Source organism: Thermobia domestica, chromosome 10 (genome assembly GCF_964235325.1).
Source record: "Thermobia domestica chromosome 10, izTheDome1.hap1.1, whole genome shotgun sequence".
NCBI classification, from domain to species: domain Eukaryota; kingdom Metazoa; phylum Arthropoda; class Insecta; order Zygentoma; family Lepismatidae; genus Thermobia; species Thermobia domestica.
The window spans coordinates 85499434-85787791 of NC_137463.1; the positions used below are offsets into that span (position 1 = coordinate 85499434).

The 288358-nt window shown below is 35.8% G+C and overlaps 1 protein-coding gene across 1 annotated transcript; it reads right to left on the minus strand.

Annotated features, from left to right (window-relative positions):
- Positions 1–3622: 3622 nt before the first annotated feature.
- On the minus strand, positions 3623–128719 carry LOC145662523 (aminopeptidase N-like). The gene is made up of 15 exons (XM_081728183.1): positions 128570–128719; positions 96595–97168; positions 92816–92974; positions 83077–83397; positions 70071–70215; positions 56915–57029; positions 55374–55455; positions 50362–50545; positions 46055–46250; positions 41590–41867; positions 33416–33597; positions 28267–28437; positions 19889–20032; positions 19412–19493; positions 3623–4488 (listed from the first exon to the last, which is right to left on the minus strand). The coding sequence occupies exons 2-15, from the start codon at positions 97119–97121 to the stop codon at positions 4255–4257; spliced, it is 2820 nt and encodes a 939-aa protein (XP_081584309.1). The 5' UTR covers positions 97122–97168; positions 128570–128719; the 3' UTR covers positions 3623–4254.
- Between the last annotated feature and the right edge of the window lie 159639 nt (positions 128720–288358).

A 288358-nucleotide genomic window follows, 5' to 3' on the forward strand; every position in this document is an offset into this window, starting at 1 on the left:
GCAATCGTGGTAATATTATGGAACTTTCGTAGTCCCAGCGATAAACCGTGTTTGTATCGTATTCTGTAAGAATTTGGATGCAAATTGATGTTAAGCGTGCGGTTTTGCTGTGTCACTCTCTTGCCGCAGTCCTTTCACCAGCAAGTTTTTTATAGAAGCTTTTTTCGATTAAATTTATCTTCCCTATGTCACTTTGATTTTATGCGTAGTGTATTACAAAAAGATCGATTTTTCACAACAGCAATCTTTTTTTCTTTTTGCAATTGTCATCTGACTGACTGCCTTCCTTTTGTTTACCAATCTTCTCAGAATAACTGAGAACACGTGGATTTCAGGGCGAATGTGCTACTATCATCAACTTACAGCCACACAAGGTCACAAAGAATATAACAAATTGTTTAATATTAAGGCAATTAAAAAACTACATATTGCATACTAACTTAAGTGCGATTATCTGTGTGCACATGTAAGAATACATGCCCTACGAAGTAACTTCGAGAATTGTTTGTTTGATAACTTCACTTACCAAGAGACATGTTTGGAAGTTCTATTCATTCTAGAATACCAGAACAACAAATATTTTTAAAAGAATATAATGAAACCACACAACAGTAAAATTATTACTCTCAAATAATTTATATTATATCATTGACCAACAAACCATAAAATCATCCTGGGAGATTTCTCGGTACTGGGAATCTCGAATGAGAAAATCAACTAGAATAACTTGTTTTCTATTGAAAAATAAAAACGTACATTGACAAAGTCATACTCGTACTTTCATGAAAATCAATTATTATGAACCCAGTGAAGACTATAAAATACATATTTACTCTGCTCCTTTTTTGACGGATGAAGACGAAAGTTTCAGTTTAAGTTGAACATAAAATAGGACACATAAATACATTTTATTATTCATGTAGTGTTGCCACGTAATAGCTGTACATTGACACAAATTTATACTCGTATTTCATTGAAAATCAATTATTATGAACCCTATGAAGACTATAAAATACATATTTCTTCTGCTGCTATTTGAAGAAGCAAAGCCAAATTTTCAGTTTAAGTGGAACATAAAACAGAACATATAAATACATTTCATATTCACCTAGTTGCAGTGTTGCAACGTAATAACTAAAAGAATCGCAAGAAGGGTCGTTTTCAACGAAATTTTCTCAAATATCCCTCAATTAGTTTTCCTTCATTCACAGAAATGTCCCGTTTATTACGTAAACTGAAAGCCTATAATTTTACAAATCGACTGAGGTATAACTTGTTCCAGTGTTGCACTAACGGTCTGTTCTACGGTCATTTAAAGAGATCCCAGCGATGTCTGTAAATATACATGGGTGCTAAAGGGTTAAGGTCGCTATGACCCAAGTGTTGCACTTATATGTTGACCAACAACTATTTTATGATTCTAAGGACCCTAAGGAACATTTCTAATACAGTGGCAAAAGTTTTCTAAGGGGGAGGAGTTATCCCTCCCTTGGCCCTTGATCTAGGAGCATACCACATTGTCCATAGTTAAGCCTATCATTCAATTTAACTTTAAAAATCAAACTGAATAATCTACATATTCGTACTAACCTAGCACCAGGTTGTTGGAGCAATTGTGTACCATAATCACAATAGCTACTTACTGTATGGTGCAAGTACAAAGGTAAAAAGGGCATTGCATAATTAAGCTAACCGCTGCTATTGCCTAATGTTATCGGTAGTGGAAAACGTACCAGTGCGGTAACATTTATAACTACTAAATTAGTTCGGCAAACAACTCTGGTTGACACAGGGAGTACTACCTTGATTTGACCCTTCGTGTACATGCCTCCAGGCATAGAATCAATATGATTAAATACATGAGTGAAGGGGATATCTAATAAAGTTCTTCATTTAAAATGCATAGAATTATTTACTTTTCTAAATTGATCAAACAATATTCTCTTATTATATTCGAATAATAGAGAAATCAGCCATACCGATCATTTTAGTATTAAATTTCCTGAAGCATGTTCATCGAACGATCCCATATTGACATCTTTTTCGGTAGAGTCAATAAATAGTTCGCGATATGGCCTTCACCAATTTATTATAAAAGTAAGTTTATATAAACAATTTAGTCTTCGCTATATTAATAAGAGCGTTTCCAAATTCAGTTGTATCTTTGGCACACAGCAGTGGTTTCGGATATTTAAGGTTCAGTTAGATTTGTACGGAAACCTCAATGCTCATGGCACCCTCCGGGATAAGTTTGTTAAAGGAGTCTCCTCTGCTCATAGTGACTTAGGGAGACAGTTTATAAGAATAATCTTTGTCTCAACGCAGCCTCGGGAGGCAGATTGTAGTTAGGATATCTCCTTTGTCCAGGGCGGCCTACACAGATAGAATTTGATTAGAAACTCCCTCGTCCAATGTAACCTCAGGAGAAGTTGTAGGTTAATTGATCAGCGAAGAACAGATACCTTGGTCCTCTTGCAGTCCACTTTTGTGAGTGTCCTCTGGGGGATTCGCCCACCTTCGGTTTCCTCCGGACTGGCTTCATATATTCCTGCTTCCTCCTAGTATCGTCTGCTTGTAACTGTGTTGGTAAACAATAGCACGTGCTTACCGTTGTGACGTGTGTTCGTAGAAGTAATATATACTAGAAGGTGGGAAAGAATTGTTCAATATTGTTGATTAGTTGGAATCCGGTGCTCTTTCTTAGTACTAAAGCTATATAAGATGTGCATCTATTACTAACATAAGATCATAATGTTTAGTGCTCCAACTCAAATGCAACTCTGATAAACCATTTAGCCAGGGAGAACTTAATATGGTATTTAATAGTAAAGAATAACTAAATGAGTGAGTTAAATTAATACACATTTCACAATATAGGTAAACTAAACTGAAATAGTTATTTAGATCTTTGTAGGCCTGAGAGGAACAAAGAATCCATACTTTAACTTTAGATCCTCTGTAATGTTTCAGTAAAAAATGAAATACAGGATGGCCCAAAAGTAGGTATTCACCCCTACATTGATCGAGTATAACGTTGTAGTTTATGGGTTTATTTGCTTCGGCTCTTCCGTGCTTAAGATGTAAGTAAAAAAACATCAAGAACAAATAATAAAGAAACTAAATCTGGCTGATGAATAACAATAAGAAATTATATAAAATGCAGTACAATACTGTATAAATATATCAGAAGCCTATTTTTGGACCACCCTGTACAGTATATCCCTGAACCCTGAGGACCCAAATAGTTGAATGCTTAAATAGATCTAAGAATTTATTTATTCACATTATTACACTGGATTGTCTGTCCCGTAGCATCACAGACAGTAGTCCCAACAAAGAGAAAGGGTAGGTTAGCCATTCCCAATGTTCGCCCTACGTTGTAAATATCCTCATTCACGAGCATTTGCCAACAAGAAAAGTAAAATGATTGATAGTTTCAGGACGAAATGGCAGGATAATTGACAATAAATTGTTGATTGCCCATATATTTTGAACCACGATGGGCCTATATGTTTCTTAATTTTAATTCCCAACTGTGCCGATAATTAGCCAACGTAGAACACACCAAGGACGCTGCAAAGGTGAAAGGTGAAACGAGGAATAACGAGATAATATCACATAATTCGCATGTGTTATAGCGTTGTGTATTTCTTGAACATTATTTACATACATATAGATTTTAATAAAAATTATACAATACAGATAAATACAACAAAAAAAGTATTATTCATAATACTGAATTAACTCAATCGTGCCAAGGAAAAGAGATATTTAATCGATAGTTTATCTTCCTTTCTTAAAAGAAAAAAATGGAATATTACACGATTGTGCCAGATTTGTGTTTGACACTTATTTTCTCAGCAAATGTCTAAAATGGAAATGTAGTAAATATGAATGAGATATACGTAGTTATTATAATAACTATATCTTAGTCAGTTTAACTAAATTCCCATTAAAAAAACTTTGCTGAGAAAATACGTATTCAAACAAGTCTTATGGGGTATATAATCCACTTTCAGCAAAACTAGACTTTCTTTTTCGTGACACCACTGAATTATAGATAATCCCTTTAAAGTTTTATATGCTTTACATATCAGCAAAAGCATTGGAATACACATTGTCTTTAAGCAAATAATGTCAAAAGTTATTCTATATCATATTTTAAATGTGCTGTGGCAAAGAAATACGTTTCATGCTTATTCCTAAAAATCATTTTGAATCAAACATGGAAGAGGATTGAGATAATATAAGTTATTAGTTATCATCATCATCTTCATCTTCTTCTTCATTAGTTTCTGACACTCTTTCTTCTTCTTCTTCTTCTTCCTCTTCTTCAAATGAAGCATTTAACTCATCCAAAGCTGCCTCTATTTCTGGAATATTTTGTTTGGCCCATTCAACTCTTAATTGTGCCTCACGTAACAGTTCCACGAATCTTTCTTCCGCTGCACCCAGTTGTCCTTTATGTTCATCATAGAATTGCTCAGCCTAATTAAGGACAGAACAAAGAAAGTTGTGTTAATTAAAGAAAAAAGAAAGAACAACAAAGAAATACCTGTAAATACATAAAGATATACAGATGGTGATAAGAAAAATGGAAACACCTGAACGAAATTGCAACTTACCAGATTAATATGGTGTCGGGCCATTTTTCGCCTTCAGAACAGCCTTGATGCATAGAGGTCGTGAATGATAGCAAGTGGAATTTTACCCCATTCCTCGTGCAGTGCATCGGCCAGTTCTGTGAGAGAGGATGGAGGTGGAAATCGTCGCCGGAGTCGTGTTTCCAAGACGGATCACAGATGTTCAATTATGTTGAGATCTGGGGATTGTGCGAAGCAGGAGAGGTGTTGAACTTCATCCCGATGTTCCTCAAACCACGCTGCAACAACGCCAGCTGTGGGAATGGGTGCATTATCATCCTGGAAGATGGCGTCATTGTCCGGGAACAACATCCGGACCATAGGATGCATGTGGTCTCCTAAAATTGCGACATAATCGTTGGCAGTGATTCGTCCGCTAAGTGTGACCACAGGACCCAATGAAAACCATGATATGGCGGCCCAAAGCATCACCGAGCCGCCGCCATGTTTCACAGTTGGGCGGAGACATTGCAGATCAAAAGCTTCTTTGGGCGTTCTCCACACATAAACATGGCCCGTGGTTGGGAATAGGGTGAAGGATGGCTCATCCGACCATATCACACGTTTCGAGTCCTCAAGGGTCCAAGTTGCATGGTCGCGGCAGCATATGCGGCGTGCGAAAGCGTTATGGTCCCTGATGAGCGGTTTGGCCCGTGCAACACGACCCCGTAAGTTCATGTCATGTAATTCGCAGTGGACTGTGATTGTCGAAACAGGTTGCGGGAGGTGCTGATTGAGTTCCTCCGTCACTTGCTCCGCAGTGGCACGACGGTTCTGCTTGACAATGAGCTTTATTACCCGGCGTGACCTGTCACTCATGATTTTCTTCCGCCCACTGTTCCGCTTCCCCGATGTGGTTTTCCCGTGTGTTGTGTAGGCCGTCATCACCTTCCACACTGTCCCACGCGACACACCTAACACAGTAGCCACTGCCGTCAAACTCACTCCACATAACCGCCCACCAACAATTTGCCCTCTTTGAAACTCTGAGAGGTATCCCATTTTACACTACCTCTGTCTGCTGCAGCCACTGGACACTGCTGTTCCACTGCGCCTGACGTAGTACGGAGACCGATCTAACACACCACCACCAGCGGTCCGGCGCTGCGGGCGTCACGACACCACTGCCAACCCATACATCTGACGTGTTGCAAACTACAGGTGTTTCCATTTTTCTGATCACCATCTGTACATTCTACACAGTCCGCAGCGTAACTAAAGACTTGCAGACCCCTACCAATCTTTTGTAATTAGCCCCTCCCTCTTTTTTGTTTTCATATCTGTCATATTGATGTTATGTATACTAGATTCATAACATCAATACATTTGATAATACCTGTATTATTTTTATATCTTGCAAGTAACAAATACATACCTCTAAGTGTAATTTATGTAATAATATGTAGAATGTATTTCTAGGTTATATTTACCAATTTATCTATGTGTATGTACTGTGTGTGTATAGATATATACTATGTAAAGAATGTTAGATTCTGAGGCGGAGAACGTTATGTTGAAATAAAACAGAAAAAATGTTTTTAATATCCGTGAAATTGGCTTTATTTGACAAATCATTTTATGGCATTGATGTTGAATATGATTTCGGGCATGAGGCCACCACGGGTGATGCGCACATGGCGTAATCTGGAGATCCAATTTTCAGACACTCTTCGCAGTAAATCAGGCTGCATTTCGACAATAACGCCTCGAATATTGGCTTCGAAGTGCTCAATTGTTTCTGGTTTCTTGGCGTAGACATGCAACTTTAGATATCCCCAGAGAAAACAATCTATTTACAATACTGACATAGCCATTTAACAAAAAGTGTGCTTCATAACTGAACAAAATTTTCAAATGAAATTGTGGATCAAGAGCAATGCTTCCTTCAGATTATTCACCAAAGGTACTGCGCGAACGATGATCGTGTGGCTTCAATTCACGTAGCAGTTTAATCTTGTAAGCACGTAAACCGAGATTTTATCCAACATTTTCCATAAAGTGACTGGACACAAGCTTAATTGTTGAGCACGACGACGAATTGACACATTTGGATAATCGTCAACACTACCTGCACATCATCAATCGCTTGTTGTGTTCGCACTGTACGACGTCTTACGGGATGCGCATTACCCTTTAGAGTAAACATATTGCGAAAACGATCCACGGTTTCTCGAATTAATCGCTCTGGTTAACGATTATGAGCACCATAAAATGCACGTAATGGCCGATAAGTTTGTCGAATTGAACCATGGTTTTCAAGATAAATTTGCAAAACTTGCAAACGTTGCTCCGGCGTAAATCTATTTATCATGAATTACCAAACCAAACTAACCTCAAACCAACCGAGAACTGTAATATCAGCTGTCACAGAAAAAAGTGTTGCCAGTTTAAGCTTCTCCTCCTCTAAAAAATATCCTTTTATATAAATGCAGCAATCTATAATGTTTTTCATAAAAATTAAAATTCCTTCTTTCTTACTTTAATTTTGCAAAGTTACGTATTAGAAGACGGGCCAAAAAGTGACATGGCCAAATAGTAACAAGGCAGACATTTACTTTTCTTCAGGTTGGCAATACTGAATGACGTCATTGCAGTGAGACTTTTAAACTTGATGAGAGAACGTTCACGGCTGTTTGAGTTAGACAAACATTTGTTTTTTTTTTTTTTTTCACTACAGAAATTAACGATTTGAATAAGTACTCAATTGTTTACTATTAAACAAAAGTTATACATCAAGATTGTTTTCGAACAGCATTAGTTTAACCACATAACCAGGTAAAGTCCGGCTCAAACCTCTTGACGTCTGTCGAAAACCACTTGGTATGCAGGCGCGACGTTGTCGGATTTCGCTTCCTTTCGTGTATACAGGCATAACATGAAACATTAACGCGTGAAATTAAGGTATTGGAGAAACAAATTCGTTCTTACAAATTAATTAATTCTATAGTGACATATATTATAAGGACATACCTTTGAAATTGCTTTCTCCTAATCCAGGAACAAAGCTATAAGACAATGTTGCCCAATTTGTGCTGGATATTGTGAAAAGGACACGACTAAACGTCAGGAGGTTTGAGCCGGACTATAAATGAACTGTACCCACAACTCTATCCGTCAATTTTGCCTACATTACTTTATTAAATGGTTTGGCGACAATATTGCATTAAAAAGAAATAAACAAACGAAAAAGAGGTGTTATGACAAGGGACGTGAGGCATATTTCGACAGTGTTTTATTTACGTTCTTTTTTCCTTTCTACTTTCAGAGATGGTTCGCAATTACAGAAGGAAGATAGAGAAGGAAAATCAAACTCAGAAAATTATGAAAGGACAGCAGAAGATAAAGAGCCTGGTAGGTATAGTTTACGGAAGGTACAAGAACTCTTCAATGTCGATAGAATGTCTCTACACCAGATACATAATGAAGAATCAGAACAACACGAATAAGGCTTTGTTGAAATGGAATACAATAAGAAATGAAAGATTTATATGAAATCTCAAGGTAAATGGTGTGATTATCCTTGTCGATAAGAGGAATAGTAGCACTCGTGACGACATTTAAATAAAACCCTAGTTTCCACTGTCATCATGGTGTACGTTAGGGATAAGGATAGAATGTCCGAAATAGTTAATTTTTTCATCCTTTCTCGCCTTTCACACCGACGCCTGCCGAACGTTTACTAAAAATGAATTAGAAATGTCACTACTCATCTCAGTGAATCCGAAAACTGTGGATTCGACGAGAACATCGGTTGTTTTTTACTTTTGTTTTTACAAATCACTCCTTTTCACCCCTATCTCTAGTGGTGCTAGGGTTGTCTTACCCCAGACGGGGCTAAATGGATCTTACAAGGATTAAGCAGACTTTGGTAAATGAACTTCGCTGCCAGTTTTTGCAAGGTGATAATGCACATTTAAAATGTTCATATTACAAACTGGGAGAGCGCATTGGCCTAATATAGCATAGAAAAAGCGTCTTAAAGTTTTCGACTCGCCGCATATGTCATACGTAGCATTTATGAAGTGGCGGCGTGGCAAAATCAGTAGCTTATGTAACTCACGTGTAAAGGTCCACTTGTTCGATTCCCGCTTAAGTCTACTTTTTCTGTTTTTTGCTTTAATCAATAAAGTAGCCACTTTTAGCTACAAGTAAAACGTTAATTCACCATATCTTTATAATGAATTAAAACAATAGAAATATTCAAGTCAGTTGTAAAATCTTTCAATGTTCCATGTTAACTAGCAACGAAATATAATCTATTACTTAAACATATTGATATCACGAGTTATATTATGGTTACCACAGTCGTTGTGTAAAAAATGTTCTTATGCTTCGTGTTTACATCTGTTGACAGTTGAGAATTTCAAGGGGGATGAGAAGAAAATCCCCTTTGGTAATACTGGATGTTACTATAACCAAAGGAGATATACCCCTTATTCCCCTTGTAATATGCGACGAAAATCTTTCTCCAACATTGGGGGAAGGACGTGTAAGAGCGTTCCCATATTTTTTAAAAGTAATGTTCAAAATATTTATGAATTTGAAAAACAGTACTCTGGAGGATCAGGAGAGCAGAGTTGTCTTCAACATTGGTTGAGTTGAGTTGATTTTGAGTTTAACGTCCCGTTCAGCAGCGAGGCTATATGAGACGTGGACCTACTGATTAACGTAGAATCCAAACCACACAAATCTTCAACATTGGGAGGCGGGCATATTTGAGGCTTATTCTTGGGGGATATCGATTTCATCTCATTATCCTTTGTGACCATCGGACACAAGTCATCACATTTCTCCCAAAAAAACACATTTCAAATCGGATTATCGGGGGGAACAGTCCCTCAGTTCTACGATTGGAGGGGACATGTCCCCCTCATCCTCTCGTGCCATTTGCGCTAGTGCTTGTAATACATACACTGTCAACAGATGTAAATACGAAGTGTTAATAACATTTTTTACACGACTGGATGTGGTAACCATAATATAACTCATGATATCAATGTATTTACGAAATAGGAACATTGAAAGATTTTACAATTAATTTGAATATTTCTATTATTTTAATTCATTATAAAGATATGGTGAATTAACATTTTACTTTTAGCTACAAATGGCTATTTGATTGGTTGAAACAAAATACAAAAAAGTTGAGTTCAGCGTGAATCGAACACGGGTCCCTTCGCGCGTGATTCAAAGATGCTACTGATTCTGCTACGCCGTCACTTGATGAGTTTGCGCAACGTACGACATATGCGCCCAGTCGAAAACTTTAAGATGCTTTTTCTCTTCTATATTAGGCCATTGCGCTCTCACAGTTTGTAATATGAACGCTTTAAATGTGCATTATCACCTCGCAAAAAAAAAAAAAAAAAAAAAAAAATCCCAACGTTCATTTACCAAAGTTTACTTTCTCCTTGTTAGACGGCACTGGAAATTTCAACAGTAATCTCAGTGACCATGAGTGCTATGAATTCAACACTGGTATCGATTGTTTTCGGTTAGTTTTACATGTCACCCCTCTCTTCCCTCCTAAAGGAGTACTAGTGCTGTCCTTTAAACCACAGTACTTTATTTCAGATTGTAGGTCATATGTGTACCAAGTTTTGGTTGAAATTGCTCGGGGCTTTCACGGCCGTGTGTGTGAGTGATAAAACAATCCCTACCCCTTTTAAGAAGGAAATTTTCAGATATTCTCGGACATCTTTCCCCTTATTTTCAACGATGACATTATATTCTTTGTTTCATCTTTCTAACTTGACGGGCTCGTAAGGTACTCAAAATTTTGCCATATATTATGACTTACCAGTATTAAATTAAGTCATGCACCAAAACCCACCGAAACTGGTGTAAGGGGGACGGCAAACGTAGTTGTTTTCAATTCTAAATAGAAATATAGATAGTTATATGTAAATATGATTCTCATTTTTATCCTTTTTGCTTTATCTCAGAGGTTCTGAACTGGTATGTCGCGACACACTGCTGTGTGGCGCAGCCTCATAGAATATGTAGCGAGTTTTTACAATTAAAAAAGCATGAAACATTTAATAGTTAGTTTGATTAGATTTTGAAACTGATTGTAACAGTTAACGTTTTTGGCGAGAGCCACAATGCTCAGTTCTTTGTAGAAACTGTTAGTGTTACACTAGGGTGGGTCGTTTTGCCACTTTTTTTCGGAACGAAATGTAATACCTGGCAAAAGTGGCCCACCCACATGGACATTACAGGTATAGATTTTTTTTTTTTTTTCAAATCAGATAATATCTTCTGTGAGAACTATTGCCTCAAAGTTTCAAAATTTCCCTGAAAATTACAAAAAAAAAAAAGTTCATTATTTTTAGTTATGTTAAAGTAAACATATTTTTGGATTTGTACATGTCAGATGCTATGAAAACTGAAATCCAAGTCTCAAAATGCCAATTATATACCCTGCGGTGGGATAGGGGTGCCTCCTCTGGGGCCGCGAAAGGGGACAAATTCAGTACAATTAAGCGTTTCTACAGCTATTTTCGTCCTTGCCTTTTCCTTCTACTGGTGGTTCATAGTGGTAACCGAGCATTGTTATTTTTCACCATGACACTCCCCCCACCCCTCCACCTCAAAATACTGCAACGCCCTTCTCCTGTTCCGATCTGTGTAACTCAGCGTCACTATCGGGAACGACCAGGATACGCTTCAAATTGGGCACGATTTCTCTAGCGCTATATTTGGTTAATGTTGCCTTCAGCTTATATGAATTGGCCGTTACATATAATAGTTTGCTAAACACTATTTTCATAGAAAATTCTGTATTTTTTATTATTTATTAAGTCAATATTTTTATTATATATTATATTTTTTATTATTTATTTTCTTTTAAGTCAATATTAATTATTATATCACAAAAATGGCTTCAGTGACAATGAAGCAGACCTTGAAGGGAAAGCAGAGGAAAGCTCTTCTGAGGAAGAGACCAAACCCAGAGACAGAACATTTAAACCGAAACTACATTTGACTGAAACTGCTATGATTGCTCAAAGATACAATGTAAGCGAAAGGGCTGCGGCTAGTACTCTCAACGGGTCGGGTCGGGTCGGGTTGAAGACCGACCCGAAACGAACCGTGACCCGAATTGACTAACCCGACCCGACAATCCCGACCCGCATTGCCTGACCCGACAAACCGACCCGAGCTGCCCCTACTGACCCGACCCGAGTTGACCCGACCTGTTTAAGAGCACTATGGTCACGACACTGGGTGAATGCCAAAATGCACTCCCATTGAGAATTAAACCCGGACCACGTGTACCGAAGTCTTACACGTTAACCACTAGCTAAATCAAGCGGGGGATTTGTATATCCATCTTAATGAATATTTGGCACTCTTGAAGTTTGGTTATTTCTTTTTATAACTAATACCAGTGTCTGACGTGGGAGAAATTTATTTTTTTTTTTCTTGCTTTAGTTCTATGTGACGAAATTTTTATTCAAGGTCAGTGTTTCCACCTGCTCGGACGGCAGGAGATCTCGGAAGGTAGCAGCAGGAGTCTCTTGGCGGGGAAATCGTTTAACTACAAATCGTTTAACTACAAGGAAATCGTTTAACTACAATGATAATGATTGAGAAAACTGGAAAACACCTGTGATTTTTTCCAACCCTTCAACTTTCATTCCAAAATAGGTTCTTGTGATTCCGGAACCCGCGTCACTTTGATTTTTCTTTCTCCGTAATTAAAACGTATTTTACAGTATATATAGCTGCAAGTAAGAAGATACATAATATGAATTTTGTAATTTAAAATTTAAAAATACAGTATGATAATTAATTATAAAGTACTAATTTTATTTCATTACTTTCAGCCCAACAAATGAAATTCAAACAATTTGCACCTTGGGTCTTGATCATCAATACTGCGTCTTATTCTTTGTCTTGCACAGTCAAGTCTTGGTCCTGCATTTCATAGTCTTGGTGGTCTTTCATGTTATACAAGAGCCAAGAATGCTCGCCTCATCGGTACAAATGAAGACCAAGTGTGATTTTGATTATGGTCTTTCACCTATACGGAAAGCAAGAAAATATCCTCATCGCTACTTGGTGACCACCAAAATAAGGCCAAGAGCAAGAATACTATATGCACTTTGTCTTGCATATCCAATCTTTATCTTGTTCTTGTATCGATGTTCTTGGGCTTGGTGAAATGAAATGAAATACTCAGTTTAAGGTCCCTCGATTCTGCACTTTAGGCTAAGTATATGGTGATCATGAGAAATGAATGAAATGAAGAAAGTGGGAGGAAACAGGAGAACCCCGAGGAAACCCACTACACGGCGTTTCTCCACCGCAAAGCCCACTTAGCACAAGCTGGGATTGAACCATGGACACTATGCACCAGAGCTGAATTCTCTAGCACTGAGCCCCGCGGCCCTGCTTGGGCCTGGTCGTCCATATTAAATCTTTCTTTTGGCCTTGCTTAAACAACTTCTAGTTTTGTTCTAAATGTAGACTCCATATTGGCGTAGATATTAATATTGCAGTTGATTGGTAAAATCAATCTTCCACATTTAAAAATTAAAGTACAGACAAGTACAAAAATAAGCATTTACCATAAAACCACTAGCTGCAAGTGTTCAAAATAGCTTTATGGTTTCTATAAAATCAATTGAAAAGTGCTAGTTTTAATTAGGCAGCTAGTGAAAAACAGCAGCTTTCGACTCCAGCCCAGTTTAAGCTCAACCTAAACTCAGTTGACCAAAGTGAACTGACCCGACTGATCCGACCCGAGCTGACCCGATTGACCCGACCCGACAATCCGACCCGAGATGACCCGACTGACGCCACCCGAAACCTGACCCGAGTTGATCCGATCCGTTTGAGAGCACTAGCTGCGGCACATAGAACATCAACTGTAATTCAGGCAGCTTTAAAGGCTGGAATTATAACTTCTCAACAATCTAGCAACATACTGTAACTCTGCTTTAATTGTGGACAGGAGCAAAATAAGGCATGCGAAACTTAAAGTTGCTCGGAATTTAAAAGAAAGTTCTAGAAATGATGATCCCATTAAAAGCCTATACTTTGATGGTCAAAGGGAAGACACTGAAACACACGCAGGCATCGTTAGAGCACTTATCACTTGTGGCTGAACCTAACTCTCAATACATTGGTGACGTGACACCATCCTCTGGCTCGGCCATGACGAAACCACAGCTATTTTCGAGTACATCATGAACCAAATCGAAATGGGCTTTGATGAAGTTGAGGTTCTTGGGTGTGATGGAACAAACACTAATATCGGTTGGAAGGGAGGTATTCGTCGAAAATTAAAGGAACTAACAGGCTATTTGTCTCTTGCATTTTAAAGAACTGCCTTTCCGAGCTCTCTTCACGCATATTGGCGCTAATTCAAGCCCCTATTCTTATACAGGTCCCATAGGTTCAAAACTATCTGACTGTGAAAAGCTTCCAGTGGTGTCATTCAAATCAATAAAATGTGACTTATTTCATCTGAAGAGCTGAGAAAACTCAGTAAAGACCTGAAATACTTATCTCAAGTCTTCCATTGCTAAAGGTCCTTGTCACGTTTTTGAGACCATTCATAGGTCTAGATACTTACCAAATGAATACCAGGCTGTAATCCGTTCATCCATTCAGACGAATGCATTTCTCGCACTCTCAGAGAATTTCTTTTCGCCATGATGACTGATGGTCTACCTGCTGTCCGACAAGATGCATTACATAAAATTCTTATTGCTCGAAAACACGAAGCAGAGAATCTTCATAACACCATTAGATATAACATCATTCCCAGACTGAATTTTGAGGCGAAAGATTACACTGAAATGATCTTTTGAGAAAGCACTGATATTTCAATAACTGTACCACCAGTTCTTAGGGCGGTATGAAACAAATAGCTCATGGACAAACTTTCACCTGACAACACTGTGCCAGAATAGTCCACCGTCTATCCATGCCACATGATGGCAGTAGAACGGATAGTGAAATTAGTCATTGAAGCAGCCTCTCGAGTATGTGGCAGTGATGCTAGGGACGGGATGATCAGGCCAACCTTACTTTCTAGGCAAGCTGTGTCTAAATTGCAATCAAAGTCCCAATTTGTGACATTTTTTCCTGACGGTAACGAATTGGATTAGTTCATCCGTCTCTATATATGGTTGGTTGGTTGGGTAGGGCTGGCGCAGGAGCCCTAGGTATAGCAACCTCCACGTAGTAGACTCTGGGACGCTTGGACAGGAGGCATCCCTATCCCCCAAAGGACATATAACTGGCATTTTTATACTTGAATGTCAGCTTTCTAAGCAACTAACATGTATTTAACCAAAAAATGTTTACTATAACATAATAGGGATGGTATCGAGACGAGACGAGACAAGACTTTGTACAGTCTCGGTCTCGTCTCGGTTTAAAAAAAGCTGTCTCGGTCTCGTCTCGAGTCAAAAATCGCCGTCTCGGTCTAGGTCTCGTCTCGGTCAACAAATGCTTGTCTCGATCTCGGTCTCGGTCTCGAGGGCCAAATCTCGGTCTCGTCTCGGTCTCGTCTCGAAAGTCTCAAAATAAATAGGTGAAATTAAAATTGTAAAAGTATTATTATTGTAAAGTCTGTCGTTTCTGTTTCTTATTTTTGGCCTTATTCTTGACTTAGAATTATAGTATGGTGTACTTCTTCAGAGCTAATTTGCTAGCGCTGATGCCTTCCATGCGTGTGTTCCAGTTTCAATCATCAGTGGGTATATCATATCTGGGATAAAATTCTAATAGTAACCCTTATTTCACTTTCAGCAAAAGACTTTCTCATATGGCCTCAGTACTGCCTATACAATTAAACTCTATTAAATTAACTTCAGTACTATACAGTAGTTTATTTCCTTCCGTAGAATAGGAATTGATCAATACATCCTAACGAATAACGCAACACATAGCAGCATGAATGTATTTAATCGTACCGAAATTGAAATTTTACAATTTCTCATTTATTATCCAATACATTCTGTTTTGACTGTCATTTTAAAAACATAATATAACGTTCATTATCTGAACAAATAGGGTAAATTATTACTACAATATATTTTGTTTAAAATTGATCAAATGCTTTATTACCGTTTCACATCTACGTGTTTAATTGACGCCTTAAAACAACAAATTCCTGAACTTTGTTGTGGGAGCTACGACACTCATCTTTGCTATGTGTGGCCTCGGGTTGCATCACGAAACAAGTTAGATTCAAAGTCAGATGTTTCGCATAGTACGCGTCTAAATTTAAGTACATTTTGTTTCTTATACAAGTTCCTAAAGTTGTAATGCATTACATACGCATACGTATATCCACTGCCGTAACACAGATTAAGCTTATTCCTGAGCTCTTAGCGGTGCATGTGATCTTTATTCGAGAAAACCAATCGTGCGTTCATTACGTTGAAATTTTATATTGATTGAAAATTACTTGCGAAACATGGTATCCAATCTAAAATTGTTTTCGTCTATCGATCATAATTTCGTCTTGCAATATGTCCATCACATTTTCCGGTCTATTTTAAACATTATTTCATTAGTACCAGTCATTAGTTGCCAAATAATTCATTTCTATATATTTGGGGTACAAATAGTTCATATCCTCTACTTTTGGAGCACAGACACGCTACTTTTTGATCTTCGGATCTGGCAACACAGACTCAATTATTTAAATCAACACAATGTAAGAACCCCCATTTGCTGTAATGGCTAGTACGCTTGATTTTGGTTCACATGGTCCCGAGTTCGATTCCCTGTGGCGGTAATGTTCAACGACCGAAGTTTTCCGGATTCCACTATGATCAATAACTCCACGTCTCCTTTAGCCGCCCTAGCATAATCTTGAGACGTTAAACTAAAACAAAACAAAGCAAAAATCAACACAATGTGTATTACTAACTGTAAGTATTTGAATAATTGCATATAGCTATATGGTATGGATCGAGTTTGAGGTGGTCGGCGGTCAAACTATAACAAATGAAATGCAGTTAGGGTGTAATTAAAATTTTAATAAAGCAGTGTTTTAATCTAAAAAATACACCAGGCCTAAGGCTTAGGGAGAACAACTAGCTACTGAAAAGTTGTCAGTTACGTTTAATTTCAGTTACAATTTGCTTTTACATGTATTGCTGGAACGAAAACTTTGATATTAACATTATAAGTAGCCCAAAGACTATGAAAAACATCGTGTTTTGAAAACATTCTTGCACCATAAAACCAATTACGAGTAATTTTAAAATATTTTGCACTTTAGCTACGTTATTTGCACTATATTTATAATAATATTTAGCAACTTATTTAAGTTCGCAACACTGCTTAAAATAATGTAACTGCGACTTGTTGTAATTAAAACTACTGAACAGTAATGTTATAATGTTCCTGCCATTTGAGTTATTAGAGATCTCCAAAATGTTGATGTTAGTAATGTGTATTGTCCTTTGTTACACTGAATAATATATGTGCTTTTGTGGTTTTATTTAATATCTAAATTAGCAATATGTAGAGCTCTTTTGTGGCTAAGAAGTTAGCCTATGGCGTGAGAAACCCGGGTTAGATTCCCGGCGGGAGCTCATGTGGTTTAGATTCAACATTAATCAGTAGGTTCAGTCTCATATAGCCTCGATGCTGAATGAGGCGTTAAACTCAATTAAAATATGAAATGAAATTTTTGAGTTTTACGTCCACGGTTATGCCGGTTAGGCTAAAGGAGACTGTGATGGTGAGAGATGACTGAAATGGTGGAATGAAGAAAGTGGGAGGAAACGGGAGAACCCCGAGAAAACCCACGCACTAAACTAAATTAACTGAACAGAAATATGTAATGTCAAACGAGAATTGCAATTTGAGAAATTACAACTTTATGTTGCGTTGGCAACATTGCTTGTTTATCTAGTGGTATTGCAGAGTATCTAGAAGAATTTCCCATTCCATATTTCACACAGCATTCAGCATTTTTAATATATATGACTATTATATATAACTAGATGAAATACCCATTTTTCGCATGGGACCAGTATTTGGAAGTCAAGGCCTGTGGGAGTATCACTATCTCAGCAACTGCGAAAACTATGTATTTGACACTAATATCGGTCATTTTGTATTATTTTTACATGTCTCGGTACCCCCCCCCCAAGCAGGTGAAGCCCGGCCCGCATGCACTGGTAACTGAATTTGAAAGTCATCGCTAATGGAAGTGACACCATTGATCTCAGCGACTGCGAAAACTATGTATTCGACACTAATATCGGTCACTTTCTACTACTTTTACATGTTCCGGTAAACGCCCCTCTTGATTCAAAATTAAAAAAAAAAAAAACGCTTCTTCTTGGTCTGAGGCGTGGGACATGATACTTGTTACCCAAATTTCGTAACTCTTGGACTCTCGTCTGGTCCCCAGGCCGCACACAGGCAATCAGAAAGACAGGCACGCAGACACACAAACAAACAAACTCTTCCTTTTACTTATATTAGATATGATATACAGGCGAGTATCCAAGAGGAGTGATAAAGGGGTTATACCTCTCCTTGACGCTCAGCTATACACTGTATAAAATGAGCTTCAATCCTACTTCTTTCTTTAGACTGCATAAAGTGTCAAATTATGGTTTAGCCCCTCCCTCGATCATATCCTGAATCCGCTGGTATATATTTATAAATATATATATATATATATATATATATATATATATATATATATATATATATATATATATATATGTGTGTGTGTGTGTGTGTGTGTGTGTGTTGTCAGAGGGAGAGAGAGACAGAGATGACTATACACATCAGCAGTGGATTTTGTTTCGGGAGAGGCTTGAGAACAAGTAAGAAATATTTGTGTTGTACATGCAATGCGAAAAAATGATCACAAATCTATTTCGGGAGGGGCTTCGGTCCGATAGCCATGCCCTAAATACGCCACTGAACATTAGTCAACTGTTCCCATATTACCTAATACAGCAACGAAAGAAATTTTGAGTAAAGATCAATCTTAATAGTTGTTTATATCAGTATTCGAGACGAGACCGAGACTTTCGAGACTAACCTAAGTCTCGTTTCGGGCTCGTTCGATTTATAGAGTTCCGTCTCGGTCTCGGTCTCGGCAACTAAAATTCATGAAAAACTTTGGTATTTTTTCTAATTTTCAGTGAAATTTTGAAACTTTGAGGCAGTAGTTCTCACAGAAGATATTATCCGATGTAAAAAAAAAAATATATATATATATAATGTAAAAATGTAATGTCCATGTGGGTGGGCTACTTTTGCCAGATATTACATTTCGTTCCGAAAAAAAGTGGTAAAACGCTGCACCCTAGTGTTATACTATTATTATACGTATTAATAATTAATAATAATAATAATAATAATAATAATAATAATAATAATAATAATATGAATGATAATAATGAAACCAATTGGAAACCACGTTTCCAATTCTTCCAGAATGTCGATAAAATAAAAACTGAAATTAAGCGTTTACAATCAAACTTTTTAAAATATTTACACATTGCAATAGTTAAAAGGCAGTATTTTCATGATTTTCATTGTTGAGTACTATGTCATTAAAATACGAATGCATAATACCTACATAAAATACAACACTAAATTCCCCAAATATGGTTTCGATATGAAAAGTAGAAAACAAAGTTCTCGAAATAAAGAACTAATCCAAAGAATTAAAGTTAATTACGACATAGAGTTAATTATTTTAATCAACACAGTTTTGCAGGATATATACGATAATGGAAAGATAAAAATATGTAAAATCTTACCTCAAGATACGCTTCCTCCGTATTAATTCTGACGACAGAATCACTCACTAAATACCTCCAGAGAACTGGTTTGTCTTGGAATCTAACAGAAAATGTTATAGTAATTAAACTGATTAGTTTCTAAAATACGAAACAGTATTGTTTAATATGTGACTTTTGGCAAATAAAACCTTCTAGAAATTTGATATCTGTGAGCAATATTTGTAATATTACTGTACCAAATTTATTACTATGAATTTAGTTACCATTTCTGCAAGTGTAATAGGGCTCTTTTAGTAAATACTTATTATCATCGTTTTAGTGTATTCTTACAAAGCAAATGTGTATAGAAATATTTTCAAGAGTTTAAAGGCTTTAATTGTTTAATCCATCATGTTTGATAATTTACAAATAATCCAAATCTGTATTATCTAAATCTTAATACAGTTAACAATACAACTAGATACAACGAGAAAGAATGTGTATTAAAATAGTTACCTTTCTTTGTATATATCGAAGTAATCAATGAAATATCTTAGAAGATTATTCCAGCCATTAGAATTACTAGTCATCATAACAATAATTAATCGCATCTCATCGTCAGTAAAGATGGGATTTTCTTCAAGTGTGTAGTTTAATAATCTGAAAAGATATGTGTATTATTGTATGAAATTCAGTTTATTCAGGTAAAGTAAATATAGTACAGTATATGAAGTTAAATGAAATAATACAGGTTTCACAAAACAATTACAATTGCAAAGCAGTTGAAATTAATTAAGTTTGCAGGAAGAATTTTTAGAATGTCCAAATGAATTTGCTATTCTGAACGTCATGTATGATACTTTCCAATATTGATTAACCTAGAGTTATCATACATTAGCGTTAGTGTGCACGTGTCCGCATATTGAGAGTAAAATTTTACGTCCATATACGTTTTCCTAAATTACCTGATTTATTCACATTTTCTAATGTACTGACAGTGCATTACAGATATTTCATACTTAAAGACATGTTTGGGTTTCTCTACTCAAAGGAGGAATTATCATAAAAGATTAGTTCTACTGAAAAATATAAATAGGCAGAATCAACATTATGTTATTTAAGTGCTCATTCTTAATTATTTTTCATATATTTCAATATTATACTTTTCGCATGTTTTAAAAGCGAACTTGAAAGCAAAAGATAAACATTATCAATTTTGTATGGAACGTTAATGTTTACATAACGAATTAGCCAGATTGAAGTGTGTCCGCATTTTGGCATTTCAGAATGTGGTAACTTTAGATTAGTCATTTGTTCCATTGTATCATCAAAATAAATTTTGATATAGTCAATGAAAGGAGGATTTCCCTCACCGAAATCCACTTGTTCTCTTTTAATAGCAAATTCATTTAGAGTATATTTTGTATTAGATTTCAACCTTTTCCTATTGTGGAATCCAGTCGTTGGCTGGGTGACGGTAAAATTGTTGTAGGCGGGAATTACTTTGATTTACCAGGTATTGTAGATTTTTATTTCTTTGATTCCTTCTTTATTATTTTCTTTTTCCTTTGAAAGCAACTAATCCCTCGAACACTTCAATGGCACAAATCCAATACATCCTGAGGGGAATGCCTGCAGCGTATTTCAATATGTAAAGTAGGTAATACACTTATCCAGTAAAGTATTTATATACTAATCCATTGATACAATGAGCTACTTGAACAACGACGAGAAGAGAGGAAAGAAGAATACAGCAGTATGGTAATTGAAGGGGGGAAAGGGGGGAAATTCTCAAGCACCTCTGAACACTTTCCCGGAACCTCGTTTCCTTTGTGCTTTCTAAGGGGGAACTTGGTAATGACATTAAATCTTCATTTATTTCAAAAATTTAATTTATAAACAAATAAGAAATCAAATCATCAGTTTTCAACTTACTACTAAGAAATCTGTATCAAAATGGCTTTTACTCCAAGAAGACAGAGTACAAAGTTTTAGTACAGTGAGTTATCCGAAACGTTCAAAAGTAACATCTCCTAAGCAGTGAACAGGATGAGTCTCTCAGGTTTTTCAGTCTCTCAGGTTTAATTCCTCGTTTCATTAAAAACTATTTTACTGTGAACAATGGATATAAGATTTAACCTTCTAGTAGTTAAACTGGACGGTTAACTACCTTGAATAAATAATCATCATAATTGCAGTTATGTATATTTGTAACTGAAATTTAACGTGGTATTGTAGTGATTACACAAATTACAATTATGATCACACTTTATGGGAACGTTCTCACAGAGGGTACCCAAACACCTTTATAGGCCTATGCTATGTATATTAGTAAAATGATTTTTCAAGCCTTTTGTGAGCAAAATACTGTGATCTGAGAAATAATAACATTTCTATATTGTACTGGAGTATTTTCCTGCGAGTAAAAGTTCCTTTTGGAATGCGCTGAGAAATTAACACTCAATCTGCAAGAAAGTGGCGTATTTTGTGGACTACCGGGCCTATCGGCTGTAGCTCTGGAATATTACAAAGTAAAGTTATTATAATATTAACTAAATTATATTAATAATTTTATACTTTAGTATCTTCTTTCAATGATACCAGTTTCTAAGAACTATATGTATTTAGAAAGATCCACTTCTTGGCATGCAGCCTGTCTCGCGAACTTAAGAGATCTTCGATATGACACCGCAGTAGAAATTACTCTCTAGCTACTACAACAAGAATCGTATCAGAGCATCCTCCTTTGCTGCACCTCCGCCCACAACGTACGAACGGGCTGCCAGGTAACAGCCGTTACCTCTAGAGAAATCGGTTTCTTCGGTGTGAGCGAAGAGTCACGGGAAATTGTACGGGTAATGACAGTGCATTTTGGGGGTCTCTGGGAATTGTTTTGGACATCATGAGCCTCGTTTCATTTAGGTTTGCGTTAACGCAACGAAAATGTTGTGTTTTACAGCAGTTTGCGAAGCTCTTATAGACTGAGGCTCCCTCTTTCCTAACTGCCTCTTTCAGCGTTCATTATTACTCGGGCAGCTTCCATTTAATCTGATGAGTAAGGTTACCACCTGATCAATGCGAAATGTAACGATACTTCATGCAACAAATAAAGCAAGAAATGTACGATAGTTTCTCTGTAATACTAATAAGGTAATATAAGCCCTGCTAGTGAACAAAAAATATTTAACTACTTGATAAAAGGATAGTGTAAGTGTTTTTTTCCTTATTTTGAAGACCTATAATAACGTGGAAACTAAACTATAATAATAATAATAATAATAATAATAATAATAATAATAATAATAATAATAATAATAATAATAACAATGTGCGGGTGTTACAAAGATAAGTAGCAGCCCAAGCAATCAAACCAGTATACGCCACTGCTGCAAGAATACTCTCTTAGTACAAGTATATTTCAAGCACACACTAATTCCCCCCACACCTCGAAGTCCTTCAATTACCACACTGGAATACAGGCAGTAGAAATGACGTTTGTGGGAGAAATAGAAGGAAAAGAAGAAGAGATAGAGTCAGAAACGATCTAATAAGAGATAAGATGGGTGGCATAGTGTAGATTTAGAGGCAAAGAAGATAGTTGGTCACGTGAAGAGAATGGAAGAACAAAGGTTAGAAAGAAGAGTAAGAAACCAAAGAAAAAGGAAGAACACCAAGGGGGAAGCTAAGGAAATGCTAGTCGCTAAAAACGAAGGAAGACGTAGATAAAGAGAACCGAAATCGTAGAAAATGTGTTTAGGGAACAAATACGAGATTCTAACCTAATGTTCGGCGCAGACGGTGTCCGGAAAAGGGTCAAAATGATGATTGAAAGAAGAATGTCAGTGATAATCGGTGAATAAGATCTCGTCCCCTATATTCATATCGACTAATACTCTGGAATAATAGATCAATTTAGAAGTTGCTAACGGAACAATATATACAGTATGTTCTCCTGTATCTGAGTTTGTGGAGAAGAGTATATAGTGCGTTCTGAAAAGTATCCATATCTGTTATTCCCTGAAACAGTTGCTTTTGGTCTGTTCCTTAGCAAATTACCTAGTCACACTTTATGAACATTGATCCGGTATATTTGACAGGTCTCAATTTTTTGCATCAAAATTTCAACCTCATTTGTAACGAACAGACTGATATTTGCAATTTAGCTAGCAAAATCCTTCTCTGATCTATTCATTGTTTCTTCACTTCACTTTCAAATAATCTAGAATCATGTTTGATCGTTGCTTATAAAGAAGAGAACATGGTTCTTTCCATGTACTATTTTTCCCTGACACATAGTTCAAAGTTTTAAAACACTGTAAACACACAAAGTCCTAAGAAAGAAATTGTTGGCCACTATCTAATGAGTAAATACACTATTAAATATAATTTAAGTTAATACATTTTAGCAGTTCGTCACAAAGAAAAATTAATTCCAATTCCACGTGATAAGAAGACTTTTAAGTTTTAAAGTGCTAAATTGTCTCCGATTGTTCAACACATTTTTAAAATGACAACCAAAAAAATAATTCAATTTCTACGAATGTAATTAGAATTATTTAAAATTCACAAAGAAGGGTGGATGAGATTCACTTAGTGTACTTTTACTCTTTGATCTTTTATCCAATCGAGGTGTTCAGTGTAGTGCTCTCAACGGGTCGGGTCGGGTCAGTTTGAAGACCGACCCGACCCGACCCGTAACCCGAATTGACTGCCCCGACCCGACCCGTGATCCGATCCGAGCTGACCCGATTCACCCACCCCGCCAACCCGACCCGAGCTGATCCGACTGACCCGACCCGACCCGTTTGAGAGCACTACGTCACGACACTGGGTGAACGCCAAAATGCACTCCCATTGGGAATTAAACCCGGACCACGTATACCGAAGTCTTACACGTTAACCACTAGCTAGATCAAACGGGGGATTTGTATATGCATCTTAGGGAATATTTGGCACTTTTGAGGTTTGGTTATTTCTTTTTATAACTGATATCAATGTCCGACGTGGGAGAAATTTATTTATTTTTTCTTGCTTTAGTTCTATATGACGAAATTTTTCTTCAAGGTCAGTGTTCTCACCTGCTCGGAAGACAGGAGGTCTTCTCGGAAGGTAGTAGCAAGAGTCTTTTGACGGAGAAAAAAGGAAATCGTTTAACTATAATGATAATGATTGAGGAAACGGGAGAACATCTGTGATTTCTTCCAACCCTTCAACTTTCATTCCAAAATAGGTTCTTATGATTCCGGGGCCCACGCCACTTTGATTTTTCTTTCTCGGTAATTAAAACGTATTTTACAGTATATATAGCTGCAAGTAAGATGATACATAATATGAATTTCGTAATTTAAAATTTAAAAATACAGTATGATAATTAATTATAAAGTACTAATTTTGTTTCATCACTTTCAGCCCAACAAATGAAATTCAAACAATTCGCTCCCTGGGTTTTGGTCATCAATACTGCGTCTTATTCTTTGTCTTGCACAGTCAAATCTTGGTCCTGCATTTCGTAGTCTTGGTGGTCTTTCATGCTATACAGGAGCCAAGAATGGTACAAATGAAGACCAAGTGTGATTTTGATTATGGTCTTTCATACTATACGGAAAGCAAGAAAATATGCTCACCGCTACTTGGTGATAACCAAAACAAGGCCAAGAGCAAGATTACTATGCACTTCGTCTTGCATATCCAATCTTTATCTTGTTCTTGTATCGATGTTCTTGGGCTTGGTGAAATGAAATGAAATATTCAGTTTAAGGTCCCTCGATTCTGCAACGAGGTTAAGGGAGATGTTGGCCATGAGAAATGAATGAAATGGTAGAATGAAGAAAGTGGGAGGAAACAAGAGAACCCGAGAAAACCCATTACACGCCGTTTCTCCACCACAAAGCCCACTTAGCACAAGCTGGGATTGAACCGTGGACACCACGCACCAGAGCTGAATTCTCTACCACTGATCCACCGCGGCCCCACTTGGGCTTGGTCGTTCATATCCAATCTTTCTTTTGGACTTGCTTAAACAACTTCTAGTTTTGTTCTAAACCCAGACTCCATATTGGCGTAGATATTAATAAAATCAATTGAAAATTGCTATTTTTAATTAGGCAGCTAGTGAAAAACAGCAGCTTTCGACGCCAGCCGAGTTTAAGCTCAACTAAACTCAGTTGACCAAAGTGAACTGACCCGACAATCCGACCCGAGCTGACCCGACTGACCCGACCCAAGCTGACCCGATTGACTCGACCCGACCTGTTTGAGAGCACTAGTTCAGTGGTATAAGGGTTCATTCTAAATGAAGTGTGATTGTAAGTTCTCCACAGATTCAGCATCTTTTTGCCATGTTTTGTTAATGTGTAGAAGCTCAACGAACTCAATAAACCTCTTTTATGTATGCATCCTGTAAAGACTAATGAAATCTTTTTTAACTAAACTGAGTCCAATTGAGACGGGCCTTTATTCCTCTGAACTACGTAGTTGTCTTTATTTGTCCAAGTCTTTATTAGTCACAGTAACTCGTTCACAATTCTTGCAGTGATATTCCTCCGATGTATGTGATATTCCTTTGACTTTTGTCCTTCCTAAATTTATTTTATTATAGAATCCAACTAAGTCCTATCTATTAAGAAAATGAAAATATGAAATATTCATTATTTAAGCAGCAATAGGCAATACAGGACGAAATTGAACCAAAGACAAGCTAAATGAATTTCAGCACATACACTTTCGTTACATTTCTAACATTTAAAAAAATAGGCATATTTTGCCAACACTCGGTCTCTAGATATCATATTATAGTGCTACATTATAATTCAAAGGGCCTAGCGGAATAAGCATGCGAAAACTGCCACCAAGCATATGTGCACCAAACTTGCACTATCAATTAACATTTATGAGAAGCTCAGTTTTCAAAATTTTAGCCCCCAAGCGCTTTTGGAGGTGTGTTAGGAGGGGAAAAGTAATAACGAAACTACTTTTTTCCCTCCTGAATGGCTGAACCGATTTGCATGGAAAAAAATATGTTAGGTGTTCTCAACAAGAGAAAAGTCGTAAAATATTTTTGAACTATTTGGGGTTGAAAATTGAAGTCATTTTTTTTTAATTTTCAAAAAAAAAAAAAAAAAACATTTAGTGAAAGACTAACTGGAACACCCACAATTTTTGCCAGTTTTGTGTTGAGAAAGTAATAACAACATATATTGTTTTCATTTTGTTTGCAAGTGTACCTCATAATGAAAAAAAGGCAAACGTATATAGATCAGCATATACGTATGATACACACTGTACACCACTAGGATAACGAATAACTTTGAATGGGGGGATCAAGTTGTTATAACATTGGAATCTTATGATAGCAAGTATTTTTTGTCTTAATGGTAATTGGTCTCTGAAGATGAAGGGAGTTCTCGACCCTGTTCACACCTCCCTTGGCTACGCCACTGCTGTACAACTGAAATTATACATTCCCGCATTTTCTGTTAATTTTGCACATAATTAATGTTCTTTAATATATATATAAATCTTTGTTTAGTAATTGTTCTTGTTTTGTAACAGTTGGTTAATAATATGCCTATTGTTAATAGGTATTTATGTGTTTAGTTTGTTTCGATCGTATTACTGTATGTGTGTGTTTAATATGATCAAATAAAGAATGAAATATAATAAATTAATCCTCATCGCTGTGTTTGTGCACTACTGAAAGAATTTCGGTTTTCGTGAACATTTTACTAAGTATTTCAGCTGGTCGAATGATTTTCGATAAGTATCTTGCATATGATAAATAATACACAATAGCAGCAACGTGAGAACAGCAGCCAACAGTTCTATTCACGAAAACTGAAATTGTTCCAGTAGTGGACGAAAACAGTGATGAGGATTAATTTCTTTTAATTCATTCTTTATTTGATCATATTAAACACACATATACAGTAATACCATCGAAACAAACTAAACACACTATTAACAGCAGGCATATTATTAACCAACGGTTACAAAACAAGAACAATTGCTAAACAAAGATCTATATATATTAAAGAACATTGATTATGTGCAAAATTAACAGAAAATGTGGGAATGTATAATTTCAGTTGTACAGCAGTGGCGTAGCCAAGGGAGGTGTGAACAGGGTCGAGAACTCCCTTCATCCTCAGAGTCTAATTACCATTAAGGCAAAAAATACTTGTTATCATAAGATTCCAATGTTATAACAACTTCATCCTCCCCATTCAGAGGTATTGGTTATTCTAGTGGTGTACAGTGTGTATCATACGTATACCACATAGATGCTAACCTATGTACATTTGCCTTTTTTTTTCACTATGGGGTACACCTGCAAAAAAATGAAAACAATATATGTTGTTCTTACCCTTTCAACACAAAACTGGCAAAAATTGTGGGTATTCCAGTTAATCTTCCACTATTATTTTTTTTTTTAATTTCAAAAATTCCTTGGACCAATTTTCAACCCCAAAAGAGTTCCAAAAAAAATTTCCGACCTTTCTCTTGTTGAGAACACCTAACATCTTTTTTTTCTTTCATGCAAATCGGTTCAGCCGTTCAGGAGAAAAAAAAAATATAATTTCAATTTTCTTTCCCCCTCCTAACACCTCTCCAAAAGCGCTTGAGGGCTGAAACTTTTGAAAACTGAGTTTCTCATAAATATTAATCGATATTGTAAATTTGGTGCAGATAGCCCTATGCTTGGGGACAGTTTTCACATGCTTGTTCCGCTAGGCCCTTTTACCTAGTTCTCTTTCAAGTACCCAACATTCTCTGTCAAAATAGAATGATGTCACAGACTCGCCATCATTGCTAAGGATTCGAAACATTACCTACAATAACAAAAGGAAAAGTAAACAATACTCAAAGAAAACAGAACTATAGTATACGGAACTAACCTTTGTACTTTCCAATCATCTCTTGGGCACCCAGACAATCCTTTCAGAAAATACATTCTGTTTTCTTGATTGAGTGATCTCGGCCAGCTTCTCCACTTTTCGAATAAAATTTCATATTGTTCACGAGTTCCCCACTCTATAATCATGCAACTCCCATATAAATGACCATCCCTTTGTAGAACGCAAAATGCAAAAGAAAATTAATTAATACGTAATATGTTATATCCTTAACTTAACATTGAAAGATTATTGTTGCCATTCTTTCAACAATTCTTTTCCTAAGTTTCTATATTCCCTATTTTGTCCTAAACTTAAAAAAAATATTACACTGAGAAGAATCCGTTCTTCGGACAGCAGTATATTGTACAAATATACGGAATTCTCTTGCTTACTACAGAAATCAGTATGGAGCATACATTATCATAAGCTACATACGCATTGTTCTTAGATGCTACATCTAACAGTTTTCCGTATATCACATGCATATATTTATGTTACATTTGTCAGTTATATGTTATACATGTCCATTTGTATGTGAGATCCTAATTGCCTATATTGTTTCATACGGAAAGTACGTATAGATGGAACATTTATATGGAAAGTATTATGAAACGTGCGTTTTCAGTTATACTTCCATTGTATGTTAAGTCCAGAAGCTACAGGAATTGCGCTTGTAACCTACCTTTTTAAGTACGCCACCTACATTTTTTTCAGTGTAAGAGAATGTGATAATTAGGTTGCTTTTAATGATTCATATTTGTTTATATTATTAGTATATCGACGGTGTTCAGGCAGAAGTCACTAACACCAAAAACATATAAATAGAGTTAGGCACTTCTTCCAGTACTAGGACGATATACAAAATGAAACATATGAAGTTCTGATACGTATTATGAGGCTAGATGTAGGAGATGGCATTATTACGCTAAGAATAGCCATGCTTAACATCGCACTTTCACCTGCTGCATCTAGCCTGACAATGTTAGAACGTCATGTATTTTACCTTGTGTATAGTTATGGTACTGGAGAAAGTACCTAACTCCATTCGTATATTTTTGGAGTTAGTGACTTCTGCCTGAACACCGATGATATGATAAAATGGTTGCATTCACCATTGTCTTCAATTTGAAGTACATAGCTTTAACTAGCTCTCCGCCATTCGTGAAATGTGATAAACTCTGGAACGTGTTCAAGGACCATTGTCTCAGTTGACTTGGCGTTATACGCAGGAATCTTTGTTACCACATAAATGGTTGAGCAGCCCAGAGTATAAATATCTCAAGCGAAATAATACTTACTTTCTAGTACTTTGAACACTTTAGCATCATATTCGTAGTTTTGTGGAATTCTAACAATAAATGATGTGAAATTCAAGTAAAAGAGATTTAAAAAGCACTTTTATTATCACTAATTTAAATACTATAATATACTATTACTATTATGCTATTAATAGCTCCAGTGATATCTATTGAGGAACTATATCGGTAAAAGTTTCAATTTTATCGCTATAACCTAAGCGAAGAAAGCTTTCTTCAGCCACTGGACATTGTATACAGATTTTTAGCGATGGGGTTTCACCAAGAGCCGCCACAGTCTTATAAAATACAGTCTATAATATAACGATAACTTTAGAAAATTGGCTGTAAATACTTCTACTCCTTGAAAACGCAATAAAATATATTGATACTAAAAATGAGAAGATAAGTATATTTTCGTCATTTTCTTGTTAAAAATGTTAAAAAAATACATTTAAAGCTAATATACATACACGGGAAACCCCAATATACGTAATATAAACGGAATTTTTGGAACTACACCTCTCTTAAAAATTATATTCTGTGTTGTTACTCTGATGTATATTGGTAGTGCAATTGTATGAGGCCAAGCTGAAAAGTAATAGGGGTATACCTCCAATTTGTTTTCTTGGATGTGAAGAAATACTTCAATAAGAGCACTTTCCCATTATATTACTAAGACCTTTCCCTCCATGTGTTGAGAGTTAGAAACTGGTCACCGATTAGGTCCAAGAGCTGTAGAAAGAAATTTGGCGATGTGTAACAACACAATGTCAGAGCTGCTGAAGGAGCGTAATGATTAACACATACCACAGAGTGACGGTTGTTTAGAAGAAGGACTGTGTAGAACGTCAGTACATAAAACATTGGGCTGTTCGTGCTCGTACAGCAAACCCCACGGAAGCAACAATTGTTTTGGTTGAAAAACAATAAACTAGAAAGCCATTCAATGTAACGGATGAACGAGATCGCAATCGTGTTGATGAACTGATTGGACAAAACCGGTGCATCACACAGGAGCTTCCAATGAAGTGTGATTGAATTGAACAAACATCGTGTGCGTAGGTTTTCTGAAAGTTCTCACGTTTCCTCCCGCTTTCTTCATTCTACAATTTCATTCATTAGCATCATAATTAGGGCTCGGAAGTTGAATATCTAAAAATTGCCTAAAAGGGATCTATAAAAAAACCTAACAACATCTAAAAGAGGACCTAAAAACTGGAAAAAAAGGACTTAAAAATAAGAACCAATTTAATTAGAATTATGTATTTAATGAATATAATGCTCAAGAAATACAAGCTTCTTGTAGGTTAACGGTCTGTCCTTCCATAAACTGAAGTACAAACTAAAATAAGAAACCTTTCCCACCCTCACCCTCCTTTTGCTGGAGAACATTGTTACGCTCCCTTATCTGATTTTCGATTGTTGCAGATCTGGTCTTATCAGTCAAGGTGTTGAAGAATGTCTTATCTTTTGAATTTTCTTTACTAAAGAAAAATGTTTAAGAGGTGGTGGTGATTCGAGTTAATGGCCAGTAAATTCATCGTCGAAAGATGAAGTGCAAAAAAAGGACGTTAAGACCTATGAAAAGCTAAAAAAAACAATAAGCAAAAAAACCGCCGAAAAGGCAAAAAAAAAAAAAAAAAACACAAATAAGTCACCATTTTCTGGCCTATAATGACCCAAAACCAATATATATTATGTTAAGCCTTGTCTTTGAGCGCTAGTAAAAAAGAGGATTTTTCCTCAACTTCCGGGACCTAATCATAATCTTTTACCTAAGCCTCGGTACAAAAACATGAGAGGTTAAACTAAAAATATATGAAGTATACTATATCATGGATACGAGTGCGATTATTTGGGATACTGGAATGTTTGTGTATGGTGAGTGCCGTGAAATCTGAGCTGTGCATCGTGTAACGAAAGCCGTCCCTGAATTAGTGGAGTTGGTAGAAGATCGTCAGGATGGCTTTCATTACAAATATAAAGGAATAATAATCAAAGTAGAAGAGTATAACCAAAAAGAATAGCTTAAAGGTGAAAGGAATAAGAAAAAAATATTGCGATATCGCATATAAATTAGATGGAAAAACAGAACTAAAACAAAATTGTAATTATGAAAAGGTAACAAAAAACAGTGGAATTCCTGATAATAGTATTTCCAGCCGGCAACACCGTTTTCCTCCTGCCAGCATGCATATTTGCGGATACCAAACGTTTCAGCATATGAAATTGTTATCCTCTGATCTTATTGGCCGATACAGATATGACATTAAGAGTCATGACATACATATAGCAGAAAGCAGACGCCAGATGCTGCCCAAGCGTGCTAGTGAGTGGGTTAGTAATGCAGGTTGCTTTTCACGTGGTTCAAACCCGAACGAAATAAGATTTTTTAAATTTTTCTTTCAAATTTTCATAACACTTTTTCCATTAAAATAAGATTCAAAATAATACTCAAAAAAGTGATTTACTTATGTTACAAAACATAACTGAGTGAGCGTGAGCGAGCGAAGGAGGTTAAAAACCCACCAGAGTTTGTTTTGTTCCACCTTGACCCCCATGATAATCGATATAATTATAACCTCAGCTGCTTTTAGTAGGGGCGCATATGTCATCTCATGGCAGGTTTTGTGCAAAATGTTGGTGATAGTTTTATTTTGTCACAAACACTGTCTACATGAATAATTACCATGGTGGTACTTCATAATTCTGATGCAGGCAACATTGATGACATCATCAAAATGACCGCCATTAAGAACTGTAGCTCCCGTGCTTTTTCTACGATTTTAATTAAACATGGCTCATTTGAAAGGTGTTGCTAAGGCAAGTAGAAATGGTTATGTCGACTTTTAACGTAAAACTAATAGTTTTTTAGATAAAAGACGAAATGTATTTTTGTGCATTTTTTGTAGTTCCATCCCTTCAAACAGTCATGATATGTTTTGTATATCATATTCATTTTAATTTGTTTCAGGAAGAAGGAGATCTGAATGAAGGGAAGCTTGGAGTGTTCAAAAACAGTATATTTAGACGTATGGAAGGAATGTCCGCGAATATTCAGCCGTCATACTATTCAGAGAAGTCAAGGCATTTTCGTGAATTTCCGCTCCAAATTGGTGTTGCTTTGACTATTCATTCAAAGGCACATAGTAAATTTTTAGTGCAACTCATGAATGGTTTGGGTGTTTCTGTAGATTACAGCATGCTACTAAGATTGGAAACAGCTTTAGCGAATCAAATTCTGCACTGCACCGAACACAATGGAAATTTGTACCTAGGTTATTCGACCGGAACTTATGATGGGGATACTTATTTCCTGTGTTGTAGACAATTTGGACTTCCTAGAAGACACTTCAGATGGGAAAGGGACGCTACATGCTACTGTTATGGTTTGTTATCAAGAAATGCATGAAAATTACGAATCTCATCTTATTGTACTAAATGAAGAGAGAAAGGAGCAAATTCCTTCACTAAAATCAGTCCTACATTATACAAAAAATATTGTTCCGTATGATGAACCAAGCCGTCTGAAACCAAAATGTGCAGTTTATCTTGAATGTGACGTCAACCAGAAACCTGTTCAACTCAGACTAAAACACAATATCAATTTAGCTTGAGCTTATTCAAGGCCAGAATGATACTAAATACTCCTTCCTTGGATGCAAAATCATGTTCGTATGCTCTTGACAGTGGCTCAGTAGGCATTTTTGAGGTTAAAACACTTAACTGATGATTCAGTTGTACTAATGAAACTTGAATGAAATTCGACGTCAACAAGGGAGAATAAATTTATATATAAAAGTGTTCTAAACAATAATACTTAATTTATGTATATTAAAAAGGATACTTACTTTAATTCTTGAGGAGGCGTCTCCTTCAACTCTTGGAATTTCGTTGATAACTTCTCACTTATACTGTCGTCACCATAATTTGCACGTATATATGCTACGAGAGCACGAAATTTTTCAGTCGTAGAAGTTCCTTCTTCGATAAGATATTTCTCCACTTCTCTTCCAAGATTTAATACATAGTGCTGGCAACGAAATGATATTAATAGCAAGTCAGTAAGAGGTTTCACACATGACAGATTTATTGATGGTGACACTTTATTAACACAGTGTGGCAATTAGGAAGGAAGTATTTGAAACACAAATAAATAGCAAGTGCAATCAACTTACCTCAGTTTATTCAAGGTAATACCCTGATTTGTTCACACACAGTTTTGCACTATTCAGTCAGTCATGGACTTCTGAAGGTCTTAGACTATAATGACGTTTGAGATCTTCGTCACTGCTTTCTGGATGATTGAAACATGTCAGAAAAGCAACCCTCCTGTGGTGGTTTTAATTTTTTAAAAAAATATAGTAATCATATGAAGACAGGTCTGGTGTGTATGCGGAGCATGGTAATACAAATATTTTATTGGGCCAAAATCTCACAAACCATCACAATTGTTCTATTTCTTTGATTCGTCCATTTTTATTTAGCAAACAGTCTCCTTGTTCATCCTCAAATGTTTGTTTTATACCCTAAGATTTGCATTTGGTTCATTTAAAATGATATTCTGAGCTTTTAAAAATTATTTAAGTTGTTCTGATGGACGTACTTGGATTTGAGCGCTCATCTACATACTCCCTTCCCTTACTGAAACTTTTATGACATTCAAAATCACGAAACGACAATGTCTCCTATATTTTTCTTTCAACCTTTACCCTAAGCGCACACAGAACTTGATTTCCACTATTCGTTTCCTTGTTGAAACGCTGACGAAGTACCACAACACCAGTCTATAATTAGCCGTATCAAGCACTACACAGACAACCAATCAAGATGGAAATTTCTACATGGTTTCCAAGGACAGACGAAAGATTCTTAAGTATATTCATTGGAAAACTAAGTTCAAAGAAAAAAGAAATTTTCATTTTCTATTTCCAATTGTCTTATTGTATATTACGTATTATAGTACATTCTGTTTCAAAATACGTGTTTGGCGTGGGAGACACGGGTTCGATTCCCGGCTGGAGCTCATGTGGTTAGGATTCGACGTTAATCAGTAGATCCACGTCTCATATAACCTAGCTGCTAAACGGGACGTTAAACTGAAGATCAAATGTGTTGTTTTATAATACACTACGAATAACACATAGGTTCATACGTAATTCCGAGTAAATCCTTAAACCCTATCTATCGTTTTACACTGCACAACATCCTTAGCCTATAATGTAATTGCATTATGTACTTCAAAAAAGAATTCTATTGAATTATTTAGGTTCGTATTAGTTTTCTTTATCATTGATTTATTAATCGAACCACTCTGATAAGTGTTTAGTATGTTCCTAGACTGAGACTTTTCTTTCCTAATCTTCTTCCAGGAGAAAGCATTATTTAAAAACTGTTCGTTTTCCTTTCTCTTCAACAAACCCTGACATTTTTAACACCGAAAAGAAAATAAGTGTAGGTTTAAATTTGCGTTGATGAAAAAGATGGCTGTAGTAGACATATAAATGTATTCACACCTTTTGTCGAAGCTTTTTGTTTTGAAATATACAAACTAATTAAATTTTGAAGGTATAACTCAGTAGGATACGCAAATTGTTGCCGAGAAGTTTATTAGCGGTATATGTACCACATCTAGGTAACATTCACCTTAGCTAATTATTCTTGTTCCTGATGTAGGCCTAACTGGAATATAGCTGTATTTGTAAATATATGGTATAGGTTGTAATTTTAAAATTTATTAATTCTATTCATATTATTAAAATGTACCCACATAACTGGATATACTGCAAATTAATTTTAGTTATAGAATGAATTAACTTGGTTAATAATGTGCATGTGAATACCAGGCACATTCACTTCGTTTCTGTGAAAATGAAATGACATCTTTAAGTTTTACATCCCACCAGTGCCGGATTAAAGAGGGGTAGGGGGCTATAGCCTCGGGCGTCCAGATGGATAGGGGCCTCCACTCTGGTCAAAATCTCGAACTGGCTATCTAAAAAGACTAATCGAGATACAATCATCAGCATCAAATAAAATATAACAAAAAATATGAAATACATTCCCTTAACTTTCCTACTGTACTTTCACAGAAATGTATTAGGTGAATTCAGCAGGGGCCACATTATTTTCCTAGCCCCAGGCCTCCAGATGGGTTAATCCAGCCCTGCGTCACACGTTATGCTGGCTATACTAATAAGGAATCTTTTTTTGGTGTCACACGAAATGTGGAACGAGACTATAGTCAATCTATTTGTGTAGTGAAAACGAAAATCCATAGACGGGAAAAACCCTTGTTAACAACCGTTCCTTACTTATGGAAGGGGGAGTAGGGGACTGCCAACACAATACGTGGATGATGAGACGAAATATGGTGCGAGTTCGATGAAAATTTGCATAGAAACGCAGTTAAACATATACTACAATGTGACATTACATTCGACAATACTCTGACAAGTGAGGGCAGAGGCGTAGCACGTAACGACAGAGGAGGAGGGCGGGTAAGCTTGGAGTATAGCGTAGGGGAAAAGTTCCATAGAAGGTATGAACACATACGAGCCGGGCTTGAAGGAAGTAGCATAGAAATATATCATGGACATGGTCAAGTACATGGGTGGAGAGTGGAAAGGCAACGGCCCCCCAGCTTCCTGAACTGATCTTTCAATGTATAGTGGTGTATTGGACTTTATAGTCCTCTCACACAACGTCGTATATTGTTGTCCTACTTTTACGTCATCAACATCATAAGCAAACATGTGAAAATGAATGCCTATATGTATACAACAGTTTATACACATCTTACGTTACGAACGAAGAGTGTCAGGATCCTATAGACAATCCCTTCATAAGCTCTCTTTCTTCCATTTCTGCTTCACGGTGTCGTCTACAAGCTATCTGTAGTTTATGATTGATTACTTGACCATGTATTATTACTGTACCATTCCCCTGAGGTCTCGCTTCTCCATTTTCCTCAATTATATGGCCATTTTTACTAGCGCTTACCTGCTCCTCCTCTGTCGTTACATGCTACGACTCTGTCCTCACTTATCAGAGTATTGTCGAATGTAATGTCTCATTGTGGTATATGATTAACTGCACTTCTATGCATATTTTCATCGAGCTCGCGCCGTATTTCATCTTATTATCCACAGCGTGTTGTGTTGGCAGTGCCCTTACTTCCCCCATAAGTACGGAACGGTTGCAATCGAGGGTTTCTCCTGCCTACCGATTTTCTTGTTCATTAATACAAATCGATTAATCATAGTCAAGTTCCACGTTTCGTTCCACGTCTTCTTTCTGATATTTTAAGAAATAAGAACCAGTTTTAAAATAAATCCTTATTGATATGTTTGCCCTGCAATGTGGAGGATGATCATTTTACTATATCCAAAAATATTGATAGGTTTATATCCGACCAATTTGGCAACGTTCCTGTTATTTGTGTTGTTGCTCCAGAACCATGAAACCAGTGTCGCTACCATTGCGGTGTCTCAGCTTTAATTACCGATGTATCGTATCAGAAGCTGCAAGTCCCCTAAAGTGAACTCCTATTGGGAACGGTAACTCATGGCTCTTTTCCATACACACATTTCGTATAACCAAATAGTGAAAGTGCCTTCACCTAAGGATACATTACTGTGGCTAGAGAAAAAAGTGGGGCCCATGCACTAACATCTTCCAACAAAAGAGTCTGGTTCGAGACTGCCAGTGAAAGTACCTCCTGAGATGCTTCGTGAAAATAGTCGACTTATATCCCCAGCTTCTATTCATGGAATTCACGACGTAATATAACCACGAGATTAAATCTGGCGCAGTCCATTGCCTGTCTCATTTTAGCTTGTGGTTGTACATGTAAAGGCCTGTCGTTCACTATCTTCTCCCGGCCACATTGCTGAAGTGATACATACCGTACGAATGGTACTTGGGGTTAAAATGGAAAATGCTTATTACATTGGATAATACCTACATTTATCACATGCGTAAAGGTAATATTCGGGAAATTGTGTACCGTGACCCCTCTGGTAAGAGACGTGTCTAATTTTACGATCAGTGCCGAGAAAAGTTCCCATAGGAAATCGAGATTTGTTGATATATACCTAGGCATAAAAGAGTCAGTGTGTGTGGAAATAGTAACTAAAATATGCCTCTTGTTCAAGTTAAAGTATTTTAAATGGTTAAGATGCAAATTCGTCGTATTTCTCCAACTTTTGAAAATTTATAACATTGTTCACACTCAAATATCAGTTGAAATTTTTGCTACAGTCATCTACATATATACATATATATTCCATGTCACACCAGAAATATTATACTTCAAACTTCGCAAAAATTACAAAATTTCCAGTTTTAAAACTTTACAAAAATTGTTGAAATCATCTATCAATGCTGTTACTCTAGCTATAGTGAACATAATATAATATGCAAGTATAATAAAAATCAACTTCTATACTTCATCCTTTCATTATAAACTTCAGCTCTAACAAGTGGAATTTGCTAACTTTGGATACTACACTTAGGGAGTAATTTTTCACCTATTATGGTTCAATTAAGGACAAATAAAGAAGAGAAAATGCTGAAGAAAATGGCGTATATTGCAATGCTTTTGAATAATCCAGTCCTAAAATACACGCGTTTACTCTAACGTCTGCAAAATCACTAATTGGCTTGCTCTGCTCAACAAAAATGGCCACCAGTCACAAACGATTTGGAATTAAAAGTTTTAGAAAGCAGTTTTGTGTTGTCAGTGTATATTATGATAACATATAAAAATAATTAAAGAATAAAAATCGCTAAGCAACCAAAAAAAAAAAAAATGATTTCTTCATATCGATTGACCCTAAAAATTGCATTGGGAAATGGATACTGAAAATAAGAATTGATTATTGTATGAATTTGAAACTCAATCAATTCTTAATGAAGGATTTCATATAGCGAGAACTATTACTACAACAACAATTGATAGTATAATGGTTTGCTTACAATATTTGAAATCTTAATCTCTTATGGAGAATCAAGTGCCAGTCTATAAACATGCACTGTATAATGCTAGAAGTCTCTCTGTTATGTATTGGGGGCCGCGGTGGCTCAGTAGTAGAGCGTTCACCTCTGGTGCTTGGGGTCCCGGGTTCGATCCCAGCCCCCGCCAAGTGAAATTTGTGGTGGACAAACACCGTGTGCGTGGGTTTTCTCGGGGTTCTCCCGTTTCCTCCCACTTTCTTCATTCCACCGTTTCATTCATTAGTCATCATCACCCTCTCCTTTAGCCTAACCAGCATAACCGTGGGACGTAAAACTCAAAGATTTCATTTCATTTTTTCTGTTACGTATTGTGTGTCTCGGTTCGATCCCTAGTAGGCATCACAAGGGGACACAAAATTACGGAAAGAAAGTTGTAACTACGAAATTAAAGAGGTCTTCAGAGCTATATCAAGAGAAAACTGCATGAATATTACTGAGAAAACGATTGAACGTCTATGCATCGCAATATTAATTTCCTTTTAGACGTGGGTGGTGCTATGGGTTACATGGTTGTTAACCGGCTACTTTATTATTATTGTCAAAACCTACTTTCGAAGTATTAAAGCAGTGTTTCGGCAAAAAAATAAACACTTAATTTTCAGCGCGAAAGAGACTTAATGCATCCCTAAAAGAAATGCATTTGTTAAAAACTGAAAGAAATCAAAATGATTGATATGATTGTTGCCAACTCATCTATTAACATTGAGCATATGACAGGGAGCTCCTATTTCTTAAGGTGGGAAAACTTTAAACCTGTATTGCTGCTATTTTCTCGTATTACCCATGAGCAATTGCAGCCACTTCAGTAACCATCAGTCAGCTTTTATAATAATTACAAATTCTTTTACTTAAAGGCCAGCTATACACTGTGAGATAAATCCTAGGAAATAATTTAGGATTTATCTTAGAAAAAATGTTACGACATATCTCGTCGGAAATACTACCGTTTTGTGTCACACACGTGAAGATTTTTCCTGTCTGACCGAATGATGAGATGTTAATCTTAAAGATGTTAATCCATAGTGCATTGCAGTAAAAAATGGCGCCCACTGTTGAACAAGCAATTGGTAGTGTGGGAATAGTGTTAACGTGTTCATGATTCATTCTTAAATATCGTGCACAGATCACTTCGTATCGTGGACAAATATGGCGGCTGGTGGGGAGAAAAATTTGTTTTCACTTTCTTTTACCTTATGTTGCTTAAATCGAAATCTTACGAATTTTTTTCCTGAAATAGAGCGTGCTCTAAACAAGAGAAATCTCATAGGATCATGGACGCCCAAAGGGAAAGTCAGAGTAGAGCCCGCCCCCCCCCCCCCCCCCCGGGCTCATGAAAATGTATACGTAATATAGTAAACCACGTATGTTAAATACCAGAAATACTAGACGTAATATAGAAACCATGCAGATGAGGCCTCCCTCTAGAAAGTTTCCTTCGGGCACTCCTACATAAGATAGTTCAAAACATAGGAAATGTCATGCGATCTGATGCCATACACATTGAGACTTTGACTTTAGGACAAATCGTAAGAGATTTCCTAGGATCTATCCTATAGTGTATAGCTGGCTTTAGAAGTTCTTGATTTAATCAATCCCTTGATGGGTTGGGTGAGTCGCGGGAAGGGGAGAGAGTAACAGTACACAACTCACAAAAACTTCAAATACGCACCTGGTAGTAGTACATAAAGTTGAATTAGAGTAATTTGTGAGGCTAGAGAGATTGTGGTGCTGCATGTGCCCGAGCTTTTCCTCTTAATATGATTATCGAAGAATCTATTGTCTAATTATTGCATATATGTGTGAAAGTTGTGTTTCTTTAAAGCTTATTTAAGCTTTGTCAGTGTCTGAATCAGTAGCTTATTGACATTTTTTTCCAGCACAATAACATACACAGAAGCACTTTAGAAGTATCCAAACTTCTGAAGGTTTGTTCACTATACCGATGACATCGTCAGAATCAGACAGACATTTCTCTACTCTAAAGGAAACAAGTATCTTCCTTCGGTATTCCTTGACAGAAATATTATCTGCGGTAACGATACTCTATTGAGAGAGACTTGGTGAATAGTCTTCTTCAATCAGCAGGTAACAGAAAATTTTTCCAGCTCAAAAAGGACTTCCGTTTTAAATAAGCTAAGATTTTCTTAATTAAATAATTTTGTTTAAATTGGTGCATGGGTATATGCATTTTCTTATCTTCTATTTCCGTAACACTCTCGTTCATACCTTACAATACATGCTATGTATTCTATTTATGTTTTGTTCAACAACATCAGTATAGAAGTTTTTAGCATAGTCCTAAATAATGTATAAACATACGTTGAGCAGTAATTGTTCATTTTGCTTTATAAACACGTATGTATATTTAAGTCAATAAAACTGAAGACACTTAAATTAATAAATACAAAAGTGGAGCTTGGCGGAACTTATCTGTTCACATTTGCTAAATATTTTTTGGATAAAGCTCAAGTATATCGAGACAGGAGTGCACTCACGCAAACGCACATATCTTTGGTACTGCAAGCGCTGCTTCTACTGACTACATATTGATACTAAAATTTATATTGAAATATTAAAAAGTCAGTTGAACGTTCTGTATCTCGATCGTAGACACGGTGTTTACGAAATTAGGAGAAAAATGGTAGATCCTCACAGCATTAAGTATTCAGTAAGAAAGATAAAATAAACTGTTCTTCCCAATGTCTTTATATTATAATGGATTTTGCCCTTTGGGCTAAAGAAGACGATTCGAAATGAATGATAATGGAATTCATGCTGAGAGGACTATACATAAGACCTATGCTCAGAGCGGGATTCGACCCCGAGACAGATACGTACGACTGCCAGTCTAACGATTTAGACATTTTAGCCATGTCAATGACTTTAGCTTACTTAGGATGGTTGATACAAACAAGCAATACGCCTTGAACCTACTGTGTACAAACCTAACGAACTATGTATTTAAATGTTGTTAAAGAATCGAAAAGATAAAAAAAATATAACTTACTCTTAATTTAGGCCAAGCAGTCGTTCCATCGATAAATCTACCAAAATGATCAAGTATCGTATGAACTCGATCCCATGCTTCCTCGCTCCTGTCTCTTGGTAGAAACCGGACTAGTCTTAGTGGAATAGCATATGATATTTCATTTGCTTTGGCTAGCTTTGCAGATTGATAAATCAGCTGGGCCCGTGTCTTTGCTGGGATATTTTCAAAATTATCGCTGTTCAAGTATCTAGAAATCATAGCCCAATTGTCCGCATCATAGTTGACATAGCAGAAAGCTGAAAATAAAGAAATTACAGATAAATTTATCAACTAGAATTGCATGAGAACTGTTATCTATTTCTTTATATATTATTACTGTCTAATATTTACAAGATTAAGTTACTTACGGAAAATTGGCTATTGAGTCTTAGCATGTTATCAATATTTAAAACACAAATATTGTTGATTGCAGTTTTGGAAAATTCAAGATTGCTAATAGGACTCTAACTGAACAAAGCAGTATATTTATTTTAAGACACTCTTTTTTTCCCATTCTAATCCTTTTATTCCTTCCCAATCTTCACATGTCCCGTTTCACATGTCCCATGTGTGTATATTGCGTTATTCTCTTCTTTTAGTCTGGCATCGTCCTGGTGTTGTTTTATCCCTTGTTTTAATATTTATCCTGTTTCTACTTCATATCGCACTCTGTACAATAAACCTGGTAGACTACTCCTTCCTCTTCTGATCTTATCTCCTTTTCTTTCTTCTTTCTTTTCTCTCTCACTAAGTCTATAATCCCCTTTCGTCCTTTCCTATAAGTTTTAATTCCTTCCTTCCTCAACAGTTTCTTGAGAACCTCCGTTTTCTCGCCTAAACTTTCAATTCCCAACCATCTTCTTCCTTCTTTCTCTGCTTCCTCCTCTTATTCTTTCTTTTACATCTCCTGTTCTGTATCCGTTTTCCTTTAATAATTGGCACAGTATTTCTATGTTTTATTTCTTTCTTTCTTCGTCGTTACTTATATCCTCTTTCTCATGTTCTGTATAAAATTCTTCCTGGTCCCTCGTCTACATCACTCCTTTCGTGGTAGTATATCTCAGCATCGCATTCTTTTCTATACCACCTTGTCTCAAATTTTCCTCCTATTTTCTCTATAGGTGGGAACAGAAAGTAAAAGAAGAAGGAGGACAAAATCTTATAATGTTTTGTAGATATGAAGATTATTGTTGTTGTATGTACTCTCGCCCATCTAAATTTGGCTACATAGTACAACTAAATGAATAAATCATAACACAAGGCACTAAGCAGAATATTTTTTAAAGTATCATACAACAATCTTTTTTTTCTCTCAATTACTTCCACTAGCCTCCTTTGTTCCTCAGATACTCCACTTCCTGCTTTAACTTTCATCTCTGTAGACTTCTTTTCGAGTTGTAACAGTTCTATCTACTAATTCTTATCTTTCCATTGGGAAACTAATTGATCTTCAAATGTGTGTAAGGCTTGCCTGATGTCTGGTTGTGCGAAAGATCGATCACTTTCGGATGCCCATAGTAGAGATTCGTTTTCTGACTCAGTACGTGAAGTTCCATTTTCTCTTCGTTACTTCTGAGTGTCTAAAACCTTTGGAATGCCTGCTTCTCGTCCGACTCTTTATCATTAAAAGTTAATGTGTATAATTGTACCAGTTCACTGAAGTGTTGCAAGTGACTTGGTTCCAATACTTGGGGTGGTTCTTCCGGTTTTAATGTTGCTTTAACTTCAGAATGAAAAGGCATTCCCTTGTTTGAATTCCCTTGTAGCAGTTTATTTTCATCTTCATTATTGGGACAAAGTGTTTTTCTCGCTTCAGAGACGTAACAAGTTTTTTTTTCTTTTCATGCTGAGCAAACTCCTTTGCTATGACTAAAGTTATACGTCCTATATTGGGATGCTTTTTGTTTCATCTTCGTTTAGCACGAAAAATATCCTGTAAGTGTCTTGGAGCGAATAGATTGACGTCTTGATTTGGTGACCAAACTTCTCAGTACTTTCCAACTTCTGTCAAAGCATTAAATGAAAACAGTATTGGTATCGCGCGGTAATATATACGCAACAATGAAAAGTATTTATATATGTCCTTTTGTTACAATAAACACAAAACGTTTGTAAATAATTACCAACAACTAAGTACAACATGTAATCTAATGTGTGAATGACATGCATAATTAATTATGGGTAAATTGCAATTTGGGCGTACAGAATCAATTCGTTGGCCTGTATATTGTAAAATAGTTTGCGGCTTGGTGATCTGGCAATCTTAACAATGTCATTCAAAGGCAGCAGGTCTTTTATGGTTTTTCTCCAACAATCTTTTCATCCAGAATTTCTACAGTAAAAAAAATGGTACATCATTTTCAACGTTAGTCAAAGCAGTAGAGTATCGTGTAATAGCATTCACCTTTACAAATAGCAAAAGGTTTCTTTCACAGAAGCATGTATAAGCCTTTAAGATCAGATTAGAACACCCGTGACTGCGGATCTAAAGCTAATGCACTAAGCCATCAAATCGAGTCCTCAATTGAGAAAGCATAAATTGTCGTCCGAGATATGATCTTGTAATGCACCGTGCATCGGAATCTCGTCGAGCTCGGAAAAGTCAACAGGTGTTATCGTGTGTTACTCCATTAGCAGACTCAAACAAGGTCAAAGACGGATCAATATGTATCATCAACTACTCGATCAGATGTTTGATGAAAACATTAAACGAATTATTACATGCTAAAAAAATGGATTGGCACAGGTAATCCAGACTGCAGAAACCAGTGGTTGAACCCTGGGAACCCTCTCAAATCGATGATCAAATAAGAAAGGTTCGAACACAAGGTGTGTATGTGTGTGTGTGTGTGTGTGTGTGTGCGTGCGTGTGTGTGTGTGTATGTATGTATGTATGTATGTATGTATGAATGAATGTATGTATGTATCTATGTATGTATTGAGGAGATCTATTTCCACTTTCATTATAGGAGGTCGCGTCATCATTGTCGATCTCTAGCTCTACTTTCAACAACTCAATCCTTACTTTCAACAAATACAAAGGTGCTGTTTCATTTGTTTGCTGGTCCCCCATTCTAATTAAACGTAATCAATTTATATCCGTTTATGCTTTCTGTGACAATATTTCCCCATCATCTAAAGAGAATCATTCTTTGCTATATGGCTCGAAAGTACTCTAATTTAATGAACGGAGACGGATCTTTCTCAAATTGGACAACTTTTTGGCTTATATATTGCCGCTGTAAGACTCCAAAAGTCCAAGGGAACTGAAAAGAATCCAATTCTTTCTCCATCTTGGTTATTCATCCTACATATCCCTAGCTCATACATCTTTTCTGATTGATAGCACACTTTCCCCGCAGTAGAAAATTTGAAACCTAAACACATTGGAAACTGTGGTTTAGGATTTTTTTATTTCTAGGGCCAACAAATGGTACCAGACCATAAGATATTTTCGGATGAAAGATGACTAAATGCTAAAGAGCATGATAAGTTAAGCTTTAAAGATTAAATCTATTTCTCTTATTTTGATCTGAGCGTTTTCATTTTCGTTCTTGAAGAGGTTGTAAACTTGGGTAACACTCTATTAGTTACGTTTCTGGGGTAAAAGAGGAGCTTCGTTCTTAACAAGTTGCAGGACCCTGAAGAGAAACACTGTCACATGTAAATGAAAATCCATAGTAAATGGACTTTCAAGTCTCGTCTACTTCTTGGCGGAACATACTGTTCATATAGCAAAGCAAGAGAGATAGGTAAGGACAACTGGTAGTTTTGGAGTCTTACTTAAAGGATTGAAATTTTCTTCTATTGTAAGTACTGTGCACAAATAACAAATATATTACGTAATGCATATACCAGAAAAGTTGGTGCGAAAATTTCATAGCAGAATTATGTATTTATTTATCAGTTTCAAACTTCCTAGATTTCATTACAAGATGCTTAAAAGTAGACGCATGATTATTACTGTTTGGACTATAATACTTGCCATGTCATGCTTACTTTGTGTTCAAATATACATTGAGCTAGCTTTCATAAGCAGTAGAGATCTATATCTTTTCTTAGTATTAAGTATACATGAAAAGGACATATTTTAAGAATATGGTGTAATTTTTATTTTTAGAATTCGGAGTTTAAAACTTTTTGTTAATTCAAGTATAAGTAAGTTCTAATTCAACAGCATTCTCGATATGAAGGATCTCATAATACGTACAACCGTAAAGTACAAACAATAAAGAGAGAAGCATATATTATCAATTTTTAATGCAGTTATCACATTGCGCATAAGGTAACTTATACTGTAAGTCTTACCTTTAAAATTAATATTATTAAATATGGTAAAAAAAAATTATAATACCATGCTGGTGGTATTTACCCTTGGCTCTGTCATACAATTATAATAACTGTTCTTTTTGACTATGTTTGTATTTTATGCCTGGATATTTACCTGAATCTTCTGGATTAACAAGAATGAATTCATTTCTGTTTGGGAGTCCTGTCAATGAACCTTCTTTGTTTCTCAGAAACGTTCTTGCTGTTTGATCTTCGAACTCGAGTTCAGACTGTGTTGTATAATAGATAGGAATAGTCCATACAATATCTTCTGTTTTGTTAGAAAATGAAGGCAGTTCCAAAAATACTTTCTGAAAGTAAAGTAAAATATATATTCTTTTGAAATCTTTCGAACGACGTCGCAGAAACATAACATACACAGAGTAATTCGGGGGGAAATGACCACAGGAGTGAGGTGAATAGAGATAAGGTTAATGATATTTAGCAACAAAACATGACGGCGCTGACCTTGCAAAGCCCGTATGTAGTATTGAGTTTGGGGTTGTCGAACAAGGTAGCGTACAGAAGAAAGAAGCGAACTATTGAATGCAGCGAGCACGGACAACTGGGAAGGTGAATAGATTTGTAGCCTGTTTTGTTGCTATTGTAATATGGAACAATAAGAAACTAGGGCAATTCTTTCCTGAAGTAATCGTGTTGTACCTAGCATCATGAGGCAATTATTAGGTACGCATGTGTATAGATATACCTCAATATATTGCGAACATAAAGATACAAAATATGTTTAGAAAAAAGATGACGAGGTAGGGTGAAATTACTAGGTTATTATGGGGTCATGTGAATAGTTCTGTTAATCATTTCATATTGTATGTATGTATGCCCCTACGAATACTAACACATATCGAACACTGCCTCCCGGAACATTTTTCTGAAAGAAACACTGCTCTAAACCACAGTCTTATACCTGGGTTCAAAACCAGTTGGGAACTCAAATATTGTGCTCTTTCTTGTAAGGTCAGACACCTAAATGCCCCCGAGGCGGTACTTTGGACACGATCTCGGATTGGTATGTCTATTTCCTTCTTAAGCATTTCTACGACAATAAGTTATGTATCTTTACATCATATAGGCGTTCCTTGTTAGCTGTATACTCATTATATAGCAGTCTATATTTTACTATTTACATTATAAAGAGATCAGTTCTTCTCACTTTACCTCATATGTATGTTTACTTCACTCCCGCGTGTGAGGTAAAGGGAATAATTTATTTTTTTATGATTCATTTCTTTCTATGCACGTTACTTCAGACACAATATAAACCATACTTGTATTTTCAGAATGCAGAAGGTCTGTCTTATTCATATATAATTGTCAATCAGCCGTGCTACCATTTCTGTGTAAGATTTTTTCACTTTCATGCTTACTATTTATGTTCACTTTCCCCTAAATTACACTATTGTGGATTTACTTTGATTCACTAACTCCTTGAAATAATGTTATCACCGCATCTTTAAACAACTTTTACATAATTGTAACATACCCAAAATATGTCCTAGATGACCAGACTTCTAGTATCTATATAAAGAAAGTCTATTGATGATGATTATTAGATTGATGCTATTGACATATCCAATTTACGTATGGTACTTTCAAAGCACCCGTTCTCGCACAAAATGAAAACTAATATTGGGTTAGGAAAGGAGTCTCCGACCGGACCGATGCACTTTTGTCATCTCTTACAGTTAGCCAAATATTAGATTTCATCTGAAGTGTGCGATACGAATACATCTTTAACCGGACTTTGCACTAGCCGGTCATCAGGAATTTCTTTTCTGCCAACAGGTGGTTAAAATGCCGAAAGGCGTGGTAGTACAAGAGACTTCAGGAGACGATAGGTGTAGAAGCAGTGGTGGAAGTGAGACTGCATGCGGTGGTATGCCATACCGCCTCTCGTTTCTCAGTGATGAAGACATATCGCCTCTGGTTTTTCACTAATCAAGACATACCATCACTGGAAAATGGATGCTAATACCTTTAATAAATCCATTTTTATACACAGTAATTGACGAATTGCTTTGCACGTCAAAGGTTTTATTTCTTATTTAGCAATAAAGTTGACCACACCATTTTTGTTATATTTTTCCTATGTTTTGTTTTTAAAATGAAGTGTCTACGAAGTTCACTCTTTGCTTCTACGCAAGAACTCGTGTTGATTCTGTTGGTCGCAGCTAATGGCCACATGACAGAAACAAATTAGTCATGGACACAATCCAAACAAAAGGAAGTATATTGAGGCGACTCATTTAAACTGAAGTCGGAAAGTATCGTTATGAGTTCGTCAGGACTTTTTTTGTGTCTACTTGAGTCCGATATTTTCGAGAAAAAATATAGTTTATGCAATCAAATATCTGTTATTTTGCTTAAGTGTTCGGTTATTGTATGGTGTGTCAAGAACATTAAATTGATGTTAATATACTTTCATTAATACGTGTTTTTGCGTTTTACTAATAATTGGATAACCTTCCGGGGAGTCTGGAATACCTCAGTGGAGCAGGGAGTCCGCGAGTTTATCCGCGGGAAATTGTTAATATAAAATATGATTTAGAGCACTTTCGTGTATAATTCTTTACAATACAACATAAGAGGACTTTTTTTGATTATTCACAGAAAGTTGGGCAGGGCCAAAACCTCTCCATGCCGCACCCGTAACTACGAAAAGTTCTTCCATGATTTTGAGTCATTATGGAAATAGAAATCCAATCTTTTAGGCAACATTTTATCATTGTATTTCAACACTTAGATAGTTGGTATGTCGAGTCAAAATCGTAATAAAACATACCGCCTCTGCTTTTTGCCCACTTCGAACACTGTGTAGAAGAATTTCATACTGCAACTCACAAACAGTCTGCGCTGCCTTTTGAGGGACAAGTGATCGTACAACATGAGGACACACGTCTGTTTACCTTGCTGTATGTTTGCGGAAAACTTCATTGAGACAACACTAATAATTCCTTACGGAAAGAAATATGATGGATCACCATAACACCTATAACAACACCCTCTGTGGGTGAGGATTGGGTTTCGGAAACCATCTAGCATTATCGGAAACTGCCTGATTATTTAGGATTATCATAGCTGATTTATTTTTCATCAGTCACAATTCAAGAAACGTTTCCGATTATTCAGTATACTCAAGGAATGCACATCTCCGGATAACTCTGACCACTTTTAGCTCATGTGACATTCACAATCCAACTTTTCACCATACCAATACGGTTGAGCCGCCAGCGACAATGGTATTGTGTATACATAACTTATCCATGATTGTACCATCATGTTTTCGAGTCCACTTCGACAGTGTTCCTGATGAGCTTACCAGAACATGTATGTCGGTGTTCATTGGGCCCATTTTTAATGTTGTGTTACCGGTATAAAATTTCACAAACCAAAGGCTAAAGTACGCTTACTCATCATTGCTGCCCAAATACATTTCTGATGATATTTTGCGGTTAGATGTGCAGAATATCCCAATTTGAACTTGCAAAGCAAAGCCTCTCGAAATTGTGTACTCAGTGATGTACTGTCACAGGATGCTGTCCAACCACACAGGCTGCTGAGAGAATACCCGAACATATTTTCTAAATATGTACGTATTCTTTTGATGTCATGCGTGTGACTTCTGTCCATCAATTGGTTACGTTACGCAGAATGATTTGCCAGAAGATATAAAACTGAATATTTCAATCGCAGCAATGGAATACGTTTCGAATTGAAGGGACTAAATCTCTAAGAGATATGATTGAACGGTCCTGAAATTCGGAATCACTGTATCTCAAGAATGGAAAGTACTATCAAAATACAGTTCAGATTATAAATTAATATCCTCAATTTATGTAGCATTTTTCCCACTAAACATTTACGTTCTGATGAACTTTTTATGAGTGTTTCTGAGTTATGGGAAACTTGGTTCGAAGTTTATATAAGAAATTCAGAATTTTAGTAGATACATAGGATGTATATTGGACGAATTTGACAGATTCGGGAGAATATCATCTACTAGTAAGTAACAAATAGTTTAGCTAAACATTTACTTTGTTCTTTCACTTTTTAAACAAATGATGTTCTTCTGTACTTCTAAGGAAAGACTGTTGAGAACTTTCTAAAAAAATATATGAAGAATCACTGTCAGAAGTTCTATCCATTTATCATTCAGAGATTACCACGATTGATATTAAAATAAATGATCCCTGTTAATTGTTAATGCTATTATTTTTTTATTTTATTATTCTGTTATCTATTGTTATTAATTAAGTACTATCGAACTCACTTCCCCTATTACACTGAATTATACTTTAAGAACTGTATTAAAGAAACACGTTTTACAGTGAAGTGTATAAATTTTACTGCAAAAAGCTTATTGTGTTATAATCTATTACATTACTGACGTCATCTGATTCATACCTGGCTCAGAGCTGCGGTTCCATCATCATAATTTCTTTGAACATTGACAACGGGAAATCTTAATGTTTCAATCCATATGTTGGCCATTTCGCTCAGTGATATATCATCTGGTAATATTTCACTCTCGTGGCACACATCATCGTAGAGATCCCAGAAAAGTCTTTCATCGTATACTCCATATAAGCTGAGGAAAAATTCAAACGATTGAAGTATGTGGAAGATTAAATAACAATTTATACACCACTAGGCACAAAAGTAGTGAATGCAATTGCAAGATTTCAGTTTTCGATTAATCAGACATTCCACAAATAGGTTCTTGTATGTAGAGTTCACGTCAGGAATCTAACCGCTGAGAATGAGAATAAAAGTGATAAAAAGACAATTTATGAAAGAACAACTACAGCACACTAAATTCAAATATTTACTGAATATTCAGAAAACCAATGCAGAAATCTACGTAGGAACCAATAATTTTACTTTCTTTCACTATTGTCAGAAAAATATTTCCGAAACACGTTCTAGCAACATAAGGTTTAGCACAAAAAAAAAAAAAAAAAAAAAACTGAAGTGCACAAGTTTTAAATTGTATTGAACATTACGTCAACAAGTTCTAAACTACGGTAGCACTTAAAATGTTCAACATACTGAAGTCCTAAACACTATATAACTGCAAAAGTTCTAAAACGCAAAGTTCAGCAGAAGTATATGTATAAATACGCATATAGCCCTACTAATTCAAAAATGTAGAAGTTCTTAAAGTCATAGTCATAAAGCCGTACCAATCCTAAAATGAGGAAGTCCTAATAACTACCTAGGTGACAAATTGTCAAGTATTGAGGTCGTAAACTACAGAAAACCTAAAAATTTAGGATTTATTCTCATATATATATATATATATATATATATATATATATATATATATATATATATATATATATATATATATATATATATATATATATATATATATATATATATATATATATGTTTTAGAACCTGTAGACTTAAGGGCTTACGAATGTTGCCCATGAGAGAAAACTGCCTTACTCTCCCGTTCTTCTTCTGTGAACTACATAGGGCTTCCACCTCTCATTGGCATTACTATGTAGAGTACCCAACCAAGAACAACCCTATGTGAACCAATACATCATCCAAGGTTGTCACACATAATTTATTGTAAAAAAGAGGAAATATTGCACAACTGAGCTATGCCTATGATGTTTAAGTTAAGTTTTCTGGAGCAGGCCAAGAGATGGAATTATACTGTGTCAACAACCAGGAATAGAGAAACATAAATATAGAGCAGCAGCTTGTAGAAAATTAGTGCAATAGAACGAAATATGACTTCAACTTGCAACAGAGATTCCTCTTTAGAGCTATAATAAACAATGATTGATTGTATTTATAATTATTACTAAAGATTTTAACATTAATTATTATTGTCTGAATGTAAAACGTACTCTTAATATTAATGCTTGATTGTAACTTAACAAAAAGACGATGTAAACATAATTGGTAGTAATTTAGTTTAATTTTACATTGTATACATAGGAAAATATCAAAGACATTTGTTCTATTCTTTACATTAGAATGATTTGGAATGCAGGGGTACATAAAATAATATCTTGAACTCAATTTATTATGATGCCCCTTAGATTGGGTTTACGGACAAGATCGAAGAGCATAAATGAAAGTTTTATGTTTGTACATGAACGCAAATTATTTCTCTTTATTTCTGCTTCACAGCGCCAATAGCAAAGATAGCGACGGGACGCCTTAATCATTAGAATGTTGGAAGAACTTGCATATGTGCTTCATGACAAAAAGTACTCATTTTGAATATTAGTTAGGAAAATTTCTGTTTTCTTCTTTCATTTTATGTGTGGTTCATCAATGTAAATCAAAGCTGTGAGATTTTATCGCACAATTTTAAAACCTTGATATTCATCCTGGGTTTTAATACTATTTACGTATATTAGTATTTTCGTTGATAAGTTCATTTCTTTCTAACAATTTATACTGCAATTATATATAATAATAGATATCTTATATGACAATCATTTACATTTCATTTCTGAGGTTCAGTATAAACATATTTTTTTTTTTTTTTTTTTTTTTTTTTTTTAGAATATACACCAAAAATTTTAAGTTCAACAACTGACTAATCTCTTCCTCTTTCTCCTTTTATTTGTTTGTTTGATTGGTTGTTGTTAATAAAGCAAATTATCCTTAAGTGTTTGAAGCAGATTTCCCTAATAATAAGATTTTTGAAACATCAATCTAATTTAAGAAATTTTCATTCGTACTTCTTTTATTATTTATTTAATTTTATTTTTAGTTTAAAGTCTAACAATTATGGTGAGTAGCTAGTGAATATGATAATGAATGAAATAGTGAAGTAGAAAAGTGAGAGAAAACGGTAGAACTCGTATAAAAGCTACGCGCAGGGTATTTGTCTACCACGAAACTCATTTGAAGGAAACTGGATAAAACCATGAATGCAACGCAACCGGGGTCTCTACCAGTGGCGAAGTGTGATAGTTTCAAGAGGGTAGGCCTAATGTTAGTAATAATAATAATAATAATAATAATAATAATAATAATAATAATAATAATAATAATAATAATAATAATAATAATAATAATAATAATACCTGCATTACTTATCTTGTAAATTAATTCCAAATGTCAATTTTTCTTGGCATCAAATCTATTACTTTCTTCTTGAAAGCTGCATCCTTGGCTAGTATCCTTCAGAGTTCTGTCTGTAGCGATTGAAGCTAACGCACTAAGTCTGTCGTTACTCATCATATTCCTCTGGAATATTTTAATTTTCTTCAGGGCACTCATGTGGTTGTTTCACATGGTATTATAGTAACTGGAGTACTTAAGCGTACATGTAACAAGCAAAGTCATTCTAGCTACACTTTTTGCAGGCCGTTCGATGAGATGTATTGAAGTAAATTAATAAGTCTAAGATACTGATACTCGTCGTAAAAGATGATTGTCAGTTCATTCCGCAGTTGATTAAAGTCGAAAATGGGATACAGTTTAAGAAGATTCTCTAGTTTCTTCCTAAGAAGATGACTATTGTAATCCTGAAACTATTCACAGTCAAATAGTTTTACAGATTCCAAAGAGAATAAATCACGAAAACTCGTTTCCATTTGAACGTCAAGTGTACCCAAAGTTCTGTAGGAGAGTGGTATTGAAGCTTTGCTTTTCCTTATAACCGAACTACAATCAACTAATATTTTAACAAATCATGCACAGTTTCTTCTCAACGCAGTCAATGTTGCATGACTCCTTTGTAGCTAAGCGTGAGATATCGGAAGTATATGTTCTTTTGCAAAATATGAAACAGATTACCAATAGACATAAATGTTTACTACAGAAACACAAGAAAACAAATTCACATGAATTTGACCAGGGGTAAAAATGGATCTGAAAAGGTAGGAGGACGGTAGGTAGCGGCATGACGTCACGCCGTGCCCCTGCCTATCTTTGCCCATTGTAACTTTTTAGGAACTGGGGGGAAGTCGTAATATTTTTGGAGGTGAGGGGACGGCGTACCCCTGCGTTCACCCTCACTTTTATCCCCTGAATTTAACGTAATTGTAAACCATCGACAGCACTTATTCGATCCGGATCTCACTCTTCATAATAAAATTCACGTATGTGACTTATAGCTGATCTTAATTCGCCGTAATACAATTTATTTGTTTCAATTGGGCGTGATCGGGTGGGAAAGATGGATTATCACATCTGTGTTTCACAAGAAACAAACTCTTCCGTCTACTTGTACTGAAACAAACTCTGATTGTTAAATTTCGTCTTTAATTATATTGCTCAAAACACATAACTAGCATTTAATCAAGTCATTTTGTGTGTCATCACTTAATTCCTCTTTAAAAACAAAATCAGACTTAAATATTTTTTTTTCATACGCTGCTCTTTATATGTCAACAACTCCAACTAATTTTTGTACCAATGCATGTAGAAGTCACTTGCCCTCTTTTTTTTTATATATTTTCAGCACAGGCATTGGTCTTGGCGTTCCTTAATAACACATACATTTTCAAAAGACCACTGACATAGAGGATTCTTTAATAAGAATTATGTTATGTTCCTATTTTCTACTTACTGGCATTATCTCTCATTCCTTTTGCAAATGTAAGAAAAAAATGTCACTCACAACATCTCAAAAACACACGCATACTCTACTCAATTCTAATGAACATAACGAGTCTGATTTTGTACGGGTTTGCGTCAACGTGACGGAATAAAGAGGAATTTGTTTGCAATAATAGGCGTTGCATATTCAGAATTGCTTGTTCCAGCTTTTGCGTTGCATTAGAGTACGCAAAATTAAGCAAAGTTGGTACGGAATGGGGTTCACGTTCTCTTGATTTTTATTTGTTTGACATATTGAATCGAAATCGAAGGTCTGGCGATAAACGCTTTATATAGAAACGAAAGTCGATAAGGCGCTGAGACCGGTCTCTTTCGTAGCTTATTGCCAAAACGTTCTCTTGCGAGATTTTCTGAGTAGCTTGGGGGTAGTTCTACTGCCGCCTGAGACACTGCTTGGTGAGCCTCCCAGCAGTGGTGCTTACCACGGTTTCTTTATCGAACAATAAAATATTTGTTCAACTTCGAAAATTGTCATACATAATGTGGAAGGAAAATTAATTAATTATAAATTATAATTTCTGAAAGTAAATGGGTAGGCCGGGCCTCAGGGCCTCTTACCACTCTTTGCCACTGGTCTCTACCACTTACGCACCACGGCTCAGCTGTTTTCACCAATCATACCACCAACAGCATGAAACTTGATCATGTCTTCTCTAAATATAGACATTTAACATTTAAAAATAACATTTTTTACAGTGTGTAATTGCAAGCAAAATTAAAATATATATATATATATATATATATATATATATATATATATATATATATATATATATATATATATATATATATATATATATAAACCAGAATGTACTTACTTTTCAGAAAGTAACTGTCTAAGTGTTCTTCTATAATTTCCTGGTGATAATGTGTGATTAAACATGGACAATATAGTTTCATCTGCAACAGAAATTTAAATTTATTGTAGTTTATATTAAGTGCGGAACAGACATGTTTAAGGAAAATTTAAAATAATAGCAAAAACCATTGTTTTATAGACTTCTGTTTCTTATTTCCTTAACGTTCTACTTATCTTAAATCAGTTTTACATCAAAAGCTTAATTGAGGTCTCAGGCGATCAGAAAATTAATCTAAGATAAAAATATTTGTGATATATTCTCTAAATATTTACTCGGATAATCAATTGAACGTTGGCTTAATGTAATTTGGTTTATAGTTAAAAAGTTAGTTTAATATTGAAATTAGAAGTATGATATACTTCAGACTAGGAGTATTTGATCATATATATATTACAATTAACTCTTACATTTTAATTTCTGTTTAACTAAAATAATATTCAAAGATTAGACATGTATCAGTCGATAGATCATATAAAGATGGGCAACTAATATGCTTGAAATTAAATTGTGAAGCATAGTTTTTGATAAAATGGAGCTTTTGTGGCGCTAAAAACTTATGCCGTTCGAAGTCAATAATAATTCACAGTTTTTTTTTTTTTTAAATTTTGTTTCAAGGAATTCATATTTCTTTAGATATTTGTATAGTAGTAAAACAGTATTAAGCAAGAGATTGTATTTATTGCTGTTCGTTTTTCCGTAACGAATATCTGTGTTGTAATAATTAACCTCCGGAACTGTACCTATTGTTCCAACACATATGTGTGGTTTCGTTTGCGGCAAATAATTTGTCATTTCCTAAGATGTATGAGTTGGCTTTGCAAAATATTTCTTATGAGAATATAGCCTCACACTGTATTTATAGTAGTGTAACCTTATATTGTAAAATTTTACATTTTGTTTCATGTATTTTCCCCTAATTCTTGTTCGAATTACTGATACTTTAGGAGCCGGGGAGGAGTTAAATGACGGTAAAGCTTCGGATTTTTGGTAAGTTCAAAACCCGAATTTTGATGCCCAATAAGTGGGTAACCAAAAGTCTATAAAGAAAATAATTTTACATGCACATTAAGTAAGTCAATGTTTACCTTTATGCTATATTTGATCAAAATCAGTCGAATAAGTTCAATAGATTACCTACACTGTCTTTGTGATCGATCTTTTTAGAAAAAATCGAACAAAGGACAATAATAGAGAATTGGAACTTGTATCAATCGACAAATATACATGTACTGAATTCACTGACCAAAAATTTAATGAGCTAAACTGATTTTAATTATTCTCTTCTGATTTTTGGAATTTATTGCTCATGGAAGGTATGTTGTAAACCTGTAAATGTTAAAAGCTCAGCACAGAGATCAAAAAGTGTTTATTTGTCTGTTATTTATTGTATTCTAATGATACTTGTATATACAATCATTAAATTAATCAATATCAATATTAAAAATCTAACCCGAAAATAAATCTTAAAGTTATCTACAATCATTGAACTGTATACTTACAGTGGGTTCTACGCCATCCCTCACTTTCTCGCATATTTGAGGATACAACAGTGTCACTATATTCTATATAAAGTGTAAGTGTCCAAGGAAACATATCTAGATTTTGTATTCGTGCCTGAAATAAAGAAAATCTAATAATTTATATTTTATTAAAATAGTTAATCCTCACACATGATATTACACATGGGAACATTAAAATTAAATCTATTTGTGTTCTATACGTATTAGTGATAATAGTTAAATAAAGTAGTAACGAGGCCAACTGATATAAATTAATAATAAAATGTCATGCTGTTTCCTATACCAACGTACTCATGCTTTATAAAACTGAAAACGAAACTGTTTCTCGTATAGTACATTTCATTTCCCTTTCTTGAAGGTGAAACATACTTAAAGAATACTAACGCTATTACATACGATTTTTAAAAGTGTAATATGTTTTTTTTTTTTTTTTTTTTTTTTTTTTAGGATTAGAGGTACTATTGAGTTTTCTATTCACTTGAAGTTCTGCCGTAATTAACTAAGCGCTCTCCTGTTTTATCCATAAAATTACATTTGGATTGCAATTATGGAATTATCACTTTCACTGGCGGATCAGAGGTCAAAGATAGTTCGCCCTCCAACTGCGCAATCATCAGTACTGCACACACACACACACACACACACACACACACACACACATATATATATATATATATATATATATATATATATATATATATATATCAATTTAATGCCCCACATTTATTAGTTTAAAGGAGACAAATGATTAATGAAACTAACTTGGAAGAATACGTAGAATCTGAATGTAAGAGGAAATGAGAGACACTAACTCATATGATCCGTAGTCAAACCAGGAACCTCTACCACAAGGTGATCAGTATTCTTACTATTGTACTATGGTATGAGACTGAATTGTATAAATATTTTGAATGTTATAGTCTATTATTGAGGCAGTCTAACATGCTTTGGCATTCATTTCAAAGAATTGAACAACATTCGAAAATGTAAGGGAAGGCAATTGCTTCCCTCTTGGCCCACTCTGTTTCCAACTTCCAAGTTAGCTAGCAATATTAAACTAAATTTATAATTAAGCTACGAGGATGTGTTATTTACGTCATTAACACTATTGAATGTAATAAACAGTTCCAAAATGTACAGTACAAGGCAATGAAAGTGTTACAAAAAGAATTAAGTCCAAATTAATAACAAACTCTTGCGCTGTATGTTTATGCATTCAGAAACACACCTCTCAATCGACTAATTGCTGCTGGTATTCAATCCAGCTCGCACTCGTACTCCTCCTTAACTTATCTAAAGCAATGTACGTGACGTAATAATCTTTCCATTGAAAGGGGAAAGGACATGAACCATGTTTACAAGCTTTATAGCTCTAAAACTGTCTCTTTGGTTCGTTTCTTCTGAAACGCCTCTTTAGAGTATGAATTAAAAAAATTGACACAAAATGTTCCAATAGCTTCATAAACGCCTTTATTTGCCTTTCCCCCTTCTTCAAAGACTTATTATTACATCAAACTAGGAAGATGCTCCTTGTGAAATCTATGGAAATTGTCAATCAAGGCAGTACGTTTTGTGCTTTCCAACGTCTTTAATAAGACCGCAGAGTTCTAAAATCTACTGACAGAAATAAATATTATTCAATGATTAATTTCATTGTCCTCAGCAATTGCAAGCAAATGTTTCAGAGTCGTAATTTGGGCAGAACAGAAGGATGCAATTTCCCCCTCCCTTAAGTTTTATAAACACATATTCTTTGATCAAACGTATAGTAAAACGCTGATATAAATAGCAAATCTCTTATGTCTGCGGAGAATGAACGACAATGAGAGAGAGAAAGATTCAAATATGGAGACAGAGAGGAATGATTTACATATGCAAGTTTAGAATAGGAGAAAAATGATCGGATAGCACCCATATTATGGCGAAACGGTGGTTTTGTGAAACAGAAGAAGGCAAGTTTTCGAACTGCGATCACATCAGGCAATTGTCGAATTAAGGTGGAGAACATTTTTAAGAGCATCAGATTATTGCGAAGAGAGAGAAAGATCTTAAAATCTGGAAAATGAAGAATTTTAAAAATTTTCAGCTTCCGAGACGAATGCTATCGATGTATCACTTTATACATTCAGCCACAGAGAACTCTACGCAGCCATTCATATACTTTTCCTTTAGCTACGTTGAGAAACTAATAGAATGTAATATTCCAAAAGTTCAATCGGTGGATGAGACGTTGACATTGAATATAGACCTCTTGTAGCTTAGTTACAAGGTGCATAATGAACTTCCCCTTGTTCAGGAACACATCTTAAATCAGTAGAAGTTTGTTACTACTGTGTGTTATTTGAGTTACATTTGAAAGAAGCATCTGATAAAGAGTGCCAAATACTTAAACGTAAATCATCTTTTGCGAAGCTCTAGTAAAAAATGAAACAAATCTTCGTAAACATGTTAGACTTTTGAAAAGAAACATCATTAATTGCATTTGATGAACCTCAAGAGAAGGTAAGCTGAGGACAACTTTTTTTTAATCTATCAGATTAGGAGAAATGCAAAGACATAATAAAATAAATTTTATGTCACGTTATTGACTATTTATTCACTATTCCGAACTGAACTAAGAATGAAATAGATTATAGAAATGGGTATTTTTAAACTTAAATACTGTATTTATATACTCTATACAACGAACTTTAAAATGTTTTTAATAACTCAAAATAATACTACTTGTTTTTATTGAAAATTGAAGAGATATGAACAATCTTAATTGTTCAGTTTTTGCAGCTAAAATACCTACAAATATATACAACATATATACTGTATATACTTATAACTAAACTATTGAGAATCTTGTTACTTCTAAATGCCAACTGATTTCGAATAAAATTACACATCCTAACTGCCACATTTATGTACAGTCTGCTATAAAATAACGTAATATGAGGAACGATTTTAAAGTAACCTTTCGTATAGCAATCACATGAAAGCTTTCCACCTAAGAGACCAATTCTTCCGACATTATTTATGAGAATAATCTACTGTCTTTTAGAATTATAAAGAAACACTATCTGAACCTGCGTTCTATACACAGCGTGTCATTCACATATGACCATGAATCTCCTTGTCATTCCTCACAACATTTGTACGTTCTTTACAGACACAGGTGAAAGACGGCTTCATAAAAATCGGCAAGGAAAACCACAAAGGGATTTTTTCGAATATTTTCCAATATCTCGCACCGTTTGCAAGATTTGAGTCTACTTCCGGTTGGAGGTTCTAATTCATGTATGATCAGTGTTTTCTTCCTTCTTGCATGTAGTAAGTAATAAGCAAATGCAATACATACACAATTAATTATAACGTCAATGAAATATGTTATTGGCCAAAGCACTCCAAACAGTAAAGATTCATCTTAGATTGGAGAAATGGTTATCCTTCATTTTTCATTATGCATGAAAATACGTCTATGAGATACGCAACCCACATATACCACTATATGGTATTGGGATGTATAACTCGCAGGATGTTTTACTTTTTTTAAAATTCAACATTTCCGGTGAACCCCTAAAAATGTAATAAAGAAATATTTGTTACGTTTTTTAAATATTCAATTAAAACTCGACAATCTACTGGAAATTTGAAATCGACCAGTGAAAACGGCATGTTTCTAGCACTTGTGGTTTTGGAGATCTCATTGTCGAAAATATTGGACACAAACATATAAACTTTTCTTTGGAGACAAACATATATACCTAGCATTTTAATATATAGACTACTTGAACTTGCGCTCTCTACACAGCACATCATTCGCATATAAGCATAAATCTCCTTTTCATTCCTCACAACATCTGTACATGTCCCTTTACAGACACAAGTGAAATACAGCTTGATAAAAAAAAAATCGGCAAGAGTTATCATAAATTTTCGATTATTTTTTCTCAATATCTCGCACCGTTTGCAAGATTTGAGCCTACTTCCGGTTGGAGTTTCTAAATCATGTATGGCCAATGATTTATTTTTTCTTGCATCCCGTATTTAGTAAACGAATACATTACATATACATTAAATATAATGTCAGTTATATATTATGTTCATTGGGCAAAACGCACCAAAAATAAAGATTCATCTTAGACTGGAGAAATGGTTATCCTTCCTTTTTCATTATTATTTGGCAATGAAACAAACGCCTGAGAAATATATAACCCTATATACAATAATGTGTTTTTGGAATGTATAATGCGTAGGATATGGTGCTTTAGATTTTTTAAAATTTCAACATTTCCAGTGTACTCGTAAAAATGTAATACAGTAATGGTGGCCATGTTTTTTAAACATTCAATTAGAACTGAACAAGCTACACAAAATTTACAATGGATCAGTGAAAACGGCATCTTTCTAGAGCCTGTAGTTTCCGAGATCTCATTGTCGAAAGGATTGGTCACAAACATATAAACGCCCACAAAGGTATAGTTTAAGAGAACCCCAAAGATGGCAGCACAATTCATTTGCATTGATTTTGTAGAAGGCTTATTAAAATACAAAGATTTTGAACAATAATTTTAAAAAGTAAACTTTATATGAAAGAATGTCTATCTGAATAATTTATTTAAAGTACACATACTTTAAAATATTTGTTTGTCTTAAACGTGAAATCACAAATAACCGTAAATCGAAGGTTTGAAATCAAAGTTTATAGGTTGGTGCTCTGGCGCTTTTGTTCAACATACTGAATCAAGGAACCTAACCTCTCTTGTGTCAGTTAATGTGCTGGCTAAGGCCAAGTGTTGCAATATGTCTTTGTGAGCAAACCACATATACAACACTTAGAGAATTGACGGAAGTTTTCACTTTCAGAGGGCAAATTTGCTTGTTGAACTTCATTTCATCATCTTTTCTTTCACATTCATCTTCATTTGGGCTTCGACCCTAGGTTACCTTCTTACGATGGCGGACTCTGGCATCACTAATTGGCAATTGATTCTCGGTAGACACATAGGATTACCAGCCTCAGTTTCTACCAACGCAAGCACTTCACTTGCTCAAGCTGCATCCGTTGAACCTTCCAATTGCACTAGACATTTCTCATGGAGAAGTCAGTCGATAGCGAGTACATCTATTGATAGACATCCATCCACTGATTCTAACAAGTCTGCAAAAGGATTCCGCGGTGGATCGCATTCTACTAACACTCAACCAATTCATGTCGACAACGCCATGGACACGGGACCACCATGCTCAGAATCATCAGCAAAACTCCAGACCTGGTTTATAACTTTCTCCTTACTGATTTTGACTCTAAATTCACACATCCAGAGATGATCTTTCTGCAGATCATTAAATACGTCCCACGTGCTAATGTTGAGGAAATAGTTCACACCAGAAATAGCTATATCATCAAGTCAAATGATCCGAATTTTAGCACCTACTTGAGAAACAAGGCATCCTACAAGATCTTTGGGTAAATGCCAAACTTACTAAGAAAACGGATTCTAGGATCAAACAACCTCCACCTCCGAAGAAGATACGAATGCTGTCTGTGGTCATTCATGACGTCCTACCTGAATTTATAGATGAAGAGTTTCGTGAAGAACTTAGTCAAGAGGGCAACAGTGTTGACAGATGCATTCGTATCAAGAATAATTCAGGCCCTACTTATATGGTTCGGATATTATCTGAAAATCAGCAATTATTAATCACTTATTAGCCTACGGTGCACCCATTTACAAAACGATTCATAAGGTAGAACCCTCAAAAACTCCTGGACAAAAGCCTATCAGATGTGAGAAATGTCAAGTTTATAATTCTCATTTTACAAATTTCCGCCCTAATCAACCTAAATGTGGCTATTGCGGTGAACAACATAACACTAGGTTGTGTAGAAACCAACATCAATCTCCAAAATGTGCTACGTGCGAAGACGCACACCCCACTTACAACTATCACTGCAAGGCAAAGCCTCAGCAGAACCTACTCGTCCAGAGTTTACAGCACCTCTCCGAAGCTCTGAAAAACCAACGCCATCAGTGCAATCAATCTTACACCCTGTCAGTGTTGAGAATCTTCTCCGTTGTTTGACTATAGTACTTCACAACATGCTGCCTTTTCAACGTGGTCGTGGTACTCGTATTTCTCATTATCTTAATCATAAATATTCTATTTCTTAATATTCGATTTTTTATACAACATAAACTTCTACTGGAACAGCTACTGCTAGAGGAACACATTGATCTATTTGCATTAAATGAAACTTCACTCAAACCTATCACAACAATGCGTCTACCAGGTTATCAAATATATCGCCATGACTATTCAGGGTCTGGTGCAAGAGCACAGGGTGGGGTCGCAGTTGGGTTTTCTCCTAAGGTATCGTTTTGTCAATATCATCCACAGATTTTCACCAATCATCCGGACCATCTTCTTTTGTCAATTTATACCCCATCACTTGCTATCAATATCGCTACAATCTATATACGGCCGCAACACCCGATCCCATTTGATTTTCTGCATTACATAGCACACAACTCCCGAAAAGTCATAACCTTGGCCGATATGAACATTCATAGTCGAAGCGACCGAGAGAAGTAACTTCTTTGACCATGTAAATCAAAATTTGAATTTACATGTACATCGTTTTCCTAGTCATTCACGACCATTTAGTCAAACAACATCCAATGTAGTAATAACGTCTCTTAATCTACTCAGTGACTGTACTATACAAATCCTTGACACTAGGTAGCGATCATGCACCAATTAAGTTATCGTTGACCAGGGGCCGTTGCCCACAGTCTAAAACCGAATACCGTACTGTCAAACGATATGATCGAGAAAACTGGAGCACATATAGGCAGTATATTGACAGAGATATTACGGATATTGCTGCACCAAGTAGCGAACACGAATTATATAATACTCTCACTCATCTTACTAGCACCTTAACAACAAACGCACGTGTAAGTATTCCTGAAGACAAAATATGTGCGTACAAACCAAAATTGCCACCTCAATATCTTGCACTGTAAAGCGCTCGCGTCAACACATTAGAGACGGCACAATATCACCGAACTGGTAATGAGGAAGAGCTCCTTTACCACAGGCAATGGCAAAGAGCAGTTAGGACCTACCTTATTGCATACAAACGGAAGCACTGGATTAACACTTGCAACACACTGCGAGATGAAGTACATCCAACGCGATACTGGAAGAAATTTCACCAACTAACGGGTAAACGTACAATAAATAAGTATCCGCTTCAACTTAATGGTGTGCCACTTCACACTGATAACGATGAGTCTAATGCTTTCGCTGACCAATTACAGACAGTTTTTACTTTATCAGAATCGCCTTGCCATGATGAGCGGATTGATCTCTCCACCATCTGTTCTCTACAGACTTCTGCATCACATCACATTGATCACAATCATCCTCTTACAAGGCCTATTACCCCGACTGAATTTCATTCAGCTCTTAGCAGAAAACGAAACACAGCACCAGAAATGGACGGCATTTCTTATAGGATGATAAAAGAATCACCGGTCTCTTTTATCACTTTGTTAATTTCCGTTTCTAATTTCATCCTCTCAACTGGTTATTACCCGTTACAGTGGAAGGTTTCCAAAGTATGTATGTTCCATAAACCAAATAAGCCCATTCATGATGTCAGTTCATATCGGCCTTTTCAGTTGACTTCTGTATTTAGTAAACTGTTCGAAAAGAGTTTAGTAAATCGACTTCATGCAAATCTTAAGGCATATGGTTTATTATCAATACATGAAGCAGGTTTTCGGCCTAAATTCTCTATCAGTGATCAACTACTTCGTTTAACTACAGTCATCACAAATCAGTACAATAAGGGCCTTCCATCCTATCTAGTCCCCATGGACTTAGAAAAAGCATTCGATAAAGTGTGGCATTATGGCTTACTACGTAAACTACAGTCACTCCGCCTGCCCACTTGTTATCTTCGACTCATATACTCCTTTATAAGTAACGGTATCGTATACGTTTCAATAGGAGATGTTCCTTCAAGGCCCATTTTCCCACATACAGGTATACCACAGGGTTCCGCTCTTAGTCCATTATTGTATATATTATACGCTTCCGACATGCCGAGCCCACCGCCTAAAGTGTACATATTTCAATACGCAGACGACACTGTCTTTTTATCGCTTGGGACAACAATCCTTCAGGTCAGCAGAAACCTACAAATAACCTTAAACAACTTTCTTACTTGGTGCAGTAAATGGAAATTAACTGTTAACACTGCGAAAACATAAGCCTTTGTTTTCCTCCCTTCAAAACGACGCAGTAAAGTACACAGAAATCCTGCAAATCTTCGTGTGTCAGTAAATGTTCATTTCCTAAGACCAGCAGTTTCAGCAACATACTTAGGCGTGGTCTTTGATTCAAAACTCTTGTGGTACCTCACTTCCAAAAACTGGCGTTGCAAGCAAAGCGCAAGTTAAATCTCCTCCGTCGTCTCACTGGCACAATTTGGGGGCTAAATGCAAAGTTACTACTCAGTACCTATAAAGCATTCTTACGGCCTATATTAACATTTGGTCACATTGCCTGGTGCCATGCCTCATCTACGTTATACGAAAAGCTTGCAATTCTGGAACGCCATGTTATTCACCTTGCATATCGTATTAAATTACCATATCCAAATTACCTCACGTATGAACACATTGATTTTCCCAACATCATTGACCATCTCTCTACTCTTAGGACACGATATATACGCTTTCGCATCACTACTTCCCATCCTATATATCTCGATACATTACGAGTTGATGCCCTTATCGACGCACCGTACAGATTTCTACAGTTGCCACTCCACATCCCGACAACGATATATATTCAAACTTCAAAGCTGGACGCAGCAGAAAGAGATATCTTTGCCATTTACATGATTCACGAACATTTACCTCACATTCTACCATCTTAGCACTTATTTTTCATTCATAATTAATGGAGCAACCCAAAAGCATAAAAAGCATAACAGCAATTTACACATATGGTTGGTACCTTGAATATCGTTGTGGTTGTTTAAGAGTCCAGAGGAAACTAATTTTAAAAGCATAATAAAGCATATTTTTAGAAAATAAAGCATAAAGCATAATTTAAAATATATAGCACAATTCTTAAAAAGTCTTTAACTACAAGTTTAACATACTATATTAATACTTTTTAAAACCAAAATTTACAATCAAAAGCATTGAGAACAACAATGCAAAAATGAAAAGCTTATTTTTATTTCTGTAAACTTTTCGGTGTAATCCTTTGATGTGGAGAGAAAAAAAGGAGAAGAAGAAAACTTCCGCCAACAATGAATAATACACAAGAACTCCACACTATATTGTTTCGTGCACCTCTTTTACTTGAGCATCTTGTGTACTTTTTGGTGGCATCTTTTACTGTCCCTTTCTGTATGTACACCTTTAAGGTGCACACACTAGTGATAAAAAAACTGACTCGAGCAAAGCATCTCTTTACAGCACATTAAGTAGAAAGTTCATTAAATATGGAAGAAACTGCATAAAATATGAATAAAGAGATCAAAATATTTAGAATATTTAATGTATAGTAAATATTACACATTATATACGATTAATGTAAAACAATGATTGAAATTAATAATAAAGCATAATAAATCATAATTAAACAAAAAATAAAGCATAATGTGGGTTGCTCTAATAATTAACATTGGGCTTCCATCCTGTCTACACTAGTCTCGAGTCACCCCGAGACAGAAGATATAACCCTCATGTGTTTAAAGTAACTTACCCATTGTGATTGTGGCGTGAATGCACTTCATTTCATATATTTATATCCACATTATATTTATTTACGATTTCAGTATATGTGTTATTTTTCATATCCAGCAGCTTAGTACCTTGAATGTATTCCTGCACTTATGTTTCCTCATTATTATTATTGTATATATTTTTTTCTCATTAAGATTAATGTATTTTATATTAAATATTAATATACTCGCAGTCGCACTTAGAGCAACTACAATCCTTTAAATGCAATTAGCTTGTCTTAACATCTATGCCCAAGAGAGGGCTTAATCCTCTAATCTCTTCCCCAAAATTGACGCTCTAAAATGATGAATAAAGATATCTATTTTATACCTATATTCCCTCACCTAAAAAAAAAACGCTTTTGTTGCTATTGTAGCATTTTAATAGATAGATTTATTGTCAATCATGTTTACATCATTTTGAGAAATAAAGTAATGATGAGAAAATGAATGGAATGAAGAAAGTGGAACACCTTGCACTCGGTGTTTGTCCACAGAAAGTTCACTTGGCGCGTATCTGGGATCGAATGGTGAATTCTCTACCACTGAGCCACCGCGGCCCCTATTGTACAACGAATTGACTAAAATTATAATTATTATTATAACAATTAAATGAATGGATGTTATGAGTTGAGGATAATTTGTAAAAAAAAAAAAAAAAAAAAAAAAGTCAACTTTTTTGTAACACGGTTAAGACTAGTAGCGCCAATTGCGGCGATAACAAGAACTAGACTGCGAACCGTATCGAGAGGGAATGGCTAGCTTCACTTTCAAACTGGTCATCAATCCGGCTTAACTGAAATTCTGAAATATATTGAGTGAAGGAATTGTATATTGTGTTAAAGAAATTTTATACTTATTGTGATCTATACACAAATATTATTAAAAGTTCAGTGAGATACGGTTGTATTGTGGCTTAATGTGAATGGTCAAAAGATTTTTGGAAGTCTACCATAATAATTTGAATGTGGTATGTTGGACGTTATATGTTATCTGGTAAGCTGGGTTTTGTGTCTGATATTCAATTTTGACATTCATGTATTCTGTACAATATTGAGTGTAAAATTCTATAATTATGTCTATGAAATGAACATATATGTTTTTGGATGTATTTCTTCTTATAATATATTTATATACCGAAAAAAGTTTTGGGAATGCTATCATTATCCTCATCTCTAACTTCCAAGTAGTAATCAAATGGTGTTCTATTGCCATAAGATTGAAAGTATCAAAATTCCTTTAAAGTATTTGCTTTTCTGAGTGAGATTCTTTTAATAGGAAATCTATTTAATATTTGTATAGTATCGATCAATTTTTCAATTCGTTATTACTTGCACGTGTGGTATATAGTTACGCCGTGCCGGAAAACGACAGATTGTGTAGTTTAAATTTTCTTAACACGCGTTGCAATGTATAACATTTTTTTTTAGTTCTTTAATGCCGTTTATGCTTCAATAAACGCAAGTACTATCACACTTGTTCTTCCTGAGTATAAATATATATTATCACTAATAACGAATTCTTTGAAATACTTATACAGTATATCATAAAATTAACACTTTTTTCTTTTGAAGGTATCGATGGAAATGCTAATTAAATAGTGTTTGAAATCTCTCGATAACTAACGTAAGAAAAACGTGAATAACGCAAATTAAGAGATTTACTATGAGAGGGATATAACTGTTATTTAAGAAGTAAACCCTACTATATAGTCCAAATAGAATGCACAAATAACAAGAAAATGTTTGAACATTTAAATATGTGTAATATAATAGTGGTAGTATGATGTGTCAAAGCGTAAGTAAGCGTAAGCTGTAAAATGGAAGACGAAGATCACACAAAAAATATTTTATTATTATGTAGTTAGTGATACAGATTCTACACAAAAATGTATACACTGTTTAACCAATATATCATATTTCTTAATTACAGTTAATTCTTGTTCAAACATGTGTTTCAAATTTTCAAGTAGACATATGTTTACATTAATGTTCAAAATTTTGGTCGTTGGCGGCCAAACACCTAATACAACGACGAACGTTCGCTCCAGTTACAGCGGTCAATGTAAAAGACCGATGCACATGCCTACGTAATCTTCCGGCGAAGGCTCTCGACCTCCCTCTCCACCTCCCGTGCACATTGCGTAGCAGATTTCTGTGATGACGTTTGAAACTTTTCCAGCACGAAAGCCGACGAAGCATGACTTGTTGCTGTAGGCGTTCTTCCCGATTTTTCTTTGTGAATATCGCAAATCGTTCCATGCGCCTCAAACTTGTCAACAATGTGTTTGATTGTTAGGCAGGTTGGTGGTTCAGTACCAAACTACCCTCTCCACTGACAATTGAAGATGCCGACATCTGTTGGGACAAAACCCATTCTACAACATACTTAAATTTCAGAACAATTGTCAAAGCCAGTGTCCTGATACATAATGACAAAGAGTGTATACATTTTTCTGGTGGACTTTGAATATTATCTACTTTTCAACATGTGCAACATCTTTGATCAGACAGCGTAATGTGGATATTTTTCGTGATGTGGTACTGGCTTCTGTATGCCTGTGCCAAAGAATTCTTCGGCCAAAGACTGGAACCAGGATGTTCCAAGCGTCTGCAATTCAGCTTCACTATCAAAATGTTGTCCGGCCAAAAATCGCTTCAGGAACTGCCAGTGTATATACTGTTGCTTGTTTTCTGACATCAGTAGAACACTCATCTTTTGTTCATGGAGACAGTGTGATAGAGGAACTGGTCACCTTCTTGGTGGTAACGAAGCAGGAAATTCAAAGCGGACGCTATATGCTTTTCCTTGTGCTCCGCTGTTACTTATTTTGTACTCATTTTACACGCAACTTACTAAATTGCTGTCGCTAGGTAATAATCTCTATTTCGAGGAGGCTGTATGTACGCAGCCTCATGTTTAGTGTGCCACAGTTTTCTCTTCACTAACTCCATACAACTATGCTCGCGACAGGTTATGGCAAAGTAGTCTTCCTCCATTCTTGGACAAGAGAATTCCATTCTGACCTCTCGTGCTATATTGAGGTGTTTCCGAAACTTAAGTTCTCTGTGCACATCGTAATTATTATCTTAAATAATATTTCAATACTAAATACATTTTTAGTATTATGAGATCATGTATTGTATTTCTATCTCTATTTCGAACGAAAGTTGTTTTATGGAGGATACACTTTTAATCAAACAAATAAAGAAAATACAGGAAAGGAATAATCAGAAAAACTATTTTGAAAAAGTATACAATATAGACTAAATTTATACTATAAGTACGCTATTTACTTTACATAAATTTATACTATATGTACGCTATTTACTTTACCTGTGGCTCTTGAAAGATTCCTTCCAAACTAACGAGCGCATCATTTAAAATAAAATCATCAGCCCTTCTTGGGGTCACTAAAATTCCAAACCATTGATAACCAATAGCAATCCAAAGCAACTCATCATGCCATTCAACACTTTCTCTAGAAAGGCACAATAGATTTAAAAATCAATGTATTTTCATTTGCATAAATAAATACAGTAAGAAGACATGAAATTTAAAGCTCAGAAAGCCTAGATTCTTAAGGGGGTGCCGTAGGTAATGGTAGTGCAAGTAGTGGGGATTAGTATTGTTGCCAGTTTGGAGGATTGTTACAAAAAGAGTAACTCGTTTCTTTGTGGAAAGGAAAGGATGTACTAGCCACCGTAGATGAATCCCTATTATCAACAGATGAAGTTTAACCACACAATGGATAAATTGCCTGGGACAATTCAACATAATCCCGTTTCTTCGTAAGGTCGTGCGTCGATTCTATAGCGTGTAAGTGTGTCTGTAATGCCTGAGCTGTTCTGAAAGTTTCTATTGTGCTGCCAAAATGTCTTGAGCCTTGGCAAAAATGCGAACTAAAGCTCACACCCTCACACACCCACGCGTTGAGCCAATAAGGGTTCAGCTGTTGCTAAGCGAGAGAAAGCGAGTGGAGTTCCTTCAGCCGATAGCAGCGCTTGCAATGATGGACTAGGGATCAAGTCAATGTGGTATATTTATAGTGCAATTCTTTTCTAAAACGTTTTCCTTCAGATCTAATGACAAATAATGTATTATTTGCTCCTTGGTAGCCTGAGACATAACTTGCCTGATTAAGAAAATATGCGTCTATGGGCTTGTTCTCACCTTGCTGAATTTGAAAAATTTCCATCTCTGCCTTATAAGCCAGTAATTTCGGTCTGCACAGATCTGTTGATTTTTTTAACTGATCATAACTAAGTGCTTCTAACTGATTTTGCGCTTTTAACTGGAGTACTAAATCGAGAGCAATGTTTTGAAGGTACACTCATGTCCAAAATTACTGTCGCATGTCTGTAAATATGTTGTTGTAAAAATATAATTTGATAACGAATTCGCCCGGTATTTCTTATAATGTTTGTATGTGTATAATCGGCAAAGACATGTATGTGGCAAATTTCATCTCAAAAGAGCAGTAAATAAGAACAATAAAACGAAAATAAAACTTTCTTGTCCATTTAGCAACATTTTGTTTTACTTATTCTAATTTTCGTCTTTATAATTCTTTTCCTACGAAATTTACCACAAACATACATTTTCCGATTATACACAGTATCAGTATTAAAAGTGCCCTGCAACATCGTTATCAAATTATATTCTTACAAGGAGACAGTTATAGATATGAGATAATCGTTTTGGACATGAGTGTACATTGGGCGAAACTATTTTTTCCTTTTCTGCATTCCAAGACTGAAGCAATGTCAGACGGTCAAAAAGCATGAAGAACCGATTGGGGTCATTAGTAATGTGCTCGAGTATTTGGTGAGGTGGGGAAAGTTAAAATAAGGACGGAATTTTTTTTTCCGCCACGTTAGTCGTATTCTTTGGAAAAGTGTTTTTACCGGATCTAGTCTCAGGCATACACAGAATTGTTTTTTGCTAGGGTTAAATCACGCGGAAAGAAAAATCACTAAGTTCACTGTTTAAAAAAATCACATACCTACGATTTTTTTAAAAAGAAAGTCTACTTTGCTGGTTGATAAAAATGGGGTCCGATAGGGAGATAATCAGTTACGAGTAAAACGAGTCGGAAACGCTTTGTATATACCATGTAAAGTTCTTTCCTTTGAAGGGGGGTAGGTAGTGCTACGTTGAGTAAATCAGAGTCCGGAATCGATTCCCTCTACCGGTTTATTATAAAATCTAATAAACAGTATTTACGGAAATACTACAATATAAGTTCTCTTCTTTAGCTCTTATAAATACAAGCAAGTAGTACATTACACTCCCCAAGCCAGTTTAAAAATACGAAATTAGTTCTTTAACGCAGGCATTAACGGTGATACTTGCCATTTAACTCGAGGAAAGGCTCTTTTAAACTTTGGCGTAAATGTCAATATATGTATACTGTCTCACTAATGGTAAGATATGTTGTAGTTGGTGTTGCAGTTTGCGCATTAGGAGTAGTGTTATCACTAAAATTATCTAATAGAATCGGAGGAGATATATCAAGTCTGGGTAGCTTCAAAGTCCGTGGTGTCGAGCGGATATGATGATATAATATGCATAAATAAATAAAAGTATGAGAACTAGAGAAGTTGTCATAAACATTGCTATAAAGAGGCGACTCATACTCGAAAAAAGGAGAGTTTACATTATGAACGCCTGGTTTGTTGAACATTCTGAATAGAACGCCTGGTTTGTTGAACATTCTGAATAAAACGCCTGGTTTGTTGAACATTCTGAATAGAACGCCTGGTTTGTTGAACATTCTGAATAGAACTCCTGGTTTATTGAACATTCTGAATAAGGTTAAATAGTCACGTAGCATAGGCACGAACGAAACGCTTGTAGATGAACAAGAGATTGTAGTATGACGTAAATCAGATTTAACTGAAAACGAGGAAAATTGTTTTATCCTGACAATGATATAGTAGTTAATGCTGGTTTATTTTTATGTAGTGTTATGTTAGCGTTGGTGAGTGTTGTCACCGCCCTACAGCTCATTTTTTGCGATTTAAAAGAAATATTGAAAAGGGATAGGTTTATTCTTAACTTTATTAACCAACCTTCGTATAAATCCAAATGTTCTAGAAACTCTTTGTCACCGCTTTGGAATGCCTTTTCATCTGTGTTAGTAGACTTCCGTTAGATTTCGTAACCATATACGGACATATGACGCAGAAACAACGACTCTCTTTGTGAACGCTCTCTAACTCCGGAAAATCGGGAAAGTCGCAAAAACACTTTACTCCTTATCATTGCTCGACGCTGATTTGATTATTTAAAATGGCCGCACTTCTTCAGCCAAGGAGTGTGAACTTGGTAGTATACGTCATCATCGGAGCGCTCGAGCACCTAGAACTTATACACAATAGCTGACTGGACAAAGGAGCAGTTGCTCTGCACCTAATCGACGACGCAATCGTCGAATTCGTTCCAACGCGCTTCTGAAAGCAGCATTCAGGCTGCCTGTACTCACTTTTACTAATAGTCAATGACGTGCACGTAAACGTTCTGTGTTAAAATTCAACGTGATAAAGTGTTCTGTCCATATGTGGAAGTGATAGTTCGTTGTTCTTCACATCAAATTTTTTACGTAAGCGTACTCGCCTGATAATACTGCGACAACTTGGAATTCTCATCGAGGAAGTAGCAGTTGACATTCAACGTTGGGACTTCAACTTCAGAGATAGCTCATATACTACCAAATGGGGGACAACGAGGGAGCAACTTCAACAGGCTAGCCGAAGAAACACGTGAGTTTACTAACAGTTTAAGCCACCATCGTCATTTATTATCATAGCCACGCCGCCATCGTGTCAATAGTATTAAATTGTTAATGATGAATATATTGGAAATCTAAAAGCATGTAATACTTGTGCTTTTATAGTAACATTATATTTTATTTTATCGAAAAGTGATTTTATCATTTGTACAGTTAATATTTAATCCTATTATATTTGTAGCCTAACAAATCTATTTATGTTGCCTACATTTTCGTTTATTGCGTTTCCAGCTACCACATAACGAAATTGTAGGCATGGGTAGTGATCATAGTCGTTGTGAAGTAGCTGGAAAATAAAAGAAGAAAAGGGCGAAGTATGAGACTGAGAAATTAATTCGAACCACGACGTAAACAACGATTACAGTGTTGACAGTTTTAAAAAACCATAATGTTTAAAAAGTAGGCTTAAACTAGGCAAAAAAGTATGACATTCTGCTTCACATCGAGAAAGCGAAAGCACCTTCATCTTATTTCGAAATTTAAAATAATTATTGTTCAGTTATTACTACTTTGTTGTCCTTATTTGTGCTTCATTATTCCGGAAAATAACAGTGATTACATTTAAGAGTTGAAGAAATGCTGGCCTCGTAGGAGTTATAAAATACTTTCCAGAATGATTGTAAGCAGTATTGTCCCATTTGTGACAAGTAGCGTTTAATAAACAGTGTTCTAATGCATGGTAGATATGAGACTTTTCATTGTAAGTATTCGTGCACTTAAAGGGTGAACAAGAAATTGGTAGACTGGAAAAACTATAAGGATTGAAAAGTGTTTTTCAACTTTCTTTCCAAACTGGGATAGTACATGAGAATGAGGACTTCGTACAAAACAATTTAAATAAGGTTGGCGTTCTAGATGGCTTTGTACCAATCTCCCGCAAATTATGTATCCTCCTCCGCATCAGGTTGAGGTCTGTAGTTCGTGCAATTTCTTAGCTGAGAGATTTTCAAATCTGCTTAAAGCCATGAAGATTTTTTGGCTCTGTGGAGACGTTCAGTACTTCCGTTTACATAAGGCCCAAAATGCCTCTATGGTCAGTTCTTAGGGTACATTAGGCGGGCTCATTGCTTTCTCAACGAAGGCGATACCTTCACTACGAAGAAACTCGGTAACATTATTGTCGTAATGTGACGTAGCAAGGTCCATCCAAAACCAAACCTTCTCTCTTCGGTGTCCGGATAAGAAAGGAATCAATCTCTTCTTCAAACCTTCCTAGAGGTACACATTGGTGTTGATGGTGCCTTCAGATATAAAGGATTCTGAAACCGTAACCTCGCTGTCTATTACTTGCCACACTAATATTTTCTTGAAGTACTTGCTCCTTCTCTTCGTTTTTTCATTGTATCGTAGCGCAGCTAGATTCGAGGCATGGAAATACCTCCTACCTAGAACTTCATCTGGCTCCTAAGACACATAGGTCTCGTCATCCCCTACGTGGACTTTGTGCAGAAATTTTTGGTAAACGTAACTACACCCTCACTTCACACATTTCTCCTGATCGTTGTTGCACTTGGGTGCAGTTTTCTTTACGTATGCCCCAATTCCCAACCTTATCTGCTTTATAAAGGGCAGAGTTGACTGCCTCAGCTTCAACTTTTGTGCAGCACAACGAGTCGACATTGACGGATTCCTTTGAAACAATTCTGCACTTTCAGCATCATCTTTGATCCTGATTTCACGGCTGGACGTCCAATTTGTTTGCGGTAATTTCTCAACTGGGTAGCCTCGAACCTGGAGATCACTCGATACATTATGCCTTCTGGAACGTTTTAAATTACGAAGCAATGTTTTAAACTTACTTTTACTTGTTTTATTTTCGTAGTATGAATGATGCGTTTTGTCACCACTTCTTTCTCCTTTCGTGACATCATGAATACTGAAATTTCAAACGGACAATTATGGCCTAGAGGTAGTCCGAGCATCTGCTTGTGTTTACAGTTTGGTCAAATGGTATGCCTGTTTCATTGTGATCATACGGCTTTCCAGTGCACAAATTTCTTATTCACACTTCAAATTACAAAAGTATTAAACATTTTACTTTAGGATATGCAGTCGAGTAAAATAAATCCCATTATCAATTATCTTTATAGTGACAATCAGTTTAGAACGAGTAAAATAATTTAGGAAACTTTAAAAACGCAGGTGAGCAGAAAGCCAGGTGACAGCTACAACGACTCACCAAAGGTAGTCATCAACCCTGGTTCGGCTAATAATATAAGTAAATCTTTAGTGGCAGTAATCGTTTACACCTTAAAATATCTTCCGTAATTATATTCACTAGTATTATCACCTTTTCTATCGAAATTACAAGTCCATAATAAGTGTTAGATAATTTATTCGTTGATTCTCTTTTAGCGTATATTCACACAAATTGTCTTGCAGTTATACATGTTAATTAAGTATCTATAAACAACTACATAGCAACCAACTATACAATAATAATGTATATTTCTTATATCTTAAAAACATTCTTCTTTTGTTATTTTTAAGTAACATTATATCAGGTATAGTGCTTGTGTAGAAGCACTTTCTGCCCAAGATACAGGTAATTATCGACCGATACAAAGTATCTCGTTGTATAAAATGTCGCCCGATGATGGGACTGAATATAAAAGTTACAAGGTAGCTTGACTTTTATATTTAAGAACCACTGGTCCGTTTATAATAATGGTATTCTATTAATTGTGTCCGTTACATTTTGATCGCACCTCATATATCATTTCATTAAGTTTCCTTCATATAAATACATTTATAACAAGTCTTCTATTTCATTAATATTTATCTTTTATTATAAAAACGTCGTCGCTTACTAATATAATCAACGAAGGGTACGAAGTCAAAAACGCAAGAAATAATTTCATTTTAAAACACATTACAATAATCAACAGTTTCAATCATTATTAAAAACGGTGATGATAACAATGTTTGGTCTTTCTAGGGCGCATTATATAACAACTACGTTAGATGATATTTTTACAGTATACATCGTATCAATAAGGCGTCATAATACAGAAGAATCTTATACGAGTAACATATAAGGTGGCGCATGTAGACAGTCGTCGGATAATTAGCTTAATAGAATGAACCTTATACTTAACATAATCCTTGATAATTAAGTTTCAACACAAATCAATATAATATGAATAACCTTTGCTTTTAATCAATTATGAATCGAACTGTAATTCTTCACATTAACAAGAAAGAATTAAAATCATTTGAAAATTATCATTTGTTGAAACAAACGTGATAAAGTATCTAAAAGTCATCAGGGTTGTTTTCATTATTGACATTAACACATAAATTTGAAGATAAATGTTCATAAGAATCTATAACTAATATGGGTTTAACCCTTACTACATCAACTGCAGTCAGTTTAAATTCATACTCGTATATGGTTCCAATAAAGTACATTGTACCGCACAATCATGATTATGTCCCACATTGTTATTCTGTACAGGAATTGTATCATTATCTTGGTTTTGATACGAAGTGCCATCTCTTGAATTACGATTACGTCTATCCATGTAGTTTACTGTATTTCTGGAATTTCGCCATGTATTTCGTCTATTTTTGAATCTACTTTGGTTATATGTTCTGACATAATTATTGTCACGATTGGTTAGGTTAGGTGAATTCCCAACATATCTTTGCCTATTTTGCTCGTTCTGATTGTTTAAATTTGCTCGAATTAAGTTATGTTCCGTATTGTCTGCATTACGGATATTTAGATTACGAACAGGTACAAGGTGATCTGAATTGTTTTTAATTTTACCTACTCCCGCTTGATGATTCAGTGCTTGGTATTGAGTTTCATAACATTGGACAAGCATCAATAGGTGATTAAAACTCATGCACTGCGTAGAAAACAGGATCTGTTGTAATTTAAACGGTAGTAGATTTCGAATAGATGCAATCACTCTAGATTCCGATTGCAACGGATTTACGACTTTTAATTCGTTATACGTATTTACAACAAAATCAACAACAGATTTGTGCAAACGAGGATTAAAAGGTTGGTTTCTAATTGTGGCATCTCTGTTTGCAAGTAAAAAGTCGTTTTCGTAATTTGCAATCAGCGCGGCTTTGAATTCCTCATATGTATTGACGTGATCTCGTACTGCTTTAAACCATAAAGAACATGGTGGGAGTAATAAATGAGGGATTAGTTTCATATATTGCGATTTATCTATACACATTATACTGCACTCATCTTGAAATGTTTTTAGGAAAGAAGTAGCATTTTCATTACATTTACCACTAAACTTACTCATAGCACGTATTTCGCTCATCTTTACACTTAACTTTACATTCCTTTCACCATTTCGTGTTCGCGTTGAGTGACAATTTCTACCTACTGCGTTATGCGTGGTTCCACCATCTCTTTTACGCCCATCTGTATTCCTTGGATGAATTCTTTCCAAAATAATGTCCTCATCTGATGGATTACTTGAAGAAGAGATAACGTAAGGTCCACGTTGATCTGCTGCAGGTGAATGCGAGGTCATCTCATGTGAGCAAGGGAACTCCAAACGATCATTAACCATGTTGTTGTGATATGCGTTGTCCTTAGTCTGTAACGTCCTAATTTCCTCTTGTAAGGTAGATATCAATTGAGTATTTGCACGTATTTGGTTAGAATTATCTGTGACCTGAATCTTTTGCTGACGAACAGAAGATTCTATTACTTCCAAATCCTTTTTTACACAATTGACTTCTTGGATTACATGGTTGTAATTATCCTGGCAATCTTCAGATAATCTTTTTAGCTTTTCATCAAACTGTAATGTGATGTCTCTCACAGCCTGGATAACAGATTGTTTTGTCTCTTCTGATTTTTGATCTATTTGCTCCAATCGTCTACTTAATTCTTCATATTGTCTACTTGATTCTTCGGATTTCTGCTGTACCGTCTGTTTTAATTCGTTGGACATCTGAGTCAAATTTTGCTTCATGGCTTCTAAATCGTCTTTTCGGCTTTGTTCCTGTCGCTGTAATGTTATTAAAATTTTGTCTTCTAATGTCAACATTTCGGGTGTAATGGGAGCTATATCTTGCTCGTTGTTAGCACTGTCAACAGTTTCATTTTCTACTATCTCACCGATCATAATTTTTCTTGTGATTACTCTGCCACTTCGGAGAATAGTTAAGTTCGTATTCATGAACCTTCTTACAGAGGTAAATTCACCCTTACTTTAGACTTCGGGATATGAATTTACAAGAATCCCGGGTGAGGTAAACCAAAAATTTTACAACGACTCACCAAAGGTAGTCATCAACCCTGGTTCGGCTAATAATATAAGTAAATCTTTAGTGGCAGTAATCGTTTACACCTTAAAATATCTTCCGTAATTATATTCACTAGTATTATCACCTTTTCTATCGAAATTACAAGTCCATAATAAGTGTTAGATAATTTATTCGTTGATTCTCTTTTAGCGTATATTCACACAAATTGTCTTGCAGTTATACATGTTAATTAAGTATCTATAAACAACTACATAGCAACCAACTATACAATAATAATGTATATTTCTTATATCTTAAAAACATTCTTCTTTTGTTATTTTTAAGTAACATTATATCAGGTATAGTGCTTGTGTAGAAGCACTTTCTGCCCAAGATACAGGTAATTATCGACCGATACAAAGTATCTCGTTGTACAGCCCAGATACTATTGGCCCGGAGGTCTCCATTGCCCATTGACAACTTTGGAGGATGAAACAATCTCAAAATTCAAGTGATCACCACGGTCGCCATGTTGTGTGTCACTGATTTTTTCAATAAAAAGGTCATGTCCATTATATATGTTTTATGTATAGTAGAGACCTGCACGGGCCGAATTTTTCGGCCCGAGCCCAATCCAGCCCGAACGTACCTAGCCCCGTCCCAACCCGGGCCCGAAAAGTTTTGGAGATTTTCGGCCCGAGCCCAATCCACCCCGAACGTACCTAGGCCCGGCCCAACCCGGGCCCGAAAAGTTTTGGAGATTTTCGGCCCGAGCCGGGCCGGCCCGATAAGTTTTTCGAAATTCTCGGCCCAAGCCCGGACCGGGCCCGATAACTTTTAAACGTTTTTGGCCCGACCCCGGCCGGATAATTTTTTTAAAAAATTAGCTCGAGCCCGAATCTTTCTCAAAATTTAGTAATAAATTTGACCTAACCCTCAGAAACATTTTCTAAACTCTGGTTCACAACCTGACGCTTGCCTCCCGAATGGTACCATTGCCTCCTACAACTTTGCCTGTCACCGAGAGAACAAAAACTCCATTCCCTGTAACAAATATCTAACTTAATTGATTTTTAGCATAAAATGAAGATAGCAATATTGTTTAGCGACAGGCAAAACATTCCCACCTCTTCCTTTTATATTTTGAGTTCAGTGAAGGTTAAGGTCAGAGCTCAATTTACCGCATAATGCCTGCAATCCTCTATAGTGAAAGTGGAGCCGCTAAGCAACACAAACTGTAAATAGCTATTGCATTCTTTGTGACATTTTTAAGGACACACTTCTTCAACGTTTGGCTTTATTCCAATTATCGTTTAACGAAAGTCAATAATTATTAAAGAATTTAATTGATCGGCCCCAACCCGGCCCAACCTGAAGAGAAATCAGTGTCGGCCAGCCCAAGCCCGGCCCGGCCCAAAGAAATAATAGTATCGGCCCGCCCAAGCCCGGTCCGGCCCAAAGAAATAACAGAGTCGGCTCGCCCAAGCCCGGCCCGTGCAGGTCTCTAATGTATAGTTCACTAATAATGTTTTGATATATTTTTGTATATGTCGCTGACTGAACAATGTTACTGACCATCGAGAAACGTGTGGAGATAATCCTGATATGTGAAGATCACAGCTTCCAAGTGGTGGCTCCAGAGTTTAATGTGCTTCACCCTATTAATAAGTACACTTCCCACAATAATGTGACCAAACTCATCATCATATTCCAGGAGACGGAATCTGTGTCCGAAAACGTCTATAGATGAGGTAACAACTGTGCTGACCTTGCATCCTTCAGCGAAAGATTTATACGGAGAATATTTTCCGTTTATAAGTGACACCCATACAAAATCCATATGCTCCAGTATCTGTCAAAGAATAATCCATACTGTCGGATGCAGTTTGCCGAATGTGTGAAAGCAACTCAGATTTTCTCTGAAAGTGATATTCTCCAATAAGGCTTAACGTAAACGGAGAAGTTAATAAACAAATCTACAGCAACTGGAGTGACAGTAACTTACATTGGATTGATACATCAGAAATTGTTTGTCGCTATTTTTTTTTCACGAGATTAATTCTTCATTGATGTAGGCTGAAAGCCGTTCAATACCTGCAGCTGTTGAACGAGAAGATCCGGAAGTTTGGTTAGAGAACAGCTAACATCCGATGTGCTTCCACCAGAATGGAACCCCTTCCAATTACGGATGTAGTGTGTGTAACTACCTGGAGCATCAACTTCTAAGGAGGGGGGAGGTGATCGGACGTCAGGGACCAGTGGAGTGGTCTCATGTCTCTCGACTTCTACCTATGGATCTGTCTTATGTCAATGATGTACTCAGTCAAGATCCTGAATTTAATGTACTTGACCAGTGGATAAAGATGTGTGCTGTTGTGCGTCCAAAGGAATTGTTAGTTATGCATAAAGAGTGAAAGACGTGTATGGCACATCTATTGTAGCAGAGTGTGCTCAGATGGAGAAGATTTCGAGTATGTGTTGGGAAAGGATCAAGGAGATAAAAACTGAACTGTTAATGAACGGAAAGTGGACAAATTAATGATATGACAAAATGGTCATCAGCATTGTACCACTGAGGAAAACTTAACATAAACATGGGTTGTATGTCGACCTTCCTATTCACAAAATTCAATTATATTCAAAATGATGAACTCTAACATGGCGGCTATCGAGGACATCTGCATTTTGAGGTTACTTCACCTCCATATCATATATGAACAATATGGACGTCAACACAACAGACTTTCCTGTGTGAAAACTGAAACGACTTTTGGCCAAATTTGTATAAAGACAACTAGTTCATAGTAAATAGGTTTAAATTAAATTGTATTACTTCGAAGTAATTAGTAAAAATCTAAGGATAACGCACTTTTTATATTATAAAATACATGGAAAGGAAGTAAAGTTCTAGCTAAATATAAATTTTATCCCACTGTAACGTTAACGTAGCATTCATTTAAGACTTCGCTAAGCTCACCACCGTTTCTGTAAATTTTCATGTTTACTTAAAGCAATGAAGATCATTAAAACATTTAGAAAATGATCTAATAATACCTGCAAAATACTAGTACATGAACTAACAATTGTTTCGGAACCTTTCGTGTAATGAATAAATTTGGGCCTGCTACTATTATGATTTCATAAGCTGCGCAACCAAATTTCTGGTCTATAAGAAAATATTTAGAAGCATTTATTAATTTATTTAATATTATATTTTTAGATAATACCTGGTTTAATTTCTACATTTTTTGTATATTCTTCATCTTCTTTAAGTTATTCAGTATAATTTAAAAAATAGGAGTGACCTTACGAAAAGACCCTTTAGTAAAAATTCAATTTTTGACCAAAGCAAAAAGTTTATATAGTGTTTTTTTTAGAACTAACAGATTTAATTTTTTTATAGAATTTCTAACTGACATCCAATTTTCATGCGGTTTGTGGTAAATGATCAAGGGACGGTACGAAATTTATGTGACTGTGTTTTCCTGTTTAAATTCATTCTGGGTTGTATAGGCAAAGCCTCAAACAAATAAATAAAAAACAGCAAATATTCATCAGTGTACTTTGCGCGTTGATGCGGTGTGATGATTTAAGTTTCCTCCGATAGATGGCAACTTCGTCAATGGAATTTTTTGAAAAATTAGATTATATATTACCATAGATCAAACACATAGGGTTATGATAAACTACCGTCCGCACCAGTCATTCCAGCGGGTGGTGGATCAACACGATGGAGCAACGTTCCGAGGGTTATTTCAAAGGAAGTTTGACCTCGATGTCTTCGAATTTGATAACATCTGACTTCTTTCTTTGGAGTTGCCTGAAGGGACGTGGTATATCCTTGGAAATATTCAAGCAAAAACTCATAACTGAAATTGCGAACATTAGCCAGGAAACATTACGTTTTAAAGCCGTCAACATGGAACGATGTGTTCGACTTTACCTACAGCAATTAGGTGAACATTTTTAAACGTTTTTCCTAAACCTTATATTTTATGTGTCTTCTTTCGTTTTATTGATGGTAATGCAATTAAATAATATTTATTTTTATGCCTGTCAGTATTAATACTTTTTCAATCCTGCTTTAAAAAGTCAAAAGTCCAATTGTAAGGTATGTAGATGAAATTTGTTGTTTTTGTTGATGTATTGCCTGTATTATCCGGGATGAATTTAATCCAGTAGGCTTCTCTCCATAAGTGTACATGGGGTATTGATTAATTATGATAAATTACCATTCACTACATTAAAATCGGACTTAAATTAAGGAATTCTATAAGAATAAAGTCTATAAGAAAAACTCGATTAAAACTTTAAAGATCTTACCTCACCACAGTTACTCCCCATGATCTAGTGAAGGGTGAATCAAAATCTTTATCATCGAGGATAAACAAATCCAGTTTACTCAAAGGATAAGGAACGTCTAAAGCATTTTCGTAACATTGAAGCACTGCGGTTGCCGTAGAAAGACTTGTCTCATATTGGTCAATATTTTCCTTCTTTGCCCAAATAGCAATGGTCTTAGATCCAATAGTTGTTTCCCTTCTTTCATAGTCAGAAATCACTAATCCTAAAGCAAAAGTAGGCATTTTCGGTGTTCGTTCGAAAACATCTTCTATCCATTCAACCTCATCTGAACTTCTTCGCCTAAAAAAAAATAAATAAATAAAATAAATTTCTTCAAAATGTTATTTTACAACTGACTCTATGCCACAGCGTTCATCTCCACAGAACCATACCTACCCATTGGATAACGTCTTGTGGTAATCCAGGTAGGTTTGAATTTACCTACTTTCGTGTTATCTTAAGTTATATTTCTGTTGGTGGCAACAAACAACAAAGAAATGACTGGGGCTTTCGAAATGTGGAAGTGGCGAACAATGAAGATCGATTGGGTGGAACGGAAAGGAAAAGAAGTGTTAGAAATAATGTGACAAAAAATAAATTTAATTCAAAAGAAGAGGAACTGAGAGAAGAAGAGGTTGAAATACTGATTGAGGAAGAAGTATACTATGAGGAATGTTATGGTGGAAGGAAGAAGAGGAAGGGGCAAATGAGACTACAGTTCATGAAAGTATGAAAATCCTTACGTCAAGACAAAGAGGATAACTGAGCATCATGATGTTTGGAAATTTCTCATTTTGTAACGAGTTACCTGCCAGTAACGGCAGAATATCTGTAATAATAATAATAATAATAATAATAATAATAATAATAATAATAATAATAATAATAATAATAATAATAATAATAATAATAATAATAAATATTCTAGTTAATATTATATTTCCTCCTAGTTTCTGATCTACCCAAAGTTCTTTCTCTGACAGTTGATAAACTATAACTCCACCACACCTAACTTGCTCTACGTTTCATGAGAGCAACGTGTTACGTTGATCTTAAACCACTCGATTCACTTAAAGCTATGCCTTGGATAACTTCAATGCGATTTTATCTCCTATTTGGCAACAACTGCTTATTTCTGCAAGCTTCTACTTCTTTACAAAGTCGGTGTTTGTTCTTTAAAACATGACTTTATCAAGAGTTAATATTTGAATTATTCACTCTGAATACAGTGAATAATAAACAACCAAAGTAATAATTATATATTAACAGTAATAATTATCTAACTTTTGTTATAGTTTTGGCATTTTAATCATTACCTTTATTCGACAAAAAACTTCAGATGTAGATAATGTCTGATAAAAGCAATGATCACTTGCAAAAACTGTAACACAAGAATATTATAGATATATTGTTAGCTCTTCGGTCACGTGTTATTCCTTTACAGTTAATGAAAGTCAAAATAGTATATGGACGGTATACTGATTTTTGAATGTATGAGTCACATTGTTTTGTCTTATATATATATATATACGAGTGTGTGTGTGTGCGTAAATGTGTGTGAGAAATAAGAGTTCGACTTACACATATGAATGATAACAAGTACTTAAGAGAGTTCGGATTATACACGGGAGTGATAAGACATACCTAAAGGTGCGGGAACTTCAGTGACAGATATACATCTTGAATGGCTCTCGAAAAGGACATTCGGTCGAAAAGTGTAAGTTTTTTTTTTTCTGGTCAACCATCCTGTGTGAGGTTTTTCTGGGTTTTTCTCATTCACTTTTGACGAATTCCGGGATGGTAACTAATATACTGGTCTCAAGCCACTTATTTCCTTCCCTATTCCCTTCTTCCTTTCCTCTTCTCTGGATAGTTTGCTCGCCAAGGGACGTCATCCCTCATACATGACAGACTTAAGGCTATGGATGCCGGTAATGCCCAGAAATATGAATAAATAATTAAACTGAATCCTGAATATCTCATCATGTTTACTGCAGCGTATAGGATAAAATGTTTACAATTCAACCTGCACTTCCCAGTAGAATAAAGTATCATGTTTTAATATTTATAACGTATTCATAAATACTGCCTTGGTGATATTATAAATTAAGCATCTCGCCTGAAACTATCAAGGCTGATCTCTGACAAAAAAAAGGAAAAAAGAAAAAGAGAGAAAAAAGAAAATACGAAGAGATGTACCTTATTTTTAAAAAAAATGACAAAATGAAACTGACTTAGAGTGCAGTTTCGTACAGTATAAAATTTGAAATTTATTTTCATTTCGGTTCCTTTCCCAACATTCTGTATAAATTCCTTGAATACTCTAAGCTCTATTTTTTCTTCCATTGGGTACCGGATCTAACACGTAGATTTTGTCTTATATACCTTCGTTGCTAACGCAGAACGTAGATGCAAATTAATTTATTGTTTCGTTTCGCCCCACTGTATCTCATCTGTTCTCTTTTTGAGAGTAATATAAGCTCTCCGAATTTCACCAAAATAGTATCAAACGTTTGTACACGTTTGCCCACAAAGCAATTGTAATATATCCAAAAATTAATTTGGGAGTCACTCCCACTGATTTGCTCGAAAGTGGTTCTCAATCCTTAATACATCGCTTGTTCAAAATTTAACTTCATGTACAAAAAGAAATGCGAAATATTGGAGTATCTATTTTAGGCACTAGCCCCCACCCGCCAACATGGATTATCTCCAAAATGATCTCAATCGTTAGTGCATCGTTCGCAAAATTTTCGCTTCTGCACAACCGAAAATGGAGGCATTAGCCTGCCCTCCGACAACGCCAAATGATACTGAAATGGTCCTATTCGTTTGTGCACGTTGGAGCAACAAAAATCTCGTTTGTGTACAAAAGGGAGTGTAAGATTTTTGGCGTATCTCTTTCGAGGCCATCTCTTATTGGCATCGATGGATTTCGGTTAAATTTTCGGCTTTTGGGTCTAGCGTAGAAGAACTAAGACGATTGAAGTCTAACTTGTAGTATAGCTATGGATACAGCAAGTTTGGCTCCAATCGTCCTATTCTTCCAGGCTAAACCAAGAAACCTCTAACCTAGCCACATTTTGGGACCAGTCGGTAGGTTTGCGGAAGTTGGTGCCCAAACGGAAACCGGTCAAAACCCCCACAGCCAAAACCCCCACACTCAAGAAATGTCAAAACGCCCACACAAACGGTCATAACCCCCACACAAATGGACAAATCTCCCAAACGCACGAACGGTCAAAACCCCCACAGCCAAAACCCCCACACTCAAGAAATGTCAAAACGCCCACACGATCGGTCATAACCCCCACACAAATGGACAAATCTCCCAAATACACGAACGGTCATAACCCCCACAGCCAAAACCCCCACACTGGTAGTCGGTCATAACCTCCAACGGTCATAACTCCCACACAAATGGACAAAACAGCCACACATAGCAATGGTCACAATCCCCACATAAATGGACAAAACTCCCACATGCAGAAATAGTCACAACTGCCACACAAATTGACAAAACCCCCATACTCATGTATTGCCCTTGTACTTTTTAATAACATTTTTTATTCCACTTAAATTGATGTTGCAACTATTTTTCTTGGGCGTCATAAAGAGCCGCAACAAAGACGTGAAATGACGATAATTTCAGAGTGTGGGGGATTTGTCCGATTTTGTGGGAGTTTTGTCCATTTATGTGGGGATTATGACCGTTGCTATGTGTGGCTGTTTTGTCCATTTGTGTGGGGGTTATGACCGATTGTGTGGGCGTTTTGACATTTCTTGAGTGTGAGGGTTTTGGCTGTGGGGGTTTTGACCGTTCGTGCGTTTGGGAGATTTGTCCATTTGTGTGGGGGTTATGACCGATCGTGTGGGCGTTTTGACATTTCTCGAGTGTGGGGGTTTTGGCTGTGGGGGTTTTGACCGTTCGTGCGTTTGGGAGATTTGTCCATTTGTGTGGGGGTTATGACCGTTTGTGTGGGTGTTTTGACATTTCTTGAGTGTGGGAGTTTTGGCTGTGGGGGTTTTGACCTAGACCCGCCCAAACAGGGATACGTCAAAATTTCACACTCTCATTTGTATACAAACAAGAATTTTAGGAATGATCCAAAAAATAGATCAAAAGATTGCGATCTTGGCCAAGAATTTTAAGAATGATCGAAAAATGCATCAAAAGATTGTGATCTTGGCCTATAATTAGCTTTTAGATCAGGGGTCACAAAAGTGTGGAACGGCCCCTAAATCGTGTTTTCGTATTTCTTCCAAAATAAACACATCATACTGAGTTAAATGATAGTTTTGGTTTGGCTACACTATATGTAGTTCTTCAGATATAAGGAGTACAAAAAATGTTTGATTGAATGAAATATATTAATTTTGTGGATCAAGGGTCATACAATATTTCAACGGCCCGTAAATCAAGTTTTCATATTTTTTTACGGAATAAGCACATCATACTAAGTAAAGTGTTAGTTTTGATTTTGCTATACTGAATGTAGTTCTCAAAATATGGGGCATACAATAAAATGTTTCATTGAATGAAATATAATGAATTTTGTGGATCAGGGGCAACATTTTTTGAACTGCCCCTAAATTGAGTTTTCATATTTTTTTTACGGAATAAGCATATGATATTGAGTTAAGTGATAGTTTTGGTTTGGCTACACTGTATGTAGTTTTCGAGATGTGAGACGTACAATAAAATGTTTGATTGAATGAAATATAAAATGATTTTTGGATCAGGGGCCACAGAATTGTTGAACGGCCCGTAAATCGAGTTTTCATATTTTTTACGGAATACGCACATCATACTGAGTAAATTGTTAGATTTGGTTTGGCTACACTATATGTAGTTCTCGAGATATAAGACCTACAAGAAAATTTTTGCCTGAAATATATTGGATCTTTTCGAAACCGAACAAGTATGGAATTATAACTTACATGTTAATCTGACAAACGTACCGACATGCAATGCACATGCCAATGAACTCCACCTTTGTAGAGTTAAGTAAATGTATTATATTGTTTCCTTTATACTTTAGAAAAGAGATACTGGAGAAATTTAGCTACTGAATATGACAAAATATACTAAATACAATTAATTTTGTGTTAAGAGAAGGAATAGTTTCTACATCACTAGCTTACATTTTCGAATGTTTTCCAGGAAACCCTTCTGCAAGAAAGGAAAGCTGCCCCTGTGTACGATTGAACGGAAAGCTTGGAGGTTCTTGCTGAACTTAGTGGTCAACTTGCTTGCTATTTGGGAAGTGCTGCATTTCCTCAACGCTCTTCCGCATTTCTTAACGTTGATACGTAGAAGATAGTCGCTTGCCGTGCTATAGCGATATTCTTGAATTATGTTTATTTTGTATTTTGAATGTTTCCATAATATATTGTGCTATAATTATTTGTTTACCAGCAGTAAACATAGTGACATAGAGAAATCGTCACTGTTTTGGATTGGCATTTTAAGACATGCGAAGATTTGTTTTTGAAATTGCGGTTAAAAATTAAACGGCTTATACACGAAAGAATGCGAACTTATTGTGTCACCCTTATCTCTTCATTTCCTTTTTTCTGGTTGAAACAGTAGTTTCGAACTGTATATATCCTAAGTATTCTGATCAAAAGATAGAAAAAAACATGGAGTGATAGGTGTAAATCATTTTAATCCCCAACTTATACATTTCAGAAAGGTAATTGTTTTAACTTCAGTACTAGATATATCTTAAACTAACATTTTAAAACATTCATAATGATTCAAACTTAAACTTCTTCTAATTTTCTTCGTTTTTACAAAGAAAAAGTTAAATGAAAAAAAAAACTGAAAAATTATTTTAGTGTAATATTCTAGTACATACGTAAACACAAACAAACTATTGGCTGAGCAAAATAATATATTCACATAATAAACTACAAACGTGTTAGTTTGCGAAACTGTAACACGTATGTAATTTATTATGTGAATATATTGTTTTGCTCAGCAAATAGTTTGTTTAAGTATATACAAAGCAAAGCTTCTATTTATGGAAAATAGTACATACAACACTATGAGATGGCGTGATAAAAATTTTAGACATAATATTTTTAGAGATATGGTGCATTCCACGCGAAATCAGCACATTGGTGTAGTTCCTCCGTCTTCGATTTTGCTCGTGTTTTAGTATGTTATGAGGTATCAAGAGAGGCATTTAAACGCAAGATGGCAAATACTGATAGTACATCATTTCCGAGATTGAGTGTACTGAACACATGAGAAATACTCAAGTAGTTATAGTTTGGTGAATGTGAGGAACATAAAGCTTTGTCATAGTACACGTAGTAATGCCAGGGAACACACACAAAAAGTAAACTCCAATATCACCAATATTGCCATCACAAAGGCCAGTCAAAGGTAAAGGTCATTTACGCAAAAGTGATCTAAGTTCGGTTATCTTTGTGGATTAGAAGGGGAAAGAACCACTAACCATTATTATGTGATTGACAACCTTGCATCTTCTTAAGAACATCGGTGTATATTTCAGCTGATGATATGTTGTCCCTTCCTGTGTATAAATGTTATTGTAATTTAATGTTGTCAATATCGCTATTTTCCCACATAGTGAACAATTTTCCTCCATTCTCTTTTGCAACGTGGTTGCCCACATATGGCCGATATTGACAACATTACAATAACTCACATTCATACACAGGAAGGGACAACATACCACCAACTGAAATATACACCGATGTTCTAAAAAAGGTCCAAGGTTGTCAGTCACATAATAACGGTTAATGGTTCTTTCTCCTTCTAGTCCACAAAGATGACCAAACTTGGGTCATTTTTGCGTAAATGACCTTTACCTTTGACTGGCCTTTGTGATGGCAACATTGGTGATATTGGTTTCTTACTTTTTTCGTGTTTCCTTGCATTACTATGTGTACATTCACCAAACTACAAATATTTAAATGTATGCATGTATGTAGCATTTTTCATGTGTTCAGTACCCTCTATCTTGGAAACAGTGAACCACCAGCATCTATCACTTTGCATTTTAACACCTCTCTCTTGATATCTCATAACATACGTACCAAAACATGAGCAAAATCGAATACGGTGAAACTACAATATTTTTCAAATTTGACTGATTTCCCTTGGAATGCATCATATATAACATGGAATATTATTTTCGCAACATATTTATAGTGCTGCGAATATAAAGTTTCAGATCACTGTGTACAGCCAAATGAGAGTCTGGGAGCAAAGGGAAATGTGAAGGAAAAGAAAAACGGAGATCCCTGGTTGGCATTCGCAGTTACATAATTGTTATAGAGGAATTAAACGGTAAACATCAAGACAAAGCGCCAATCACGTACAACATAGTGACAATATTGGTAAAAGAATTTCAGTAGATTACTGGTGTGCACAACAAACTGTGAATCAAAGAGCAAAGGCTCTCACAGATAAAGAGACACCAACCTGTGTGTTAGCACTAGCAGAAGTATGCAAACGCCCAAACAAGAGCATCCTGCGCATGTCGAAGGAATACTGCGCAAAAGAACAGAGTGTTTGTAGAATCTGCTTAAGAAGAAGAGGCACCCTTACGAGATGTATCCTTTTACAACACCTCAGTGGTGGTGACCCTGGTAGTTGACTACAATTCTCTCAATAGGCGTGTGATTCTATCAATGACAACTTTGACTTCGCATCCTCTCAGTGACGAGACGTTGTTCACGGCAATGGCGATGTTAACAAAGAAAACTAGAAGTATTACAATGATACAAACTGTCATTGCACAAACTATTCGACAAAGTAGGAATGCGACAAGATTATAGTATGTTGCGAGCTTTAGGATGGAATTCACTTAGTCCTTCTTTTTTTCTATCTGTAGTTACCAAAGTAATTCTTACCGAGGAGAGTTACGAACACCTCCTTGAGGAAGACGTGTTTCCGAGTGTACTAAATGAAGATGGCGATTTTCTCATAAAGTTTCAATAGGATGATGCCCATCTTGTTACGTTTAAGCTGTGCATGAATAGTTCGATGTCCAGTTACCTGACTATGGATCTGTCACTTTAGTTCCGTTGAGTGGCCATTGCTATCTCCAGACATTACGCTGATGGTGTCCACTTTTCGTGTCATCTAAATGTAGCGGTCTACTCAGTCACGATTCAGAAGGAACACATTCTGTAATGTGTAGATATCATAATGTTGAACTTCTGGCAATATTCTGAAGAACTGCCATCTTCGTTTATACACATGTATTAATATACACTCTGAACGTATACCATAAATCCCTGTGCAGTCTGATTTTTGACTCACCTTGTATTTCAAGTAAAACAGTAAAAACCTCACCCCCTTTTGAGGTGGATTAATTATTAATCTACAATGTAGAACGATACTGTTATGTATTTTTCATCTACAGTTTAGAGCATTAATAAAGTAAGATTTAAGGTACAAAGGTATATTTAGAATTTTTGTTTTAAGTCAATTTCTCATCGTAAGGCTCTTTTTTCCTATTAATGACTACAGCACTTCTAAGTCTAGCTCTTTAATAGATATGCAGAAGAATATATCATAAGTACAATCATAATAGCTAGTATGAATGGCTACTTGAAGCGAAATAGCGGGAATCATGAAACAGGATACGCTGGCACTTTCCGTAAATCGGATAGAAAGTGCATCTCAAATTACTCCAGTAAGTATATTTTCCTTGAGTTTTAATAGTTTACTGTGTTTTATAGAAACAAAACAGAGTATCATGATTTTTAAAGCTAGAAGTAATGTGGCAAAATCGCAGTGCATGCAAGAAATATAAGGTGGGGAATACTTATTCAAAATGACGGGAGACCTGCAACTGGTTTTAGGTTGCGTATCTGTACGTAGAACACACTCAATAAGTCTTATCTGTTTCATAAAATATTTACCTCAAACGTTTATTTCGCTGGACTATTTTTCATATTATAAATCATTATTCTATCAAAAGGAATTATTAACATTATAATGAAATACTAGCTGAACCTGTACTCTATACACAGCGCATCATTCATATATGAGCATGAATATCCTTGTCATTCCTCACATCATCTCTACATGTCACTTTGCAGACACAAAAGAAAGATGTCTTGATAAAAATCGGGAAGGTGTACCATAAAGGGAAATTATCTCGATTATTTTTTTTTTCAATATCACGCACTGTTTGCAAAATTGAGCTGCTTCCGGTTGGAGTTTCTAATTCAAGTGTGATCAGTGTTTTCTTTCGTCTAGCATCCAGTATATAATAAGCAAATACATTACATATACAATTAAAAATAATGTCAGTGACATTGGGAAAACATTCCGAACAATAAAGATTCATCTTAGCTTGAAGAAATGCCTATCCTTCGTTATTCATTATCATTTGGGCATGAAATAAACTCCTGAGAGATATACAATCCCCGTATATAACTTTGTTGTGTTTGAATATATGATTTACTTTTAAAATTTCAACATTTCCAGTGTGCCCCTGAAAAATGTAATAAAGAAATAACGGATACGTTTTTTAAAATATTCAATTAGAACTAGACAATCTACAGAAAATTTGGAAGCGACCAGCAAAAACGTCACGTTTCTAGCACCTGTGGTATTCGAGATCCCATTTTCGACAGGATTGGAGACAAACATATAAACTTTTCTTTGGAGACAAACATATAAACCTAGCATTATTAAAATATATAGTTGAAAGCCAATACAGCTTACCTGCGATTCGTAGATGCAATAGGCATTGTTGAAATGGCGGCGGGACTGTGAGCTCTTCTTAAAACTCTGATTTCAAATTCTGCTTTCAAATGTGGTTCGTCGAAGCAAGGGAAAACCGTTCTTGCATTTTCAAGGTACAGATTCATGAATGTAATATATCTGTAAAAAATAAATAAAATAAAATAAAATAACAATGTTAAATAATACATACACAGAAAAAATGCAAAACATTATATAAAAGGGAGTTAGTGCCAAAAAAAAAACGCATCTAAGAAATTCGTCGATTATATTCATTGGTATAACAGCCACACAACCAGGGGCAACTACATCACCTTAGCTACAGAAATAAACTTAAAACAAAGTCAGAAGAAATTTTTCTGGGTACAAAACGTAGTCAGATGTGTTTTAGTTTTCAGTTTATCGTTCCAGAGTTATGCCCTTGAGGCTAAAGGAGACAAATTACAAAGTTAATGAATGGTTGTGAAATTTAGTTTTATGTACTCTGAAACTTTGAACCAAACCCGGAACCACGTGCATCAATCAACTTTTTAAATTTTTTTTGGAAATGTGCCTCTCTGATAATCATCCATATCCCCTATAATCTTGTGTCCGTTTGTACTTCGTTTTTCTTTTTCGCTTTTAGTATTTAGTATTTTGGTATTTTTCGCTTTTAGTATTTTAGTAATTCTTATTTCGCTTTTAGTATGAAATAAGAATTTTTCATCTTGTCTCGAAAGTTTTTGTCGAATTCTCGTTTCGTATGGATTCTCGGAAAGGTTTCCCAGTCTCGTCTCGAAATTTGTTCTCATCTCGTACTAAATTTATGTACAAAATTTATGCCTTTTATTGTCTTCTTAATTTTATCTAGAAGTAATGAGAACCTTTCCGCCTCACGTGAGGTACACAAACGGTGTGAAGTAACGTTTAAAACTATATTTATTATTGAAGTGTATTGTGTAATGTCTTGCGTATGTTTAAATGTTAATAGGCCTTTCATTGAATTTGGACAATCATTTTGTCAATTTATAGTGTTTTACTATGAATTATGTACCACTTAAACAGTGTTTCAGATTTATAATGTGAGTAAACTAGTATCAACCACGAGAATCGAGAAGTTCTCCTCTTGGTCAGCAGCTCCTCATATTTATTTGAATATTTCAACTGAAATCAATCCAATAGAACATTGTCTGACATTTCATTGTGAAACAGCCAGAATTTTCACTGAGGTTTCATAATATAAGGTATGTAAATAAGTAAATAATTAAAATCAATCTCCATTTGGGAGAGGCTATAAATGACTTGATTCAAGGTAAAGCTCTATGCCTCTGCAATTTCGGATAAACCTCTACCTTCTTTGATTTCGAGCCCATTGACCTTTATGAGAAAGTAGTCTCTTTCTTCTTTCTAATTAGCAGGGATTTTAATCTTTAGATTTTGCTTATAAGTTTCTTTACCCAGCCCGCTTAAATCTTTGTTTTATCAAAGTGCATATTCATTAATATGTATGAATTCAATATTAATAATCCTTATATGTTAAATCTAATTTACAAATAATAAAATTAAATTTTACAGAATTTAATTTTAATAATCAAAGATGCATTTATCTTTAGATTTAAAGAATAAATCATAAAACCAATTCGTTAATATTCCAACTAATTTCAAAGAAACGAGAAGGATACTATTCTATAACTCAATTGGCTAAAAATTTTAAAAAAAATGGATTCAGGATTGAGCTCGGGACACGCAGTTGGTAGGTAGACGCATTACCAGCTGCAACACTCTACCTCTACATAAGATTTACCTATAATATGCCAATACTTAATTCCAATAAACGTCTGAATGAAGTTTTTCTACAGCTCCGCCATGACATATAATTTTGCCATACTGTAGGAGTATAGATCTTACCACAAAGAAACGTAACTGTCCAATCACCAAATATTATGTAAGTATGGTTAATTAACGCCACCTACACAAAATTTGCAAGGAAATATATTTTCTCCTCGAATAACTCTTATTTATCACATGTACGAGACTTCAATTGGGCTTGAGCGCCCTCGTGGACTAAGCGGTTAGCGTACGCGCCTTTGACGTTGGAGTCCCGGGTTCGATTCCCGACGGGAGCTCATGTGGTTCGGATTCCACGATAATCAGTAGGTCCACGTCTCATATAGCCTCACTGCTGAACGAGACGTTAAACTCAAAATCAACTCAACTCAACTTCAATTGGGCTTCTAATGAAGAGTTTTATAATGATAGAACAGTAATCAGCGTTGCTATACATGGTCTATCATTCCCTTTAGTAACGCTTTTTGTATCCTGTATCAGTACATTTTATCGTAAAGTCTGCGCCCTACGCTGCTCCTGAAACATGGTGGTGCGCGCCATATTTAAAATTATACAGTACCAACTACTACTTGGGAAACCTATTGCTATATTAGAATAGCAGAAACAGTTGAACACTTAATTGCGGGAGCTTGCTTTGTGGATGTTATGCCATTTAAGCTAACAGCTATGATAAGTTTTCTTTTTCAGCTGTCTTTTCTAACTTCGTCCTACTTCTTTCAGTCTCATATTTAGTAAAAACAATTCACTACTCTTTAGATAATTTAAATCAATTTTTTTCTTGAACATTGGTCGGGATTCGAATTATTGTCAGTCCAACTAACAAATTCTTGTGTTACTTTACTTTCTTCAATACTCATTGCTATTAGGTAAAATAAAATACTTTTAAATGATTCAAAGCAGCTTAGTTTACATAATAATACTATTAAATCGTTTCCTGCAGGTCTTTAATTACCAAAAAAAAAAAAAAAAAAAAATAGTCATTAGGATTTTTGATTCACGAGATTAAGGCACACTCCTTGACTAACCAATGCGTGTGAAATTCTTCTGTCTTAAACAGTAACTTTGAACGGAAACAGCAAAGTGGTATTCACATATATATCGAGTGTTATAAAAATGGTGCCCATGGACCACAGAGCATTTTACAAGTCAAAATAAAGCAAAAATTATATATTTGTATATCTTTAGAGTCTTCGTCTGAAGACACAAATTGTACTGTGTGGCAACGTTGCAAATAAAGAACCATAGATTAGACTTACCAATCTATCAAATAGTTATATCGATACTTTCCAGATGGCAGCTTAAGTCGATATTGATTGACACTAGCATCATTTATTAGTGAAGCAATCGGTTCAACTGCTTGTTATATTCGTAAAGTAATGCTAATGGCTGAAAGTTAATATGTGATATTGCTCCATTGTGAAATTTTGATTTCCCATAGAGGCAGAAGGAGACCCCCGGAGGGCATACCATCATATAACACTTTCGCTTTATTTTGGCTTTAGAATACTGCTCTATGGTGCCGTGGGCGCCAATTTTAGAACACCCGATATATTTCATTTATGTAAAGTCACCCGGTGCAGGAGGAATATAGTAAACAGTTTCTTTTCACACTTCAAAATACTACATGGAAACTTGGAAGAAAATTAATGAAAATTGTAATAACTAGGGTGATCGAGTACATTGGCTGATAAGATTAGGAGTATCATATAGATATTAAAAACTGTTCAGAAATTCACTTGCACTGATTAATTGTACTCATACTTGTGCTAATTAATATTCCTCCTACATAAGGCATTCACTTCCCATGATTTCGAGAAGCATATCAAGATTTTACTTCATAAATATTAACATGCAAATTTTATCATTTAATGTATTGCTATAACCATCAATATATGTATTCATAGAATAATATTCAAACATTTTTGTGTACTTACTTTTTATCTCCAGTTTCGTTGTCAATGTATTCGAATGATTCCCATCCTCTAGCTTTGGACAAACTGCCGTAGAATGGAATGTTGATTTCATACGCCTTGCCTTCCTCTAGAGTGTTGTCTAACTCTATAATCATCAACTCATTCTCTGATTGAAACTCTAAACTCCTAACTGATATAGAATTCTCTTCATCTTGTTCGGAGACGAGTATATCGGATGTTGAAATATTGTACTCTGCTGAATTTAGAATTATCTTGTTCGTTGAATCTATACATTTTACATAAATAGTCGCTTGTCCAGAGAAACTGTCTTCTTCTGGTAATAATTGTGAAAATCTCAAACTGTACAAGTATGGCTCCAAATTCTCTGGAAGTCTACTGTTCTTCTCAGTATCTTCCCGTTTGAGTCGTTGTCTTGAGAACGGATTACCAGGCCTGCCAAGTCTAAACGCACTTGAGTGTTGAAGTAATCCCAGTATCACCACAAATAGAAAAACTGTTGTGAATTCTAACATTGAACGTGCTACCATCTTGGAGAAAATTTTTTAGCAGTTAGTCAGTCATATGATGAAATTTTCTGTAAAGAGTAAAAAATAATAATGTAAACATGTTATACGGTGTCTCCTAGCTTCTATACTTAACATTTTCTTAATAGCTTGAATAGGAGTGATGATTTCCTAACAAAATCTGGACGAGATTTATGAGAAAGTAAATACTGGTGTGGCGGTTTCTTAAGTAGCTAGACGGTGGGGCTAATGTTTGGTGACAAATTATTTGCCAGGGAATTGGGACTATATTAAAAATAGTTGACTGGCTCTGCCATTAAAACATGTTTGTCATTTAACCATCTGAGTTATAGTATACTCAGCATACTTGCGCAACAATTTTTATAGGGCTAGTTCGTGATACTTCAAATTATATGCCCGTAGCCAAACTTCCTCTATAAAAATTGTTGCACGAGTACTGCAGGATTCTGAAGCTTGGATATTTAGATAGGACATATATTAGTTTTCTAAGTGAAGTCCTGGCCCGACTACAATAGGTCCCATAGTTTCGGAGCTATGGATCTTTAAAGTCCATTTTTTTGTTTTCGGCAGTCTATAACTCCGAAAAGAAGCATTTGTGCGCCCAGATAAGTCTATACTTTTTGTCTTATCTTGATGTCAGGAAACACCTCCCAAACGTTGTCGGTGTTGTTTTGAAACACCTCCCAAACTTTGTCGGTGTTGTTTTGAAACACCCTGTAGTTATGTATAATAGATACACTTTTCTCGTCACCGTATACGTGGGCTTTCTTGGGGTTCTCCAGTTTTCTCCCGCTTTCTTCATTCCACCATTCATTTCACATAATTACCGTCTCCTTTAGCCTAGCCGGCGTAACTTTGGGACGTGAAACTTAAAGATTTCATTTCATTTTCATTTACTTTTCTCGTGTAGAGTTTCAGAAGGTCCAAAGCTCAGTTTCCTGCCCTCGTAACCACTGTACATCACCCAATTATTGCACCATTGAAAAACAATAGCCGCTAAGTAGTTAGCGTACGCGCCTTTGGCGAGGGAAATTCTAGTTCGATTACCGGCAGGAGCTCTTGTGGTTCGAATCCTACGTTAAGTTGTAGATCCACGTCTCGGTTTGGGTATAAAACCTCACAGTCAGAGCCTCGCGGCGACAACCTCGCTGACCAAAACCTCGACGCCCGAAACCTCGCGGCTCAAACTCTCGCCTGGCCAAAAGCTCGCCGACCAAAACCTCGCGGGTCAAAAGCTCGCCGGGCCGGAACCTGGCCTGGCCAAAACCTCGCGGGCCAAAATCTAGTCATACCCAAAGTCTCACCTGGCCGAAACCTCGCAGTTCTGATCTCTGAATACAGAATCACGCATCAAGGGTGGTCTAAACTACCCGGGACGTAATCTCGCCTGGGAAGAAATGTAGTCAGTATAAAACGTCGTCACGGCCATTTCTTCGATGTAGAATGCTCTCTACACCGTGTATATTGCTATATGTATATATTTTGTAATGTCACATCATTGCATTAAAATAATGAGAAGAAAAATTATAACGCTTGCTTTGAAAATCTATCCTATATAAAAATAAAAATGACTATGTTTGTGACACTATACCTCTTGAGCCACCCGACCGATCTCGATCAAATTTTCAATATAGATGAGGTTCGGTCCTGGGATGTATTTTATAATTTCATTTTGACGGCACAACGAAGGGGAGGGGGAAATATTTAAAAAGAAAATGAAACTTAAAAATTCTTGAACCACGGGACCAATCTCGATCTAATTTGCCACACAGATCAGGTTAGAGCCTGACATAGTTTTTATCATTTCACTTTGACGGAAAGGGGGAGACATAGAAATATTTAAAAATGAAAGTGGCTGCGTTTGTGACTTAATAACTCTTGAACAACTCGACTGGTCTCGATCAAGTTTTCAACATATATAAGTTTTTGAGCCTGGGATGTTTTTTATTTCATTTTGACGGTGACCTTAAGAAATTCTAACAAAATCGAATAATATTTATGAAAGTATGAAAAAATATCTGAGTTTTTACGTATCCCGTTATGTTTTGTAGGTTAAAGGAAACGTAGATGATCAGAATGAAGGAAATGATGGAATGAAGAAAGTGGGAGGAAGCAGGAATACCCCGAAAAAGCCCACGCTCACGATATTTTGTATCTTCTTCTTCTTCTTCTTCTTCTTCTTCTTCTTCTTATTATTATTATTATTATTATTATTATTATTATTATTATTATTATTATTATTATTATTATTATTTGTAATATGGAATTGCATATTAAGCAACTCATTGGGTAAATTTTAAGGAAAGGTTTTTTTCTGCAAAGTTTTGCCCAAGCGAGATTTTGGCCCACAAGGTTTTGGGCGGCGAGGTTTTGGCCAAGGGATTTTGGCCCGGCGAGATTTTGTCCCGCGAGATTTTAGCCACGCGAGATTTTGGGCTGCGAGGTATTGGCCACGCGAGGTTTCGGACTGCGAGATTTTGGGCGGCGAGATTTTGTCCCTACCCCCCACGTCTCATATAGCCTCGCTGTTGAAACGGACACTAAACTGAAAATCAAAAGATCAAAACTTCTACCAAAACAACTTATAAGTTAGTGTGTCCTCCGTCGTTGCCTTACCTAAAGGAACTGAAACTCCTTTTTAAAAAAATAATTAAATAAAAAGTCCCATAATCTTCAGAACATGTTTCGACCTAACACGACTAGTAAAAGCATACGTCACTATTAGGAAAAGAGAAACAGTGATACAATGCTGTTTAACAGTGAGTGTTTTACATATGGCCCTACAGCGTGGTCCGGAAGTGGGCGTACCTCTAATTGGCGTTTTCTGGCGGTTTTAGGTTTTACCCACATTTGTTTGGTAACATTGCTTTCCATTGTCTGGCAACATTGCTATCATTTGTTTTCTGCTGTTTTCTGCTTGGAAACTGTTATTTGTAGTGAAGTTGGAGTAATCAACAATGTGTGATCAAAGTCCATATAGCATTGAACAAAGATTAGGTGTTGCGGTTTGGCTTCACGAAAGGCGTTACACAGGTGACACCATGGAAAGTATTAAAGCGAAATTTACAGACCGCTTTGGTGGTAATCCAACGAGAAAAGCAACAACGTTGGGGTAGGAAAAACGTCAATTTGTTACGGGCAGTGTGAAAGACCCTCGTGACTCCGGAGTATCTCCGCAAAACATCTGCGACAAGTTGGCAAAGAATTCAGCTGTGTTACGACATGGATGGTGATCATTCCGATGTTTATGACTCTTAAGACTCTTAAGACTTCAAGATTACTGTGTACAGACCTTCTACCAAAACTAACACTGTACTGTTGAAACTAAATAGAGAATACGCCCACTTCCGGATCACCCTGTACTGTGCATAAATAAATAAATAACAATTTCTTTCAGCAAAATAAAAAAAAAAAATATTATTATTGATATCTAACAGACTTTTTTCCTCCACAAAAGTTCGTTTTCTTTCTTTTTTCGATTTTCTAAAAAAAATTATAAACGATAATTTACCCCCAAGGATGTTGTTTATTTCAGCTCGATATATCAGCTGATATATCTTATTTTCAAAGAATATATTAGTTAAATACAAATTAAAATTTAAGTGCAATTAATAGTAATTTTAGGTTTTACTTCATTAACAATATTATGTATTGTCATCTTACTAATGACATAATGGAAGGATTACTAAGTGTATATTTCAGGATCAGATTCAGCTCAATAAGTGGCATAGTTATCATTCAGCATCAAATATTAGGATCAGATAGAAATTAGGTTTTCTCCATTTTCTTGTAAACTACGGAAGAGGATTGACGCTCACGCATACCATTTTGTTTAACTCAATAAGATTTATTGATTATTACAGGGGCGGATCTAGGGGGAGATCGGGGCGATCGTGCCCCCCCCCCTAGAATATGTTTTTCATTTTAAAAATAAAGCCTATCCTAAGAATTTTCACCTTTGTATTATAAATGTAAAATAAAACCTATTGACTTCGAACGACGCCTCCTCCGCAAACATTCAGCCTGAATCCGCCCCTAATCTGTGTCATTTTTGGCCTTTTCTCTGGTTAAACTCTAATACTATTGTAAAAAAAAAAATGTTAATTACATAGTGAATAGTGATGTGTAATTTGTTGAATAAGAGAGAAATTTTTCACTCTACTGTTATTTCTTTCACATTAGTACTAACGAGGAAATCTTTTCTAGTATCACACGAAATGTGGAACGAGACTATGGCCAATCGATTTGTGATAGTAAACACGAAAATCCATCGGCGGGAAAAACCCTCGATCGCAACCGTTCCGTACTTATGGGGGAAGAGTAGGGGCACTACCAACACAACACGTTGTGGATAATGAGACGAAATATGGCGCGAGTTAAACGAAAATATGCATAGAAGCACAGTTATACATATACTAAAGTGACATTACATTCGACAATACTCTGACAAGTGAGGGCAGAGGCGTAGCACATAACGACAGAAGAAGGTACGGATAAACGCAAGTAAAAATCGTCATATAATTAGTGTTGTAAAAAAAAACGTTTTTTTCCTGTGAAGTTTTTTCAATAAAAAACATCGTTCTTTTTCATGTTTTTTTTCAAATGTCTGTTTTTTTTCTGGCAACTATTATTTATTGATTTATGTTGCAGATTATTGAAATAATCGACAGAACTTGAATTGAAGCTCTCGTAACTTACAAATCGTTTGTTTCTTTGTACCTATACGAGCAAAATTGTGTGATTATTCCATTCGGACCCAGGTCATTTTTGGCGTTTTCCTAAATTTTCATTTAGTGGCTTATTACTCAAAAACCATTCATTCGATTGATATGGCTAAGACCTTGGTTTCTACAAAATGGATGTGGCTATCTTTTGGTGTAAGCTGCAATACAGTATTGCGAACGGGTGGGAAATTATACAAAAAAATTCCTAACCGAATTTCATTTCCTTTTTTTTTTTTTTTTTTTTTTTTTGTATCTAGCACCACTGCTGCTATATGGGTTCAAGTCACCTAACAAAATTGTTGGTGTGTTGGCAAGGTACAGTGAAATCCTGAAGTCGCTGGCTTCCATTCAAAGAGGGAAAGAAAACATTCTCTGTCATCATACACATGAAATTTTGACGCTTTTTACGCTTCAGAAGCAAAAATCAACAGATATGCCGGGGCTACAGCTTCTCTAATTATCCTATTGAAACTTTTTATGGTGCGTTTTGTAGGGCAAAGTGAAAGCTTTCAGGTAGTGGTACGTTTGTTTCAATGTAGCCAGCAAGAGGGTAATGATAGAGAGGAAAAGGGAAAATTTCCGAATTTTTCACCTAAAATTGGGAATTAATTGTTTTGGCTGGAAATACTGCCATCAGACAGACAAAAACTATCTAAAAATAAACGTTAGTACTCCAAGAATATATTCTATAAGTATCATGGCGACATCTAACAAAGTAAGCATGAAATTAAGAAAAAATATCTCATTCTACCTCAGAAATTCATCATTTTCTTATCATTTCCAGAACATGGTTTATTATAAACCTCAACTGTACTTCCCCTAATTATTCTAGTGAAACTTTTTATGGTGCGCTATGTAGGCTAAGGACGAGGCTTTTAGACACTGGTACAATTGTTCGAGTGTAGCCAACAAGAGGGAAATAATAGAAACAAAAAAGGGATTTTTTTAAAAATTTGTCCCTAAAATCTTGAATTAAATTTTCTGCAGCTGGCAACACTGCTATCAGACTCACACAAACTATCTTAAAATAAGATTTGGTATCCTTATAATATATCCTACAAGTATTGTGACGATAACTAATAAAGCAAGCATATCAATAAAAAATATCTCATTCTACCTTAAAAAATCACAGTTATCTTTCCAATTAGAGATCAAGGTCTAGTGTAAACCTCAACTGTACTTCCCTTAATTATCCTATTGAAACATTCTATAATGTGTTGTGTAGGGCAAAGACGAGACTTCCTGATACTTGTTCGTTTGTTCCGGTGTAGCCAACAAGAGAGAAATAAGAGAGACAAAACAGATAATTTTCCCAAAATTTCCCCCTAAAATCTGGAATTAAAATTTTCTGTAGCTGGCAACACTGTTACCACACAGACACAAACTATCTTAAATTAAACACTGGTACACCACTAATGTATCCTACAAGTATTATGGCGATATTTAAGGAACAAAGCTTCTAATTACCAAAAATATATTACGGTAAACAGAAAAGTTGGGAAAAACTAGAATAATCAAGAGTTAGAACCTAAATATGCATTTTTCGTGCGCCCCCTAATTACCCCATTGTAACGATCTGTACTTGCGTTTATTAAGTAAGGACAAATGTTCGATTGGCGTAAGTTGACTTGCACTCGAACGTATAGGTACGGATTTATAAACAAAAATTTATATTTTTTGACCAAATTTAGGGAAATTTTAATTTTCGCAATTGGCAACACTGCGCGCAGATCCGTCCAATTGATGTCAACAGTTAGATATTCATCTGAGGTATCTACCAGGCAAGTCTTAAGGAGGTCTTTCTACAACGAAGGAAGCTACAGGGGAAAAAAGAAGTAAAGGAAATTTGAAATTAGAAAATTTTCGAATTTTTGACTGACATGAAATTTGAGAAGGAAATTCGACACCAGGAGAAAAAGAAATTAATATGATAAACTATGGTCCAACCATATTTGGCGAGAATAATATCCCGATATCTTAATTAGTGTCCATACAGGAGCGGATTAAAAAAGCGACATGCCTGTGTGTACCACTTTGGCCACCTGAGCCACCGAGTGTACATTTGATTACATTTTTTTGACTACAAACCCGTGTTGTTTTTGTAGTTATAGTCTCTTATAATAATATGGTTGTTGTAAACAATAACTTTATAAGGAAAAATTTTCTCTCCTTTTTACATCTTAGTTCCAACACTGTTGGTGAGAAATGCAGGGTGTTTCAAAATGAATACCGGGCTTTTAAGTCTTCATAGTACTTATTACATTTTACGTACAATTATTAGCGATGCATCAAGTAAAAGAGCACCTCAAACAGTCTTCGCTACAAGTGTTTGATGTGAGATTCATTCGTCACACGGCACTCATCTAGTCGATAGGCAAGAAAGGCCCATAAACTTTCCGCCATATCATACAAAACACATTCAATTTAGGGCAGTCTCGTTTCAACTGTACCATCTCCTGAGGATTTGCTGACGGCCAGATGCAAACATTATGAGTGTTCACATTAGCTCTTAGGTGAAATGTCGATTTATCACTGAAGACGACACAATCCAGAAATTTTTCATCGTTATGCAGCAATATTTCATTTGCGAAATTGGCACGTAAACCGTTAGTCTGTAGCCTTTAGACCTGTAGCAACTGCGAACCATAAGGACGTAGTTGCAAGTGTCTCCTTAATATTCTTCACACAGACGGTTGCACTGTACAGATTCAGTCTTTATTAAAACACAAAAAGATTTCTGCTCTCTAGTCTCTGTCTTTGCTACTTGCTCTTTCTAACGGCAGACAGAAGAAACAATGCATGTACTACCATGAGCAAAATAAATGACGCGTCTCTTTATTTTGAAGTTTTTTGAAAATATCTCCGTTTTCTTTATATGTTCGAAATTTCGGAAGGTTTCCCCAGCAGGACAGGTTAATAACAAACCCGTTTTTAATATTTGTGTTAGATATTAGCTTAAAATAAAGAAATTAGAAGCAAAAAACCTTAAATCGACAGAAATCTCGAGAATTACCAACTCTGCTAAAGTAGGAAATTTTAAAGAACACGAGGGAATTCTGCATTTCAACACGAAGCAGCGACATCTATGTCATTGAGAGAAATGTGGATTAAATCTACACACTAAACTTTTAACGAATATTTCTAGTATGTCTTATTATATGCATTATCTGCAAACTCCAAATATATGAATATATGCTAAGTATTAACATAAAGATAGAGCAAATAGTGGAAATTATCTATGGAAAAGGACGAATTGGTAGGACGATCGTAATGAAATATCGTCTATACCGGAACAGGCTCAGTTCACGTAAAAAAAAAATAGCTCAGTTAGTTAAAGCAACGAGTCTGTATGCTGAAGGTAGCGGGTTCGATCCCGTGGAAGTGCCGTTATCATTTTTATCACTACACTACGTTTATTTTTTTATTTTTTTATTTGGGAAAGAATCAAATTGTAACGTATGTGTAAAACTCATGACGATACCAAAAAAAGAAAAAATGCTGTTGTCGCACTTGCATTAGCGTCCCTAATTTTGTTTGCAAACAGTTTCGTAATTATTTCCCCTGTGCTCACTGCTCACCATATGCTCGCTGGCGCATAATGAATGTTTCCCAGTAAATGTTAATTCTAATTTGGAGAATTTTATAAAGTTTCACAATATTTCTCACTAGATAGTCTTTTATCTACGTGTTTGGATATTTTGATAACAGATTTCCCTATTAAATGTTTAATTTTCCCTAGATGTTTAATTACGGAAAAGTTTTACAATGTATTTGTATTGAATTGAAATTGTTTTGAATTTACTACATAAGGTAAGTAGACCGAAGGAGGAGAACTCAAGTAATTGATATTCTACGTAAAAGCAACCTATTGTAGAATGATGATGCTTCTTACCTTCAGCACATAATCTTTACGTTAGAGAGTCAGACAGAGAAAAATCCTGGTTTTTCCTCCTCTATGACCACCCATCTTAAACCTCTACATATCATTGTTCGTCTCACAAAATTTCGGTGCTTCAAAAACATTCAAATAATAATAATAATAATAATAATAATAATAATAATAATAATCCTGAATATGCCATCCTTACATAATGTAGGATATCTTAGTTTCCTAGTTTAAATCTTAAATATCTTAGTTTAAAATGCTTTCTTTAGTACTTATTTGAGCAACCATGTAGGAGGGGGTACGACTTTTTATTTTGCCCCTCTCATTTCAGTAGCCTTCCAACAGAAAGTAATTTTTGATAAGCAGGACAGACAAAATGAATAAGAAATATATTTACAGCATCCTCTCCCCTTTCATGATTGGAATATCACGTAATATTTTTTATTCTACGAAAGATGGCCCTGTGCGGTTAGGGGTAGGTAACTAAAAAAATACCTAATATATAGTGCCCCTTGATTGTAATATTACCGCTTCTTTATTTGTACGAGGGAGCCCCTACACAATCAAGGGTGACCAAAAGATTAGGAAGAGTGTCTATTGATTCCAGTGGTGGATCCAGCACGAACTCCTGGGGGAGGGGAGGGGAAGTGAAACATTCTTTTGATGATGTGAAGCTGTCACAAATTACCAGTTAACTAAACTAAACAATTGTGGGGGGAACTGGAACCCAGTCAGTTTAAATTGATGTAAAAGTTTGATTTTTGGATTCATATTAAAGTTTTGGTTTCAAATGAGAATTTCAGTCCAAGTGGTCAATGATCAAATCTCGTGGGGCTCTTCAGTGTAGGGTAATACGGCCCCCTTATGAGAAAAGGCAAAAATATTAAAATATTTATAACTTTCGAATTTTTCGTCTATTTTAAAGAAATGTTGGGCTTTGTATTAAAGTGTTGGTTCCAAATGACAATTTCAGTCCGACTGGACAATGATCAAATCCTGGGGGGGAATCTTCAGTATAGGGGGCTACGGCTCCCTTATGGAAAAAGGCAAAAATATGAAAATGCTTATAACTTCCGAATTTTCCGTCTATTTTAAAGAAATTATTGGCTTCATATTAAAGTCTTGGCTTCAAATGACAATTTCAGTCCGTGTGGACAATGATCAAATCTCGGAGGGCTCTTCGGTGTAGGGGTTTCGGCTTCTTTATGGGACAAGATTCACGTAGTTGATATTGCAAAATTGTTTTGTATATATAAGTGGAAACTTGCACCATTTGGTTAATTTTACCTCTTATGTTTTTCAGATTCATATTCCAAGCAATAGTTACTTCGCAGAGCTAAAAGAAGGCACTTACTAGTTTCATTAAAATGAAATGTCTTTTATGAGAGGAGCAGACGAACGAACAGGAACCCAAACGTTGGTTGAGTCGTACGGTTGAAACTCGTTAAGCTCGCTTCAATTATTATTATTATTATTATTATTATTATTATTAATAATAATAATAATAATAATAATAATAATAATAATAATAATAATAATAATAATAATAATAATAATAATAATAATAATAATAAAGCATTGCAGGGACCTTTGGTGCAGGGGGTCGTGCCAAGTGAAATTTGAGGTGGACAAATACCGTGTGCATGGGTATGTGTTTTCTTGAGATTTTCCATTTTCCTCCCACTTTCTTCATTTCACCATTTCATTCATCATCATTCTCCCTTAGCGTAGGTGCATAATCGTCCAACGTTAAACTAGATATTGCAATTTCAATAATAATAATAATAAAAATTAATTCAACTGAAAGGACTGTAATTTATGTGGACAGCAATTATCATAAATATGCAACCATTATAAAAACAATGCTTTGAGTAGAAAGATAATCCTTCCCAAGTTTTAACGAATGCGCACGAGATAAGACATGTCTCGAGAAAGAGACAAGACGCGCTTTGTGACATCCAAGATAATACGAGGCAAATGTTTTGAACACGAGATAGCTTGTAAAATGTCTCGTCTTGTCTGGAATGTCTCGAAAACAAAAGTCTAAGTTTTAAAATTATTTTTCAAGATCTATTCTCTCAGAAGTAGTTCTCTGCCTTAAAATTAATAACGACATTTGTGATTTAAAAAAAGATAAACAATGCCTAAAGTTAATAGTTAACTTTTCGAAAAGAAGCTTCATTAAGGGTGAACCTGAAAGATGTCCACAAACTTCGGGAGGTGATTCGTGACATCAAAAGGAGACAAATGGTCCTCTTGCAGTTTTCGAATTCAGCTTCGTTGTCGAGATACAGGGTTGCCAACTGGTCGTGTTTGAGAAACTCACTGGGAATAAATTCAAGTCCAAAAATAAACTACTACTCATATATTTTTCAGGTCAATTGACTTATACCATGTTGTAAGGTCAAATATTTATTTATGAAGTGTGTACAAAATTCGCCAGGGTCTTTTCTGAGAAAATCGTCGAGAAAAAGTCACCTCCAAGAATAAACTACCCCTCGTAAATTTTTCTAAGAGAAATATCTGATACTGCAATATAGGGTTGTTAATTAAATATTGATTAATGAAAAATAAACAAAATTGTTGAAACCATTTTTGAGAAAATAGCGTTTTTCGATTTTCGGCTGTTTGTAAACCACACTTATTTTAGGTGGTAGGAAAAAATGGAAAAGCTCCTGTAAGAATACTAAGTAAACCCTAAGTTTAAAATTTGGTGTAGATAAGTTGAACGGTATGGCCTCTAGGCGAGTGCATATAAAAGTGTGCCGAACGGACGGACCGGAAGGACGGGTGTCGAAAAGTCACATTTTCGGTATGTAGACGCCATGAAACATGTAAATCCGTTGAAACCTGAATTTGATATATTATTTTCACAATCACTATTATTTCTTCTCTCTTTTGTCGCTCGAAAAAGAAAAGCCTGAGTTTACCACAAAAAGCTAGGGAGTTTCTCAAAAAATATTCAATTACAGGACCACCGCACTAAACTTTTTCAATTCAATTTCTTAACTGTGTTAGGCCGCAGTTGTTACTGAAGTGTGTATTTGGATAATACGAATAAAATTATCGTATTATTCAAATACATTGAATGTCAGATTATCGAATAAAAAACTTCGATTGAAGAAAATCCATACTACAAAACTAACTCACACTTTGAGCACATTTTCATTAGACATATAATGGACCAATTAATGCAATCATTGTTTATGAAATATGAAAAAAATCAAATGAGTCACTTTGGGAAAGTCGTTCAAAAAGAACACGTCAGGAGTAACCTACCTCTTGTGAATTGTTTCGAACAATGAGTTAAGATATACTTTGGTTATTAATGAAATATTTATTTGCGAAATTTGAACAAAATCGCCTGTCGTTCGAGAAAATTGTCGGGGAAAAAACCTTGACCCCAAAAATAAACTATCCGTTGTAATTGTTTTTTATAGAAATGACTTATACTAAAATATAGGGTTATTAATGAAATACTTATTTATGAATTATCAATAAAATTGTCCGAGTAATTTTTGAGAAAATCGTGAGGGAAAAATAACTCCCCGAATAAACTATCTCTTGAGGATTCTTTCAGGGTAAGCGAGTTATTCCATATTACTAGGTTTTTAATGAAATATTTATTTCTGAGTACGAACAAAATTGCTTGACTCATTTTTGAGAAAACCGTGGAGGAAAAACACCCCCAAGAGTAAACTACCCCTCGCATATTTTTTCAGGACAAACGAGTTTTGCCATATTGTTCGGTTATTAACGAAATATTTATTTTTGAAATATGAATAAACTCTTTTGAGTCGTTTTTGAGAAAATCGCCCAGACAACACTCCACCAAGAATAAACTACCCCTCGCATTTTTTTAGGACAAACGAGTTATGCCATATTGATAAGTTATTAATGAAATCTTTATTTATGAAATATGAACGAAAACATTTAAGTCCATTTTGAGAAAATCACTGAGAAAAAACTCACCCCCTTAGTATAAACTACCCCTTGTAGATTTTTCTCAGATAAATGCTTTATACCACAAAATAGGGTTGCTAATTAAATATTGATTTATAAAAAAGAAAGAAAACAAGATCGTTAGAGCCAGTTATGAGAAAATATCTTTTTTTATTTTCATCGTACAGGAAACTACCCTTGTTTTGGGAGTAGGAGGGAAATAAAAAAAAACTATAGGAAATACTATGAAAATCTTAAACTAAAATTTGGTGCAGATAAGTTGAACATACCGTAAATTTTTCAACTAATTTACGGTATGTTCAAGTATGGCTTCTAGGCGAGGTATGGCTTCAGGTATGGCTTCTAGGCGAGTGCACAGAAAAGTGTAGCGAACGGACGGACGAACTGATGGACATGTATCGAAAAATAACTTTTTCGGTGTTAGGGGCTATAATACGTGTAAATTCGTTGAAATCTCAAATTTGATTTTTTTTTCGAACACCATACTTTCTTCTCTCATTTGTCACTTCAAAGTAAAAGGAACTCAGAACTACAGATAAAAGACACCTACTTTTACACATAGACATTTATTGATTTAAAACTGTTTTAGTTTGTGTCATTTCACTTCCAATTGAAAGGTTTTACAATGATTAACGGCATACCAATGACGAGACGGAAGTTTTCAGGAAGTAAATGCATTCAGAAGTCTAGACTGCATTACAGCCTGTTTTTATTTCTGCAATTGTTAACAGCTGTAATTTCGTCCAAACGCTACATGAAATAATTTTTGGTTGACGTCATTGTATTACTATTTTAGTATTGTTCTCTTCAGACTTGGTTGAAGTTTTGTCTTAACGGTTATACATTTTTTCTTTCTTATTTCATCGTTACACATAAGAACAAAATGTTATGGTGAGTGGATAGATTCGAACCTACGAACATTGAGTTTATATTCTTCCAACACTTTACCAATGGACCAAGCTTTGTCTTCACGTTAACGCTCGGTTACAGGGTTTACTACGATTTAAATAAAATGGCTGGCTGTTAGAATTCCCTGCTCACATATTTCGATAAATAATTTTCATTGCTTCGTAGATACGTAGAGCAATGTTTAGATACACATTTTAGGAGAGTGAATTTTAGTGTATATAATAATTTCATGCCAGGTAAAAGCTAGATAAGTTTTGATAAAATGTTTCATATGTAGTTCTCAATAATAAGCTTGCTGTTCGGAGTGAAGTTCCAAGGTTCAGCATTGCCTAGCAGTTTTTGCTATTAATATCCCTTCTAACAATATTGGCAGTGGACAAAAGTTAGCCCGTGTTGAAGCTTTTTGCTCCTAATTTAGTTATTTTACTTATTTAAGGAATATATTGAAAATTGTCAGCAGGCACGTATGCAGTAATTTATTTCGGGAGAAGTCCGACTTCAATATTAGGATAAATTATAATAAAATTTAAAAGATAATCCTTAAATTTAGGCTAAATTTACAGAGAAGTTGGGATTTCAGAGGGGAGTCCGGACCACATGGACCCACCCCTAAATGCGTCCTTGTTTGTCAGTAACGTTTCCTCATTTTGAAACCCTCAAAAACTTCGGATATATAAAGGAAAACAAGTTATTTTCGATAAAATATCACTTCAGAAGACGCGACAGTTTTATTGCACATGGTGGTATCCCAAGTTCACAAGGGCAAGAATTCATTAATTTTGATTCTCTGTCATTGTGCTCTATCGAAAGGTTAGGTTTGTAACATATTACTCCTACGAACAAGCATGACTGGCAGATAGGAATACTGAACACAACTCCAGAGAAATGCATGCTGAACTTACGTTTATAGCTACGCTTTGGTGATTTGCCCTCAAGGTCAATCGAGTGGTAATTCAGTTCCGTCCCTGTTCTTAAGTCATGTTCGTATTACTTCGAACAGTTTTGATAATGAAAAGCATGCCTCTTAATATAACAGACTTCTTTCGCGTAAGAAATCGAAACTCAGTTGGTCAGAGCAACTAGTCTGTAAGAATTAGGTTGTTAGTTAGTTAGGAGCCCAGTACGAGTAAGGGTTTTTATTACTATTGTTTTTATCTTTTTTATGTGAGGAAAAATCAAATTGTGACATCGCGATATCAAGTGTATTTGATTAGGTAGCTTTGTCTTAGCTAAACTTTAAACATCAGTAACCGTCGAAATTATTTCACCAACTGATCACTTACTGAACATTTCAAACACGTCAAACCAGTAGCATAACATGAAGGTTAACCTCTCCTCCGCAGTCTTTAGTTATGCGTCCGTACTTTCAAGGGCGGACTAAGGGCCGGGCGACTGCCCGGGGCGCCAGAGAAAGAGGGACACCAAAACGAGCCTCAAAAAGTAAATTTTATAATGTGCTTTCTACTGACGTTTTTGGTTTATATTCTTGTAAAGTAGTGGCAATTATTTGATCTTTTTCCATTTCACTATGGAAGAAGAGAGTTTCATAGTACTAAGGGGGCTGTATCGAAAAATTGAGAGATGGCATATAGAATAAAGAGTGCCGGGAATTAAGTATTGTTTGTTTGTTTGCTTGAGTTTAGCGTTCCACGATTATGCCTTAATGGGCAAGGGAGATGTGGATACTAATTATAGTGGAATCCGAACCACTTTTATCGTTCAACAGTAATCCACCGGGAATTAGACCCGGTACCACAGAAGGCAGGCGTGCTAGCCACTAGACCAGGGGGGTGGAGTTGGTATTGTTTATAGCGGGCCATATTCTTTGTGAAGTTTTCCTAGGTAATGGATTTCTTTTTGAAAATGGGTTTAAAACAGGGGCGTCATTTAGGGAGGGCAGGGAGGGGCATTTGCTCCCCCTGAGTTTGAGATGTATATAGATTTTATCATTAGAATAGTAGTAAATCAGTGAAAAACGCGAAATTTTACTTATATCAAGAGGTCTTGCCCCCCCAAAGCAAAATCTGAAATGACGCTCCTGGTTTAAACTATTAAAAACACTATGATAAAATGTAAAATATAGGCTACTACTAGGGGAAGGGCGCCAAAAAGTCACTTTGCCCGTGTGAAAATTTGGCCTGCTCCGCCCCGGCGTACTTTCTGTATATTTTTTGGCCTTGCAGCTTGTGCGGTCCCCACGCCACATTGTTGCGGGGGCGCTATTTACGCCTACCCTTCGAACGTAATTCAATAACTGTTTAAGAAATTCTACCATCAGCGTAAACGGGAATATATTTTTCTAATAGTCCCATAGAACTTTCACTCAGAATGCCAGATGCAATTTTTCAGAGTGGGCTCTGGCTAAGTAGAAGGAAGATCTGTTTCCTAAGTAAGTTCCTTTCAGAAAGTTTGCTATTTCTTTAACAGTGATGTAAATAAATATACTTATCGTTATTAGCTCGACACCAAACCATCCTGGACAAATCCCTCTAGAACAATGATCGGCAAAAGTTATTCTGCATAATTTTATAAGCGACTCAAGGGTGAAACACTTGTTAACGAAAGCAATGTTGTGTATATACTGCCTTGTTTCTGACAAAATATAAAGTCTTTTGTAATCTTTAGACACTTTTCCTATTCTTTTTGTCACCCTTGGTTGTGTAAGGAAGCCTCGAACAAATAAAGAAGAGGTATTATTACAGATAAGGGGCGCTATAAATATATTAGGTATTTCTTTTGTTACCTAACCATAACGGTCTAGGGTCGTCTTCAGTAGAATAAAAAATGCTACGTGATATTACATTCACGAAGGAGGAAAGGATGCTCTAAATATATTTCTTATTCATTTTGTCTGCCCTGCTTCTCAGAAATTACATACCTTCTGTTGGAGGGTGCTGAAAAGAGAGGAGGGGAAATAAAACGTCGTGCCCCCTCATACATTTTAAATTTTGTGACGTGGTTGCTCAAATTATTACTAAAGAAAGCACTTTAAACTAAGATGTGTAAAGTTACAACATTATGTAAGGGTGGCATATTCATTATTATTATTAATAATAATAATAATAATAATAATAATAATAATAATAAATATGAATGTCTTTGGAGAGCCGAAATTATGTGAGACGAACAATGATATGTAGAGGTTTAAGATGGGTGTCATAGAGGAGGAAAAACCAGGATTTTTCTCTCTCTGACTCTCTAACGTTAAGATTATGTGCTGAAGGTAAGAAGCATCATCATTCTACAATAGGTTGCTTTTACGTAGAATATCTATTACTTGAGCTCCCCTCCTTCGGGCAACTTTGCTTATGTAGTAAATTCAAAACAATTTCAATTTAAGACAAATATTTATAGGGAAAATTAAACATTTAATAGGGAAATCTGTTATCAAAATATCCAAACACGTAGATAGAAGACTATGTAGTGAGAAACATTGTGAAACTATAAAATTCTCCAAATTAGAATTAACATTTACTGGAAAACATTCGTTATGCATCAGTGAGCACAGGGGAAATAATTACGAATCTGTTTGCAAACAAAAATTAGAGACACTAATGCAAATGCGACGATATTTTCTCTTTTTTTGGGGGGGGGTATCGTCATGAGTTTTACACATATGTTACAATTTGATTCTTTCCCAAATAAAAAATAAATAAAATAACCTTAGTGATAAAAATGACAACAGTCCTTCACGGGAGTCGAACAGTCTACCTTCGGTATACAAACTCGTTGCTTTACCTAACTGAGCTATTTGCTCTCTTACGTAAGCTGAACCTGTTCTACAGTAAAGAAGATTTTTCATTACGATTGGGCTAACAATTCGTCTTTTTCCATAGGTAATTTCCACTATTTGCACTATCTATACGTTAATACTTAGCATAGATTCATATATTTGGAGTTCGCTGATAATGCATATAATAAGACATACTAGAAATATTTCGTTAAAATTTTGTTTGTAGATCCAATCCACGCTTCTCTCAATGACATAGATGTCGCTGCTTCGTGTTGAACTGCAGAATTCCCTCGCGTTCTTGAAAATTTCCCACTTTAGCAGAGTTGGTAATTCTCGAGATTTCTGTCGTTTTAAGGTTTTTTGCTTCTAATTTCTTTATTTTAAGCTAATATCTAACACAAATATTAAAAACGGGTTTGTTATTAACCTGTCCTGCTGGGGAAACCTTCCGAAATTTCGAACATATAAAGAAAACGGAGATATTTTCAAAAAACTTCAAAATAAAGAGACGCGTCATTTATTTTGCTCATGGTAGTACATGCGTGTGTACAAAACTGTGAGTTGCTCTTTCATTTGATATAATATTCATAATTGTAAGTTAATTGTAACAGATACTACAAAGTTTCAAAACCCTAATATTAATTTTAAAACACCCTGCATTACTTCAAATTGTGTCATCCTATATTCATGTCTTGTATATACATATCATCAGGGCCGGCCTTAGGCAATTTGTCGCCCCGTGCAATGGCATAATTTGCCGCTTCCATTTCTCCAGAAAGAAAAAATCTTAAAAGTAATGATTTTAAGTATGCTACTCCAGCATGAACATCGAAAAGCAAACACACCTGCAGAGGAAAGATGGTAATCCTTTTTATAGAATTCAATATCGAGCTTCAATCTCAATGTATCAGTTTGCAATTCCAGTGCAACTTGCTCTTTTATTTTTATTTCTTGATTTTTCTTCTACATCTGTTAACATTCTTTCTATAAAAAAAAAAAAAAAAAAAAAAAAAACTTGTTTCTATCTTCAATGATAAGGAACTAGTTGTCATATCAAAATCGCGATAACTTATTAAATGGAACAGATATTCGCTACTATTTGAGAATTGAATTCTTGCATTTGACAACAATCAAGCAATTTGTGCTTGGATTTATTCGACCATTTGCTTTAGCATTGCCCATGTGACCTTAAACTAATGCAACCTAAACATAATTTATGAATGTAGTATTCAAATAGGTCAGCTTAGTAAATATAACTGCCATCATCATGAAGCCTGTTTCCAACAAGAAATATTTAATTTAAATAATATACTTATGACAGATTTTGCCGGACCCTCCAAACTTGCCGCTTCATGCCAATGCACGTGTTGCATATACGGTAGAGCCGGCTTTGCATATCATATATATATCTAGTTTACAAATTATTCATATATGATATTTAGAAAAATACCATTAGGCAAATTAGTATTAGTTTTTACCTTTAGACAAGTTATTCGAATTTTATACTGTTCGTGACATTATTTTCGTACTTATTAAAGGCCTGCTTTCACGAAAAAACAAAATTTCATTTCTGCTTTTATATCTTAGTTGATATTGACGAAAACTGCTGAAACCCGAATTGTTAATAGGTATGCTACTCATATAAATTGTAAAATATTTGTAGCGTATTAGTATCTAGCGTTTAATTTATGTTGCATTTTACGGTGATTACACCTACATAAAAATATTTCATACTTAAATAGACGTAAGATGCATTACAAATTACTATTTGAAAAAAAAAACGAAATTTAGAAAAAAACGAGAGGCAATGTTTTTTTTTTCTAAAAAAATGTACATTTCTGAAAAAATACGAACGTTTTTTTTTTTTTTTTATTTACAACACTACATATAATTGAGGAAAACTAAGAAGCAAGACGTCAGAGGAATGGTACAGTAATAATACGTGATCAAGTAATCAATCACAAACTACAAATAGCCTGTAGACGTCAAGATAAGGCAGATATGGAAGAAAGAGAGCTATGGAGGGGACTGACCGTAGAGTCCGGCCCCCCTCTGCTCGTAAGATGTGTATAGACTGTTGTAGTAGGAAGGGTAGCACTTTGTCTCACTCTTGGCGCCTGGGCCAATGCCTCAGAACCCATGGTCCCTGGCCCAGGGTCAATGATTTAGGGGTACTTAGGGCCACCTCCTGTAGATTTTGGCAGGGGTACCTTGGCCCACCCGCCAAATTTTCAAAGGGGTGCACCAATGTACCTATGTCTTATTAAAGGTAATGGACCCTGTGCATGCCCATATAATCATATAGGGCAATAAGACCTCATCAAAGGGAATAAATTATGTCAAAAAACCCCGTAATTTAAATTTTTGCAATTTTTTAATCATGAAAGGGAATGAGATGGACCCTCAAAACTTATAGAGGTACATACCTTGGTCCTAGGTTACCATACCCAATTTTTAAATTTGGCAATTTTCAAATTTTAAGAGGTAGTCCTATATATCCCTCCCAAAATTTAGGGAGTGGGCCAAGATGCCCCTGCCAAAATACACAGGGGATGGCCCTAAGTACCCCTAGGTCATTGACCTAGGGCCAGGGACCATGGGTCCTGAGACGGGGACCCAGGAGCCAAAAGTGAGACCAAGTGCTACCTTTACTACTACAACAGTCTATATACATCGGAGGTTACGAGGAGAGGGGGTCCGGTCAGTCCCCTCCATAGCTCTCTTTCTTCCTTATCTGCCTTATGTTGACGTCTATAGGCTGTCTGTAGTTTGTGATTGATTACTTGATCACGTATTATTACTATACAATTCTCCTAACATAGTGCTTCTTAGCTTTCTTCTGTCGTTATGTGCTACGCCTCTGCCCTCACTTGTCAGAGTATTGTCGAATGTAATGTCAGATTTTAGTATATGATTAACTGTACTGGGTAAATCCATTTGAAGTGGTCTAGAAAAGGAATAAATCGTTGCTCGACAATTTTTAAAAATTCTGATTTTTCGTGTGCTATTACCTTAACATGTCATTAGTTCAAAATTAGCATGATTTTAATTTCATTGGCTTTTGGTTTCGAGTGGCAGCCATATTTGTTTTCGAAGATGTGCCATTTTGTGGTGTTGTAAGGGGTTACAGAATCTGAAATATCTCAGCCCCTAATTACCCTATCGATGTAAAACCAAAACCAAAATATTCAGTAGGTCCTACACTTTAAGAGCGTATAGTAGTTATTGTCATTCATAAATTATAAATGGGTAAAATTATAATTTGAAAAAGTAGGTGATTGACGTTAAAAATCCCAACTTTGGCACCTATTTTTTTAAGAAGGAAAGTTGTCAGGAAGTTGAGCTTTACTGAATAAAGATGTCTGATATGGTTCTTATTACTCACCAAGTTTCAACCGTTAGACGTGTCCCCCTTTTTTTCTAGAAATTATCAAAAATTCAGAAAACTGGAAAAAGTTCATATTTCACAGGTATATATCTCTGGTGGGGGACCTGATAAAAATATACAATTCCTCCCCACTACAGGTCTACATAATATTATTCTATACCGAAAATTAGAAGTTTCAGATTAGAATATAAGTCTTTATTATGAACACAAAGTTATACTTATAAATAAGCATAGGCAGAAGTACGGATAAACGATATTTTACTATATATCCATCATAAATCGGTTGGCAATGGATGAATAATGCATAGAGTGGTTAAGCACAACATACAAGAACAATACTGGCTCTTACGTACCACTTAAACAGTTTGTTCCACAAAAAGTTTGGATTTTGGTCACACAACTGTGGAGTGATAGTACGACACTGACCCGTTGCTGTTCTAAGCTCATTGGGTATAAGCTTTCATAAAATGTTCTTGAAAGGTACCCATGTCTTGTCGTCTCTTGAAATTTTGAATGAAGTTCGTGGTCCTGGGGGTTCGTAAAAATGAAATTTCACGTCATCATGTTTGATACTCACATCTTTAACAATTCCAAAAGTACCACTTTTTTCATAAATACGTGCAACTGTGTCACCTGTTTGGAAGCAGTGCAAGGACGCTTTTCTCACATTTACTTCCTGAAAGTCAGTAGAAACTAGGGATGGACAAAACCGTTTTTATGAAAACCGGTTTCTAAAAAAACAAAACCCGAAAAACCGACATTTCGGTTTTCTCCAAAACCCGGTTTGTTTTTTACCAAAACAAGTTTCGGTTTCCTCTAAAACCTGTTCGGGTTTTTCGCCGGAACCGGTTTTGGTTTTCTTCAAAACCGGTTCGGGTTTCCACCGAAACTGGTTTCGGTGAAAACTTTTGGAAAGCACATAAAACTATTTCTGTGGAAACAGATTCGGTTTCCGGAGAACAACGAAACACTATTCTGATCAGAAATAGAACAAATTTTGAAAAGAAAAACAGGTACCAGTTTTGAAGAAAACTGAAACCGGATCTTGTGGAAAACCGAACCGGTTTTGGAGAAAGCTGATAACCGGTTTTGGTGAAAACTGAACTGGATTGGAAAAACTGAAACCGGTTTTTGAAAATTTTCAAAAACCGGTTTCGGATTTTCTATAAACCGAAGAACCGGCTTTTGTGCCCACCACTAGTAGAAACTGAAGTCCTGATTCAACATTATTGTTTTCGATTTTGCTTTTTCCTTGTACAACAAAGATTTTTATGCAGCATGTAGCACATAATGATCTTCCAGGAATGAGATCTACTGTATAATTCTTGTCCATTAGTAAATGTGCACTCGAAATTTCTGAAAGTCCTTTTGTTATAGTTTTTTTAATGGATTTTTAGAGGGTCGCAACACGAATTACCAAAAAATGACTGTACTTTCGAGAAAACTTCACTTCATGGTAGTTGCATATGTTTACAATGCTACTGCTTGTTCGCATTAGCAGAAGATTCCTCTTCTCTTCACTGAAGTCACTAAGGACGTAATGCATCTTACTATCGGCCCATACACATATTTCTGACATTCTTCACCAATACATTTGCCTACATCACATTCCATTTTCTTCACAAATTTGATGCAGTATTGATACACAGATCTGCAGAAACACAACCGCCTTCTTGCGCTGTAAGCATCTGAGTGAAGCACCATTAGTGAATTCCTATCTGATGATGTCTGAACACGATTGTGCATGGTGGAACAAACACTCTGCTGAATTGTGTTTTCAGTACATTTGTTCTGTTTGCTTATTAACAGGATAACACTTGTTCTTGTATGTTGTGCTTAACCACTCTATGCATTATTCATCCATTGCCAACCGATTTATGATGGATATACAGTAAATTCTCGTTTATCCGTACTTCTGCCTATCAGTGTTGGGCAAAATCAATTGAAATCAATTGCAATTGATCAATCAATTGAAAGTAATTGCTCTGAAAATCAATTGCAATTGATTTCAATTGCAATTGATTTCAATTTGTAATTGACAATTAATTCAATTGCAATTGAATTCAATCATAAAATTTGCAATTAAATTTTCGTCAATTGTTAATTGTTAATTGGTCACCAGGCAATTGAAACTTTTAATTGTTAATTGTCAATTGCAAAGGGTGCAATTGAAACATTTAATTGTTAATTGCAATTGACAATTGAAACTTGTAATTGTTAATTGTAATTGTTAATTGCAATTGAAATCAGCAATTAAAACTGAAGATAAGAAGATGTGTGTGTATTGTGTTGTCCACTTGTTACTGTTTTACATATTTCAAATAAGGTACTTATAAGAAATGCTGGATACCTACCATTCTTTCCCCCCCCCCATGGGAAGAAAGCCGGGAAACTAAGTATTTTTTAAAATATATTATGTTTATGGTTCTATCCCCCTCGAAAGAACTCTATATGCCCGTCATGCATACAATAGGAATGGGCACCAACGAGTTCGAGCGAGTTTTCTTTAAAACTCGACTCGACTCGAAGCAGACATCTTTAAGCTCGACTTGAGATATCGGCTCGAAAAATTTCCCCCAACTCGACTCGAATTCGGATCGAGTTTCCAGTCGAGTCGAGCCAATTCGAGTTAAATTCTTTGTGTTACTATCTTCAAGTATCATACATAGACAATATAATTATCAATGATACTACTACTACTACTATAATTAATTATCATTATAACACAGTGTACCTGTATAAACATGGAATATAGGCGGTTGGTATCGGAATACTAAAAATTAGTTGACTGTCGATCTCGGTCGTCAAGAAATCTTCAGGAGGCAAGGACATCGGTCACGAGGTTCTTGGTTTGAGTTCAGGAGGAGCAAGTATTCGGGCTCGAGCCAAAAATTATTAAAAGTTATGGGACTCCAGCCAAATATGATCAAAACTGCTCGACCCGGGTTTAGGGTTGTCAACAGCTCAAGCGGCTCGCTCACAGCTTATTCACTTATCGAGCCGAACCGAGAAGTGAGCCGAGCCAACAGCTCATCCAACCGAGCCAGCTCGAGCCGATGCTCACACGAGCCGAGCCGAACCGAGCTGATTGCTTACCCCAACCGAGCCGATTCGAGCCATCGGCTCAGTTAAGCTGACTCGAACCCAACCTATGGGCTCGTTTCAACGAAGCCGGTTCAAGCCATTGGCTCAATTGAGCCCAGTCGATGGGTAATCCCAACCAAGCCAGTTCAAGCTGTACGCTCAGTTGAACCGATCCGAGTCGGTTCGGTTGACATCACTATTCCGGTTGGGCTTCTACTTTGGCTAAAAAATTGGACCGTGCAGTTCTCAGCCTTGATGGTAAGAATTACAAAAAATGATATGAAATCTTTAGTTTTACGTCCCACGATTATGCCGGTTAGGCTAAAGGAGACGGTGATGATAGGAAATGAATGAAATGAAGAAAGTGGGAGGAAACGGGAGAACCCCGAGAAAATCCACGAGCACGGTGTTTGTCCACCACAAAGTACAAACTGCGCGAGCTGGGATCGAACCAGGGACCTCAAGCACCGGAGGTGAACGCTCTACCACTGACCCACCGCGCCAACTGGTAAGAACTACAGTATATACTTATATTGGTGCTCACGGCGTCATTAACTTGTTCCGCCACCAACGAATTTCAAGGTACTTTGTTTTGCATCTTTTGTGCGTGTTTTGTGTCGCTTTATGCGTCTATTCCCACATTTTGTGCATCACCGGAAGTGGGTCAAAATGGGCCTACAAATATGGCGGAACAAGTTATTGCTCTTCCGCCACCAATGAATTTCGAGATCGTTTCCTTCACATCGTTTTGTGCGTCTACTTCCGTTTTGTACGTCGTGGGATGTGGGTTTAAAATGAGTCCCCAAGGTGGGACGAAAACGATCAAGAGTTCCGCCACTATTAAATCTCGAGGTCGTTAATTTCACATCGCGTACCCTTTTGTACGTCTATTTCGACGTTTTGTGCGTCACTGGAAGATGGTCAAAATGGGTCTCGAAGGTGGGACGAAAATGACCCACTGCTCCGCCACTACCGAATTTCGAGGTCCTTCCTTTCGTATCGACTACTGAATTTTCGTGTTGTTTCGTGCCCCCATTTCCACGTTTCGTGCGTCACCAGAAGTGGGTCAAAATGGGCTTCCAAGATAGGACGAAAATGACCCAGTGTTCCGCCACTATCGAATTTCGAGGTCGTTAATTTCACATCGCATACCCTTTTGTGCGCGTATTTCGACGTTTTGTGCGTCACTGGAAGACGGTCAAAATGGGCCTCGAAGGTGCGACGAAAATGACCCACTGCTCCGCCACTATACCTACCGAATTTCGTGGTCCTTCCTTTCGCGTCGACTAGTGAATGTTTCGTGGCCTTATTTTCACGTTTTGCGCGTTACCAGAAGTGTGTGAAAATGGACCTCCAAAGTGTGACCAAAATGACCCATTGTTCCGACACTGTCGAATTTCTAGGTCGTTTCCTTCGCATCGTTTAGTGATTATTTTTTAAAAAGTTTTCTGTGCCTACTTCCTCGTCTTGTGCGTCACCGGAAGTGAGTTAAACGGGCCTTTAAAGTGGGAGTTAAATGGCTCACTATTCCGCCACTATCGAATTTCGGGGTTGGTTCTTTCGCATCATTTAGTGTGTATTTTGTACCGTTCTGTTCGCCTACTTCCACGTTTTCAGCATCACCAGAAATGCGTCAAAATGGTCCATCAATGTGTGAGAAAATAGAGCCATTGTTCCGCCACTATCGAATTTGGGGGGTCGTTTCTTTCGCATCGTACAGTGCCTGCTTTGTACCGTTTTGTGCTCCTATTTCCACTTTAGTGCGACAACAAAAATGGGTCAAAATGGCCTACAAGTATAGCGGAATAACTTAATGCTGTTCCGTCACCATCAAATGAGGTCGTTTCCTTCACATTTTTTATACATGATTTGTGTCGCTTTGTGCATCAGTGGGAGAGGGTCAAAATGGACCTTGAAAGTGGAATGAATATGTCTTTCTCTGCCATATTTGTAGGTCGCCTTTGACCCACTTTCGTTGACCTACAAAACGTGAAAGTATGCGCAGAAACGGTATAAATATGCACTAAACAATGCGAAAAAAGCGACCTTGAAATTCGATACTGGTGGGAGAGTGGATCAGTTTTCTTCCCACATTGAATGCCCATTTTGACCCACTACCATTGAATCACAAAACGTGGAAATAGGCTTACAAAACGGTAGAAAACACGCACAAGACGATGTGAAGGAAACGACCTCGAAATCGTTCCTGACAGAACAGCATTAACTTGTTCCGCCATATTTGTGTTTTCATTGGGAAGGCCGATGGGGGCTGAATTTGAACGTAAACACTATCGGGAGTGTCACTATAGGTCTGAGCAACCCCGATAAATATGGATTCGACACAAATTCTAGTACTTTTACATGTCCCGGTGAACGCCCCCTCAGACCCCCTTGGTTCGTATTGTGAAAAAATCTCCTCTGGCCCCCACCAACTCCCAACTAATACCGCGAAAACTATGAATGTGACACTAACATCTGCCATTTTCTACTACTTTTTACATATGCCGGTAAAAGTCCCTATAAACCTCTGGTTCCAATTTTGAAAAAAAAAAAAAAAACAATGCCTCTGGCCCGCAGCCGATGGGGGCTGTATTTGGAAGTCAACGCCTGTGGAAGTATCACCATTCATCTCAGTGAGAGCGAAAACTATGGATTTGACACTAATATCGGTCAATTTCCATTATTTTTACATGTCTCGCAATTCCCCACCCCCGGTGACTCCCGGCCCGCATACAATGGTGGCTAAATTTGAAAATCATCGCTAATGAAAGTATCACCATTGATCTCAGCCACCGCGAAAACTACGGATTTGACATTGGTCATTATGGATTATTTTTACATGTCTCGTGATTCCCGTTATAATGCCCCCGTTTCTTATCTGATGGGGGCTAAATGTGAAAGTAAACGCGGTCTTGAGTTTCACCAATGAGCTCAGCTACCCCGAAAACTATGAATTTGACATTAATATAGGTCATTTTCGATTATTTTTTTACATGTCTCGGAATTTCCCCCTCTGGTGCCCGCATACAACGGTGGATGAGTTTGAAAGTCATCGCTAGTGGTAGTGTCACCATTGATATCAGCAACCGCGAAAACTATGGATTTGACACTAATATCGGCATTTTGGATTACTTGTACGTTTCGGCATCCCCCCCCCCCCCGTTGACCCACGGCCCGTAGCCGGATACGGTGAATTTGGAAGTTAATGCGATCGGAGTTTCACCATTGATCTCAGCGACCGCGAAAACTATGAAATCGACACTGATATCGGTTATTTTCTACTAGTTTTACATGTCCCGGTAAACGCCCCCCTGAGACCCCCTGGTTCGAATTTTTTCGAAAAAACTTTGCCTTGGTGTGGGACCTGGACCAAGGTATTTTGACCAAAATTTGGTAACTCTCGGTCGACTTGTCTGGTCCCCAGGCCGGTCCCGGTAAACGTCCCCTGGAGACCCCCTAGTAAGGAATTTTAAAAAAAGTTCTTCGTCTTGGTCTGGGGCCTAGACCAAGCTACCCGTGACCAAATTTTGAAAAGTTTCGGTCCACTCGTCTCGTCCACAGGTCGCACAAAGATAGACAGATAGACACACGAACAAACTCTATTTTATTTATATTAGAAAGGTGAGATCCGCCGTTATTGTATTAGTGCGGTGCTTGAGCTATTGATCGTAAAAATTCAAACTCCGATGAGTGATAATTTTATAGGCTTGTTTTATTACAAGTTTAAACTCCTTAGTCAGTAGAGAAAAGGGCGTGAATCATAGGTCAGAGTTGATGACAATGGGTTTTGGTGGGTCTGTGGGTCGCAGTGGGTAAGAGTGGTTTTGGTGGGTCTGTGGGTCGCAGTGGGTAAGAGTGGTTTATGGTGGGTGGTGGGTCAGAGTGGGTCACGGTGGGTCGTGGGTCACGACGGGTGGTGAGTCAATTGGTCGTGGCTAAAGTTTTCATTGCCCCACGCCCTCTCTGAACTACAGTGTTGAAAATTAATCAGTGAAAATCAATTGCAATTGATCAATCAATTGAAAGTAATTGCTGTGGAAATCAATTGCAATTGAATCAATTGCCAATTAATTTCAATTGCAATTGAATTACAGAATTCAATTGCAATTACTTTCCACTGCAATTACTTTCAATCAATTGATCAATTGCAATTGATTCTCCTTTTTTAATGGCCTACTGCAATTAACAATTAACCATTACTTATTTCAATTGTTAATTGCAATTAACAATTAAATTTACAGATTAATTGTTAATTGTTAATTCAATTGAAATTTGCCCAACACTGCTGCCTATGCTTATTTATAAGTATAACTTTGTGTTCATAATAAAGACATAGTCTAATCTGAAACTTCTAATTTTCGGTATAGAATAATATTATGTAGACCTGTAATGGGGAGAAATTGTATATTTTTATCAGTTCCCCCACCAGAAATATATACCTGTGAAATATGAACTTTTTTCCAGTTTTCTGAATTTTTTATAATTTCTAGAAAAAAAGGGGGACACGTCTAACGGTTGAAACTTGGTGAGTGATAAGAACCATATCAGACATCTTTATTCAGTAAAGCTCAATTCCCTGACCTCCTTCCTTCTTAAAAAAATAGGTGCCAAAGTTGGGATTTTTAACGTCAATCACCTACTTTTTCAAATTATAATTTTACCCATTTATAATTTATGAATGACAATAACTACTATACGCTCTTAAAGTGTATAACTTACTGAACATTTTGGTTTTGGTTTCACATCGATAGGTTAATTAGGAGCTGAGATATTTCAGATTCTGTAACTCCTTACAATACCACAAAACGGCACATCTTCGAAAACAAATATGGTTGCCACTCGAAACCAAAAGCCAATAAAATTAAAATCATGCTAATTTTGAACTAACGACATGTTAAGGTAACAGCACACGAAAAATCAGAATTTTTAAAAATTGTCGGGCAACATGCATTGGACCACTTGATATGGATTTACCCTGGTTCCATGCGTATTTTCGTCGAGCTCACGCGATATTTTGTCTCATAATCCGCAACGTGTTGTGTTGGCACTGTCCCTACTCTTCCTCCCATAAGTACGGAACGGTTGCAATCGAGGATTTCCCCTCTATGGATTTTCGTGTTAGTAACAAATCGATTGGCCATAGTCTCGTTCCACATTTCGTGTGATACCAGAAAAGGTTTCCTCGTTTTTAACCATTAGTAATGAAAACTGATAGGCGATGCAACCAAAAGTAACACACTGACTACAACATAGCAAAAATTGCCTGACTGTAGTTCACAGTATTCACTGAAATAGATACACGATCTTTATGATAAGGAGTTAAAATATTGTTATTCTATTAACAGACATTCCCTAAAATAATTTATTTCTTATAAAACACAAATTAAAAACATTTCAATGTTATGTTCCATCTATTGCTTGTTAATTTGATTAATTGGAAAGTATATTTGGTTATTTCATCAAACCTAAGACGTATATTGTAGACTGAAAATGAAATCTGTGCTAAGTGCCGAAAATGGAAAGGTTCGGTTTAATTTCAAAATGTGGGCCTATGTGCCTAACATTGCTCAGTTAAAATCGGACTATCTAATATTCGCTATGCAAGTAGTTCAAATAATAGTCAGAAGAATCAGCATAGGCCTATGTGCCATCAGTTCTGAAGTAATATCTGGGCTTTTTACTCAACATTTTCGTTTTGGCACTTAGCACGGATTTTATAGTCACTTTACAATTATGCCTTCATAGAAAAACTAAAAATTAAGTATGATACACTGTTAGTAAGACTATTCATGGCTTTGGATTAATTGTTTTAACAAATAAATAAATAAAAATTAAAAAAAAAGTACAACAATGACTATATATATGTCTGTTAAAAGAATTTAAACTTTTTTATAACAATGACTATATATATGACGGTTAAAGAATTTAAACTTTGTTATAATAACATTTATATATATGTCTGTATTTTCCAGCGGCGTAGCGTAAGGGAATGTAGCCAGATATTCTTTGAGAGGACTGACATACACAAGCATAACTATAATGCATTCTGTAGAATCACGGTTACCGATCCGGTAGGCCACCCTCTGCCCTTCACAAAGTTTACTTGTGCTCTTCCGTATCTGGATATCTGGCAATGAATAGATACATAGAAATAGGCCCCCAGAGTTGCTTTAAGTGCTTTCTATTTGTATCTTCAAATGATATAAACACTCAGTCCCATATTCACGAACGGGCACCTGAGGTCCGGACCCAAGATGACAAATTTCTAGGGGTGACATTAAAAAAAAAAAAAAAAAAAAAAAAAAAACGATATTGAAGTATGGTATGCGGAGAAAGAAGCTGCCCACGAGAAAGAAATAAAGGGAATTATACTGAAAACAATATTTATATAAAAGTGGAGCCGTTTTTCTCGTCACAATGCTAGTGGCAGAAAAGGAGCTGAGACAATTGCTTATTGGCGTCTAACGTAATCTACGCATTTGCTACTGTATGCCCCACCAGGCGTGCAATTACGGGAGCCTGGGCCCCTAAATGTTTTGGCCTCCTAATTATTAAGAGTAGTTATTGATAAAAGAGATCCAGAATTGTGACGATTGGACCCCCTAGCATATTTGTGCCTCTCCTAAACTTTAATGGCTGGTTGCGGGCCTTAATGAGCAGACTCAGCCTGTTAATCTTCTATTTGTGTTGTGTAATCGTATGGGATGATTGCAAATTATGCCGTGCTAAATATAAAGCTTCTGCAAGTTGTTTAATGAACATGGCTTTACACTCCTTTCTTGTGATAAATTATTGGCTCACCTCTCCCTGGCTATGCCCTTGCGTTCTGTACTAGATTTATGCTTTTGATTAGCAACATTGATCGTTGGTGGTCAAGAAAAATTGGCGGTATAATTATTTTTCGTTGTGATTTGAAATGAATATTTGTTTTATTTTTTTTACTGTAGTATGAATAAAATTACATTTATAACTAAGAGACAAAGCTGTGGAAAGTGTTCGGCTGCTACAAGGTATAGTACCTTACTAACTTTTAGCAAATGATGACTACGATAACAATACCAGACGCAAATTTAATTTATTTTTTTGTTAACAACTACCATATCTCGGTTTACTTACGAGCAGCGCTGCTCTCTGAAAGGGATACGACCTATCCCAAAGCTTTCCATAAAAAGGACAACTAGCAATCAGTCGCAAATATTTCAGTCTTCGTGGTATGATGATAGGTTTTCTTGGCTTTCTGGGTGTTCTGTAGGGAATAAAATGTTATGTTTCGTCTGCATTATGTTTGGGGCAAAGGAGTCGGAGTGGTGTTCGAACGGTATTTCTGATTTGGGTAATTTCATGAAGAAAGCTGAGTCATTCCATGATGAGTCATCGAAACAACATTTGCTGCATAGTGAATCTTTTCACTTGTTAAGCAAAATACACATTGAACATGCATTGCATTGTATTATATCAGACAAGTGACTAACTTTGGCATCCCCATTTCGGAATACCACGCTACGCTACTGGTATTTTCATTAATTTCGATAGTGTCTGAAGAAGGATATGCTAGATATCCGAAACTGTTACAAATTATAATTTAAAATAAAGTAAAGTTTTAAGCTTTGGTCAGTGTCTCTTTTGTTAAAATGATACACTGTATTTGTTAAATGTTATCCTAGGATTAAACTTCAAAACTGCAATTATGCCTTTAAAAAAAGTGTATTCCATTTAAAACATACTTGTGTTGTGAAATTAGAGAAAAGTGCTCTAACCACTTACCTGAAGTTAACGGCTTCGTACAATTATTAACTACCCAAATTTCCTACAAGAATGCACGGTTTTGATCACACTGTTCGAAATATTGTAATACATTGTGGCTTAAATAGATTTCAATTATCTACCAGCACATGCATTTAAAAATAAATTAATATGAATATTCCTGTTAATCTATATTTACATTCGCTACGAAAATCTCACTTATCAGAAAATTATTGGCTGTTATTCTCCATTTATCAAATACTTTCGCGTGAAAACATCTGTGACCCTGAAGGTTATGAGTTCCTAGAAAATGAAAGTTATCGCAAGTAGCGAATTTACATATGTCTGTTGAAGACTGATTGTTCAGAGGCATCATTTGCAGGAGGAAATAGCGATATACATACATACAGCATTTGTGATATATATATACACACATGTCTATGTGTATATCTATCTCTACACGTGTACTATTAGTTAAATAGACACATATACATACAGGGTGGCTACAAAGTCCTTTTACCCAGGGGTGGATAACTTAACGTAACTGTAACGTAACGAAAATAGTTCTCTGTAACAAAATTATTGGTTATTTAATGTAGGTAGGTACAAGGTATACCACCAATTTTTGTTACGACACCATAACGTTATTCGAGCATGTAACGTTATTGTACCGTAACTAATTGAAGGAACAAATCTGTTTCGGGTATTCCTTTCACGCTTGGTGGGAGAAAATCAACAACTGGTACCAGCTGAATGAGATTCTTTCCTCTGCGGGTATCTAATGGAACGAAAATGTGTGGAACAGAAGCTATTTCGTTACAAATACTATTTGCCACATGAGTAACACAGTTGACCAGACAGGTTTGGTAAAGGTATTGTGTTCATCAGTTACAGATCTTATCAGATCTTTGGAGAGTTCCTCGGACATGGTATCTATTGTATTGTTCTTCAGAGGGTCACATTGAATTTCGTTCTTCAGGTGGTGAAGCAGAATGAATATTTTACGTACTTTCATATGTTGTTATTGCAAATATGAAGTAGAGACAGGGAGAAAGAAAGAGATCGATTTCTGTGAATATCATAGGAGGAAGTCAGTCACATACAAGGAAAAAGGCAGGGGGAAGGGGATAGCAGGGTCAGGGGGAAGCACAGAGTGAGACAAAAGTAGCAAAGGGGAGGGGAAATAGACAATCTCTTTCATTCTTCATCTTGCTTTGTTTTCATAGCGCTCTTAGCTGTCCACAACAAGAGTAGGATTAATTTATGTTAGAACTGTTCCATGAATGGTGGGCGCAAGCCTGTGAAAATCATATTATTATTATTATTATTAAAACAAAGCCCACAAAATAGCTAGGAAATTGTGTGATGCATGGCCACGTCACTGGCTATCAATCTGCATTATTTTTGGAATATTTCACCGTTGTTTGCTGATTCTTAATCCAGGCACATCCCCAATTTGTTCACTATATTGAATCAAACTATATTATTATTATTATTATTATTATTATTATTATTATTATTATTATTATTATTATTATTATTATTATTATTATTATTATTTCTAGCGAGCATAGCCTAGTGGCTAGCGTTCTTCTTTCGCAAAAGGGAGATCCTGGGTTCAAAGCATGTGGCCTGCTACCCTGACCGATTTTACCAGCTTTTTTCGTTGTTCCACAAAGTGAATGTCGGGAGGTTATCTTTAAGGGGATGTTATATCTTTTGCCACTGGTTTCTCAGTCCCCATAAGATAACATGTAAACTTTATTTCATGAATATCTAACGAAATATGGTACGTAACAACTTAAAATTTTTCATACGTATACAGAAAAGCAATAGAAATGAAATGATTGTTTCAATTTCACGCTTAATGACGTAGATCAAGAGTAATGAACTTTTTAAAGTAACATTGTAATGGACTATATATTGAAGGTTGTGTTTTCCAATGTGATCTTCGCGAACAGATGTCCTGTTGACAGGCAGGTATTTCCCTCCCCCTCTGAAGTCCTTTTCCAATGGGTGTGGTAGAACGCCGCGGGGTGCCACCCTCATCCCATTTCTTTCCTCCGTTTCTGCAGAGCGGATAGATTTTCTGTAAATGTTACAAAGAAAGAATATTTGCTTCCAAGACAATTTGAAATATTTGCTTCTTGCGATTTCATGATGTATACTGCGAAAGCAAAAATCAGGTAGAGAACGCCAATTTCTTCATTACTAGTAACTCTAGTTAGATAATTATTGCTAACCACTAATTTCATATTAGTACGTTCCAACTCTTTGTATAGTAAAATCGCTCAAATCGTCCCCACGCGGCTACAAAGGAAGCGGAACACAATTGAAGGAAACCGCGTGTTTCTTTGTTACATGGAAGGGATAATTGAACATGTCTTTCCAGTTGAGGGTGGCCTGCCAGTTGACCTGCTGAAAAAGAAAGCGATGTTGCAATTTTCACCCTCTTGCTTACTGATTCTTCAGTAGTCTTCGCAGAAAGACAGATTTATCTAGTTTTTTTCGTTACTTTTGTTTTCATTGCATCCTCCTCCTTCCGTCTCCCTTAGCTTGAAGGGCATAGTTATGGGACGTTAAACTGAAATATTTCATTTAATTTGAATTCGATTTGGATATATTGTAAGGAAGAGAAAAAAGAAATCAATCATTAGTTTCATGAAATGTGCTTATATTACTCTTAAATATAGCATATTGTTAATATTATGTAACTTCCATAACGATAACGCTTCCTCCTTCCCCTCCCGGAAGGCAGTGCCGCAAAAACCCGATGAGAAAAAAATACAATCTTTCTTTGCCACTCCCAGAAATCCGTCCTTGACCGTCCCTGTCCATACTATTATACTGAATTCCTTTAATGATTGTTTTTTCTATTATTATTATTATTATTATTATTATTATTATTATATAATGTATCCTCGATAACAAAAGTTTAGCGATGGCAACAACGTATTACTTCGACACCGAACACGTGCCGTTTATGGCTTATGTGGAGTGTTATTTATGAGGGCGGTTAGGGTAAATTTTCTGCTTAAGTACAAAGGAAGCCGGTTGGGGACCAAAAGAACGTCTCGACTATAATAACACTGCCTCAACAGTAGAAAATAGGGGAGAGTATATACTTTGAAGAGGAGGATCAACAATTTGATACAGATCATGATTGAAATTTAGCTTTCCTTTGCAGCACTAAGTTTGTATGAGACGTTTGCATGGATACAAACTACAGAATTCCCTCTAGTAACTGGGATTTGAAATTCGTGACAGGTAGTTACTTTTACTTTCTGGCAACATTAGCTATTCAACACATATTTTTCTGGATGTAATAAAAAAAATCAACTTTACTTCAAGCTAAATTCAACAGATTGAAACGATGGATTGAACCCGATGAACCAACTTTCCCGTGAATAAACATACATAGGTAACATTCTAAAAAAATACAATAACCCTTCCCGTTCGTCTGTCTAGTGGCTAGCTCGCGCAACTTTGGGTCACAGATCTCGGGTTCGATACCCGGCGGAAGAGCCTTGAAATATCAACAGATCACTAAGGACTCGGATTCCACTGAAGGCTCACGTCTCTTATAACATCGGTACAGAAAGGGACAATAAACTCTAAACCCACCAAACCAACCAAGCTAATGAAGAACGGACATAGTAATGTCACTATAATTTAGACTACGTGAACGATTTTTTAAAGTTTTCATTATGGTAATAAATATAAGTGGAACTAGGGCCTCGAACATTTCTAGATCTTGTTCTCGAAAATAAGCAAATATAATATATACACATGGTGTCAGGAAATAACTTCGGGATGTGAATCCTCGGACGAAAACATGAAAAAGCCTATAGACCAACCTTGGTGTACAGTTGCGTTATTTCAGATATATTGTCCACAGAAAATTGGTCGTAACGGTACAAGAAAGCAACAACTCGAGCAATATTTTGGAGTTTTCCGAAAACGCCTTAAAGTTTTGTTGTATTTGACAGCAACATAATATGATTTAACCTAAGAAATTTAAGCGAGAATGTTTTTAGTACGGTGACTCGTAACTTTCACTTTATGTTCTCGTGTAAGGATTAAATTCCTTAAGTAATTTGATGTCGTTTTCGAACACCCTGTGAACATACATAGCGAGACCTCGGGTCACGAACTTTATTCCACTGTAGGGATGGATACGAGTGAGTTTTCTTTGAAACTCGACTCGACTCGAAGCAGACATTTTTGAGCTCGGCTCGAAAAATTTCCTCCAACTCGACTCGAATTCAGGTCGAGTTTCGACTCGAGTCGAGTCGTGTGTAGTTTCAATTACTATTTTTAAGTATCCAACATAGATAATAGGTCAATGATACTACTACTACTTATATTATTATTATTATTATTATTATTATTATTATTAATACTATTATTATTATTACTATTATTATTATTATTATTATTATTATTATTATTATTATTATTATTATTATTATAACATCATGTATAACCAAGAAAGTAGGCGGGGTGTACCTGTATACTAAAAACTAGTTGACTTCCGATCTCGGTCACCGAGAAGTCTTCAGGAGGCAAGGACATTGTTCACGAGGATCTGGGTTTGAGTTCCGGAGAAGAAAGTATTCAGGCTCGAGCCAAAAATTGTTAAAAGTTATAGGGCGCCGGTCAAACATGTTCAAAACTGCTCGGCTTGGGTCTAGGGTTGTCAGTGGCTCGAGCGGCTTGGTTCATAGCTCATTCACTATCGAGCCGAACCGAGAAGTGAGCCAAGCCAACAGCTCACCCAACCGAGCCAACTCGAGCAATCGGCTCAGTTGAGCCGAGTCGAACCGAGGCGATGAACTCGTTTCAACGTAGCTGGCTCGAGCCGTGGCTCATCTCAGCTGAGTTGGTGAATCATCTGAGCCGAGTCGGTAGCTCATCCCAACCGAGCAAGCTCGGGCCATAAGCTCAATTGTGCCAGCCGACGGCTCGTCTCAACCGAGATGGCTCAAGCCATTGGCTCAATTGGGCCGAGCCGATGGCTCATCTGATCCAAGCCGGCTCGAGTTGTTCGCTCAGTTGAACCGAGTGCTGAGCCGATTGACATCACCACTCGGGTTGGGCTTCTGCTTGAGTTCAAAAATTCGAACGTGCAGATCTCAGCTTTGATAGTAAGAGCTACAGTATATACTTATATTGATGCTCATGACACTTGAGGCTGTCTCGTTATAAAAAATAAAAAAATATTGTCGTCTCGTTATCGAGACGAGACGAGATGCGAGTGGTGTTCCTTGTAGTGAGCAACACTAAAAGTATTTCACACTGCTGCTTACATTTCTCATGGCTTTCGCTTTCCAGTCTAATCAGACCATTATTTCAAAACGAGTTAAAACGAGCTGAACGAGCGAGCCATTTAACAAACTCGACTCACTCGAAACTCGACGTCAAAAACAGTGACTCGGCTCGGAACTCCACTCGAGAAAATTACCTTTGACTCGACTCTAAACTTTACTCGAGTTTCGAGTCGAGTCGAGTGTTAGCTCGACTGATCTTGCATCGTTTGGCCTAATCCTCGTTTCGCCTAACCAATTATCTGACACTTTTATGACAGATAAAAGATAAGCTTTATGTCCGCCATTTTAGGCGAAATAAGGATACTCGTTTGGCCTAATCCTCGTTTTGCCTAAAATGGTGGACTATTAAAAAATCTTGGAGATAAAACTGGAGGGAAATTTTTCGAAAAAAAATATTCCCTACTATGTGAAGAGCTGAGCAATACAATTATTTTTCCCATAACTAATTTGTAATAGGACTATTTGCTTTCGGAAAAAATGTTTCGACAATTGTACAGTTACTTTTCCGTTCCATTTTGAGAATATTAATGCCCCCACAGGGTGTATAGTGACTATATTTGAGATGAGAGAAACACAAAAAGTTACACCTGTTATTAATTTTGTTTAAAGGTGAGTGCTGTTCAAAAGTAACTTTTAGTTTGCAGTTTGTTTCCAAATATCTGATATTGTCAAATGGTACTGCTAATCGGTACGTTAAAGGAAATATAGTTTGTGTGTTTCTTCTTATGTAGGTGTAAAAGTTGTTTTATTGTAGGGTTTGATCTTTCAGACGATTTCATTCCAGTTTCAACGCTTTTTTGAAACTGTTAATGCATTATAGGAGATCCGATTGTGATTCTATTGTAATTAAAATTCGTATGAAATTTGTAACTATTTCGAGCTAGATCTGACAAAAGATCCCTAAATTTGCTCATAACTTAACAATGGACAATTGTGATCGCAATGAGTGATTTGTGACAAATCGCTCCGCTGACAAATTGCTCTTCGGATAATTCCACAATTCAAACATCTTAATGCGTTACTGACAAAGAAAGAAGAAAAATATATTTCATTTCTTATTATTACTTTTGAAATTACAACTTTTGAGTTGAATTTCCACTCGTTTCACATACTACCGGGAATGTCCATAGCATAAGTCTCTGAGATGCACAATGAGATTGAAATCCGGGTTTTTTCGGTGGTTGTTTCAGCAGGAAGAAGTTGAATGCTACTCCAAACAGATGGTGGCCAACCGGGATCTGTTACGAAGGTGGTTGTCCTGCTGGGTAAGTGAGTCGGCAGACATATCGCATTTGTAGTCAATTAGTCCCGGTTTCGAGTTCAAATGGAGGACAATTTCTCTCGGATGTAAGGCGAGAAGCGATTTGATTCCGCTTTAAGCTTATGTGACCGCTTCCAGCATAACCCGGTTGTTGTATAATAACACCAAGATGAAACAAACTTATTTCTCTCCATATGTGATATAAATACATACAGCAAATCATTTAAAAAAAAGACCTGGTTTAAACTCAAAAATAACGGATTTAAACAAAAAACGGGTTTATTGTTGTTTTTTTAAAAAACTGTTTTTGGCAACCCTGCATCGCACCATGCTACTCGTTTATTGGTCCAGACACGGCATTCTGTTGCCAGTGTAAAACATTAACCGTAGTGACATATAATGACAAGTAGTAACCTCGTGGGTTATCGGCTTCTGAAGTCCATAAGATGAAGCGAACGTTGTCTACTAACTATCCGGCTGAACCCCTTATTCAGTTGGGTGTCCGTCTTGGCTAAGGTTTACTGGTGTTCGGTGCAGTAAGCAAAGTTATGAAAACATTTTTATACCTTGTTCTCTTACATGTGAGTTTCTTTTTACATTGTTAAATTACTGTAGATTTCCAAATTATGCAGATTCAATATTGAAACCGGAAATATATATATAACTTACGGCAGTAATAGAGTGATAATGTGAGACATGCAACCTGTTTATCGGAAGCTGAATTCTCATCAAAAACAATTTCTCATTATCTCTTACGATTTTTAATATTTAGGAATCAATATTGAAACCGAAAGTTGTACTAGTTCTTACTTTAATAGAAGACTCAAGCTGAGATGAAATCTATTCTTAAGATTTGGAATCCATATCCACGTTTGGATCGTTAGAGAACGTGTCGATATGTATACGATATATGAGTAGGCCAATGACAAAACCCGTTAAATTCATTTTTTTTAAAAAAAAATGAGATAGTGGTTGCTCTGGAAACCTTACTTGGAAAGCTATTATTTCCAAATAGTATTCAGTAGAAAAAGCCATTTTAACTAGTTGAAAATTGAGATTAAAATATGTGCCAATTACCAAAACTTGTTAAATCCATCATGGCAACAGATGCAAAACCAGTTAAATCAGTCTTCCATATTCAGTTTCATAAACTGTTAAATCCCAAACCTGCAAATAACCTAATGAGAAAAGCAGAATCAAACCCGGTTAATTCCATATTTCAAACAATTTGAGGTTTCGTACTGTATAGGATTAGTTTAGTAATCTGAATATTTATTGCAACTCTTCGTAAATCATTCGAAATTTTATTTGGCAGAATTTGAAGTGTGTGCTTTCATTATTTTTTTACTTTTGGACTGAAAATTGAAAAAAAGAAAATGAAATCTTTAGTTTTACGTCTCACAGTTATGCCAGTTAGCTAAAGGAGACGGTGATGATGAGAAATGAATGAAATGAAGAAAGTGGGATTAAACGGGAGAACCCCAATAAAACCCACGGTCATGGTGTTTGTCCACCACAAAGTCCACATGGCGCAAGCTGGGATCGAACCAGGGACCCCAAGCACCGGAGGTGAACGCTTTGCCACTGAGCCACCGCGCACACTGGACTGAAAATGGAGACACTATACGTCTTAACCTAACTGTTCGTGAAACTTTTCTGTGCTTATTTGGTTTTCTTTAATAATTACTAGACAAATGCACGCAAAATCGAAAGAAAACGATACTCTAAGCAGCAATGATCATAATTTTGTTATCAGACAACACCAAAATTGTCTAGAAAACGTACAAGACACATGAAAAACTGGAAACGAAATGTAGCCCAAAAGACAAGGTGAGTGGACTATCTATGGTTAAAAGTCGTTTGTTTTGTATTTCAGGGTAGCTCTTTACTTTGAACAGAACATTGTTGGATTAGGTTCTTCTCTAAACGGTCTCTTCAGCTTCAGCAGAACCTCATTCTTAAAACGTCTCGTGTCAATTATCATTCAAAATTATAACATGCTTCTGGTACAACATGTTAAAAAATTTTGCCACTTATTTACCATTTCTAATTCTCTTTCTGCCACTGTTTTGCTCAAACTCAACATTTGCACATTTTGTTTTGCTATATTTCAAATTCATATATTGGGATAATTGGCAAATTAATATTCACCCTATGTCAGTCCATAAAAGGTTACAAACTCTTCCAAAATATAGTCATTCAGTTTAGAAATGTATAGGCCTACAGATAGGTATAATTAACTCCGCTTGTAGTTACGAAGGGTTTGACGATTGAAAGCAGCTCAAAGCTCACGTTTTACAAAGAGGTTTTTGAGGAATAGAAAATCGAGAAAATGGTGATGCACCAGAGGACGACGGCAATATGGATTTCCATTTAGTAGATGATGATGGAAAGGAGGTTACATAATTCAATTTTTTGCACATTTGGATCCATTGTTTTCAATTTAGAACAAAATTAATGTAGCATTTATATATCCATATTCATTTGTGCTAATCTTGTGCAATGTATAGTTGATAATAAATTCCACCCCACCCTACCCCAATATTTTAGTAGGCATAATACTGATTTCTGACTGACTCCCTTTCTTTTTCATAGGTTTTGTATCTTGAGCCTCAACAAAAATGGCCGCTCGTCCAGATACAAAAGCTGTTATGTCCATTTACATACGCAAAACCTGTTTAATCCAAACTATTTCCTTCAATAACGTAATTCACAGACTAGTGTGATTATACAGCTTTTGACAGACCAACACTCACATTGTTCTTAATTTTTTTAATGTTCTATAGTTTCTAATATTATTTTACAATTATGACGTGTTTAAACAGTTGTTCTCGATTTGTCACAAATTATAAAATTTGAATTTAACGGGTTTTGCTATTCCCCTACTCATATATATTCGTATATATCCATGGTCCTAGTAAATACATAAAGGAGTTTTGGTAATCCTAACTCCTCGAAAATAGTTAACAATATTAATCTATATATTTTGCATTTCTTAATTCTTTATATACTAGGGAATTTTCTCTTATATAATATCCCTCTAGTTGAATTTCCACGATTTTTTCATTGTCCGCCATTTTAGGCGTAACGAGGATTAGGCCAAACGAGGATCCTTTTTTCGCCTAAAATGGCGGACACAAACCTTATCATTTATCTGTCATAAAAGTGTCAGATAATTGGTTAGGCGAAACGAGGATTAGGCCAAACGTGGCAACACGAGCTCGACTGGTGCTAAAATTATCCAAAGATCCAAAATTATTTTCCTATTGAAGTTCATAGAATTTGTATGTGTATGTTAAACAAACAATTGATTTAAACCAATAAAATAATATAAATGGTTCAGAACCAGAGTGAACTCAATTGATTCATATCTTTATTCACTTCTTATATTTATATGCAAATTAAATTAGGTCGCTAAATTTTTGACTCTGTGAACTAACTTGGAGGAATAAAGTATATCTTCTGTACTTTGTACTGATTTAACTTGTGCAGTTTTTTTTCTCTTCTCGTAAAGCGATTCTTAAAATATTCACAAGTACAGTACATGCAATATCAGTACAATATATTTTTATCAGGTGTTCTCCGTGGATGAGTCTGTAGAATTGTCACTTTTGTAATCAGGCAGGGGTCCCAGGTTTGAGCCCAGCTAGAGGACAATTTTTCTCCGATTCAAACCGAGTAATGGTTTGTAACCCACTTTAAACTGTAGGTCCCGTCCTTCATAACCCCCCTGTTACATAAGAACGGGCTAGAAAATACTTATTTCTATCCATATGTAATCTAAATAAATTAAAAGTTTTGTAGCCATGGCCCCTTCTTTAAAAAAAAAAAATGAATAACTGCAACTTGAGGGTGCTAATTCGACTGATCTCGGTCTCAATCTTAAGAAGTGACCGCAAACCGGTCCAACTCGAGGTCAAAGGTCAACTAGCTGTTTTCGCTCAGAATCAAGACTTCCATTACAAAAATGTGTTTTATACTTCCCGCTTTATCCCAACTTAGGCTCTAGCCCAATCTATCTTATTCTCTTATCAATTTCTTAACTGTAACTGTGTGAACCAAATAACCTCTCAGATGTTTAAGATTTTTTATCCCTTATTACAAATCTAAAGTATGTTTTATTCATGCAAATAATCTTATGTATTAGCTTCCCTAACTCACTCCTTTGTTCAGACACGCTACTCGGTTTGGCTTATTCAATCTTGAACAGTAATGAATGGGCAGACTAGTAAATAATTTGTACTCTACTGGTAAATCATTTGTAAAACTAGTTTACATATGACCTCGAGTTTGACTTATTTTATTATTTAAAAAATAGAGGCCACGATTATCCACAAGATAAAGAAAATGGTTCAAAAACAAGTAGCAATGCCACGTGTACATCACGCAGAAGAGTTTGGTGTCTGTGGTACGATGTTTTCACAATTAATATTGAAACTGTAAATTGTAGTAGATTTCTACCACTTCCGGTTTTAGTAGAGAGATGAGACTAGAGACGAAATATATTCTTGGAACGCCTAATAAATTGTAGAAAACCGCTTCTTATCTATTACAGTTTTTATTCTAGAGCCATCAAAGTTAAAATCGGTAGTAGTTGATTTCCACATCTTTTGGAAGACAGAATATAGTAGTTATTTTTAGAAAGCTGAATAGAAAGCAAAAACCCGCTTCATTCCTGTTCTATGGAGATCACTATTGAAACCGAGCTTTCAATTGAAGATCACAAGAAGAGATGAAAGGTACACCTGAGACGCTTGAGAGCTGCTCGATTGGAAGAAACCGTTTTCATCTATTTTTTTTTTTTTTTTTTACCGTTTTTGCTATATATAGATCAATATTTATTGAAAGCAGAAATTATAGTTGATTTGAACCATTGTAGGTTGTAGTAGAGTTAATAATAGAGTTAATAATATATTCTTACGAAGCAGAAAACCGGATCTCACTACATATTGCCGTTTTCGATCTATGGTGATCAAAGACCAAACCAGAAATGGTTTATTTAAATCACTTCCGGTTTGGGTAGGTAGTTTTAATGACAAATAAAATTCCTTATTCTTGACTATATTTTGGGCAAATTTGGTGATGATCCATCAAGCAGTTCTTTAATTTTTTCTTTTACTTTTTCTTTCTTTTTTTTCACACACGTGCACACACAGGTATGGTAAATATATAAAGGAGTAGGTAAACCAAATTCTAGTTATTCAAAAACCAAACAAGGAAAACTTGGTTTTTGCCACCCCTGCATACAATTAATCCATTCTAACCACAGAAACGTTGCACTCTCTGTTTTCTATGATAAATAATATAAAATGAAATGAAACCTATCCTTCCAGAAAACAAAAGATAGGTAAATAAGAAACATTTAGACTTTTCTTCGTTGTATAGTTTTGAGTGGCAGAGAGGTGAAAGCTACTGCTTGGAAGAAGAATCCATCCGTTTCAAGGCATGGGCGCCGATCCTGGGGGACCAAGGGGACCCGGGACCCCCCCCAAAGCACATGTGGGCCCCCTTATTGTATTTAAGAATATATAATATTTGGAATAATTTGAATGCAATTTGTTTTAAATCCTCATATATGCCTTCTCCATCTAAATGAGGCCCCCCATTTTACAGAGAAATCGGCGCCCTTGTATACAGGCGCGGATCCGAGGGAAGGCTATAGGAGCTATAGTCCCCCCTTAACGATCAGGTATACACTGGTTAAAATGGGCTTCAATTCTGCTTTACACTGGATAAAGCTGCAAGCTATGGTTTAGCCCCTCCCTTGTTCATATCCTGGAACCGCCACTGTATCTATCTATCTATATATATATATATATATATATATATATATATATATATATATATATACAGGGCCGGATTTAGGGACTGCAAAGGTGCACTTCCCCCCTTTGTTGTAAATATACACTATCTAAAATGAGAAGCGAGCAGTGAAAATAGCAACACATTCCGAAACTTTTTGCCATCATGTATCTGTTTGGGGCTTAAAAGAAAGCAGAGCTTTGCAAAAGCATGATTTTCTGAAGGTTGAAGGAAAAGAATTCACCAAGCAAAATAATATAACTTTTGTCAAGCAAGTAAGAAAACATAAGGCAAGAGGAGAGAAGGACATTTTTGTCCTGCATTCCACTTGCGTCCTTGTTTAAAATATTTCGGCCAGTAGTTACTGAAAAATAAGATACAACGTACAAGACAAGTCGAGTCGAGACTGTCGGCGACCGAGCCTAGACATAATATATAAGATCTTTATTCCTTAAGCGATACTTGGAAACCAAATTTGATTTAAATCTGACCAATAGTTACCGAGAAATAAAGTACAACATACAAACAGAGCCGAACCGAGCCTGTCCTTTGCCGAGTCAGCCACCAAGTATAGAGATGTTTATTCTTTGGATAATGGGCTATCTGCACACCAAATTTCGATGATATTTGGCCAGTAGTTACAGAGAAATAAAATAGAACATACAAGGCAAGCCGAGCCGAGCCTATCGCCGACCAAGCTCGGCCATCACATGTAGTGATCTTTATTCCTTAGATGATTGGGTACTTGTACATCTAATTTGGTTTAAATTTAGCTGGTAGTTACCGAGGAATAAAGTACTACATACACACATACTTAATTACATCTGGAGTAAAACTACAAGCTCCCTTATGCTTACTAAGGAAACTAAAAAGAAAAGTTCTAACATTACAAATGGAACATACTTCATGTAAGCAGAATCCACTTTCAACATTACAACACTAATGGGGAGAGCTTGAGGCGGGTGAGCCCCCCTGACTACGCCACTGCACTTTTGAGACACTTGAGAGCTATCCGAATGGAGAAAACTGCTTTCATCTACCGCTCTTGCTCTATGTAGACCAATATTTATTGAAACGAGAAATTATAGTTGAATGAACCACTTCCGGTTTTATTAGAGAGTTAATAATAGAGATTAAATATGTTCTTACGAAACTGAAACCCGGATCTTAATACGTATTACGTTTTTCGATCTATGATGATCAATGATCAAACTGGAAATGGTTTCTTTAAACCACTTTCGGTTTGAGAAGACTATTTTAATAACAAACTCACTTCCTAATTCTTGACTCTCTGTATTTTTACCAAATTTGGTGATGATCCATGAAATACTTTATTTATTTATTTATTTTTGTCACACACTAACACACGCGAATAAGGTAAATATATAATGGAGTTTTGATAAACCAAACTCTAGTTATTCAAAAAAAAAAAAAAAAAAAAAAAAACTTACAACAAAAACTTGATTTTTGTCATCCCTGCACACAATTAATCCGTTCTAACCACAGAAACATCGCACTGTGTGCGTTTTTGTGATAAATATTATAAAATGAAAAGAAATCTATCCTTCCAGAAAACAAAAGAAATAGGCAAATATATAAGAAACATTTAGACTTTTTTGGGTTTACATTTGTGAGTGGAAGAGATTAAAGCTACTGCTTCGAAGGAGAATCCATCCGTTTCAACCAACAAAAGATGTAGAAAAGCAATTGGAAAGACATTCCATACTGAGGTTTCAAAGATCATTATCTTTATTCTACGAAGTATTTTGTTGACACGTGAATCATACCAACTTACGCCGAAAAAGCACATTCAGATAGTTGTGTCGTAAAGTTGTGGGAAATCAGTGGGAAGTGGGAGGTGGGAGTGGAAAGGGAGACTGCTCAAGGCATAAATGATTATGGAGGGGTAGACACGGGTTTCACTTTTCAAATTGTCATAATACATCCCTCCTCAGCATTTGTTCTTCAAAGAATGTCATCCATAGTAATTCATGAGATTTGCAAGTGGTCTTTTGACTCTTTACCTGCAGTAACTCAATACGGAAGAATGCATTACAATTAATCCAAGTAATTAGGTGCAAAATTGTGACAGTCATCTGAATTGTATTACTCTTTGGCAACAAAATTACCAGTTCCTAAATGCAGTATTTTCTAAGATATTTATGAATTAAATTTTACATGTTATCTTATAAAGATTCTGAAGCCTCTGATGATGGGAAGACATCCCCTTAAGCTGTAGGTCATGTCTGACAGTGGCGTAGTCAGGGAGGAACACCCGGCTCCCCCCCCCCCATTAATATTGCGATGTTGAAAGTGGATTCCGCTTACATATAGTATGTTCTATTTGTGATCCTGATGTTAGGACTTTTCTTTTTAGTTCCCGGCGTAAGCTGACCGGATGTTGTACTTTTACTCCAGATGTACTGTAATTATGTGTGTGCATATGTAGTACTTTATTCCTCGGTAACTATCAGCTAAATTTAAACCAAACTTGATGCGAAAATACCCAATCATCTAAGGAATAAAGATCACTACATGTGATGGCCGAGCTCGGCCGGCGATAGGCTCGGCTCGGCTTGCCTTGTATGTTCTATTTTATTTCTCCGTAACTACTGGCTGAATATAATCGAAATATGGTGCGCAGATAGCCCATTGTCCAAAGAATAAAGATCGCTATACTTTACAAAGCGACAGGGCAAAGGACAGGTTCGCCTTTACAACAACAAAAGAACTACGAATATATTTTGTTTAATGGAAGGTGAAGGGGCTGAAGTATAATCTTGGGTGTGAGAATGTGTTCATTTGGCCCTGTACATTGTCAGTTATTCGCTTCAAACGCCATATTTCTTACCTTTTCATGCCGGCATATGTAATGACTTCTATATATTGATTTGCTATATATTACAGGCACGCCACGAAACCTCAAGTCTGAATCCAGCAACAAGATCATATAGTTTTTTTCTTTTTTCTTTTCTTTCTTTCTTTCTTTCTTTCTTTCTTTCTTTCTTTCTTTCTTTTTCTTTTTTTTTTGCAAGATATAATTTATGCAAATGTCTATCGCCAAACTGAAATATTCAGTCATCATTGGCGATCTGGCGATCGAAAATTCCAACCTGGCGACCAATTTGGTACATGGTTTTGTTTTATATTACTTAGGCACCAGACAAGGGTTGGAAAAAATAGTTTTATTTTTTTTAAAAAAAAAAAAAAAAAGAACAAAACATGTGTTTAAAACATAAAAAAAATGTTCAAAACGTTTTAAACATGTTTTAAAACACAGACGAAAAAAAAACATGTCAAACATTTTGAACAGTTTAAAACATGATTTTTAACATGTTTCAAAATCATGTAATAACTTATTTCTTAGGACTTTTTGCTCTTTACTGGCAACCGACCTTTTCATTTATTTTATCCTGATTAATAACACTGTGCTGGGTACAGAATATTTCAGTATAGATTAGTAATTCTCAACTTATTTCATATGCCAACCCCTTTTTATTACACCCTCTTGCCAGTGATTCTCATAAGTACTTTCTTGGTTGTAATTAGCTTTTTAGGTAGATTTTAAAATCTACCTACTGTGGAGATTTCACACAATCTATCAATATGCATGGTGAAACAAAAGTCCTCACCACCCTTGTGCGTTAAGAACGGGTTGAGGGAGAATGATGAAACTTTTAAGTGGTCTGACACATCAGATAGTGCTATCAAGCATCATGGCTGCCATTTTTTATTGGAATTCAAAATTTCAAATACAAATGGAGTCATGTTACGTGTTTTAAGGCTAGAACTTTACCAGAAATACGCTTGTGCGGTTACTTTAGCCTTAAAACAAGTCATTTCGGAGTTACTGCTTCTGAAAATTTCCTAATTATGCTCTTAGGGGCTAAGATCGCGTTTCATGGAGGCGGGTGTGATTTTTAATTGCAAAAATTTGATTACTATTTCAGAACACTCATACTAATGAAATTATCTTAAAATAATAAATTTTCGAAAAGTAATGATAGTTTGAAGCACACTTCATGTTGTGCTAACTTTAGAATATTTTCTGCAAGCCTATGTAATTGGTTGTTTTTTAAGTCAATAATTCATTGAAGAAAAGTAATATATGAGGCGTTCAGAGCACTATGGATCCAAGTCCATTTTCAATAAGGTTCAGGTTTGCTCAGCAAATGAATTCTATTTCCAAACGTAATATTTTCGCAGTCAAGAGTCCGCAATAAGTATAACTAAAACCACGTTAAAGGCCGTGGGATAGTTTCATATGACAACCGCTAGATAGGGGCGTTAATGGGGCAGGAGGGCATCCGCCCCCACCCCACCCTGAATTTCAGACTTTGGGGGCAGTAAGGCAGTTTTAAAAACCTTTCGATAAGCAAGATCCAACAAAATAAGTTTGAGGTCCTTACACCGAATAAATAAGGAGGAAATACAGATGATCGAAACTGGAAAGTTGTTCCAAATGATGTCGTTTTTTTCTTCCCGTAAAACTAATGTTAAGCGATTCCAAGTTGTACGGAGACTGACAAGGTACATTCGCGAAGTGTCCCCTCGGAATTCGTGTAACATTGATTCAAATGCAAAGTTCTCCGTGGCCCAATGTGTATTGTACTAATATAAGTGGCCCATACCGGTAATTTCCATATTTATGGGCTTTCATATATCCGGAATTCAATCATACACTACTATAACACTCGGACACAAAGTTGCTTTTAGTTTCTTTAGATTTCACTGGACATGAATATGGGCATATGCAGAACAAATTGAATCAAGTACTCCTTCTCTGACATATGTTATCCACCTTGGCCGCCATCTTGGATTTAACTTTCGGTTTTTCAAATGGCAATAGGTTCAAATGATACATCAAATTAATGTAAACTTTTCTCGGAATTTCATTGGTGTACTGAGTTTTATCGTAGCTTGTATATACCATTAAATGTCAAGCACTTCATATTGAACCAAATAGAAAGTTGTGCAGGGCCCCGTGTGTATATGCAATCTTTTATGTGTTATCGTTGATGAAATATTCTCTGAACTTATATACATGCAGACACACAGATGTCAATACGGAGATGGTAGGTCTTCACCCAAATCTGGCCGTATCTGGATCTACATTAGGCATTTTGACAGTAATACAATACTTCCTTATTATAGTATAACATGGAAGTAATAACAATCACTCATGGAAATGTAATAAGATTATGACACTTATGTTGTAAGGAGTTTACCAGTTAGAAATTGTTTTGATTTGTCAACACCAAAAACGTAAGCGTAACTGATATTAACCTGCAATGTCTATTCGCAAAGTGGCTGGAGGGAATAAACATGTAATACCTTCCAAATGGTACAAGCTACGGTAAAATACATTACACCAGTGAATGTAAACGTAAATGTCCGATGTAACACTTGCACCTATTTCCATTTGAAAAACCAAAAGTAAAATCTAATATGGCAGATCTAAGATGGCGGCCGGGATGGGTAACATGTGTCAGAAGCAGTACTTGATCCAGTTTGCTTTTCATATGCCCATGTTCATGTCCAGTGAGTAACATCTAAAGAAACTAAAATGAATTTTGTGTCCGAGCGTTATGGTAGTGTATGATAGAATTCCGGATATATGAAGGCCCATAAATATGCCAATTACCGGCATGGGCAGCTAAATTTAGTACAATACACATTAGACAGCAGAGAACTTTGTATTTAAATCAATTTTACACGAATCTCGAGGGGACACTTCACGAATGTACCTGGTGAAAACTAACATGTAGGCTACTATATCAACGAATGCCTGCGATATATTAATTTCAGAACCGCAATTTAGAACCGCAAGAACCCTATGTTTGTTTTCTGAATACAACATGAAAAAATTGTTTCCATGATAATTCTTTTATTTACTTTTTAATATCAGTTCTACAAGGGGTACAACCTTCGACTATGACACTTTCTCGCAAGTTAACTTATAAGCATTTAAACAATACAATGAACATTAAAAATCAAAGGGAGAAAAAGAGACAAAATAACTGTAGATTACCATATTGCCACGAGAAGTCAAAAAATTCACATGAGAAGAAAATAGTCTTCTGAATGGGTAGCACTTTTTGACAATTTTCTTTCTCTGGGCAGATTTTTTTTTTTTTTTTTTTTTTTTTTACAAAAATAAGATAAAATAGAAATATGTTTAAAGGTGCAAAGGTGCACGTGCACCCCCTTCCTTGTAAATATACACTACCTAAAGTGAGAAGCTAGGAGTGAAAATAGCAACACTTTCCGAAATTTTCCTCTGTCATGTTTCGATTTGGGCTTAAATCAAAGGGAAGTTTTGCAAAATCGATAGTTTAAGTCAATTTTCTAAAAGTTCAACAAAAGGATTCACCGAGAACAGATACTTAGGATATCCAGGGCATTTCCTCATTCACACCACAGGTGCCTAAAGGCATTAAAAAAATCCAATTCAATTCAAATGTAGGCCTACTGGTAGTTATTGGTGCACCCCTCAGAAGATCCTTTCTACCAAATCTAGTGTGTTGGTCCCCCTTGATGAGTTTCTCGCTACGCCACTGATGTCTGATATGTATTTGATTTATAAACTAAATTGCTTGCAAGCAAATGAAATGTCCTTCCTGCTTCCCTGGCGGCCAGTATATGTGTAACTTTGGTGAATGTAGCTCCGGGTTCGATCCTTGTTGGGAAGTGAGCTCGAACTTCAACCACATTGGTCAGTGCAAGACTGTTGTAAAATAAACATATATGGTGACTACCGGCAGTGAACTCCTTCATGCCTAAGCGCTTAGCGTACGCGCCTTTCGCCTGGAAGACCCGGGTTCGATTCCCGGCGTGAGCACATGTGGTTTCGATTCCATGTTAATCAGTAGGTCCCGTCTCATAAAGCCTCGCTGCCGAAAAGGACGTTAAACTCCAAATCAACTCAACTATCGGCAGTGTCATCACAAGAAGTAAAAATCTTATCAATAAGCTTACATTAAAAACTTCACTCTTTGATCATTTTTCTTTTTCCTCTTTTTAAATACAGAGCAATCAAAGTAATGCTATTCTCAAAGGACATGTACCTGAGGGCTTAAGGCAGCGTTTCCCAACCTTTTTCAACTTGCGGCACACTACAGGTGTAATTTGAATTCTCGCGGCACCCATATATATATATATATATATATATATATATATATATATATATATATATATATATATATATATATATATATATATATATATATATATATATATATATATATATAATTACCGTGGTATTTTAATGTGATTACTAATTTCCTTCTTACAGAGAAGAAAGCTCGATCACTGATTTCCGCGGCCGCCGGTTGGGAAACGCTGGCCTAAGGTGTTTACTGAAACTTAAGTATGAGGAAAAAGAAAACAGACTGAAAAACGTGGAATTTATTTACTAGTATAATGGAGATTCTTTTAAAGCCAACCTTAGACTCCCTGTCGCCAAGGATGTTTAAACGTTACTCAAGCGTAACTCCAAGACCATCAGAATTGAAGAAGATGAAATACAGGTACAAAAGGTAACCGATAAAGAAAAGAGAAACATAGAAATGGTGCTCATCATAACAAAAATATGTCTACTTACACAAAAATGTTCTGCAGAATTTCAATACGTTTCATATCGCTAAAATCAAGGAACAAAACCCTTTGGATTCCAGAGAGAACTGGTATTCAGTGGAACCAGTTTTATCTTAACAATCTCAAGCAGGTACGACATAGGTGGGTATTTCGAGTAACGCTAATCCCTTGGTGACCGTAACTACAATACCAAAATGCAGAGTGTTCCATTGAGTAACGTTACTCAGCGTAACATAATTCAGAGCGTACCATTTTAAAAGTTACACTGACCAATAACGTTATTAACTAGGTGCAGAAATGGGTTACAAAATAGTAACCGTAACAGATAACAAATTGTAAATATTGCACATTTCGTTAAGTTATCCACCCTTGCTTTTACCCCTGAAAATAAGTAACATAAACCACTAAAAGTACGTAAATAACTACACGGAAAAAAAACTGACTGACATGAACAACAATGATTTCGAGAAGTTTTATTGAGATAGGAAACATTAAGTGTCCAAAGGATCAGTCTGTCGACCGTCATTCTCATGACAAAGGATAATACGCCTCCAGGTTCTGTGCCATATTTTGCGGAACATTGTAGCTGTAACTTGAGTGAAAGCTTGTTTCACAGCTTCTGTCAGTTCAGCTGTAGTATCGTAACGGTTTTGTGCAACGACGCCCTTTGTGAACCCCCATAACGCATTATTATAGGTGTTTTCTCTCATGCACCCAACAACTTGCAATAACACATTCTTCAACACTGTAACTGAAAATATCAGCCATCGAACCTTACATTAGCATTTATCAAGGAGTAACGGGACGTTGTCTCCACCCTATAAACAATAGTACACGTGTATAGATAATTTAATAGGCCAATACCGGAGTACTACTGCACTATTGAAAAACATGAAACTACTTATCTTGGTAAAAAATTTTACCGCTCCCCCCAGCAAACATATTGTGATTCTTCATGCAAACATGTAAAGAAGAAACTATACAACTCTAATTTGAGATGTAATGTCGTCCAGAGATGGAGTGGGTCAGTGGATCATAGGTCAAGATTTGTGAGTGGATCAGAAGGTCATGCATAAACAGGACGTGATCCACTGCGAACCATCACCAATCGTGACCTATTCTGGCCCACCGATCCCCCATGATCTATTCTGACCCTCCGACCTACTACGACCCGCCAAGCCACTCTGCTTAGTGCATTATAGACGGTATCTTCTGAACACTGGTGTATTTGTTTACGTTTTACTTTCAAGGCCTCCATTGCTCTTACTTTTTCATTTGTTTCTATTTAGCTACCTGAGATGAGTATATCTAAGTGAAAAGAGAACTTCAGGCACTTTTGGGTATTGATATTTGTAATTCTAATAAAAGCAATAGGACTTACTACTTGGTATTCAAGACACAGTCGAATTTTACACTTTTTTCGCTTTATGTTGACCTACTTTATCTAGATTTGAGACTTTCAAATTTTATCCTATTTTCTATTGAAAAGTATCTGTAATTCAACAAGGAAATAATTAAATTGAAATTAATCGAAATATGGTCCATGACAAACGCTTTACCATTTTATATCATAAAGGTCAAATCCACCGGTATTGTAACAGAGCGGTGCTTGAGCGATTCACAGAAATTCAAACTCCTATTTCTAATAATTTCACAACCTTGTTTTATTACAAGTGTGAACTCTTTAGTCAGTGGGCGTGGATCATGGCTCAGAGTTTATTATTGGTTTTGGTGGGTCACGGTGCGTAGGGGTCATATTTTCAATGACCCACGCCATCTCGTAATTGTAACGGGTAGAATTTTACACGGTGATTAGCCTTTGGCTAGCCCCCCCGGCTAGACCCCCGGGTTTACTCGGCCTACTTCCTCGTATTTCTTATCTCCCGGCCTTTGCATCAACAGAGAATTTCGTGAACTTGCATTTAATATTTCCTGAAATTGTCCATCGAGGGGCTTCGCCCCCCACACTCTATCTTTGCTCGACCTACGGCCTCGTATCTCTTGAATCCACAATTCTATCGTTTCTTTTCCTATTTCAACTATTTAAATGATAAGATTTTGTATCCCAAGAAAACACCCATTTAAATAGCATAGGAACTTCATTCCTCTTTAGACCCTCGAAAAATTTAAAATATTTACTTTTGGCAATTTTCCTATCGGTTAATTCTAGAAGGCTACAATCATGCCAAATTTCATCATTCTAATCCTGCCGGAAGTGCCTAAACATTTTGGAGTGTAGAACACGTCCCATATAAATAACATGGGAAAGACTTTTCAGTTCCCCATAAAACCACTCTGGAAATTTTTATTTCTGATGTTTCACTTGGGTAACAGTAATGAAAACGTACAAGCATACCGAACTTCAAGTTTTAATTCCAATTCTAAGTACCTAAAACATGAGATTATAGGTCAAAAAAAGGGCCATTTAAATAACATAGGGAAATTCTTCATCGCCTCTTTAGACCCCCTAAAAGTAAAAATATTCACTTTTGGCAATTATCCTGTCGGTTAGCTCCGGAAAGCTACAATCATGTCAAATTTAATCATTGTAGCCCTACAGGCGGTGCTCATTAATTCATGTCAGTTCATGTAGTTTTTATAGTTAGGACTGAAGAAACAATCGTGTCTTTTCCTTCTTTTCACATGACAATGAAATAACGTTATAAAGTCTCACAAACACACGGTAACAGACGTAATCTTCCAAGTAATCTTCCAGGCAAATTTTTACAACAAACAATATTCATATCTTAATACTGCGAAAACGAGTACCAATCCCTTCATGCTTCACCGGTCATTAGCTTGTGGGGGGCAAGAGGAGCAACTGCCCCCAGGAAAGCTCCCTGCCGTTCGAGAGGGGCATTTAAAGACAAAATTTTCTTACTCCATATACGATACGAACAAGAAATTATAAATGAAGCATCTAACAGGTTTACTGCATTACATAAACAAAACAGAATACAAAAGGTAAATAAAACAAAAATGAGTGGTGGACTAATTTCAGTAAAAGAATGTCTACTATTAGGGGCCCTAGAAATAATATTTATTCGTATGGTTTTGAGATTTGTCAATATTGTCCCCTTAATTAATTTGTCACGTATTGAACGGGCCCAGTGGCGTAACTAACACCCAGCAAACCTTGCCTTGGGCCCACAAGCTTCCGGAGGTCCCAAAAAGAGTAAGAGAAAGATGAAAAGAGGGGGGAGTAAGAATTAGAAACGAGAATTTTCTATGGGGCAAGATACGCGTATTAGTGCTTGCTCTACCCCCAGAAAAAAAATCTAAGTTACGGCCCTGAATGATCCTTCAGCAAGTACTGTTTTGGTATGTACCGCCTACCTAATTTTAAATTGACCAATGCTTCTGACCTATACCCTTTCCTGGTAGAATCTGAAGACAAACAACAGTGATTATCCTTATTTAATTTAAACTGTTTTTGTACAGAGTTTTAATCGCTACCATTAAACATTCAACTATTTTTATCTGATCCCTAATTATTACCATGATACTATCGCATGTGAGTACCATTCCAAATAAAATTTGTATATTTAATAAGTCAGTTCTTATTAGTGTCGTGCCATAGGGAGGCTGGCAAGGGCGTCGAAGTAAGGGGGCGCAAAATCTGGAAAGAAAAAGGAAAGAAAAAAGAGAGAGGAAATATTACTTGAAATGTTTTAGATTTACCGCAGTATTTTTCAATCTAATATTTAATTTGACCACATGCATGTGCACATATATAAAATGGAAATTAAAAAGTAATAAAGAAGTGCTCAAAATCAAGAAAATGCAAGGTTTATTTTTGAAAATTTTCTTACGTTTCGCGCCAACCACGGTGGCGCTTCGCGGCTGGTCTGTCGACCTCACTCATATGTACGGGGGCGCCCCGGGCGCTGATTTTCCACGGCACGGCATTAGTTCTTACTGATTAATTGATTAGTTGTATTTGCGTTCTTTGTCAGCGGAGAGTCTAGGTACGAATAAGATAGTTTAAAGCTGTATAAGGCGTTGAATATTGTTCCGCTGGTAATCAAATGTAGAACATCGTGTGTTTCGTAAGCGCGTGCCAACAAGAAATTCCATGTGTTCTTATTATCATATGCCTTACAAAGTTATATTCTAAATGTTTAATGTTCTTATCCTTGAGTAGGAGAACTCAGTTTGATCATTGGTAGGAAAACTGAAATGACATTACTAATTAATGAAAATGAGGGATTGAGAAAGAACTAGTATAGTAAGAGTGTTAGAGAAACGGAAGAACCTCGTGAAAATTAACAGACATGATGTTGCTCACCGCACACTCACATGGTCGGAGATTGAACCAGGAATCCCTTGCAATAAAGCTGAGCGCTCTATCACTGAGTCATCGTGCCCTCGATTCTTGCTAGAAGTAAATTCTGTACGCATCTATGTTAAAATATTTACAAATAAAATAACCTTAGCTTTTAGGCCGTTCACTACCCAGATCTGTTTCACTAGCCTCTCTGTCAGTTTCACGAAAGGTGTGTTATACGAACAAATGAAACAAAGTTTCCCTCTGCCAACCCAATTAAATTATTATTATTATTATTATTATTATTATTATTATTATTATTATTAATTATCTTCTTATGATCCAAATAAATAAATAGAGATAATAGAAATAAAACAATTAAAAACATAATTACAGTAGAGCGTCGATTATCCGAACGTCGGTCAACCGAACGACCGCTTAACCGAACTGTGTACTCGCTCGCACCTGTTACTCTCCCACCCTACCGTCCATCATCCCCCTCACTCCCAAACCAAGTTTCCCACAGTAGTCGCCGCACTGAGCCACCGCTGGCGGAACATTGCTTCTAATGGGGCCTTCATAAGGCGCTGCTGACCGGCCAAGCCGCCAGTCGCTGTGTTTCAACAATCAGCACACTTCTGTCGGTTTGGCATTGGCTGTAGAAGTAGCGGGAGTATCAAAGCTGTTCACAGCAACAGCTGCGCCAGCTTAGAGTTGAGGCGTGCCGCTCTGCGCATGGCAAATAAACATGTACAGTTCGATTATCCGAACAAACCAGTTTTCCGAACACCCATGTTCCCCAATTACTTCGGATAATCGACGCTCTACTGTACATGCAAAGACATGCTGACTTTTGAAAAAAAAAAAAAAAAGGTTAACTAGTATTCATAAGTTATAAATATTTTTTTCTATTAAATAATATTTTGTAAGCATGAAATAACTTTCCTTGTTTACATAACTTACTTAACTTAGGATACGCATGCCATATTTTCCTTATTTACTTTCCGAAACTTAAGATATGTTATAATTCGAGGAATCGCCATACATAATCGTATGAAAATACGAATATTGTGCTTCTGTTCTATTGCACTATGCGTACTTTGATATAAATATATTTATTTATTTAATTATTTTTACTTTTTTTCTTAAAACTAGGTTAAATGTTATCTGTTCGCTTCTTCTGTAATAATCAATCAAAATAAACAGTTTTAACCTTGAGACGTGACACTACATACAAATCACTGAATGTATCAAATGCAGATTTTATGCACTACATTATTATTATTATTATTATTATTATTATTATTATTATTATTATTATTATTATTATTATTATTATTATTATTATTATTATTATTATAAGTATTCTGCCTTTTGGCAAGTCCTGGGACAAATGAAGATTTATTATTATCTTTTTCTTTCAAATTTAGATTTCGGCCTAGAAATGTTTCGTCTATGTTTCTCGATCTTCAGCTTCCTGTTTTAACTCCCAATATTTTTTTCTATTTTTCAAATCATCCATTAGTCGTCTTCTTCTTCCTGTTACTCGCTTTCCTTCCATCTTTCCTTCCATGTCGGTATGAAGCAGACAATTTCTTCGTAAGATGTGTCTAATCCAATAGCTACAGGGCGCAAAATTTTCGATCACCAGGTCGCCATTGGCGAATAGAAATTTAGAGCTGGCGACTTGTGTTCAGTAGGAATGGTTTCTGCCTAAATTCATAGGGCTGCACAGTTTTCTGTCTCGCACGAAAATAATTGTCATGGATGAGTGAAAACACGGAATGTGAAGTCTTTCTTTGTCAAATGAAAGACCGGGGGAGGGGAAGCTCTCATAATTTTACGTGAGAGATGTTGGCGACCATCATTTTTTGATTGGCGAGTGCGTCTGATTTTGAAATTTTGCGCCCAGTTTTGGTGCGTGGAGTTTGTGGTAGACAACATTGTTTCCGTGGGTTTCTCTGGAACCTACTATACATTTTCTTTATATTGCATTCCGTCCGGTCGCAAATCGCACTTCAAGCTTACAGGTTTGTGAAGAGAAATAATTATCTTGATGTGTCATCTGTATACGAATAAATTCGGTCAAAGAAAGCATTGATAAGATCACTAGTCGGAAATCAAAAGGCCACAACTTGAAATACACATTAATAATAATAATAATAATAATAATAATAATAATAATAATAATAATAATAATAATAATAATAATAATAATAATAATAATAATAGTAATAATAGTAATAATAATAATAATAATAAACAGTGACACACAGGTCACTAATAGCACGTAAAGGAAATCAAAATTACTTACCTTTATTAATATTATTTATAGAATCTATGGAACAGAGAAAGAACTGAATGAATTTCACAATCAACAGATAAAAACGTAAATGCAGTACGTGCGATTTTATAAAGTTTTGAACTACTGCTAACAACGTGATTTTTGTGAGAATCATGACTCAGAGAGTAATCATGATCAAGGTTACACATCACTCTGTGTGATGTGAAAGGTAGGCCTATTGTAATAAAAAGAAATGTTACATAGCAGAAGTGAATTAGTGCAGTGATGCTTCAATTTTTAATGATTCAGTTCCTCTATTTCAAAATCATATGCAATAACAATGATAATTTTGAAAAGTTAATATTTATGAATTGACAAATAACTATAGAATGTATACCAAAAGAACCTGAAACATTTATTTTTTAAAATCATTTTTGTATATAGTACTAAAATGACGTTACCAACTTTTCAAGGTTTATTTCTACCAGAGAATGTCCAGCAGAAGTATTTTCTAAGCGATTCAGTTTTAAATAGCGTTTGCAAAATCTGCATTATCGTAGAGGAAAATGTGTTTCCTGAAATATAGAGTGTCCTTAGGAAGTATTTTAGCAAATTTTAGTAATCTTATATATAAAATTGAAAGTGACTGTGTTTGTTATTTAATAACTCTTGAACCATTCGACCGATCTCGATCAAATTTTCAAGATAGGTGAGGTTTGGACCTGGGATGTTTTTTATTGTTTCAAGTTGACGGTGCAACTTTGGGAAGAGAGTGAGGCGGAGATTATAACGAAATACTTTAGTTTGCCTAATATTTACCTGTACCGTGGGCAAAAAGTGTTCATAAATATGTAATATACTTAGTAGAATGTTCATTTTAAATTAACAGAAAAGAAGAATGTTTTTAATATCTGTAAGAGAGATTATTATGGGATAGTTGTGACTACGTACCTGTTATGTGTTGACCTAGTCAAGTGAATTTATGTATTTTACGGTCTTAAAAAGAATATTAAGACATATCAAGCAATAAAGGTGAGATTAATAATCTTTAAATATCTGAGTTGATTTTTGCATTGAGAAAAGTAATTATCGCTTCGTAATTTATATGTTACAAAACGAACCAGGTTGACGACGCTTTTCTATAGAGTCGTTATAAAAATTTGGTTTACCAAACCCGGAACTTTTGAAAATTCAGTTCCCGAAGAAGGAAAGTAGGGCTGAATTTACTTGGATATTACCATTTATGAATACGAACTTAACCGTATTACGAAGCGGTAAGGTCATCAAAAGAAAAATGGATAGTGAAATAGTGCAACAGGAATCTAATACCAGTAATCCAGATGAAATTAGTGCAACGCCAAGTTTGTCATCTGAGGATCGACTTTTGTTAGCTGTGCAGCGACAAATTATGCAAATGACGACTGAGATAAAACAAACCATGGAACAGAAGCTCAATGAATCTAACGCAAACATGGAACAAAAGTTCTATGAAGCTAACCAGACCATGGAACAGAAGTTCTATGAAGCTAACCAGACCATGGAACAGAAGTTCTATGAAGCTAACCAGACCATGGAACAGAAGATAGAATTGAAATTCAACGAAGCTAGCAAGCAGTATGAAGAATTAAGTAAACGAATAGAACGGATAGAACTGAAATCAGACGATACGAAACAAACAATCGTCCAGGTGATGAACGACATATCCTCGCAGTTTGAAGAGAAGTTAAAAAGGTTAGCCGATGAATGTCAAGAAAAGCACGATCATCAAAATCATGAAATCTGTGCTGTAAAAAAGGATTTAACGTCAATCGAATCTTCCGTTAAGCATCAAAAGATCCAGTTGGCTACTATGCAGGAAGAAATTAAAATGTTACAGGCGAGAGATAACATTTATCGCAATAATCTGGGCAGTGATCGCTTCGAGTTTCCCCGATCACCGGATATAAATACGCCTTCGCCGGAATCTGAGGAGGATAGTATATTAGAGGAAAATTGCCCGAAGATCACTGATGAACGAAATATAAATGGTATTATGACACAGCACGCTACGGACCGGAACAATCACACCACAAGAACAAGGAGTGAGAAAAGAAAGGTTAAGTTAAGTGTCAAGATGAGCGAAATCAAAGCCATGAGTAAATTTAGTGGTAAGTGCAATGAAAATGCTAGTTCTTTCTTAGAGAAGTTCCAAGACGAATGTAATATAATGTCTATCGACCGATCACAATACATGAAATTAATACCCCATGTATTACTCCCACCTTGTTCCTTATGGTTTAAGGCAATACGTGATCATATTAGTACATATGAGGAATTTAAAGCGGCATTGATCGCGAATTACGAAAATGACTTTTTGCTGGCAAACAGAGATGCCACTCTTAGAAATCAACATTTCAATCCTCGATTGCACAAATCTATTGTAGAGTTTGTTGTAAATGTCTATAATGAATTAAAGGTTGTTAATCCCTTGCAATCGGAATCAAGAATAATTGCATCGATTCGCAATTTGCTTCCATTTAAATTACAGCAGATCTTATTTTCCACACAGTGTATGAGTTTCAGTCATTTATTAATGCTTGTACAATGCTACGAAACTCAATACCATGCTATGAATCTAACACAATCAGGAATGGGTAAAAATAAGAATAATTCAGATCATTTGGTCCCTATTCGGAATTTGAATATCCGAAGTGTGAATAATAATGAACCGAACCTAAGACGAATATACTCTAGCAGTCAAAATGAACAAAATAGACAAGGTTATGTAGGGAATCCGCCTAACCTAAGCAACCGAAGTAGACACAAAATTAATAGAAATACATATCGAAATCCTAGAGATGCTACCAATCCTATGTATAGATATAATCATTGTTCACGAGATGGTACTTCGTATCCAAATTCAAATCACGATGAAAGACATGTACAACCTAATGTAGAACCTAACCACGATTGTGCGGTACAATGCACTTTATTAGATTCATATGCCAGTGCGAATGTAACATGATTACCGTTAACGAAATTAGGTTACACCCATGTTGATTATAGATTCTTGTGAATTTTCGTTTTAAAGTTTGTGTTAATATTAATAATGAAAACGATGGTTATAAATATTTGAAATGCATCTAGTTAAAGAGTTAGTAGCACCCAACATTCTTGATCAAATAAATAAGAATGAAAAATAACAATAATAATGAAAAATGCGTTTATTTAATAACAAAAGGGTGTCTTTTGTTTCTGTAAAATAAATTTATTTACTTCCATTTGATTATTCAAACGTAGGTTATGTTTAATTTTTATTCTTTCTTATTAATATGAAGAATCATAATTCAATTTATAATTAGTTAAAGACAAAAATTATTTTATATTAGATTGATTTGTGTTTAATTATCAAAGATTATATTAAGAATAAGATCCATTCTATAAAATCAATTATTCAATGACTACCTTGAGTGAAATTCTTTTTTTTATTTTGGACATCTTAGTGCTACCATGTATACATTACAATTGCAACATCTAACTTATTTGTTATACAATGCGCCCGAAAAGAACAAATATTATTTGTCATATCATCGTTTGTAATAATGATCGAAACTAGTAATCTTGATAGTTTGTATTTCACCCTCGTTAATTATATTTATAAGCGACGATGTTTTTAATGATAAAGAATAAATAATAATGTAATAAAAGAGAAATATTAATGAAATCAAAGATTTATTGTAAATGTATTTATGTGAATGATAATAACTAATATTTTATATATATATGAGGGTTAATCAAAATGTAATGAAGATATGTACGAGGTGTGATCGAAATATAAAGAACATACGTAATGTACGAACATTAATCTAATCAGACCAGTGGTTCTTGAATATAAAAGCCAAGCCCACTCATGACTTTTATATTCAGTCCCTTTATCGGGCGACATTTTCTATAACGAAATACTTTAGTTTGCCTAATATTTACCTGTACCGTGGGCAAAAAGTGTTCATAAATATGTAATATACTTAGTAGAATGTTCATTTTAAATTAACAGAAAAGAAGAATGTTTTTAATATCTGTAAGAGAGATTATTATGGGATAGTTGTGACTACGTACCTGTTATGTGTTGACCTAGTCAAGTGAATTTATGTATTTTACGGTCTTAAAAAGAATATTAAGACATATCAAGCAATAAAGGTGAGATTAATAATCTTTAAATATCTGAGTTGATTTTTGCATTGAGAAAAGTAATTATCGCTTCGTAATTTATATGTTACAAAACGAACCAGGTTGACGACGCTTTTCTATAGAGTCGTTATAAGATATATAAAAATGATCGAAATTGACTGATGTTAAAGTGTCGAATCCATACGTTTCGGGATCGCTGAGACGAACAGTGCACTTCTGTTGTAATTTAAATCCAAATTCAGACCCCATTACTCTTTATGTCCAAAATGAAACGTATTCTCCTCGTGCGAGGAACGGGTAATGCTAGCTCTCACTAAAAAGTTCTTAATCCAAGCTACTTATCGAGTTAAAAATCTCTTTGCCATAAAGCCACTGTTTCATCCTTTTTTTTTTTTTTTTATATAACTTTCCTAGATAAGGTATTACTTCAGCTTTTCCTCATCCTGTCGAACTGGAAAAGTAATCTTTTCTGGCTTTAATACTTCCTTACTCATGCAGAAGGAAGGGTTCATTCATGTTAGTTCAATTTCTCTTTTACAAGGAAGAAACTAAATACATCCTTCGGAGACAATCAATGTTAAGTCAATTAATGTCAGTTATTTTTACAGCATTGGTCAGTGAGAGAGACCAGTCTCTTCGACACTTGAACTCAATCTGGAAGGCGAACTTATAATCTCGTAATTGGTTCTCGAAGTCACTTTCCTTTGAACAAAATAATTATAGAAAATCAGATCTGAAGGTAACAAATAGGTAAATAAGTCAATCTTTAGTTTGTTAAAAAAAAAATATCTTCAAAGAAATTTTCGTTTTCTACCTCCGTAAACCAGTCGTTTGCAACAGCCTGATTAATGTTGTCTTACTACAAGAAACAAACGTCCGGAACCGCATTCGTCATTACTAGCCGGAACGCCTCGTATCATTTTAATGAACTGCGTAATGAATCTTGTCATATTACATCACAATATCAATTAACTGAATGCATTTTGGAGACTATTTGTTAAGACACTTTTTTCTTTTTTGTATCTTTGCATTCTATGAAAGAAAACTAATGTCTGTATTATCATTCTAAGTTGCAACATTTTTACAGAAGGAAACAGGGAGTGTTGCTCTCTTGAGACACTGGATCGACTGCAGAAAACTGATTGTGGCTATATATTATCATTTTTCTTCTATGACAGTAGGTGTTGAAACCGGAAATGGTTAATATGAGCTACATCCAATTTGAGCAGAGGGTTAGCATAGAAGATGGAATGTATTATTGGGACGCTGAATCGAAAGCAAGAAACCATATCTTTTGGTTCTAATGACATCAGTATTGAAATGTAAAGGAGTAGCAGATTTCAACCACTTCCGATTTTGGTAGTGTTCCGGGTTGTGATAATATGATCGCTTGAGACCTAAACTCGTTTGCAGAAAGCCTACATACTTATGTAACTTTTGAAGAGGTAATTAACACTTCTGATCACAATATGTACACTTATTTGTTAAAACTAACTTACAATATAACGATTTCGACAACTTAACGTTATCTTCATCAGACGATGAGTTAGTGTCTGATGAAGGTAACGTTAAGTTGTTGAAACTGTTACACTGTATTTTAGTTTTAAAAAATAAGTATATATAGTCTGGTCAGAAGTGTTAATTGTCCCTTTAGTGAGTTCCAGAATTGTGGTGGATAGAGTTGCACCTTTTGGAATATACTATTCATTAGTTCCTCAACTAAAGGAAAAGTATATTCATGCCTGCGTAGAGTTCTCCGTGACTGAATGGATAAAGTCATGTTTCGATGGCTAGGAGGTTCGAGGTTCGAAAGCTGTCTCGGAAGCAGAAGGTTTTTTTTTTTTTAATTTCTTAATTCTCCATATCTTAAGATCTTTCTCTCCCTACCAAATCATGAATTTTCTACCCTACCGACAACTGCCTGATATGATCCTCGCAGTCCAGAAACTTTCCTCCTTCTGTTTCACAAAACCAAAAATTTCTTCATAATAGAGAGTAGGGATGGCCACAAAGTTCCGATTCCGCGAGGAACCGGTTCTTGGAGATCCGATCTTAGGAACCGTTCCAGACCTGGATCCGAAAACCCGGTTCCAGAACTGGATGTTAGGAACCTGTGCCAGACCAGGATCCGAAACCGGATCTTAGGAACCGGTTCCAAACCTGGATCCGAAAACCCGGTTCCAGAACTGGAACTTAGGAACCGGTTCCAGACCTGGATCCGAAAGCCTCCAAAGACCTGTAAAGGAGGCACAAAGCTCCCCCTCAAAACACTGCAAAGAGGACCACGCGCTTATGCCTTCCCCGCCCAGACACGCTTGTGTCCCCCAGAAAAATTTTTTGGTCCACCAGTGGGTGTTTAGCCAAATGAATTTGTCAGTTTGCCTGTTTATCCAATGAATTTGCCAGTTACCCAGTTTGTTTGCCCAAATGAGATAAGCGGCTTCCGCCTGGACGCCTGCCTGTCGTGTCCACCATTTCATCTAGGACACTGTTCACAGCCTGTCAGCAGTTCGGGTTTAGCGTAGGGATGGGAACAAAGTTCCGGTTCCGGCGGAATCGGTCCCGCGAGGTGCCGGTTCCAGACCTGGATCCGAAAACCCGGTTCTGGTACTGGATCTTGGGAACCGATTCTAGACTTGGATCCGAAAAACCGGTTCCGGAACCGGGTCTTCTAGAACCGGATCCGTTCAGAACCGAAAACCGGTTCCACCAGAAACCGGTTCTGGCCATCCCTAACAGGGATGTTGTCCAATCATTTTTTTCTCCAATTATAAAGTTGAAAATGTAAATCATTCATTTCTCGGTCTCCATATTTGATTCTCTCTCTCTCAATGTCGTCCATTATGAACGCACATGCTTTGAGATGAAACGTTTGAGTCTTGAAACCAAATGCAAGCGATCCTGCAATGTACAATCGCTAACTCTATGGGTTTGTTGCTTAAAGCACCGTCATTGTAGATTTTGTTGCGGGGGAGCGGGGGATTCTTCCCCGACATAAGAGTTTCACTTTTTGTATCAGTGATTTACTTTACATTTGATCAAACAATATGTGTTATCAAAGTCAAGGGAGAGGAGAATTGCGTCCTCCTGCCCTGCTGAAATGACGCTAGTTTTTACAACTCTTAAGCTTTTTATCCGCATGACAAACTTCGGGAAACACAAAACTTTCTGCCGTGATCGACACTTTCTATAGATTTCACAAGGATCATCTTCCTAGCTTGATGTGATATGCAGTCTGAAGAAGTGAAAGAAGCAAATGAAGGTGTTTATGAAGGTACGGAAAAATTTTGTGACATATTTTAAATTCAGGTTCTTAAAAAAATATTTCAGAAAAAACGAATGAAAGAGACGGTTTTAGAGCTATAACATGGTTGGGTTTTTTTTCGTCTGAATAAAAAAAATATTAGTTCACAGAAACTGCTTTAGATAAGGTGAGGAGGAGAGCGGGTTGGATTTAATTCCAGGAGCAGGTAGCTGATCGAGATGTGTGTTTCTGAATTCATAAGGAGCTCCTTTGTGGCTAAGCGGTTAGCGTACTCACCTGTGGCGTGGGAGACCCGGATTCGATTCCGACGGGAGCTCATGTGGTTCGGATTCCACGTTAATCAGTAGGTTCCGTCGCGTATAGCCTCGCTGTTGAAAGGGACGTTAAACTCAAAATCAACTCAACTCTGAATTCATAAGCGCACAGCTCAAGAGTTTGTTAGTAATTTGTACTTAACCTTTCTGTAACATTTATTAATGTTCGTGACTGTACATACATTGTAATATACCTATCCTTGGCAATCTCAATGACTGGAATCTGAAGGAAGAAGTTTTATTTAAATTGAAATCGAATTGAAAACTTAATTGAGATAATCAATTCAGAAAAAAATTCAGAGAAATGAAAGAACAAAAATAACTTTAATAAAAAGGAAAAATAATGTGGTTAATTTATAGTTTACAAATGGTAAGTGGCTTTGCAGAAGATCAAACAATTTTCTTTTCAACAGTGCACTTAAATATTCACCTTTTCTGAAGAACATTATTATTATTATTATTATTATTATTATTATTATTATTATTATTATTATTATTATTATTATTATTATTATTATTATTATTATTATTATTATTATTGATGTTATTTATTGCTTTTTCTTCGTAAATTATATTCCTAGTAGTTTTTATTATGTTTAACTAAGAACTACTGCCCCGAGCCAAACATTATACCTTTGTGCATAACTATTTCAATTTAAGCCCTTGTACACAGAACCTATCTATAAAGGTAACCAAGGAAGTATTATCGCTTTCTCACCCTCCACTTCGAACATCCATATGTCGCCTTAGACGTACCTGAAAGATCAAAACTAGTCTCCATCACCATCGACGACCTTCTGCCAACGTTCTGGAAGACCATGGATTCCATCGCGGTAGAACTTGGTCGGCCGTGAAGCGAAGAATGTATCATGTCCATTTTCAGCCTCTAGTAGGGATTTTAACTGGCGTCCTCGAAGGTGATTATCCAAGGCATGGAACAGAAGATAATCGGACGGTGCAATAACCGGGGAGTATGGCGAATGCAAGTGTTTTCCATCCGAGGCGAAGAATGGTGTCCGGGTCATCCTAGCCACGTGGGGCTTAGCCTTGTCCTGTAACACAAAGGCCCCTTTGGGATTCAGAAGTGCTGTACTGGCTCCAGAGTTTTGAGCTTTTCTTGAACACGACTCAACTGCTGACAGTACACCGTTGCATTGACGCTCTGACCAGCTAGTAGCCGTTCCCGATGCACAATGCCGCGAGCAGTCCACCAAATACACAGGAGGACCTTCTGGTGGAGTGCTGGTTACGGCTGTTTTGGAACCGGTTCATGGGATGCTGACCAATGATGACGGCACCGTGGAGCTTCATACAGGACCCACTTCTCATCACATGTCAATATCCTGTCCAGAAATGGCTCCTTCTTCAGACGAGACTGGGTTAGCGTTGCTTTCTGGCCCGGATGCAAACCATATAGAACCATCAACCCAATTTGTAATGTTTTCCCAGTTGATGGAGGTACTGTCGACTGGTTTCGCCACTCACATTGAATTGTAGTCCCAGTTCCTCACATGCCTGGCCACTGTTCACCTCAATTGCTGCCTGAAGAAATTCATTTTGTACCAGTGTTGGTCTTCCGACCCGTGGTTCGTCTTCGAGTATTTCGTCACCGTCCTTAAACTTCGTAAACCACCGCTGCACTGTCCACGTAGTCACGGCACCCTCACCAAAGTCCTGGAATATCTTCCGCCCCGCTGCAGCGGCGTTTGACCCCAGTTTGAACTTGTACAGCATACACGCCCTTATGACGCTCTGTGGAGGTTCCATGTTCACTCTGTCCTTACGCAATTCTCGGTGTAAGTTAACTGCCAGAATCAGGTAGTGTGTTGGGTATACCCACACCAACACCTGATCTTCTCCTTATCTCCATTCGCATTAAACTCACGATGTGAGTGACAATTGAACACAGACCTCCACAAAAAGCGACCTCTAACCCTACAAAACCCTATTTTTTTCAAAATTGTATCACGGGTACGCCATGGTCAAAATTAGCCAAAACCAACCATAGCACACCTATAAGGGAGCAAATACAATAAGAACAGATTTTGATGTAACTTTAGCATATTTGTTAAGTGAATGAATGAGAAATCACACCTGAAGTGCCATTCACTGAGGCCCCATTTGATGGCCTGTAGCGCCTCCATCCCTAGTTTAGAATATAGTGAAACTGTTGATATTTAACAATTTATTTGGGAATGAACACCCATGTCACTTTAAAGTAAAGTCGAAAAGATGAATCTTTCTGATTGTATGAATTTGTCGCAAAAAAAGGAATACTGACAGCTAGGAGCGTGTGTTGCGATTTTTCTTGAAGCGGGGGGGGGGGGGGAGAGAAGATCCCCATCTACATAAGAATTGTACGTTTTATGTTAATAAATTAGTAGTCAATGAATTAATATATAACCTGTAAAACTTACAAAGGTTATGAAGTTCCTATGCCTGCATTTAAACGAAACAAAATCACAATTGTCCACTGCAGGAACAAATTATACTAGGTTTGTTACAGGAATTCGTTGGGCAGTTGAAGCTACACATGGAATGCTGAAAGAAAAATATCGTCTGTTGGATGAAATATTTGACAATGAAATCTTAGCTAGTGTCGACCCGGATTATAGAATTGCTAGTTCTCTACACAATAAATTCTCCATATGTGTGACACCACGTCAAAACCACTCCGCAATCACCGCAATCATGAAATCTGCGAAAACTTCAGGAAAAGAAAACACCTTCGCAGCCTTTGTTGAGCAGAAAAAATTGCGAACAAGAGAACTTCCGTTTACATCTATTTATTCACAGGATCTTGAGGATTTTCCTCGAATGATCGAAAAATATTTGAAATAGTTGTTTTGTGGATCCTTCCAATATAAACAGGCAATATGTTATTTGGCTGAAATGTTGGATGAAAGAAGTAGTATTAATATGCAGTATATTAAAGACAACGCTAAGATATTGAAAACGACGTTGCATTCAAGACATACAAAAAGCAAGACTCTAAAACCAAATACAGAAAGTTACAAAATTGTCATTAAGTATTGTTGCGATTGTGCAAATGGATTGCGAACAGTTGGCTCTTGCTCCCATATTGCAGCCATTATTTATTTTTTCTAAGTTATGGAAAATATTTGTCGAGGATCTGAAAACCAGCACAAATATTGAGCAAAATATTAGATCACAACATTTGTGTGCTGATAAATCAAAACAGTGACAAGTACTGAAGTACGTACTACATACAATGTTCTTTCCATCCCTATTTATTTCACACATTGAAATACTTGTACTTCTTACATGCAACTTATTTTCCGTTTGCATTATATTTTCTTCTATTTCTTGGATGAAATGTACTTTTTATTCAAACATTACAGTTTTCCACTACTCTACTTCTTATCCTCATCCCCCTCTCTCAGGATCTATGGGAGACACTACAACAAAGTTGCATTACATTATGTTGTTGGTGGTGGTTTACATTATGTGGTTGGTGTTTTAATCTAAGGTTATTTCTCTTTGATTTGACACTGTAGGTATAGGTAACATTGATTTTTTATATGAACATTCACACTGAAACTACAGGTATTCTCAAATAGGATACTTACGGGGATCCAATAGCAATTTTAACCTCACATTCAAGTTCAGGTTGATTGATTCATATGAAATAAATAGCAATACCAACAGTTTCACTTTGGTTCAAAATGGGGATGGGAACACCATAGGCAATCAAATGGGGCCTTAGTGAGTTTGGCGCTTTTCAAATGTCATTTCTCATTCATTCACGTAGCAATTATACTAAAGCTACATTAAAAACTGTTCTTTTTGCAATTGCTCCCTTATAGGTGTTGTATGGTTGGTTTTGTCTAATTTTGACCACGGCGTACCCGTAATACAATTTTGAAAGAAAAAATATATGTGATTGTAGGGTTAGAGCCACATCTAAAATTTATTTTTTCGTAATTGTGCTCGCAGACCATCAAAGGTCAAAAGGGGTTCAAAATGTCGAATCAAAGTTTTTGACGGGGGGGAATTGGTTGGGGTGAGCTGTTAATTTTTTCAGACAAAGCCGTTGTATGCACATATACATAATCCAAGTTTGAACAAAATCGATCGAGCCATTCTTGAGAAATAAATTAATAGCACTTTTCCGATTTTGCGTCATTGCTCATGAACCAATGAGAGTTGAAGTTTGAAACGTGAGGGATTAATGTATTTTGGGGAGTGCCTACAGGGCCGTAACTTGTGGGGGGGCAAGGGGGCAACTACCCCGCAGAAAACTCCCCGTCGTTCGAGGGAAGCCCATTTTAAGACATTTTTTTACTCAATATATGATACGAAGATGAGATTATAAATGAAGCATCAAACAGGTTCACTACATTACGTAAACAAAACATCATACAAAAGGTAAATAAAACAAAAATGAGTCGTGGGCCCATTTCAGTATAAAATGTCTACTATTAGGAGCCCTAGAAATAACATTTATTTGTATGGTTTTGAGATTTGCTAATATTATTCCTTTAATTAATTTGTCCGAACGAACCCAGGGGCGTAACTAACGGCCCCGCAAGCCTTGCCGTGCGGGAGGGTCCACAGGCTCCGCGGAGCCCATAACGAGTAAGAGAAAGATGGGGCCCAAGAATTAGGAAAACAACTTTTCTAGGGGGCCCAAATACGCGTATTAATGCTTCCCCCCAGAAAAATCTAAGTTACGGTGCTGCCTACATACCACCCACTTTTTATGTTACAAGATTCATCTGCGGCCATTTCACTATACTTATCCACCAACGCCCTTAGTATACCATAAGGTACTTGTTAGAACGTTTGTCTTCAAACTGTCAAATATAAATCACAGTAAATTGTGTAATCTGTCAAAAAAAAAAAAAGTATACCATACTATTTTCCGATCGGTATAAGAAAGAGATACCATACTATTTTTCGACTGGTGTAGTAAAATACTAATTTTCCATACTATTTTAGTGTAAATTATTAATTATGTGTAAACTTTGTTATGTTTAAACGATTGATGCGAGGTAATCTTACAATGATGTTTCAAAACCTAGTCATTTGGGAGGGGGGCAGTAAATCTTTTGGGGGGGCCTGGCCCCGATGGGCCCCCCGTGGCTACACCCCTGAGTGTCCCCCTCGTGTTCCTCCTCACTTTTGCCTCTGCAGTCACTAAAAAAGTATTGTCATTATGTATTTTTCAGAGCTGAAACACAAATATTGTTAATTATTTGTAAGCTAAAAAGTATGCAATTTTATATTTAAATGTAGCTAATTTGTTTGTCCCCTCAACTTGCAAGCACTTTCCAAACATACCTAGGTATATTTGGATAATTTTCAATTCTACCACAGAGGAATAAAGCATATAATACAAATATACATAACCATGTAGACCGTGGTGCTATTTGGCTGGGAATGTGGGGCCCCTAAAATTGTTCCCAATCAGGCCCCGCACTTTCTTATGCCTACCCTGGCTAACCATATTCATGTGCCGTAGTTTCAACAACACTTTTATTACAATAATAAATCTTTCCAGACAAGTATTTGTTCATAGTGAATCTACTTTAAACAATAGGCGTGAAAAATTGATTCTCCAAGCAACGATGTTGTATTTTAATTTTCTTATCAACTTCAGTGTATGGATTACGTAATTCCATGTAAGTTTAAAATATTTTATTAGATTCAATCATATTAAGATCTAGATTGCATAATGAAAGGGTTACTTCTCTATAACACTCAATTTCAAGTTGAAACTAACTAATTAACGCGATTAAAATCCTGTCTTTTTTATAATAGGTAAATTATGGACTTTCAGTTAAGCAGGTCTGCTTCATTGCTATTTATCGTAGGAACATGATTCATACCGCGGTTTTTCTTTCTTTCTCTTTTCTTTCTTTTTCTTCTTTTTTATTACAATAAACCAATCTTTTAAACTGTACCATTCACATTTCCCAATGATGTCCGAGAAATGAGGAGGGTTAATAAACGCAACAAAATATATAAGTGCTTTATTCAATGGAAAATGTATTTTCATAAGTGATCCAGACCTGTATTTCTCTTGGTTGGTTTTGAACATTTTTTCTTCAACGTTCCAGTAATAACAGGATAGCAGATATCATTCTAGAAGTGCATAAACGACCGAGCTAAACTTTGATGGTTATGATTTCCTACGGAAAACGTATTTCCACAACCGTAAGAGTTTTGTCATCACCGATAGTGGGAAATCAAATACAAAGAAATAAGAAAAAAAAATGAAATCCGAAGAACAGATATTATTCGTACCTCTACGTCTCTATGTCATCCCACCTATGCTCTGATACTCTAGTACATAAACAATCACGATTAAACATGTCAAAAGAATCAGCATAAACTCCACCTAATCGTACTATTCGATTCCCTCCCCCCTCTTGTTGCAATTTACGTCAATTAACATTGTGTTACTGTATGTTCCTGCCAACGCCTTGTTTTTCTATAAAATTATATCAGAGGGGCGGCCAGGCATCTTTTTGTAATTCTGAAATCCTACGTTGCAGGGGGTAACTATGATTTTCATTTAAATCATTCGATTTACTAAGATATTTTGATTAGTTGTATAGGCTATAGTGTTTCTTTCGTTTTATTTTATATTGTTATTATTTTGCTTTCTAAACTCATATAATACAGTTTATATTCATTTCAAAAACTGCCTCCTGTTATAATTCTAACAGTCAGAGCATAATTTTCCCCGGGTAATTGAATCCTTAGTTGAAACTTTTCCGCCTTGGGTCCTTACGAGAGAGGACCTGAGTTCGTGACGCTTCTGTGATACAGGGTTACTTAATTCACTCTTGTAGAGGAATATTCTTTTTCAATATTATATAACCAGAATGTGAAAATTATATGCAAACTAGCTGATCTATTGTGTGAGAAAATATTTGTTTAGAGTATATGGCCGATACTGATTACTTAGAAATTTTTATGCAATGTAGCTTATCACATGAAACTAAATACTGCTTTCAAAACGCGATACAATACTCTTCTAAGGTAGAGTCTTTGTGTATGTCTTTAGGGACAATAAGAAGAATCGTACGCACATTTCGCGTGGGAGGCTAAGTTCGATTCTTGGAAGTAGCTCAAATAGTTCGGATTCCACGTTAAGATGTAGGTTCACGTATGCCCTCGCTGCTAAAAGAGACACTAAACTCAAAATCAAATTAAATCCAAGAAAAAATGTTAACATTAACATTAACGTTAACGTTACTGACTTAGAAAATTATATATATTAACTGGAACCCCAATCGATTGTCTGAGCTCCTTCGTGGCTAAGCGGTTAGCGTACGCGCCTTTGACGTGGGAGTCCCGGGTTCGATTCCCGGCGGGAGCTTATATAGTTCGGATTCCACGTTAATCAGTAGGTCCACGTCTCATATAGCCTTGCTGCTGAACGGGACGTTAAACTCAATCGACCAATCGATTGTCTTTTGAATTCATAATTTTTGATGACTGAATTTCTTCTAGTAAGGTTGATCTTATCCTGAAAACACTGTTGAAATTCATACAAGAAATTACAAGCATACTTTGTAATTACGAGCAAAAAATGATACTTTTTCTTTTTACAACGAGATTTTCAAAACCGAGACCTTTTATCTAAGACGGGACATTTTGCGTCCAGTTTGTGTTTTACTCGGGATACTGGACGACTTTCAGAAAAAAGGGACAGTCTCGTGTCTCGTCCTAAACGATTCTGCCTTGTCTTGTGGCAACACTAATAATCTTTATAATTTATTTTGGCTCGATAACTAATTTAAACTAACGAGCAGTGGCGCCTCATAAGGAAGGTAATATCCCTATATATAAAAAAATAGCATTCTGTTGCTACAGGTTAAGAGAATTTGTACACATTTTATCATTAAACGCTGTACACAAAAATTGAACCCTTTAAGTTTAAATCCATTAGCTTGTGTAGCGACAAAATATTAGTTTTTCTCAAGAGTCGCTACAGCCTGTGCTTCCATCTACTGCGGCTGACCGCTACGCGACAGTCATTTGTTTAAAAATGGCGGTAGCACAGCAGAAAATGTGTGTTGTGGCATCGAGAAACAAAATTCCCCGAATATTCAGGAGAGAGTATGGACAGCAGCCAAATTGTATAGCAAGTTTATTGCAACAGGAAATGTTTTAGAACGTGAAAGAAGCGGTAGACCGAGTGTTACTGAGAAAGTGTGGAAGCTGTTCGTGTTGCTTTAACCCGAAGACAGCGGAAATCCTTGCATTGCACATCACGTGAACTGGACATCCCGAAGTCAACTGTGTTACAAATTTTTACACATACGCTTGAAATTATCGCATATAAGGTGCAGATTCTTCATGCGTTAACACAAGAAGACCGTCCCCGACGCGCAAGTTTCGCATGTGATACCGCATGGATGTTTTGAGGGCAACTAATGGAGCACATGTGGAAATTCTCTAAATCAAGTAAAAAGAAAACAAACTTTTTGAGTATTCCTATTATTTGCCGCAAACTGCATGCTTCTATCATTCTCAGTTTTCTTCTTATTAGTATTTGTTACTAGGGAGAGACGTATTTTCAATTGCTGGTTACTAAGAAGTCATATTTCTGGCCGTATGAGGAACATTTCACACGAGACGGAATAAGGCAGAGTTTTCGCGAAAAAATACGAACACGACGAAACAGAACTCTTCCAATGGAGATTCAAGTACTTTCGTTGCATGTCAGATGTCAATGACAGTGCAATGTGCAAGTCCAGAAGTCACGTTTTTGGTTCCATAGAACACCCCTGCTCAGTGGTAAAGAAAACATAGTCCAGTTCTACGTTTCACATTACACCATGCAAATACATTTCTTAAACTTTCTTTTCTTTGATTCATTTGTTCGTTAAAGCGGCTATTTTCAACGAACTTAAAAAGTTAGTTATTGAATTCTCTCTGTCTGTGTGTGTCTGTTATTTGCGGGGATCGGGTCAGATGCTCAAGTATGTTTTGCCCAACCATTAAAATCTGGGACATTTGCTCATGTGCCTTATCTTGCTATTGCATGAACTGGAAATCCATGACAGGCTCAAAAATATTCGCTAATGGTCAAAACGAGGGATTGAGATTTTCATATATGATAAAATATACGCAGGGTTGCCACAAGTTATATAAAAATTTTATTATGATTTTTTATTAATAAGATTGAATGTTTTTCATGAATCATTTATGTTCAAGAAGATCTGAATATTCCTGAAGTATGTGCATGGGCTTGCAATTTAGGACTCAGTCCTAGCAGTTATCACATTCTCAGTATCATATTTTCATATTATAAAGGCAAAACATTGTATCTGAACAAATTCAAAATACAAACTGGATTTCTTTCATTGCTTAAAATACTTAAGAAAAAGAGAATAATTAATTACAGACGATATTGTATTTAAAACAAACTGTCCTTTTACACCGTATGTAAAATAAATAACATTAATTCTTCAATAAATAACATTAATTTCTTAGGTTATGTACAGTATAATTCAAATGAGCTGTATTGAAGGAAATTATATTAAACTTCCCATTGTTTGAAACAAAATGTTTTATGAGTATAACAAAGATTAAGAATAGTGTTAGACAAGAGACGAGATTTAAGGCGGTTTCGTCTTGAAAAGGAGACGTAAAAATGCCTTAATAAAAAAAACTTTTTACTGGAAGAGTTCGGTGTCATCGCGAAAATTCTCCCTCGACATTATGTTGGGTAACACTAATACCATAATCTATATATAATAGAGTGGAAGTGATTCTCTCATCATCGCCTAAATCATACTTCTTTAGGTAAAAATAAACGTGAAATTTGGACAGAATATTCCTTGGATGTACTCCACTAGCCACAAAGAAATGAAAGAAAGTGCTTATGGTATCGCGAGCACACAATATTCGATGCTGCGTTGTCATGTTTGGATTTAGTTTACAAATTATATAGTATATTTTTCTGTTACATAGGGAGGCCAATATCAAGAAATATAATAGACGTTTATAAAACACGATTAATTGCCACATTTTGATTTTTGAAAAATATGGGAAGATGTTTTTGTATGAAAAGGTAAATAGCAAGAAATATATACATTATATTATTATATAGTAAATTTTATATCCACGATCTGTCTTTAATTGACATATACCAATTTTAGTTCGCACATTTAAAAAAGAAAAAAGTGAGTATCACCGGCTATAACCACAGTATAAGTGCGGCTAAAAGTGTAACTTTCGTCAAGGGAAAGATTTATGTTTGTGTACCAGTTTTAGACAATTTAAAATAGGATTCTTGAATTTAATTTACACACAATTATCCTTGCTGTTTACTTTGAAAATGATTATCTTATGTTAATAGAGAATAGTAGTTTACTTTTCTAAGTATATGCTGAAAATATGAAAGTATAAAGACATGACACGTAATATGTTGACCTATCTCCAAATTCTGTTTTCTTCTCCAGAGCGAAATAGTCTAAATTAACTAATATTGTGCAAAGTGATAATGCAATATTTGTTTCGAGGGTGTAAGATGATGATTTTGAAAAAAAAAATCACTGTTGCCAAAAAACTGTTTAACACAATAGAGTATCATCGCATCATATTTTGTGCACTCGAGGTTTGTTATTTAACTTTATGTCATGATCGCACATAGGGCATTGTTTGTGCGCTCCTGGCCTACGGCCTATTCCTTTTATCACGGAGGCAAGAGATAAAGGATTTTTTGGACTACTTATAGTGCAGCCAAGCCCAAACTATCACTTAACTCAGTATGATGTGCTTATTCCGTAAAAAATACGAAAACCCGATTTAGGAGCCGTTCCAAACTTTTGTGGCCTCTGATCCAAAAACTAATTCATGGTCAAGATCGCAATCTTTTGATGCATTTTTCGGATCATTCCTAAAATTCTTGTTTCTTTATTTTCAAAGTTTCAGATGCAGCAGAAATCATTAAGCTTAACACGTAAACTGAAAATTTGTTAGAAAGGGGGCCAAGAAATTAGCATCTAGAAACTATATTGAAAGTACCCCTGTCATTCACCTGCTACCACTAACCACTGAAAAAACTGTCCTGGATGCAGGGGCGGATACAGGACGGAGTCTTGGAGGGACAGATAAACTCCTGGGGGGGCGGTCAGAGCTGATGGAGGTGAAATATTCGTCTAATGATGGATGGCCTAACAAGGATGTACGGATTCGGGATTTGAACTCGGAATCTTACGATTAGTAAGTGCAGCGCAAACTATGTACTATATACTATTTTAATATTGTCTTTTCTTCTCAATTAATAGTGAAGGAGATTTTGATAGAACTACTAGTAATAATTATGTCTAGTACGTAGGATAATAACAAAAAGTTTGGCCAACGAACCTAGCTTTAAATTAAAATTAAACATCTCTTTCGAAACAATAATAATAATAATAATAATAATAATAATAATAATAATAATAATAATAATAATAATAATAATAATAATAATAATAATAATAATAATAATAATATAATAAACTGACTTATTCAGCATTTATTTGAAAACTTAGTCCTAACTGCGGTCCCTGGTTCGATTCCAGCCCGAGTAAAGTAGACTTTGTTGTGAACACCGTGTGCGTGGTTTTCTCAGATCCTACCGCTTCCTTCAACTTCCTTTACTCCAGCGTTGTGATCCGTCTCATCCTTGTGTCCTTTATCTGACACCCTGCAACCTTTTCTATTGGAAACATTTCATAATAGCATGCGCCTATACTCTTTCTGGTATTTGCTAAGAATGCAGCAGGTGTCCCTTCTGTTTCGGTTGATGATCATCGGATTAAGAAAAAAGATAACCACTGTAGGAAATGACTCTGATTTAGAGACTTGAGGAAATAAAAACTTGGGCAAATGACCCTATTTCTTATTTGCGAATTTTTAATTTGAGGCCTCCATTCGATAGAGCATCAAAAAATCAATCTCTGAGGAAGAAATTGTTTGCGTCATTCTTGCCATGGTTCCAAATAGTAACAGATGGTCAGTGGCTACAGGTTACTATTTGGTACCAAAATGTTCATCGTCCTCTTAGGTATTCATCAACAGCAATATCTTCTTTCTATGACTTACCGTTCCCGAGATATTGACTAAAAACGTTTCGATTTCGAGAGATTTAAGGAGCCATATCTCGGGAACCATAAGTCATAGAGAGATTATATTGGTGCTGATCAATACCTAAGAATATGGTGAACTTTTGATACCAAATAGTAACCGGTGGCCACTGGCCAACTGGCCACAGTTCCGCAGATATTGGCCCAAGAAGTTCTGATTTCGGAAGATCTCTACGAGCCATATCTTGGGAACCGTAAGTCATACAGAGATATTTTGCGAATTTTTCAGTTTTGAGCATGTGTCTTCGTAAAACAACATATCGTAGAGTTTTTAACAGAACTGTTAAACAAAACATGTGTTAAAAACTTAGTATTCAAGAAAATTATAAATCGATAGATGTATTACAAGAATTGTTTAATGAGTATAACAATAAAGTACACAGAACAATTGGTATAAAGCCTGTAGAAGTTAATAAGAAAACTTAATTCTTTTTAAAGTTCATTCTGCAAATGCTCTTGAAGCATTCTCAAGTGGTTTCTTTTGGAAATTTTTAACAAAAATCGCAATTCTCTCTTTCATAGTAATATTTATAAGTTAGCGCAAAACATAACAATTTTAACTTTAATACGTAGCACGTTTCTTTGGAATTCCCCGAAAACAAATGATGTCGGAAGTATTGAAGAAAATGCTGCATGTTTGACTCTTCTACAAAAACAAATAGGCACTCCCAGAAAAAAACATCATTTTCACTAAACTTTTTGGAGACGGGACACCATTAACTCTTGTAACCCTAAGTGAGTTACATTAACCAAAATTTCCAAAAGATTTATTTATTTTCTCTTTACGTGTCATGTCTTTATACTTTCATATTTTCAGCATATACTTAAAAAAGTAAACTACCATTCTCTATTAACATAAAGTAAAAAAAAAATTAGTGTAGATTGTTGATTGTTTCCAAACAATGATTATGATCTTAAGAAATAGTCTAATACGAAATGTCACACACACACACACAAAAAAAAAAAAAGACTAAATGTGTAGCTTGAAAAAAGAGTGGAGATGACATCAACTGTTTTGGTCACGCCATCCCACATACCTCCTCTGTCCATGCGGCCAGTTTCGACTTAACCGATCACGCCAGTTGGGAGTACTGCGTCATTGAGTGAACACGTGCAACTGCATTCTGCCGGAAAAAATGTATAATGTGAAAACCGAACAGCGAATCAACTTGTGAAACTTGATCAGCCACGGAAACATTTCAAATGTTAACCGAGGCTTATGGAGATGTAACTTTGTCTCATGTACGTATGTTTGAATGGCATAAGCGGTTTTCGGGGGGAAGGGACAGTGCACGCATATCAAAATCAAAATTCAAGGCAATATTAATTCTCTTCTTCGATATTTATTGAATTGTAATGATTGAGTGGGTTCCCAGTGTTCAGACTGCTAATCAATACTGCTACATTGAAGTACTAAAATAGGAAAGAAAGGCCACAGTTGTTACGTGATGGATGGCTGTTGCACCAAGACAATGCAGACGCTCACACGGCCCTATCTGTCAAGCAGTTTCTGACCAGCAAAAACATTATTCTGATGAGGCATTCTCCTTATTCACCTGATTTGGCTTCATATGACTCTTTTTATTTCCCAAAGTTAAATCTTGCTTAAAGGTTACCCATTTTACCTCAGTTAAAGAGGTTCAGGCAATAACGGAGAATCTCCTGACGGGCCTTCCAAAAACCTTATTCCAGAACTGTTACCAGTAATGACAGCATCGAATGCAGAAGTGATTGAATGCTGAAGGGGACTACTTTGAAGGTGATAATGTCACAGAGAACTGATTCTGTAAATACAATGATTTATTGGACCAATCTCGTATTTGTGTGTGTGTGTGTGTGTGTGTGTGTTACACCTCGTACACAGAGAAAAATCCGTTCTCCGGACAGCGGTATATTGTAAAAATATACGGTATCCTCTTGCTTACTATAGAAATCAGTACGGAGCATACGTTATCCGTATGCTACATAGGCACTGCCCTTAGATGTTACATCATGCCGTTGCAGGATGTCTGACATCTAACAGTTTTCCGTATATCACATACATATAATTAATTATGTTACCTTCGTCAGCTATATGTTATATACGTCCATTTGTATGTGAGATCGTGACCGCCTACATTGTTTCATACGGAAAGTACGTATAGATGGAACACTTACACTGAAAGTATTATAAAACATGCGTTTTCAGTTATAGGTCTGCTGTACGTTGTCCAAAAACTACAGGAATTACGCATGTAACCTATCTTTTTAAGTACGCCACCTACATTTTTTTCTCAGTGTAGCTGAAAAATAATATTAAACATTTACATTTTTGCAAAAACTATTTAAGAAAGAGTAACAAAACTTTACATGTCAATAGTGATAATGATGTAGATGATTTTAAAGTAAAACAGTTACGATTTCTAATATCAATGAGGAATGAAGGTCAAAAAACTGAAATACACACTAGTATTGATAATCTCCAAAACTATTTTAGTCAGCACATCCAAGTTGTGCATGTTAATTATGATCATCGCGTAGATGGTTTTAAATCAAAGTAATTGAAATAGATTATGTCCGTGACGAAAACTCATTTACAGCAATTCAATATGGATGACAAATAGGTAAGTGCAATGTACTGACATAGCACGTTTGCAAAACTACAGTATTACACAAAAACTACTTCCTCGATAGCTATGATCTTTGTTATTGTTATAAGTCATCTACTGCAGAACATATATTTTGCCGTGAAGGGTAAAATTTTACTATTACTACCTAGGAAAAGTTCATTTGAAGGCCCATAAAGGATGAAGAGGATATTTCACATGTAGAGTAATCTGCAGAGTAAAGGGCGTAGAGTAGTGTCTGCTGTAATATGCGGCATTTGGTACTACAGTAGACCTATGTGTCTAAAGTGTTCGTCTGGTTTAAAAGTGTTATAATTTGAAAATGTCTAATCGTATTCCAATGAAACGCTTCGAGTTCGAAAGAGAGAGTGTTAAAGTTTCCTTTAGTGGTCGGAAAATATCCCAGTGTGCATGAGTGACGCATACTAGTAACATCTCCTGCCAGCCATAAGTCAACTCCGGCCAACTCCTGTGAGTTTCGACGATATGGAAAGAATTCGACTATTGACTTGATGTATGCAATACAGGAAGAATTTATAGTTAACAATTATGAACTGAAAATTTTATGTAGCTATAATTATTTTGAATTATGTAACAGATTTATATTTTTTGTTTTAAATCATTTCTTTAACTTTGAAATTGGAAGATATTTGTACACTTGATTACATTTGTACAAGTACATATACGTAATATATGTATAGACTTGAACATTCTAGCTATCGAAATGTAGGCGTTTCATTCAAATACAAATTTGCATATTTCAAACAATTTGAAATTGGACGAACATTTTTGAAACACAATATATAATATGAAATAATACTTTCCTCTTTTTCTTTAGTAAAGCTAGAATTCTTCTGAATTTGTATTTCGCTTTCAACTAGTTTACATGGTTACTGCCTTCCTTAAATATGCAAAATACACTCATCCTGCACTCAACGATGATTAATTAATGATTATTAAGATATTGGCATTGCAATAAAAATATATATTAAATTACGTCACATCAGCCTACAATCTACAAAAAAATACAAAAATACACTCTAACAATAGCACTTACCGATCTCTTTCACAGGTAATCATTTGGCACGACAGGGTTTACATTATCTCGAGACGCCGTGGCACAAGCATTAGGTGATTTATCGTGAATCCACTGTTTCAGCAACAAAATATTATTCTTTGGAGGTTCTTCGACTAGAGAGCAACATATCAACATAAAATATAATTTGCATGACAAACTTCAGTTCATCTGAGGATGACGAACCGCATCTCTTCACTCACGGCGCTTCTAAAGTAACATTCCATCACATCAAAACAAAAATAACTTTGATGCAATAAAATTCAGGTGAGGTAAGGACGCCGGGGGAGGGGTATATGGAGGATGCCCCGGCCCCCCAACGACAGCCAACATCTCTTCAATCTTTTAATTTGTCCGTTACTTAAGTAACAATTTGCAACATCAAAACAAAAACAGCTTTGATGCAATGAAATTCAGGTGAGGTAAGGACGCCGGGGGAGGGGTATATGGAGGATGCCCCGGCCCCCCCACGACGGACAACATCTCTTCAATCTTTTAATTTGAGCGTTTCTCAGGGAACAATTCATCACATAAAACCAATAATAGCTTTGATGCAATGAAATTCAGGTGAGGTAAGGACGCCGGGGGAGGGGTATATGGAGGATGCCCCGGCCCCCCAACGACGGACAACATCTCTTCAATCTTTTAATTTGAGCGTTTCTCAGGAACAATTCATCACATAAAACCAATAATAGCTTTGATGCAATGAAATTCATGTGAGGTAAGGACGCCGGGGGAGGGGTATATGGAGGATGCCCCGGCCCCCCAACGACGGACAGCATCTCTTCAATCTTTTAATTTGAGCGTTTCTCAGGAAACAATTCATCACATGAAACCAATAATAGCTTTGATGCAATGAAATTCAGGTGAGGTAAGGACGCCGGGGGAGGGGTATATGGAGGATGCCCCGGCCCCCCAACGACAGACAACATCTCTTCCATCTTTATTATTAGAACAGAACATAATATTCGATAAAATATATTTTTTGTGAAGCCTTGACATTTGTGGACTGGTAATATATGGAAGTTGCTTTGGCCACCCAGAGACAGAAATATGTTTATTCTTGGAAAGTGTATAATTTTATACACACTTAGCTTCATTCTAAATAGCAAGTGTGGTGAGGAATTAGAGATGAGGTCATCATGCTATGGAATCGATCTATGTTTTTGTGAATAACAATTAATTTCGAAATTCAATTTTAATTAGCGTCCAAACTGAAAATTTGAAATTGTTACATAAATTGTACATTTTTGCTAAAGGAATATAATATTACCTTTATTGCTTACATATTCTATTATTATTTTTGAAAGTGTTTGCATTTTTGTATATTTTTCCCCGATCAAGTTGTTGATACATTGGTATATTATAAGTTGTTTTACGTTTAGTTTGTTTCTAATTTTACCATATTCTTAGGCTTCAGGATATAGATTTATGGGCTTTCAGCATCTATGGCCGTTTAGCCCGTTAGGTATGAGGGATGACGTCCCTCGGCGAGCAAACTATTCGGGGAAAGTGAAGAGTCTTCATCCCGGCGAAATTAAAATACCTCTAATTTTACAGTAATAATGTGATATACTCAAATAGATAAAAGATAATCGAAATGTGGAACAAGAGCTCCCTAGATAATATTATTTTACATGAGAAACCGTTATCACGACTCACTTATTTGCTTTCGATTTCGAGCCATTTTGAAAATCGGCATTTACTTTCGCGTTTCTAAACAGCTGAAAACGGAAAGTCACTAGGTGACTTGTGATAACGGTACCTCACGCAAAATAATATTGTCTAGGGCGCTCTTGTTCCATATTTCAATTATCTTTTATCTATTTGAAGATATCACATAATTATTGTAAAATTAGCGGTGTTTTAATTTCGCCGAGATGAAGACTCTTAAGGAAGAGAGGATTGGGGAAAGAGGAAAGCGACCTGGGACTTATAAGTTACGAACCACACCGGCATTTGCCTCGTATGAATCGGGAAAACCTCATTCAGGGTGTCTTGCCTGCAAAAGCTTTTTACACCTTTTCTACCGGGAATCAAACCCGGGACCGTTCGCATCGAACGCGAGAGCGTTAGCGACAACGCTATGGAGGGCCATACCATCTTACTAGCATTTAACGGAAAAAATAATAGTACAAAATTGGGTCATTCACGACTCGATAAGATCTCTCCCTCGTAGCTATGTGATTAACTTACATGTCTTTGGTGGGAGAAATCCGGAATTTGTACCCGGTGGAAGCTCGTGTGGTTCAAATTGAACTTTAAGCTGCAAGTGCACGTCTCATATTTTATAGCCTCGCTACGAAGTGGACACTACACACTAATCAACAACCAATCGGTAGATATGATTGAGATGTATCAAATGATGAGGTTGATTCTTTTTTTTTTTAACTATGCGTAGTTTTGAGAAAATTGACAAAAAACTTTTTTTTTTTTTTTTTGTAATTTTAAAAATATATTTTCTTCAATAACCATGCCATTTATTGACATGAAAGTGATCATAAACGATAGAAGTGCCATTAAGGACAGCTGTTCTGGATTTCATTACAAAGTAAAGTAAGTGATGAGTAGGGTTCAATTTTCTATTCCCTTAAGTGTATATGCCACAGCTAGCAACTGCTTTACGTACTAAATATAGAATATATATACAGATTCTAATCCTTTGTAATCGTCGCAAATTTTGTACAGAGCATGTTCAATGATCTATAACGCAAAGTTATGATTAGCTCTTAAAGTTTAATTTTTTGTTTATCTATGATTTTTTTTAAAGATTAGATACATATATTAATCGATAGATCACATCAAAGTGATCAAATGGAGATGCCAGAGGGTGAATTTTCATGAATTGTGTTTGAGAAAATTGGGAAAATCGAAATTTGTTGTTGCTCTAATAGTATGTTGTTCGTTGCTAATAACGATTCATAGTTTTTTTTTTTTTTTAATCTTGAGTTGAGATGAGTTGAGTTAACATTACTTGACTTGACTTGACTTCAGTTGAGTTGTCTTGAGTTGACTTGAATTGAGTTAATTTTTAGTTCAACGTCCCTTTCAGTAGCGAGGCTATATGAGACGGGCCCTACTGATTAACGTTGAATCAGAACCATATAAGCTCCCGCCGGGAATCGAACCCGGGTCTCCCACGCCTTGACTTGAATTGACTTGAGTTTAGCGTCCCTTTCAGCAGCGAGGCTATATCAGACGTGGACCTACTGATTAATGTGGAGTCCGAACCACATGTCCTTCCACCGGAAAGCGAACCTGGGTCTCTCATGCTAAAGGCACGTACGATAAACGCTGAGCAACGAAGCAGCTCTTAAAAATTATTTATGTAAACAGTGTCGCATAAAGAAAGCAACTTTTGAAATGTCCGCCATTTCCTTGTAGTAAGTTGGCAGCACTGAACGAATTTCATATGTTGTTTTTGTGATTAGTAGTCACGGATGCACCGAATAGTGAACGATCGTCATCTGTTTTATGTACGGTTACGAATGGAGCGCTTCACAGCGAAACAACGTGTTGTTATAGTGAAAACTTATTACAAATATGGTAAATATTGTGAATTCTTATCCGTACAGAAGACAGATGACGATCATACGCTATTCGGTGCTCCATGACTACTCACCACAAAGACAACAGATGAAATTCGTGTAACGTTTAATGCTGCCAACTTACCAGAACAGAAATGGCGGACATTTCATAAATTACGTTCGTTATGAGACAACTTTTATTTGTAATATATCGTATATAAAAAGAGAAAAAAGGCACTCCTAAGTAGTAGATCGTACTTTACGTTGTTTTTCTTGTTTTAACAATGATACACGCATCAGAGGAAATAATAAAACGCCCGTGAAACTTTCTATAATAACCTAGGTTGAAGTTTAGAACATAGATAACTGTCCTCTTCATTGGAGAAGATGTTATTGGGGACTATAAGTTTCCAGTGAGTGTGATTGGTTGTGGTTGATGAACTGTGGCTCCCGAAGAGACCGAGTTAAATTTGTAAAACGTAAAGTATAACTTGTACTAGTAGCAGTTGCAGAACACTAAAGATACAGATATTTCATTGATGTGCTTCTGGATTCTATGTTTAAACTTCCGTAACTCTCTAAATCTTAGTAATTTCTTCATCTTACCGTATTTATCGATGGTATACAAATAATCAAAATTTTAATGCTCTTCACGTTGATATACTGACAATAGCCTAAAGGTCTCCGGCATTTCGCTTCGGATTATGGCTCCCAGAGAAGACCATTTGCTTTTTTAACTATGCTCGAAATTTCTTTGTTCGTGTGCATAACGTGCGGGATTAAGTAGGATACTAAGGTTATTTAGAGGACCATAGAGATGTGTCCCGGGTAGTGCAAGTTTTTAATTAAAATAATACTAAGAATGGCTAGCGCGCGAGTCTTGGGTACGCGGGCCTTCATCTTCAGTTCTCTGTAGAATAGTCTAAAAATTTGAATGCAATGCAGTGGTTCGGATTCCACCTTAAACCTGTAGATTCACGTCGTATATAACCTTGGTGCTAAAAGGAAACACTAGACTCAAACCAACCAAAATTTATTGTTGTAAATATTACTTTCTCAAAGTATAGCTTAGATCGCCAAATCATCGGTCGCGAGCTGTTAGTAGCTCGCGGGGCCATTTTCGGCAGATAGCGTTAACGCTCCGGTTGCCTACCTCGGTTTCTTCACTAAGCTAACGCTGACGAAGGGGACGCTGACGACAACAACTGCTTGTTTCTCCCGTGCAACTACCACTGTCAGCTTCATCTCACAATTGATTGTACACGCGTGGAGTTTTGCACCTTATGTTTTTCGTGTGTATATTAGACATTTGCTAAACGTTATGTTTTTCGTGTGTATATTAGACATTTGCTAAACGTTATGTTTTTCGTGTGTATATTAGACATTTGCTAACTTGGATAGTTTGATTTCATATTTCGTAGAAATGTAAGTTTATAGGCAATAAACAAATGTAAGATTTTTAAGAAGAAAAGTTGGTAGTTCTTTTGGTTGGTAGCTCACAGTAGGATTTAAAAACGGTACAGAAGTTCAGATGCTTCATAATATTGGCGATCATTGCTTTATTACAATGCGGAGAACATCAGCACATCTTAGCGTATAAGAGAATTGGGTCGTTCAGTGCACAAGGAATGCAAGTCCAATTTTGGTCATTTGGACATATTTCATATTTAATATCTCTACTTAAAACTTGAATTCCTAAATTTGGAAACCTGAATACCTAAAACATGGTTCATTATTTAAAAGATTCATGTCCAAATGGCTCATCTTTCCATGTGTTTAAACGGAATATGCAAGCTTTATGTTTCTTTTTCTCATAGTTTTGATAATTGAACTTGCAACCCTCGTGCTCTGAACGCCTCAATGGTTACTTGTCTGTTACATTTAATGTAAAGGAACACGAAGAAAAGGCCATTACATCTCAATGCTTCAACATACGAAAAATCTAAGGATAGCCGGAACCGGTTCCCGGTGGAACTGGTTTTCGGCTCTGAACGGATCCGATTCTAGAAGACCCGGTTCCGAAACCGGGTTTTGGACCGAGGTCTGGAACCGGTTTTGAAAATCGGATCTCCAAGAACCTGAACCGGTTTCGCCATCCCTAGAAAAATCGTTCAAGTGTACTATCTTGTGTTGTTCTCGAAGTAGGTGGCACTGTTAAAATTAGTGTTCAAGCGCTTTATTCCTTGCGCAGTAGGAAACGTTTTGGTGATTGCTTAAGGAAAAGATTTGATTATTTCATCAGCAGACGACGCAAAATCTACAGCTTCGGTCATGCTGCAATTCATTATATTTAACATTTTCACAAGGGCTACTTTTTTCAACCTGCGTTAAGCCCAGGAGAGAACCACGCCGCAAGATGACGGAACAGTGATAAAACATGGCTGGTCATTGAACGTCAACCACCCCCAACACAGGCTCTGCCTTTCCATGATTGTCAAGTGGCGGGCGAGAAAACACACAGAGTGTAATCGACACAAACGCCAAGTTTGAACTACGTTGATGTACCATAATTCGATTTCTCCACACGGAAGAGTATAATACAACCGTAATTCATCGTCAAATGAGCAAGGAATACGATAGGAATTTTTATAAAATAATTGCTGTGTGCACAAGTGTTGCACAGAATTTAAAGAATGACTTACCGATGGTGAACATCTGTGTCGGTAGCCGCCCTTAATGAATTCGTGAATCATGTGGTTAGTGAAAGGCATAGATTATGATTTCTGAACTGTTTGATTTTGGAATTACAGGGAACTCAGCTGCTGCCTGCAGAAATCGAATTACATCTCACAATTCACACTTGGCGTTTGTTTCGATTATGTTTTCACGCTCGCTACTAACAATGGTTTATTTCCAGAGTATGTCTATCGGTGTAAAGGATGAACGACGTCCAGTAAACAACCTTGTCTTATATACATTGCGTCATCTCATGGGATTCTGTGGTGGCTTAACGAGGGTGACAAAAACAACTCTCATATAATTATTAATACTTTGATTTTGTTCATAGTATTTTTACAACGAAATACAAGAGAAAAGAAAAGATACATTAAAACTGCAAAAATTTACCTTCCCGTATGTCGTTTAGTGTTATTTAGAAGTCAATCTTTGATATGCCACTCAAAATTAGAAGAGTGGGATGGAATGCAAGAAAACGGAAGAAAATGAAGATACATTCGAATTTATTATTGTTAAGTTTGTTGTTTGCGTAACGTGGTAGCATAGCATTCCCTTTTGTAAGTATGTTAGTTCGATATCAAATCCAAACGCTTTCACTGAAACGTGTCGAAGTGCAACATAACTATTATGTCATTGAGAAATCTGAGAATTAAAAATATTGCAGTTTCACGGGGTTATCTAAGGGGCTATTGGAAAAAGACTCCAAACAATTCTAAACTTCACATATGAATAAATTGTATTGTTTTAGCTGGTTCCAATCTTTTGTCATATTTTTTAAAGGAATACATTCTCTCTGAATGTTTTCTGTTTACATCCTTGACAGTTTCTTAAACGACAAATTATTTTCTGAGTTTACAAGTAATCATTAACAGATAAGACAGTAGGTTTACTTATGTATAAGTTATGAAATAAAATAAGGAATTTTGTTGCAGATATTTTATTGTTAACAAGTTATTCTGTAGACCTACAAGTTAATACAATCAAGACCATCCGTAGCGGGTGGGCAAAGGGGTGCATTTGCCCTCTATATTTTTGAAAGGTATTCAGCTCTTGGAAATTCATGTCAAAATATACTAATTTTCTATCACGCACTATAGTGCATAATATAGTTATACAGTATTATAATTTGTTTACTGTACTTAATAAGAATTTGTGCTTAAATAATAGTTGTTTTATATGATATGTTATGTCCATGCGTGCATCAAGTGTGTGTATATTCACGATTACGCTTGTATATCCGTCTTTTACTCCCACTTGGAATCGGTCTTTCATCTCCCTTGGAATGGGTCTTTTGTCCCTCTTGGAATCGGTCTTTTGTCTCGCTTCGAATCGATCTTTGTTCGTCTTGAAACCGGTTTTTCACCCCTTGGTATAGGTCTTTTGTCCCTCTTGGAATCGGTCTTTGACCCCTTGAAATCGATTATTTGTCCCCCTTGAAATCAGTCTTTGAACCTTGGAATCGGTCTTTTGTCCCCCTTGGAATCGGTCTTTTGCCCTCTTTGAAATCTTTTTGTTTGTTCTCCTTCGAATCGGTCTATTACCCCCACTTGGAATCGGTCTTTTATCCCTCTTGGAATGGGTTTTTGCCCTCTCGGGATCGGTCTTTTGCTCTCCTTGAAATCTTTCTTTCGTTCTCCTTCAAACCGTTTTTTTTTTTTTTTTTTTTTTTTTTACTTCCTTTAGAATCGGTCTTATGTCCCTATTGGAATCAGTCTTTTGTGCCCCTCTGGGAAAAAAGTCCTGAGGGGTCTGGCTGTAAACGTTTACAGGTTGTTAGGATGTGCGAAAGTTGATTTAACTTTATGGTCTTCAATTTACTTCTATTTTATATGCTATGTTAAATTTGATAACAATACGTGATTTTGCTCGATATCTATGTATGCAATCGTCGAAGTTAAGTTTATCTTTTTGCATTTTTATTTCAACTACAAGGAGTAAGAGCTCCTTAATGAACTGGTAGCAATATATGTGGTTTCTGTGTTTCTGTGTACGTGGTTCTGTGTTCAATCAGGGTTGTTCATTGATTGGTTTGTATTTTTGTCCTTCCTCAGAAGCGACACCACATAGGGCGAGAGCTACAATAATTAATTGAAATGAAAGTTCTAGTTTAAAATGAGCAACGATTATGCATGGAGATAAAAAGAGGCAAGATGATGAGAATGAATGAAATGGGAGAATGAAGAAAACTGGGAGGAAACGGGAGAATCCCGAAAAACCCACGTACGCGTTTTGTCCAGCACAAAGCTCACTTGGGGAGAAACTAGGATTGAACCAGGCCCCACCCACCAGAAGTGAACACGCTCCAGCTATACTTGAGGTCAACCTTAATGTTGCGTTTTAACCACAGTAATGTGTGCATTCAGTTCTCTCCAACTTGGAATCAAACCAGGGACATAGTATGCCAAAGATATCGCACACCCGTGGAAGACTGTTACAAGTCAGAAATACGAATTTGTATGAACATGACATAAATTTTGTTATTCCATCCGCTATCCGCTAAAACCGTTCCCTGGAATACTGGTATTTGTGCTATATAGGGGTTAATTCGTTTAGTTACCTTTCTGCGAAAATACCACCAGGTAGAGCTCTCTTCTCTCTTCCCCCCCCCCCCTCTCTCTCTCTCTACTCTTCTGTTTTGAGCGATGATAACTCAAAATTTCCAATTTTTTGAATTGTAACACTCTTCCACCAGGTGTTACATTATCCCCTAGACCAGCGAGAAAAGCTCTAGGATTATAATAACTATAGTAACGTTAATTAAATTGTTAGTACGCCTATCATTTTCGGGAAAAATCATTTGAACAAAAATTCAGTGCAATAAACTACCCTTTCTGAAATTTTACGTAAGAAATGGATTAAGTATATACACATTAGAAATATTAATTACGTGTGAAACATCGGTATACAGAATAGAAATAAAATAGTTACACTCGTTTTAGCAAACATTTTGCGAACTGAACTCAGATCAACAATGAATAACCTACATTTTATTAGATATTCAGAAAGTAATGGATTACATAAGCCTTATTGTAATGAAGTTTGTGTTCATAAAATACATATTAACACCAATCAATTTATAGCGCTTTTCGTTTAAGTCTCCCAATTACATCCTCTCTGTATTTAAGCTCCTCGCTTTCGGACAGAAGTTTCGTATTTATATCATATTGTAGGTTTGTTAATGAGTTGAGTTGAGCTGATTTTGACTTTAACGTCCCGTTCAGCAGCGAGACTATGAGACGTAGACCTACTGTTTAACGTGGAAACCGAACCACGTGAGCTCCCACCGGGAATCGAACCCGAGACTCCCACGCCAGAGGCGCGTACGCTAACCGCTTAGCCACGGAGGAGCTCTATAGAGTTGTTAATGAAATATCTGTGTGTAATACACATATTAATACAATCGTAATAATATTATTGTCTGTGTGTGTGTTTTTATAGAGCCCAAACAATCCCTTCCCACTGAGTTATCTAATCCTTGTGGATTTTCTTTTAGTGGAGAAACGAATAGTGTCTTACTGTTCACATAGAGCTGTTATGTGTGTGTGTGTGTGTGTTTTATTTATTTATAAACTATGAACAAATATGATGTCTTTTTTAAAAAAAGAAGAAAATATAACTTTTTTTTAAATTTCAGCTTTCAAAAAATCACCAACAGACATGCAGCCTACTTGGGTATTTAAAATCTGGTTTCAGTAGGCTGTAGACCCTATAATGTAGTGAATTCTGTCTTCCTCTCCCCCTCCCTTCCGTGGCTAACTTCACATATATCGTCGTTCAAGAGCAAAACTTAATTTCTTAGTTGTCTGCCTACCTACTATGAAAAGATTAATAGTGGTGAATTTACTTGATAAACGGTAATAGTATGCATTTTTCAGCTGATCAACCAAGATATCTGTTCACAACAACACAGGGAAATATTATTGTCGAACTGTATTTATATTTAGAACTTTTACGTGAAGATTCCAAAGCATTACAAGAACAACTACAGTTTTTGATTATACTATCGACAATGTTAAGTATCTACAATAACTATATTTACTTCTGTGAATTTCTGGAGCAAGCACTATTGAACTTACATATAAGTATATTTAAAGTAGATGTTCGCGTTATCTAACCAGTGTTGACAACAACCTCTAAAGAAAATAGGCTGGATGGCCTTCAGAAATAGGCCTTATTACGCAAAAAATGGCTAGATTTTGAACTGCTAACCTATAACCCACATTGCAGATTTTAAACTTCTTTTTTGTGTGTAGGATTATAAATTATAAGTGAGTTATAGTAAAATTTGAAGTGTTGAATTTTATTCGCTGAAGACAAGGAGCAACATACATGACGTTAAGTTATAATAAAATCTATCAATAACTCATCTGATTTGTGAAAGTCGGCATTCATATTGTCAGTTGAATTGAAATAAGTCATTATCGATGACGTCGCAGCTAGCCGAGGCGCCGGAACTGGATGCACCATTATTGATTTGTGGATTGGTTGTGTTTGTGTAGACTGCCATTGTCCCAATTTTCAGTAGTACTTCGTTCGACAGCTCCAGCGCCAGACTCCAGCCCTTACAAACACTTCTTATTTCTTCGTACACCCACATAAATCATCATGATTGCATTGAGTTTTCAAGCTAATTAGTTAGTATCCTATTTGTTTCCTTTAATAAACAAAAATAATCTCTGTGGCTTGAAGAACCGAACGGTTTGCTCAACTTGTATTAGAAAACTTTCATTTTTGTAATGAAACACGAAAATTAAAATAATTAAAAGGTAGCAAACGGGGCCGTTAAGGGAGCAACATTGAAATTCTTTCTGAGTCGATAAGTATTGTTTTGTAGTTGTAAATCTGTGGGTGGGGAGAGAGAAAAAGAATGAAAAACAAGTGGTGTTTGTTGCGTAATAAAACACCCTCCGTCTAGAGAAATCAATTATTACGGTAATTAATTTTCAAAAATTACCCTTTATTTTTAAAGAAAAACTATTTTTGGAATTAATTTAACGGCTAATGAAAAAGCCAAAAATGGCTGAAGAGTTTAATAAAATAAGCTATATTTAAGGCTATAAGTATATGACTAAATGCCTCTCCAAATAGGCTAAATTGTCATCACTGAATCTAACTCAAACCAGTCTTTACGCCTCCTCTCTGCACTCACTGCCAGTGATACCAACCCGTAAGAAAAATCCCATTTTGTGGGATTTTTGACGTTAATTATTCGGAATGGGATAAAGGGAATTTTCGTCGAAATTGGCAACATATATAGGATTTTTCGTTGTATGTATAATCCGCGACAACAAAATTCCCTACGAGCGGAAAGTAAACATAGTGAGTGTCAATGTTGTCAACTTTTAGTATGAAGTCATTTCTTTGTTATCGACAAAGCCCATGCTAGTGAGAAGTGACTTACTCATATGTGATTCTTAAAAATCAAGTACCAAAAAACGAAATTTATGCTCTGTTGTTTGAAGAAAGAAGAAAACAAAACAATGAACAAATGACAAAACGAAAGTAAAATATCAAACGAGAAAGAAGCAATTAGCAAACGTTCCACACAAAATGTGTGAAGAACATAACTTTCCTAGTATCGTTCGCCTCAGTATAAGATAATGATCCAAAGATTGAAACTGCATTTCTGTCAATACAACAAAATATACTCGTTCTTGAGTAATGGAAATAGTTATTCACAAATTATTTTATAAATGTAGAAGATCGAAATTTATTGATAATTCACCCAGAAAAGTAACACATGACATATATGTTTTATTTTAATAATAATAATAATAATAATAATAATAATAATAATAATAATAATAATAATAATAATAATAATAATAATAATAATAATAATAATAATAATACAAAGTGGAAAATTAAGATACAAAATCGGATTTTTTGCCTCTCGAGATGGATTTTATAGCGTTTCAGGTTGGCGTCACTGTTCACTGCTTCAACTCTAGATTTTCCAATGATGCAATAAACCAATTATTTCAGCCTTCCATCCATTACAGTTTAGAGACGAATAATCCTTTAACTCTTTAAATCACTTCTAGAGATATTTATTCAGTTCGTCATTAAACGAAAACGTAGCAGTGCCCCTGGTTTCAATCAAATCTCATCATACAGACTTCTTAAAGAATGTTCGGCTAAGTTTTACCATTTTTCTGACCATGTTTTTGATTTATACTGCAAACTGGGCACAATCCTTCCGATTCAAAGATGTCTAAAGTCTATGTATTTGTGAAACCGAACAAACCTTTGCATTCTCTATAATCATATTGTCCAATCCAATTAACTTTCCACTTTGGGTAAAAGCCTTTCAGAAAAAAACTAGTCTCACGTCTACACTCCTATATTCTGGCGTCAACTTTTACCACTTCATCAGATTGGATTTGGACCTCATTACAGCATTAAGGTGACTTTTCCCTCCCCCTTCTCCAAGCATTTCGCCTTTTCGCCACCAGGCGCTCACTTTTTCACTTCCGAGCCACACATTAATTTAACTTAATTTAACTTAATGTTTCTATAAACAACTCTTTTATTTTATCACATCCAGTCTTCCCTCATACAGGAGTCCCGCAAAGCTCTATTTTATTGCCTGTTTAATACATCTTATATGCTTCAGATTTGTCAGTGCCAAATATTTATCCATCCAGTGCCAAAGATTTATCCATCCAGTGCCAAATATTTATCTATTTCAATATGCTGAGGATACAGCCTTCCTGGCATGAATCAAAAAATACATCACATTAACGTAAATTTGCAGGCTACGATTACGGCTTTTCCTCAATGGTGTAATCAATGGCAACCCTCAGTTAATGAAGAGAAAATACAGACACTAGTTACTCTACCACCCAAGTATTGTAGTAAAGTTCGGTATAATCCGAATTTGTTGCAAATACGAGTAGGCGATCACCTCCTCCAATCTTCTAAAACTGTCACGTACTTAGGTACAGTACTCGAAAATGAAAATGTTAGAAAACTCTTGTGCTGTGTGCTTACGCATTCAGAAACACACGTCTCCATCGAGTATGTGCTCCTGGTATTCATCCAACTTGCTCTCCTTCTCTCCTTGTCTAAAGCAATATATGTGACGTAATATATTTCTTCCATTCAGATGGAGAAACAGGAACCATGTTTATAAGGTTTATAGCTCTAAAACCGCCTCTTTCATTCGTTTTTCCTGATATGCCGTTTTACAGCCTGAACGAAAAAATGTGTTAGGAAAATACTCCCTGTGAAATCTATAGAAATTGCCAATCACAACAATAAGTTCTGTACTTCCCAAAGTTTGTAATGCGGGCTCAGAGCTTTGAAAGCTACTGAGAGAAATGAGAGTTATTCAATGATTAATTTTATTTTGTTTCCCAGTAATTGCAAGCAAATGTTCCAGGGACAGAAGAGGAGAGTGTAATTTCTCCCTCCCTTGAGTTTGATAAGACATATCATTTGATGAAATGTGTGATAAAACACTGATACAAAAAGTGAAACTTTAATGTTGGCGGAAAATTCTCCTCCTAACAAAATCTACAATGACGCTGCTTACTTATAGCCCTTTCCGGTACCCGGTTTTTTAGGCTATTTTTTTAGACTTTCAGTCAAGCAGCTACTGCATCGTCACTATTTATCCTAGGATCATGGTTCATACCTCATTCTCTTCAGAATGGAGCTGGCTTTCAAATGATACCGCTTGCATGCTCATACAATATACCAGGAGCGGGAAAAGTGATGTCAAAGGGAAATTTTCGGAGGGAAAATTTTTTTCTCGCACTTTGGGCCCCTCTGGAGCGGCCCTGTGTGAACGTAGCCATCTAAAAAAAATCTGATAAATAGTACTTGGTATACTGAATGTGTGTGCCAAATTTCAAGTTTCTATCTTGAATACCAAGGGCGAGAAATTTTATCACGAATTCCCATAATGCCCCAAATTACCGTAAAACACCATGATCTCAGGTAAAAAATTTCCTGAGACATCCCTGATTACCCTAGGGTCATGTTTCGCCCATCGTTCTCTTCAGAATAGAACTGCCTTTCAGGCGGTAGTGTCTCCATCATGTATCTAAGGCGGGAAAATGAGGAAAAACGGGATTTTTTGGGTCAAAATATCCTTTTTTCAACTTTTAGCCCCCTGGACCCCCCTGTTTTAACGCAGAGATCTAAAAAATCTGGTAAATACTACTCGGTGGGCTGAATGTTTATGCACAATTCCAATTTTCCAGGTGTAAAAGTAAGTCCGTCAAAAAAAAATATATACCGACAATGTCCCATATTCCCATATACAGAGGGAAATTTTTAAACATTCCCTGATACATCCCTAATTACCCTAAGGTCATGTTTCTCCCATCATTCTCTTCAGAATAGAACTGCCTTTCAGGAGGTACCATTCACTTGTCCCCATCGTATATCTAAGGCTGGAAAATCCCGTGAAAGGGATATTTTGGTAAAAATTTCCCTTTTTCAACGTTTAACCCCTCTGTACCCCCCTGTTTTAACGCAGAAATCTGAAAAAAAAATCTGGTAGATACTACTCGGTGGACTGAATGTTTGTGCACAATTTCAATCTTCTAGGTGCAAAAATAAGCCCGCAAAAAATAATACCGAAAATGTCCAAAATTCCCCTTTACAGAAGTATATTTTGGTAAAAATTCCCTGACACTTCCCTAATTACCCTAGGGCCATGTGTCGCACATCATTTTCTTCAGAATAGAACTGTCTTTCAGGCGGTACCATTCACTTGTCTCCATCATGTATCTAAGGCGGGAAAATGAGGAAAAACGGGATTTTAGGGTAAAAATATCCCTTTTTCAACTTTTTGACCCTCTGGATCCCCCACTGTTTTAACGCAGAAATCTGAAAAAATCTGGTAAATACTACTCGGTGGACTGCATGTTTGTGCAAGATTTCAATCTTCTACGTGCAAAAATAAGCCCGCCAAAAATACTTTACATACCCCCCCCCCAAAAAAAAAGAATTACACGAAAATATAAATTTTAGACTTATGACGTCATCACCTCCTTAGTCTTGACGCAGGAAGGTGTGAAACCATACGTAATGTCTTCTACAATGCCTTTGGACTTGAAAAACAAAAAAAGCCCGGACGAAAAAGCTCAAATAGGAGAGTTATAACGCAATGTACCATGAAACACCCCGTATGGTACAAATTGTACCATGGGATCCCCAAAGGGATAGAGGTACGATAGCTCATTGCTAGAGCGCTTACATTTGGTTTCAAGAGTCGCAGGTTTGACCACAACCCATGGGCACGATATTGAGAGAAATATATTCAAATATGAAGAGAGAGAGATATGATTTACATATGCAAGTTTAGAGTTCGAGAAAGTTTCCGAACTACTAGGATCACATCATGTGGAGAACTCTTTTTAGAGCATCAGATGATTGTGAAGGGAGAGGAAGATTTGCAAAATTACCTAAGATCTAAAATTATTTATTTTATTTTATAGCAAATATTTTAATATAGATATAAACATCATTTACTCCGAATAACGTAAAAACACTTATAGAAGCAGAAGAAACAATTGAAACATAAAAGTGATTTTGCCCCACTCTTTCCCCTTCCTCCATATATTACAAACAATAACTTTTGCACAACAGATGATTTAACATAAACGGTTCATCACAAATCAATTTAAAGTCCACACGTCTACAAAATAAACATTGAAACTAATTGCATATAGCGTAAGAGATAGATGAACCAGTTTCCTATGTGATCCATCTCTCTCACAATGTCAATAGTTCGTGTATCTCAAGAAGGAGAGGTAAATAAGATAGTTTACTTGTAGTTTCTGAACGCGGGAAACTTCCTTCTTTTCATTAACGTACTCTTTTATGATGAAATGCGCTAGTAAAGAACAAAAGCGAAGAAATCTATATAAAGAACGTTCAATATTGCTTTCAATTGAATATGGTAAAAAGGAATTGACCTTCTTGAAATAAAAATATCTCTCGTCTATTGAAGAAATGTGTGAACTTCTGCTTTAGGAAAACACACAGGCCCTTATTTCAGAGTCATTCTGGCTCGTGATTAGTGCACACTAAAGAGTTCGACTAACATATGTTTCCTGTAGTAGTAGAGGTCTTTAGTATGACGCTAATCATATGTCTGCATAAGGCATACAGTGTCTAGCAAAACACTACATTAATATTCACGCTGCTTTCTGATAGATAGTTTACGAATTATGGCCTTGGTACATCGCTATTGGGCTTACCATGTTACTATTGGTTACTATTGATGTACTATACTATTACACGTGTACTATTGGTTATACATACATACATACATACATACATACCTACATACACACACACACACACACATATATATATATAATAAAGAGTTTGTGTGTTTGTCTGTCTGTCTGTCTGTGTGCGGCCTGGGGACCAAAAAAGTGGACCAAGAGTTACCAAATTTTGGTCAGGGATACCTTGGCCCAGGTCCCAGATCAAGATGAAGCCCTTTTTTCAAATTTCGAACCAAGGGGTCTCAAGGGGCGTTTAGCGGGACATGAAAAAATAGTAGAAAATGACCGATATTAGTGTCGAATTCATAGTTTTTGCGGTGGCTGAAATCAATGGTGAAACTTCAATCGCATTAACTTCCAAATTCACGCTATTCGGCTCCGGGCCGGGGGTCACCGGGGGGGGGGGTGAAATACCGAGACATATAAAAGTAATCCAAAATGGCAGATATTAATGTTAAATCCATAGTTTTCGCGGTCGCTGAAATCAACGGTGACACTCCCATTAGCGATGACTTGCAAATTTAGTTACAATTATATCGGTGCCGAGAGTCAGCGGGGGGGGGAGATACCGAGACGAGGAAAAAATAGCCCAAAATGACCGATATTATTATCAAATCCATAGTTTTCGCGCTCACTGAGATCAATGGTCATACTCCCACAGGTGTTGACTTCTAAATACAGCCTCCGTGCGAAGCATGGGTATATTCAACTAGTATATATATATATATGTATATACCTAGGTATATAACAATATGTTTATATATCGCAGTTTCCCTCTGTCTCCCGCAGATGATGCCACTGAATGATCAGTCTTCACTACCTAGGCATACATTTGTAAATTCGCTACTTGCTATAATTTTGTTTTACGTCAACTCATGAACTTCAGGGTCACATGAAAGCATTAGATAACACTGTTCAACACTGAATTTCTTTCCTGTAAACTAATAGGTGATTCTTAAAGATTTTTTTCTGCTGAATCTGAAAATAATATCCATTTTTGCGTATCAGGTCTCAGTTACTGGAAAAATGGGGAAATGTAGTTAAAATTTTCTATTTTGTGGAACTATTTCGGGGAAATATATATTTTAAAAACTTTATTATAATAATGTTTTATATGTATATATTTCAGACACTATACATTATTCATACATCTTGATGTATAAAATGCAAGCCTTTATTAATATAAAACGCATGACTACCCCTTCTCACACACAAAAGGTAAAGAAATTTGGCGGAAAAAGTGGAAAATTGGACGTCGGAAAGAAATTTCCCCACATAGACCTGGCAACACCGGATGACGGTGAAACAACTGACTATCAATATTTACTTTTTGCTTGTTGGTGTGGTGAGCTTTATTTCCTCTTGAATGCTATAGCAGACAAAGAACATTGAAAGGTGTGTTTTTGTGACCCGTAACGGGTAGATGTTTCATTGTAAAGTAGTTAACATTTGGAAACGTTTGGTATTGTGAAATTAAGTGTTACAATTTTGAAAATGCCTAGGAAATGTAAGAATCATCGTGACAATTTCTGTTATGTGTGTGGGCGAATAACTCCAAAACAGAAACTCACCAAGATAACGCCTATTGTTAAGAAAGCATACGAACTGTATTTCTCATCAAAGGTCGACGTAGGGAAGCCCTGGGCACCGAAATTTTGTTGTAAATCCTGTGCTGTGAATCTAAGGGGGTGGTTACGTGGTTCTCATAAGTGTATGCCATTTGCTACACCAATGTTATGGTTTGAATCACATGATCACTTACATGACTGTTTACTTTTGTCTTTCAAATGTAAAGGGAATAACGTCCAAAGGTAAAAAGTCGGTTCAATACCCAAATCTACAATCAGCTAGAAGACCCATCCCACATGGCGAAGGTTTTCCTGTGCCTGTGCCGCCAGCAGTATGGACAGTAGACAGTAGTGATGATGAGAATGAATGTTGTGTGAGTAGTGAGAATGAAGATCCTACATACAGTGAACGTGTCACAGAACCACATTTGATAACTCAAGAGGAACTGAACGACCTTGTTAGAGACTTGAACTTACCCAAACAAAAAGCTGAGCTTCTAGCTTCAAGACTGCAAGGTTGGAACCTTCTTCAAAAAGGAACCAAAGTTACATTCTACCGTGAAAGACAACATGACTTTCTTAAATTTTACAGCAGTAGTGATGACTGCATATATTGTACTGACGTTGTAGGACTGATGCAGGCATTACAAATACCGTATAAAATTGATGAGTGGCGGTTATTCTTGGACTCGTCGAAAGCAAGCATGAAGTGTGTTCTCCTCCACAACGGTAATACTTACCCTTCGATTCCAATTGGATATTCCGTAAACCTGAAGGAAACTTACCAAAATTTGAAACTCCTTTTGCAAAAAGTGAGGTATGATGAGCATAAGTGGAACATATGTGGGGACCTGAAGGTGATTGGTTTGGTGTTAGGGTTACAGTTAGGCTACACAAAGTACTGCTGTTTTCTTTGTGAGTGGGACAGTAGAGCCAGGGAAATGCACTACATACAACGAGAATGGCCTACCCGTGCATCCCTCACTCCTGGAGTTAAGAATGTGAAAGAGAAACCTCTTGTAGACCCCAAGAAGATTTTTTTGCCTCCCCTCCACATTAAATTAGGGCTTATGAAGGTATTTGTTAAAGGGTTGGAAAAGGAAGGACAAGGATTTAAGTATATTCAGACAAAGTTCCCAAACATCTCAGATGCTAAACTAAAAGAAGGTGTGTTCATTGGTCCCCAGATACGCCAATTGATGAAAGATGACGTATTCGATGGAAAACTAACTGAAGTGGAGAGGAAAACCTGGAATTCTCTTAAGAGTGTTTCAGAAAACTTTTTAGGAAACAACAAAAGTGCGAACTATGCGCAACTAGTTGAGGAGTTGTTGTCAAACTTACACACTATGGGGTGCAATATGTCGCTGAAAGTGCATTTTCTACATAGTCACCTGTCTTTCTTTCCCGAAAACCTAGGAGATGTGTCTGATGAGCATGGTGAGAGGTTTCATCAATCAATTCAGATCCTGGAGCAGCGATACAAAGGGAAATCTGGTGTTTCAATGCTCGCAGACTACTGCTGGACATTGGCCCGTGATACTGTCCCCACATCACACAAGAGGAAATCTTCGTAGGTATTTCGTTTCTTACGATGTCTCAATCTATCTCTACGTTTTAATCAAAAGATGACTTTTGTTTGGGTGGCAATGTATAAAGGCATTTCAAATCCAAATGTGGAATTTTAGTGTTTTTTAAACTTTATTTTAGTTTATTGTTAATGAAAAACTCCATGAAATACTAATGTATAAGCATTCTTTTATCTTTGTGATATCCAGATATGCCATGCTTACATTTTTTTTAAAAAATGGTTTCTATTGTACATAAAAGTAATAATATTATTAAAATGCATAAATTCACCAAATATAGAGTTTGATTCTAACTTTCATTTAAACATTTCTCAAAAGGTAGACCTGATACAGCATATCTGACTTCAGATTCGTGATCAGCAGGTCAGAAACCATAAAGAACACCTACTTTCGTTTTGGAAAGAAAAAAAAAGTTAAAATTTGTAGAACAGTGTAATTAGAGAATAACAGCTAATAATTTTGTGATATATATAGATTATCTGTAATGTAGATTAACAGGAATTTTCATGCTAATTTATCTTTAAATGCTTTTTTCTCGTAGATAATTTAAATCTATTTAAGACAGAATGTATTATACTTTTTTTATACTTTTCGAACAGTGTCATTAAAATTGTGTATTCTTGTAGAGTACTTGGGTAGTTAGTAATCTTCGTACGAAGCCGTTAATTTGAGGTAGGCGGACAGTAACATTTTCCTCTTATTTCACAACACAATCTTGTGTTAGGTGGAATACAGTTTCCTTTCAAAAGTTTTGAAGTTTAATCTTAGCATAACAGTTAACAATACGCACCACTTGATTTTTGTCCTTTTTGTATAATTTACGCCTTTTATTTAAGAAAATATCCAGGTATATAATATATAATATTTGAAGTCACTGTGTTTGTGACTGTATCTGTTGAACCACCCGATTAGGAATGAGCACGAGACAAGATTTGTGGCTGTCTCGTCTTGAAAATGTGCTGTAAAAGTGATGTCTCGACTCAAAAATTGTATATTTCTCTATTGGAAGAGCCGTGTCTCGACTCGAATTTTGTCAGGAAAATCCTGTCTTGACTCGTCTCGTGCGCATCCCTACAACCGATCGATTTGAATCAAATTTTCAACATAGATGAGGTTTGTGGCTGGGATAGTTATTATCATTTCACTTTGACGGTGCAACGTAGGGCAGAAAGAGGTATATATATGGTAAATTATACAGTAATTGACACTTTTCCAGTTAATATTCAAATAATAAGAAAACAAATAAGTTTTTTTTAAATGTATTCACTAACGGATGGCAGCACTAGTCTTTGCTTCTATATTCTGTAAAGTATATTTCCTGCTATTTTGGTATTAAAGTGGTTTATGGAATAGGTAGATATATTTTCCTAAAATTAAATGTGATCTTATTACTTATGAATTTGTTAAGGATGTTTAAAGAATATTTACCATCGTTCCAACTTATTAAATGTTACTTACGTTTTGGTTTATTGCCATTGGAGATCAAGAACTATCAAAATGTGTTTTCCCTTCAACCAACCTTGTAATCCATCTCTCCATTGTTGGAAAAATGGTGGTGCCAATCACTGTATGAAGAAGCATGTGCCTAGATATTAATTGGCATATCCCTGCCAATAAGTATCAAATTAATATTTTGTATATGATTATGATATAAGGCTTTTAAAAGCTTTCAATTAGGGAAAATACAAATGTACTAAATTCTCGTGTTCCTACGTTAACTCTTTCTAGTTCATGGCATCCCTGCCAATTATTGTATATTGTGGTGCCAATTACTGTAATTCAAAAATAATCAAATTGAAAAATAGTTGATCACTTTAGCTCTTAGTTTCGATGAGAATATGCCATGATATATAACACTAGACCAAGCGCCAGAATCTCATGAGATAATTTAAGTCTAAAGTTTTAAAAATGAATCGCATATAAGTAAACTGCTGCTTAATCTTTAAAACTATTTGTAGATAAACGCTCCTAAGAATTGGTAGTGATTTTTATTTACTAGACTTTCCAAATAGAGTGCACCATAAAATAGAAATTCTAAGAAGTGACGCTTTGCCTATTGATGCAAAACACTGTCCGTTTTTGTTGTTTTTCCAATTTAATCATTGAGTTTCTTGGACAAGCTCAAATTCGAGAACAGTATCTATATTTTCTATCGTTATCCATTCATTTTGTCTATTTTCTATTTTTACATTTTAAATAATAGAAACTTAATGAGTGATAGTTTCTTCCTAAAACATATCATCAAATCGAATTCGACATTTGTTTTCTTTTGCAGAAAATTCAGTACTGAGCTAAAAATCACAAAGATATAGCGAAGTTGTAAAATAGTATATAGGTTACAATATGAAAAAATGAAAAAAATGAAATGAAATCTTTAGTTTTACGTCCCACGTTTATGTCGGCTAGGCTAAAGGAGACGGTGATGATGAGAAATGGTGGAATGAAGAAAGTGGGAGGAAACGGGAGAAAACCGAGAAAACCCACAAGCACAGTGTTTGTCCACCACAAAGTTCACACGGCGCGAGATGGGATCGAACCAGGGACCCCAAGCACCGGAGGTGAACGCTCTACCACTGAGCCACCGCGCCCCCAGGTTACAATATGAATTACCATCTTATGTGTTACCGTGTTTCTTACGTTGCTGGTATCACGTTTCTTACGTTGGTAACGTAGTTTAAATGTGGCATCACATAGCATTTCATTTGGTCGGGAATGGGACTTTGAGCTCACAGGTTTGAGAAGAGAGATAGTTATCTTGATATACCATTTGAATGAGAAGAAATTACTTACGAATATAGCACTTACGTCGAAGATAGCACTTACGATGATACAATCGGTCGGAGAACGGTCGGTCGCAAGTTGGAAGACGCATAACATAATAAAGATAATACTAAGAGCGATAGTGCGTAAATGAAACCAAAATCACTTACCTCTATTAATGTTACTTATAAAATATTTGAAGAAGAGAAAGCACTGTATCACTTTCACAATCAACAGATGAAAACGTAAATACAGCATATGCGATTTTATGAAGTTTTGAAGTACTACTAACAACGAGAAACAACCTTGATTTTGTAAGAATAATGACTCGGTGAGAAACTATGATCAAGGTTACACATCACTCTGTGTGATGTGAACGGTATAACAATAATAAAAAAAATATATATAATAGAAGTGAGTTAAGCGGTGCAGAGATGTTGTAATTCTTGATGAGTTTCTCTATCTCAAAATCATATGCACTGACAATAATAATTGTGAAAATTTAAAATATTTATTAATGGACAAATAACTACAATATATAACACAAGAATCTGAAACATTAAATCTTCGTCTTATAAGTTATTCTTGTATGTAATACTAAAATGAAATACCGTATTTTATGAACTATAAGAGCACTTTTTTCTTCGAAAAATTGCCTCTAAAATTCAGGTGCGTCTTATACCCGAAATTAATCCGAAGGTCCGTTCATGTTCGGTCAATTTCTCTTCGGAAAAGAAGAAACAAAATACATTCTTTGTAGACAAGCAATCCTCAGTCAGTCAATACCGGTAATTCTTGCAGCATTAGCCGGTGATGGTTTTCAAAGTCACATTCCTTTCAATTGTTGGGCTACTCATTCACGAAATAATTATAATATAAATCGGATTTGACGGTACCAAATAGATAAGTAAGTCAATCTTTAGTTTGTTAGAATTATATCTTTAAAAATATCTTTTCAAATACTAACTTCATAAGTCAGTCATTTGGTACTGCACGATTAATGATGTGGAAACGGATTCTTACAATCAGATCCAGGTCAGAGTCAAGCACGAGTTAGGTGCAATAGAATAAAAATAAGTGTTAGTAGTGTACGATACAAGTCCACTAGTAGGTTACTTGTAAAACATCTACTACGCCTTATTTGACTCTCACCATTGTTTTGTATCAACGTTATGTTTGTTGTATTCCTCTTACTCTCTCATTTTATTGAAAATACAAGCATCAAGCTCTGACGTCACAGAGCATCCAGTTAGAAAAAGATGTCATAAGGTCTACTAGTATATTAGATTAAGATTCACATTTTAGCTGTAACAATGAGCTATTCATTTACTAGTGTCTTTCTATGGTCATTTCAAACAATGATATTTCAATACGTTACATGGTTACAGCACCAGTTTTGTGGCGTTACCAAACATTAACGTGGAGTCGTTGGAATATACTTCAAGCGTTCATTATTTTCCAGTTTTGTTCCTACAAAATGCAGTGCTTTTCATTAGGAGAGTAGGTAGTACTTAAAATTATCATTAACTCTTAAATTTCGGTCTTTGTTTAACTAAAATATCGTCCAAATATAAGTCATATATCAGTTGATATATCACATCGAACAAAGTAACGAGATTGACGGTAAATTCTCAATGTGTATTTTTCGAGCAAAATCGAAGAAACGAATTTTTATGGCACTAAGATGTATGCCGTTTGTAATCAATAATATTTTATAGTTTTGTTTTGCTAGAATAAATTATTATTTATTTATGTAATAATTATATATGAAGAAAAATATATTATTCATTAGCAGATTGTATGTGTTGTTGTTTGTCCTTTATTAACGGTGACACACATGCTCTTCAAGTACATATTCGTTGTAAATACCTATATTAGTTTGTCATTCGAATAACAGGATTTCAATGTAATTTAGATATTCTAATTGTCTACTAAAAGTTATAATACACTTCTTATACTTTACTCCCTTCCATAGATGTAGTTAAGGCTATCAATTTAAGGAAATATTCAAAATATTTATTTAGTTTCATCTCTCTAAGTAGTGATATAATAAAAACGACTCTTAAAATTATTCTCTACACCCCACACATTGGGGCAAAGTGAATATACAGATGGGGTGAAGTGGTGAGAATAAGTGTCCTCGACATAATCTGAATAACATGATATACGTATAATGTCATAATGAATATACAGCTAAGAACACCTACATGATCTAAAGGTACATCAGCTATTGATGTAGAAATGCTTAAGAAGCATATACAAACAAGACCTATCCAAGATCACGTCCAAAGCACTGTTTTGGGGCATTGAGTTTACTTACCTTCCAAGCCAAGACCACAATGTTTGAGTTACCAATAGAACTTGAACCCAAGTTTCGCATATAATTTACATTGAGTTGGAGCACAGACGAGAAATATCTAGATGTTCTTTATTTGTATAACGTTTACTTTCTTATCTTAGCACAAACTTGTAGACAGTCAAGACAGTTACTAATGCCAATGGCAACATACGAGAAAAAATAAAGCCTGCTGCGTGCAAAAACAGAAAGCAAAGATGATGGAAATCTTTGCTAATAAATGTTTATGATCCCAACGGCAACTAACAGAAGAATTGCCTGCTTTGTGCAAAAAAGAAAGAAATAAAGAGAAAAATATTGAAAAAATTTGCTAACAAAGTTACACATTAATCAATATGATGCTACTTTAAGGATAATGAGTAAGAAATAATTAAGCGTGTGACCAATGTTGGAAAACGACACAAAAATTGTTGAAACTGAACGCACATGGTTCACACGGAACACTTGCCACATGTGAACAATTTCTTGCCAAATTCTTCTAAACAATACTAATGATATCACTCTTGACAATGTGGACATTGAATCCAGTTCAGGAATTGACTGATGCTGAGCACGTGAAAAGATTTGACAAAAAGCACAATGGTCAGTTTTGAAACCATTACAAGCAACAGATGAAGTCACAACACGATCTTTCTTACGACACCACACGTAGTCAGCATCGTGCGAGTACTTGTGATTTTTCTAATTAACAGCTTGTTCAGAAATTTCGTTTTTGGGATACCACATTATCAACCGAATTGATCCAGCAACGATACTTGAATTTATAGTGCCATCAACCTTCGTAGAGGAATCTTTAGTAGTGTCTTGCTGCTCCTCACCGCTGAAAATGATCGTACTTCAGATAAGGCCAATCTATTGAGGCTTAAATGTGGCAAAATGATTGAGACACGACATAAAAGCAGGTGCATTAACTAACCAGATTCTGTAATTGTGCCTTGCTGTCCTCGCTATTTGGGCCCTTCTGACATGAACTCACAAGTATTACAAAGCACAATACGGCACGGCCGAAACTTGTTTTGCTATGTGTACAGAAATTCCCAAACATTGTCGCGACAGCTGTAGGAATAAGCTCATATATATATATATATATATATATATATATATATATATATATATATATATATATATATATATATATATATATATATATATATATAGTTTCAGATGCCTCGACATTACAAACGAGAAGTGGATAGTCATTTCTTCAGTGGAAGGAGGAGACTGTAATAGCTGCCATTAATACTTGCCGGCCATTATGTTTATGAAATCAGCAAGACGTTTGGGATTCCATACGCAACATAGAGAAGACGAGTAAAGATGCGAAAAGAAAGAATAGTTGCGGTACATCTTGGTGGCCAAACTATTTTCACGGCATATCAAGAATGTGTTGTTTCATACAGATTAAAACTAATGGAAAAAAGGGGATTTCCATTAACTGCACAAGTCCAACAATCAGTATTTTACTTTGCCGAGTGGTTGAACATCAATCATCCATTCAATCGAAAAACTAAGATTGCTGGTTACGATTGGCTTCAAGGTTTCTTGAAGTGACATCCTGAATTGTCAATTAAAAAGTTTGTCGGTATCTCTCAGTCAAGAGTGTCAAGATTAATACACGAAACACTTCAGGAATTTTTCAATTCATTGGGAAACACAATATCAGAGTTACTATTGGAAAGTAAGTGTGAAAGCATCCTTAATGTTGACGAAATCGGTTTGCCCTCAATAACGAGATCGCAGGAAGTGTAAATGCCAAGAGAGGACAAGATAACGTAGTTTCCGTCATGTGTAAGGAACGTGGTGAAAATGTTCCCTTTATCGCTTCTTGTAGTGCAGCTGGCGTGTTTGTACCACCATTTGTATTATTCAAAGGTGTCAGGATGCGGTCAGATTTTGGTGATGCTTTAACCGTACACTCACCGGTTGAGACATTGTTAGCTATTCATTAGGTGGCTAAATCAAAGCAATGGTATTGTTATTACATAATCGTTCCGAATCTAATTATTAAAAATATCTTAACTATAGTACTTCCAAAACTAATACCATCTAAACCATCTAAGAATAGCTGTATCTTGTTTTTATATTTAATTGAGACTGCAGTATTTTTTCAACCTGTTGAAATTTATTATTTGAACTGTTTATTGAAAGTGAAATATCTTACTTGTTTATGTTTTCTAAAATTTGCTAGTATTATTCATACTTACATTTACCATTTACCAGTTCTTATGATTAGCAGTGAATTCATTCTCGATAATATAATTAGATTTATTGAGGTTGTTTTTCCACATAATATTTGGTATTGTACTGTATACCAATAAAATTAACGTTTGTTAGGGAGTCAAATCTCTTGCACTCTCCTTTCTCATTTATTGGAAATAGTGGTTCTTTGATAATAATAATAATAATAATAATAATAATAATAATAATAATAATAATAATAATAATAATAATAATAATAATAATAATAATAATAATAATAATAATAATGTATTGTCTCAATATTTACACTTAATTATCATATTATCTACATGGTACAAAATCAAGTTAAGTTTTAAAATTGAAATATTTTCAGTAACGAAAAATATTGCTTTTGAAATTTATTTAGGTTGTATCAAACATGATACATGTATGGTTGTCTTTTCACTTACTCACGTGTCTTACTTTCTGTGCTGAATTTACATATAGCTGCAATGTTACTATATGCAATGCTACGTAACTATTTTAAAGTTTGGTGTGTGTATATATATATTCAAATAGGAAAGTTTAATTTAATTGGGGCACTGTACATCACGCCAATTTTTAAAAAATAATTAAATTGATATCTTTATAGGTGGTAAATTTCATATAAAAAAAGAATTTGTTTAAATTTCAATTTACTATTATTCTTCCTCCGAGGTAAAAAAAAAAACATCGTATATCATATATGATTTAAGTGGTCTTCAAGCGACTTTAAATTTGAAAATTTGTGAACGGAAAACCTTAATATTTATCAAAATAAAGATAAAGTACGAGCAACTTTCAACCATTTCTTTCATGCAGACTATTAATTTCCGATCTCCTTACCTACAATTTAAATTGTAATTTTGCAGGAAAGAATGCAAGAATTTTCATCAGATTTTATAGCATTTTGTAAATTCTGGACTGCATACATTTTCAGAATTAACATGTGGACTGTTTGGATGCCAAGTGGCCTACCTCCATGTAATAAACAAATGGATTGATGCTTCCATTCAGCTCAATATATGTTTCTTTTTAAAGAGGTTTAAATTACATAGTCATGGTTTTGGTTGCCAACATAACAGAATTATGAATTGTTCATGAGATGATGAACTTCTTCCTGGAAAATTTCAATTTTGGGGTTATCCAACAATCCATGCAGACAATAGTCCTGATACATATGCTGCGGTAGATGCAAAGGAATAAATAGGTTTATATATCCATTTACTGCAGGTAGAAAGAAAATCAATTATTATATTATTTGTTCAAGAAAAAAACTAAATAACGTACTAATGTTTTGTTGCTTTCTTTACTTTTTCCATAATCAATTTCTACATAGTAGACATAAATTTACTAAATTACATAGTAAAAAGTAGGAATATCCTACGCATTATGTTTTCCAATGACTAAATAATAATTATTATTTTTAGCAACTTCTACGTTATTATATTATGTTACTTTGTATTTCTTTTTTTAAAGTTGAAATCAAAATTAGAATATTAACAAAGCCGATATTCGTAAATAATTGTCAAATGTAGGCATTATGCTATAGTGTTTGACCATGACTGTACAATAAATGACATATACACAATAATAGTACATTGAGTTTGAATTTTTACAGTTGTATACAGAAAATCTCATACATATAAAACTATCGTTATAAAACATAAATAATTAAATCATTGATTAATAATTATTATTCAATTATTATAATAATGGAAATATTATGTAATGTATATTGTTAAATTAAAATAGTATAACAAATGATAATCAACATTTACACAAAAATTATATTAAAATTATATATATAGTATTTAGTTCTTATTTTTACTTTCTCAGAAATCATTTTGTCTCAGATATTTTGAATATAAATTACACTTTTCAATCGCAAATTTTTACTTGCCCTCTAAGTACCAGACATACAATAGTTTGTGCAATAGTGTTGCATTAAAATACGGAAAATAATTTTACTAATGAATACTATTGTCACATTTTACAATTGAAACATTTTGTATTACGTCTTTGCCTCTCGCATGTCCGGATTCTAAAGATACTTTAAAAGTGTGAAATCACAATAAAGAAGGAATTGTATGTAGCACATGCCATCCAAAATTTTTAAATACAATGATTTTACAATCAGAATAAATATTAAAAAGGTAGCAGCATAGATTGGATTTGGTTCTTTTAAATAAGTATTTAAATAACAAAAATAATTACAAAGATTTTCTATAAAATTTCCCATATTCCAAACTTTTGGAACATCGTAACATCGTACAGAGATTTGAGTAAAAAAATATTTAACACATTGGCTGCCGAACATGAATCACCCAAGGCCATGTACCAGACCGCCATCTGGTGTTAAATAACAGTCACACTTATACCTGTACCTGTCTACGAGAACCATTTGAAAAGTTATCAGAATGACTGATATTTAACAGCATTAGTTCCGAATCAAGTACGTGTTGGGCACCTATGTGATGAAATCAAAATAGAAAATTATCATACCGAAGAAAATCAGTATTTTAAATATTCATTTGATGTTCTTCTGTTCTTTGAGCATGATATAAAAATAATAAATACATTTTCCATCTATGATAGTAGAATAACGATTATTCAAAGATAATTTTCTTTAAAACCTAATCTTGTAGTTAGAACATTTTCAATACTAAAATTGTAAACAAGCAAATTCTTACCATTAGAATTTGTTGATATTACGTATATGTCGTAGTATTTAATTTGTTGATGTTGAATAGGAATACGTATATATTTTAGTTCCAAATTCAAATGGCTAAGATTTATTTCTTTGGTTTTGAGGTTTGTTCTTTCTATGTAAGTCGTTTCGCAGGTCTTCCAATGTAGGCCAGGCACTTTGGACAGTAGTGGTTCTTATTTTTGCAGCTCTCTTCAAAGTATGGGTACCAAAAGCAGCAAACACACCTGCAAATATTTAAATAAAAATAACTAAGTATATTATCTCTTAAATTGAATATCCTGTTCGTTCAATAATGCATAATGCGATCGATAAAATTTGTATTTACTGTCCACTCTGAAAAATTGGTTGGTTTCCGAGATTTTCTATAGTTTCACAACTAAGACTGTACATATAATGGGAAACTTTCCATTTGATTTCATACTATGTTAGTCACAGTAAGTTAACATTCTTACTTCTGAATTATAGAAGAGATGAAGTCCTAAATTCTAGTCTTACAGTCGTCTGGATTTTTTTTCATTAAAAATAATACTAATAATTAAGGAAATATTGGGTTGTTACCTCAAAATGAAAACTCTTATTCCTGCTTCCTTCCTATATGTTATTTCCAATTTCAGAATTATTAACAAGTATGTATATTTGCAGTTTCATTAACTTGTAAATAAATAAATAATTTCTTTAAACTAATACGAAATCAACGATACGTCCAACGTTTGTGTATCGAAGCTAAGGGAATGGTGATGATGATAATGAGTGAAATAGCACAATGAATAAAGTAAGAGGAAACGGAAGAACCCATGAAACTGCATAATTGCTTGTGCACCACAAACCTTACTTGCCGCGAGCTAGAATCAAACCAGGAACCCCACACACCATGGGAAGTTCTATCATTGAGTCACCGTAGCTAAACTTCATCCTTCATTCATTTCTTGAAGCAAATGTTTATTATATAAGCACTCACTGCATTTACAACATAGTTAATCAACCATTTCATCTTTTACTTTGTTATTCCTGAAAGTGGCTCAAAGTAACATTTAACAGGTTTGTTGCATGTATTTATGTTCAAATAGAAGTTTCTTTTTCAGAAATGTGTTTAAACCAAACCTCATCTTTGATAATCCACAATTCATGAATCTAAGACCTGCACACCATATTATCTCGAATGCTTCCTATGCTCAACAAATTCTACCATCATCCTGAGTTGGGTCAAAATCGGATGAGTTTTATCGTCGGGTATGATATATATTTTATAGACTATATATAGTATCTCTCTTGATGTATTTATTTATTATTTTGAAAAATCAAAAGCAGGACGAAATATCCAATTAGTTGAATAATCCAGTAATGAATACCATAAAGTAATCGTTTATGGAAGCTGAACTTTAATTGTAACTAATCATTTTTCTTTGGTAGTGAGAAAGAATATTATTAATTGTACATGATTATTGATCTACCTACTATGGTTTGACTATTAATCAATTTATTATTGTTATCTTACTGCCATTTAATCTCTAAAACATTATTGATAACGAGATAGCGCTTTTTTGTTGCTTGATGCATTGTCAGCTCATCAACTTCGTTAGTAATGACTTTCTAGAGTATAGTAATACTGTATTTTAATGACAGTGAGATCTTGAGGAAGTAACTCAGTTGTCCCAAAAAAAATGAAGTAACACGGAACATTCTCTGAATAGACAGAAATCGAATCCGGAACTACATTCATTCTTGTAATTCTTATTTAACTTCATAGGAAAATATCGCCACAACCAAACACCATTCTCATTTTTATTAAGTTATAGAAAATTACACGCAAATCAGTTTTTCATACGGAGAATAATTGGCTCTTGGAATTTTCCATAAAAACATACATTTTTTGGTCAACGCTTTTCAAAACTTTCAAAACCACTCAAGTTTCTATAATTACGTGAATTTGTTTTAAATTGATCACTTATCCATTCAAAAGTAATACGTTTTACTTAGTTAGTTGGCTACTTAGAGCAGTCTATAAAATACCCTCATTGGACCTGAATACGTTTGGTACTAAAACGTTGAGGAAGAAGGAAGGAAGAATCGATTCGTAAGGAAATTCGAAGTGAAATGTTTACATTCAGACAATTTGATATAAACATAAACGAGCAGTTGCTCGTATTAAACGTCGCATGTGTCCAGGGTGTAAAAGAGGTAGCAGGATATGGCGAAAGCCCTTGGTTATCTTGAAGCAAATGGGAGAAAGAGAGATCTTGAAAGAACATGGTACCCCTCCTCAAAAGAGATGGATAGAAACTTAAATTTGAATTATGAAAGAAAGCTGGAGAGTAATGGAACTATTATTCAAATGAAAATGTGAGGATATAGAAGAATACGAGGAAATATACGTATATACAAGTAATTCATAGGAAACAAGAGGATATACGTTTGTCACTAGAAAATAAGAGTGTGAAGGTAAAGGAATAAATGTATGCAGAAATAGATAAACCAAGGGAACTTATATTTTTAAGTGTGTAACATATTTCTAATACAAAAACTGCGACTATTTTCCCAATGAAATAAGTAGTCTTCTTCCAGCACAATCGTAAAATTAAATGCATAATATAACCTCTTTTCTAATAGAAAAGAGGATCAGTTTATGATTGATGAATATACTAATATTCAGAAACCGATTATGGATTATATACTTACCCAAGTAAACAAAGAAGTAAAGCTGCAAAATGTGTAATGCTTCCAGTCTCAGTTTTAACCCGTGTTTTAATTATCTCACAGCAATATGGACACGTCACATGGATAGGTTTTGATCCTAGCTCTATAACCGTCACCACTGGCGATGACTCTGTGTAACAAGAGAAAGATTTATTAAGGTTCATCTAAGATTAGTTCAGTGTACGAAATTTGAGATCTGAATCCACTAGTCAAATACGAGAGTTTGGTCGCCATTTTTTTCAAAGGCAAAACAAGTGAAGTTGAAATTTCTATTGCCGAACTAAAACATTTGGTTGCCAATGGCGACCGAAAAATTTCGCACCCTGAACTAAATAATTGCTAGAATATTAAGCAAGTATTAATTACGAATTTTACTAGTCAGCGACGATAAAAGAAAAAAATCTATTTTTTTATCGTGAAAAAGAAATCGAATGGAAGGTTTCAATTGACTTATACATTTCACGTGTCTATGCAAAACAAGTGATATGGAATTAATGTACGAAAGCCTAGAGGCCACACCATTCAATGTATATTCACTTAATTTCAAACTTAAGGTTTCATAAGATTCTCAAAAAAAAGTTTTTTCTACCCCTAAAATAATAGAAGAATAGAAATTCTAATTTTATTGAAGAATAGAAATTTTAAAAATGCTATTTTCTCGAAAATGACTTTCATGGCTATTTTAATATTTCATAACTAAACGCTTCATTTACATATTGTAATATTGTATGAGTTGTGTTCTTTTAAAGAAAATACAATACATAAGGGGTAGTTTACTTTTGAGAGTAAGATTTTAGGATAATTTTCTCAAAAGCGGTTTAGGCGATGTTTTCCATATTTCATAAATGAATATTTTGTAAGTACACGGTATAAGTAATTTCTCTCGGAAAAAAATACGTACATGAGGAGTAGTTTTTTCTTGGAAGTGCTTTTTTCTTATTATTATTTTCTTAGAAACAGTTGAGGCTATTTTATTCATGTTTTGTTGGTAAATATTTTAATTTTATATTATAATATCGCGTATGCTATTTGTCTTATTTGTAATAAATAATTGATTATTTCATCATCCTTAAAACATTTTACAACTGACTTTTGTCACAAAATTTCAGAGAGGGTAGTTTACTGACTTCGACGATTGTCTTGAAAATAACTAATGCTTTTTGCGATATTTTTGATATTTGATATCTTCGGGGATTTTTTTTTGTGTATGTGTGTGAGGTTTTTAAAAATATAATACAAAAGTAACTAAAACAGCCAGAGGGGGTGTAAGGAATATTTGAAGATCCACTGAACATAATATTTACAACGCTGGACTAAATTTGATATCTGAGTCAAGGCGTTCTGTTTCATGGATTATGTACCTATCATTTAGCCTACTTGTATGATCTATATATGTGTGATATAAGAAACGATAGTGCACAAATATTGATCAAACTAAAAAACAGGCAAACTAACTCATTCTGATTAACGATGTTGTTTAAATGTTCTATTTTGAGGAGCGACAAAGAATTTTCTTAGATTAAAACCTTGGGAAATGTTATTCAGGATCTAATGAGAGAAAATTCCGTCTAAACTAAACATTTTTCTCGAAATAATTCCTAAAAAACTGGATGAATACCTAATTTTGAGGACAAGAAGGAAATTTGGTAACGTCTTCTCCCATTACAAGAAAAGTCATTTAGTTTCGAACTCTACAAAATCATTTCGAGTAAAGTTAATAACGATTTTGCTTAACTTTTTTAAGAGAATGTAATTCTCTCGTTTTCACGTGTGCGCGAAAGCAGTTGAGGCAAGTTTCGAGTTTGAGAAAAGTTATGAAGAAGTTATTCTGGGAGAATTCATTCCGGAGAGTTAATTTGAGTATGTTGAATAAAACTTTTCACGAAAAGAGATAACCTTCTGTTTTCAGATACAAGAGAAATATTTAACTCGGTCTAGACTTTTGAGAAAGCTCACTTACAGGCTGCTTTTGAAAAATTAATTTTGCTCAACGATTTCAATGAAAAGAGGCGAATCTTCATTTCCAGATGCGAAAAATTGGTTCAATTTGGTCTAGTTTTACCTGAGAGACATAGTCGAGTTGTCTAAAAGTGATATCTAATCTCGGAAAGGGATATCTATTTCTATTGAAAGAGCTCTGTCTCGTCTCGTATCTTCACAAAAATCTGTCTTCTTTCGTCTCGTGAGGAACCCTAAATCGAGCTCAAATACGGAAACTTATTTAGAGTAGTATTGAGTTTTTTTTACTTTGTTCTATTTGAAAATAGTTTATTTTGAGGCCGTGCGAGGTAGTAATGGTGGCGTGTAATCTTAACGCTCGGAAATATTATTTGATAGTAGTAGTTGAAGGAAAGGAAGGCGTGGAAACAGGTTGATACAGAAGAGGACAGAAAGATATACAAGAAGTTAAACAACGACTTGCGAAGGGAAAAAGACAGAGCAAAGGAAGAGTTATACAAAAGAAAATGTGAGAACATAGAACAATTAGAAAGAGTTTGGGATTATGGAAAAATGTAGTAGGAGGTGAAATCTATGGAACTTCGGAGGAACAAAAGGGTATTACGATGACAATAGAAAATAAGAATGGGAAGGTAGTCAGCGAGAGAAGTGAAATCAGGAAGATGAAGAGAATTTGTTTAGGACTTATACGAGAGTAGAAATAGAACATATGTTCTAGATATTGAAGTAGAACATGAAGTAAGCGAGGATGATAAAGGTTTTAGCATTCTTCTGGATGAGATTGAAGAAGCTATATCCGAAATTAGGAATGGTAAGGAAACCAGGATAGATAATATACGAATCGAATTCATTAAGAATATGACAAACAAGGCAAGAAAGAATTGTTTCACCTCTGCAATGAATCAGGAGGGTAGTTAAGAAACTTCCTGAAGACGATCATGATACTGCTGACCAAGAAATCGAACCCAGAGAGATGTGAGGATTATAAAGCTATTAGTCTCATATCGCATGCAGCAAAAAAATTGTTTGAATATTGAACAGAAGGTTATGTGAAAGAACAAATAAAAGGGTAAGGAGGAACAGTTTGTGTTTAGGAGAGGGAAGGGTACAAGAGATGCAATTGGATTATTAAGGGTAATCAGTGAATGATTTGTGGCAAAAGAGGTGTATTTTATAATTGTTGATATAGAAAAGGTTTTTGACCTCGTGAATTGGGAATTGTTGTTTTGAGTTTTTTTTTTTAAGTGGGTTGGAATGAAAAGACCGAATATTCATGAGAAATATGTCTATAAACCAACAAGTAAGTGTTAGAATAGGTGAGGAACTGGCAGAGGAGAGTGCAATTGAAAGGGGGATTCGAAAGGGGCGTTCCGTCCGCCAACATTATTTAATATCTATCTAGAAGAGACAATGAAAAAAGAGCTTACATAATAAGGAGGCATTTTGGTATGAGGTAGAACGATTAGGTGTATACGGTTTGCAGATGCTGTGGCATTTGTGGTGGAATGTAAAAAGAAAATCAATGAAATGTTAGAAAACTTGAGTAAAAGCTGTGAAGGATAGGAGATGAAAATTAATGTTAGAAGGAAAAAAGCCATGATAATTGGAACGAAGTGGTCGGTGTCAAATATACAAATAGGAGGAGAGAAAATAGAACAGTTGACTAGTTCTCGATAACTGGGTAGTGTTATTAGTGATAATATGAAGTGCGAACGCGAAATAAAAGCAAGAGTAGGAATGGCGAAAGAAGTGAAGGAAAGTCTATTTTGTGGAACTTTGAATAAAGAATTGAGAAAAGCACTCAGTAAATACTTCGTGTGGAATTGTACTGTATAGCGCAGAAACATGGACATTACGCAAAGTGATGAAAAACAACTGGAAGTTTTCGCAATATATGTGTGGAATGGTCATAGGAAAACGACCATTAGGAAGACCTAGGCGCAGATGGGAGGACAATATTAAGATGGATCTCGCAGAGATAGGAATACAAAGTAGAAACTGGATGCAATTAGCTAAGGATAGAAGTCAGTGGAGAGCTTTTGTGAACGCGGCACTGAACCTCCGGGTTCCATAGGCCATAGAGTTAGTTAGTTAGTTATGTGTGGAAAACAATGGAAAGCATTAGCTGAGTCGAGCAGAAAACGAACGAGAGAGTGTTAGCAATGGTGGGGGAGAAGAGTACAGTTTTAGATAGGCCTATATTGAAAATAGGAAGAGAAACAGGTTGGGACATTGGCTAAGAAGGAACTGTATCATGAAAGGCGCGCTAGAGGGAATGGTGGCAGGAAAGAAAGGGGGAAGGTGAAGGACGCTACAATTGATTAATTGTATCAAATCAGAAAAATCGTACGAGAAGATGAGGTTAGCTAAAGATCGTGGAGCATGAAAGCCTCACAGTTGCCTTAAATAACTTACCAATAATGACAAAATACCTATGGTAATGAATATCAAACTGCTCTGTGCCAAGGCAGTCAGTTCTCGTGGCTATATATATAGTTTCTCGAAGCCGTTACTCTTTCCGTCAGAAACTACAGTTTCTAAAAAGATATATGAAATTTTGACCGTTCAGAGTGTATTTTCTTGAAACAAAACAAGCCTTTGTTGAGTTCGTCTTTACTACCCACAAAGCCTCAATTGAAACCAGATCAAGTAAAAGAAAAAAAAAAGTTTATGTTAGAAATGAGTCTCTTCATATAAAAATACTGTAATTTTGTGTAAGCTATTTACTGATTGGGAAAGTGCAAAACTAAGTTTTAGTTAGAGATTTTATTTATTTACGCAAAAGAGAGATGAATAAATAAATAAAATATTTATACTTACTAGGACTAACATCAGGTACCATCTTGGGAATTACACTGGTAACATATCCATATGATTTAAGATACGCTGGAGGTTGAATCAACTCTATTTCATCTTCCAGCAACGGAAGGTCTGACTGCCTACGATCTACCGTGTACATAGATGAAGATCTTGATCCTCCAAGGTACTGTTCACTGGAATTGACACTGTTATTAAAATTATTTCTTGCAGTTAAATTAAGAGATAGGTCCTTCGGCCTGCGAGCTGTTGATCTTCTTGGTGTTTCACGAGCAGTACCGTTTGATGTTGATTTTTGTGATGTTGGCCCTCTGTACGGTGGAATGACTAGTTTGAGATCAGCTGGCTTTTTGCTTAAGGGCTTCTTTGGTGAATCTAGAAGAGGAGCATCCGATGGTCTTCGATCAGTGAGCACTGTAGAATCGCCCATTTTGAACTACCTGGTGTAAGTAATGACAAATGAAAGAAAACAATATAAGTATTTAATTCAAAAATCTTCTTAGAAATTTCTTACTTCTTACAAATATCTTCTTACAACATTCTTTACAAATTGTATCGCGTAGCTGTTTGGAGCCGTTAGGAGATGATAAACAATAATAGATAAATTCTGCCCCGGCAGAATAGTTATGGTTACTATTCGAACTATTAGTAACAAAGTAGATTCATTTTAGTAACTTAAGAATTCGTTTAATTCAATTTTCTCGGAAACTACGCATAAGAATTTATCCACAAGTATCTTATTGTGTTCATCTTGAAATGATCTGCTTATTAAATTACCGGAAATGATCTACTGGTTTTATCTTTGGACAATGTTATAGTTAAACAGAAATTAAAGTTTTCGATATAATTGTAATTTTGGGCTATCCATATCTCATTAACCCTTTGACGGACTTTGACATACACGTTATGCCATGCTCATCTGATCCCTATCAGCATGCCTCGAAAGCCGCTCCTTCACTAAAATTACTTTTGTTTTCACATTTTAAAAGATTCAAGTAAGCATAGCAAGCTGTCTATATTTTGCTGCGACACAAATGAAAAGTCATGACGTCAACTTTAAATTGCTCTCTCTCTCTCTCTCTCTCTCTCTCTCTCTCTGACTGACGCATGTGTTACTAACACATAAGTGAAAACATTCGTTTCTTTTCATTCGTAACTATTCAAGATATTATAATGCGATTTCGCACATAAGTTACGAACGGACTGAACTATTTCTCAAGGTAGATTGTATCCAGATATGTTCGGTCGGGGCCGGTCCAAAATTTCCGAAAGGGAATTTTAGAAGGGAAATTCCATGAATTATCTCAAATTTCCCTTTTTACGTACGTCAAAATACTCGTAAATCTGATCCAGTTGGAAAGCTTGTTTTATTCTGAAAATAATGATGTATGAATCATGATATTCGGATCTATAATGTTACAGCAATAGATACTTAACTGAAAGCCTACCACATTTCTTAAAAATGCCACTCCGCCAAAGGGTCAAGCAATGAGTACACTGTCATCTTTTTTCTAGTGTTATAACGTAAAGTTTGATTTGTGTCTACTTTAGTGCCAATTCCGTCGTAATAGATGAGTAGTTATTGTATAGCACCAATTTTTAGGTTTACAAAAATATTCACTTTTCTCGGTTTTCTCAAAAACTATGCATCATTTTGTCGAGCTCAATCAGATCTCAAGATTAGTATATGAGTCTAATCATTGAACATGTTTTCTCCCCTTAGGCGCTAATAACATTGTAGACTAGAAAGTTATACATTGGTTTTGGTTTAGTACATATTATTTGGTTATTTTTTCAAGAAAAAAGTGGAAATACGTAAAAGAATGTTGGTTTTTCGTAAGGGAATAATAATAATAATAATAATAATAATAATAATAATAATAATAATAATAATAATAATAATAATAATAATAATAAATTTAGTATCTTATCTTATATGGATTAATCTGCTTCCTTAGCAAGAGAATATGTTAGCTAGGGATTGAATAAAGCTTTCTCATAAGGAGGAAACATCCATATTTACATGAAGGTTTCTTCACAAGATGGATATACATTTGAAATGGGATAAACGGGGATAAATATATCCCAACCAAGAAGGAAATTCTTCTTCGATGAATCGGGGAAATTTTACGACGATAGGAGGAAATTCTCCTCGTTGATTCGAACTTTGGTTTCAGCTGCTTTATCAAAAGTTCGAATTTCCTCCTCCCTTTCCATTTTCACAGAAAATAAGGGTGCTTTTTAATCGTGTTCAATTATGTTGGATCGGACCTTGCCAAGATGGATCGGACGTTGCACCTTTTTCCATGATCACCCGTTCTCTGGATCTAACAAAGATTCCTTATATGGCTTAGATCAGATATATCCGTTTTGGATTAACTCCCATCGATCTTGTGCTGCATTGACTCCAATCGATCTTGTGCTCGTTTCCCTATAGGCAAAAAAAAAAAAAAAAAAAAAAAAAAAAAAAAAGTCGGTGACTTATGCACTGGTACTGCAGATGGATAATGGATATGTTTGGTTGAATGTTGCAGGAATTTGGTTGTCCTGTGGATGCGTGCATACATGAGAGTCATAATAAACGCATCCTAACTAAGATAGACACTACCCATAATGGTACAGTTTACATCTACTTAAAACGGTAAAACATTATCTATATCCTAAGTTGTTTTACAAAACTTTGTGTTATTTTCAAATAGACCTTTTTCCATAGATGATGAACACTCAGCTCTGTTTCAGAGCCTTCCTCTTAACAACAAAAATTAAAGCAAATACAGATAGTTGTCTGTAATTAAACTGTCCCTTTCAGGCCAAATTCTACCTACAGATCTGAGTAGTGAGTTTTTAAAGCAGGAGCGATCAAGCAAGGCATGTTATCTCATAAGGACAATGAAAAACTCATCACAATGACATAAGCAAAATTTTCTTCGGATATACTACTTTGAACAAAAAAAGGAAACCAGGAAAGAAAAGAAAAACAGAAAAAAGAAAGAAGGAAAAGAAAAGAAAAAATTAAATTTACTCAACACAAATAGTTAAATGAATAAAATTAAGTACTGACATTTCTTTTACTAACGCAAATTGTTGCTAGATCTTTGACTTTAATAATATGAGATAATTAAGAAAAAACAAGGAAAACGTAGCACCACTGATAGCCAAAAGTAAAAGAAAAGAAAAAACGAAATAGATCTATATGAAAAATAACGAATACATTACTGAACTGTTACTTCTGCTTGTCTCAACAAGTGCATCTAAACTATCAAACGTATCTCAGATTTTGCTAATAAAATAGCTGTGTTTAGTGATCATGGACTACCATTCATGTGGAAGAAAAGCTTAACTATGGGAATATTTATGGCGCAATAAAACTTAAGTAATAGTAATTACATATATTTGTTGAACTTTTCGTGAAGCATTACTTGTGTGTACAAGAATTTATTTGCTAAGAAGAAATATAAACATTGCTAGTTTCGTTTTGAAACAATAAATGGGAGGAGACTATTATTCAAATAGCAAATATAATTAAGTAGCTGCAAAGAACTAAAAATCCTATGTATATACTGTTTATACATTTTAAGTTAACATAATATTATCAAACAAGAAAGAGAGAGAGAGAAAAAAAAAGAGTATACGTGAAAGATGCTTTGTCTTTCAGGATTAATCTTTGGCTTGACATGCAAGTATAAAGTATATTTTACTATCGCCACTATTAAAATTCTAATATATATATATATATATATATATATATATATATATATATATATATATATATATAAGAATACAATTGTTTCTTGGGTGAAGATAACAGTGTCACACGTATACCACGTGAAGAAGTTTGGTTTATATGGCGTGATATTTTCTTAATTAATATTGAAACCGGAAATGGTACATTTCTCCACTTCTGGTTTTAGTAGAGAGTACACATTGAGTAAGTGGTGAATAACATAGTGTCCGTAGGTTTCCTCGATGTTTTTCTTTCTCCTACCACATTATCATCCCACTGACTATTTCAAAATAATTCATTTTCACTAATCATCGGTTTCTTTTAACCTAAAGAACATATCCGTCGGACATAAAACTATAGATTTCATTTATTATTATTATTATTATTATTATTATTATTATTATTATTATTATTATTATTATTATTATTATTATTATTATTATTATTATTATTATTATTATTATTGTGATAGAGCTAGTAAAAATTCTCAATTTATTTCTCCAATCCAACTCTGAAATTTTTAAAGACACTATAAATTCATGTTCGTGAGCTTTTTATGTTGTATCTTTGAGTACCACAGCAGGAAAGAAACTGATTATTCTATCCCTGCTATACTGGCTTATTGACCACTCATGACACGCTAAATAAATGGGTTAGAATGTACTCCAAGGCGGAGCAGTAATATAAGACAACTACGTATGATTTGTGACTGAGTATTATGAATTAACGTTGGACTATGTAAGATGCCTTAAGAAGAGATTATAGAACCAGTAAGGATTTCCGCGTACTTGAACTTGGTTTAACTTTATAATATTTACTGTGTCCGTGTGTCCATCTATCCGGCAGAAAAAATAATCCTAAGAATTAAGAATTAGTTGATGGATCACCATCAATTTTGATCTGGATGAAGAGGGCCAAATGCTAGGAATCGAGTTCTTTGACGTAGATGATTCAACCACCAGAAGCGGCAAAAATCAACCTTTTCTGGTTTTTACCGTTATTAATGATCACTGTAAAGCAAAAACAATAAGAGAAACTTTACAGTCATCCCATAAAGAATTCAATTTTTGAAATGTCCGTCATTTCTGTTCTAGTAAGTTGGCAGCACTTCACTTACACTATTTTCATATGTTGCCTGTGTGTTTAGTAGTCACAGAGCGCCGAATAGTGCGCTTCATGACACAATAACTTGTTGTCATAGTGAAAACTCATTCCAAATGTGGTGAATATTGTGCAGAGATTACTCGCAAACTCCGTGGAGTGTTTGATCAACGTAAAACTCAGAATAAGTCAACTGTGATTACATTGATCGGTTCGGTTGTGCATAATAAACCCTCGGGGCGTCCCGTGTTAGTCGTTATACGGAAAATATTGCTATCCAGAGTGATAATGTTGCTGTAAGTCCGGTGAAATCTATTCCCCGATTTTCACAACAACTGAATATTTCCAGAACTAGCATGCAACGAATTCTGGAAGACAACAGATGAAAATCATGTAACATTCAGTACTGCCAACAGTGGCGGATTTACCATTAGGCTCACTAGGTACGTGCCTAGGGGGCGCAGCCTTAAAGGGGCGGCAGTCTGAAGTTTTTTTTTTTTAAGCTGTAAATTGTAGGAAAGTAAGTACTTGGTACTAAGATTCTTTTGTAGAACATGTGGACTCCCTTCGTAATGATTGACGTATACGAAAAGAAGGCAATTGATCGATGTCAATGGTGTGACAGTGATTATGACACTTGGTTTACACTCTTGTAGAAGAGAAAACGTCCTCCAAATGAAGAGAGTGGAGATGAAGTCGTTCTTATAGGGAGAAAAAAGTTTAAAATGGAAACCTTTTATATTATTATTGACAGAATTAAAAGTGAACTACTAAAAGGGCAAGTGATTCTTTGTGAGACACCCTTTACAATACGGTAATAATCATAGTAATTGAATACCACTTTTCTATTTTTTTTTTTTTAAATATATGATACGTTGACAACAGTAGCATTATTTGGGCCTTCCGAGGAAGGAGGAGTAATTGCTACCCTGAGTTTAAATAATAAGTATACTTTTTAATCAATATTATAACTAATGTAAAACATGAAAATTTTTCTTATTTCGGTGAGTTTTGTCCCCTCCCCGCAACAAAATGAACTCTTGCAATTGCTTGCAGGAAGAAAATGGAAAATAGGTTGTTGTAACTAATAAATTTTGATTTTTCGTACAAAACATTCACAAAGAAAGCTACTTTTGAAGTTCGATTATATAACAACGCACGCAACATATATTTATTTGCACTTCTTACGTTGAATATAGTAGCTGTTAATGTCTTTCTGTTTCTCTCAGGATTTTCTTTTTAATGTTTTCAGCTAGAACTAAACGAAGTTTAAGGCCAAGGTGGAAATTTACTCTGTTTACTGCATGTGGTTGTAATTAAATCGGTAACACCTACGCGCTAAATAGTTGGCAAAGGTTGCATCCTAATGAAATATGCATTAAGAGAACATTTCTTCTCACGAACTATTTCCAACAGAATTAATTAACATTTGCTGTTAACGTATGGCATGTAAATCTACACGTGCCATTAGCAATTAAAAATTATACAATATGTTCTTTATACTAGATAACAAAAGGTTACACAGTCTATATTGTTTATTAATATATCAGATATTCTATTTTATTTTTAGCCTATGCCTACTAATATAACTATGAATAAATTCTATTTAACCCTTTCATTGCTGTCAACTGCTCTAGATGTTTCCACAAATGTTCTTCACTGCCACCAACTGCTGCCAGCGCCACATTTTTAATGACCTAGTGGATTAGAGTTTTCCAAACATTTAAAAAAAAATATTTTAAGTAGGGAACACATTTATTAGTCAGAATGTTACGGACCATCCTATTTTTGTTCCCCTTCGAAAGCAAATTCATCACTTTTTAAAGTGGTGTAAGTATATACGAGTAAACCGTTACATTCTAAAAATACTGTAGTATTAATTAAAAATCGGGACGCAAGCGTCCTGTTTAATCGAATTTGGTGACACCGATGGTGCTTCGGTTAAATGAGAATTCGGTTAAACTGGAATAAAGGTTTTATGATAAACATCAGGAACACAGTGGAAGCCGACCCTCTCAAAGAGTGTTCGTGCCATTGTAGACAAGTTAGATATATACCGCACCACTGTCGTCGCTCGGCTTCTCCGTGCAATCAATAAGATGAAAAAAATTGGTTACTACATAAGTTGACACAAACCAACAAGAGTCTCCATCTACAGATGTGTAGTTCTTCTCTAAGTATAAGAAATAACTGGGAAGTTTTCTGTATCGAATGTCACTTCAGATGGAAAATTGTTCTGCTATGATAATCGGAACCGGTCAGGACAATGATTGGATTGTGATCAACGTCCAGAATGATTTCATAAATCATCTCTATATACACCGAAGGTGTTGTTACCATTATGATACTCTATGGTGGGAGTAATTTCAAGGGAGATGGAACTGCCAATGTAGATCGTATAGCTCTAAACTGTATGAAAGGTACCGCAAACTTGTCCGCAAGCATTAAGCAGTGGTCAATAGATATGTTGTTCTCATGCCGCAAGACAATGGTGTCACCTAAAACACGGTGGATGCTCTCCATGAGTTGAAGTATGAAACCTTTGTAATCCACTACCTTCCTCCGATATCTCTCCTACTGACTGCCACTTCTTCCAGTGTCTCAATTATTTCTTGGATGTGAAGACATTCCCTGATGATTGGGTGCTGCAACGTGCGGTTAGGGATGGGCACTAGTCGAGTAAAAGGTAATTTTCTGGAGTTGAGTCGCTGTTTTGAGGTCGAGTTTCGAGTCGAATCGAGTTTGATACATGGCTCGCTCGTTCAGCTCGTTTTAACTCGTTTCGAAATCATGACCTGACTAGACTGGAAAGCGAAAGGAATGAGAAATGTAAGTAGTAATGTGGATTACTTTTAATATTGCTCAAGAGAGGGGCGTCTCATCTCGTCTCGATAACGAGGCAACAATAGATTTTTATAACGAGACAGTTTCAAATGCCGTGAGCACCAACATAAGTACAAAGTATATACTGTAGTTCTTACTATAAAGGCGAATTTTTGAGCCCAAGCAGAAGCTCAACCCGGGTAGTGATATCAACCGGCTCGGCTCGGTTCAACCGAGAGAACAGCTCCATCCGGCTCGGTTGGGATGATCCGTCTCGGCTCAATTGAGCCGATAGCTTAAGCCAGTTTGGTTGGGATGAGCCACCAACTTGGTGGAAATAGGGGAGGAGAGTGTAGAACAACAATCCACATGACATTAGGTCTCATTAAACAATAAAACGTTCTTTTAAGTGTATTCTGCTATCTAAGCTATTAGGATAAGGGATAGTGAATAGTTAGAAACTTAAAAGGTGCTAGAATTTTCATTGTATTATACTATACTGTTTTCAATCACTACGCAGAAAATTAAGCTGATCCGAGGTCTACCAGCTCCTGGGTGAAGAGATGCCAAAGAATGACTTCCCCTGGGAATGTACTTTGTGTCCTAGGGCAACTAATTTGGTGAGTCCTATAAACGTACGACTCCATGCCCACCATCACCCTCCTCCGGAATATAAACCCGGAACCTTGTGAACGATGCCCTTGCCTTTTACAAGGTACATTCGCGAAGTGTTCCCTCGGGATTCGTGTAAAATTGATTCAAATGCAAAGTTCTCCGCGGCCCAATGTGTACTGTACTAATTTTTTAGCGGCCCATACCTGTAATTTGTATATTTATGACCTTCATATATCCAGAATTCAATGATATGTTACTATAACACTCGGACACAAAATTGCTTCTAGTTTCTTTAGATGTAATTGGACATGAATGTGGGCATACGCAAAACCAATTGAATCAAGTATTGCTTCTCTGACACATGTTACCCACCCCGACCAAAATTTTGGATCCGCCATATTGGATTCAACTTTCGGTTACTTAAAGAGAAATAGGTGCAAGTGATACATCAAATTTATGTACAATTTTCTCGGAGATTCATTGGTGTAGTGAGTTTTAACGTAGTTTGTACCATTTGCAAGGCAAGGGCGCCGATTTCTCTGTAAATTTCAGGGGGCCCATTCAGATGCAGAAGGTATAAGATATGAAGATTTTAAGACAAATTGCACTCAAATTATTCCAAATATGTTATATTCATAAATATAATAGGGGCTCACATGAGTTTTGGGGGGACGGGCCCCCATGAGCCCCACAGGATCGGCGCTCTTGTTGCAAGGTATTGCATGTTAAGTGTCAGGCACTTCACGAATATTGAACCGAATGGAAAGTTGTCCAGACCCCGTGTGTATATGTAATAATTTACGTGAGTCAATCCATTCTAAATGATCAATCATGTGCTGCTCGACCACCTCCAAAAAATCTAATTTTTTCATGATCCTATATCAGGGTACTTCAAAACTACAATTAATTAATTTTTACAACATCCCATAGAGACACAGGGGCTGGCGCCATTTTGCGTTTTATTATTATTATTATTTTAGGAGTTTATGTTGTTTCGAATATCTCAGGATGCATTTGTCCTCCAAATTGAAAATTCATGAAGTCTCCAACTCGTGCAGAGCTAAAACTTTGATCTCTTAACATTTTTTTCCTAAAACCACTTGAAGTGGGTGAAATCAGGGTCTGCAGTAGCAACATTTTTGGACATTGAAAACATGTTTGGAAATAGGAAACAACAGACGTAGAGATCTAAATTTCTGTGTGCATGTAGTCTGGGGACATAAGTTAATACACAAAAATTTACAGACCTATAGCTGCTCCCAAAGGCCTGAAAAAATCGTAAATTTGGGGAATTATGCCAAATTAGCATATTTCACTGTCCAATATCTCCATTTGGCCTGGATTAAAAAAAAATCTGAAATATTGGGAATAGTTAGTCCTTTAATATACCATAACACACAACAAAGCTCGTTTTGTGTTTTTGAGCAGTGTTCACTGACTTGAGAATGTAGATCAAACGAAAGGACAACAGTCTCCTGCATGAGTTGACAGTTAAAACAAGAATAAACATGATTGAATATCATTGATATAGCAAGTAGCAAGAGAAAGGAATACTTACGGACTTTTTTTTTTTTTTTGTTTGTTTGTTTTTTTGTGAAGGGTGCATTTTGACTTTCCTTGCCTTCTGCCGATAGCGGCATTCTTCACTAGTGCTGCTGTGGGTCTGATAAAACAGTGTTACAACTAAGGAAAGAATCGAGCTTGAGAGCCTTGACTGGACTAACCATTCATCTTACTTTATTTTACTTCAGAACAACAAATTTCCAGTAGATTTTATGTACAAAACACCTCCTAGAGTATGACGTCATTACTTAATACTTTGACCCCCTTCTGCTCAAAAACACACAACGTGCTTTGTTATGTGTTATGGTATACTAAAGGACTAACTATTCCCAAAATTTCAGATTTTTTTATCCAGTCCCATTAGAGATATTTGACAGTGAAATGTGCTAAATTGGCGTAATTCCCCAACTTTACGACTGTTTTTCAGGCCTTTGGGAGCAGCTACAAGTTTGTTAGTTTTTGTGTATTAACTTATGACCCCGGACTACATGCACACACAAATTTAGATCTCTACGTCTGTTGTTTCCTCTTCCCAAACATGTTTTCAATGTCCAAAAATGTTGCTACTGCAGACCCTGATTTCACCCCCTTCAAGTGGTTTTAGGAAAAAAATGTTGAGAGATCAAAGTGTCAAGAAAACTTGGATGCGTTGGGTTGCGTTGCCATGGGATGTTGTAAAAATATAATTAATTGTGGTTTTAAAGTACCCTGATATAGGATAAGCATTCATGAAAAAATTAGATTTTTTGGAGATGGTCGAGTGGCAATTTTTCTTTCTTCTTGATCACTTTGCATGAATTGGCCCACGTGATTTATCGTTGATGAAATATTCTCTGAACGTACATGCATATAGACACACACACATCAATACGGAAATAGTAGGTCTTCATCCAAATGTGGTCGTATCTGGATTTACATTAGGCATTTTGACCGTAATACAATACTTCCTTGTTATATTATAACATGGAAATAATAACAATCACTCACAGAAATGTAATAAGATTATGGCACCAATGTTGTAAAGAGGTTTTTTTTTTTATACCTACAGTACTTTTCCAGTTAGAAATAGTTTTGATTTGTCAACATCAAAAACGTAAGCATAACTGATATTACTCTGCATTGTCTATTCGCGAAGGCCTGGAGGGATTTAACATGCAATACCTTCCAAATGCATGTTAGTGGTACAAGCTACGGTAAAAATCCACTACAATGAATTTCCGAGAAAGTTGTACATGAATTTGATGTAACCAAGGAAATTGTTGTTTGTTACTCTGTGTCACTGTATTCGGAGCATGTAAAAAGACACAAACGAAATTAAGAATGACTATCAACTTCGCGCTATAATATATTAAAGAAAACTGGCTGAATAATTCTCACGGACACGGATAGTATTTTGGATAGACGGACAGTTGTTTTATTTTTAAAAACAAATTGCTAACATTCAGCCAAATAATAATGTTCGTGGAGGAAGTGAAAAGAACAGAAGAACATAATATTCCACAGGCTAACTGAACAGATATAGAAATTGCCATAAAGAAAGAAATAAAATCTCCAAATGTATACGAAATTATCGGTGAGTTAATCTTAACTAGAGGGAAAAAATGTGAATTAAAATATACAAACTTATTCTTCTCATATGGAACAAGGAGGAATTCCCACAAGAGCGGAGTGTATAAGTGTGAAATTTTGGAGTGAATTATAGGATAAATAACTCTTCATTACAATATGTTGAGAATTATAGTGAAGACTAGGCAATTTCCCTACTGCAGGAAAAGTTAATCCTTTATTGTTCTTTTTTTAATTGCCGTTAAAGAGTACAGTGCATGACAACGAAGATAATTAAGAGTGTCATCATTTGTTTTCTTATCTCTCAAATTAAATAACGTTTCTGTTCTATACAGTTTTCCTCTGAAAAGCAGATTTTCTTTTTTCTTAAATTTGACTCAATTGAAGTCACTCAGCTTCAATGATCCTTAACTTCGGAATCAAATACTTTCATATTATGCTATTTCATATGCATACAAAGATTATCAAGGTCTACCAGAAATCCAAGTTTCGTCAAGAGTGGATGGAAATTCGTGGACCATGTATTATTTATTATTATTATACATTTTTTCGAAAATTCGAGAAACTCCATACAACAGATTTAGTGTCCCATAACTACGAAACCAAAGGCCCGTAATATTTCATATGAGCACTAAGCTTGTCAAGATCTACCACTGTGCCAAGTTTGATCAAATTCAGATGAGTTTGATCGATTAAATTTATATATATAAAAATGAAAGTCACTTTCTTTGTGACTTAATAACTGTTGAACCATTCAACCGATCTCGATCAAATTTGACATATAGATGGAGCCTATAATGATTTTTATCATTTCACTTTGACGATGCAACTGGAGAGGGAGAGGCAAAGATATTTAAAAATGATCAAAAATGACTGTTATTAGTGTCGAAGTGTCGAATCTATAGTTTTTGGGATCGCTAAGATGGACAGTGACATTTCCAGAGCCGTTTAAATCCAAATTCATCCCTTTGTGTCCAAAATGAAACATATTCTCCGCTTGCGAAGAACGGGTATTCTGCTAGTACGATACGTAAGTTATTATCCCTTCATCGATTCTTTTTAAAAGAAAAATCAAATGGACAAATTAAGTTGAAATTTAAAATGTATTTTATAATAGATATTTCCTTGAAGTATGGTTATTAATACTGTAAGGAATGCAGGCAATGAGAAACTGCATTAATGGGAGGAAGATGAAAGTATCCCAAGTAGAGGTCTATAAAGTATCATGAATCCAACACTGCAATATATCATCCCACGATATATCAATTCATAAGTATATATCAATTACTGAACATATTTAAACATTTCTTCTAAACGACCCTCGGTCATGTTTTTAACATGTCCAAAAATGTCCTTAAGTGTTCTATCAGTAAACAGAAAATATCTAGAATACATCCTAACGGTGGCTTATAGAAAATGCTTTTAAAATGTTCAAAATGCACCTAACTATGATGTGTCCAATAATTTTCTGGGCAGAAGAGAATTTTGAAACAGTGTTAGAATAAATTACGGAATACATATTTCATATTTATAAGTTATTTCTGCCCGTTTGGACACATTACAAGTTCAGATACGTTTTAAACTTTATTAATGAAGTTCAAGCACTCTCAAAAAGCATTCTAGACAGTTTGGTCACTCATTGAACACTTGAAGATATTTTAGGACATACTAGACAATGACTAAAGTTATTTCTTTTAAAAAAATCCAAACACTGATTTATTTTTTCCAGTAAATAATTATTATAATATTATGCAACAAGCAAGTGCGCCGATAATGGGGGGCCAAGGGGTCCAGGTCCCCCAAAGATCGTGTAGGCATCCTCATTGTATTTGTAAATTTACAATGTTTGGCATAGTTTCAAGGCAATTTGTCTTAAAATCCTCATATATGCTTTCTCCATCTGAATTCCCGCCCCCCCCCAAAAAAATTACAGAGAAATCGGCGCCCTTGGCAACAATGACCTATTAATGCTACATTTTATCCTTAAGACATTAAAAAAGCAGAATTCTAAAATGACTATTCTTATTTTTAATATTCTCATTATGGTATGTACTATAAAAATATATTGTACTGTATATTTTAATTGTATCCCACGCAATCCATCCTTATATTCCACAAATATTTTTTAAAAATACAGTAATATATTGAAAATGGTAACGAACGTCTTCCCAACCTTTGATCTCTCTACTTCAATTATAAATATACTATCATTTAATTGATTAAGAACAGTAATTAGTCTGCTCATCATCCCTATACCCTTTTGATTTCTACCTGGCCTCCCTAACATTTTATTAAATATAATTGCTTCTACTCTTCACGAAGAATTCAAGACTATTTCAGGTTCAACAAGTCACCAAGGAAGAACCTTCCTATTTGTTGGATGAAAATATCCAATATATTTCAATCAAAATTTTTCTTGTAGACCTTATATCTTTAGAACTACATACAGTGTAGCCAAACCCAAACTATCAGCTAACTCAGTATGATTTCCTTATTCCGTAGAAAATACGAAAACTAGATTTAGGGGCCGTTCAAAACTTTTGCGGCTCCTGAACTGAACCAAAAACTAAGTATGGCCAAGGATCTATGGATCGCAATCCTTTGATCTCTTTTTTGGATCATTTCTAAAACTCTTATTTCCTTATCCTTATTTTCTTTTATTTTATTCAGTAATTTTATAGATCTATTTCTCTTAAATTAAAACGTGACCTATTTCTACGAATGATATAAACGAAATTCAGTACTAAACAACTAAATTTGAACAACAATGTAATAACGCAAGCACTCTTTTCCTTTTCTTTTGAAATTTTCAAATATGGAATAAGTTGAAATTGTTTATTAGAAATTTTGACACTTACGTACGGTACACGTCAAAATCAAATCGGTTTCTTATTGATCAAAATAACAAATCAATATTAAATGTCAAATTACTTGCACACGTGTAGGCCCCAAACCACACTGACATTAAGAAACACACACATGTAACATAACAAATATGGATCACGTTGTCGGCACCACTCAACAATGATGGACTGAGAACCAGGTTTATAAAGGTGGTGAAGCACATGTTAATAACATGGAAACGATAAGTACATTCCATTTCACAGTTCATTCGCACTGTTTAGAGTGTATTTGTCCGTCACTTACCTCTATCAACTCCGGTTTTCTTCAGCTCCATTTGCACCTAAATGGCCTTGAAAGATCACAAGCAAAAACCAAAAAGAAAACGAAAATTCTGTTGTCTGTGAATGGAAAACAGGTAAAACACAATAGCATCTCCTCTTTCTTCTAGATTTTATGCTTGAGTTTTCTGAAAAGAAGGAAGAAATCGAGATGTAATTCATTTTCAAAAGAAATTCACTATTTTATTTATATCCATGTAGAAGAAACCAAGTGGGAAATGAAAACAAAAAATGCTTATATAATAAGAAATTCAGTGGCAAAAACAACACGAAAATATTGTTGTATAACATGTAGTAATTGTGCTAATTTGTTAATCTTTACTTATTTTTTCTTTCTTTGCTTTAATTTTTTTAGTGTTGAGAAGGTATTTCAAACACCGAGAGTCGGAGCTTTTGGCGTTATCCAGTAATCCAGCTCTCTTAACTTGGACAGGAGATGATGTAGTGTGGAAAAGACTATTCTCTGAGGATTGGTTTTAGATGATCGGCAAACCAATACACTAGAGTCAACTACAGTATATTCAACCTGCGGTGATAGTTCGGAGCTCGCTTCAATAATAGGAGGGTACCGAGGGTGGCATGGTAGCTCAGTAATAGGGCAGTTACCTCTGATACATGCCAACTCTGGTTCAATCCCCGGCTAAGTAAGTTTGTAATGGACAACACCATGCCCGTGGGTTTTCTCGGGGTACTCTCATTTTCTCCTACATTCTCATTCCATATATCCTTCCATCATCGTCCATTTGCCTGAATAATTGTCTCTCTTAGCTTAAAGGGCATAGCCATGGGACGTTAAATTGAAAGAAAAAAATGAAGTGAAATCTTTGAGTTGTACGTCTCACGGTTATGCCGGCTAGGTTAAAGAACACGGTGATGATGAGAAATGAAGAAAATGATGAAATTTAGAAAGTAGGATAACCCCAATGAAACTTACGCACATGGTGTTTGTCCACCACACTTGGCGCAAGCTGGAATCGAACCGGGGACCCCAAGCACCAGAAGTGAACGCTCTATCACTGAGCCACCGCGGCCCCTGAAAGAAAGAATAGTGGGTTCTGTCATTCAGTATCTGGGTATTGCATAAGAACGAAAAAAAAATCTACGCCACGCCAGCACATGATCTTTTACTCATCCGGTTGGCTATACCAGATGCCTGATTCCATAGATACATAGATATAGATATGGTTAGATGTAAGAAGCTTAAGGAAGTAGAAACATAATCGTCTATCATTTCTTTAGTTTCCTTACCCTCTGACTCCCAAAATATTTCCTAATTTATTGTCAGCTTGTAAATAGCAGAAGGTTGAAAACTGCAAAAAGTTGACTGTGTTTAATTTTCATCTGCAAACTGTTGCTATAATTTTATGACAGTGTTTACTATTATTTATTTCTGCGTGATGTTATTTATCTCAAAGACTAAAGAAACGATAAAAAATTGAAAAGTACAGTAAATTTTGGATAAATTAACTGTTTAATAATATCTAGTCAAAGCTCTGTCTCAGATGTCATAAATCAGAAAACCAGAAACAAGAGGTAGTTTAATTTCAGATGAAGATGTATTAAATTAAAAGTGACATAAGATTTGAAGTAGAAGAAATAGGTGGGATCGCAAGATTCATACAGATGTGCCACTAATAGACAGGTCTTGACAGGCGAAGACGGAAGAACACGCATGAAAACGATTGACTAGATCAAGGAAGCTGATTCACAACTTAAATTCGTTTTTTGATTACCGTTTTCGATCTCAAAACATACTCTCTAAGGCTCACCAAACTCTCCCAAGATATTGTAATTAAAGAGTAAATTGAGAATGCAGCTACGTAACCTAAAGTTCCTTTTTAAACAACTCTTTTCACTCTCGGAATAAATCAAAACTCTCTTTCAAGATAGTTTACTAGCGCGACTGGCAAGCGGCATTGAAAATAAATCTTTAATCGATCACTTCAAATGATCCAGCAGTTGCAAACAAATTCGAACAGAAACTAGTGACTATAAACTGTATACCACAAGCTACTATTGCAAGTATCTACCTTAGTAATTCATAAACCTGTTTGATGAACTCTGTCAACATTTTCAGTACATGAAACATTTTACTAATAATGTTTCACGTGCGTATTGCGTTACTTTTACCCTTATTACAGCCAGTGTGTCAATAAAAGTATTTTAACAGGAACTTACATTACTTGAGAAGAAAAATTAGTACACGTTCATATAAACACATTACCCAGCGATACTCTTCTCTCTTTATAGAGAGGGATTTCTCCTAATTCGGCCAGTAATTCGGTTAATTACAGTATATTAATATTAGACTTTATTTACATTTATAACTAACGTACTGTATGTATACTGCATTCAATTATCGATTTTTAGTAACCTCTCTGCAACGGAACTTATCATTTAAGGACAAAAAATCATGTCCTACCTGTGACAGTTATTCAGAGGTTTTACTGTATTTCTTATAGCAGAATAGAAGAACTACTGGGTTCATTTGTATTCTCTTTATATTGTTAACGATTGTGTACTTAACTCATTAAATTCTAAAGATTGCTGATAGAGTTCTGTGGCTGTGGCTTTTGCTCGTAACGATTATCTACTTGTGACTATTCTCCTAAAGTGGTGAGTCCGAATCTGAGATTGAAGAATTCCTTTGTTCTATCTAGCTAGATCACGAACGAAAAAGAATGTAAACAAACTCGAAAAATATTTTGAAATTGCTTTCCCCCATCTTCAACTGAAACAAGACGACACACTATAATCGAAAAATATACTATATACAGTGGGACCTTGATAACTCGAAGCCGAAGGGAACAAATAAAAAATTCGGGTTTTTCGAGTAGTCAAGGTTGGAGTTATCAAGGTGGCCACAACAAAAATTCGAGAAACCGAGATTCCGTGTTCCTCATGAAAAGTGTCTAACCCCCTCTCTCATGTCATCTCTATAGCAATGGTCTCCGTAGAGACCAAAGTAAATATAGTAACCGTGTTTTGGATAAGGCTCTTTAGAATAAAATGACATGAGTATGGTAGTTAGACTACGAAAAGAAGAAAGAAGGAAAAGGAAGAAAGAAGAAGAAAGATAAGTACAAGAAAAGAAAAGTAAGAAAAAGTATCAAACTTATCCACATAAAAGAGTAACCCTGAAAGAAAACATGCACAGTCTAATTCTGTAAAGAAAATTATTTCACTACTTCAACTATTAATTGTTTCAACGATTGCGCTATCTTCTTCGGTGCTATGCTGCATTGAATATGTCTAGATCATATTTAAACGAAATATTAATAATAATTAGATATTGCTTCATAAGTTTCATTGATATTGTTTCCAGTGTGTTCCTAAGTTGGATATTGACTATACTGTCATATATTAAAAGAGAGGTCTGCTATAATGTCGATCCAGATCATTCACTATTAGATACTCTGTAAAACAAACAATAAATCCACACCATTTTAGTTACGTATAAATAAAATCAAATCATAGCTACACTAATAACATTTGTTAGGATGCATTAATCTACATTTTATATAAAATAGAAAAAGCATTTCTCCACCTGGATTTTATTTACAATCTATAATTCAACATATTCAAATTAAAATTAAAAAATAAAACTTCGCAAAAATAAACAGATTAATAGTTTTCAAAACGGAAATATCTGCATCCACTATGGAAGTAAACAGTAATGTGGTTTCATCAGTATTTTACATAAGATTTGTAATTTCAGATAATCTTTAAAACAGCCGATAATTTTTTTTTTAAAAAAAATATTTTTTGTTATGGCTTTATTTGCCACAGTAAGTTTCCATGAAATTTTTAATAACATTGCACACAATTGCACCATTCAAAAATATAAAGAAAGTAAAACAAATATTTTGGATCTTAGTTCTCAGGGAAATGTTTTAGTATTAATTATATTTTGATTTTCCAGATTCTTGCAGAATTATTTCAGAATAATATATTTAGAAGAAACTGGTCTATTAAGTTGTCATTGTACGTCTTTGAGCAAATTCTCTGTTTGTGAAGAAAAACGCTGTACATGGTATAAGAATATAATTTTTAAAAATCACAGTTATGGTAAATTAATAATTCCTTTAGTCAACTGTTTCACTGTAATTTAAACATAGTCAAAATCTTGATAATTTATAACCTAAGTATCTTCTTGGTAAGTTATTCCTGTTCATCCTAATTATGTGGTAATCGATTTTAAAATTTTAGTTGATTCAGACATATTTGAACATCTGCGTTAACCTGTCAGTATTTGCACTTCTGGAAAAATATGAATTCGATGTAATTTCGCACCATTGCCGCTCCAAATTATGGAAACACTGTTTTATAAAGGATGGATGCACTAAATTAACACAAGTTAAACTTTCACTTTGGCTGTTGGAAGTATTTTGGGGTAGAATGATTACTACGGATTCTTCACTATTTACGAAAGATTTGCATAGTTCGCAGAGGTATCTCGCCCGTACAGAGAAATTATATACAGAAATATTGAATTTACTTTGAAACATCAGTACACTTACCGCAGACTAAGGGAGACGGTGCAGAAAACTGAAATTGATATGTACTAACAAGCAATTAACAAAATATTTCTTATTTAATACCCAGGAGTCTTAATCATCGGTATTAAGTTATGAAACAGAATTTCGGAAAACTACATTCACTTACAGATATTTCCGTACAGTCCCGGTCTAGCAAGAGAATATACCAAATTAGTTACAAAGGTATTGTAGGAAATTTTTAAATTCGCATTAACGGAAGTTTGTACATACGGACAATAGCATTATCGTTAAAACATCAATCATTAAAATCAAAATAATACATTAAAAAGTAATTTCAGCAAATCTCCAACCAAAATTTTAATCAATTTTAACCTATCGAGATATTTTACCGAAATGAAAATACTGTAAATTGCCTACGCGTGTGCTTAACATTCCTATTTATTTGTGATTAGCTAGGCCTAACTGATGCTAATGATACTATTTTGCAATGACTGGCAGAGATACAGTCTATCGAACCATTGTGAATATCGGATCACAGGTATATCTAGTGGACAATAATTTCTCAGCAAAATGGAAAACGACTCTAAGATCACAAACTCATTACGGAACTAAAATCCCTAAAACATCAGTCATAAGCTTTTTAAATAAGAATAATTATAAAAATAAAATAAAATGCAAACTGTTGCATATCAATGAACCGGAAATATATTCAAAATGTCATCTGTTAAAAGATGCCTCTATCATAAATACAAAAATTATCTATCAGGGAGAATATGAACTAGCATAAAAACAAAAGAGAAGAAATGGCACAAAGATTTAGTCAGAGGAAAGAAAAACAGCGACCATTGAATGCCTCCAATCCGATAAATAAAAATCTCATATAACTTAGATATCTTGGAGTCCTTGTTGATCAGAGATACAAGGAAAAGAACAGGAAAGAGAAAAGGAGACCGAATAAATTAGGGTCGTCGAAGATAACAAAAAGCGTGCAACCATTTGTTGACTTAAGTCGAAACGATTATACATAGACCAAAAACGTTCGGTCCTCACAATACAGACCGATTATGTTATCCTGAAACCCACTGGAAGTCTGTGAACAAGCAGAGATACGAAGGAGGACCACTGCTAGATTTCCTCTTTCCTACCTGCGCCATATTTATTCCGTATCCGCCAGGCGTCCTTCAGGATTAGGATCTACATCTCAAAGCTTTGTATTTAATACCTCTGAATTTATAAATTTCTATATAACAAACTCCCCTATCACCAAAATCGGTTGAAAAAAAAAAGACAATAGAGAGAAAGAAAAAAATTTCAAAACTCCAATCCACGAAAACTCATTAAAATACTATAAGGAAAAGGTAAACTAAATAAATAATATTTTTAAATCATCGTCATTATCAATTTTTCATCCCGAAGTTTGGCAGTCGATTAACGTTATTATCGAAGCAATCAGAATGTCAGCGAACTTCACTAAGAGATAAATAACATATCCAGACAGAACGCTTGAAATCAAATCAGATATTTAAATTACGAATTCATCGGAGATGGGAAATAACGCGAAACTTCCTCACAGTGAGTTCACATAGACATTCTCCCACACCACGACGCTGGCCCGCCCGGAAGGAACCACGACAAATTTCATGAAGTATACCCCCCCAAAAAAAAAAAATGAAAACTTCCCCTCACACAAAAACAAAGTGAAAAGAAAGTACTTAACTTGAATATAGAAAACAGTTAAATTTTAAAAAAACTGAAAAATAATGAATGGAAAAATCCATAGGATGTGTTAACCTGTATTACTTATTCCTTGCTAAATCTTTCCACGTTATGAAAAGATCATAAATATATGGTATACTAAAATTTCAACTAATACGCAGACATGTTTATGGAGTTTCGCAAGATATCCATACGCATCGGTGTCATTATACTATTCGTTTTCATATACATACCAAGCTACAATTAATTTCCACTCAACCCAATTATACAAATTAACATTCCCGAAATTATAGTTCTCGATGAAAGGTCTGGGGGACTCCGACTCACATTCACACACACACTCACTCATTTTCATCTACTATAGTGGCCTCTTATATGTATATTTATGATTGGGCTTATATATTTATATGTTGGGTTCCTATCATACTCCTAATAATAATCATAATCACGAAGCCATATATATATTCTCAAGTTCACGCCAGTACTACGAAACACCAACCAATTCACGAAATAGCCCCGTCGATTCAATGATCCCACATAACAATAACATTAATACGCCACTAACTATTTGTATTCTATTCTAGGTTGTCATATGTACACAATACCACCCGGGTGTTAATGCATATGATACGTTATGGAAGAAAATACTTCACGAAAACTCCCATTACATCCATCTGAACTAGTCCTTCCCTATGTTGACTAATCTTAAATAATGTTATTTAAGTTATAATTCCTACTACCTTCACTAAATATACCATTTCCAACTTATTCGCTTCAGTAATACCCTCACCGTCACAAGCACCTATGTAAACAATATGACTATCTCGGCTTACGAAGCTCCTTAACATTTACTTTTTCTTCTTACCGATCAGCTCTTCACATTTTTACCTTACAATCACTGAATTATCTAATTAAATTTCAGGCTTATCTTCCAATAAACGAAGCGTTACAGTCAGATTCACATCGAAAATTAACCTACACCAGGCACGTAGCCAGGATTTCGTGAAGGGGGAGGGGTCCGCGACATGAAATATTGTGGTCATCACACCAGGGGCTCGATTCTAAACTATTTTACTGGAATATATATTGGTTCGTTTAGCCAGGATTTCGTAACGGGGGAGGGGGGAGTGACATGAAATTCTGAAGGCCCAGGAGCTCGATCACTCTAAACTACTTTACTATCAGCATATATTGGTTTGTTAGGATAATAAAATGGGGATATATTGGCATGTATTTTAATAGCAAACTATGAAGAAATTTCGAGCAAAATAATAATTTAAAAAGTATTGTAAAAGATTTTACAATATTTACGTCCTTCTCCTGTTTATTCAAATATAACTATTTTCCTTTCGTTATGACCTCAATTATTATAAAAAGTACATATTCACTATTATAAAAAGTATATACTCAATACTGTCTTGTAAACTATTTTACAATATATGCGTTCCTTTTTCTACTGAATCAAAAATGTTAAACAGAACTTTCAACATAAATTTTAGTTTTTATTATTCCGTCAACTACTGTCGGTTCCAAATGACAGGTTAAAGGAGCAGTAGAAAATTGTCCTTGTAATAACATGTTTGATACTGCAAGGATGCGATGACGAAACATTATGATAAAAAATGTCCACACTGTTACATAACGGCACTATGCTTTCGAAAGCTTGAAATCTCCCTGACTAGTAGCAGAAATTCTGAGAATTCCGTAATTTTTCTAAAAATTTCAAATTCCCTGACTCCTCCAGAATATCTCGCTTACCTCGCCACCATGTATTGCAAGTAATACAAATCTCCCCATAAGTAAGAAAGAGTAACCAAAAGCTTCCTACCAGTAGCTTTTTTCTTTTAATTTTTAACGCTGATCCTTTTCTTTCATTTCATATTGTTTTATCCTTCCTTAATTTTTTCATTTCCGGTCTCGAAGGGGGGGGGGAAGGTCCGGATCCCCAGACCCCCGGACTCCCCTTGACTACGTGCCTGCCTACACGCATACTGTTAAATAAAATTTCTACTGTTCCTTTTACGAAATTATATTAAATACCATATATATTTGCGATCTATTAATTGGCTCTGTTTATCAACAGTAATATTTTGTTCGACGCTAACAGCGCCACATCTCAAACTACAGACCAATCATATACTAACAAGGGACATCATCCAATTGTCCGGCTCCGATTAAAGGACATGTATTCATTACTTGTGATGACAGAAATTTTTGCCATCGTGCATGTTTTCTATTTTTTAATAATTTTTAAAAGGTTGTGATGTGGTTAATAGAGATTACTGCAGAAGTCCCTTACTACCCTTTGTAAACGGAGTATTAATGAAAAAACAACCATGTAGATACGTATAGGGCCTAGGGGGAAGTCGTATGGTACGTATGACCTTGACGGCAGCCATCTTGAAATCCGCCATTTTGAATTAAGGTCAAGTTTTTTTAAATAGGAATAGGGTAATATGATACATAATTTCAGGCTAGAATTTAATCAGAAAGACAATGGTGAAGTTAGTTTTAAGATGCGCTCATTTGGTGAAAAGTTACAGGCATATTAATTGTTTATACTTACTATGTGCGTAAGTCCCTTATCTCCGCTTCTAACCCGCGTATTAATGATAATAAGTGGATAAAGGTTTCGGTAATACATATTATGCCTAGAGGGAAGTGGTACGATAAGGGTATCATTGACGGCAGCCATCTTGAAATCCGCCATTTTGAATTAAAGTGAAGTTTTGAAAACTGAAAACCATAGCATGTGGCACCAAATTTTAATAGTAAATTTTCCCCAAAAGCCAATGGTATGCTTATTTTTGTTCTATAGTTAACCAGTATGAATTTATGACTCTTCTAATGTGCACGAAACGTCCATTATTCGATCTTTCAAACTGGCAACACTCCTAATTTTCACCGCATGTTTTAAGATTCCAACTGGCACTTTGCAATTGTTTCCATGGCTCATGTTTTCTAAATTTATTACATTTTTTAAGAGTTGCGATTTGTCAGCTCATGAATAGTGTTGGGATAAACATCCAGCAATCTTTCTGAATTTTGAAGACTTGCCATGTAATTATTAATTTCATAGGCAATGTAATTATTTATTTCCTATACCTGCAATTCAAAAACTCGTTTACTGACATGAATCATCCCAGAACGAAAGAACTCCAACTTTGCATTCAGGTAATACTGCAGACGTAGCTTATAATGGATAGTAGATGAGACGAGAAATAAGTTGAAAATTCACTTCAAAAAAGGAAACGAAATATGATTGTTGTGTAAATCAATGGTCTTTTGTTTTGTTTTATATTTATTTGTTTATTGTATATGTATTTATTTATTTATTTTCTATGGCAATATTTTAGCTAGTCAGACAAAAAAGTTATTCGTTTTCTAGTGATTGTTGTCGATGGTTCATGTTTGTAAGATTTATAATCAGTATTGATCGGGAACTCGATTAAGTTACACCTTTTTATAAACAAGTTACCAGTTTTCATATGTTGTTCATGGTACAAACAGTGTGTTGGGAACAGTAATATTATGCCTGTTTGATATTTTCTATCATTGCTGCTGTTCCTTTAAAGTTGTAAAGTTGTATTTATTAAAAAAAAAAAAAAATACTGTTTGTCGTTTGCGCAACATGTAGGCTATATTTCATGATAATTGTGAGTTCGTGTTACACAAATTTCTTATAATTTCATTTGTATTTCTTTACATCACATAGGTCCATAGGTTCCTCATGTACTCTGGGATAAAATAAATAATTACACTGCCTAGGAAATTAATAATTACATGGCAAGTCTTCAAAATTCAGAAAGATTGCTGGATGTTTATCCTAACACTATTCATGAACTGACAAATCGCAACTCTTAAAAAAATGTAATAAATTTAGAAAACATGAGCCATGCAAACAAATTGCAAAGTGCCAGTTGGAATCTTAAAACATGCGGTGAAAATTAGGAGTGTTGCCAATTTGGAAGATCGAATAATGGACGTTTCGTGCACATTAGAAGAGTCATAAATTCATACTGGTTAACTATAGAACAAAAATAAGCATAGCATTGGCTTTTGGGGAAAATTTACTATTAAAATTTGGTGCCACATGCTATGGTTTTCAGTTTTCAAAACTTCACTTTAATTCAAAATGGCGGATTTCAAGATGGCTGCCGTCAATGATACCCTTATCGTACCACTTCCCTCTAGGCATAATATGTATTACCGAAACCTTTATCCACTTATTATCATTAATACGCGGGTTAGAAGCGGAGATAAGGGACTTACGCACATAGTAAGTATAAACAATTAATATGCCTGTAACTTTTCACCAAATGAGCGCATCTTAAAACTAACTTCACCATTGTCTTTCTGATTAAATTCTAGCCTGAAATTATGTATCATATTACCCTATTCCTATTTAAAAAAACTTGACCTTAATTCAAAATGGCGGATTTCAAGATGGCTGCCGTCAAGGTCATACGTACCATACGACTTCCCCCTAGGCCCTATACGTATCTACATGGTTGTTTTTTCATTAACACTCCGTTTACAAAGGGTAGTAAGGGACTTCTGCAGTAATCTCTATTAACCACATCACAACCTTTAAAAATTATTAAAAAATAGAAAACATGCACGATGGCAAAAATTTCTGTCATCACAAGTAATGAATACATGTCCTCTATCAGCAACAAAAATTTCATTAAAATCGGAGCCGGGCAATTGAGTGATGTCCCTTGTAAGCAAAAACAACAAAGCGATTTCAATGCAATAGTTGACATTTTCGGAATAAAATGTAAAATTTCAATGTTCACGCCAAGCACTCTCCTATCTCACTCTGCCTCATGAAAAGAAATCTTGCATATACAAACAATAAGCCGGTATTAAAACTTTCTAAAGCCTGGATTTCCTCACTGAGTTACAGGAGTTCGTATCCCAACACAATCATTTCATTACTCATCATACCATTCGTCCCCACTCCTACGAGACAAAGAAACACCGCTCATGCGAAGAAACACGCATGAAAACTCACAGTAAAGACGGACAACGAAAATTACATACATAGAAATTCCACTTCGAAGTTGTTAATAACACGAGAATAACCCGGAACTAAAATATCAATATTGAAAACGTAAACTATCAACTGGCTAGTCATATACAAACAAAAGTATATCAACATAACCATTAGTGTGCATCCCAACAAAACAATAATAAATATACACTACAAAACTTATACACTAAACATTCCAAAATATCATTAACTAAATATTAATTAATTTCCGATAGGTGGTGGAATTAAAATTCTCGCTATTGTTAAAAACTGTCGAAACCAATATTTGAATAGTTTTCAGTGAATGACAAAAGAAACAAGAAGAAGGGGGAGCATAGAGTAGACTAAGATCTTATAATTTTATTCCATAGTGTTGTGATGTTAGAAAAACAAAAATCACCTAGGAACTGAAGGTCCCTAGGAAGGAAAAAGAAGATTTAGCAGGCTACATACTTGCAGTACTTACTACTTGATTAGCCTCTCATGGCTACGCTGGCAATCATCACGGAAACACTAATTTCCACCATCTTAAATTTGGAGTCAAATCAAAACCTATATATATTTACAAAATCATATATATTTACAAAACCATATATATTTACAAAATCAGCCTTGAGCGACAGAAAAGAATTTGTGCGTTTTGATTATTCTAATTTAAATATCACTTCTGCTTATCAATTTCCCCCAAAATGGCTGCCTGTACAGTTAATCAACGAATCATTCCTAGTCACAGTTATCACAGTTTCCAAGAAATTCCGGTTTATTTTCCAAAAAGTAGTATGATCGGCACTGTGTGGTCCACCCCACTCGTAGTCTGAATACGTAATCATGTTAGTACACTATATGTTCGTAAAACCAAAATCTTTTACGACAATTACGTCGTACATCTATACTACACCGACATCAAGAAAAAGGGACGCTTCTTCATTACATCCTCCCGGCTTCTACGTATCTGGAAGCTGTAATTTACCCAATCACATCTCTTCCATACACCTGTGCCAGAGGTGACAAGAAAAAAAATCACTGCTAGAATTTTCTATTGATTATTTCAGCTTGATAATTGTAATGACTACTGTAAATGATAAAATTTACTCTTATAATCCCAAAGAAAGAAAATTTGATACTACAGGCCTTTTACGTTTATTTATTAACTGCGAATTCTGTTTCTTAACAAAGTGCGGATGCTTAAGTGTAATAAAATTTAAAATTTAATAGAACGTTTTTAAAACATTTTATTTCCAGTTCATAATGTATTTAATCGTAATTAAATATATTATTTAGGATTATGAACTTTTAAAATTACAATTTTATGTAAAATTGAAAGTTTCAAATATACAAGCACTGAAGAAAGGAAAACAATAATCTGTATGTGAAAGGAAAAAAGAGGGAGGGTATGAGAAAGATTTTACAATCACTGTAAAGATAAGTTACAAGTGACTACATAACCTCTATAACTCGAATGTTTTATTTATTCAACCACTATATCTCGAAGTTGTGAACGTTCCTTAAACAAGATGACCAATAAAAATAATATACTAGACATAAGTAAAACACGATATACACATTAGCAACAATGAGAGCACTAGCAACAATGACAATTACGTAAAAAATAGGGTTGTCATTCATCCCGGAAAATCCGGGACTGTCACGGAATCGAGATCTACGTTCCGGCGTCCCGAAAATATTTCTCAGGAAGCTTATATGTCCCGGATTTCAGCGAAGAAGAAAGAAAGTGAATATTATAGTTTGCTTTTTTTTTTTTTTTTTTTTTTTTTTTTACAGGATTAGGTATATAATTATTCTCTTCAACTTCTGAGTATGCTAATATTCAAATGTTCGAAAAAAAAACTTGAATACATAAAACATGGATTTAATTGTTTACGATTTAACTAGTTTGACATTGAACGAAGCATTCGTTTCATTAAGCCACGGACAAAAGGTTTTACTGCTCAATCTTATTGTTATCTTTAATACTCTGTTTCAATCTGCATCTTGCTTCTGAAATACTTTAATCAAAAATCCCTGATCGATAATTTTGGTAATTTTCCGCTGACCATTCAAGAAGAAAAATATATTGTTTTAATGAATAAAACTGAACAAACAACAATTGGAAAATGTTGGAATAGAACATATTGCCAATGACTACCGTTAAAAAAAAAAAAAAAAAAAAAAAAAAAAAAAAAACTAAGAAACAAAACGTGTGAAAGGAAATATACCTTCAGTGAGCTAAAACATACTCGGAAAGCCACGAAACGGAACAGATCCTGAGAAATAAACTAAATTTTTAAAAAATCGCTTACCAGGGGAGGGGTAAATCATCTCTTTACATTTGCTTAACTAGAGACGAGAAGGTCTACTTAAATGACTAAAAATGTGATTACGTAATACTTGAACAACTCTATCTAATGGAAGGAAATAAATTAGTATAACATTTCTTTTTCATTTTAAGCATTCCAAAGATTCTGGTAACGTGCTGGATTTTCATATTTGAAATCTAGTAACCCTAAGTAAAAACATAACTATAGCTTCGAGTTATCGAGGTCACATCAACAGAAATTCGACTTATAAACTTCGAATTGTAGAGGTTCGCAGATACGAAAGTTTGAGTTAGCGAGATTCGAATTATCGACGTCCAATATATATATACACATAGATAGATAGATAGATAGATAGATAGATAGATAATCTAAAGGGCAATAAACAGGCTAAATTTTTCTGAGCACCCCTAATCCTCTCTGCCGGTTTAAGTTGAAATGGGTTCATAATGAAAGAATGAATTCTCCCCGATATTAATAAATTATATTTCATAAATATTTCTTAAAATAAAAGAAAGGTTCTATTTTCATAGAACATAATGTGTATTCAGTTCGACATTAGAGGGTTATTCGCATAGTTTGGAGTTGAAATTGGTAAGAGGGAAGAGAGAAGATTGTTGAATTCTGTACAATGCATAACATCGCTATTTTAATTTACCTTCGACTTACTCTGTGAGATATTCTTTGCTTTTGAAAGAGAGAAGCAATGTGTACAATATCTACCTCATGGTCAGAGAAATTACTAATACTGAGAGTAAATACCTAAGGAAAACAGTAGCATGTTGACGGTTTGTTTTACCACTGACAAGTTTTGATAAGTTCTGCAAAGCGTAAGCTCATTAGATGCAACAGAGTTAAGTAGATGTAACAAAAGAGTACACTACAAAGTGTACCTAGATTATTTTATGAATGGAATTGTGCCCAAGTGCATGTAATTATTTCATTGACGGTGTAGTTTAGGTAGCATACGTAGTATGTAGTGAAACTAAATAGGACGAGTCACATTTTTGTTTATCTTCGCCGTACTATTCTTAAAGCTAAACATGAGTAATGCGACTTTTATTGTTTAGAAACCTTCGAACGAGTTTGAAAGCCTCCATTACCTTGGAAAGTATTCGTGCAGGGAAATTTCCTGTGGTAAAACTAAGATTCTGTATATATATATATATAGTAGAAATTATTTTCAATAATACTAATCTGCGATAAATGATGGTACGAATAACACAAATGAAACGCTTAGCAGACGCTTAATGACTTTTTTCATTTTTTTTCAAAATATTTAAGAAAGCAAAGGGTCGAGGTGACTCAGTAATAGAGCATTCACCTCTAGGGATGCGCACGAGACAAGATTTGTGGCTGTCTCGTCTCGAAAATATGCTGTAAAAGTGATGTCTTGACTGGAAAAATGTATATTTCTCTATTGGAAGAGCCGTGTCTCGACTCGATTTTTGTCTGGAAAATCCTGTCTCGACTCTTCTCGTGCGCATCCCAATTCACCTCTGGTGCGTGGGGTCTCTGGTTCGATCCCAACTCGCGCCAAGTGGACTTTGTGGTGGACGAACACCATGTGCATGGTTTTTCTTGGGGTTCTACCGTTTCGACCCACTTTATTCATCCCGCTACTGCATTTATATCTAATCATCATTATCTCCTTTAGTCAAGACGGCATAACGATGAGACGTAACAGTACAAGACTTCATTTCATTTCAGAAAATAATAGAAATGAGTTTCGTTTCACAGCGCGAAACTACAGTAGATATTCAGAGTATGCGAATTCAATAACTTCGTAAATAACTTCAGAATGGAAGAAAATTTGAATACAGTTTTCAGTATTTTTTAAAATGTGATTTTATGTACGTTCCAGCCATACAACTGTTCTACGTTCCCACGATAAATTTTTAGCAAACGGAAAGAACTTTTGTCGCTGACTTACATGCAGGGCCGGATTTATTGGGGTGCAAAGGTGCACGTGCACCCTCCCCCCTTCGTTGTAAATATACACTATCTAAAGTGAGAAGCTAACAGTGAAAATAGCCACACTTTCCGAGACTTTCTGCCATCATGTTTCCCTTTGGGGCTTAAAAGAAAGCAGAGCTTTGCAAAATCAAAATTCTAAGTCGATTTTCAAAAGGTTGAAGGGTCATCACGTAGTTAGTAATTGCCTATTAATGGTAATGAATAAATCGTAAAAGCGTCGAAAATTTGTTTTTTGCGTAAATTTCGTGGAATATCTAAACTTGTTGCAAATTTCGCTAATTCGACAGAATTTCACGTTTAATCGCGAGCGTTATATGGCCTAACAAATAGTATATATATATATATATATATATATATATATATATATATATATATATATATATATATATATATATATATATATATATATATATATATATATATATATATATATATATATAAGGTACACAGTATTTTCATACAAAACTGGTACATTTCGCATTTTCGTGTTTCTAATAATAGTATGTCGAAATTGAGATATTTATTTTTTAAACGTTAGAACAAAATTATATTACAGTAATTTTAAATTATAACAATTAAAAATAAAAGTATATATTTTATTCAACGTTTGCATTCAATTTTCTACTTTCCAAAATAAGCGAGACAGTACAGATTATTAATATTTACAACTAACGTTGTAGACTATGATATTGTTTTTTACAAGTGCACCTGGTATCCTTGAATGCCTGTTATAGTTTCAGTAATAGGGTACGGTTTGAAACTCTTGAAATAGGTAAAGGCAATGGAAGATGTTTGTTGCATTTAGCAAGAAACATAGATATAATTTTACACAGAAATGAGTAGAATTCGTAAAGTTGAATTTAATTTGGTAAGTATAACTGCAACAATTTAATTGTTTTGAGTCAGTTTGAAAATTCTCTTTAGCGTTACCTTTTAGAGGGGGCAATGTCCCTTCTAGCCCCTCCTTGGCTACGGGCCTGCCTGTCTACCTGAGCCTCCTACACTTGATGACCGTAACAATATTTGTTAAACGGTACTATAAACTACAGTTCCTCATTATGAAATTTCCGCCATTTCCCATTTCCGTTCCTCTTGGAACCGAATATTCGTCTGAGGATTTTATTCTCAAATACTTTTAGTCTGCGTTCTTCCCTCAGCCAATAGATCAATCGAAAAAAAATGAAAAATGATAGGGTCTATGAAATCTTTCAGTTCAACGTCCCACGATTATATCCTGTAGGCTAAGGGAGACGGATGATTAATGTAAATTAATGATTATGTAAGAATTGATAGAATGAGAATATGGCAGAAAACGATTAGGATTAGGATTAGAAATTAGATTTCTGGGCTTTCGACCAGAGATGGTGTGGGTCAGTGGGTCGGTGGGTCAGTGGGTCAAGTGGGTCAAGTTTTCTGAGTGGGTCAGTGGGTCGTGGGTCAACAGCATGTGACCCACCGTGACCCACTGTGACCCACCACCCACCGTGACCCACTGTGACCCACCACCCACCGTGACCCACTGCGACCCACCACCCACCGTGACCCACTGCGACCCACCGACTCAGTATGATCTACCGACCCTCTCTGCTCACTGCATTGTAGACAGTATCTTCTGAAGACTTTAAATTTGTCTCCGTTTTACTTTCAAGACCTTCATTTCCCTTCCTTTTCCACTTGTTTCTGTCTACTTACCTGAGGTGAGTATATCTAACCAAGTGAAAAAAGAACTTCAGGCACTTTTGGATATTGATATTTTTAATAGTAATAATAGCAATAGGACTTACACTACAACTTGGCTTTCGAGACCTGTGAGTTTTTAGAGCTAACTACTGGAAAAAATACATTTTTGAATCACTGTAATATGTGTGCCTGATCATTACGGTCAAATTGCAAAGTCAAATGAAATTACTTTTGGCATATAGTTAGGCCTTAATCCAAATTGGGTTGTTATATTACTTTTATTATAATGCATAATATCCTAAGGAGGTAGTGAGGATCCCAATTTTTGCGAAAAAAAATGAGTATCTCGCAACCCGTTAAACTTACGGAGCTGAAATTCAGTGTATTAACTCTTTATTGAAAATAAACAGAATGTGTCCTAGCATTTTCTTAAATTCTCTTTTATGTGGGGGGGAAGGCACTTTCTATATATGGAAAATTGGTAGTAAGTTGGTTAGTAAAAATGATCGAAAACGATCGATGTTATTTAAGGAAAAAAAATCAGGAACAAAAAATACAGTGCTTGGCTTCATATATCCATTGCTTTCTGCTATAATAATTGCTGAAGATTATGTATATTATATGGAGCGCTTACAACACAGGCCAATCAACCCATAACGTTGTGAGAAAAATAGGCATAAAATTTGTACTGTAAGCTTAATTACACGGAAATTTTGAAGTTTGGATTGTACGCATAATTTATGGAAAATTTTACCCTTTTCTCTTTACATTGGTCCACTTACTTTGATTTGGAACTTTGAAATTTCATCCTTTTTTCCACTGAAAAGTATTGATAATTCAACAAGGAAATAATTATACTATGATAATTTAATTGAAAATCATCGGAATTTGACACATGGCAAACAGCAGTGTGGTAATTGAAGTTGAAGAAGGACGGAAATTCCCATTCACCTCTGAACACTTTCCAGGAACCTCGTTCGCTTTCGCTTTCTAGACGGGGGAGGGAACTTGGTAATGGTATCAAACCTTCATGTGTAATTACAAAAATTAAATTTATAAACAAATAAGAAATCATCAGTTTATCAGGCTTTAGTTGATAATTTATTCACAAGATTCCCTATCAAAGGTGTGGTAGATGAAGTTTCTTTTCTACATGAATCGACATTGCCAACTGACATGGTCGATATGGAAAATATGTTGTATGGTGATAGAGAGATGATACTTCTTGCTGAGTATTTCAAACCTGACCAAGAAAAATCGTTATCAGACTTAAGTCTAAGAAGTAGATTGTCGATGAGAAGTTGCAGAAATCGGGTAGAAGTATTATCAATTTCCACGACAGAGTGCGAACGGGGATTTCCCCTTATGAATTTACAGATGACTGATATTAGAAATAGCCTAAGTGCTCAAACATTGTCTAACTTGTTGCTCATCAATGTTAATGGCCCACCGCTAGACATGCTCAAATTAGACGAGCTAGTTATTTCTTGGCTGAATGATGGACATCTTTCCGCTGAGCATGATTTACCGCCAAAAAGTTACCAACAGGAAATAAATCCGATTTCAGATTTGTTTTAAGGTGGAAAATTGCGAGTTATGGAAAATGTATACTTGTATTACTAATAGCTTATTTGTGTTATTCAACTTTGTATCTAATTTTTAGTAAGTTTCTTCTTTGCTTTAGGTAAACAACTTTGAATAAATATTCATAATAATTGCTATTATGCAGATTTGTAACTTCAATTTAACGTGGTGTTTTAGTGATTACACAAATTACAATTATGAGCATACTTTATGGAAATGCTCTCACATAGGGTACCCGAGCACCTTTATACCCTATGAACAACTGATTTTTCAAGTCTTTTGTGAGAAAAATACTGTGAACTGAGAAACCATAACCTTTTCCATATTGTACAGGGGTATTTTCCTGCGAATAGAAGTTTCTTTTGGAATGCGTTCAGAAATTAACACTTGCAAGAATACTCTCTTAATACAAGTATATTTTAGGCACACACTAATTTCCCCCCACCTCGAACTGTTTCAATTTCCTCACTGACCAACACTTCACTATTTTATATCGTAAAGGTCAGATCCACCGTTATTGTAACAGAGTGGTGTTTGAGCGATTGACTAGAAATTCAAACTCCGATTAGTAACAATTTCACAGTCTTGTTTTATTATAAGTGTAAACTCTTTAGTCAGTTCAGAAGAGTCCGTGGATCGTGTTCAGAGTTTATGAAGATGGATTTTGGTGAATCAGAGTAGGTCAAAGTGGATGAGAGTGGTTCATGGTGGGTGGTGGGTCAGAGTGGGTCACCGTAGGTGGTGGGTCATGATGGGTCACCGTGGGTGGTGGGTCACAGTGGATCATGGTGGGTGGTGGGTCAGAGTGGGTCACGGTGGATGGTGGGTCATGGTGGATGGTGGGTCATGGTGGGTCGTGGGTCATGGTGGGTCGTGGGTCACAGTGGGTCGTGGGCCAACTCTGCTTTCGACATCTTTCGCCATATTTGCCTGTGACGTTTTGAGGGATGATGTCCTTTGGCAAGCACACTATCCAATGAAAGGGAAGGAAGAAAGGATTGAGGAAGGGAGGAAGCGGCCTGGAACCAAGGGCGCCGATCCTGGGGGGACACCCCCCAAAGCTCATGTGGGCTCCCCTATTGTATGTATGAATATACAATATTTGACATAATTTGAATGCAATTTGTTTTAAAATCCTCATATATATATATACCTTCTGCATCTGAATGGGTCCCCCCAAATTTACAGAGAAATCGACGCCCTTGCCTGGAACCATTATGTTAAGTACCATCCCAGATTTACCTGGTGAGAATACGGGAAATCCAGGACCAAACACCTCACTCAAGATGGCTGACCTGAAAAAAGTTGGTACACTTTTTCGACCGAGTGGTAAGAGGAAACGACAGTACCCCGAGAAACCACACGGACACAATAGAGTCCACCACAAAAAACCAATCGAATAGTTTTTGATTTAACTATAATATTGTTTAGAGGTAAGACATATATTAATCGGTAAATCACAAGTTGAACAGAATTAGATGATTCAAGGTAAGTTGTCTTTCCTGTTATTCGATAAAATAGAGAATAAAACCGGATCTTTATGGCGCTAAAGGGTGTGACGTTCGTTCCCGTTAAACTTGGTAAAGTTATTTTTTCTGCTTCAACAGATTCGTTATTTATTCTTTGTATTGTAAGTTTATAAAAGTACACTGTCAAGTTTCAGGTTATATCTATTGGTATCTCCTAACAGTGATACACAGACTCCTACCGCTTGTAAGGAGACACTATTTTGTTTTCAATTTTTAAATAGTTAATCTTGTCAACGCTAGATGGCAAGCTTCGAAAGCAAAAAATCTTGCAATAGTTTGAGACATCTGGTGAAACTTTTAAGAACTTCGTACGCCAGCTACTTATTTATATTTTTTGTATTGACAGAACTTGAAGCACATTTTTATCCTACAAGTGATAAGCAAGTTCCAATTTCCATGTCTGACCTTATCACTCTATTGTAACTAACTGCTATATATTACTTATAGACATCTGGGTGTGAACCATTTTGAGTTAAAATCATTGTGCTGGCAATAGCAATGGTTAACAATGAAAATGCTTCGGAAATAAAAGTAATAAATTCTTACTAATTTTGAGGTGCTGATAACGAACATGAAATTATTTTTTGAAGATTGGTTCTGATTTCAAAGAAGTCCGTTATCACCGGATGTGATTCGGTGGGCAAATTAAGGGTTGTTGGCAACAGGAGCAGTCTGCTTATTTCAATAACCTTCCATTGTTTGACGGTTAGTTTCATTGCTATCCTCAGGGTCGTACGCACGGAGTGGGTCCTGAGGGTCTTGACCCCCTGAAATTCCGACATTTTTGGAAATTTTGTGTAATTTCATGTGCAATTTTACAAATTTTAATGTAATTTAGCATCAAATATTATTTGGAGCCCCTGAAAAGCTTAGGACGCCTCCCGAAATAAATTCCTGCATGTGTATCTGGCTATCCTTATTGCTCGACAAATAAACATCAACCATATCACGGTTTAGTTTGTATTGAAGAGTTTGCCAAAGAAAACGTGTTGTGGAAGATTCCTTTGTAGTTCCAATTTGCCATCATATACATGGTCGTGGTGAGGTATTGGGTGAGTGTGTGCTATAATAATAATAATAATAATAATAATAATAATAATAATAATAATAATAATAATAATAATAATAATAATAATAATAATAATAATAATAATTATTATTATTATTATTATTATTATTATTATTATTATTATTATTATTATTATTATTATTATTATTATTATTATTATTATTATTATTATTATTATTATTATTATTATTATTATTAATTCTCTGACTGTACTGAGCACAAACATGTCGCGTAAATGTGTTTACAGTACAAAGCAAATTGTTGTTTTTAATGAAGTGAAACGAAAAGTGGTATTTCACGCCTATCATAAAGAAAGCCTATTACTTATACTTTGGATATAAAATAGAAGATGTGGACAAGAAGTGGGCATCACATATTTCTTGTAGTACTTGTTTTACAAACTTGCGGGACTGGCTTCACAAAACCAACATACAATTATCTATTCACCATATGATACTCAACCTGAGTTAAATTACCAGGGGTTGTCAAAAAGTGGCTTAGAACTACTGGCATCCAAGACTCAAGCAGTGGGGAGTTTATTCTGAAAATCTAAAAGTGGTCGTGTTTTGAACAAGTCAGAATCCCCTGGAACAGTATTTTCAGTGGAAAGTGACATGTATGTTGTAACACTGTAAAAAATGAGGTGTTGAAACAACACAAAATGACTACCACTTTAGCGTGTTACTTGTGTGTTAATTCAGCACCAAGTTTTCTTTTTCTTTTCTTTCTTTTTTTAATCATGCAAAACCCGTAGAAGGGAATACCTTCTCTTGGAAGTGAATTAAATGTATAGGGAAATTAAGGATAAAGTGGAAGGACAAAGAGGTTTTATTTCATTTATTTGATATCTTTATTCATCCATTATATGGGGATCTTTATTCATCAATTGATTAATAATCGTCATTCATCGTATGTTCATTATTTGTCATGATGTATGTATGAAAAGATGCAGTGAAAATGAGACGCCACAACACACTGATATTAGTTAGTTCGACAGATGAAGGGTTATCTTCTTGTGCCGGGGCGATTCGACACATAATGAGATACAATATAATGCCCTTGTTATTGCGAATTAAGGTGCAAACAATGGATAGATGTTGTGTGATAAATCTGGTGGTTGATATGCTAATAGAAAGTCGTCTATGTGTTCGTCGGGATGTGAAAGAATACACATTGTAATTAAATGCTGAAGGGGTGTAGATTGTAGACGGGGTGGAAAGTCTTGTCCAGCATCGTATAGATGCTGAATAAGACGTTCCACCCCGTCTACAACCTCAGCACCAAGCACATCGACTTCCGAGCATATTAGAAATAACCCGTTACTACATGAAGGAATTTGCATTGGTATTTAATGTTTAATATGAGCAAAGCTTTGCAAAATATATTTGGCACTTATACGAAGTAACGAACAATGTTCTATGCTTCCTGTTTTTTTTTTCTTTTTCTATGGTCTACCCGTCTAAAGGGTTGCGCCCTTTCTTCGGGGAAGTGTTACATTTGTATTGTGGAGGCTATAACAATTTTGCTTTGTCTAAGGAGTTTTTCTTTATTCATTTTTAAAGACATTAATATATATACATTAGAAATAAACTTGAACTGGTGACATACATAAATAACAAAATAATAATAATAGAAAGATGTGCATGGAGGCGATTAGTAATATGAAACAAGAAAATAAAAAAAAAAATCAGTGTAGTGCATAAATGCTCAGCGCATGAATATAACAACAAATATGAAAAACATTAAAATGGAATAATAATTCATAGCAAAAACCTAATAACAGGAATAACAGATCTCATAGGAATAATTATTTTGAAATGATGATGAAATGAGGATGAATTGTTCTGGACACGAGAATGCGGTTATCTTCTGTTCCTGGGGTTATTCAGGAACTGATGTAGACAGGAGAGTTGAGTTGATTTTGAGTTTAACGTCCCGTTCAGCAGCGAGGCTATATGAGACGTGGACCTACTGATTAACGTGGAATCCGAACCACATGAGCTCCCGCCGGGAATCGAACCGGGCCTCCCACGCCAAAGGATGTAGACAGGAGAGACCCATGTTAGTAGGTGATTACTGTGCATATGATGGATATATGGAACAGGCACGTAGCCAGGATTTCGTGAAGTTACCACACGAGGGGCTCGACCATTCTAAACTATTTTACTGGAACTTATATTGGTTATTTTAGCGAGGATTTCGTAACGGCGAAGGGGGGGGGGGGAGCGTAACATGAAATTCTGAAGGCCCAGGAGCTCGATCAATCTAAACTATTTTACTATCAAAATATATTGGTTTGTTAGGACAATAAAATGATTATATGTTGGTAAGTATTTTAATAATAAACTATGAAGAAATCTCGAGTGAAAGAATAAAATAACGTATTGAAAAAGATTTTACAATATTTAAGTTGTTCCTCAGTTCATTCAAATATGACAGCTTTTATTTCATTATGATCTCAGCTATTATGAAAAGTAAATACTAAATAATGTCTTGTAAAATATTTTACAATATCTGCGTTCTTTTCTCTGTTGAATCAAATGTTAACAGAATTTTCTTTCCACAAAAAATTTTGTTTTTATTATTCCGTCAACTACTGTCTGTTCCATTTTACAGGTTAATAAAGGAGCAGTACAAAATTGTTTTTGAAATAACATGTTTAATACTGCAAGGATGCGATGACGAAAAATTATTAAAAAAAATGTCCACGCTGTTGCACAACGGCACAATGCTTTCGGACGCTTGAAATCTCCCCGACTAGCAGCAGAAATTCTGAGAATTCCGTGACTTTTCAAGAAATTCCAAATTCCTTGATTCTTCCAGGATATCTCGCTCACCTCATCACCATGTATTTCAAATAACACAAATCTCTTTATAAGAAAGAGTGACCAAAAGCTTCCTGTTCTGTTTTATATTTGTAACGCTGATCTTCTCTTTTCTCATTTCAGTTTGTTTCTTCCTTCCTTAATGTTTTCATTTCTGGTCTCGAAGGGGGGTCCAGAACCCCCGGAACACCCCCCCTTGGCTACGTGCCTGTATGGAAGATGACAGATGACGTGGAGCAAATACTTCTGGGTTTCGGTCGGCAGAATCCATTTGTAAGTGGTACAGTTTGAGGTAGTGTTGAAGCGGAGTGTCGACTTATCGTGGCGGTACATCATTGTCTCGGTCATAGCGTATTACGTCCTGAAGCATGCGGTGTTCTAAGCAAAAATGTTTCGTAATATAACGGATGCGAATCTGTTCTAGATGGGTGAGCAATGGTGCAAAATCTTTGAGGTCATAGAGGAGGCTGGTTGGACTTTGTAATTTAATGCGATAGGCCAATCTGAAAGCATGTCGCTCCATTATAGATAATTGTTATAAAATTTGTCGGAGCAGAGGCCCAAGCTGTATGGCCGTAAGTTAAAGTAGTTCTCATAAAAGCTTTGTGAATATGGAGGACAGTAGGTGGTCATAAACCCCAGCTGGTTCCAACTAAGCGTTTAAGGAGATTTAGTCTGTTCCTGGCTTAAGTAATAATTTTCTTAAGATGCGGTGTCCAAGTGAGCTCTGCGTCAAATATCACCCCAAGGTAGGTAAGAGACGATGAAAGAGGAACTGGCGTGTTGTACAAATGAATATTTAATAGATTTGGATTGCGAAACACTCTGGATCGTCTACGAGGTGGTAGAAATACAATAGATTGTGTTTTCGCAGAGTTAATACTGAGCCTCCATAAGTTACACCAGTGGACAAAAGTGTCAATAGCTGGCGGCATTAGTCTGTTGGTACGCTGGATAATACGAGCCGTTGTTAAAAATACTGTGTCGTCAGCGAATTGATAGACTTGGACATGAGGAATAAGTCTGAGATCAGCAACGAAAGTAAGTACAGCAATGGAGACAAAGAAGATCCTTGAGGTACGCCAGAGTGTAAGAAAATTGGATGTGATAGAGCGTTGTTAATAGAAATATATGCAATACGTCCGGTTAAGAAGGTATTGATTAAGCGTATATAAGATATGGGTAACAGATAGTTATGTAATTTGTATATCAATCCAGGATGTCAGACTTTATCAAATGCATTTTCCAAATCAACTGTAACTAAACAAGAAGGAAAGCCCTTATTGCATTGGTTATAAATTGCAGTGGTAAGTCGTAATAGTTGATGTAGTGTGCTGAAACCTGGTCGGAAAACAGGTTGATGGATTGGCAGAATATTGTATGTAAGGAGGTGTTCGTGAAGCCGTCGAACGAGTATATGTTCGAATATTTTGCAAAGACAACTTGTTAAATGGATGGGACGATACGAGTGGACGTCAGATGGTGGTTTCTTTGGCTTAGGAAATAAAAGAACTTTGGAGTATTTCCAATCGAGCGGAAAGAAGCCAGTTCGAAGATTGAACACATAAATATGACTGACAATCAGAATGAAAGAAGGAGGTGCATGTTTGATGAGAGTATATGTAATGGAGTCGAATCCAGGCGCCGTATTGCGTTTAGTTGTTAAAGTAGCTCTGATGTCATCTGGGTCTATAGCCTGAGTTAGTGGATTATTAGGTTCCAGAACATGCTGGTCAGATGGTTGTAAATGAACAGATGTCGGATCAGCGTGACGGCTGATCGAAGATTGAAGGCGTTGCGGTGGGTGGCATCCAGGAAGTGGAGTGAAGATATCTAGAAAAATGCAGCAAAATGATTCGCCTTTTGATGTCAGTATTAAGAGCTTGATTGTTGTGAATAAGAGGGTAGGGCATGCGAGACGTTTTGCCAGTGAGTTGATGGAATTTATGCCATTATTTCCTGGGATGAGTTTCCGTGGTAAGGGTGTTACACGTTTGAATCCATTGTCTTTTCTTGTAGGCTATAATGTAATTGTATGTTATTCGGAGATATTGACGGTGTAAACGAAGTGCCTCCAAGTTGTCGCTAGTTCGATGTTCTCGATAAGCTCGACGTAAAGCAGAAATTAATGAGATATACCTTGTCGGCAAGGTAGGGTTATGCGGATGGACATGAACAGATGGAATGGAATGATCTGCTGCACCTTAAACTGTGGCAGTAAATTCCGTGATGACGTGATCAAGACTATGTTGTGAGGTAGGCACAGTGAGTGCGGTAATGGCATAATCGATGGTAGATCGATATTGATCCCAATTAGCCCTATGATAGAAATAATTTTTCCTAGCTGGTAAGGGATTTGTTGACTTTGCTGTACACTGTAGTTCCAGCTTAATAGGAACATGATCACTGCCGATTGATTCCAGTACAGTAATGTTGATAAGAGGAGATAAAGAAGACGAGGTTATTACTAAGTCAGGAGTCGTGTTATTAGCTGGTCTCGTAGGCTGTGGCAAGTTATGAAATTCCCCAGTAGTGGAAGTTTGTATAAAATCAAGGAAGAGCTGCTTGTCGCGTTGTATTCGACTATGGAAATTTAAGTCTGCCATGATAATATAATGTCTAGATTGTGTATCAATGAAGCGAAAGAAATCGTAATCGTTATCGCCATATAGGCGTGCTCCAGACGGAGCATTTGGCGTAGTAAATTATATTTCGGTATGTAACACTATAGGTAAGAAGCCAGGCAAGTTTCATTGAGTGCAAAGGCTGAGATATGTTCTTCCTGTAATAACTGCGTGAACAACACTTGATGTGTCAACAGAGAACGGATATTCATAAATAATAAGTTGTAAGCCATCACGAAAACACAGAAATGTAGAAGCTGCCATGTTACACGTAGACTTCAAGAGGTTGGATTTGAAAATGTACTGCTGGTCCAGAATAGGTGGCATGTAGTTGAAGATTAAACAAGATTTTAGCTGCATGAAGGATTTGGTTGAGAATGTGAGTGCGTAGAAACGGATGGATGTTCTGTAAACTAATTGTGAGAAAGTGGAGCAGATCTTCGACAGTAACAGGATGAAGTAAAGAATTAGCAGGTGGAGTGGGACGGTCAGAAGACCTTATGGGTGAAACAAGTTCCGGTTTAGATGGCTCAGGTTGTGGCTTAGCCTTACATCTATAGCTGTAAGTTGGATGTTTCTCAGGACATGTACTGCATTGTGGTGGTGCTTTTTGATTGGGGCAATTCTTGGTTGAATGTTGCAATGAACAATAGCCACATTTAACATCGTTAGTACATTCGGATGTGGGATGTGCATTATACAGTTGGCATCTCTTGCACCGTAACGGTAGAGGAGGATGTGTGCGAGAGGATTCGACCATATAACGTCGTCGATAAATGTAGGCCCCCGTGGATAACAATTGATCTGTCAATTGTGGCTGATCTGTGAGTACCTTCACAAGATATGTTGCACCATCATTGTTCCTTATCCTGATACATCGTTTTACAGGGAATCCTTCCTGGTCTAATTCCTCACTAATTTCCTAATCGGTGAGGTTCGGTTCCACTGCACGTATAACTATTGATAGCATTGGCGATCGTCCAGGAGGAGGAGGAGTTTTGGCTGTTAGTTTAGCCTTTGGCCCAAATATTTCAAAAGTGGCCTTGTTACGTACATGCAATACAAAGTTTGAATTGCTAGACTTTAGGATTATGCCTCTGCGAGTTTTGATGATTTCGCGTATCTCAGGACGAGGTACATATTTAACGACTGCTGAAAAACTCCACTAACGGTATCATACTTCTGGTCATAATCTGTTAATAGAAAGTTATAAACGGCTCTGGTTCGTTGCGTGTTAGAATTATCGACTGAAATTGATTCCCAATTCATGTTGGAGCTGCTACTCTGATCAATTATAGGATTAACGCTTTGTTTCTTTGGATCCAGAGATTGTTCACCATCCGAGAGAGACCGAGAGCGAATGCGATGTCCTTTACTAATGCAGTCTGCGTAACTAGGAGAACCTGAGGTGTTGAGTCTTGATCTTGGCGTTCCGGTAACAATCCGGGGTTGAGGTTTCTGACGTTCGTTTGGTCCGATATTAACAGAAAGTTGTTGATCGAGATACAGTGGTCCAGAAGCGTTGCCAAGGTCAGTCATGATGAGTAACGAGTCTAGGGCCGAAGCCCAAATGAAGATGGAAGCGAAAGAAAAAATGATTAAATGATGTTCAAAAAGCGAGCTTGCCCTCCGAAAGTGAGAACTTTCGACAATCCTCTAAGTGCGTAAGTGTGCTATGCTCACAAGTACGTTTTGCAATACTTGGTCCTCGCTGGCACAGTAACTAACACAAGAAAGGCTAGGTAGAGGCTTCTTGGTTAAGTATGCATGCTTTCTGTAATCGATCACAATAATATTGCTGTAAACCTGTGAAGCGTCTGACAACAGTTACACAGGCAACAGCTCTGCCATCTTATGTTCACACGTGCTAAGACACAAGAATAACAGATAAAGAAAACACACTGCTATCTGTGTAACTGTTGTCAAATGATTCATAGGTTTACAACAATATTATTGTGATCGATTACAGAAAACATAGAATGTTATTAGTTACTTGCTGTAAATGCGAAATATATTTGGCAAAGCTTTGTTCATTCCAAACAATAAAAAAACAATGCAGATACAGCCAGTAACGAGGTATTTCTGATATGCTCTAAAGGCGATGTGGTTGGTGCTCATCAGAGACGACAACTATCTGAATCAACTATGAGAACTATCATGTTATACGACAAGGCGAAATGGGATCAGTTTCGTACTGATATAGATGTTGCTCTTGCCTCCTTTGTACCACCGACATCAGAGACAGACCTTAATAATGCCTTCATAGCATTAGCACAGCTATCACCAGTAGCGCCAACAAAAACATACCTACACATCGCGGCAAAACATATCAACCTATGCTACCTCCGCAACACTTGGCTCTCGTCAAAAAGTCCCGCACTTACTTTCGAAAATACAAACAAACACGGAATTCAAAGTATTTCACTCAAGCAAGACGATGGCAAAGGAGAGTTCATAACTATATTGTTGCTCATAAACGGCTTACCTGGAGCAAAGCATGCAATCAATTGAATACAGAGTCACATCCCACGAAATACTGGAAAAAAGTTCATCTTCTAAGTGGACAAACAGTTAGTTCATCTTATCCTCTCATACAGGATGATCAATCTATAGATACAGATCAAGATAAAGCAGACGCTTCAGCCACACATCTTCAGTCAGTATTTACACCTCCGCCTTGCAGACATCAATTCAGCCCTAGATTTTCTGAAGAGGCAATTGCACAATTACTTCAACCTTCCATCCAGCACACTTTAGAAGCGGATAATCCTTTGACTCGTGAAATCACCTCCGCGGAGATACAGTCCATCATCAAGCGGAAACGTAGTACTGCCCCAGGCTTTGACCAAATAACTTACAGATTACTTAAGGAATGTTCGGTCATTTTTTTCATATTTCTAGCATCGATATACACATTTATGCTTAGAACTGGTTTCTATCCTCTTGATTGGAAGGTATCTAAAGTCTGTATGTTTCTGAAACCCAACAAACCACCGCATTCTGTACAGTCCTATCGTCCAATCCAGTTAACTTCCACGTTAGGTAAAGTCTTTGAAACAATACTCGTATCTCGTTTACACCCATACATTATCGATCTACAACTTCTACCTCTCCAGCAAACTGGATTTCGACCTCATTATAGCATAAACGATCAACTACTTCGTCTAACTACCATTATTACCAATCATTATAATAAGTCTCTTCCGTCCTGTCTCGTTTTAATGGATCTGGAAAAAGCTTTTGATCGGATTTGGCATTATGGATTATTTTATAAACTTCTTAAACTGGGTCTTCCTGTTACATACCTCCGAGTCATATTTTCTTTTCTACTCAGCCGAATAGCCTATGTCAGCATAAACAACTCATTATCACATCCAGTCTTCCCATACACAGGAGTACCGCAAGGCTCTAGTCTATCTCCTCTATGCTTCCGATTTACCATCTCCATCACCGAACACTTATCTCTTTCAATATGCTGATGATACAGCTTTTCTTACACTGGGAAACACGATACAGCAGATTAATACAAACTTACAGACAACAATTACTAGCTTTCTGAATTGGTGTAGTAAATGGAGACTTTCAGTTAATGAAGACAAAACACAATCACTTGTTATTTTACCTACTAAATGCAGCAAAGTTAGACGAAATCCACATTTACTACAGATACGTGTGGGAGATCACTTTCTTCAGCCAGCTAAAACTGTAACATACTTAGGAATCATTTTTGACGATAAGTTGCGATGGACACCCCACCTTCAGAAACTTGTTATCAAAGCGAAGAACCACTTACAACTTTTCCGTCGCCTTGTTGGCCAGACCTGGGGTTTAAATTCCACATTATTGCTTAACACATACAAAGCATTTATGCGGACTATACTTACATTTGGACACATAGCCTGGTGTTCAGCGCCTCCGAAATTTTACAATAGACTTGAAATTCTAGAGAGACATGCCATTCGTCTTGCATTTAGGCTCAAACTTCCGTATCATAATACTGACTTGTATGAAAAAATTACCTTTCCTCCGCTTGTTCAACACATAGCACAATTGCGTCATAAGTTCATAACTATCAGTCTCCATGATCGTAAAGATATCTTTCTTGACACCATATTTACTGATTTACAACAAGAATCTCAATCTAAGTACTGCTATACACCACTCAGAGTTTTGCTTTCCATATACATCCGCACCCTTCCAGCAGATCACCACCATGCCATCTTTTTCCGTCACCAACTCATCCGTCAACATCTTCCACACCCTTTTCCATCATAGCACTTGTCTCTCTACAACACTAATCTGAGCTTACCCCATGTTTCTCATCAGTCCTGAGACGCCCCAGGACAGAAGATTAATCTGCATTTTCCCAGCCCCCGCCAAGTGAACTTTGTGGTGGACAAACACCGTGTGCGTGGGTTTTCTCGGGGTTCTCCCGTTTCCTCCCACTTTCTTCATTCCACCATTTCATTCATTACTCATCATCACCGTCTCCTTTAGCCTAACCGGCATAACCGTGGGACGTAAAACTCAAGGATTTCATTTCATTTCATTAATCTGCATTTGTTTGTACTAACATCTATATGTTGTGTTGTGGCGTTACGAGCACCTCACTCATCATCATTTATCCATTTATGCATTTTCTACGTTATTCATTAGTTTCAGTTTTTTTCCCGCACCTTTTTGTTATCTTTTTCTATGTGCACCTTTCATCACTAGTTTGTTATTATTGATATATTATTAATGTTATTGTTGTTTAATATCTTTATTTTTTGATTTTTTGTTAGTGTATAATAACAATGATTGTTTCACAACTCCTTAACCAACTACGAGTTTAATAAAGAATAATTGATGCTCCCACACCCCTGGCCAAGAGAGAGGGCGAAACCCTCTAGTGGCCTCTTTCTTTACACCCGAAACCCTCTTTCTTTACACCCATTGATTCCAAGTTCTTCAGCAATCAACAAATGTTTTGCTTAAATTGATGTTCATCACTTTCCAATTCAATAAGTAAAGTACTGTTACTATCCACCACTCTTATATATATATATATATATATATATATATATATATATATATATATATATATATATATATATATATAAGGTTGGTGTTGAATTGACACACAAGTAACACGCTAAAGTGGTAGTCATTTTGTGTTGTTTCAACACCTCATTTTTTTGCTATGAACAATGTAACTAGTCTTATGAGTAAACTTAACATAGAAGATAATCCCGCTAAGTGGCGGCTATTTCCTGGATGCATCAAAACTATTCTTTAAATATATTCTGCGTAAACTTCCACAAATTGCTGAAAGTATACTCAGGTAGGGAATCCTTATTGGCCCTCAAATTCGCTAACTTCTCAATGTTCCTGAATTTGTTGCAGTGTTAGAAGATAAGGAGAGGATTGCATGGGATTCTTTCCGAAAAGTAGTGACGAATGTTTTGGGAAACGAGCGGTCTCAGAACTATATAAAAGTAGCGGAGCACCAAATATCTTTCACCAAGCAATGGGGTGTAATATGCCACTAAAAATGCATATGTTGCACTTCCATATAGATTTCATACCAGAAAATTGCGGAGAAGTAATTTCTCCTCATAGTTATTGTAGATATTGCAATGATACTTGGCACAAGCAATGAATCACAGTAGTTTCAAGGTATATTGAATTTTGGTATCTGTAGCTAGTCCCGCAGCCAGGGGCACTACACTCAAAAAACAAATTTGGACAGAAAGCTCCCAATTTTACTCCGATTTCCCCTTTTCTCGTACATCACACACACACACATACGTACATTCTCATAGTACCAATTGAAAACCTGTTTTACTCTGAAGAGAATGACGTATAAGTCATGATAATCAAATAAATAGTACTGTCTGTATTCCTTTTATTTTATGTGTCACTTTTCTCTATATGAAATTTGGTATTGTCAAGCAGAATTGAGAAATATTTTTCCCTCACGACTCTTGTAGATATTACAATGAAACTTGGCACATGTATTACGTATAAACTACAGTAGCTCTATTTGGGTACCTTTAGATGCTACATTTGAAAACAAAAAAGGATTTTTGGGCGGGAAATTTCCAATTTTACCTTAAATTTCCCTCCTCTTATACATCATGTCCATATGTGCATAGTAACATATGCAAGCTTGATTTATTCTGAAGCGAATGACATATGAACCACGATACTCGGATGATCAAAATTGAAGCCATAGCTATTTAAGTGAAAGGCCAAATAGAAAACTTAAGAATTTAAAATTGTCAACACTACATAACATATATTTCTATCGATTACACTTAAACTCGAACCAATTCAGCATTTTTATTTTCATTTTCGTATTCAGTATCCTCAGTTGCATAAGAAAATGTACTTTTCTTTTCCGAAGCATGAAAAAAGTTAAAATTTGTTGTCTAGTGTAATTGGAATTCAATACAGTTAATTACTGAATTTATACAGATAAATGGCATTCAAATATAAAATGAAATATGAAATCTTTAAGTTTTACGTCCCACAGTTATGCCGATTAGGCTAAAGGAGACGGCGATGAGAAATTACTGAAAATGGTGGAATAAAGAAAGTGGGAGGGAACGGGAGAACCCCAGGAAAACCCACGCACACAATATTTGTCCACCACAAAGTTCAGTTGGCACGAACTGGGATCGAACCAAGGACCGCATGCACCAGAGGAATAGAAACATCATATTTTGCGAATTTTTCAATTTTGCGCCCTCCATTTTCAGCACGTGTTTTCGTGGACAACATATCGTATGAACGTTTTGACAGAATTCTTAAAGGAAACATGTGGAAAACAGTTAGTACGCAAGGAAACTATAAATAGATAGCTATAAGAATTGTTTAATGAGTATAATAATAAAGTACATAGAACAATTAGTGGCAATGCTGTTGGAGCATTGTCAACTGATTTTACTTGAGATTTCTTTCATATGCAGTTTTCTCAAGAAAATGAAAAAGGTATGTTGAATGGATCGGTCGTGTACTGTACACTATGTACTTTAAGTTGTTTCGCATTGAATAAATAAAATTATTTCCCATATGAAACTAGAACGTTTAGAATATTAAGTACTATTTTTTTTTTTAAAGAAAGCTTTAATCTAATAGGTCTACGGCAGTGGTGGAGTATTTAATCTAATAAGTCTACAGCAGTGGCGGAGCATGAAAAACGTCATGGGGCTAATAAACGGCCATGTCAAAGATACATATATGTACCGGTATAATATAAGCCGATACACTGACCATGCATTACCGGCTGAAATGCTTGCTACATGGCCAGTCACAATTTCATTGCTCTTGAGACATCAAGTTAAGTATTTTATTTCAGCACATAGAGGTGAGTCGAATTGCAGCGGAGACAGATAACAAACAGAAAATTCTTCGGAATTTTCTTTAGTCCTACGGATTTGAAATACTGATGAAATTTGTTAACAACTAGAACCCACAGCCGCTATGACTATACAGATGTACTATAGTACGTTCACCTGGGTGATGAGTGGACAGTGCATCAGCTCTAAAGTGTCATTATTTCCGACTTTCTGGACCCGAGTTCTTTACCTCTTAAATCACAAAGTTCTCCATTTGATTCATATGAAGAAATAAAATGAGATCTTTCAGTTTTACGTCAAACGTTTATGCCTTGTAGGTTAAAAGAGACAATGATAATAATTGACAAAATGATGAAGTTAAGAAAGTGGGAGGGAACGGGAGTACCCGAGAAAACCGACGCACATGGTGGTTGTCATCACTCCCTTGGTTAGAGCTGCGACCGAACCAGGACCTTAGTTACCAGAGGTGAGCGCTGTAGCACTGAGACAGCGTGACGCTTCATGATGATGGCTCAACACCGAAATATGTTAATGATACCTCTAAGTAACAGTATTACAACCCTCCCCCCAGAAGTCCGTTCTGGATCCGCCCCTGGGTATATTTATAACAATAAACGAAGGTTATGTCTAATAATTGTGAAGTAGTTTATAAACTATACACACAGTAACTGTTACTTAGTTTAAACTAGTATATATTATGTAATTTTGCCAAACTTGCCTTCTTCATTTCTTTACTTGGGCCTTTTTTTTCTGCTATCACGTGAAATTTTACTACTGAAATTTCCCCATCTCTTAAATCCAAAAAAAAAAAAAAAAAAACTCACTCTCTCTACATTTTCACATAAATAGTTCTTATTTTCAATGCAAGATAACAGAACTACTTTAGTTTCCATCACCGCACAAACACAATGAACAAAAAAATGCTTGTTGTTTATAAGTTATAATAAATAACAAACAAAATGAAAATTGATGCAAATATTTTTTTCTAAAGGATATTAAAATTATCCAAAATGTGCTAAAAGTGAAAGAGAAATTCATATTCCACAGCATCAATGTATCGTTTTAAATTTATATTACTTCGAGTTATTTTTATCATCAAAAATAAACTTTACTTGCAATATCGTCACAAATTTTTGTACTGTAGAGTGACTTATCACATTTTCTCTGACAGAAAGTGTATGAGAGGGAGACCTACGTATAATCCTGCACAAACTCTCAATTGGGCGAGGCTTTGTAACTTTCCATTAATTTATTTATTTTTAGTAGTATTAGGTTCCTTAATTCAAAATCAGATTCACAGTGGCATTGTGGGTAAAGGAACTACCTACAAACTGTGCGGCTCTGTTTCGATCCTCAAATAGACTGAAATAGTAATATCGTCATTTCCGTTTCGTTGCCATGGTGATCGCCATGTTGTTTTCTAAACAAACGCATGAAGCCAGAGGAATACTATGAAGTATACTGTTAATAAGAACACACATTTAATATCTAATAATTTTAGAATATTTTGAGGACAAAGTAAAGTTGACAGAAAAAGATGCAGATTAAGAATATGGGTCCAATATTCAGAAAATTTTCGGGTGAAATCTAGTTATTAACGAAGTAACATATAAGGAACCTTTTTCTGCAGGGAGCACATCTCTAGGTAATCTGATAAGATAGAAATTGCATAAGTAATGCCAACGCCATTACCAGATAATGTATCCTCGTCGCCATAAGTGCCTTTACATCGCAGTGACGGGTATGTGACCGCGCAGTACTCCAAGGAAGGGATGGTTGTATAAGAATTTTTTATTAATTTTGAAGAGTTTTTATTTTGACTAGAGAATTAACATAGGTATAGGGAGTAAAGACACAGATTTGAAGCATCGGTGCACGAAAAGATTCGTATTCTCAGTTTTTCTATTTATTGTTTTATATGTTAAGTTAAACACCACAATATGTATCACTGATATCGCAGATCGTATTATTTTGTAAAATCGTGTCTGTAACCTATTGTCAAAACATTCATCTCAAGACATGATGTAGAGAAAAGAGAAAGAGATAAGACATCTGTAATATATGTATAATTACTCAATAAGTAATTATAAGTAAATTAGACTCAATAAGTAATTGTAGAAATTAGTTAAAGGACACGTAAGAGAGCGAAAAGGAGGTCTAGAAGTCTGAACATTTTAGAAACGTCCTAGATAGGTGAAAATATAGTTAAAAATTGCAAAAGGTATCATGTAATTTATCTTTCTTTTCTTATATCCTAGTATACTTTTTTCTTTCACATGCAAACATCTCTATTCAGAATTACGAGATAAAGATGAAGAGAGAAACATTTCAATCTCAAGAATTATATCAGAAAAAAATATTTTGACTTAGGCTAGATTCGAGCTCGTAACCCTTGAATCCATAAGTCTGCGCTCTACCGATTGAGCTAACAATTTCTGTTGTAAAAGCGTGAAGAAAGATTCGGTTTGAACCTATGCGTGTCCTAAGAGGAAGGAGGAGATTCAAAGAAAGAGAAGTGGTTTAGAAATTATGCAAAAATAGAATATCTCACGAGGTGAGGTGATATAGAGTTCAGCGTGTCTTTCAGCTGTGACTCTATACAAGATATGAATCTACGACGTAACGTGGAACCCGAACCACACGACTCCTGCCGGGAATCGAAACCTTTAGCTCTATCATGGGAGACACAGGGACATGTAAAAATAATCGAAAATAAACGATATTAATGTTAAATCCATAGCTTTCGAGGTCCTAAAAATTCCTAATTGAAAGATATGAGTGTCTATTCAATAGTTTCCGGGGTCGCTGAAGTGAATAATGACACCCCCCCGATACCATAAAAGCCCAAGTTTTTATTCTTCGTTAGCGGCAAGTTAATTCATTTGCTCCTGTTGGAAATGGATTCGTACTATTTCATTCCGATTCAAATATGTATTCTACTGGGAAAATTAATCTCAAATATATCTTTGAAATATAAACCTATTCTTCCTGTGCAACGCCGGGTATTTCAATTAGTAAATAAATAATTTAAGAAACAATGAGTATATTTAATGGAAACAGACATATGTATTTTTGAATGTTGTATATGAATTGCTAATTCATACTTTAACTAGTAGAAAATAGTGCATCCATTATATATTCTGAAGCAATAGGGAGAACTATTGGAGGTGTATTTTATTTATCTACTGTCGAATTTAGTGTGGAATAATTTCAAATAATTTATTTCGAAACTATCGAGACGAGACTGAGACCGCTATTTGTCGGTTGAAAGGAGACTAATACCGTAAATAGTCTCGTATTGTCTCGTTTTGATAGCAGTCCTACTTCGGGGTTTGTTCTCTAGTAACTGGTTGCGTAGTGCACCTACAGTATATAAGACGTCGTATATTTAAATGTTTGAGAACTTACCCCACCTCCACTTGACGGATCGTTCTAACTAAAACTACCAGACCGTTTATGTAATTTTGCGTTTAAGTACAGGTCCTATCCTTATGTCAATTATTTTCTTGCAACAGAGAATGAAAAATGTAACAGTTATAATGTTGATCGCGCATAATCCTGTGTAGATAAAAGGAAAAAAGAAAAGTCTATTTGGACAAATTTCCCCACATCTCTAGAGGTATTGTCTTGGGTGCGCTTTTCTTTTCTTTTCCTTTAGGGCCGCGGTGGCTCAGTGGCAGAGCTTTCACCTCTAGTGCTTGAGGCCTCGGGTTCGATCCCAGCCCCCGCCAATTGAACTTTGTGGCGGACGAACACCGTGTGCGTCGGTTTCCTCGGGGTTCTCCTATTTCCTCCCACTCTCTTCATTTCATTCATTACTCATCATCACCGTCTCCTTTAGCCTAACCGGCACAACCGTGGAACATAAAACTTAAAGATTTCATTTCATTTCTTTAACACAAATGCAATTAAAACCTGACTCTGAGAGCGCAACAATGTTATCTTGTTCAAAGGGTCAGTGATTTTGTGTCGAAGGTAATGTCACGCGAAGAGACAGGCTGCGCGTGGGCTTACATTGTATTACGTTTGGCAACATTGCTCTTGGTCAAGTGGCCTATTGCTTATGCCTTTAGGTATTTGCCCTAAAGCCATACAGCGAGCTGTGTGCGTTCTGTTACTCCCTCCCTGCCCCTCGCGGTGTTTGCGAAAATATTATTTGCTTTTCATGCATTGGGATAAGGGGTAAGGCATACCTTTCGGACAATGGAAAGAAGTAACATACAAAATGATCGAAAAGGACAACCGATGTTAATGTAGAGTTCTTAGTTTCGAGGTCGCTGAGATGATTAGGCGTAAAGCTATCAGCTATTTTCTGTTAGTTGTTTCTTCATATACGTCTACCAAGTTAACAAACCTAGACTTATCCGCGTACAGTAGTTGGTCAGTGTGTCCTCGATGGCTATTTTTACTTTTTCCATGATCATCCCATACCATACAGTATTTTTTTATGTTTTGAAAAAGCTTGATTTTATCAATTCGTTAAACAACAATGTTTCTTTTTTTCTAACCATGTTTCTTAGTATTATCCTCTTCATTCTAACTAATTTAAATATTTTCAATAATTCAGAATTTTGACTAAAAATGTTACAATGATCAAGATCTGTATAAGAAGAGGAACCTTCATTTCTAATCATTGTCATAAACAGAAGGGAAAACTTACAAAAAATTGAAATAACTTAGTAGACGTAGAAAATCGATAGAAATAATGAACATCAACTATTAGTTGACTGTTAGAAGTATAGTAGATATAGTTCTCAACCCAAGTAGAAGATGCACTCTTTGCTTCATGAAAATAATAAACATTTTTGAAAAATAATTACAGAAAAGTAATTTGAAGACATTTACTGGGCGAACGAAGGTTACTGGTTAGTGTTGACGCTTTGTAATTGAGAGTCTCCCGGTTCAAATTTCGATACGAGGCATCCTGACTAGTGATTTTGCAGTACCACTGGGCGAATACCAGGATACCTTTAATACATAAGCTTTGGCAAATTTTCTTGAAATCTTTGTTCTTATGTTGTTAATGTTTCAGTGTGAAATGGCATTTTGCTGCATGGAAAATATTTTTAGTAAACAAAATATAGTAGATGAATGGTTAGTGTAAGGAACTCCTACTTGTATGTTCAAATCCCGACTGTTCTTATTGATTTTTTCTTTCAGCTACGCTCATATGTTGCACTCCAGAAGTTTAATTTTGAATTAAATGTAGTCGCAGCTAGTTTAAACTGAAATTATTTTCAAAACTATTTGATATTACATGTTTTTGTTTTACTTGCGATGTTTCAACTTTGATATTAGATCTTAGAACCCTAATGTAACTCATTTCCCTACGTCATATCATGATGAATGTTTTCACAACAACGATAATCGGGCGGTAATACAGAATTTCATTGTTACTGCAGGGCCGGATCTTGAAGCCTGCGAACTACGCGTTCGCAGGAGGCGCCAGGTGAACAGGGAGCCAAATTAGAAAAATGAATTTTGTTTTAAATGTAAATATTTATTTTAAAAAATGTTATGATGAAAAATTTTCCTCATATAGCTTCAAATAAATATTGTACAGACTGAGATACAGATAAAATACATCAAAAGGACAATAAAGTCGAATCTTTGCGTGGTTGGCTGTAAAACACCTTTTACAAATGAAATGGACTCGTACATCAATTGATGAAAACCACACGCACAAGTGATGCTAGTTTGAGGAAAATTTCCACGGCACAGGATAGACCTTTTTAAAGAGGGAAAAGGGATATTTTACGAATATGAGATAAAATGAAGGTAAATTTAGCTTTTCAATAGATGTTGTATTAAGCATTATGACCGTAGAGCTAAAGACAGTGGTATTCTTTCCACAATCCCACCATATGCACAAAATACAAATATAACAGACTCTTCATTCCTTCCTCAACAATCCTTCCGACACCTTGCTAGAGAATATCATTGCCAAATATGTCTTTAAAATCCGAATGGATCAACAAACGAAAGGAATTCAACCGCAAGTATTGGGTGGCATTATCACAGTAAAAAGAAATGTCTCCAAGGGTGCTCCTCCATCTTGTCTTGAACAGTGTCTTCGCATAGTACTTTGGTTCAATGACCTCAGTTAAGGGTTGAGAAAGATCACCGTAAATGAAATTCACATTATCAAAGTTGAAGCAAGCATGGGCGCCCAAAAGGGGACGAGGGGGCCGGGTCCCACCTGGCTTACGACAAGTATAATATATATGTATAATTTCTTACGATTTTCTTAATACAAATAAAAATACCAAACGTAATATACCATCCAGGAAGATGACCCCTCTAAAAAATTCTTCGGGCCCCCATGCAAGCAAGTAGGCTTTTCTTGTCCATTCGCCCAGGGAGTGGAGCGAATACTAAGAAAAGACGGGCGGTACAAATTGATTTTTTAAAAATCATTTCTGAGGGAAATTTTAACTTGTTCCTAATGGCTCAAATCGCTGTCCACTGCTTAATGCTCACTTTGTTTAATATCTATTAGTTCATTTGTCGTTCGTCAAGATTTTCATTTCTATCCTAAGTCATTTCGTTTTTGTTTTATTTTTTAAATTTATAATGATGTGTGCTTTCACTTTTTAATAGTACTTTGTTTTTCATGTAATAATAATGAGCAACGATATAAGACCAAGTGAGCATTTTATCGAAAAAAAAGCTACAAAACATGAAAGAAGATAAGAGGCAACCGAAGGCTCTAAAAGGTTTCTTTCGCGTTCTGGACAAAATCATACAAATGTTGAGGTGGGGAGTTGTCAATACCAGTCACTGTTAACGAAGCATTTGCAGGTCGACATTCTTTTGAAACTGTAAGGTTATTTTACCTGATTGCAGTAATTTAATTGTTGAATTAAAATGGGACGATACGGTCATTTCTGTTACGGGTCTGAATTAAATTTCATGTATTTCAAAATATGTTTGATTACAATTAGTTTTCACGCGGCATATAAGTATAGAACTTGAAAGGATATAATCGAAAGCGATGAAAGGTCATTTGGATGACAAGTATTTATAGTTTTTTTTTTTAGTACTCTCACTTTCAATCACAGCAGCATATACAGATGCTTGTTTTATTATAACAGTATAACAATAATTATTAATCCATTCTCTGTTATTAAATTTAGATGGAGCGATATTTTAAATTAGTAATAATTCTAATGCAAAGTAGAGTTTTGATTATTAGTTACTTGTGTTCAGGGATGCACCGACATAGGTGCTAGGGATGCGCACGAGACGAATCGAGACAGGATTTTCCAGACAAAATTCGAGTCGAGACACGGTTCTTCCAATAGAGAAATATATATTTTTCGAGTCGAGACATCACTTTTACAACACATTTTCGAGATGAGACAGCTACACATCTTGTCTCGTGGGCATCCCTAATAGGTGCAGTGTTCCTTTCAGAAAAAATCTTCCGTGGGGGGGGGGGGTACACTTAGTATTCAGAGGGCCACTGCTGCTACTCTTTTATTTATTATTATATTACAGACGTATTATTTTGATCTCCTCCCGGGGGAAAGTGGCCCCCTAAAAATATGTGTGGACGAAACACTGCACAGGTAGTCTGAGAGTCTGGATCCTTCAATTAGCACAACTTCAGGGGCAGATACACAAAATTATTTGCATTTGTAGGCTATTCCGAAAAATCTTCGAACCCGAAAGAAAAATCTTGGGTGCATCTTTGCTTGTGTTTACATTGTGTTACTGCCTGATTTCGTACGTTTATGTTGGAAAGAAACATGAAAGAATTGAATTGTTCTATAGGCCTAAAGGGCCCTGAAAAGAATGTTTGCGAAGGAACCTGATTTTAAAGTGCTGCCACGGGATCGAGGACAAATTAAATATCAATTAAGACACACACTTTTGTCATTTGTTGTGTATTGAACTAATTTAAGTAAAATTAATAAAGAATTATTTGAAATCAAGTATATCTCAAGAACGATTAAATGGACTAGCTTTGATGGCCATTGAAAATTACATTCTGAATGAAATTGATATTGATGCAATAATAAGAGATTTTGCCAAATTGAAAGCCAGAAAAGTGTCTTTATAACATGAACTTTACAGTAACAAAGAAAACGAGAAATTAAGCTAACTACCATATTTGTATCACTGGAAAACACTACTTAAATATGCTTTTAATGAAGTGTAAGAGCATATCTCTTTGTCAAAATCAAACCTGTGATAATGTTAAACTTAAAGCTCATTAGTTTTATTCTGTTTCGACTTTTATGTTTCAACTGTATTTGTCAAAATACATCTTAGGTATACATTTTAGTTGTTTCCTGTGCTTATTTAATAAAAAAATATATAAATTATTAAAACTGGAACTTTGGTCATGATATATATATATATATATATATATATATATATATATATATATATATATATATAGGGAGAGAGAGAGAGAGAGAGAGAGAGAAAGTTTTGATTCAGAAAAAAGTACAGTTGAACGTACGATGCAACATGGGCTCCTGGAGGGATTTCAAACGAATTTAGTATACGTATACATTACCATCTGAACAATTTTACCCTAAAAATGCTTTCGATCACTGAAATAAATTCCTGCCTACGCTCCTGTAAAGCAGTAAGAATTTTAGGGACTGATCATGGGGTAATGCCTCCCTGGACCAACGACAGTTCCCTAGAAATCATACCTCTGATAGGTCCGGATGTGACACCAGTATTTGTGTATTACCACTCCTCACTCTAAGTGTATTGAAACTTAAGTCAAAGGAACTGTTCTGAAATCTTCACCGGTTCTCTCCTCTGAAACCGCATGCGAATGGGTCCAACCTTGGTCATATACCACATCTGGAATATTACCGTTTATGTCAGAGATCCCGAAAAATATATATTCGACACAAATAAAGAATGTTTTCGGTTTTATTTTATTTTATTTATTTATTTATTTATTTGCCTGTCACCCTCCCACTCTGACCTCCATGCCAACCAAGGCTTAACTTGAACTTAAGCAACATCGACAGCGTCATTATTCATCTGCGACCACGAAAACTAATACCATAACGATTTCGATATTAATATTGTTCATATTGAGTACTTTTACATGCCACTTCCCCCCTTATTACGGATGGCTTCAGTGTCTCGCCCCCACAACTGTGGAGCAATTTCAATAAACTTATGTATAGCTATAAACCACCATCTGTAAAATAAATGTGCGGGTGACCTTTTTCGGGGAGGAATTAATTAGCTACTTTTCCAATATCAATGTGGTGGCTTTTTTCTCTTTCCATGCTAAAGATTGCCGAAGAGCTCAACTGCATTTGCACCACTGTCCTATGAATATAGATTTTAATGGCATTTACTTTACTAAGTGCTTGCTTAGGTGTTACAGGAAAAGTGAGATTCTGTTACAAAAGAGATGGGGTCTAAACAAATACGGAAAACTATTAGCAATGACACTACTCGAAATGAGATTTTGCAATATAATGGAACAGTATTTTATTCGAATGTGAAGGAAATCATTGCATAAATTGGCCCTTCTCCTCCTTAGAAGTCTAAGCTACAATACGTATCTAATAATTTTGAATTAGAAATATATGCATCGAGTTTCATATCCTTAACTTTAAGGTCTCCTGAGTTAAGTAAATGAATAACCTTCCTGCTAACGAAAGAGTAAAGCTTTGGGCTTTAATGGTATCTGGAGTGTAATTATTAATTTCAGCAACCCTGAAAACTATTGAATAAACACTCATATCTTTCAATTAAGAATTATTAAATTTTCACCCCTCCCATTAAACCTCCATGCCGATAATGCTAAACTTTGATGTGAACGATATAGAAGGTTTCATAATTCATGTACTCAAAAGCTATGGATTTAACATTAATATCGTTTATTTTCGATTATTTTTGCATGTCCCTGTGTTTCCAGGGGTGCCCATTAAGAGAGTAAGAGGGGGCGATTGCCCCCTCTAGAGAAAATTATACTTTGCAAGATCGAAAACCCAAAAATTGTTTGAATATCTACCCCAAAATTTGGAACTATATTTGAAATGTCGCTTATACTTACCCCTTAACCCCTACCCATAAAACCACAATATGGGCGCCCTTGTGTCGGCAGGAGTCGTGTGGTTCGGGTTCCACGTTAAGTCGTAGATGCACATCTTGTATAGAGTCACAGCTGAAAGACACGCTGAACTCTATATCACCTCACCTCGTGAGATATTCTATTTTTGCATAATTTCTAAACCACTTCTCTTTCTTTGAATCTCCTCCTTCCTCTTAGGACACGCATAGGTTCAAACCGAATCTTTCTTCACGGTTAGAGGACGCAAGGCTACTGTACCATCCTGTTGCAAAAACTTTTTGAAGTTCTCGAAGTGTGTCATGTAACTCGTGGCTTGTATCAATCATTTTCTTCCAAGCATCCATTCTTTTGCAAGGTTCAGACAGAACACAGCACTGGTTTGAATCACACCAAATAAGTTTGCAGCTTCAGGGATCTGCTTATTCGAATTTGTCATAACCAAATTAAGAGCATGAACCATGCAGTGGGTATAAATGATTTCAGGATTATCCTTTTCCAGTACTGATTTAACTCCTTTATAGCACCCACTTTAGCAGCTGCTACTCTTTTGATTTCATTATAAGTTCCTTGTCGTGCAGTGTCACTGTTTAGGACAACTGCTAACAGCCTCTCAAATACTTGACCGTTTATAACGTAGCGAATTACTATAGCCAGCTGATTAAGCATTGAAACATCTTGGGTAGAATTAACCATTATGCTGAAAATGCCCGCTTCCTTGATGTCTTCCATTATTTTCTTCTGCAATAACTGTCCAATAATACAGATTAGTTCGTTTATAAACGTTTTTTGATTAAAAAAAATATTAGTAATCCTCTTCCTTGCCCTTTCAGATTTCCACGACATTGCTGCAATTCCCTGTGCTATTCACTGAGCGATATAGCTTCCTTAACAAACTTTTTTAGTACAGCATTATATTCAGCCACTAATAAAACCAATTCCAGGAAGTTCCTGTTGTTGATATTTCTGTCATCCAGTTTATAGGCAGATTCAGTATTCTCTGTTCCCCTATAAGCTAAGTGTTATCTTCCAATGAACAAAATAATATCAAATAACCGTTTAATCACAGCTCTCTTCTTCTCTACTTGTTTTTGATACAGATTTCTTGCATTCATATCACAGAGAGATGATATATCCTTCTTTACTCCAGCGGTTATGGCTGCTTCCGCAGCCTGAACGTGGAATAAGGAATTTTCATGGCGTTTTACATCTTTGTACAAGATTTTCACATTCACTCTATATCCTGAGACTAGACCTGCTTGGAGTTGCAGTCCGAATTTCCTCAAACGCCATGCAGGTTGAGCAATACAAAGATTGCAGCACAAAATGATATACACTGCCGTTTAACATTTTCACCATTTGGTAGTTCTTGGTAATATACTTTCTGAGCATTAAATGGCAGTTCGATTTCATCGCTCCTCGGCTGAATCGGGTGATGTTTCAAAAATGCGATCTTAATAACAGTATCTCGTTCACGAGGTGGTATGAAGAAGGGCAAATGGGTGTCTGTTCCTTGCACTTGTCGATCAGGTACTCTTTCACCAAGCGTTCCCTTTGTTTGGTCATCATAACTGGAATCATCCAACTAGATTTGTTCTTCTGTTTCCTCAACAACGGAAGTAGAATCATCGGGTTTTTGGCATGTTTTCTGTTCTAAATGAACTTCATATTTTGACTAGGCAAAAGTAAATAATTTTTAAAAAATACGCTGTTTTTCCCTTTTTGAGTTATCAAATATAGACCTACAGGATGTGTTGAACCAATCAGCCTGTGGTTAAATATGGGTCCAGCTACAAACCAGGCCCAGTCTTCAAGAATGAAAGGGCCTCAACTGCCCAACATAACGAAAAAGGGCCCCAACGACCTACATAATGAAAAAAGTGCCCAGAGCCCTGAATGCTCAATGTAATGAAAGAAGGACCCCAATTGCCCAATAGAATGAAAGACTGCCCAACATAATGAAAAAAGTTGCCAGAGCCCCAAATACTCAATGTAATGAAAGAAGAGCCCTAAATGCTCAATATAATGAAAGAAGGACTCCAATTGCCCAATGTAATGAAAGACTGCCCACCATAATGAAAAAGGGCCCAGGACCCAAATTCTCAATGTAATGAAAGAAAGACCCCAATTGCCCAATATAATGAAAGACTCCCCAATATAATGAAAAGGGGTCTAGGGCTCCAATTGCCCAACAGAATGAAAAATGATTCATAGCCCCAACTGCTTAATGTAATGAAAGAAGGGCCCCAACTGTCCAATATATTGAAAGAAGGCCCCAGGCACAAACTAAATCACAGTTTCCAATAATAAAAGAACAGTGAAAGATGGGCCTAGCCACAAATCCAGTAACAAAAGGGCCCTATTGAAGAAGTTAACTTACTGATAGAAGGGTGGAAGAGGGGTGTGTTTTGGCAGCATAATAACCAGTGTTCTACCTAATTGAGTTGAGTTGATTTTAGTTTAGCGTCCCTTTCAGCAGCGAGGCTATATGAGACGTGGACCTACTGATTAACGTGGATTCCGAACCACATGAGCTCCCGCCGGGAATCGAATCTACCTAATTATTTAGCTTTCTTCTGTTTTAGCTTTTTCTCTTTTCCTCTTTCTTTCTTCACTGTTTCCATTAATTCTTTCATGGGAGGGCCTATGCCGCGATTGCGGCCTAGCAGCTCTGGCCAGTCCACCCCTGAATCGAGATTGTTGATGGAAATAATGTATACCTCGGAAGTAATAATAATAATAAAAAAAACTATTTCTGGTTTTAACATTGATCATTATAAATCAAAACGGTAATAGAGAGCGAAAAGTGGTTCCTGCAATCGATTAAATATGAAGTCTCCCAATAATACGTTTTATCTTTATCCTTAACTCGCTATTGAAACCGGAAGTGATAAAGCCTCACTGGACCTTCTGGTTCCAATATTCATCTTCATACGCCGAAAGTAAAAATGATAAGAGGAAGGGACACGCGGCTTTTATAATCAATTTACTTCCAAGAATAGGTACCATCTCTCTTAACCCTCTATTAAAGCCGGAAATGGCAGAAATAAATCACTTCCGCTTTTAACGATGATCAATATAGAGTATGAAATCAATCAAGCGACCCAAGAATATATTCCATAAATCTACTATCACTTCCGGTTTTAACATCAGTTCAGAAAAGTTATGCTAACAAAACTCCTTCATGGGGTGTACACGTAACATTATAACTGCCACTTGTTTATATATATAAGAAAGTTTTATTCGTTATTTCGTCTGGCTTTGCGGCGCTAATCCTGACCGTACTTTGACACACACATATATATATAAAGGTAACCAAGAAAGTTCTGTCGCTTTCTGTGGATGTCTGTGTTCAATTTTCCCTCACACCGTGAGTTGAACGTGAATGGAGATAAGGCGAAGGTCAGTTGTTGGTATGGGTATATCCAACATACTAGTTGTGGCAGTTCAGTTACACCGTGAACTTGTGTAAGGAGAGAGTGAATATGGGACCTCCACAGAGCGTCATAAGGGTGTATATGTTGTACGAGTTCTAACTTGGGTCAAACACCACTGCAGCGAGGCGGAAGATACGCCAGGCCTTTGGTGAAGGTGTCGTGACTACGCGGACAATGCAGTGCTGGTTTAACAAGTTTAAGGATGGTGACGAAACACTCCAAGATGCACCACATGCCAGAAGATAATTGGAACATTTTTAATAATTGGAATATTTTATAATAATAAATATATGTCTATTTGATTTATATAATGTGTGCCTGTTTGAGATTCTCAAGTATTGTGTGTGATGTCCACTTCACTTGAATTTTTATTTTATTTTTATTTTATTTTGTTTTATTTTATTTGGTCTAGTATTCAATATAAGAGGATCACTTGTGGTACGTTGACCACAATTTGCAAAAGCTGGTTAAGATTCGGATTTAGATCTCTGGGCCTTGGGTATCAATGGCCATGTTACACCATGACATATGAGGGATAACGTTCATCGGCATCACATCGTCCGGGAAATTGAAAAGGAAGAAATGAATGAGGAAGTGAGGTTAGGTACCATCCCGTCACTTTCCTGGTGTGAATAAGAGAAATCTCACTCAAGATGACTGACCTGAAAAAAGTTGCTAAACTTGTTCATGTCCCCACCGGAAATGGAACCCGGGATCGCTCGTACCAAAGGAGAGGGCGCTGTCGATTACGCTAGGCATGGTCTACAACACAAGAGTTGAGGCTGTCTCGTCTCAAAAAAGATGTCGTGAAATTAATCTCGTGTTGAAAAGTATAACTGTTTCTATTGAAAGAGCTCTGTCTCGTCTCGTTTCATGGGATAAACGATATATTGGTGAGTAGGTTATAATGGAGTTTTGTATTCTTTCAGCATAGAGGCTATAAGAGATGTAAACCAACAGCTAAATGAGGAGATAAGAACCTGAATCTCTAGTGCCGCCGAATCAGTATAAGTTTAACAATTTCTAGTCATGTTCAAAGTTCTGTTAGCAAAAATATATATTTCCTTATTCTTACTCTAAATTTAACACGATATAAATCTTATTTATTAATATAATTCAAACATGCTTAACGAGGTTGGAATGTAGCACAGATGGCAATCATACCAAACAGAACCCTAACGCAAAATAAGTAGTGTAATTTTATTTAGATGATAGCACATTAGGGGGCTCACCAGATACGGTTATACAAGATCTAAAGTTCTTATTGACAGAATCTAAGAAGATAGTTCTGCAAGTTAATCCTTCTAAATGCGAACTGTTCTTCACGTCGGGTAAATCAGATCCTATTATACGAGTACCCCAGTTTCAGAATTTGTTGCCTGGAATTCGGACAACACAAGCTTACGAGCTATCGTCATTAGGAACCCCACTACTTGAAGATAGCTATGAAAGTTATTTTGAAGACCATTTGAACAGTTTAAAAATGATAACACATAGATTAAAAGGACTGCCATCACATATAGCCTTCTTTCTTCTAAAAAAAATGTCTAGGTGTCCCCAAATAAACTTACTTTTTGCGAACCACTCCCACATGGATTCTCCCATCAAAAATTCTTCAGTTAGATAAATCCCTGAAAACATCTTTACAAACAATAATAAATCAAGTTTTAAATGAAAGTCAACGGGCTCAGGCAAGTTTAACAATACGATTCAATGGTTTAAATATTCGAAGAGTATCCGATTTTAGCCTTCCTGCGTTTCTGTCTTTTTGCTGTGGGGTGTTGTCACTAGTCTCCAACATTTTGAAAATTTCAGTTGACGAAGTGAAAATCCCTCATCTATCAGAAGCATTGGAATTATGGAAAGGCATCTATAATAATACCATTCCGGAGGCCAAGGAATCACAAAGAAAATGGGATGAAATCCTACTAAACGAGATAGCTGGGAAGGAGGTAATTTCACAAAATAGTTTTGACGTTGCTCGCCTAAAAGCACTTCAGAAAAAAGAGTCTGGCGCCTGGTTACAAGCTACACCTTCAAAAAAAAAATCGGAACTTTTTTAGACGATAATATTTTCAAAAGATGTGTAGCATTACGCTTGGGACTAAATGTTTGCAACCCATTCACATGTGCGTGTCAAGATCGAATGGACGAGAAAGGTTTACATGATTTGAGCTGTATTAGAAGTGGTAGTAGAATCACATGTCACACGGAATTAAACCAAATAATCAAACGAGCACTCGCCAGCATCGATGTTTTTAGCATCATTGAGCCACAAGGATTGTATCGAAATGATGGTAAAAGACCGGACGGAGTAACTTTAATCCCTTGGAAAATGGGCCAGAGTCTTGTATGGGATGTAACATGTGTTGTTAATTTCGCTCCTTCATACATAACACTAACTTGTGAGGAAGCAGGAAATGCAGCAGATGCAGCCGTTAAACGTAAACATACCAAGTACTCCAGACTGAAAGAAGATCATGTTTTTGTTGCCTTTGCTACAGAAACGATGGGAGTTTTTAGCAAAGAAGCCAGTGAATTTTTGAATGAGTTAGGATCAACTTTAATTAAGAAGTCAGGCGACCCAAGAAGCAAACACTATTTACTACAACGAATAAGCTTAGCAATACAGAGAGGAAATGCAGTCAGCATTTTAAAATCCTTCCCATCAGTACAAGAGCTAGATGAAATTTTTTAACTTAAAATAAGTAGTATAAACATGGTGATGGACAGCGATTTGTTTTTCTAAGTTTATTTAGTAAATCCGTTCTATTTTCCTTTATATTTCTTCGCTGGCATTATATTCTTATTTCAATTTTTTATCACTAATTCTGAAAAGATTTGCCTAAGATATTGAACTTAGACGGACTTCTTTCTTTTTTTAAAATCTATGGTGCTAAACTGTGGTCTCCAGTTCCTGTTCTGTGTTCTGGTAACATTGAATGTGTTTGTCGTTGTCGAAAATGAAGTACTAGGTGTAGAAGTGTGTGATGAAATAGATTTTTTTTTAAGAAAGAAAAAAATTAAACAGTCTATAATATCTTTCAGTAATACTTTTAAGCTCTGAATAATTAACTTTATAAGTCAATGTAGGACGAAACTCAATATCAACATAACTCAACTCAAAAAAAGTATTGATTTATCTCTTACAATAAATATGTGACTTCATACAGCAAGAAAGTAGTACGTATAATTAGTTTATAAATTACTTCGAAACATTGAATGCTTGTATTCATTTTGTGTGAAATATGGAAATATTGTCCTAAATACACATAATCTTAAACCAGCTAAATTTCTCGTATGGAAAAATGCATTACCAACAACAACAACAACAAAAAAAAAAAAAAAAAAAAAAAAAAGTGCAAAGTTAAGAAAAATGTTCAGGATGTTATAAGTTAAATACAATCAGCCATCTATTGGCAAATTTGAATTACATTTTTTTTCTTTTTCGTCAATAGGAACCTACTAACATACTACTTTTGCACTATTACATAAAAGAATACAAGTGACTCACTCATCATACTGATACAGTTAGAAATATGAAATTTGGACACAAAAAAACTCCCTTTTTCACGAAAACAAGGCATATACCCTTAGGGGTAGGTGGCGTAAGGTACGACTGTCGTAAATGGGCTTCAATTTTGTTGAGGATGGGACCAAAATCACGAATCTTTGAAGTAGGGGAATTTATTTCCCTTACTTTCGTTCCCTTATTACAGAATAAAGGCGATTCCGTCCCTTTTGGGTCGAAATTTTAGCCTCCAGTGACGATTATAGAGAGGGCAAGTTAGCGGACGTCCCAGATGGTATCGTTTGCCCACAACGGCACCCTAAACATGTGTTGTGAGGTAGGTCAAGTAATATAAAACTATTATTATCGGCACATATAGATATAGCTGCCCCTCCCCAAAAATCCACTGCCCTTTACTTGCCCCCGTCACTGTTTTCGAATACAGATTGTTATCAAAAGAATAGAAGCACCTGACAAAGTCTGACTTACAAGATTAACATGATGTTGGACTACCCTAAGAATATAAGTGTAGCGCTGCCCTCTGATATGTTAATTTCTACATTTTGTTCCAGAACGAGGCTGTGAACGTCTAGTCCGCTGGATTTCTGTTACAGAGTCCCTAAAAACCCATATGTGTATGTGTTCTTCTCAAGTGCTGTGTCATCCTGCGCATGAATACAAATTTTCTCCTCACTTGTGGTGATACGAGTTTATAGTCAACAAATATTGAAAGTCAATTTAAAGTTAATATTTGGTGGCTGTTTTTGTTTAATATGATGTATCAATATTCTGAGATGGGAAGAACATTTTTCTTTCCCGTCCACGATGGTGATGTGGCGGAAGTGCATTACATGCATAAAAGGAGTAGTGATACGTCTTTCTTCTAAACCCTATTCGGCGTAAGCTCTAAACTGCGATAAACAAAGCCACATGAAACTAACTCTCGCTTATTTGCTGTTGGCCTACCGACGCTTGTACTCCTTCGCAAAATAGTTCATGTGATTGGATTATTACTTTTACTATGAAGTTCCATATAAAACTGCTATATTATTATAAATGACAAAAATATAATACGGATTATCTAATAATACTGCAATCGAGTGGGGTTAATGAAACAATAGAAATTAACACTAAGCATGCGCAGTAATACTGGCGCCAATTCAACTGTGGAGGCGTGTTCTACTTTTATGTCTGAAAGATGTCTCATGAATCCCGGTTCAGCGACTGTTGTGGCGAAACATCAACAAGGTAAACCTTTACTCACTAAGCAACAATTGTTTACCAGCGAAATTCAAATATTTTTTTTTTAATTTTTCGAATCTTTTTCTTTCTTTTCTGCTGCTACTGTAAGTATCTGGACAACACGACAGTATTGTCAAAATGCACGTGTATAATTTGCTCCTCCCCGTGAGGAGTAGGAGCAGGGGCGGATCCAAGGGGGACGATCGGGGCGATTGCCCCCCCAGAAGACGATTATATAAATAAAACCCATCCCAAAGTTTGGAGCCCTTAAAAGTAGCAGTATGACAACCCACCGCCCTCCCCCCAGAAGTCGGTCCTGGATCCGCCCCTGAGTGGGAGTGATACATCAGTAGCCAATCGTATTTGTGACAAGCGGAAGAATACAAATATTTGTTTATCGGAGTTTAGAGCTTACGCTGAACAGAGAATAGTGGCTAAAATAGTGAAAAGTGGAACGTCAAAGAAAAAGCTGCGATTGAAGGAAATGCAACAACGTTATAGTCTACATACATTTTACGTTCAAAGTGAACAAGAAACAGTATTACTGTGTAACGATACTACGTAATATGTTTGGAATCTTAACTGTACTAGACATCCTAAAAAAAACATCTATCTATTGTTTTGTGGTTCTATTCATACTTACGTCATTTCTTTACCGCACGTGCGGAAATTGATATGGATTTGTAATAGAAAAGATTTGGTTTATAAAATTAAAACGCTTACAAATATTGGGTTTTGTGAAGTGAAAAATTATGATGTTTAAATTCTTTTGTGAAAATATAAAATATTCAGTATGTTTTAGTTAGTGGTAGGAATTTACGAATGATCAAAAAAGGAAGAAAATGGAAGAAGTAACAACTAAAAGGAAGCCCAAAATAAAGTTAGTAACCAAAAATCGTATTGATTGTTTCATCTTAAAAATAATTCTAAGTTTTTTCTGTGTAGCCTATTATCATAGAAAGTTAGATTGTGTGTGTGTTTTTGGTTTATGTGATTGGTGTGTCTGTCTGCATAATAACATACCGTGATTAAATGCAGATATACACATGACCGTTGCTCAAGAGTGGTGGTGCTTCGTAGATCATTGAAATGAAATGAAATGAAATCTTTGAGTTTTACGTCCCACGGTTATGCCGGTTAGGCTAAAGGAGACGGTGATTATGAGAAATGAACGAAATGGTGGAAACGAAGAAAGTGGGAGGAAACGGGAGAACCCCGAGAAAACCCACGCACACGGTGTTTGCCCACCACAAAGTTCGGAGATCATTGTCTCTAAAAGAACCTTGCGTCGGGTTTGATCCTTTTTCTGCCTATTGGTCTGTAATTTTATTAATTTAAATATCAGATATTGAATCGAAATCTTTTCGGGGAAAGATACAATAGTATAAAATTTTAACAATAAATGTAATACCATAAACTGGATCCAGACCGCTCATATTATAGATTTGGTACCACAAACATTGACAAAATTATTATTATTATTATTATTATTATTATTATTATTATTATTATTATTATTATTATTAAGTACTCTGCCTTTTGGCAGGTGGTGGGACTAGTGAGTTTTTTTTCTTTTTCTTATTTCTTTTCTTCTTAATTTTCAGTTTGGGTTGGAAATGTTTTTTCCAAGTTTCTCGATTTTTAGCTTCCTCTTTTAACTCCCAATATTTTCTTATATTTTTCAAATTATCGATCACTTGTGTTCTTCTTCCTATTCCTCGCTTTCCTTCCATCTTTCTTTCTATGGGGTATGAAGAAAACAATTTCTTCGCAAGATGTGTCCAGTCCAATTGGCTTTTCTATGAAGGATGGTGGGTAGAAGCGTCCTCTTCTCTTTTATCCGTTTTAAACGTTTTCGTTTCTTACTTTTTCTGTCCATTTTATCTTCTCCATTTTCCTCCAACACCACATTTCGAAGCTCTCGAAATATTTCTTCTCTAACTTCCGTAATGTCCAAGTCTTTGAACCATAACGTCCAATGCCCCATATATACCTAGGTATAGTGTGTGAAATATATAGTAATTGCCCAATTTCTTCCTTAGTCCAATACTAAGGCTGCTAGTTAAGAGTGACCTTTTCTTGTTGAATGCTTCTTTGGCTATGGCAATTCTCGACCTGATCTCTCTGGTGCAGTACGCGTCTTTCGTCAAAATACTTCCCAGATATTTGAAATGATCAACCTCTTCAAGTATTCTTTGTTCTACTCTGATCCGTAAGTGCGCATTTTCACGGAATATTTTCATGACTTTCGATTTTTCGTGTTGATTTCCATTGCATATAGTTTTCCAGTGTCAGCTATTTTGTCAATCATCTCCAGTAGTCCTTCTTCGGTTCTAGCTATAATAATCGTATCATCTGCATACCTGTTAATGATCTGCCTTCCAATCTTGAAATCTCCAGATTGCTTAACCACCAAAGGCTGAACTCCGGAACCAAACTGCAATGTTATAAGGATAGTTCTGATGTTACGTGGAATGGAGTCATGGATGTCGTGAAAGTGGCAAATAGAATATTACACCAATCTGCGTACAGTAAATCACTTAGTTCTGAGAGAGAGGATGGAAGCGGAAATCTGCGTTGGATAACAGATGTTCAATTATGATCAGGTCCAAAGATTAGGTGGGCCATAGGAGGTGTTCAACTTCACCCCGATGTTCCTTAAAAAAGCCCCCAACAGCTCCAGTTGTGTAAATGGGCACATTTTCATTCGGGAATAAGATGTCATTGTGCGGAAACATCTGAACCATACGATACACATTGTCAGCTAAAATGGCGACATAATCATGAGTATAGGGGGGGGGGGCGCGGTGGCTCAGTGGTAGAGCGTTCACCTTCGGTGCTTGTGGTCCCTGGTTCGATCCCAGCTCGCGCCGTGTGGACTTTGTGGTGGACAAACACCGTGCTCGTGGGTTTTCTTGGGGCTCTCCCCTTTCCTCCCACTTTCTTCATTCCACCCTTTCATTCATTTCTCATCATCACCGTCTCCTTTAGCCTAACCGGCATAAGCGTGGGATGTAAAACTCAAACATTTAATTTTTTCATTAGTATTGACGTGACCGGTAAGGATCATCACAGAACCCACTGAGAACCAGAATAATGTGGCCTACAGCATCCCAGACCGTCGCCATGTTTCACGATTAAATACTGCAGATCATATGCTTCTTTGGGAGTCCACCACACATAAACACTGTTCGTAGTTTGAAATAAGGTAATCGATGAGACATTCGACCATACCATACATTTCCAGTCATCTGTTATCTATGTACCATATTCGCGATACCATTAGCATCCTGCTAAAGCGTTAAGGTCCCTTATTAGTAGTTTCGACCATGCAGCTAGATCCCATATGTCCATGTCGTACAACTCGCATTAGACTGTAACTAACAAGACAGACTGCGGAAGGTGCTGCTTTAGTTCCTCCGTCACTTGTACCAGAGTCGCACGCCGGATTTGAGTGAAGATTCGCTTTAACGTTCTTCAAGTTCTGTCACTGAGAGTTCTTCCAACCATTGTTCCTCTTTGTTGATATTATTTTCCCATGAACTTCTGTAGGTCTACGGCTATTCTATAGGACTATTTCTTGCGCTTGCACTAGCTTTTAGCTTTTCACTCCGAGCCATATCACATTACTATGATTAATCCCAATAAGACAAAGAGAAACAAACACCAAATACAAGCATCAGGTTCGTTCAGCAAACTACGCTAGTAAGAACACCTTTACTGTTCTTAGAGTAGGTACCGGTATAGATTTTTTATAGATACAAGAAGTATCAGAGCTCAGTTTTAATTAAAATAAATCTTGTATTTTGATCTAGAGGTTCTAGACCTAAAATAAATCTAGAGGTATTTAAAAGATGCTTCACGTTCTTTGCATGCCCAAATTGATATTTGTGCATCCATTCGAAGGTCTGTCTACCATACTGTTTAAATGAATCAAGAATTCATTTTAAACTTAAGGATTTTACAAGGTATAGCACTATCTAATCTGAGTTAGGGTCTGAAGAAAAAATGCAATATGAAACAATAAGAAAACAAAAATTCCTGAGAGTACGAAAGAACAAGTAGTTTAAAAAAAAAAAAAAAACTTTTCTTGACAGATTGAAGAAGTGCATACATTTCAAGATTAGTGTAGTACGGTATTCTTGGATGGAACAATTTAAAATGAGACGTGAATTAAGACGTCACAATCAATGGAGATATTCTACCGAAAGAAGATACTACTGGCGTGGAGGAAGTTTTGATAGGAATAAAGAAAAAAGATCCCTTCTGTGGAGTTGATTGTGATTTTAACGTCCCGTTTAGCAGCGACGCTATATGAGACGTGGACCTACTGATTAACTGGAATCCGAATCACATAAGCCACCACCGGGAATCGAACCCGGTTCTCCCACACCAGACCCTTCTGTGGAGTGTAGCTCTAAGTCAGAAGCAGATGGGATGGGAATGACGTGCGAAACATACACGGAAAGAAATAACAGAAAGAAAGCAAAACATGGAATTTGACTACAATAAAAAAAAATCGTATGATTAGCTATAAATTGCTCCCTTTAGAATGGGCTAACACATAACTGAAAAAAAAAAGGCAAAAGGGAAATTGGACATGAGATACCAAAGGCTGTGTAGATAATATCAAGAAAGGACCACCATTTAACCAGATCAAATAAGTTCACATAGTAAAATAATTTAATTCTTGCATATTATCCAGCAACTTTTGGTTACTTGGGTAACAGGTAGTAATCAGCTGGAATCCAGATATTAACGCATATTTTGCTTGCTAAGATATATCTATGCACAGTCACAGGTATGTAAGTTAGCCTTGGCGGAAAAAGTAATGACATTTTACAACGCATGATGTAAAGGACTAAAGAAACTGGTCTGTACAAAATAGTTCTGTTAGGGGATGCAGACACTGGCAGAGATGCGAAACGTACTTACTTCAATGATGATGTTCTTTACAAGCTTGCATTTCTTGAGTTTGGTTTTCAAAAGTACTTGTTTAGTTTAAGATTTAAACCATGTAGTTTACTTATAAATTACCACTGAAAAATTGTTGGACAAATTAGTCCTAGAAGCTCCGATGAAATACTGTGTCTCTATTTCTGTAAGTTCCTCTTATTGTCTTACTACCTGTATGTACTGCTTATTTTCTATTCACTCTTTAATATTTCAAACGGGAACACGGGGGCTGTGTTAGAGCGCTTACCTCTGATGCGCGGTGTCCTGGTTCGATTCCCGGCAAGTAAGTTTGTGGTGGACAACATAGTATCTGAGAGAGTTCTCGTGGTGAGTTTCCATCATCATCATTCATTTGCTTTAATCATCATCCTCCTTAGCATAAAAAGTATATTCGTGGGACGTTAGACAAATTTTATCATTATGTCAAAACTTTTCCTGGAGTAATAGGAATGGGTGACTATAATAATTCCATCTTCATATTTTCTTTCTGACTCTCTCTCAATACATCTGTGTTTGTTTTGTACAGCTCTAAACATTATTATTGGTGGTGGTGATGATTATTTCTATTATACTGAAATTTAAGACGTTAACAAATTAAGAAGTCCAATTTCATGGAAAATTAACGAAT

What these genes read in the sequence shown, in the direction of transcription:
- LOC145662523 (XM_081728183.1), bottom strand. Translation starts at nt 97,121, where the DNA reads ATGGTAGCACGTTCAATGTTAGAATTCACAACAGTTTTTCTATTTGTG. An exon ending in GGGATGGCGTAGAACCCACT is followed by an intron (nt 55,456 to 56,914) that starts GTAAGTATACAG and finishes TTTCTGTTGCAG; the next exon opens with ATGAAACTATATTGTCCATG. An exon ending in GAACCGCAGCTCTGAGCCAG is followed by an intron (nt 46,251 to 50,361) that starts GTATGAATCAGA and finishes CTTTACTTTCAG; the next exon opens with AAAGTATTTTTGGAACTGCC.